We start from the raw sequence: 205,896 nt of genomic DNA on the forward strand, positions 1-205,896 counted from the left end.
GAAACATTATATATATTAAGACTTTTACTTCAGAAGAAAAGAGCAAATGTTTGGATATACAAGTATAGTTATAATGTTGATTACTATGATCTTTTTTTTTTCATTTTAATCTGTTTTGCTTTATGTAAAAGAAAGAGAAAAAAACATCCAACACTTGCAGTTGCAGTATGGCAGTGTTGCCGTGTGTGCAGATAGTGCCCGTGCAGCACTTCTTGGATAAAGTACACCCGGGATTATCCGATTGTTTCTGAGCCGCGTAGACAAGATGACAGCTTCATATAGGGCACCAAAGTCACACACACAAACTTAATCCAACCTCACTCAGATAACCCACAGGGTTTTTTTCTTTCCTATTATTCCTTGTACAAATAGAAGCAGACACTACAAAGCGGTTAAAAATGTCTACCTTTAATAGGCTGTATTTCCACTTTTAAACAGTCTCCAAAGCGTCTCATTGCAGTTCAGTAAAAACTCTAATGTTGTGAGATAAATACAGTGCACACACAATGAACTATGACATCAGGTTAAAAGTACCTAATTAAGGTCAAAATGTCGACTAAACCTGTTAATACAGTAAGAACATGAAGTACTACACAATTGTTGAACAGAACTTTTCATAGATGGTCACACATTCATAAAATCCTTCCATTTGTGTTTCCTCCGTTTGGCTGCGATATTGGTGGAGCATTAAACAAGATTTCGAAATCGAGGCGTTCTACCTGCTACCGGCCAAATCCCACCCAACCAAGAAAACTTAGACATGACCCCCTGCCCATTTTCCCTGCATTATTCCGCTTCTGATTGTATTCAATCATCTTCTAGCTGGAAGATGGCGGGGCCTTTTCATCATCAGGAGAGCCCTCGGCTGCACTGGGGTCGACCTGGCCAAACTTCAGCAGGAGCATGATTTTCACTTTGGCTTCCTCCAAGGTTTCCTTCACTCCCTTCTCCAGAAGAAAACCCTCGCTGTCACCCTCCGGCTGCTCCTGAGCCATGGCCCCTTCCACTGAAGTCTGCAGGTAGCGCAAGCTCAAGAGGACTGACATCTGTACATGGGAAGGCAAATGGAATAGGAAGAGTGGTTAGTGAGGTATGTATCACCAAACATTTACCATGACAGATATTTGACTATGGCATTTTGATAGAGTTGGGAGATTTGGGAAAATGCATTAATCCTGATTCATTTTTTGTTGCTTCCAAAATTTTCCATGTATTCATCTACCAAAAAACGCAACATGAATATAGCTTAAAAGAACAACCAGAAATTAAATTAGTAACAAGTAAAATACTGGAATAATAGCAATAATTTCTGCTGTGCCCGCGTTGGCCTCTTGGGGCAGTGCAATGCACACAAGGAAATACACTTACAAGAAGGTTAGAAGACTAGAAGAAGAATTTAGCAAACATTGTTAATATAACAATTTTTTAATAGATTAGGAAGAATATATACTAATGAGTATATAATTATATTGCATGTCTGAATGTGTTTCTACAGAATTTGTGTGTGAAGTTTCATTATTTGAATTTAAATTATTCCCATGATGTCTAATGCTAGTTTTTGCTAGCCGGTCAATTGGGTTTTCTATTAAGTGCTAGCATTAAGCTGGCAATATACTGAAAACCAACTATTCCTTGTATTTAAATATACATTGTGTGTACCGGTAATATTTTTATGATCATGAGAGGTCAAAATCTAAATCAAAATAAGAATTTTATTAATTGCTTGGACCTATATTTTACCCACAGTGCTGTATCACATATTCAGATATTTTCGTTTGCATTAACGTGTACATCTAATATTAATTTGTACTTTAGTGGTCTACTGCAACAGAACTTGTGCTTTTTACAATATTTTGCCCATTTCAAATAGCTAAATGAGGTCACCAAAATATTAGAAACAGCTCTTAGTGATGCTGAGCTATTCCAAACCACTACAAACTATGATTATGATCATTTACTTGTACAGTATTTATAATAATAAATCTCAGACAATGGACAATTGTTGATAAAATAGCCATCCATTTCTTTGAAACTATGTCAAGCAGTGACTGTGATCCACCTGTATCAAGATGACTGATAGCACACCAGGACCGGTTGAATTCATCAGGTCCATGTAGTAGTCGATCAGAGCCTGCCTGCAGCCACGACTGTACAGGTTGAGCTCCTCGTTCTGGAACTCGTAGTTGTAGTGAGCGCTGTTGTCTGTCAGGTGGTACTGCAGGCAAGGCCGAGGGGACATGGGGTTACAGCAGCTGAACGGGACACCGTCCAACAAGAAGCGGCCATCTATGTTGCTGCGGATGCGGCTGGGGATGGAGGGAGGAGCGGGAACATATGTGGAATGAAACAAGAGGACAGGTAAGGAATGATTTGATTAGATTTTTTATAGGAAACAAAAAGTCAGAAACATGAGCTGATTGCTTCACTCAGTCAACATCACCATAGGGTGCCTTTGAGACTGAGATTTTCTGAAATGCATATTGGTCAAGCTCTCACACTTCATACATTAATTGCAAACAGGAAGTGTAGTGCAAACTAAGTGAACTTGCTGACAGGGTGGACAATAACATGGTGGACGTTTTTGGGACATAATATGATGAAAATTACAAAACACAAGCGTAAATATAGTCTGCCATTATTCACTGCTTTAACCTCCATTGAAGAAAGACAAACTACCCCTTAACGACAGGGTGGACACTGGACAGTAAATAGTTTTGTTTCATTTAACTACTTATTATACACACTGTCGTCAGCAAAGGAATGTGTCAAAAATATTGCACACCAACTGATTGTTTGCTTACAGTCCTTCCCCTTATCAGTAAATCACTTCAAATGTCCCTCTCCTGCACACTCATCATCTTTTTTGACATTTTGAATGCCGCTTCCACTCCACCCATGCAGATAAGGACCTTATCTGTATTTCTTTTATCCGTCTCTATAAATCACGCTTTAGTCTCACCGTGCATATCACATACTCACTCCTTGATATCCTTGGAGGTGTAGTCCAGGTATCTGTGGCTGACCCACTGCACCTCAAACCAATCCCTGAAGTTGGTGTTTCCACAGCAACGAAACTCCATCTGCAGACGATCGATGGTTTCTTTCTGGAAACAGCGGCCTGGAACGTCGGTGTCCTTGTAGAAACGGATTCCATTCCTCAAACCAACCTGAGACGAGGGAGACAAAGCCATAAAGGATGGCTGCTTTTATTTTCCGCCTTTGGAAATACTTTCCGAAAAGGAGCAAGGGAAAAAAAAGTCCAACTGCCAAAAAGTTTGTTGTGCCTTCCTTTTGAAACTACACTGAGAATTGTTTAATTGTGAGATCAAATATATTTTATGTATTTTATGTAATCAAGTGTTTTAATTATTAAGTACAATACATGGACACGTGATATGGATACAATGCATTGCACTGAAAGTGGCAAATGGTAGGGAATGGTAAGCTATTTTATAGGAGTGTTAGAAAAAATCGATTCGGCAATATATCGCGATATTACAGTGCGCAATTCTCGAATCGATTCGATATGTGGCCAAATCGATTTTTAAATATCAATTTTCATTTTTATGGGAATATTCAACAAAACGTCTTACTTAGGGTTAGGATTCACACATTAAGCATGAAAGAACGTTATATTAATGGAACATTAAGCCTTAATATTTGATTTCAGTGCTGTTCAAACATGAAACAGACTGCAACCTGTTTGTTAAATGCAGTGGCTCATTTATAAGTCAGAATTTTCAGATAAATACATTTTCATACAAATCTTGTTGTCGTGTACATGTACAAGTTTACTGATTAGTATTTTCTAAATGTGAGTGAATTTTTTTCTCTCGCAATAATCAATTTATAGATTCGCATCAGGATTAATCGGTATCAAATCGAATCGTGACCTATGAATCGTGATACGAATCGAATCGCCAGGTACTAGGCAATTCATACCCCTATTATTTTATAACAGTGATGAACTATAGTGGGCCGTTCTGAGCCATCAAACTCCAGGGTTGAAAATGAGATCCCTGATTAGCATCTTAAAAAAAAATAAATAAATACCGTGTGTGATCCCACCTTTAAAGACTCTTCCAGGCGTCCCTGCAGAGCGTAGCTGAGCACCACCACAGCGACGAGCAGGCAACAGATGAGTGCAGCCACAGCGTACCAACCAAGCAGGAAAACCCTCCAACGTGGGAAGCGGGTCGGGTCCAAGGAGTCCTGGCACACTCGGCTGGCCACCCAATTGGTGGCGATGGATGCCAAGCCCACCAACATCAGGATGTTGGGCACCACGTGGATTTCTGTGTTGTCCATCACCTCGACAACGAAATAACACAGTGAAAGGTTACAGGGAGTGTAATAGTAAAAGTCACACTTTATCAACCTTACAGTAATCAACCCCAAAATTGTAATGACAATAATATGTTATATACGCCCGCACTAGTCTAAATATGGAATTCTGATTAATACTGTGTTAGTGGAAATATGAGTTGAAAAATTCCACTAAATTTTATCCACCGCAGGGCGGCCATTTTGCCACTTGCTGTAAACTGAAAGTGGCTTCACATTTGCGCAGGGCTCCGGTAACAACCAATCACCTGTTTCCTGAAGCTGAGCCGTGATTAGTTACCAGTTACCAGAGCCCTGCGCAACTGTGATGTCATTTTCAGTCAACAGCAAGTGACAAAATGGCCGCCCCGGGGATTCTGATACTGCTGCTTAATTCATTTTCCACGCACAAAATATTCATCAGAATGCCGTAGTGGGGCTGCATAGAACATGCATACATGTTTTAAAGAAAATTTCGGGTTGACTTCCCCTTAAGAAACTAATTTGGACTGTAATTGCATATTCCTATTGGTTTAAATATAGCAACCAAAAACTCATAAACTGTACATAAAATTATCATTTGTATGTTTTCTCCCTTTGATTAAGCCCTACAAAACAAAATCTAATTGGAACAATTTGGACAAGTATAATTTGCGAATCACAGCGTGAATCAATATTCTTTGTCGCCAAAGCTTCAGACACTTGAAGCAAGTGTTGTTTTCATGCCGTATTCTTTGTGCGTCACTCAGGGCTCCTTCTCGAGCATCCCTGCTGCAAATCAATAACACTTTGCTTCACAACTAAGGGATTACGGCGGCCTCGCTCACACTGGCGATCAATAAGGGAGCAGGGGCCGCACGTTGATGGCCTGCAGCTGTCCTGCGCTGTCAGCTGCTTATTAATGCTTGCAATCAATGTCAGTCCGTAGGACATCAGTGAGGTCACATTGGGTTTTAGAGGTCACCCAACGGCACGTTTTTTTTTTTGGTTGCAGCATTTACAGTAGAAAGATTCTATTCACAATTTGATGTTATAGGACTCTTGATTCCGTCTTTACCTCAGCCCTACGGAGCAGCTCTATCTTAAGGTAGACCCCCAGGGAAAAGACGAAGGACCCGCATAATACGGCCATCCACGACAATAGCCACAGGCCTTGGGCCAGACGCACCCGCCTCTGCTGGGTGAACTTCATCTTCAGCAGCGCCATGGCTCCGAAGAGGAAAAGACGATCAGGAACTGAAGGTAAGGGCGAGGAGATGAGAGGAGAATTGTGCTCTGCAATGGTCTGGGAATCCAGAGGTGGCCAGCTGCATGTAAAAGGAAAACACTCCGAGGTTGTGTTGTAATCCAGCGGTCAAAGCAGGCCTACGCTGGTGAGTTATTAACAGCTTGAGCTCATCTAAGTTGTTCCAGGTGGAAAGGATAAGCAGATAGATCCCTTGGATGCTAGAGGACAGTCAATCTGAGATGACAATCCAAAACCACAAATTCAATTTGATATTGAATTAGAATTTGAAGAAGAAGAAGAAAGTGATTGGCGGATAATCCGAGGGAAATTTGACAATTGTTGAGAAAAGAGTTCTTCTTTCCTGGAGATGACACGTTAACCACTCAGGTCAACAGCCACTCTGTGGTCGACCCCCCCTGCCCTCCAATGTGGAATCAAAGATTTCCTCCTCTTGGTGTGATCTTGTCGTTTGATGGCGCCTTGGTGGGTTTGTGCCCCCCCTAAACCGCCACACCCATGGCTGGAGGACTCAGAGACTGGGCAAAGTGGAGAGTTTGGAACCCTAATCCAGTCCCTGGGATCCTATTAGGGTCCAGGGGCCAATGGGAAAGCAGGCCAGTGTCTGATCAGCAAACTTGTTCTGATGGACACTTTGAAAGGGAGGGCCGATTGAAATATTACGACAGCTTTAGTCACCTGACATTTATATCAGGCGCTGTTGGTGCTCAAGCAACCTGAGGAAACATGACTGTGGTTTATTGAAGGTGTGACATGTGTACGGTGGGCTCCAGGTAAAAGTATCGGAACAGACATTATTAAATTCATGCGAATAAGGCTTACTATTTGATGGCATAAGCTGGCAATAACTGCAGCAAACACCCGTTGACTTACTGCAGCCACTTTCAGTTCTTCTTTGCTTTTGGGTTTACTTCCTTGCTACCAATAACATGCGTGTTAGCCAAGCTGAAATCTCTAAATTGTATGTAGGTGTGCGATTGGTTACCCAACCAGTCCAGGGTGTACCTCAACTCCCACCCAAAGTCAGCCAGTATATGCCCCAGCCAACCCGCAACCCTAATGAGCACACTCTAAAAACAGTTGGGTCAAAAATAACCCAACTATGGGTCAAAAATGGACCGATCCTCTACTTGGGTCAATTTGACCCAACTTTGAGTCAAGAAATGGGTCTTTTAATGTAAAACAACTCGAAAATATTGGTCAGATCTTTTACTCGGATCAAAAAATTGGGTCATTTTGTATAAGACAACTTAGAAAGTTGGGTCAAATTGTTGATCCATAATTGGGTTACTTTTGACCCAACTGTTTTTAGAGTGCACAAGCGGTATAAAATAGGTGGATGGAAAATGTTAGATATGGATTAAAAATGGGTGTTTATAGTCTCAGATATACTACAAGAATGTATTATTTCCATGTATTGCAGAGAGTGCCTTTAAAAATGTTTTTTAAAATTGTGCAATTGTCTTTAAAAGGCTGGCACATATATTCTATATATGTCAAGTTATATGATTAAATAACACTACAAACTGGCAATAAATCACGACGCCATGCATGATAGCCATAGCCTCTTTATTTGGAAACACAACAAAAGCCTACTCTTAATAAAATCTTCAACATATCTTTTGAATTGTGTCACGCAAGGCAGCACATTTGCATATTTATTGGTGAGTGTTCCTCTTAAGTATCTCTGGCTGGGCATATTTTCACGTTAGAGGAGGCTGCGTAGTGTGTATGCATATTAGAGAGCGCCTACATAGTGGAGGACGTGCAATTGGATTAGATTGTTATGATAAGCATTTATGACAGCTTCAGTTAGTGTGAAGCGGCACACGCACACACAAAAAAACAGGCCTTCAAGGATGCTCGAAGTTATGCAAGTTTGGCTAAATTGTGTCTCAATCACACTCACTGTGATCTGTGCACGATAAAGATAGTTGCAAATGCATGGATGGAGTCAGGTTGTTGCCAAGCACTTCTTTTAAATGATCAAACAGGAAACAGATGACTCTAAAAATAACATCACAACACTTTTATTCACATGGAGTATAATTCATGAAATAGGGAAGCTTAAATTCAGCATCCTGCCCTTATAAGACATTAACTGGAATATTCTTGGTAAACCCAAAACTGACATTCTGTGGACTAATGATAAGCAATAGCATGATTAAAACGAGTTTTTTATTATTGAAGCAGAAATATAATATACTGTATGTGCTGAACTGACATACAATTTGCAAGACAAATCAGGATTGGGGGATCCAGTTTGAAATCAAATCTAACTTCTTATTTTTTTTTACCTTATCCACACAATCCAAATAACACAATATAATATTGTATTTACATAGATTATTGCATAAAAATCACTTTTTGTCATATATATTTTTTTAACTGTTAGCATGACCCAACAGTAGTAAATGAGTCGTCAAATGATCTGTGGAAAAAATATGAGCCTGCTTTGGCCCCATCTTGTGCCTCTAATTTAGTTTTCAAGGTCATTTTACTCTTGTACTACTGTCAGGTCATACTGACAGTTTTTTTATCAATATGACAAAAAAGTGATCTTTTTAACAATTGCAATGTTTTTTAACTTTTCCTAACACATTATAATTGACATAAAACAAAACAAAAATGCTATCATTATTACATTTCCAATTCATTAAACTATCAGTGTCATTTTCACAACTCTACACTGTAATAACAAGAAATAACTACACTAAACTATAAGTATTAATAATTGCTATTATAAATCATTACATTACATTATTTACAATATAGATTATTTTCAAATACCATTTATTATTTGAGTCATTTTTACTAATCTGGGTTTATTGAAAAATTGCTTGGGGTGAAAGTGAATCACACGGTGCATTGTAATAATTGGGTTGGGCAAAACTTGTCTGATTCTGTTCAATTATAAGAACTAATAAATCACATTTTGCCAAAGTACTTCAATATAATACATACAATTTTCATCCATCCCCTTTGTTACTTTTGCTCTGTCACTTTGCTCCGCTCCCACTGCCTACTACTCGTGCCCCTTCCTTTCACCCACCCTCTCACGGGTGTTCAGCTGCTGCATGAACTCATCTAGGATCTGCTGGGCAGACATGGACGTCACATTCACAGCGTCCTGTTCCAAAAGTGTCACCAAGACCTCTCCCTTTTCACCCAAATGGTCAGCACGGTGGAGCTGCTCAGGCTTAAGAGGGCTGTCTGTGTATTTTACACCCAAGGAGGACTGATGTTGATAGTTTTGTGGTCTGGCAGCGTAATTGGCTACTATTTTCTGATAGATGGCGGTGCTGATGTCCTCCACTGAGAAAGGCGGGCTGTCGTTGGACTCAATTGGGCTTTGAAGGGAGATTTGACCTCCTGTTTTGGCCACTTCCTGTTTGAAGGGGACAAAGGCTGTCGCAGTGTCCGACTCTGTTAACCAGTCGTGTGCCGCTTCCTCCGATTTAGGTGGGTGAGGTGGCTTGAGTGCAGTTGGCGAGCTGGCAGAGTGGCCGCCAATAGCAGAAGGTGTCCGAATCTTCGGCACGGACTCAGTTGAGTTAAAGTGCTTCCCCAGTAAATCCTTTATCAGGCACGGAAGCTGAGTGTGAAACATGCATTGAAAATGAGGAAATGCATTCTTTGTCATTCTTTAAAATCAAACATGTCATTGTGTGTTTCAAATGAAGAAGTCCCTCTATTTTAATCAAATCGTTGTTTTTTTTGTTTTAAAGAAATGCCATTATACAGTATCCTATAATCCTTTTAGAACTACATGTATTGTGTCAACCGGGACAGAATAATTTTTTAGTAAATGCACCTGCATGATGATCACGTCACAACTTTTTTCTGCCAAGTTAATATAAATAAAATTTACAGCTATGTATCAATTTAATGTGTTTAATATTATGTTCTAGTCAGGTTCTAGATAGAAATACACTGTACCTTGTTGTGAAGTGTTTCCTATACTGTATTTGGTTACCTTAGAGCAGTGACCGATTCTCAACTGGTGAGTCGGGCCCCAAAAGTTGGTTGGTTGTAAACAGATAGTAAATATTACAAGTATTTGTTTTCAGATTTTTGCTGAACCGTACTGAGGCCTACCACGTTCCCACTTAGAACATAACATATTGGGTATGCGTAAGGAAATGTAACTAACTTTCGCTCTAGTCAAAAGCTACATATATAAATATAGTAGCTTTTAGCTAGCAGACGTCATAGTTAGCCATATGCTTTTAACGCTATTTCAAACTCATTCAAACTGTTTAAAAATGTAGCATACTGTACTGCCTATGTATTTTAAGAGACTATTTTAACCCTCCCACCCCCACCAAAAAAAAAAAACTTTACTAATCTTAACTTCTATCAAATGGGTTGCAGAACTTTTGATGCAGCTCTTGTAACGGATGTGTGCTTGTTCGCTTAATGTCCACTAGAGGGAAGCATGCTCACATTGATGTTCTCCAGCGCAGCATTGGTCCTGTGAGCTTCCTCCAGTTCTGAGCTCAGCTGGGAAACACGATTGAGAAGGTACTTCCTTTCACTGCTTAGACCTGTACTCTCCGGCTGTGCACACATTAAAAAGTGGACGAGAGAACACATATTCAGAAGGCAACAAACCGTTCAGTTGACAAAGCAATGTTTCAAAAAGCAAGAAAAGGGTCCCTTGTGTTAGTTACTCTTGCCTTGTAGGTTTTCTCACCGCAATGTGCAAGTGCTCCCCCAGCAGATTATTAGCCTGCCTGCTTCCAGTGTGTGTCTCCAGTAAGCTTGCAAGTCAGAAAGAATCGAAAAACAAGTTTTATTTTTACACTCTTGAACCCCACACTCTGATAACATTTTGCACATAAGCACAGTTGTTGGTTTGCTCAGTGTGAGCTGACAGCCTTATGCTCCAGGCTGTTCGTAACGCGAAGCATGTGCTGGGTGGGCAGTTGCAGTTGTTTGGTGACAAATACAGGGCCAGGCCTGTCTGGCCGGGGGTCACGAGTAAGACACTCGCTCAAGGGTGTGAAGTGACATAACAGATGCATTAGTTTGAGTTAGCCAAGGGCAGAGCAGGTGGCAGAAGTACTAACAGTACTTGTGAAGTTGAAGTACACATTCTTGTGTAAAAAAACAAAAACAGAATAGAAATATTGATTCAACTTGTGTACATAAGTAGATCCAAACATAAACCAAAATGCACTTTGGCAAATGTGCTACCTTGTGCAATTATTCCGTGTGTTCCATGGATCGATGAATCTATAGCAACTGTTATGTCAAGCCACAGGATGGCGGAATGTTGATTGATCACTAGATCAGCTGCAATGGCTCCCCATGGAATCAATGCGGTAGCCCAAAGCACTGCTCTGCTGCTGTGAGGCTCACATTGCATCACATGTGACAGGAATTTAGCATGACATAAGAGATTTGCACTCATCAGGCACTTCACTAGGTACACCTAAATAGTTTAATGACATTGATGATAATCCTCCAGGTTATAAACATTTGTTGGTTTATTATTCCAGACCTTTTATATTTGTCTTTGACGCTGCTAAGTTCATCCCTGGTCCTCTGCAGCTCCAACTCCAGGCTTTCAATGCAGACCACTGTCTGCAGCAAGTTCTGGTGAAGATCAGTATTCTCCTCCTGCAGCACCCTGAACACACAGAATGACGGGAGGTGGAGTTTTTATGCGTGTTTCTTCGTGTTGACCAAGTATGGTATTTTTAAATAATGCGGGGGGGAAATGTCTCTCTAAAGAAGGACTGATTGTATCGTAAACATTCTGACAATTATACTGTATTATAGGCACCACTCCATCACAGCATGAAAAGAGGGAAATACTTACTGAAGCTGCTCAGCATCACACAGTCTGTCCTATAGAAATGTGACGGTGAAGAAAATATTAGGTTACATGATGTAAGACAAATATGCGATTTATACGGAAGCATATTGCATTCACTTGGGAAAAAAAACTTCTGTTTTTCTGACTAATTTTTGGGGGGAGCTTTGTTTTTTTCTGTTTTTGAAAAAAATAATAATTATTATTATTTGTAAAAACAGGAGGAAAAAATCCTAAGAAAAACAGAAAAAAAATCTGAAAAACGTAGATTTTTTTATTTTCAACATAATTGTTTTTGTTTTTCTGAGTTTTTGTTTTTCTGAGTTTTTGTTTTTCTGAGTTTTTGTTTGTTTTTAACCTCTGAACTCCAAGTGACTTGCTGCAGACTCGCTAATGGTGGACACTTTCCCGCATAACTACATTACCCTCCAACTATATACTGGCTCATTATGACAGAAAAAAATATATACATATTCAGGAAAAACAAAAAAATTAAACAAAAATCACAACAACAAAAATAATCAAAGCTCCCCCCCAAAAAATTGGAGTTTGTTTGTTTTTTCCAAGTGAATGCAATACATTACCGTAGATTTGCTTTATTTCATTTTGTTTCATTCGGGATGATTAGATATAAGACATTGATTCAATTGTTAACGTTAGCAGCCAAGGCTGATTCAAAGACACTCAACAGTGAACAAAATGGTAAAAATAGAAACACGAAAACACATTTTGTTTTGGTATAACCCCATTGAGGCAACAAAGGAAGCCTTGCACGTTATGTTTTCAAGTCAATGTGCATCCGGGATGGGTCACTGCTTCATTATGAGGGACATGATGGATTTATTATTGATTGGATGTGTCAGAGCTGCCTCTGGTAATTTTGTCTTTTTAAATCGATTTGTTCTTATTTGCTGGCCGGAATGTTTCAGCAAACTGGGCAAGACAATCTCTTATGCAATCAACACACTGGGGGAAAAAAAATACAATTAACAACTCAGTTAAGATGCTACCTTGGTAGTTCTTTATCCACCTCAGATACCAATGTCTAAATTTTGCTAGTGACGTTTTGAATGAATACATCAGTTGAAATTGTTCCCCTTCAAAGCACTGCGCTTTGCTGCATTGCTGTGGTATGACTCAGTGCTTGCGGTATTTGACGCCTCCCTCAGAGTGACTCAGCTGTACTAGCTCTGCAGGAGAGCAGCTGCTCCATTTGCAACGTGTATAACCCGCCCCGGTTTTCTATGAGGCCTTAGCGAACTTATTATTTTCCCATTTTATAATTAGTCATATTAATCATCGAGGTTGTAAAGTGTGTTTTTTTCCCCCACGGACGTGTGACTCATAAGACACCCAGAATGAAAGATAATGATGTCATTGCATAAACTAGTAACTATAAAAACATGCAAACTAGTGATAGACCAATGTTTTTTTTCAAGGGCGGTACTGACCAATAAACAATATTTCAAGCCGATATTAATTTGCAGTAAAAGAGAAAATATTAGCGTAACAATTATTATTATTTTTTTTAACACTTTTTCTTTTAATTTTAAACATATAAAGAATTTACTTTTTTTTTTAATTATAACAAAAATTGCAGGGAGCTTACAGGGTCATCAGCATGTGTTAAACTAAATTAAAAATAAAGTAAATCGTTCCCTAAAGTTTTCTACTGTAAATAGTTTCCCAAAATGTCAACATTACTTCTTAATTTATTTATGTTTTATTTTTAAAAATATAAAGTATAGGGAGTTCCCAGTGTCAGCATCATTTTTTTTATAACGTGGAAATTTAAATAAACAAATGAAAAGTTCCCTGTATCTCACTAAGCGACAATGCATGCGAATGTAGCTAATTTGGGGTTTTTGTAAAAGGTTTCAAAAGATCTTCGCAGACAGTAAAAAAAATTGTCTGAATATGTTTGAAATGTGTTTGCAACAAGTTAAAACAGTCTATGAACATCTTACAAATCCTGATGAAAACCCTAAATTCGCTACGTTTGCAAGCATTCACCGTTCAGTGAGATACCAGCTTTAGCGGCTTTCAGATTTGTAAAATGGCTGATGCCGACATTTGTCAAAATGCCAAATATCGGCCCTGCCGATAATCGGTCTATCCCTAATGCAAACTAACTTGCACTGATCTCCATGCACATATTCTGTGTTATACCATGAATAAATTAATTTATCTTTTAGATTATGGCCTTGAAAGTCCTTATAAAATATTTTAACGACAAATGATCTGACTTAAATCCCACTCTGAACTCTAACTGCAAATATCATCCTATTTATCCCATCAGACCGCAACCTCGTGTTACTTTAGAAAAGAATAGAAATGAACTCACTCTGCATTGTTTGGAGCTCCCCACATGCTCTGAATGGTGTCGCCCGCTCTGCTCTGAGCTGTGACCGGTAGTGGCGGAGGCTGTATCTCGGGTCCTGGATGAGTCCGATTTACTAGATGAAGACTCTGATCCGAGGCCCATTCTTGCAGCCTCAGCTGAGGAGGGTCGTGAGGTGTTCGGCCCTCGTTGGCTTGCACTGGTGTGCACATGCTGAGGCTGGAGCTGAGGGAAGTGCTGGGAATGCGGACTATAGAAGGCATGGGTTTGCTGCTTGTGGTGGCGCCGCAGTTTGGGTTGGCTCAGCTCAGGGCTGGTGCTGGTTCCGTCGGTTAGGCGAGAACCACGTCTGCCGTACCTGTCCTCTGACAGGGAGCCGCCAATGGGCGACAACCTCCTGTCTTTATGGTTTCTTCCAGGGTGAGCGTTTCGACTGGAGGAGTAGGCATACTGATGAGGTGGCGGGCTACCCTGGTGGTTCCTAGCCGGATATGAAATCAATTTGTCCGGATCGGAGCCATCTGAGTCTTTTCGCGAGACGCTACGAGCACTTTTGTCCTGCTTGCTGGGTTGTTTATGATACTGCTCCCTCTCCTCGCCAGAACTTTTCTTATGCTTCTTAGGTGGGAGTTCAGGTTTGACCGGGTCAAGTGTTTGAGCTGGTGCACAGGTCTTGCTGGTAACTTTGCTGTTGTTCACCCCGAGCACAGTGAGGTACGACGGACTTATCACCTGTTTTGTAATCTCATCCAGGAAAGCGGAGAATTGCAACTTTCCCTGCACAAAATGTTCCCTCGCTCGCTCCACCTCAGCTTGTGCATCCCCTTTCTCCTTCTGGCCACTGGCAATGGGCTCCTGTTGTTTGGGAACTCGTGGGGATATCACCTCCATCGATTTAGCTTTACGTATGTCAACATGAGGCTTCTTGTGCTTCAGGATTCCTTTGCTGGGAAGCTGGCTGGACGACACTGCTCTCTTTGGGCCCCTAGAATCTCCTAAGAGAAGGTCTTCGTCACTGAAAGTCAGACTTCGATTCAAACTAGAGGTCTTGTACAGACTCCCACTATTTGGTGCCTTGGATTGTTTTCTACCATCACGGTCCTCATTACCCTTCAGGAGGCCCTCCTCACTTCTGCTATGACTTCGGTCAAGGGATGAAAAAACAGCCATCCCTCGCTGTTGCGTGCCGCCATGTGTAGGACCACCATTGCCGTTGCCGCCTCGCGTAGCGGAGGCAAAGACAATAGGCTCACTGCTGTCGTCTTCCCGAAAGGCCCTGCGTATATCCGCAATATTGGAGCAGGACAAAGAATGCTGTGGACGCTCAGTGTGGCGGAGAGAGAAAGGATCGTTCACACTTGCCTCTGTGAACCAGGACAACGAGGAGACGGAAGAAGAGGAGGAGGAAAGGGTGGAGGAGGAAGCTCTGGACAGAGTTACAGGAGTGTTGTGGTCGTAAAGTATTTCGTCCTCTTCGATGTGGGGAGTTTGGTGCATTTGCTGGCGGTGTTGATGGTTGTCATGGAGGTAGTGTCCATGCCGATGGTGATGGTGCCCTTGGTTTTCTTCTGAATTTCTATCAGCATCATCATACGGTGTAAACCTATGGCACAAACACATTATGAACTGAACTGAGTTCATCATATTTTTTGAAAGGCCAATTCTTACCTATTTTTTTTTAAACCATTTTGATGTTGCTGGACCCTTCCCAGCCGACTATATCCTTGACATTATTCCCCAAATAATAAACATAGATATTAAGTCTTCAGAAGTCTCCTACCTGCGTGATTCTGAGTCTTCGCGATAGAAATGATGGTGCTTCCGCAGCGTCATCTCTGCGGGTTCAGAGGGGCTGTGAACAGGTCGGAAAAACTTCTCCATTACCTGTCTTTTTCCTGGTGGTAGGCTATTGATGTCGCCTTGGTTGAGTTGACTGTACAGAGGCCACTGACGGTGATTTGTCTTCCCACTGCTCTGAAACTCCAGTTTCTCACAAGTCACTGTTATCTCTGTAAGAGAACTTGTTTGTCAGCTGCAAATCTTTGCTTCAGACGAGATGCGAGCGTTCCAAGCCTAACTCTCAAATTCTATTGGTGTTTTAGCAAAGGTCCAATTTGTTGGATTGTGTGTCTACCCACTGTGGATAGGTTTGTCTCCATCATCTGGCAGCTGAGGAATGGAGTAAGAGCTTTTGAGCACACATGGTGGAATCCCTTCATGCATGCACGGTGGCTTGATTTTTACATCATGACTGATGTAACTGGGGGCTCATGGATTGGCTGAAAGGGGGCGCTCAATCGAAGAGATAATCGAAGTTGGACTTTTGGAAAAATGATCCATACCAAGGTTCAATAAGCAGACTGATGTAACTTGCTTTTACCAACATGTCTATGATTAGGTACGGTTACATTTTACTATTATTGTTTAAAACTACGCAATTAATATCAAGGTTTTATGCTGAACTATATAACCTCATTTGCAAGGGGTGGGGAATGGAATGGCATTGGGTTGTAATTCATGGTAGGACATATTTGACAGCTATCAGATAAAAGGGTCATTGCAGAATTGGACAATTAATGCAGCAACATTTTTTTTTTATATACCTTTTTTCTTCTTCAAGAAAAACAGGTAATAAACCATTACATCATTCATCCAGCTCAAACATCATCCGTATTACACACTCTTTTTTTTTATCAAATGTTTATGTTCATCCTATAATATATTTTGTTGTGTTTAGCGCAACTTTGTCGCTCAGGCACCTGTAAAATGTACTTCAAAAATATCTAAAATAATGCAGTTAAATAAAGTTTTTTCCTCAATACTTATTTTAGTATATTACTCTAAATACAGTAACAATGCTACAAGTAACAGGGTTGCAAATCAATGCTAATGTTAGCGTTATTCTTTAACAATACATGCTAGCTTTTTAAGCTGCTATGTCAACAGGTGAAGAAAAAACTTAGCTGTATAATTATTATATTTTAAATATGTTTTTCTGATGAGTAACAGGTTTGTGTTGGTGTATGAAACACACTCCATTACTGATGTAAACATTGAGAGAAAAAAATAGAACAGCGGACTTACCTTACGTCTATCCATGGTCATAGCAATTAGCTTAATGATTTATGGGGAGTTATTTAGTTCACATATTTCTCTTCCTCTCGATGGCTTTGAAGGTTTTAGTAACACAATTTGTAAGATGTGTGCCATTTTTCAAAGAAAACATGATGGCTCAGGTAAAACACATTTTATTTTTTTAATGGTAGTCCAAAAAAAAACTGGAAGACATTTCAGAATAGCACAAGCATTGAATAAACATACACGCCAATATCGCTTATCCGGGGCAGCAGCTTTTGCAAGGAAGCACACACAGACTTCCCTCTCCCCACCTCCTTCGTCAAGTCCTGGAGAGACAGTCTCTCCAGTGTGTCCTAGATCATCCTGGGACCTTCTCACGGTGGGACATAACCCGGAACACCTCAGCAGTGGTCCAGAAAGCATCTCTTCTAAACAGATGCCCGAGGAGTTGTTTTGCAGTTAGCAGTGATAACAGCAGTTAGCAGTCTTTTAAGATTATTACTCAGCCAAATAGCAAGTAAATCAGAATAAGACTTTTGTTTTGCTCAGTTGTCACGTTGAATGTGTTGTTCATTGTGGTAGCATTGAAACCCAGGATGTGGTTGAACTCTTCCCCTGGGCAGTGAATCATGATTAGGGCAGTTATGTAAATGAAGGAGTTTTGCCCAGACGAATCTCGGATAATGTAGAGGAGTCAGCCTAAATACACGTGTGGGTGTGGGAGTTGGGGGGATGGGCTAGTACTGATAAAAACGTGACTGGATCCATGGAGTCACTGTCACGATGCTCCCCCTGTTGGTCAAGAAAGGGAACTCCCTTAGCAATGTTGCTACAGTGGATGCCCCCCCTCCTTCTATTTGTTTAATGGTTAGCACTACACATCCACATTCCTGATGTATTATTATTTTAATACCGTGTGTTTGGTTAATTACTTTAACACATTAGATAATAATAAAAAATTCAGATTGACTGACGTACGAATGCATCTCATAAGCTGTATGACAAGGCTTTATCAAAGGTAAGCTCATAAAGAGAATGACACGCACAGACCACGTAGGTCGGCGTCGTATGTAAATAAATTGGTTGGTTTAACATTTGTCACTGAGCTGTCGATGGGTTTTTTCTGGACACGACCAGCTGTATCTGGCACCATTACTCCCTCCCCCTCTCCCACAACGCTGGTAATTTTCCACTCTGAAGTTCCTGTTCACTCTAATGTTTCTGGAAATATGTCGTATATTCCGGTACATAGTCTAAGAATAGGACACGAATTCACAGATTCAGCATTACAGTAAAAACGAGTACTGTTGAGCTTATGTCCGACCAGCGTGGGACTATTGAATATATAATAAAATGTGGCAAATGTGTTTATGAGGCTGCCACGATATACGACAAAAAGCATGCGATTCATGGGGTGACTATGGCACATGTTAATTTGATGAGTTGAAAGATATAGTCATCCTTTCGACGACAAAGGCGTATCACTGCAGTAAACAAAAAGTAGATCCAGCCACATTCTAGTTTCATCCAGTTTTGGAAGCCAGGACCTTGAGTAATATTAATCCGCACGACCGTTGACCGTGACGTCAGTCGTTTTGTTTCAAATTTGGAAACCCAACGGCTGGCTACTTTAGTCCTAACGTAACCTGTTTTTACATTTCTCGGTTTATTTACTCAAGCAGATACATACAATTGATAAATAATGTTCTGTTTTCGCCTAAACAAATAGCCGTTAATCAAATATGGATGTTGCGATGAAGGACTACTTTACGTGTCGAATGAATACGTAGCCCTACCCGTGACCGAACCACTCGCAGCGTATAAAAGAACGCCATTTCTTTTGCTGCGTCACATTGCTTCGAATTTTCGTCTGTATTTTGCGGTTGCTTCTCAGGTGAAACCGTTCTTTTTTTTTGTGTGTGTTTTTTTGTTTGAGTTTACGACGTTCATTTGTTAAAGGATGAGGGAAGTGGCTTTGAATTACGCAGGTTGTCATGTAGAACTTGTCTTTTGTTCATTCAGGCAGAAAGTGAACGGTATGTTTTTGTGTGGCCGTTTTCTCTGTCGAGATGTTTATTAGCCGTTTCATCAGTCGAGATGTTTATTAGCCGTTTCATCAAACTAAACTTCAAGTCAAAGAATGTTTGTAGATTGTCATTTTAATACCCTAGATCGCCATTACTGGCTCTTTGGACGTGAATATATATTTTTGCTTGTTTTACGGTTGTAGTGTTGGCGAACCTAAACTCCTGATAAGATGAGTTGCTGCAATGAAGGCATTTTTATTTTATTTTTACTGTTAAACCGCAAACCGGTTAATTTTAAGTGGTCTGAAGACGTACAATCTGTTTTTTGTAACCTTTGTTTGCTCAAAATGGCCGCTGTGACGTAGGGACGCTGACGCCTTACCATTGGTTGGTTTGAACTAAAGCGTGTTGTCCCCCTTCCGTTCACTGTCGTCGCAACCTATTGTTAAACGTCTAAAGATTACAATGTGGGCTTTTTTTTTGTTAAAAGCTTTTTTTCCCTTCCTTTTCTACAATGTTACATTATTGAAGACTAGTAGTACAACGGTCGATTAGCCAGTAATCAAATGTTACTAGTTTGTGTTAGCTACTAAGTTAGCAGTTATTTTAAAGGCAAATACAAGCAGCCGATGAGTCATACTACAAAAAAAAAAAAGGCAGCTAGCAACATTTGCTTCTACAGTAGCTTAGTTTGTAGTTACTGTATGTCATGCAGCTTTTTTCCTTCTAAAAGGCATTTTTTTTCCCCAAAATGGCGGTTTGTTTTTCACCGCAATTGCTGCAGAAATTATTAAAGTTGATTGGATCAAGCTCAGTTTTATATTGGAAGTTTTTTTTATTTTTATTTTTTTTTTTACGACTGAAACCAAGTTGTTTGTAGCAAGCTCGGTTCAATTACTGAAGATTTTTTTTATTTTTTTTGCCCCATGGGCTATGGACTGAGTTAATGGCAGGAATGGACTTAGTTGTTGAGAGGAAGAATGGACTTAGTCTTTAGAAGATCGTGGGATCAGCGACAAGTGAGGCCGACGCGGGGATGACGAAGCGGGAGCGTGGTGTGGGACCAGAGGGCGAACCAGGCAGGACAGGACCAGAGCGCGTGTTGGGACCAGAGGGCAAACGAGGCAGGACGGAACCGGAGCGTGCGTTGGGACCAGAGGGTGCGGAGAGCGATCAGAGGGGTCCAAAGAGCAGGCAGCAGCCGGTCACCAGATGGAGCCAGAGGCAGGTTAGCGTCTGCAAAGGTCCATCGTTGAAGTGGTTCAGCCGATCCAGAGCAAACCAGCTGAGAGGGGTTGGACAGGGCGCAAGCGTCTTCATGCTTCGAGTTACTCACAAAGGCGGCGTGGTTTGTATGACGGTAGAGGTATCTGTAACAGGCCTTGTGTATTTAAATTTTACATTCAAAACCTTTTGTAGGACAAATTTCTCGCACAGATTTCTCTTCCCTTTTCCAGGCTATCTTAAAGTGTTTCGTACCTTGATCACCAATCCTGTTGCGTGCTGACTCGCGTGGTGGTGTCCACTGGGACGAACGAATGCCTTGGTAGTGTGGCGAGAACAACACCTTAACGGAATTCTCTACCCCCCTGCGATCACAAGTAGTTCCCCAGGCGGCGGGAGAGGTAGTCCGTTGTTCGCTAGGCCTACTTGACAAGTTTGTCAACATTTGGGTTTCTTATACACATCTTGGGTGAACTGGGTTGGTGGGGGGGGGGGGGGGGGGTGTTAACCAGTCTCTTCCTAGACTTCACAGCTTTCAAGTTTCCCTTCACAATGGCTTGAATAAGAATCATCCCGAACGCCATTCAAGTGGACAATTTTCCTCGCAGGATAGCAGCCCCTAAAGTAGTCACCTGGTGTAGCCAGAGCACATTTGGAATGTGGTAAAAGTCTCTCTACTAAGTCATTGCAATTCTGTACAGGCATACTGCTGTGGGGTTGGGATGGGGTGTGTCTTTGTTACTTTTGCAGATTTAAGTTTTACCAGCCCAGTAAGCTACTACATCCAAGCCCAAGTCTCCGCATCTATGCATAAGGTGGAAATCCTTCCATGTTCACAGCTGCGGTATTTAATTACTGTTGGAAAAATCTTGTGTAACATAGCATGTTGTAAGACTATTTTAGTTTGCACTGCTTTGTATTTGGGGTGGGGTCTTGTGGGGGAGAGGCTTTTTCCTTTGCATTTTTTCAGTGTGCCGTGTCCTGTGCGCTTTTCCAATACCTGAGACCGCCTGGAAGTCTCCTAACTCATTGTATGTACACGTTCCTTGCGCTTCGACCATCACGTAAGGTCATTAAATGTATTCATTACTTTTAACTTTCATTGTCTGGTAAAATTCCTCCATTGCAATTCCTTTGCAATTAGTTACAAAACTTTGTATTGATAATACAATGAACTATTTGTAAAGGATTTTTTTACCTGCATAATAAATGCATAGCTTGTTGTGTTTGAATACAGTATTGGTATGCATTTGTTCTTTGGGGGGGCTTTTGTGGGCCAGCTCTTTTTGTGCTTTTCAGGTATTTATGCTTGGAGCTTTGTAGAGCACGGATGTGACCAGGGCTTGAATGCTCCCTTTCAAAGTGGAAATTGAAGGCAGATAAGTGGAATCCATCAAATATTGATGTTGGAAAGCAGCTAATTTCCTAAAACCCGCTGACGGGTACTGTATGTCGAATGGGCTCAAGCTGCCCTCATCTCAAAAGCAACTTGCTATACGTAACTTGATATATAGCACTGCTTTGTCTTACTGTGCTGAGATACACATTTGATGGGCCTTGATTGTCATATCTGCAGTAAAGCATTTGGGTAAGGATAACAATAGTCAGTTCTATGATTATTTTTTTGTGAGGGTTGTAGGGGTTGTTTTGTCCGTCTCTAATTCTACAGAGAAGTCTACAAAGGAAGAATGCGTGTACCCTACATGACAACACGAGAATCTCGCTGCCCTAAGAAATCAGCCGTCACATTGTCAGGTTTTAATTGAACAAGCAATATTTAGTCCTCAGCTACATGCCTTTGCGCAACTGTGCAAGTGGCAGATCTGTATACCTTGAAATGGAAATATCACCAATCACGCAACTGTGTGAAGTAAAAAAAAAAAAAATTGTAGCTGAGGAACGCTGTGCATTGTGCAGCTTGAATTAGATCTGAACTGCAGTGCAAATGTGTTGCAGTTAATAAGCGCTGGTTATGGTTGTTCGTGTCCCTGCACTTCTCTTTACAGAGCTCAGGTTTCAGACCGATGCAGGAATGTCATCTAACCAGGAGACTAGTAAGATGTTGGCTTCATTTGTCAAAACAACAGTTGTAGACGAGATACATCTTGGAACTGGCTTTATGTTAACCTCAAATCAATAACAATGCTTTACTTGAGAATTCCTCTTTGGCCAATGGGCGCCCTTGCTTCGCATCTTAAAACTTAAGATGAGTAGAAAATTTTGAGTTTTCTGTGCTGGGTGTTGTGTAGATCACTCTTTGTTTCAGATTGTTTTCGTCTGTCCACTCCGACCTCGCCCGCCTCTGAATGCAAAGCCATCTGTGGAAGCTGTCAACGAATATGTGTAGCCCTCCCGAATGACGTATCAACCCTTTGTGCGCTTGAGCTTTAAGCCGACGTCCTTCGCAGAAGCCCTGCTCTTTTCTCTCTTCGTGTGTGTGCCTCTTTTCATTTGGTTTCTCAGGTCAAATTTCCAAACAAATTTTCTATATGGCGTCTGGGATGGGCTAACCTGTGATGGAACGGAGAATCCAGTCACTTAAATCAACAGCTGCAAGTTTGTTTCTCCACCCAACAATCCCCCCCCCCCCCTTTTACGCATCACTTATTGTGGGTCCGAAGTTAAGTAATTTCAGTTCCCTTAATCTTTATGCCATGGCTTTAAAGTGTTAACTACTTTTGCTGCATGTTACATCAGCTCTGCATAACCTGTTTGTACTTTGTCCGTAACAATGATTAGTTGCATTGCCAAGCTTTTGGGGAGTTTGTGGGATGGGGCACAACAATCTTTGTCTTTGCAGAATTTTTTTCCAGCTAAAATCGCTCGAGACTCGCAACTAAAATCTCAGCGCCAGGTCGTGGATGCCTTGATTCTGCCTGCCTAGTTAAATTTCGTGGAAGAATTTTGCTTCACTCAGGAAGAAAGAGTAGCTGGTGATTAATGCAGTTTCGACTGTTGGCGGTAAACAACAACCATATTTATTCCATTGGTATGTTTTGGGGTTTATGGGGGGAGGGGGTGGGGAGCCTTAAATTGTCCTGTTTTTTTCCTCCCCCTTACTACAGTCTTTGACGTGTGTCCTGTCCGGTATCGTGAGGAAAAATGGATTTGAGTACCACCCGATATGCTGGTATCATGTTAGATGAAAGGATACTGTGGAAGCAATCACCCAACCATACATTGGTCGTTGCAGGAAATGCTGGGGTCCTGGGGGGGCAACCAGTATGTGTCTTCTAGTTTCAGCCTCGTGTCCAGACTTAACCCGTGCAGTGACGAGATCACATAGCAGCCAGGTCGTCGATGGGTTTTCTTTTCCTGGGGGAACAAGTTTCGGCTTTGTTCCTCCAGGTTTTGCTTTTGCCCGCAATAACAGTACTAAGAAAAAGCAAAAGACTCCGGTGGTGGCACTCCTGACATTGTCGGGACGGGGTTCAATTCCCTGCGGTGTCTTGCTTTTATCAGTGCTGCGGGTCAACTTCTACATGCTGTGATGCACTGAAGTAGAATTTAAAGCTAAATTTTCTCAACCCCGTTTGCCGGGTTTGTTTTTGGGCATCCTTGCGTAAAAGTCAATGATGTATTTCGATAATGTCAACCTCACATGATTTGCTCTGTCTAGGTTGCACTCAGCAGGTACCGGACGATTGTATAGTATGAATGTTTTCTAGCCCAACCACCCGATGACTTCTCTGATTTACATGTGTACTGATGAATGCCTTGTAATGTTACTTTTTCTGTTGAAATTGTAATGCATTAAATCTTTGAAATATTTTGTGATGTGTAATATCAGATAAATAAATTTCTGAGTGGAAATTAGTGTACTGGATTCTTATTTGTGTACATGATAAGGTTACATATTTTTTAACTTTGATTTGGACCATTTTGTTACCTTGGGTTTTCTAGGTCTCGATCACATTTATGAGTAAATTAACATGCACAACTGCTAAAAATGTCATTTGACTAACTGCGAGTCACAGGCAAAAGCAATGCAATATCCATTGTTTACATTGTGTAAAGGAAGCATTTGCATGTACAGGATTCCCTTGCTATAACGCGGTTCACATTTTTGCGGCCTCGCTGTATCGCAGGTTGTTTTTGTTTTTTTGCTGCAATTTTGCAGATATTTTTTGTAAGTTATGTACCTATTATGAAGGTTTGAGCAAGTAATTTGAGGAAATGTAAATGCCTCAATGAGGAAAGTGTATAAACTGTGGGGAGGGTTTTTAGAGCCTTAAAATATAATGTAATATATAAAGCTAACTACTTGGCGGATTTCATTTATTGTGGGTATTTTTTTGGAACCTAACCCCAGCGGAAAATTAGGGAACACTAGATTGCAGAAATGCCCAGATGTTTGGAATTGTCAATGGGTGGCTTTAGTGTACCTAACCTTTTTTTTTTTTTACTCAAATTTGCCATTACTCTATGAATCAGCACATTCTATCTAGCTAGCTAGATGTTCACAAAAACAAACATACCTTATCAGTGTTTTTAGGCCTATTTTGGGGGGCTTTAAAGCCCACCCAGTCCATAAAACCTAATGATGCCAGTGGTGTATTTTTGATCAAACAAGTGTGATTATTTTATGCAGTTTCATCATAATTTTGCCTTAACAGGGTGGACATATTAAAGTAGGACAATCATTAAGATACAAAAACAAAGGTTGACACACCTCACACAAAAAAAAGTTCCCTTTCAAAAATGACTCATGAGAACTACTTGTCTTCTCTCCTTTTAGAGCAAAACTACTACAGGCCAACAGGGCATGCACTATATGCTACGATATTAGGGACGACAATAAATTCTATAGTTAAAAAAAAAGAAGTTATCTGCTGCTTCCATTGATTACATCAATAATCAATACATGGGCATGAGTGCAAAGAAAAAACGATATTTATTACGACGGAAAAACATATTTAACCTCTTATCTATTTTGTGTCAAGGTTAGAAGTAAGACTGTTTTCATAGTAACTTTTGTTTTATTTTTGAATAACGGAACCAATAAACCGTGCCGTGTTTCCCCGGAGTTTTTTTCCACCCGTTCCGTAGCAAGCTAGCTCTTCCTCTCCAACTGGCAGCGAGTATGTTTGTTTGATGAGGTGTGAGGTGGAAAGAGGAGATGTGGTCCTTTTTTGCCAGGGATCCCGTCAAAGACTTCGCTTATGAAATTATACCAGACGGCCAAGAGAAGTCTGGAATATGGTCGTTACATCGGGGCAAGCGAAAGGTAAAATGATACAAACCTCTAACACTTAGCTAGTTTCGGCCTGTCGAAGTACACTAAAATCATAGCGCTTGTGCGATGTGTGAATTTACTTTTAAACATTGAATAATGTCTTGCTACTTTGGTTGATCGATTATAAATCTGATTTTTAAAAACGTCATCGTTTAAAATCAACAGCGCTTTAAGAAATGACAGCTGAGCTTGCTCCGGTTACGTATTTGTCGCCACGTCACCCAGTGAGCCGCATCAAAAGTCTCGACAGATACACACATTTTTGATTACATTTTTTGCGTATGTACGTATAGTTCAGAAGAAGCCCAATTGTCGCATAATCGTTAAGATGAGCTGTCAGTGTCGTGCTCAACGTTCAGTTGTCATCGTCGCTGATCGCCTGACGTCGTCATGATAACGGGCGTTAAACATAAACTACACAAGTTGGAGATTTTCCGCTTTTGGGTGAAATGTCACCTAAACCTTGTAACCTAAATTTAACTGTTCAATGTTTGAGTACTTTATTTTTTATTTTTTTTGCTCTTCGCATACAAGAAGCTGAATGGCAAAATTCACAATGAATCGATGCATTACATTATTTATTCCTATCCAGTGTCCTCTTTATCATGCTGTTGACAGTCTGACATCATTAGAGCAATATACCTCCCTCTTGATCAACATTACTTTACAATCGACAAAAATGTGTATCCTGATGATGATAACAGTTCTGAGGTTTTGCATTTGAATTCTAGTTTATCTGGCTTCTGCCTTTTTTGTTTTGTTTTTATTTGTTAATTTTTCCTTTCGGACAATCATAGAGACAATCTACAACATTCACTTTTCACATACAATTATACTCTGAAAGAAAAAGGGCTGACGGGATGAAGCTGAAGCTAATTAATTCCCGTTCCCAGAATGCAATAGGACGCAAACGAGTCAGGAAGCGAAATCAAAACAAAACATTAGTTGTTGTCTTTTTGTCTTGTGAATGTTTAATAATACAAAAATGCACACTCAAAAATAAAATGTTGTCTTTTTGTCTTGTGAATGTTTAATAATACAAAAATGCACACTCAAAAATAAAAGATAAACGTCCAAGTGATATTTAGTTAATTATTTATTTATTTATATTATTTTATTTTTTTAGCATTTTTGGCATTGGAGTAACCCACAAGTAATTAAAAGTAATTGAATTATATTACTTTAATATTATGTTACTGATTACATTACTAGCTAAATTGTTGAACAGGTAACTAGTAACTTTACCTTAGTATATTTTTATAGTAACGCTCCCAACCCTGTATAAGTCATCAATTTCACTCTGTCCTCAGTCCAATGGAGAGCCGGTGTCAGTGTTCGTGCACGAGGTGGCTCAGGGGTCGGAGCAGCAGACTCAGCTGGCAAAGGCGGCCTTCAAGCGGATGAAGACCCTTCGCCACCCCAACATCCTGGCCTACGTTGACGGCTTGGAGGTGTGTGTTCACCCGCTATTGTGAGGGTCAATTGCGCACCCACAGTCGTAAGCACATGCGTTGACAACCTGCTGAGCCATATTGTCAAATGGTGCTAAAATACTATGTAACTCACCTTGGGGCGTTGTCCGTTTACTATTTTTTTAATACAGTGTTCCCTTGGCTTAATTTGTGTTGCGACCAAGCACAAATTTTGCATAAATAACTTGACAAGTGCCATTCCAGTGCTGTGACAACACAAGTGCGCTAAGCAAGCTATTTCAATAAATTTTCTATTTTAGGGAATGTTCAATGCTGTATGGTTTTTGATGAACTTTTTTATTTGCTTAAGTGTTTTTATTGAGATTGTGACACTTGTCACAATTTACTTGTGCTGATCTCATTCCAGACAGAGAAGAGCCTGTATGTGGTAACTGAACCAGTGACTCCACTGGCCACTCACCTGAAGGGCGCTCCTAGTGAACTGGAGGTCTCCTGGGGTCTGCATCAGATAGTAGTGAGTCACCTATTTATGAATTTTTTTTATGTTGTGAAGTACTGTACCCCCCCCCCCCCCCTCCCCCCCATGTGCCCCTCCTCAAGCACCTTCTCACTTGGTCGCTACTTGTTTGTTTTTCCGTCAGAAAGCTCTGAGTTTCCTGGTGAATGATTGCCACCTGCTCCATAACAACTTGGGCTTGTGGGCCATCTTTGTCGATCGAGCGGGAGAGTGGAAGCTGGGGGCCTTAGACCATGTTGCCCCAGAACAGGGTGATCCAAGCGGGGCCTCGCTCCCTGATCCGAAGTCCATTTACCCGGACATGGAGAAGTATGACCCGCCAGAGATGCCCAATTGCAGTGGAGAAAAATGGTGAGGAAGTTTTAGGAGAGATGTGTTTAATACTGGCAAATCTTTCCACTTTTCTTAAAAGATAATTTTTTTTGCAGGGCGGTGGAAGTGTGGCGGTTAGGCTGTCTAATCTGGGAAGTGTTTAATGGGGCTCTTGCCCGCACGTCCTCACTTCGTTCACTGGGGAAGGTTAGTCAATTGAACACTGTTCTTATTTCATTTTTTAATATTAAAATATTACCGGAATGTCACTTTTTTTTTTTTGTTGCCAAAAAGCAAACAAACAAACAAATTCATGCAATGCATGTATGACTTAAGTTCATTTCTGCGTACCCACAGATCCCCAAGGCCCTGGTTCCACACTACTGCGAGTTGGTGGGCGCCAACCCGCGGGCTCGGCCCAATCCAGCCCGCTTCCTCCAGAACTGCCGAAGCCCCGGAGGGTTCCTCAGTAACAGTTTTGTGGAGAGCAACCTCTTCCTGGAGGAGATCCAGGTCCACATTCTCGCATAAAAACACAAACACAGCCAGTCACGTACAAGAGTGATTTGTTTTGATACCAAATTCTATATATTTGCATCATGAGTTTGGGATGTAGTGACATACGTGTCACATCCAGAAATTCACAGCAATCTTAAATTTATGCTCATTCCTTCAGATTAAGTCTTTCTGTAATCCCTAACTTTTGGGTTAACATCAGATGTTATCCTTACTCAGATCAAGGAGCCAGCGGAGAAGCAGCAGTTCTTCCAGGACCTGAGTGAGAACTTGGACTCTTTCCCAGAGGACTTCTGTAAACACAAGGTCCTGCCTCAACTGCTCACCGCCTTCGAGTTTGGGAACGCCGGCGCCGTCGTCCTCACTCCGCTTTTCAAGGTCATTCCTTTATCTCTCTTGAATCTCCTGTCAATACCAGAGGAGTTTAGACAACTCAGTTAAATGCCATATTTCCTCAAATAGGATGCATGCAAAATTGCACTAAAAACAAAAATCCGCGAAACAGTGAGACCGTGAAAAGTGAACCGCGTTATAGCGAGGGAACACTGTATCTCCAAACTGTTAGTGTGGAATGATTTAATGTTTAGAAGTCATTTGGAAGTGACATTTCAGCTTATGTGTCTTGAAAAAATATCCACCAGGTGGGGAAGTTCCTGTCAGCTGAAGAATACCAACAGAAGATCATCCCGGTCATCGTGAAAATGTTTTCTTCCACGGACCGGGCCATGAGAATACGACTGCTCCAGCAGGTACTTAAAATCGCAAAATCTCTTCCTCAGGTAGAACTAACAATTGAGTTCCACGAGTTAATATACTCTTCATTAGAATTAGGGTCCAATTGTTTAACTGGTCAGCTGGTTCTTCTTTCTTTTTTTAAATCAAGTAGTAAATACAAAAAAACAATATTAACAATATAACAATGGTGCTCTTTATTGTGAAGAGAGTTGACTTCACTGCCACCATAAAGCGCTCAGATCGCAAGTCTGCACTTGCAAGGCACCCAAAAATTGCGCAAAGGACAGCTTGCATTTCAAAAAATGCTTCGCTCAAGCCACTCGTATCTCAAAGCACCGTCGTATTGCTGTTCTCTTCCGTGGCTCTAGATGGAGCAGTTCATTCAGTATCTGAATGAGGCGGCGGTGAATTCCCAGATTTTCCCCCATGTCGTTCACGGCTTCACTGACACCAACCCTGCCATCAGAGAGCAAACCGTTAAGGTATGTGCTTGCTCCAAATGCAACTAAATGTTTATTGTATGCTACACACGTTTGTCTGATGCAGCGGCTCCTTCTCTCCCCTCTGCGCAGTCTATGTTGCTGCTGGCTCCCAAACTGAATGAGAGCAACTTGAACCAGGAGCTCATGCGGCATTTTGCCAGGCTGCAGGCCAGGGATGAGCAGGGCCCGATCCGATGCAACACCACTGTCTGCCTGGGAAAGATCGCCTCCTACCTCAATGCTGGCGTAAGCCTCAATAAGATCAAATAAAGACACGCAGAACTCAAAAGTTTTTTTCCCCCAACTCTTTAAACACACAAGATTAAAAAGAAAATGCCAATTATCATCAATTATCTATTTTTTGGGGGGGACAGATTCAAGGCACTCAAAAATATGGTGCAATACTCTTAACACTCGATCCTTATCTTTACAGACCCGACAGCGAGTTCTGATTTCGGCCTTCTCACGAGCCACAAAAGACCCCTTCGCAGCGTCGCGTTCTGCTGGCGTGCTCGGCTTCGCCGCCACACACAACTACTACAGCCTAACGGAGGTTGCCGCCCGGATTTTGCCCACACTCTGTGCTATTACTGTTGACCCTGACAAGAGCGTCAGGGAGCAGGTACTACTACACTTTTAAGTACACATTCGGGGCTTCATGCAGGATTCAGTCTCTTCTGTTGTTTTCTCTTCTTTTAATTTGATTTTCTGCAATCATTCAGGCTTTCAAAGCTATTAAGAGTTTTCTCTCCAAACTGGAAACGGTGTCAGAAGATCCTACCAAGCTGGCTGAGATTGGTACGAAACGACTTCCATTTGTTTTTTTAATCTTACTCGTGACCACATATCAGATGCATATTTACATTTAACATTTAATCTAGTGATAGACAGATATATTTTTTTTAAAGGCCGATACCGAATATTAGTAGTCAAAGAGACAGATAACCGACATTTCGAGCCGATATTCACTTGCAGTAAAAGAGAAAATATTAGCGTCAAAATTTAAAAAATAAAATACTTTTTCTTTAAATTTTAAACACATAAAAAATGGACAACTTTGTTTAGAAAGTATAACAAAATTGCAGGGAGCTTCCATGCTCATCAGCATGTGTTAAAGGTCCCATAATATGAAAATGCACTTTAGTGGGGTTTTCTCTTCTCTTCTAATTTGCCATGACCGGCAACTCGCCACCTCGTTGATATGACTTTGTGATGCTAACCGGCCGCTAAGTGGTCTCGACGAGATTGCTTGCACGTTGCGACCGCGCAGTGGCCTAAATGTGCACATTTGTGTTATTCATAACCGCTTGTAAATGTCTACAATCATTCACGGCAAATCGGAGACATTCACGGCAAAATAATGTTTGCGGGAGATTTGCCGGTTACGGCAAAATAACCATTGTCTAAACAATCACAAACTAACGCTACAACATAGTCTCTGTAGTAACGTTATGCTACTTTTTCTTATGGTAAAACGTTATGCCATTTTTTTACATAGTTCTTAAATGTGTAAAAGGACATGTCTGTATTTTTCTTTTCTTCTGCTCCCATAGCCACTCGTTTCCATTCACAACATTAACACATGGCTACCATGACCGAAATCACTGAGAGAGAAGGGTATGGCCTAGGCGTGGCCTGGTGCAGCTATTTACATAAAAGTGACACACCCCTAAAACAGGCTGTTTTGACTATCGCGTGTTTTGGCTGATTTAGGGACAGCAAAAATATTAGATCCAAAGTCAATTTTGACGAATGTCTTTTACACATTTGAGAACTATTTTAGTCTGGCAACAAGTTGCCATTTTTACATTTGGGTTGCTCCCGCCTTCCCAGAAGTGATTCAGTCACAGTGTCAATAATGAAATTGTCTAGATGTGAATGTTTCAACAATTTGTTGATGAATAATGTTTTAGTTACATTTTTAAAAAGCCACAAAAAAAAAAGAAAACACAATTCCTTGTGTTCAAACAGAAAAAGATGTTGGGTCGTGTGCTCAACCACCCGGCACCACTTCCGGCTGGACCGGCTGGGCTGTGACTGGCATGTCCTCGCTGACCTCCAAGTTGATCCGCAACGCACCAGGGACAGCGGCAGGTGTGGCGGGTGAGAGCGGCGGTGCTTCAAACGCCACCAGCGTGACTCCAGGCGACTCAGATGGAACCTCTGGTAAGGCGCATGTGATAACGAATCATTTCTGTACAGCGGTCCCGGATAGAGGCCGAGTCCTGCCGCATGCTATTTTTGTCTTGTTTTTGGATCCTAGGTTCTGTAGAGAAAGGTCCACAGACCACCCAGACTCACAGATCTTGTGCATTAAGCCCTGTGGACAGATCACAAAGTCTTGGAGGGACGGAAAATAATGAGGAGCCAGGAGAGCGATGGGATGACGAGGAGGATTGGGGGAGTTTAGAGGTATGGCTTATTTTAAATATGTATACTTTGTTAGGAAAGTTATAATGTTGACCACTCTTCCCAAAAGGATTCAGACAAAGGTCGAGCTGAGAAGGATGAGTGGAATACGGACTGGCCAGGATCCAAAAAGAACACCAGGGAACAAGAAGTAGGTTTCTTCTTTTATCACAAAGAGTTCTAGATCGAAACTCACTCGCTGATGATGCAACGCTTGTAGGCGGGCAGGTCATCGTCCTCCATGGCGGTGAAAAAGCAGAGCTCAGACTGGAGCAGCTCAGGCTGGGACGCTGACGACAGCTGGTCCAACGAGAAAGAGGGCCAGGGTCAGAGTTCGGCTGGCGAGGAGGGCTGGGGCAACGAATGGGCCGAGGAGGACACGGACGTCGTCAATGCCGCCCTACCCGAGGGGGTCCGCTTGGCCAGCGAGTACAACTGGGACGGGAGCAGCGCATGCAAAGGAGCCAGTCAGAGCGACCTGTTCGCTTGCGTGGCCCAGAGAAACACGACGGGCCCCACGGTGAGCGTGGAGAAGTGCATAAATACAATTTTCTTTTATTCTGAATTAAATCATTTACATACAATGGTGTCTTGAGATAAACATTTAATTTGTCCCTTGTCCACCACGCTTGTCATTAAAGGGGAAGTCAACCCGCGCAGAAAAATCCAATTTCAGGGGGCGGCCATTTTGCCGCTTGCTGTTGCCTGATGATGACATCACAGTTGCTCAGGTCTTAGGTAACAACCAATCACAGCTCAGCTTCAGAAAAGAGGCAGGCTGCGATTGGTCGTTGCCTGAGCCCTGAGCAACTGTGATGTCATCTTCAGTCGACAGCAAGTGGCAAAATGGCCGCCCCCTGAGATGGATAAAAATGGCTGGATTTTGCTTCATAACTCATATTCCACAAACGTAACATTAATCAGAATGTCATGTTTAGAGTAGACTGAGGTAATATATAGCATATTATTGTCAAGAAATGTTTAGGTTGACTTCCACTTTAAATATCAATTGTAATTTTAATCAAATGTCATGTTTATACTAGTGTGGTCACAAAAATAAAACTTGTCTCAAATCATCAAATAAATGTAAATGACAGTCTTTTTCAACTACCCCCCCCCCCAAATCCAAACAAACATTTTGCAACTATTTTTTATTTCGAATAGCACTCATATAACATTACTCTTGATTTAAAATGTACTGTAATGGTATAATCAAATAGATTTTAAAAACAATAAATACTTTTTGTTCTCTCTGATGTGCTATTTGTAAAGACATAAAGTTATATTTTTACTGCAGTTTAATCAATGAAGTATTGTATTTGGTTAATGTGTGGTTGTTGTTTTTTTGCTTTCAGTCTGAAGGTGGCTGGGGTACAGACGCAACAGGGGACTGGGGCACTGAAGAAAGTTGGGAAGCCTTAGATGGAAGTCAAGGTGAGAGACTTAAGTTTGTGTGTTTATATATATATATATATATATATATATATATATATATAGTCTCAATTAGGGGTTGAACGATTTAGGATTTTTCATAGTCAACATCTCTGCCTCAAGGTGTTATCACTCCGCAGCGGTAAAGTCGATACGTCAATTAAGGGGTTGAAGCTACCCCTGGTCTTGATATATGCAGTCATCACTTAAAATGAGTTTGCACCACTTTATCGTTATCGCCCAGCAGGTCTAAGCAAGGCTGAGCTGTCCAAGAAGAAACGAGAGGAGAGGAGGAAAGAGCTGGAGGCCAAACGGGCGGAACGCAAAGCTGCCAAAGGTCCCCTCAAATTGGGTGCGCGCAAACTAGACTGATGGGCCGTTTAACGAGAGGTGGGATATTGACTGAGCAAGGGCCACGAGATGGAGGCGCCGCATTCCTAGTAAAGCGCCAACAACGAGAGTGGGAACTTCTTTTTGAACTCTCGCCCATTTGGACAACATAGCTTTGGATCCTCAGCTGACATTAACTGAAACTTGAGGGGGTTGTCAATGCAGCAATCAGTATGTGGATGGCTGAATGGGGAAAAGTGAGAAGTTGATTACACAATATTTCTGTTGGCTCCTAACAGAAGAGACACAGTTGTAAAGTAAATGTATATAAAATGGAGCATCTTGTCTTAAAATGAATTTTTTTCATATAGTGAAAATATATATATAAAGGTGTTTCAGAATGTCCTGCAAGCTCACAAACACACAACGTAGTTCCAGGCTTTATTCAATCCCTGCATGCACTTTGTGAGGCTGATCAATAACTTTAATGAACAGGGACATTTGAACCTAATGTACAAGTTCAGTACAAGAACCCTAGACCAGTTAGAGGTGCAGCATACAAAGTGGTTGGAAATGTTTTCATTAGTTTGGCTTCTATTTTCCATCAAGGTTTTATGACGCCATGGACATATTCTAGGTAGGATCTCACAGTTTCCTTTTACAAAGCCGTGTTCTTGCATTTCCAGTGCAACCCAATCTGATCCTTCACAAAATGTGTTTTTATTTTACATAAATTACTTTCAGCTGTTTTTGTTTTTTTACGCTGCTGACCGTGGTTCTGAGTGAAGGAGATTCCACTTTTGTCTTTCACTTTTTATTTGTGTGCCTTCATCTACTTTGCTGGACACAACTGTTTACTTGTCTCCCAGTTTTGACATGGAACACAAACTGTCACATTCCATGTTCCCAGTGAAGTATGTTTAAAAAAAAAAAGTCTTCTGGAGGAATTAGCATCAGGGTGTCATTGCAGCTCGATGCAAGGATTTGTGACGCATAATGAAACAGAATCAAATAAAGCCTTTATAAAAGAGAATCCAAGTCATGTAGCATGTGATCTGTTCTGAAATAAACATATATATATATATAAATGCCTTTGAATGCCTCAGTGTTCTTCTCAAGACAAAATTCAACTGAGCCGGTGAGTTTAGAAATTTTATTTTGCATTATTTAGACAATTTAAAGAAGAGAGAATGCAAAAAAGACCACCATCCCTTAATTTCTATTTAGACTTACAAACAGAACGTTTCAGATTCTTGTGAAACTGTCAGCATACAAAAACAGTACAAATCTGTTATATTGCAAACCCTCCCAATCATGAGGTGATACCACATAAAAATAAGTGTGCTTCTATTTCCCATTAGTGGAACATTAGTGAGTGACTCTCTTTTACGAATTACAGTATGTCGATGAAATCAAAATGCCGTTGTGTTTCTGATTTATTTTACTGTTTGTGCTTATCTTTGTTGCCTCCAAGCAGAGTTGCCAGCAGAGCTGCTACGCCCACAACACCGAGGGTAACCGCTCCTGCAAGAGCAGCGGCCTCGCCCACTTGACACACCTGCAAAGAAAGGTAACACAGGAACCTATATATATATAAAAAAATAACAACACACAAAATGACTAGTGTCGGTAACCACCTACCTGCCGAGACTGGGACTTGCCATAACGCAGCTGGGTAACAAAGTGCTCGCAGTTGCTGTTCACAACGCAGTACCGCAGCTTCTTGCCCACCTGGTCGAGTGCGTCCATCACGATTGAGTCGACAGGGCGGGGCTCGTGCTCTTTGTCCAGCAAGTTGTTGATAATCCATTTGCTGTCACCCACCACCTTCCACAGCTCCTCCTCCTTCACAAAGGCCGTGTTTGTTAGGACGGACATCAAGCTGTTCGCGCCCGCACCCGGGATTTCTGCTACGGTTGAAAGAGTGACACAATGGGGATCTCACAAAAAATGCTGGTGAAAGGTCACTTTAATAATGGAAAAAAAAGTTGTTATCACAAAAACCCGGCATATGAACAGGGGTGTGTAGACTTCCTATATCCACTGTATCATTAATGTTCCACTGTGTGTGGGCGTGTTGCACTTTTGGTCAGAATTATTTTTGGTGGGATCACAACTCACATTCTGGGGCCAAATGAACCACATAGCCATCACCGACGTATATGGCCCAATGCTGGTAAGTGCCGCGGAAGATTTCTAACAAGTCGCCAGGCTGTGGTTTCTCATCGTACTATGGGGAGGGAGGAGAGAAACAGGAAAACAAAGGTATATGTTAGCTATTTCATGTCTTGGGTTTACACCAGTTTCAATCTAACCCAAATGCGTGTATAAGTGATCTTTTAGTAAGTTACACTTATCTAACTTACACCCATTCAAATCATAAAAAGCACAGTGACATAAAAAAAGATCTCCTAAAAAAAACATAATTCTAAATACATTATTGCTGGCTTGGCTGTAAAATAGGATAAAATATTTAAGAGGATTCTTTTACCTGTTCCATGTCTGTGTTGAATTTTTCCTCAAACTTTGACACTTAAAAAAAAAAGGGGAAAATAAACGGAGACAAATGTTGAATTATTAGGCGAATCACGTCGCACGAATTGTATCTGAATGTGAACTATGCTGACTGACTGTAAGCTTAATACTGTTCTTGTGACTGCCCTACGCCCTCATCCCATGATAACCCAGCGTGTGTGTAACTGTTTCAAAAGAAAACAAAACTTAATTTAGGGATCTGTATGTGCTCGTGTATGTGTATTTTAAAGAATGTATTTTTAAATACCGTTTTAGGTTGTAGAGTGCCACTGGCAATTATAGTAATTATTGATATGTTTTTTTTTTTTAGAAAGGCAACATAAAATCACTTTGTGGTTAAGTTTCTTTTTCAGTGTATCTGTCCTTGCCTCGGAAGCTAGCGCGGATGGGTCCACTGATGTTATATGGCATACTTACTGTAAAATCGTAAATGGAAAATCATTGCCTGAAAATCCCCAGCAAGACAAGAGTCGTTGCCGTTGGAGGGCTAGTCTGTCACGGATCAACTGACCGGTTATTTTCCTTCGAAATAAAAGTAAATTAAATTAATGAAATCATTAATGCACTCTATGTAATGTACTTTTATGTGTGTGTATATATATATATATATATATATATATATATATAGATAGAAATTAAAAGCAGATTTGTATTAGTTAATTTGCTATCTAGCAGCTTTGCATTGGTTAATTTATTTTGAAAATTGAATAGATTTTTTTTTAATAGCGTCACCACTGGTCTACCGTCTACAGTACTATAATCTACATAATAATAATAACAATCTGAACACAAATTACAAGAGTGAAATCAAAACTACATGTTTACTATCTTTAATCAAACGTTACACGTAATAGGTGGGAAAACTATAATTGCAAAAGTAAAAAAACAAAAAAACAAAACGCAATGACCATTTTAAAATACAAATATTTTACCAACAAATCATGAATCAGAAGAACGAAAGAAAATACATTTATTTTTGTAGTTATGTAAAACCTCCAAATGGACACATGATGTCGCTAACAAAATCAGTCGACGTCATCGTTTCACTTTTCTCCATCGAAGAAGAAGAAACTTCCGGCCAAGGAGCGCCCTTTCGGCGTATTCTTCCCTTCGCTATTTGAGAGAGAATAATAAGATAAACGTGCCATAATTACTCCCATTGAAGCCACGGAGCCGCTGGGAGGTTTTTGATGTCACACTTCAATTTTACAAGAGCAAGCGATGTCTGTGGTGTTTGACGGAAGTCCGCTGAATGCGATGCAGAGCTCACACACTCACACACCGCTGACTGTCCTGAGGTGAGTGAGTGGCGCTTGGAAGCGGCTGGCTGCCTCACGGTGGTTTAACTCCACGCCACAACCGTTTTTACATTTACTATCAAACTTAACTCTTGAGGGTGGGCTCTACACAACCAAAAATATATTGACAAGATTTCAAATGTTTACTTTTGTCATCATTCTACTTATTTTGTTTGATAGTAAATACATTACTAAAAGTAAGGACATTTGTGTGTGTGCGTGTGTTTTAGATTAGGTTAAAAAAAATTGTTGCCAAATATAAAAATATTTTAAAAGGCAGAAACATTTACCAATCATACCACTTCCATAGAATGGAGTATTTTACCTTTTTTTTCTCCAGAGATTAAAAAGGAAAAAGGATCATCACTTTTGTGGAGAAGTAGTCGCTTGTTATTCATTTTTATGTTTTGTAGCGCTAACTGAATTGCACGAACTCTCTTGCATCATCTGTTTCCTCATCAAAACTCACCATCATTCCTCCCTAACTTCCTGCTCCCATTTCTCCATTAGTGGCCAGGAACTGTCTCAAGAGATCAAGTCATTCATCAGTGGCGTTGACACAGTCCAGGGTCGCAAGCTCAGTGTCCGGGAACACGCCCGCTGCGCTGTGCGTCTGCTACGCTCCGTCCCGGCCTGTCGGGGGGCTGTTCTGGAGCATCTGAGGGGTGTCTATGACGAGCATGTCTCCGTCTTCCTGCACCACTTGGAGACCGAGGGCGATGGCAGTTCTGGGATCAGCTCAAATCTTGAGGACATCATTCAGGTGGGAGGATTTAAAAGTTATTCTAGAACATTTCCATCAGCATCTTCAAGGGGCTGATACTGTAGGTTTGTTCTCGTTCTCGTAAAAATGTACCAATACCACTAGCCTGTCATATACCTCCCTGGTAAAAAAACACTGTCACCATGCTGAGACCAGACAGGGCAGGCAACACACTGTGACACGGCACATTGAGTCAGGAGAATTAAGCAATGGTGTGATATAAAGTATCATTTAAGTTGTGAGTTTTGGTTTATACTGTAACTTGTGGTGTTCTCAAGGAGTAGTCTTGTAATTTTTATGCACTTTTTTTTTTTAGTAAACTCCAAAAATACTACAAAAAACTGTTAAACCTTAAGTTTCTATGAAAAAAGGGAGTTTGTGCCCCCCAAAAACAAAACAACTCTACAGAAAATGCAGACAAACCTAAATTTTCCGCAAAAACAACACAAAAGCAAAGCAAATTTAATTAAAAAAAAAAAAAACAACACAAAAATGAGCATTCGGGGTTTATAATTCTAATTATTCTTTTATTTTATTTGTATTTTTTTAGGGCGCAGTTCTAAAAAAACTTCAGTGCATCCCTACCTTCTTAATATTTTGTGTTTTAAATCAAATCTCCTCTCTTCTGTCAATAAAGTTTTCTGACCCTGGATTTGGTTTTCTGTTTCTGTTTGTCGATAGGAGGTTCACGGCGTCCTCTCTGAGTTCATACGCCTCAACCCACGTGCTTGGGCCCCTCTGGTGTCCAGCTGGGCAGTGGACTTACTGGGTCAGCTAAGCAGCAAACACGCCGGTCGGAGGGTGGCCCCACACTCGTCCAGCCTAAACGAGCTTCTGCAGCTTTGGATGTCCTGCGCCGCCACCCGGTCCCTGATGGAAGCCTACTCTCAGTGTTTGGCCGCAATGCTGGCCTGGTGCCCTGATGCTTGCGTGGATGCACTCTTAGATACATCGGTCCAGCATTCCCCGCATTTTGACTGGGTGGTGGCTCACATCGGCTCCGCCTTCCCGGGGACGATCATCAGCCGAGTCCTGGCCTGCGGACTCAAGGATTTCTGCTCCCACGGCGCCAAGGACCAAGGGCTGGTGGTGAACGGGGTGGACAAAGGCAGCCGAGTGCCAAAGATCGGCTCGGTGGTGGGAATTCTGGGACATCTGGCGGCGCACCATTCTGATAGCATCCGGAAGGAGTTGCTCAGGATGTTCCAGGAGAGCCTGAGCCCATCCAGTCCCATGTCTCCCACTTCGTCCTCAACCTCCTGGGAGGGTTCCCCTCAGCTACGTCGAGCCGCGGTCCCGTTTCTCCTTCAGCTGGCCGCCATGTCCCCAAATCTTTTCGGTGCGGTCTCTGCTGAGCTGGTGGATTTGCTGCGCCCGCCCGTTCTGCTCCAGTTGCACAGTTTGTTGCAGGGACTCCCCAGAGACGAACTGGACAACATGCTGGGCCTTGCCGTCCATCTCATATGCCAAAGTCCATCAGGGGGCGCTCGGGTCCTCCGCTTCCTGGCAGACACGGCCACGCCAGCCTCAGTCATCATCTCCGGTCCTACGTCGTCCCCTCACGAAGGCGTCAGAGAAGGTTGCGACAGCCTCCTACAAATGCTTCTCTTGCACCTCCACAAGTTGGCATACAACCGCTCGGAGGCGGCGGACGGACATCCGCACCACTCGGCTTCCCCTCAGCCGCAGATTGTCATCCCGTTCCTGGAGGAGCTGCAGACGCACGTGGGCGAGCTGTGCGCCGAGACGCTGAGACTGGAGAGGAAGCGGCACCTCTGGCTGCATCAGTTGCTTTGCCTGCTGTCTGTGTACGGGGGCCCCAGCGTGGCCACCGAGGCCCTCTGCCAGATCCTCACTCAGGCCCGCAACCCGGAGGAATTGGCGCTAGCCTGGCAGCTGCACAACACGCTCTCGTCCTGCATGGCCGGGCTCATCCCCGCGGCGGTGGCCTACTCCGTGGCCCAGATCCACACGCACACCCTGGGGCCCCGGCAGCTCCGGCAGCTGCTGCTAAACCTGGCCACGGTTATCCAAAGTCAAGACGAAGACCAAAGAGGAACACCGGATGCTCAGTCCACCATGGCCGTCCAGGTGGGATGCGCCGTTTCCGTGCACCTGCACGATTTTAGCCCGCTCCTTCTCCACGGCGACCCGGCAGTGTCCCACGCTACGGTTCGGCTCCTGTCGGCCAGTCCGCTCCCTCGCGCCGCCTCGCCGGCACACCTGCTCCTACTCTCTCGTGCTGCCGTGGCTCATTTCTTCCTCGCCCTGCGCAGGCGAGGGGAAGTGGGGAAAGCGGGGAGGGACGGGGGGCAGGCAGCCGAGGCGGTGAGCTGTTCGGTCCAGTTGCTGTCCCGTTTCGCTGCGTACTCTCCGCTTACTCTCAAGGCGGTGCTTCAACAGCTGGTGGAGGGAGCGCTGCATAAAGGCAACACCGAGCTCTTCGGGGGGCAGATTGCAGACATGTCGGGCGCTCCTGTGCCATCTCAGTCGAGATCCCCTGATGTTGGCGATTCCTTGTTGGACATCAACTGCCGGTTCGGTACGACCGTCAACTTTTCAGGAAGCGTGTGGTCCGTGTTTCACGCTGGAGTGATCGGCAAGGGATTGAAGATGCGTACTGCGGCAGCTCAGCCTGACCCATTCGGGGTCACCCTGGTGAGTAGAGTCACTCCTGAGGATAAAAACACAACCTCCTTAAAGTGGAAGTCAACCATAAACATTTCTTGACAAAAATATTATAGTTATATGTGACCTCAGTAGTCTCAACATGACATTCTGACTAATATTACATTTGTGGAATATGAGTTATTAAGCAAAATCCAGCCATTTGTACCCATTTCAGGGGGCGGCCATTTTGCCACTTGCTGACAACTGAAGATGACATCAATGTTACTCAGGGTTCAGGCAACGACCAATCACAGCTCAGCTGGTTTCTGCTGAGCGCACAATGAACTAATTTGCACAACACAAAAAAAAAGCTCAGTAAACATTTATTTTGAAAATTATTTTGAACATTGAGTGTTTAAACAAGAAAGAATTGTGAGAAAATGTATATGAGAAAAGTGTATAAAGAGTGTGGTGAGAGGTTGTATAGCCTTAAAACGTAAACTACATAAATCAGAGTATTTACTGTTTAAGGGGCTAAAATTCTGAGCATTTGGACCATTTTAAATGAAACAAAATCACTAAATGATTAATTGATTGACAAAATAATTATCAATTCATTTGATAAATCAATTAATCGTCTAAAATTAATTTCATTTCATTACATTACAAATGTAAATGATTGCTTTACTGCTGTTTTACTGTAAATTAGTAATGGACTGCGGCACATTGCAAATTAAGTACAAATTTGGGGTTCTGTCTAGTAGCAACCCCACTGTAAACTAAAAAACCCTTGTCCAGTGAAATATTTCAAACGCATCCCAAATTGGACTTATTTTATATTTGCAGAATAACTTGGTGGTGCTCGTTTATCTGCTAGGGAGCTAGCTAGCTAGCACTAGGGGCTAAAGCCAAACTGTGGCTGGGTTTTTACTTTCTGGACCTGGATTGGCCACCTCTGGAAATGAGTTATTGCTTTAGTTTGTACTTTATGTATGGGACTTTACTAAAAAGAAAAAGATCAGTTGTAAGATTTAAGTGAAATTCTGTTACGATCATATTGTGTATCGTAATAATGTGCTCTGAAAAGGCACATTCAACATGTAACCATGTGTAGATATTTTTTTGGGGTGTGCGAACATAAAAGTGGATCATGACTTGTTGACAACAGACTGAGACAAACTAGTCTAGAAAACTATAGCTGTGTCAGTTGAATATAAATGTTCCCTGCACAGCTTAGTTAAGCAAGCCTGATCAAGATTTACTCATCTGAACCAAACTGCTTGGCAGGATGTGTCTTAATTTGTGCCTAAAGAGAAAAAATAATGAGTTGTCTTTTGTCAAAATGTAGCCTCAGACTCCAGAATATGCGCATCACCGTTTTCCCCCCCTCTAATTTCTTTAGAACATCCAAACATTGCTGACTGTCGTGGTCCAATGTTGTAGCTCCTCCGCTCTCAACGGCTCACGGCCACCCGCGGACCCTGACGAACCCCCGGCCATCAACGCCGAGGCAGCCAAGGTGGTCGCCGTCACCCTGGTGGAAAACGTGTGCCCGGACGTGGCCAACGGGGAGCTGTCTTGGCCTCCGGAGGAGCACGCTCGCACCACAGTGGAACGAGACATTCACATTCGCCGCTGCTTCGAAGCCCACCCTGTGCTCTTCACGCTGCTTCAGGTCGTGGCCGCGGGACGCCCGGCTCTTTGTTACTGCTCAGCTGTGCTCCGAGGCCTCCTGGCCACCCTGCTGGCACACTGGGAGGCGTCTCGCGAAGCCTCGTCCATAGACTCCCCGTGGCACTTGCAGGCCTCCTGTCTCCTAGTGTCCTGCATGGGCGAGGGTCAGCTGCTGCCTCCCGTGCTGGCTAACGTCCACGAGGCGTTCTCGCACCTCGCGCCGTTTGAGGTGAGGCTGCTGCTGCTGGCGGTGTGGGAGTACGTGAGGGCCAATGGGCCCATGCCGCAGAAATTCGTTTTCAACCCGGATAAGGGTCTTTTCTGCAGAGATTTCTCCCGGGACGGTGACGTGGCACGATACGTGTCACCGATTCACAGCGTCCTGCATAAGAACATCGACAGACTGGGACACCTCTGCTGGAGGTTTCAGCTCTGAGAGAAACGTTGGAGCATAATGTAGAGGGAGGGAAATAAATGTTTGCGTTACATTGTTCTACGGCTGTCACTGGCATTGACTTTCATACGTGCAGCTGTGTGCATGTATATATTTTGTACTATATTCTTAGACTTTATACTTTTCTAACCAGTTGTTTCTGTGAAGAAGAAAAGTGTTCTGAATATTAACTCACCTGCACTTAATCCAACAAAATGGAACATTTATATTTCATTCTGCTTTGGTCATTAAAATCTTTCATTTCTACCATTGGATCATCAGTACAAATTAAAAATGTATCCTGCTTTTAAAATTGGCTTACATTCCTTAAAAAGCTCAAATTGCAAACTTGGATTTGTACCACTTGGAACAAATAAATCCCATGGTTGTCAGATGTGTCTTGAATTACGATACAAATGTTTTTTGGGGCCGTTTTCTAACTGTAACTTTGATCATCTTGCTATTTTAGCTACTTGAAGTTTTGCTTGAGAACCCGACAAAGGAGCTTTCAAGAAAGAGTTCAATAAGGTACATTTTTTAAATAAAATGTTACAAAAACATGTATTAACTCACTCTATGGTATTAATATTTCATTTCTTTGTGATTATGCGTCCCCTATTTCACTCCTTCATTTCGAATGCATCCTCGGTTAACACAGACAGCAGTGTTACTGCAACTAGCAAGAGTATCTGACTCTTGCTGTTCGTCACAGACTTTCTGTGTCACTGTAAAAAACAACAACTCTGAACCCTTTGTTTTGATAAAACTTTTTTCTCTCACCTTCTCTTCTTCTCCATTAAATGAGGAAAACTGTCCTTTTCCTTGATAAGTGCCCACGAGTTTGTTTTGTTACCCTCTTCCTGAATCAAGTCTGCACACGAACAATAAGAAGATAGTTCAGAATGGATGGAAGAGTACTTACTACTCGGAACGATCATTTTAAAATAAACTACAAGAGTAACAATTGAAAATTTATGATGCTCGGGGGCCCTGGAAATCTTGGCTCCTCGGGCTATTGTTTTTGCTAAAGATGTATTTCAAATAACGTGTCAATTTTTTAAGTTATTTATTGTTGCAACCAGAAATGGTTTTTTTTTTTTAGCGATTTCGAAATCTAGGGCAACTATTGTTCAGTCACAAGAGTTGGCGATGACGTGTCCGTGCTTGAGAGGATACAAGCGCGTCCACGTTAATCCAATTTTACCTCAAGCGGAAATCACCCGGAGCAGACACACGAATGAATGAAATAACCATAACATGGCTATTTATCCGATTTAAACGAGTCGTTTTAGGGCGTTTTTATGTTGAATTCTCGTCGGCTGCACATGAGCGTTTTGGACAGTAATTTAAAAATCTTCCACTTGTTTAATCTGAGGCGGAGTTGACCAGGGGCATAATCAAGATGGCCGCCTTCGATGAAAGGTAGGACTAACAGTCTCGCATTATCATTGTGGCAGTTTCTTTATCTATCCTATTTTGCTGCATTGTGGTTTCACGCGTATAAAGCCGAGTGGGGTAGTTGTAGTAGTAGAGTTATTGTCTGCCCATTTACCGACCACCAGCGAAACCCCTTCGCTTACAGTCGAGAACCACGAAATTGAATGAATACACGTCTCATCCGTCAACCTGTGCCTTTGCTAGGAAGCTTGCTAACTAGTTAGCACGACAAAACAGAGATTGTTAAATAAGGACAACGATGCAGCTAGACAACCGTCTATCCATTTAACACTTCGTGTTTGTCTTTAAGTGAAATGATCATCATTTTCTGTATAATTGTTTTGATGGTTTTCCAGAAGTTCGAAGAATGGTAGCTAGCTTTAGCTAATGCTGTAGCTTCATTGGTAGAATTTCAAGCGTTGGTGCGTTCATTTGACGGTCATTTAAAGTGATCAGTTGATTACTTGACTTTGTTTTATTCACGTTTTTCCTTTTCGGACACATTATTACAGGTTACATCGATCACATAATATTAATATCACTTTGCCGGCTGAGGGGATTCCATTTAAATTAGCTTTAGAATGCTTAATTTATATCGTGGTCAAATCGTATAGCAGGAGTCTGTCGACTACCAGGACAAACTAGCCTCCACATCCAAAGATAATGGAAGTCCGGTGTGATTTATTTGATTTCGATTTAATTCTAGGACTCCCGAAATGTTCGGCATAGTTAGAATACAGTCTTTAATTTATAAAATATAGAATCACAATATTTTACAGGTAATCCAAGAAAAAAAAAGTACATGAATTCATTCATCCATTCATTTTCCGAACCGCTTCCTCAACAAACGAGTAATGTCCATATATTACAGTATAACTAAACACAGTCTAGTCCTGCTTGCCTAAATAAACGTTTTGTAACTGCAACAAAAAAAAGAAGTCGGGGATGGTCTTCCACAATGGGGGCAATGGACTGCACAACTCAGTTGCAACACGGGTCAGCAACCTTTTTGAAGCCAACAGGTACTTCTTCCTGGCTATTCATTAATGCAAAGGCACTTCTTAAATAACAAATTGCTCAAATTACACTGACTTAAATTTGTAATAATTGATGTGAAGATGCCATTGCTGGTTATGATGATTTCTCACAATAATTCTCAACAGTAATTCAACAAGTTACAATAAACGTTTTATTTCCATAAATATTTGCAAGTGTTTACATTTTTTTAAACTAATAACCTCTACAGTATTCCTAAAAAAGCACAATGTTCCATCCCATTAACTGGTCAGCCTATTTTAGAAGAGACCCAGGGGGCTACTCATGTGGTCCTTGAGGTTTTCATGGGTCCCTGTTGGCACAACATAAATACTTTAAAAGACAAATATTAAACATGCAACTCTTTTTGTATTATTTTGTATTGTACTGCAATGACGTAACAGGACAATGAAATGACACCACATACACATAATATGGAGGAGCCTGACCATTGAGTGCTCTCAAAGTGACTGTGAAAATGTTGTATTCTGTCCTAAAATGAGGAGGATGTGGCAGAACCTTGGGATCTAGACAAAATCCTGGCATCAGCATTTGCCACTTAAGTCCATACTAATGGCCCCTTAGGCCAGTACTGTACGCTGAGCTAATTTGCTTTGCCCACATGACCAGTTTCAGTGCTTAATCCATCTGCATCTTCCTTTTATATTTTGATTCCATTTATAGGATGGCACCTGTCTTGCTGCTCTGGCTTGCTGCATGTCTCAGTGGGACACTGGCTGTGGAGAGACCCAACTTCAAAACCTGTGACCAGAGTGCCTTCTGCAAGTGAGTTAACACGTCAAATAGATTTATGGAAGCATAGATTCACTTGCGTTTAATTACATAATCACATTTGTGCCATCTTGCTTTAAACTTTGATAACAGACGTCAGCGAGCATTGACCCCTGGTGAGTCGCCCTATAGAGCCCTACTAGAGACTATGGAGCTAACCAACACTAGACTCACCCTGCAGCTCAAGAATGACAAAAACAAGGTACAGCACCCACAATGGAAGACATTGTAACCAGCCCGGACGTCACAGTAGGCAAACATTAAAGCGCATCATTGAATCCAAATGCAAGAACAGTCTAAATAAAAATGCCTTTGTGAGAAATTTTCAGAAAAAAAAAGAAAGAAGAAGTCTTATCTATTTGTAGGCATATCTGCTAATCCGAATGATATTTCAGCATGCATTTGATACTAAGGATGCATCGCATACACCATTCCAATTCCTTTGTACTCTTTCCTGCTCACGCAGGTGCGTCTGCTCCTGGAGCTCTATCGTCTCCAGGGAAACATAACGAGGGTGAAGATTAATGAGCTGAAGCCGCTGAAGCCTCGCTATGAGGTCCCAGACGTGCTCATCAGAGAGCCGCCTACAGAGCCGTAAGTGTCTCATGGGTGCTTGCCTCCTGCGAGAAGTGGTAGGTGACGTATGTAACAACATTACGGTTCAACTCCTGCAGATTCTGTAGCAATGAGATAAACGAAATGTCGATCTAAATATTGTACATTTTAAATTTAGGCGACTTGATCCCAACCATATCCTCTCACTTGATATCAGCATTCTCTCATCATTCTCTTTTCTTTTTCCCCCCTCAGCCTGTCTCTCTTGTCTCAGGATGAGAACGGAGTGGTTCTGTCCCTGGGGGCGGAGTCTCAAAGGGTCATTGTCAGTGCACGGCCCTTCCGATTGGACATTATGGAGGGGCGAGATGTGCTGCTGTCCCTAAACTCGCGTGGCCTTTTGGCCTTTGAGCACTTAAGGCTCCGCAAGGACACGTGAGAGACCACGCTTACACGCACACTTTGAAAATCGCCTGCCCTCGTTTGTGAACTACACAAATACCTCGCTCAGTGGTTTTTGACATTATTCGTGTTCATTTGAGAATTGTCTGACTCGTTCTGTCCTCTTCTCCTTATCGCCCTAGTTTCTCCTATTTAATAACTAGCACATTGGCTAGTGTGTGGAATAATGTCACAAGTGTATTCTCTAGGTAAAGACTCTAAAAATGCTGTGTATTATATTCCTTGTACTAATCTGTAAATAGTGTAGTATAAATAATACTTGTAGTGTCTCTTTTTTACAAAAAAAGTTCAGTCTTACCCTGAAAAAAATGAGGGAAAAGAGAATGTGTGGACACTATGCTTTTTTGATGGGTGGTGTTGATGTTGTGCTGAGTGTGCAATTCATTTGCTGGTGATGGAATTGAATACAAAGTTAAATAATTTCTCTCTTAACATGGTGATATTTAATTTGAAACAAGAAACTAAACTTGCATGAGCTTGTTGGTTTTCCTGACCAGACAGTTACTTACCGGTAATTGCATATATAAAAACAATTGAGTCACGCGGCTTTGAGACTTTTCCAGTTTAGGAGAGTTAACACCATCACTGCTGAGATTATTCCAGAAATGCTCTACTCTGTTACCAAAAAAAAAAAGAAAAAAGTATTTCCTTTTGCTTGCTGTGTTATGGGTTGCACAAATGGCTTTAATATAAGAATGCATTAGTCAAAATGCACACACCAACAGTTGTCAATAAGTTGCCTTTATCCCAACCCATAGTGTGCTGCTTTGGTCGCTAACCCTGCAGCATCTGCATCTCCTTGATCTGTCATTATTTTAGGAATCACGTGTTGCCTGCATGCTTGCTGCTGCAAATCAAGCACACCCACAACTGTATGTAGAATAGGCTTCACTTCCCACAATGACTAGAAAACAGTAAATGTATGGATATAGGGAAGAAGTCGCACGGTTTTCTGCGGTCCTGTTAGAGCACTCGTTGCTTTTGAGTATGGTGGCAGCTGTCGTCTGTGTTTGACTCGTTTCCCCCCAGTTAAATTACTGTACACTGTATATCTTAAACATTTCCTTTCCAAACATCTCTCTCTTTTAACATATTCCTTTCTATGCTGTTTTATCTTGTGCCATGGAGCAGACAGGCAGACAGAGAGGCTGAAGATGCAGATCTGGAAGATGAGGTCCTACACACAAATTCTACATCCCGCAATTGCATCTGGAAAGAAAAAAAAAATCCTTCTTAATAAGATGTTATTTCTTTCCCCCTCTTAACCTTGCAGGCTATATTGGAAGAGAAAGATGAAGATGGCATGTGGGAGGAAACGTTTAAATCATTTACAGACAGCAAACCTAATGGTAAGTCAGTTTCAAATTGTAATAGTGAGTATTAGTGCCGTCTACCCACACCCACCCAGGTTAGAGTTAATGAAATAACAAAAAATCTTTATAAATTAATTTCATGTTTACATGACCTTTTGGGGTTTGTTTGGAATATACAGTATTTATTTCCGTATGTTCGGCTGTACAGAAGAAGGAATGCTAAACAGTCGTTTGGAAATTGTAGTTTATCACACCACATTCATTGTTTCTTTTTTTGTAAATTAAAATTTCAGCTTGACAAAACTAAAACTAATAACTGTTTTCACCTAAAGAAAAAAATACAACCTCACAAACCCGCTTTAAAAAACAGTTACAGGGGAAGTCACCCCCGCCCCCTCCCAAAAAATAAGATTTTTTTTGGGACAATATGTTCTATGCAGCCCCACTAGTCTAAATGTGGTGTTCTGGTTAATAGTGTGTTAATGGAATATGAGTTAAGCAGCAAAATTCAGCCATTTTTATCCATCTCAGGGGGCAGCCATTTTGCCACTTGCTGTCAACAGAAGACAACATCAATGTTGCTCAGGTATCAGGTAACAACCAATCACAACTCAGTTTCAGAAAACAGGTGATCTGTGATTGGTCGTTGCCTTAGCCCTGAGCAACATTGATGTCATCTTCAGTTGACAGCAAGTGACAAAATGGCCGCCCCCTGAGATGGATAAAAAACGGCTGGATTTTGTTTCATAACTCGTATTCCACAAATGTAATATTAATCAGAATGTAATGTTTAGACTAGTGAGGTCACATATAACATTTTATTGTCAAGAAATTTTTAAGGTTGACTTCCACTTAAAAACGAAAATCCAAAACTATTATAATACTGATGCTCATACAAACAAGTAAGGGTTTTGAGTAGACCCTATTAAATTGTTACATCTTCTGGTTTAAATCCATCCTGGTAGTTGAACAGTGGTGTGAGGGAGATCATACACTCAGTTTGTTGGCGGGCCACACAGGTTTATGATTGGCTGTTGAATGCAACTGTAACAAATGTCGAATACTGCTTTCTTGTTTTTATAGTAATCATTTGGCTGTGCTCACATTACAGGCCCAACTTCTATCGGTCTCGACTTCTCATTACCAGGGGTGGAGCATGTCTATGGCATTCCAGAACACGCGGACAACCTGCGACTTAAAACTACAAAGTGAGCTGCAAAAAAAAAAAAATGAATATGTGTGAAGTTGGTTTGGTCAAAAAGGTGCTTGTTTAGTGTGGGATTTCCTGCAAGGGTTAATTATATTTTGTGTGTCCACCTCTCAGTAATGGAGATCCATATCGGCTGTATAATTTGGACGTGTTCCAATACGAGCTGGATAATCCGATGGCAATTTATGGTTCTGTACCTGTTATGTTGGCCCACAATGCCCAGCGGACCACAGGAATGTTTTGGCTCAATGCTGCTGAGACATGGGTTGACATTAGCTCCAACACTGCAGGGAAGGTTTGTGCCTCTTCCCATGCTGGATATCTTTCATAACTTAACAGATGTTTTAGTCATAATTGTGAGACTTAATGCCAACTAGCTGCCAATTTAGCCAGCTGCTTTTATTTGGTTCTCTTCAGACTGTGTTTGGAAAAATGCTGGATTACGTGCAGGGCTCCAGTGAGACACCACAAACGGATGTGCATTGGTTCTCTGAAAGCGGGATCATTGATGTCTTCATAATGCTCGGCCCGACACCGAAAGATGTCTTTTCACAGTATGCCTCCCTGACAGGTGGGTGGGATTATAATGTCACCCGTCATTAAATGACGATTCACTCAGTAAATTTTAATTACAAATTGACAAACGGACAAACCATTGTTTAATTTTTTATTTTCCCCACCGGATGAATAATCCATGTTTTAATTTTGGTCAGGCACACAGGCCTTCCCTCCTCTGTCCGCACTGGCCTACCACCAGTGCCGCTGGAACTACAACGATCAGGAAGACGTACAGTCGGTGGATGCAGGCTTTGATGAGCATGACATTCCCTACGATTTCATCTGGCTTGATATTGAGCACACTGATGGGAAACGCTATTTTACCTGGGATGCCAACAAGTTCCCCGCACCCAAGGAAATGCTTCAGGCTCTCATGGATAAGAAGCGCAAGGTACCTACCTAGCTTTGGGCCAACGAGACAACCGGAGCTCATGTTGGAGTTTCAGTTAATCGGTTTACAGTGAGCCCTTTTAGGTTAGAGAGACACAAAAAAAAAAGTTTTACCGGTAAATGCAACACAAAAATTTTCAAAAATAATATGTACTTGTAATATATGTGCCTTTTAAGAGGCGGGGCCTCGTGGGGTGGCATGTTTGGGTATGAGCTGTGGCTTCATAAACATGAATCTGCCGCTGTGGTTCTCCTTTCCCACACGTGAGGGCATCCCTGAAAATAAGTATGCTTTAAAGCCCATTCAAAATAATCGCTTATAAAAATCTGGCAAATAGCAGGTGTGCGAACAATTGACAATGTTATGGGGAGGATGGGGGTAGCACTCTGAAAATTAAAAAGACTCCAGGCACCTCAATGTACTGTGAGTCTACACTGATTTTTCAAAATGTTTAACAACTCCTTATCTTGGTGTAATAGATGGTAACCATTGTGGACCCTCATATCAAAGTGGACAGTGGCTACAAGATCCATAACGAAATCAAGTCTCAAGGTTTCTACACAAAGAATAAAGATGGCGGCGACTATGAAGGCTGGTGTTGGCCTGGTAAGACAATAAAATTGTGTGAGAATAGTTGTTTGATGATGATGATGCATCCCCATCATATAACCATGCCCATCTTGTGTTAGACTTTTCTTGAATGATTTTTAAATTATTTTTGTATTATTATTAGGCAGTGCCGGTTATCCAGATTTCACCCGTGAAGACATGAGGGCTTGGTGGGCCAGCAAGTTTGCCTACGACCAGTATGAGGTGAGACCGATGGTCGATAATGTGGAGTTTAACATATGGCAATAACTTTTAAATTAACTAATAGGTACAGTGTTGCCTTGATTTATGAGCTTAGTTTGTTCCTTGACCATGCTCATAACTCAAACCACTTGTCTCACGAATCAGCTTTCCCCTTTGGAAGGAATGCAAATGTCTTTATTTCATCACAGCCCCGCATTGTGCTCCTTCTGGTGTGTGTAACTCAGCCACCAGGGGGCAGTATAATACAGACAAAGGAAAGTTATGCAGTAAACTGCGGTAAAATTAGTTTTTCATAGAACATAAAGCATAGATGACTGCCTATTGTTGTTGTTACAACTTTCAAACTGACACACAATATTAATTAACCTGTCAATGGCATTTTCCATTGTGCGTTAGCGTTAAGCATAGAGCTGAGCAATTAGTCAAATTCAAATCAACATCATATTGTAGTAGAAAGATATTTTCAAATTGCAAAGGCTGCAGTTAAGAGGAGAAAAAAAAGCTCTGTTTCTGTAGTTCTGGTAGTTTTTTGTTTTTTTGTGGGTAATATAGTGTCTAGATAGGTTTAGTGCTTCAGAAGTGCAATACACATATTGTTTTCATGAAACATAAAATGTTTAATAGATAAAGATAGATTTGTTTGCATTGTTGTTGTAATCTGATTTATGATTTATGTTTATTCCACACTTGTTTGGTAGAATTTTGCAAAGTTATTGTAGTGAATGCTTTACACCCTTAAAAGTCAAAAGTATTTAGTACGTTTACAACTCTAATTGGAGTAGGTAAACCTATTCATATCAAGTCATGGTTTATTTGCCTGCATTTTAGCATAAGCCTAGCCTGTAAGACCAAAACATTGTATGATACATATGATAATGTTTTTTGTACAGGGCACGATGGAGAATGTGTATACATGGAACGACATGAACGAGCCTTCAATATTCAACGGGCCTGAGATCACCATGCACAAGGACGCAAAGCATGGTGACTGGGAGCACCGTGACCTGCACAACCTTTATGGCTTCTACGTGGTGAGCAACAAGACATACAGAATATTAGCTTGGCAAGATCATCGCTTGTGATTGAAGATTTGCACGTGCCCTTGCATGTGATGTTGTCCTAATTGTCGTGTTTGTTGCAGCACAAGGCCACAGCGGAGGGCCTGATCCTGAGATCAGGAGGGGTGGAAAGACCTTTTGTCTTGGCCAGGGCCTTCTTTGCTGGGTCACAGCGCTATGGTGAGTTTTTGTCTGCATTCATTGCCCTCCACCAAACCTTCTGTCACTGTTTGCTGAAGCAACAGGAGACAATGCTCGATTGTTTCAAGGGTGTTTGCGCATCTCTAGGTGCTGTGTGGACTGGCGATAATGCTGCTGAGTGGGGCCACCTCAAAATCTCCATCCCTATGTGTTTGAGTTTGGGTCTGGTGGGAATATCTTTTTGTGGCGGTAAGTGCCTCTGTCCCAGATCATCTATTTATTTGTTTTTTTATCCAATATTTTATTTATGATTTTTAAGTTTTCCAAAGCAACAAATACAAAAAAGCAAATGACAAACATTAATAATAATTTTAAAAAAAAAGACAATAATTTAAAAAAAAAAACTTTTTTTTTTTTTAACCACATTATAGTGAATAGTATAACATTATACGGCATTATGCTTCCTACATACACTTTACATAAATATAGACTGTTTTTCGGCCAGTTCATTTAGTCATGAATACATGGTCTGTTGCCATGGTTAAACCACATATTACCATTGTAATTTAGTTTTTGGTTTATTTTATTTTAAATAGGTTTTGACTGCTGCATATTATACTTGTACATACAAATATTTAAAACGAACCCACTTTTTTTGTTCTGTTTTCTGTGTTAGATTTGCGTATGTAGCCCAAAGTGCTGTTGCTTGGTGTTTTTATTTATTTATTTATGAACGGTACAATCAAACACAAATACAAAATGAAAACATGAAAAAGTAGTATGGAGGAGACGTTAGCGCTGAACTAACTACCGTAGTTAACAGACAACCAGATAGGCAGTCAGTCACTAGGCCACGCCTGCTCAAGACGCACATATCAACCCACAGATACTACAGTGTGTGTGGTTTGGGTTAAATACAGTGTATGTACATTTTACAGTATATTGTTATTTTTCTCATTTTTGGGGTGCCTGGAACAGATTAATGGTATTTAAATTACAAAAAAAGGGGGGGGGGTTGATCTCATTAGCAAGTAAATTAAGCTACAAGCTTAGTTAGTAGAGTGATGAATGACAAATTAACCTCGTAATTAACTAATTTGCTCCCAAAAAAACATATAAATATGTTCTATTTTAAATGTTTTAAGTGTCCTTTTATGCGCTAGCATAAAAAAAACAACGTATATACGTATATACGTTGTTTTTTCTATGCTAGCGCATACAGAAGGCTTTGATGCAGCCTCTCAACTGCAAAGAACGGTTGAAGAAATGGTAGTTATTACACAAACGGCCAGCAGGTGACAGCAGAGCAAAAGAGATCAACCAGGGCTATGTTGGGGGAAAAAAAGCTCTTTTACTCACATTTCTAAATAGATTTGTGAATAATGATTAAATGTAGCTATATTCTAATGCTAATTGCTGCAAAACGGAAACAGATAGAAATATACTTTTTTCCTGATGAAAGAAGAGACTCTAATCTTTCTTTTGGTAGGTTCCATGCTTTTATAGCAATAGAACACAAAATTCTGTGAGCCTTGCAAAATCAGTCAAAATCCAGTAAAACAGCCGGGAGCGAAGAGGATTGCTTCAGTGAAAATGGCTGGGAGTGAATGAGTTTATTCAAGTTAATCTTTGCTCATCTTGTCCTCTAGCTGATGTTGGGGGCTTCTTCAAGTCCCCCAGCTCAGAGCTGCTGGTGCGTTGGTACCAGACGGGAGCCTACCAGCCCTTCTTCAGGGCCCACGCCCACCTGGACACGGCCCGTCGCGAGCCGTGGCTCTTCGGCCCGGAGAACACCGCTCTGATCCGAGAGGCTGTGCGCCAACGTTACACGCTGCTGCCGTATTGGTACCAGCAGTTCTACCACGCGTACCGCACGGGACATCCAGTCATGAGGTGAGCATTTCAATTGCTTTCCAACTGATTATGTTTTAATTTATTAAATTAACACCTGTGATCTCCACATGGATATTAAATGTTTGATTTAAAAAAAATAATAATAATAATTGGCTGATTTAAACTGGCATGTTTCCTGCTTGCTACTAGGTTTTTCTTTTCTTTTTTGCAGGCCGCTGTGGGTGGAATATCCTCAGGATCCTGCTACTTATGCTCTGGAGGATGAGTTCTTGATTGGTGAGGCCAAATGACAAAAAATAAATATGACTATTATGCTTCCATATATTTTTGCTGCCTCATCCTCGTTCTAATGTTGGCACCAAATCAGGCAACCTTACGCTAGCTGGTGTTTTTAACATTTTCTCTCCTTTGCCGCAGGTAAAGACTTGTTGGTGCACCCCGTCACTGAAGAGGGAGCTACTGGAGTAACTGCTTACCTGCCAGGAAAAGAAGAGGTACAGACAAAAAAAGTTTTCATGCTCTGTCCACTTGGTGGTGTTCACCGTTCAAAGTCTTCACTCTTGCGTGTACCCGTTAGGTCTGGTTTGATGTCCACACCTTCCAGAAGCACAATGGCGGCCAGAATCTTTACATTCCTGTCACAATGAGCTCTGTAAGACACACACACACACACACACACACACACCTGTAGTGTATCAACATGTCCTCTGTAATTGTTACTTAAAGTGTGCATTTTCATCCTCCAGTCATAACTCTGTGTTTTCTATCTTCACGCCAGATCCCGGTTTTCCAGCGCGGCGGCTCCATTATTCCCAGAAAGCTTCGAGTGCGTAGATCATCCAACTGTATGGAGCATGACCCCTACACTGTGTACGTGGCCCTTGGCCATCAGGTACGCTGAGCCTTTGACCGTCACACTACGCGTTGCAAGTTGTCGTTTGGTATTCAAAGACGTGTCGCGTTTCCCACAGAGAGCTGCGGAGGGAGAACTCTACATCGACGATGGACACACGTTCAACTTTGAGAAGAAGGAGTTCATTCACAGGAGGCTGTCGCTTGTCAACAACAACCTCTCTTCTGTGTGAGTTTCAACGAACAGAATTTCAAAAATGATCATTGATTCTGAAAATGGCGAATATGCTTTGGTGCTGTAGGTAAAAACAAAACATGTTTTAATGAATTTTCATGCCCCACAGAAACCTTGCTCCAGATGCCCATTTCTCTACCCACTCCACCATTGAACGCATCGTCATACTGGGGGCTAGTAAGCCCACCAGGGTTACCCTGAAAACAGCCGGTGAGTTCTTCTTTTCTTCATTTTAACTTACTGTCTGCATCCGTCTTTTGTATGTTGCTTTCATTTCTTTTTTGTGACTTTCACAGATGGTCAGATGAGCCAGCTTGATTTTGACTTTGATGCCTCCACGTCAGTCTTGACGCTGCGCAAGCCCGGCGTGAACGCAGGCACCGACTGGACTGTGATGCTACAGTAACCATGGAGACAGCAGAGGAGGGAGGAGCAGTGACTGAAGAGAAACAGTGACTGAAGAGAAGAGAAATGAACAACAGGATACCCCACTGTGTAAACTTGAACATAAATGCAACACTTCCAAATACACGTACACACGCACACACTTCACTTGCTTACAGTATGTCAAGCGCCACACACACCCCACACTCTTATCTGAAGTGAAAGTCGATACGCTCATGTGCCCCACTTTTGTGTAATGTTGTATAAATTAAAAAAAACTGATATTTAATCATTAACAAATCCACTCATATTCTACTAAGCCTCTGAAGTATGGATAGACCAGTAATTGTCACAGCAAATGCTCTGTCTGCTGGTGTGGTATGACAGATTAATTTTTCACCCAACACATAATTTATATTTTTAGGTTTTGCGATATGAAGAAAACAATTGATCCTGCGTTTGGCCTTTTCAGTTGGCAATTGTCGTTTTTCAGCCTCTTCACAAAATAGTGACATATGAAGTTATGTGTAAGGAAGTAATTATATGCGCTTTGGTAACGGTTCATGTCGATCAGCTGCTGCACAAAAAGTTGTACTTTTGAACAACCCTCTTCTTGGAAATATAAATATTTTTGGCTACTGAACCACTGACCTTTACAAGTCATCCTGTTGACAGATTTTCTTTTTGTTTTTGTTAGTTGTTTGCATTTCCATATGTTTACTGTTATTTTTAATGCACTTGTGACAACCTAAGAGTTGTTTCGATTTCATTCTTGAATCCCAACATTTCCAGATTTTATGGGTCTCAATTATCTTAAATGCAAAGTAAATGTAAATCTGCAAGGTAAAACCACCTTTTGTGATTTCTGAATTAGACCTTAGAAAGGCAGTCCATAAACCTAATTGATCATTGGGAGTTTGATTTTGTCCTGTTCTGTCAAATTGTGTCAATATGCTTTTGCATTGTTTTTATGATTGTAAATGTTGCTGCAACTTTTTGGGTTCAACTTGATACAGTGGAAATGGAAGTGAAGGAGCAGATTAGCTAGAATTGTCAGATAACCATTAAAAGATGTGACCAAGTGAAAATAAAGATGACCAAATGTAATAGAAGTCTGTTTTTGTCTTGTTTTTAATGTAGTTATTTGCAATCAATAGTTCTACTTTTACCAGAGTATTTACTTTAGTTTGAGTGACTTTTGCCACGTGCGTATCTTGAATGAGTTGTCAACCAACGTTTACTTTTTGCATACCCTTTGACCTAAATGTTTCTACATTACTGTTTTTTTTTCTTTCTTGTCACATTACTGGCGCACTTGGTGACGTCAGAACGAAGTTGGTGGCGCGGTTTAGTGACGCAAGAGGTTTGCCATCATGGCGACGGAATGTGAAACGAGTGGCAATGGGGAGCTTGGAGAGCGTTCAGGTACCTTGAACAAAGCTAAATACAAGTTAAAGCGATGTTACTTGTCGCGTCAGACGTATGTTTAGAGTGGTTGTTCATTCTGCATGAGCACAAGATAAACGTATGAGTTAAGTTCGTTTGAGGGCAGCCATGGCTAGCCAAAGCTAGGCTAACAGGCATTCAGTGGCAATTGGATAAGTAACATTTCTCACTTGCGACTTCTCACCAAGAGTGCTTCATTTACTCTTCGTTTGTGGTATACACCTGTCGTGATTTCGTCGTAGCGGCTTCAAATGAGAGGAGTTATCCCGCTTGGCTCTGAATAAATTATGTTACAGGTCGCTGTCGTAAAAGTGTATTATTTGTTTTATTATTTGCTCGTGTATTGATGGCCAGCACCAATAGATTGCATTTAACTGTTTAAACACTTAGAATATTTTCACTTGAACCGTTTTAACGTGATTGCAAGTGAAATTTGGGCAAATGTCACGTGTCCAAACCTGGAAAGCAGGTGAGCTGTGACGTTAGCAGTATGAGCCTTTGACGTCAATTCCAGTCGACAGCAGAGTGTGGTGCTGCATAAAATGTCAGCCTCCTTGCATGGCTGAAAACGGGTGGGTGGACTTATCTGCTTCATTCTGATTTCATCAACCCAATATTAATCAGAATACCGTGACTTAAACTAACGCGGTCACATAGAGGATAATTGTGCAAATGTTTTTTTATGTTACATGTTGTTTATAATCCAATAACATCATAATACATACAGCGAGGAACCATGAATATTTTTTATCCAGAATAAAAAAAATACAGGCATAAAGGTTACAGAAAAATTTGACTTTTTATTAATGTGCTCTTTTATAGCCATGGAGACTGCCAATGTTCCCACACTGCCTCCTCCAGGGATGTCAGACGAGAATGGCTGTGCGCATTCGGCCACTGAAGCTTTTGCGCAAGGAGACACAGCTTCTTTCTCACCGCCTCCAGCCAAAGAGGACGAGGAAGGCGATCTGCCGGCAGACTTTGAACGTCTGTGGAACGCTGCACATGACAACGCTCACGACTTCACCAGTTGGACTGACCTGTTGCAGTACTGTGAGCAAGAGGTGAGATCTTGAGGTTTAGCAAAAAGTAACCATTTTTATTAATACCAGATAAGGTCACACAGACCTATTTGATTAATCAAGTATTGTAATGAATCATGTAACATTAGCACATTGTTCCTGACAGGGCCACGGTGCAGCATCACAGAGAGCCCTGATGGCCTTTCTTGGCCGCTATCCACTCTGCTACGGTTATTGGAAAAAATTTGCTGATATGGAGCGTCGTGCTGGTAACAATGACAAAGCAGCTGAGGTAAAGATAATTAAAAAAGAAAAAGAAAAAAAAGAAACTGATGCCAGCTTGTATGGCTTGTTGTTGGTGCTGATCAGGTGTTTTGTGTTAGGTGTGTATTCAGGGTCTTCAGTCAATCCCTCTGAGTGTCGATCTATGGATCCACTACATCAATCTGCTGTTGGGAACACTGGACATGAACCTGCCCGAGTCGCCCACGCGTATTCGCAGGTACACACACACATTGACAATGACTTTATTTCCTCATATAGTTGCTAGGTTTTATTCATTTACTAAAATGCAGAGAATACCAAGTAGGCATGGGCCGATTACCAGTTTGTCGGTTTGTCATTGTTTTAAAAAGTCAGGGTTTCAATAACTGCTAATACTGGCTGTCACCGGTAACGGTGAGAGGACTTCTATGCAGGGCACAATATGATTGGCTGTTTGCAGAGTTGAGTAAATGAGCTTTTTTTCCCACCTTCTCAGTGAGCAGATAGGGGAGGGGTGAGGATACCTTTGTGTTCTGTTTATAAATGTGTGTTGTTCTTTGAAAATTGTAATAAATAAATAAATTGCCAACGGGTTCTAGTTAGTCCCAAAGACAGCATGAGTAGCCCTTGGTTGTTTTAAAAATAGCTTACCAGTGACTTACAAGAAGAATTAAAACAAAGACGAATGTTAACATTTCTTTATTTAAACATAAAATGGCACACGTCTCTTCTGTTCCAAATTCTATATTTTAAGAATCGAATAGATTGTGTTCAATGGCGATTTTTTTTTTTATTAAAAAAAAAATGCTAATATAAGTAAAATAATAAATATTGCAATATAAACTTATTAAAAGTAACACTTACCGGTACATACAGTGAACCCCTGTTCATCATTGGCAATGTGTTCCAGGCTCACTAGGTAAAAGTGTATGATATAGTGTGACCTTATAAAAAATATATAATTGTTTTTATTCATTTATTAATTATGTATTACAAAAAAGGAAGATGCACAGCTGTAGAAATATACTATATATGCAAGAAAATGTGCGGTATTTTACCATTCATAAAAAAAAAGTTTTTGTTTTTTCTCCTATTGGAGGAAATACGGTACCTTTACTTTGGTTGTCTTTTACTCAAAATGTGTCTCACTAATATCCGCCATCATTTCACTTTCAGTGTGTTTGAGGATGCGGTGGTAGCGTCAGGCCTGGACTTCCACTCAGGCCGGCTGTGGGATCTGTATGTGGAATGGGAGAAGGAGCAAGGCAACTTAAGGAACGTCACAGCTGTGCTCGACAGAGTCCTCAAACTCCCCACGCAGAACTACAGCACGCACTACGACAAGTAAGACACGCCAATGCTTGCGTTTGTGACTGAGAATTTTTTTTATTTTTATTGTTGCATGTGACATTTGGCATAGGTTCAAGGCCCTCCTGAGCAGCAACGAGCCCAGAGAAATGCTTTCTCTGGAGGAGTATGAGGAGGTGAGAGCCCTCTGCCGGGAGACTCAGAAAGCGGAGCGTGCCGAACAGGCCAAGGAGAAAGGGAAAGAGATGCCGCCCGGGGAGGAAGAACCTGCCACACCTGAGGGTACAGACTCGGTGAGGAATTTTTCACCACATCACATTTACACCCACTGAACTGGAATCATCAATGAGCGACAGCTTTATTCACTTTGCTTAGGAGGAGCTGATGCAGAGGATTCGAGATCAAGTTTTGTCCCGTCGGGACAAAATTCACCAAGAGAACGAAAATGAAGTTCGCAAGAGATGGAACTTTGAAGACACCGTGAGTCATGATGTGTTGATTCTTGGACCTTTATTGGACCCGGACGTTCTCGTCAGGGTTTTCACGGGACATGAATTAAAAAGTATTAAAAGTAATTTAATGGGTTTTGCTCAACTTAGACCTTGAATGGCATTTTTAATAATAAAAAAAAAAAAAGCATTAAATATGATGTCTAGAGGCATTAAAACGTTAAACACAATTCATGTAAAAATTGTTTTCTTTACATACATTGAGCAAAGGAGTCACTATAACACAATTTACACACAACAATAAATGTGATTAAAAACTAAATGCATTCGTGACAACTGGTGATGAATTTACAATGAACAAACTGGCCTGGAGTTCACAAGGTGCTTCATGTTCCAAACCACCAATTGCTCTGAATTTAAAAAGAGACTATTAATTACTTGCTATAAAATTACTGTATCACTTAACTAAAAGATACAACCACATTGGTAATTGGTAACCCATATGTGTCCACTTTTATGTTAATTAACGAGTACTTCAAAACATTTATTTTCATTGCACATTTAGAACAATATTTGCCTTATCAACTATGGAAATGCTCCGTGTTCCTTGGGCGAGTAAAGTTTTGAGAGTCAAAAAAGTCAAATCCAATACAGATAATGTACTCTGATTTAGCCGTCAGATAGGACTGACCACTTCACTTGGAGATAGTTCTGACACTGTCTACTGAAAGTTAAAACAGAATACATGCAACTGTCATTACTGTAATAAAAATTAAATTATAAGAAGAAGTCTCAAAGAGCTCAAATGATCTTATCTCTTATTTTGTTTTGTTTTTGTCTACTTAAAACAATGCTTAGCTGTCTGCTAGTTTTGCTGTCCAAAATCTACATCCAATTTGCTGCATTTCATTTGCAGATCAAACGTCCTTACTTCCACGTGAAGCCGCTCGATCAAATCCAGCTGCGTGGTTGGCACGCCTACCTGGACTGGGAGCTCGCCGAATTGAACAAAGACGCCGATAACGAAGGTGACTCCATCGCACTGACACCTTTTAAATGTAAAACCACAAGCCTCCCGTTTGACACTTACGCACCTGTGCAGATTCAGAGACGGACGCAGAGGCCAAAGAGGACACGGAGAGCCCCGAGGCCACAGCCCAGACTCGGCGAGGGATGGAGGAATGCGAGGTTGCCCGTGACGACCACAGAGTTCGTTTTCTCTTTGAGCGCTGTCTGATCGCTTGTGCTCTCTATGAGGAGTTCTGGACCAGGGTAAGAGTCCACTCAGTGGAGCAGGTTCGAAACACCTGCGTGAGCAAACAAGAACCATCATTCTCACTTGGGACCTTTGTTTGTTTTCCAGTATATACAATACCTGGAGACGCGCAGTGTGGATGAGGTTCGAATTGTCTACAAGCGAGCCTGTCTTCACCTGCCTTCCAATCCTAACCTCCACATGCGGAGGGCCACCTTCGAGGAGAGACACGGTACGAGACAACACTCTTCTCATTTTCACTTGTGTTATTTTTGCCCGCCTGTCCTTTTTTCTCACCGCGCCTCATCGTGGCCTGCAGGCGACCTGGCCGCGGCTCGGCGAGTGCTGGAGGCCCTGGATAAAAACAGGCCAGGTTTGGTCGTGGTTCGTGTCCGCAGGGCCGCTTTGGAGAGGAGGGCGGGTCAACTGGAGCGGTCGGAAGCTCTGCTGCAGGAGGCGGTGAGCCAATCTAAAGAGAAGCCCACCTTGCACGCCTTCTACTCCATCAAGCTTGCTCGGCTGCTGCTGAAGCTCGGCGGAAACCCCGGCAGAGCTCGCAGCGTTTTGCAGGAGGCGCTGGAGATCAGTCCGGTAAGTGTGCAGTAGTTTTTCAACTTGTCAGTGTTTTTATGTTTTCTATTTGGTTTTTACTTTGGGAAATTTTGTTCAACATTTTTGCGTATTTTCTGTCATGTTACGGACCAAACCAGTACTCCGAATTTGCATTTCTTCAATTTGAAGTAATGTCCTGTTTTTGAATATCAGGATGGAGATGAAATATTTGCTTTAAATCCAATTAATCAACACAATAATGGACAGACCAGTCAATTATTAAGATTATTGTTATTTACAGTTACAGTGGAATCTGAGACTCAGACACATTTTGTTGTTTAGTAATGCAGAATATTGTTCCATTTTATTATTTGAATAATTTATGGGTTGTGTGATTGTAGAAATGTTTGATAGATGGAGCCCTGTTTGCCACATTACTAGAGGCTTTTTATTCAGACACAATTCAAACAACAAGGTGACAGATGTTTGCTTAATGCTCCCATTTTCTATGCATAACAAACTGAAAATGTACAGCATTAAATTACTTATGCACATGTCGGCTTACATTTTTACATCTTGAGGCTTAGCCAAGGCTTAAATTATCAGTTTTTTTTCTAAATTTGATTTATGGCCATCATGATATATAAGAGAGGCATACTTAAGATTATGATCATCAACTATTATTATTGTAATATACAGCTTTTGTGTTATTTATGTTTGGTGTCAAGTGAGATTTTTCCAATGGAAATGATCTTCCCTGACTTATTAAAGTGATAGTTGACTCATTAAGCCATTTTCAGCAGTAACAAGTTAATATTTTGTCCAGAATTAATTTGGTAACTTTATTAATTTTTGTGTACAATTATTACCTTAAAATACTAATTTTCCCACTTGCTGTCAACTGAAGATGACATAATCTGTGCTGAGTAAGTAGGTAACGACCAATCATGGCTCATCTGTTTTCTGATTTTGGTCAGCAAACTGAGCAATGATTGGTCGTTACCTACTTACTCAGCACAGATGTCATAATCTCATTAGTATTTTAAGGTAATAATTGTATACAAAAAATAATGAAGTTACCAAATTAATTTTGGACAAAATATTAACGTTTTGCAGCTGAAAAATAGCTCAATGAGTCAAGTATCCCTTTAAACGTAAACTGTAGTCAGACCTTAAAACACCACTAGGTGTCAGTAGTGCTCTGAAAACATGACATGTAATGCTCTCTGCTTCTTCTGACTGTCAGAGTAATGACAAGCTGCACCTGAACCTGCTGGAGTTGGAGGTATCAAGTGAGCTGTGTTCCTCGGCCGAGGCGGTGCAGGAGTGTGTGACGCGAGCCCTGGCAGCGCCTCTCGCACCACACACCAAAATCCTCCTCTCGCAGCGCGGCCTCCAGTTTGTGGAGGAGTACAGCAACTCTATCCAGAGGTCAGTATCTTTTCATCAGATCAAAAAATAATAATAATAATTCTGGTGGTGTCATCACTTATGGCCTGTCTCTATATTCTACTTAGTGTGCTGTCTTTCTACGAGGATCACCAGAAGCTGCTCACAGAGCTGGGTGGGATAAAGAGAGAAGCGGAAAACAAGTAAGGAAGGAAAGACAAAATAAAAAAGCATTACAAAGAATTAAAAACAATTTCCATAAGCATTCATGTTATATTTGTAATATGTGGAGACTGGTGACAAGTTACAATTTGAATGAACAAAATGGACACGAGTCCACAAGTTCCTTCATTGTCCAATTAATTTGAAAGAAAAAAGAACTGTTCCTGTCACCAAGGTCCAACATGAAACAGTAATGCCAGCGAGTGGCAGAAAAATTACCTCAAAACAAGTCTAAATGTTTTACACCAATTTAACTGTAGTACATCTTTTTAACTTTAAATCATTTTATAAATTACTGTGTCAATGACAGTAGAATTAAGAAAATAAAAGTTTTAGGTAAAAGCATCTGTCAACTTTTATGTTAAGCAACAAAAGTGTGAAAAACTTGAAAAATATTGTACATTTAAAACAGATATGAGATCAGCCGCTCTTTTTGGAATTCCCCGCAGGGACGAGGGCCGAGAGAAGGTTGTCAAAAGCGAAGACGCCCCAGCAGATGGCGCAGAAGCAGAAGCCCCGCCCACTGATCCCCAGGTCCCAATAACTGTACCGCCCCCGCCGACGATGGACATGAGCGCCCAGTCTGGTGGATATGGCGGATACGGCAACTGGTATCAGGTAGGAAAAAAAATGTCTTGTTCAAATAAATTTCAACTGATTTTTAATGTTGTAATTTGCTTCTCCTTCTGCCAGCAACCGCAGTACGGCAGTTATGGCTACCAAAACACTTGGAACTACAACCAGGGGTACTATCCACCCAGCTAAAAGTTGCTGAGAAGGACTGAGTGAAAACAAAAAACAAAACAGTCGCTCCTCCCAAGTTTGGTTCACACAAACTATCTCCCAGCAACTTTTCCTCTTCATCCTGCCTGCTGACTTTCCTCACAAGGTGCTCGGGGTCAGGCTCAGCGTTGCAAGGCAGCGAGAGGAAACTTGACACCAGTGTGTGTGTTTCTCACGAGAACTTGTCGTGCTGTTTTAAGCAGAACTATTTTTGTATTTGTCCATATGTTTTCATTTTTGTTTGAAAGTAATTTTATTATCTAACTTTGGCAGGCCATCAATTACGGGGGATTTTGTACCATCCTGAAAAGTGCGCATTTGTTCCCTAATGTACATAAAGTGTTTTCTAGTGTTGAATGGGTTTGCATATACGTGTTTGGATCTTGAAACGATCCATTTGATGTTAAAATACTCCCAACATGCAAAAAAAAAAAAAAAAGGCACCAGCGCAATTCTACAGGTCAGCTTTATTGAAAGTCAATTACGCAGACATACTTGTCACTATAGTTTATTGTGACTTATAAAAACTGGCAAAGTAGAATCTCACAAAATCAGTAAATTGCAAACTCAATTGAAGGCCCTTTTATAAAGGCAAGTGTCAAATAGTTTATTGTGGAGGAATCCAGTTAAAATGTGTGTGGTGTTGACCTTATTCAGACCAGTCAGATGCCAGCTCGATTCACTATGTACATCTTTAGTCACTGCATTCAAAACAAGCATTCGGTGAAATCAACCAGCCACACAATCGTTTTTCTTTTCTTTGTTATTATGAGTGAAAACCGAACTTCAACCTTCATCATTAGTCCAGTTGACTGTCTGACAGAATGACACTAAAGCCACGGGGTCCGGTCCATTCCATTTCTTGCGTAAATATAGTGGAGGTGGTGAGGTAGGCTCACGAAGCGGAACGCTCCCCCTCAACTCACTTTTTGGTAACGACCAGCACAGCTGAAGGCACCAAACCTAAAGAAAAACAAATTGAGCGGAAATGGATTAAAAACAGCAAAGATGGAGTGTAATGTGCAGCCGAACACAAAATGTCTCACCCAGCTCTTTGAGGGGCTTCTCCATGTCCAGATCAGTGTAGACGTGCCGGGGGTAAGGGGACAGCAGCGTGAAGTCCTGACCCTCCGGCGTGTTGCCGTTAACCTGCACGTAGACACGTACCGCCGCCAGCGGCTCCTGGGCCTTGAACACCGCCGTGATGGTGGAGCCGTCCAGCAGACGCACCTGTGTGCGAGGTACTGTTCATCAACTGTTTAAATGGGAAATCAACTAAAAAAATTTTTATATGCAACCCCACTAGTCTAAATATGGTATTCTGGTTAATATTGCGTTAATGGGATAGGAGTTGAGCAGCAAAATCCAGCCGTTTTAATCCATCTCTGGGGGCGGCCATTTTGCCACTTGCTGTCGACTGAAGATGACATCAATGTGTCTCAGGTAACAACCAATCACAGCTCACCTGTCTTCTGAAGCTGCGCTTCTTCAGTCGACAGCAAGTGGCAAAATGGCCGCCCCCTGAGATGGATAAAAACGGCTTGATTTTGCTTAACTCAATATTCCACAAATGTAACATTAATCAGAATGTCATGTTTAGAGTAGACTGTGGTAATGTTTAGGTTGACTTCCACTTTAAATATAATTTTTTATTGAACCAGGAGATATATTGGTACATTAATGGATCAAATCCCAAAAGTTCCGTGAAGACTGAACACAATTCCTGACCTGTATCCTGGACTCGTCGTACTCTTTCTTAGTGGGGGGCGGGCCCTGACTGGTGGGTGACACCGGGCTGGGCTGGACTGAAGATGTGCTTGATGTTCCCTCACCTCCAAACTTCCATCAACAAGGTAAGAGAAATTTCAGTGACGATTGTCGTCTTCTCCACAAATAAAATGCTGAGTCATCTACCTTTAGTGCTCTCTCCTCCCGGTCTCTCGCTATCTTTTCTTTAACCCTTTGCCTAGTTGGGGGGGGGGGGGGGAACCCAAGTCAATCAACATGACATCACAGTTTCCTGCTCCGAGATGTTCACGGCGACCTTACCTGGCCATCTTGTCCTCCATCTTCTCTCTCTGCCGCAGCTCGGTCAGCTTCTTCATGTCGTCGTCCTGAATCTTGCTGCGAATCTGCTGCAGCTCTTGGCCCTGCTTCCTTCGCTGCTTTTCCTTCTCCAGCTCCTCGGCACGCTCGCGCTCTCGCCGTTCCGCCTGCTTCAACCGCATCAGCTCCTCCAGTCTGAAGCACACAGGCAGCAGGTATCAATTTGAGAGAGAGAGAGAGAGACTTTTTATAAAGCAGTCTATTTCGCTCGTAGCAGACGTGTGTGACGTCATGCATGCTGTGATCATGACGTCTCTGATCAACTGTTGAAAGAAGACTGAATCTCTCCGGTTTCATCTACAACTGCTTGAAACATTAAAGCGTATGTAGGAATGTTGGTTTGTTATGAGTGTGCTATTAATTTTTAATTATGTGTTTTGTAAGCGCTTTGTTACAGCTGTGGCTGTTTGAAAGCGCTATTATAAATAAATCGGCATAAGCTGACAATTTTTTTCTGGTTGCAATGTTTAAAATCAAATCAAGATAAATCGATTAAATCTGCTTGAGGAAAAGTCAGTTTAGCCCTGGTTAATACAATTTTTCAATTTAAATGTTTGCAATTTTATAACAATACTTATTGTGACCTCTTTTCCACAACTATTACAACCCTGATGTGAACTCTGACCTTTTAACTTGCTGCAGTTTCTCCTCTTCTGTTATGAACTTTTTGTCAGCGTCACCAATCTGGCTGCCTTCTCCACTTGCAACTGCAGGACAACAAAACGTGGTAAATGAAAAGGCCAAACAACAATAGCGGCACCTACAACAAAGCCATATAGTTTTACTTGTTGCTTACATGGCAAAATTGGAGCAGAATGTAAAAGTGGCAGTTTATATTTGAATGTTTTTAGCTTCCATGTACCTCCGGATGCATCCCCGAGCGAAGGCTCTTGCTCATCGTCCGGTGCTTCCAGAACAGGAGGCTTGTATGGCTCATCGATGTCCGGATCGTTCTCATGCTCCACTAACCTGAAGAAAGCACCCATATAGATCACCATCACTTTGCTCATTCTTGACCCTTCTCGTGTGTTTCCGACTCACCAGTCCATAGCTTGTTCGATCCCCTGGTTCCCAGTGCTGGCCACAGCCCTTTCTCTGAGGAAGACAGGACAATTGTAAGCTTTTCTTCCTCCCTAAACTCCACAAACAACATTTGCAATTCAAATATCCTGTCACTTACGCTCTGTTCCGGTCAAAACCCATCTCCAAAAGGCTCTCAAGCGTTGTTAAGTCTGACATCTTCAGCTGAAATACACGTTTTCATCTCTTTACATTCACTTACTCTCATGTTCTCACATTGACGGAAGTCACGTCATACATTCAGCGAGACTCAACTCAATATAGCTAACGTGACTTTTAACCGAAAGCTCTGGAATTCAGTTCAAACCAAGCATTACGACTGATGATAAAAGTCACAGATGAATCTTACGAGTTTGAGAGTTATCTTACCACTGCGTGGTCGAGCGTGGCTGCCTTACCCGACGAAAAACGTTGCTTAAATTAGCATTGATGTGGCTAGGATTCAAAGAGCCCAAGCTAACGTTAGCGTTCCAGGCAAGCGAGGCTTTCGAGACAAAAGGCGACAAAAACGCAGCGCCAACAAATATTAGTGTCACTTCGGCTAGTATTAATTTAATGATTGTTTGATGAAAACAAACACACTTATTGTATTTTAATTTCCCTATTGGAACAAGAAGTAAATATTACGAAGAGATGATAGTTAGCTTACTCACGCCTTCGCCGCCACAGTACGGAAGCCCACGTTGGTCAAAAGGGAAATAAATTCGGCGATGAGCATGTACAAAGAGATTGGGTACAAACTAGAGTTCACATTTGTACGTTAAAATTCATTTTTATTTTATTATCAATGTAAATGACTATTGTTTATAATTCATTTACATTGTTAAAAAAAAATACTATTATTTATTTATTTGGACAAATATCCGCAAGAAATTGGATCCACACTGATAATAAACTCAACCCATTTTAAAGCACAATTCTGTTGTATTTTTTACATACAAACACTTTACAGCCAGTATTGTGCCACGCTCAATTGCCTTAGTCAGTTCACTGCATTTCCTTATCCGGAATAATGATCAGTGATCACCAAAAGTGCTGGTGTCTTTTTTTTTTTTTTTTTTTTTTTAATTCACATGGTGTCTGTCTGTTTGTTGGGTGGTGTATTAACACAATGACATTTGCTTTTTGAGTTTTATGGGCAGGGTGGACCTGTTACATATTTACAGTAATTGTAATGATTAATTTCCTTCTCGCCCACCTTACTGTCTTAAGGAGCAGCCAGTCCGGGCGCGAGCACTTTCTTTACTTTTCACCTTCTTCACAACAGCTCTCCACCAATTGTACCATGTGTTAGTCACGCTTATAATCTTTTTTTCATTGTTTCCCCCTTTTTCGACATTTTCCAGACTCCATGTCCTAGTCTGTAAGTATGGACTTTTTGCGCAGTTAAACTGTTTTAAATATTCAGTGTTCTCATTGATCTAAAATATGTATAGTATATTTTATTTATCTTGTGTTTTTAAAATTCTGTTGAGCATTAACCATATATTCGACACCCTCTACAAAGAAGTTGTGGACCAAATTCAAAAGGGCCAATGAGTGAATGTATTGAATGCTTGATAAGAGAAATTGTTAGTATGCAAATCAATCATCTTTGTTCATATGTAAATCTGTAAATGATCATCACTATGGTATACAATGTCATATGTCATTTGTGTAACAGAACAGATCTTCACAAAATCACTGCTGCCATGAGATGTGTCCATAAACCGATTTTTTTTTATATATATTTTTTTATTTTTAGGCATTATAGTAAATGTTACTCGTTCAATTTAGCCAACACAAAGAAATGCGTTTCATTTTCATATAACAGGTAAGCTTTTGTTATAAAAGAATAGGGTGAATGTGTAAACCTAAATTACTTTATGACCTTGTTTTCTTCACTTGGGGATGGTGTTAAAGGTCAAAGTTCATTCCCGATTGCATAAAGTCTGCAAAATTGTTCTAAAAGTTTAACACAAAAGACTGGGGAAAATAAGGGGAAAAAAACATAACGTAGCTGTAAGTAGAACATTTATTTGAACTTGTAACATGTATTCACATGATCTTTTCTTGTCTTGACTTCCAGCATTTACCGGGTGAATGACCCTTATTTTATTGGTGTCATAAGAGTAAAAATGTAATCTCAAGGGGGGTAAAAGCCAAGGACATGCATTCATACTTGACTTGAGTTTTATCACACGTGTTATCACTTGAGAGCTGTGATATCAATCTAATGATTTGTTCAGTCAGTAAACTGTGGCCAAAAGAGGGCAGCATTATTTCATGTGTGAGCAGTTTTCTGTTTGGAAGTTGATGCTCAAGCCAGAAGCTACAAGAAATGCAGGGATTCCTCATTTCCCAATTTAACGTTGAGACATTTATGTGCTGGCATGTCCCGTCGTGTGTGCAACCTCTTCGTCCACGTAATCATGGGGAATTTCAACAACTTGACACCTGATAAAGTGTTTAAGTTGTGATTCTTAATACCTAATGCATCCTTCCTTCTATTGTTTTACTGAAATGAATGCTGCTGCATTCACTTTTCCCCACAAGTCCTGCCTGGCAGCTGTGCTCTTTTACTGCGGGTCTCACCAGCTGTAACAGCATCTCCATATGGGAAAACTTGGGCTTCCAGTGGAGCTGCTGTTATCTGTGGAGGGACACCTCTTATCATCACTCACAAGCCTCTATATACTGTACATCCTATGTATCACGTTTGTCGTCCTTTTTTTAAAGTGTTCTGTCAATAAAATGAAATGAAAACAATCTCTCGTTTGTCGTTCATGGTGAATGGCGAACTGGGCAGCATGGTAGACTGGACAAGCTAACATGTCTGCCTCACAGTTCTGAAGTTCAAATCACAACTCAGGTTTACGTTACTTCCTCCCACATTCCCAAAACATGCTTGTTTGGGCGATCTACAACCGAAATTACCGGTACTACAAACGATACAGAAAATGTGTGTTTTCTCAACTGCACTTCTTTTTATTTTTTATTGTATTCAAATGATCTGACCTTGGTGGACAAATAAAGAAATGAATGGATAAAGACTTGTGTCTTAAAAATTATCCTGCACATTTAAATGACTCCAGTCCACATTGTCCTTGAGTTATGCCAGATTTGTACATATTCAATTAGAAAGAAAAACTAACAAAAATATTGTGTTTGACTACCATTACTGATGATACCAAGAATATATATTAGAATATGATAACACAGGCGTCCCAAACTCGCAGCCCGCTGGATGATATTTTGCAGCCCCCTACTTGAATATCAAAGGTGAATGTGTGTGTGTTTTAAAAATCACTTATGGCCCACCATACCTCAGACTTCCTTCAGCGAAACATAATTCTGAGGTGACGAGTGTAGCCAGTCACAGAGTCCCAGTTCTGTCTTATTCTAAATCTGCAGTGAAGAGAAACGTTGGCGACGAGAACTATCAGTTCACAGGAGATGAAAATTTGACCAGACATGCTGAGGCGTATGCAAGGAAAAGGGGAGATGACCAGGTGACCAATGTTGTTCAAATTCTGAAGAATTGCTCATGTTCTGAAATACTAAAAATAAAGATTGAGAAGATTGAATTAGTTGTATTTTTTTATACTTGAAATGCACGTGTTATGTCAAGCTCAGACATCCTTATTGATATATGAATGTACAAAGAGGTTACAAATGTGACCAAGTCTATGGTTAATATACAAAAAAACATAATCATATTTTTAAATGAAACTATTTTTAGAACTTGGAAAATGTGACTGAAAATAGCTTATTTTTTTATTGACAGAATACAAATGGACAATTCTGTAATAAATCTTGTCAGTGTAAATGAATTACACTCTCTTGAGCAGTTCTATGATCTAAATTGACAAATATTGACACACATATATTTGTAGGATATATGTTGTGTAACTTTTTGATGTATTTCCCGTACTTTGTTTGTTATATAATATTTAAAAAGTACAAGTCATGTTTTCCCCTATATTTATAGTTGCAAATTGAGAATTCCACGATGAATCAAGTGGCCACTCTGGCTTGCCGTAGATGGTCACGTGACGCCAACGTCACACACAAAGCCTAAGTTATTAACGTTATTCGCAGCAACTAGCAACAAAAAAAACTATTAATACAACATAATAATTATAAACCAAATGTATGTTGTTGTTTTTTAATAAATATGTATGTTAAAATTTTAAATTGACATCTGTTTAAAAAGTGACTCGTCGTCGGAAGGAGCGTGTGGCTCTGTATGGCTTGCTAGCACCGCGGAGGGTGGGGACAAAAACTTGCCAGACCTCGCCCAGCCATTGCTTCATTCCGACGGGCCGCTAACCCTCAAGACGCTGCGAGACAGCCGCACCATTACACCAGGTACACGTCGAAGGGGGATTCTGACACAGCTGTGTCAATAAAGTTCATACACCATGTTTAGGAAGACCTTAAAAAAGGACCCCGAGCTGTTTCAGAACGTGGCGGACGGTCTACGGCAGCTTTACCGGACCAAACTGTTCCCTCTGGAGGACACGTATCGATTCCACGACTTCCACTCGCCTGCCCTCGAAGATGCTGACTTCGACAACAAGCCAATGGTGCTACTGGTGGGACAGTACTCCACCGGCAAAACCACTTTCATCCGCCACCTCATGGAGCAGGACTTCCCCGGTATGCGGATCGGGCCCGAGCCGACCACGGACTCGTTTATCGCTGTGATGCACGGGGATCAGGACGGGGTGATCCCGGGTAACGCGCTGGTCGTCGACCCGAAGAAGCCCTTCCGCAAACTCAACGCCTTTGGAAACGCCTTCCTTAACAGGTACAGACCGAGTAACAAGTTTTAAAAAATGAAACAAATCATAAATTAGTCTGGCAATGTGTCCGAAATATTATATCGTAACGTCTAAATGAAGACTACACGCGGTTTAACCCCCCAACATACACGCCCTTTTTCACGCCATACTTTTTTTTTCAGTTTCTGTCAGCGACAGGCTGTTTGTTACACAATAAGCTGTGTCACGTTTGTGTGAGTTTCCCACTTTCATCACTTCCCAAATATGAGGCAGTTTTGTGGCAATAGTTTAGCACGTCTGCCTCACTATTTACAAGGTTCGGGGTTCGAATCTCGACTCCGGCTTCCTGTTTGGCGTTTGCGTGCTCTCCTTTGACACCAAAGGTTAGTTTTAGGTGAATGTGAGCATAAATTGTCTACAGGTACTCTTCCTCTCACTCAGCTGAGATAAACTCAACTCACCCATGACCTTACTGAGCATATTCAAATAGGTCAAATTTCCACTTTCACCACATACTATGTGAACACCTGGCACAGGCACTGACAGACTCTACAAGTGGCCTCTTGACTGAAGACAACCTTGTAGGTGACGTTGCCGGGTAACGGGTTCTACTTTTTCTACCTCCATACCGTAAAATTCTTATCACAAGTGGCAGGGAAGCCACCTCCCTTTATTGTCCCACTGCGAGGAGGTCTTGTGCAACGGCGTTGTACCGGCAGGTTAAAGGTTCACACTTGTCATTGGCTGACATTGTAATATGTTTTAAGGAAGACTGACTCGGCATTTGTGTCCCAAAAGATCGTACTTAGTAAGTGAGTCAAAGCTCATTCATCCAGACAGTTCTTTTTTCTTTTTCTTTTTTTTAACCTCACAAAAAAAATCTTCAATTTGAAAGGGGGTGTGTAGACTTTTTATATCTGTAAATATCCTGTTGAGGTTTAAATTAGTTTGACAAGATTAAAATTCCGCTCAAAAGTATGCTTATGAAAGATACCGACCTCCTCATTACCTCACTTTAAGGGATTATCTTCAGTTTTTGTAAAACCACGAGACAGCACCGGAAGTGGTCTATTCCATGATTCATAGCTTCAGCAAGCATGTTTATACCTTCCAACATGTTAATCCACCCTGTATTATGTGGATTTGTTGTGTCATCCTATGTGTAAAAAAGCAGTTTGTTTATAGCAGTACTTCCTGTAGACAATGGATGGATGCCTCTCCAGCGCCCCCCCCCCCCCCCCCCCCCCCCACACACGAGTCCCCACTGTGGGGGCACCCTTTGCTGGAACAATCGAAGCCAAACAAAGTCTCACAAATTGTTGTGTAATGAACAGACTTGATTTATTTTGGGAGGATTCAAAATAGTTTTACTACAGATAATGTCATAATATAGACTATTATGGCATTATTTGTAGTATTAGTACCGGAAACTTTAAAACAAATCTCTGTATTAGTAAGTTTTGATCTCACTATTATGCATATTTAGCTTCTTACACCGGGATAGGGCCAATATTAGATTCTGACGGCACGATACTGTGAGCAAAAATATTGCGCAATCAAAATCTAAAATGACTGTTTATTAAAGGAGTAATTAAAAATAGAATATAATATTTTGGTATTTGAAGAAACTTGTACCACCGTTAAGTTTAACGGGGGAAAGAAATCACAGTGTCCTACCCATCACCGGTGAGCTATTTTTAGAACAGACCTATCCGCTGCTCATGTTGTCATTGGAGCTAACTAGTACTTACTGGCATCATACTTATTTTTTTTTTTAGGACAATGCACATTATCGATGTTTTCAATTAGTGTTTTTGTTTACTTGAAAGAGCTGGTAAAAGTTTTGAGAAAAATAAATTACACACGCTTGACCGCGGCATTTATTTCAACACAGAGCCGTAAAGCGTGTGTGTTGTGAATGTGACATGAATGAAGTTCTCATTAGCACACAGTTGTTGTCCGTGCGTTATTAGACATAACATTTTGGCGTGGAAAATGGAGCTTCACTTACACGCTGTTGCCCTCTGATGAATATTTTAAGACGAGCAGTCGAGTTGATCTGAATAGGAAAAGCTAGCGAGGCTAACCGCTATTCTCATCCACAACCATCTTATTTTAGTACTGTCGGAAGGAGTAGTAAAGTCGACAATCTGTCCTCCCATTTTCCCCAGTTCATTCAGCTTATTTATACAGAATAGCCACAAAAAAAAGGTGGAATTTTTACTAATATGACTTTCCTAGCATAATATCAGCCGGCGCTAATACTCCTTCATCATCGTTGACGTATCAGGACAAGCAAAAGCAATCTAATGAGATATTTCCACTTTTCGTTGCAATCCCTTCCTGCAATTTTGCAAATTGCTTGCCCTTTCTTGCCAAACAACATCAGTCAAGCTCCCGAAAACAAAATGCCGCATCTCCGATAAGACCTTTTTCAAAGACTTCACAGCGGACGATTCATCCGTCCGAGTGTATTACAGATGTGAGAGGAAACCAGATAAGATTGTGTATAAACAAAGCCCATTGTCCCATCTCTGCATCATTTGTCACTCTTTTTGGACGCCGTCCTGTAGGTTGGTTACAGACCTGCGGTCCACTTTTGAATGCAATTTGCTGATTTGGTCCGTTTCGCATCTACAGTCGAAGGTGTTGTGGATGTAGACCGGGGCTTGTTTCGGCTAATAAGTGAAGACCAGACGTTTGAAAAATAGTTTTTATTCCTGCATGTTAATATCAGCAATCAAAGAGGGATTGGATGCTAATTAAAGGGTTTAGTAGATTAACAGTAGTGCTTTAGGCTGCAAATTACTCTTTAACTAACAAGCTCACCTTTGGTAGAAGAGGTTCTTGTTATAAAGAATGGAAACACAAGTTAGTCATGTGATCCTCACGTCTTCAAACGCCAAAGGTAGCAACAGGTCCCCCCCCCCCCCCCCTCCTTCTTTTGAACCCTCCCTAGCTTGTTAAGTCATTAAGTCCAAAGTTGCTAAATGTCTCCCCGGCGTTCACCGAAGCACCAATTTCTTGCCTTTTTGAAGTGAAAATGCCTCCAAAGCGAGTTAGGGGGCCCCGAACTGTGTGAGCCCCAGTAAAAGCTGAGTCAGCAAATTGTAAGTTCCGCTTCGTCCTGGCCTTTAATTCCAGGACACTGACTCTGCGCTTTTCCAGAATCTGACGCACGCACAGCCTCAAACTGGAATGGACAGTCGAGAGAGACAAATCCGCTACAAGTCTTCTGTAGATGTAAACATAGGGTTACTTGCTCACATGCAGACGGTTCGACTGATTCAAATCTCTGTCCTGTACCTCAAGACGGCAGCCCTCTAAACTCGTTTCCACTTTGTCAACAGGAAGTGGGTTTACAATGTGAGGTGGAAGGTCAAAGGTCAAGAAGTGAGGCTTGAACCTAACCTCCAGTCACAGGACATGGAAATTAACCCTTTGGTGTTATTTTAGCAAGGGTGTGCGGCCCGCAGGTTCTTGCGCCCACTTGATACATAATTGGAGGGTGACTGATCTCACATAGTCCCTCTCAGTTCGTAAAATTCCAACTTCATCCTTTCATTTTTTTTTTCCCCAGACAAGCTCTTAGTGGAAACTATTGGGATTGACGGCTAAATGGAAAGCCCAGAGCCAAAATTCCAAAGCAATGCCGGCAGCTATGACACATGGGCGGAAAAATCCTGCATGTTTCTTATCTAGAACAAACCGTATAGTATCATAAGGCCGGAGCATATGTTACAAGCTCACTTCTCATTTTCCTATTTCCATTGTGCGGTGTACGAGACCTCTGTTAGGGTTTGTCGTGCATGCGGTGGTGTGCGCGCATGCCTTTGTGTGGTTTCAGCATGAAAGTAAAAGCAAAGGCTCCCTCAGTCTCATGACCCAGCGCCTCTGAGCTCTTGTTTTGAGTGTTGCTTCAGTTTGAGTGAACGCGACAAGGCCGTCTTGACAATTGCTTTCTTTGTCCCGAGTTGAGGCCAAAAACACATTTGGACTTTTAATGTATGTATTTGTGTAATGTGTGTAATGTGTGTCGTGACTTGCTTTCTGGCCAGAGATGGACAATTAATCGAATCCCGATCGGAATGTTCAAATCGTTAAAAACTCCCCAAATAACAATGGCCATTAAATAAGATCAGCCAGTTGTGTTTCCGCTACTAATTCGTCACGTCTTATCCGTGTGTTTTCCCAAACACACGAAAAATGTGATCGCCTCATTCAACCGTCTGCGACACAACGTTGGCTTCATTTGCATTGAGACTGCTGGTCAAACAAAATCATGACGTAGCTCTAAATAATCCAAATTCATGTCTTAAGTGCTATCTCAACCGTGCTGATATGATCCAGTCTGTTTAAAATATATTCGACAGCAACCTAACAGGTGTTCCTCACATGTTTGAGTTTGAAAACGAGTTATTTAAAGCTCCATTATTGTCTGTTTACTTTTCAACTTGTGTACACACTGACCAATTTTTTTTCACACTTCTTCCATCCACTCTCTCCTTTCCTCCTTTTATTTCTCTTTCTCTTCTTTTGTACTCGACCCCTCCCTCCTCCCAAATAGGTTCATGTGTGCCCAGTTGCCCAACCCGGTCCTGGAAAGCATCAGCATCATCGACACTCCCGGAATCCTGTCAGGAGAGAAGCAGAGGATCAGTCGAGGTCTGTCCAGTTCACACCACGCCCCACAAACACAACACACGGAGCCCATTCATGCGTGAATATAACCAAACAGGAAGCGCAAATATGAACTTAGAACAAAAAAATGTGCTGCCTCTCAAGCCAGTTTGTGTTATTTATGTTTGCCAGTTTGTAAAAGCTTTCTCGTGTCACTCCTTATTTGGCCCTTGGGGTCCAAAAAGTAACAAAACGGGTCATGTAAATCTGCAGCGCTCTTGAGTTAATTTCCCGTCGCTTTAACTTGTCATTTTCTCGACCGCCCCCTCCTTACGCGCCGCTTTACTTGCTGTTCATCTTCATGACATTGTCAAATATTTCTTCAGTTGAATAAATAAATACCACACCTCAAATTAACATTATTTTTTTTCTCAAGGAAATAATATCACTAGGTAACTGCAACCAACTACTTACGACTGCCACATGCCTTTGTTGCGTTCTCTATTAATTAGACACCTTACCCCAATTAATTCACTCACTCTCAGCCATTTTCACTGAAGCAACCCCCTCCGCCCCCTTTATTGAATTTTGCAAGGTCCACAAAATATTGTGTTCCATTGCATTTTGTAGCAATTAGCATTAGAATATAGCTAAGTGTCATCCTTATTCACAACCCTGTTGAAAACACAGGGGAAAAGCGCTTGTTGCAACATGGCCCTGGTTGATCTCTTCTTCTCTGCTGCCACCTGCTGGCCGTTTTTTGTAATAACTATCATTGCTTTAAGCCACCTCTTCAGTTCAGGGGCTGCATCAAAGCCTTCTGTATGCTCTAGCATTAAAAAACGTATATATACGTTTTTTTGGGAGCAAATGAGTTAAAAGCCTTGTACTATCTGCGGCTAAGTAAATAAACACTCTCGACCGCTACTTTAGGAAATGCCGTGCATCCGTTTGTAGTCACAGTTCACATGCCGCACTCTCACTTCCAAAGTGCGACGTGCACACTTTTTGTGTGACTCAAGATGACTCGCAAAAACGTCTTCCTTTTTTGCGCACGTCGCAAGAGGAAGTGTACAAATAGCGATAGAGGGCTTTTGCCGTCTGAGAAAAGGAAGCGGAGTCAAATGGAGAATTCAGAGTTTCCACAAGAAGGTCAGCACCACCGCGTGCATTGATATGCAATCTGTTTTTTATTGAGTCCAGTTTTCTCACGAGACGTAGCGCAGAAAGAAAAGGGGGGGGGGGGGGGAAGTAGCAGCTGGAGTGAATCGAGGAGTTCAGCAAAGAGATATTTAAAAAAAAAAAAGGGTCATACAAACAAACTGGATGAAAAAATATTGTTACCAAAATGAGAATTTATGTAGTGAGTGCTTCAAGGTTTGTGATGAATATTGAGGTGACCTTGAGTACCTTTTTTATTTCGACGCCCTGCACCTTTTATGAGTGTACTGTACACTAATACACACACAGCAGTTTGTCCTGTTTGTGTATAAACACTGATACAATACTGTACTCGACTGTATCATATGCAAACAAGCGCGTATAGACTTGAAACACTCGATGCGGATTTCTGGCACCAGACTACAGGAAACCTGCATTCCATCAATGTGTCATTATGCTGTCGATTGTTAGAAGCTAACGTTGTTGACTTCTAACTCATTTACTGCCATAAATTCATTAAAAAAAAATTAAGATTATTAAAAATTAGGGGCGACGGGCGATTAACATTTTAAATTGTAATGAATCGCATGACTTCACTAGTTAACTCACAATGAATCACTTTTTATATCTGTTCTAAATGTACAATAAAAAATTCTAGGTGTTCATATTCTTGTTAACAAAAGTGGGGAAAAAAATGTTAAACTAATAGAAATAGTTGAAATGCTTTTTTTACGTTTATAGCCGTCAATGGCAGTGAATGAATAAAAAAAAAAGGGGAAAACATTAATAAAAATTTGGGGGCGTCAGGCGATTACATTTTTTAATCATAATTAATCGCATGACTTCACTAGTTAACTCACAATTAATCACAAATTTTACATCTGTTCTTAACTCTTTGACTGCCATAAACGTTATAAAACGTTTAGCATAAACCTAGGGAAGGGCGCCGAGGACGTTAAAAGACGTCCCCTATGTTTTTTTTTTTTTTTTTCAAAAACGGGTGCAGGAAAGCCTTGGGCAGCTGTGCTGAAAGTATCAGGCAGATATGATTAGTCAAAGACTCGTTTTGGCCCCTAGAGGGCAGCGATGACTCTCTTTGCACAAGGTTGGATGGGCCGCCCACCGTGGGCGTCAGTAGAAGACGTGAGGCGGAGCTAGAGTGTTGAGGAGACAATGGCTGATCCAAGCCACAATGGCTAGACCAAGCAACCGGTTACAAGCAGCTCACGCTTGAGCATTTTTTTCAAAGACGGAAAGCATCAATCAATACTAAAAAGCGCATTGATGTCAACGATGATGATGACAACGAGCTCTACGCCAAAGTTGGAAGCTTTGGCCTGTTACTATCACGTAGTAAGCCTCACCGGCTACGCGCGGCTAGCGCTGCTAAGGCCGGAAAACGCGCACAATAGCCGGCCGGGTACTTCTGCACAAGCGGACATTCGATCGGGCGATGGAGAGTTGGCATCGACCAATGCAGATTGATGATGATGATGATGATGACTGCGAGTTTGACGCCAAAGTTGGAAGCCTGGACGTGTTTACGATCACGTAGTAAGCCTCACCGGCTAGCGCTGCTAACGCCGGAAAACGCGGAGCTGCACAAGCGGACATTCGATCGGACAATGAAGAGTACCCCGAGTCCAATGCATATTCATCGGAGGAGCGGGTACAGTCTGATCACGGAGAAGACACTGTTTCTGGACTACGATGCCACCATGAATGGAGTGGATAAAATGGATCAGAACATCTCCTACCAACCCGGTATAGCAACTGAAGGACACGGGGAAGCGAGACGTAACACCACCGTAACGTAACCGTAGCATGATCCTGATATTAGACTTGATGACACACTGCAGTATATACTTGCTATTCCCCGGAAAAAAACGGTCTGCAAGAAAGTGGCACACGCGAAGAGGCAATCTGTTGTGCAAATGCTGTTACGTCTCTTTGCACGCAGGAGAGTGTTACAAAAAGAAAAACTGTCGTTGAAACATCCACATATTTGTAAATAGCACCACAGTTGCACACATTTGTAAATAGTTTGCCAAATTGTTGTCAAATTGTTACACTGTTGAATGTAAATAAACGTATTTTGCTATCAAAAAACACTTTTTCATTCTTGGTGGTAGTGTTTTATAGAAGTAAAGCACTATTTAGGTGTTTGTGGCATCATTCATGGACAAAAAGAAGTGTCAAATTCACTAGAATGCATGAAATAATATCGTTTCACTAAAAGCTTGATTTCTCCGTATTTTGGTCCAACACAGGCGAAATTGGGTCAAACTAACCATTTTCTATTGTTGATTACTAAAGAACGGAATAAGGTAGAAACAAACTCTTTTTTTCTGATGAAAGATGAAAGTCCAATCTTTCATTTGGTAGTACGTGTGTTTCCATAGTCCAAACAGAACATTTTCTGTGGACCTTGAAAATCAGTCAAAATGCTTAAATCGGCTGGCACTGGCGGCATCCCTTTTCTGAAAACGTCTGGCAGTCAAAGAGTTAATGTACAAAAAAACAATTCTAGGTTACTCTTTTAACAAAAGTGCATTTTTAGAACTAATAGAAATAGTTTAAATGAATTTTTGACGTTTAAAGCCGTCAATGGCAGTGAATGAATAAAAAAAAATATCTGTTCTAAATGTACAATAAAAAAACTCTAGGTTTTCATACTCCTTTTTAACAAAAGTGGAAAATATGTTAAACTAATAGAAATAGTTCAAATTAATTTTTGACGTCTATAGCCGTCAATGGCAGTGAATGAGTTAATGGCGCATTAGCACATGCGTACAGAATATTTTGTATATATGACAGCCAAACAGTTATACGTCAAACTGACAGTTGCCGGCTGGAAAGTTTCCTGGACTGCAGAGAGCAATTTAGGTTCAACGAGGCATCTCGTCACTGATTCATTGAAAGAACCCGAGTACACGTTAAAGCATAAAAATCATTGTGTAACACTTTGATTGCATAACTTTTTTTGGTGTAGTCAACAAATGAGGCTTGGTGTTATTTGGTGATTCATAACATGATGAAATCCGTCAACTAAATTGATGCTATTATTTGGCTGAGCAGAAAATGTCAAATTGATTTCATAGTTTGTCGGTGTGGTAATAAGTTCAAACCGAGGAGAACCGCTAGTTAAACTCTCAAGTTGTGTTTTACACTTTGAAGTGGAGGTCAAGTCGAGCATTTTCTTTGTGATAATACGTTCTATTTGCCCTCTCTAGTCTAATACCAGTTTATGTAAAAAATTAAGAGGGAAGTCCACCCCCCAATTATTATTATTTTTTTGACAATTATACATTCTAGGCAGCCCCACTAGTCTAAATATGGTATTCTGGTTAATATAGCGAGCTAAGCAGCAAAATCCAGTCATTTTTATCCATCTCAGGGGGCGGCCATTTTGCCACTTGCTGTCGACTGAAGAGGACGTCACTGTTGCTCAGGTCTCAGGTAACAACCAATCACAGTGCAGCTTCAGAAAATGGGTGAGCTCTGATTGGTTGTTGCCTGAGCAACGTTGACGTCCCCTTCAGTCGACAGCAAGTGGCAAAATGGCCGCCCCCTGAGATGGATAAAAAAAACTGGATTTTGCTTCATAACTCGTATTCCACAAATGTAATATTAATCAGAATGTCATGTTTAGACTAGTGAGGTCACATATAACATATTATTGTGAAGGAATGTTTACGGTTGACTTCCAAAAATTCACCTGTTTTTAGCCACCTCAGGGGGCGGCCATTTTGTCTTGTACTGCCACTTGCTGCAACTTGAATTGACGCCACAGTGCAACGGGCTCAACTGTTTTCTGGGTTCAGTCATGTGATGTTCGTAATGCGAGCCCGAAGGCACTATTTATATCACTTTTTTGGTCGACAGTAGGGGGCGGTGCCACATAAAATGCCTACCAAGATGGCTGCCATATAGGCATGTGAGCCTGCTTGGAAATTGACTGTAACCATACTGTTTAAATGGGTGCTTGGAGTGGACTGGACAATATTTTTTATTTTCTATCTGGGAAATCCGGAGTCCCTTAAATAACTGTATTTATTTTTGTCTCTGTCCAAAATTCCTCAACTGAACTAAAAATAATCCCCAAATTAAATTTCCACTAAATGAGCTTGTTGGTTAGTTACGCCCTATGACTCCGCGGCCATGAGATTTGATGAAAGGATTGTCCTGGCGTTCTTGCCCTATAAGGCATGGACGTGCATCCCCGCGCGTTGTCGTCATACGTTGAAGGAGCAGCAGTTGTCCGCCGTGCAGGCTATAAGTGAGCCTCGTGCTTGTGCAGCTGTCTCTCAAGTTGGAAAAAAAAATAATAATAGAAAAATGTCATCTGCTGTCTCCCAGAGGGACCTTTTAAAAATGTCGTCCTCTCTACTCGCACACACAGGAAAACGAGAGCCCCCTCGCTCACTTTCGCTCGCCCTTTTAGTTCTTTCATCTCCCCGGTTATCTTAATTATTTCCCTCCCTCCGCCTGTCCACTGCCACTCTCTCGCACTCTCGCTCTCTCGAGCGAACAAAGAGGGCTAGGAAGGAATGCGTGTGCAGCAGATACGCGGCGCTGATGGCAGATTACGTCGCAAACGAGGCGAACTTGCGGACAGATCCGATGACACGCCTCTAATCCATTCTGTTATCCGCCACGCCCTCTCTGCTCACGGAGAAAAAGTTCACGATTCCGAGGTCGGGCAGAATCAGTCCTGCAATTTGTATTTTGAAATAGTGGAACTACAAATAATCACTTAGACAGTCAAACATGTCGTTTATTTTTTGGGGAGTGACATTTTTAGTGCATATAAGTCTCGAAAGAAGTTTGAGCAGAGTGAGCGGTCTCAAGTGTTATATGAATCTTTGTGGTGGAATTTGACCTTATGGGCCTCCACTGTACTTAATTTAACGTGCGTCTAAGTCCGTTCGCGGCACTTCAATCAGCAACACAGATTTAAGATTTGAAAGTCTTCTTCGCAAACAAAGTCAGGCAGAGGTCATTTAAATCCCAGCATTGATACCCACAATGCATTGGTTTCAGTAAAGCGAGTTAAAAGGTAACCAGGGTAAACCGCTCCGCCCTTTTTATACGATCAACAATAATTAAACCATACTTGACTGACTGTAGTGGAGCTAAATCGTTTAATTTTGAATGAACACACATTGCAGACATTTTTATTTTATTTTATTTTTTACAGTGGGATTGAAATAGAGAGCACACGTAAAATTCAGAGAATTTTTTTGTTATCAATGAGTTGTATAAAATAATGTTAGATGCCTAGAAGTTTCTTTTATAGCATGCATATCTGTGCAAAGTTTGCTGGCTGGGTGCGTTCCAACATGTTTGGATCGTACCATTTGTTTGCCTTCAGCCTTTCTTCACCTCTGCTATTAAGAAATACGACCGTGTTTGTACGCCATCATTTCTTCCTTTTTTTAATGTGAAAGGCAAAAAGTACAGTGAAACTTCCGATGTTGTGACACGGTCCATTGTGTCGCTTTCTGTTTAACTTTTTTTTTTTTTACTGAATTAATTCAAGGTACAATTTATCACTGCCATGAAACGTTTAGAAACGATGCAATTGTTTAATTATTAATCATTGTTAAACCTGATGGACAACAAAAAATTGTTTGAGGAGCCACAAATCTTTTTATTAGGGCTGGCTGGGTTCAATTTTTTTTTTTTCGAAAACCTTTAATTGATTATTTTCAATATCTTTTTTTCTTATAAAATCACAAGAAAAGAGAATATTTTTGTATCTTATATTCTTGGAATTTACTGTTCACATGAATTCAAAAGTATTTTTCTTACATTTATGAAAGACCTGACTTATTGCAGTTTAAGACAATTCAGAATCTTTTTAATTTATATTTACAACATTTGAATTAGAATGATGAAAAAAAAAAAAAATATATATATATATATAAATATATGAATAAATAAAACTACCAAAAGAAAGTTTAGAGTCTCTTCTTTCATCAGGAAATAAGTATGTTTCCATTTTGCAGCAATTAGAATTAGAATATAGCTAAGTTCCATCATTATTCACAAATCTGGGGGAAATAGCCTTTTTGCAACATGGCTTTGGTGGGTCTCCTATACTCTGCTGCCACCTGCTGGCCGTTTTTTGTAAAAACTAGCGTTGCTTTAGTATTCTCTGCAGTTCAGCGGCTGCATCAAAGCCTTTGTATGCTCTAGCATTAAAAAAAGCGTATAAGTACGTTTTTGGGACCATTGCAATATTTAAAATAGACCGTATTTATAAGTTTTTAGGAGAAATCGAGTTAATATTGGATTAAATTGAAGTGAATCGAATCGGGGGGGGGGGATCTAAATCGAATTGAACTCTTGTGAATCGAAATCGATTGAGGAAATTAGAATCGATAGCCAGCCCTCGTTTTTATTACCATTATTAAAACTAAATATTCTTTGAAAGGAAACCCGTTCCCAATTTTGGTTTATATTCTATGTACAGTATATATTTGTATGAATACTCAAAATTCATACCACGCGTGCAGTGCCTGAGAAATGTTTAAAATTTCCCTTGAGAAGAATATATGAGCTCTCAATTTGAGGTAATGAAACTTGTGGATGTCCTTAAAAAAATGCTTGAGCAAAGATCCAAATCTTCCTGTATTAGTTAAGCGGAAGTGTGAAAACACACAGTTGATGTACTCGCCTGGCGTGCATGTCAAGGAATTGATACCACACGCATGCATAATGTGCACGCAAAGTCACAGTGAATTCCTCACCGGCGTCACGCGTGTTTTCCTCCCGCCCGCAGGCTACGACTTTGCCGCCGTGTTGGAGTGGTTTGCGGAGCGCGTGGACCGCATCATCCTGCTGTTTGACGCCCACAAGCTGGACATCTCGGACGAGTTCTCCGAGGTGATCCGCGCGCTCAAGAACCACGAGGACAAAATGCGCGTGGTCCTCAACAAGGCCGACCAGATCAGCACCCAGCAGCTGATGAGGGTCTACGGGGCGCTCATGTGGTCCCTGGGGAAAATCATCAACACGCCAGAGGTACGGCTTCCCCACGGCGTCGAAGCATCGCGGCGCATCGTTTGTGGTTTGATGTTGGGCGAAGACAGGAAATGACCTCGCGAAGACAAGAATTGACGAGCTTTTATTTTGTCGTGCACTGTTGCCGCGGCAACGCACTGTTTGCAAAGAAAAATGGTGCGGTTTACTTTACAAATGCTCGTGAAACTTTGCACACATCTGGCCTGACAAAAACGTTTGTATTTTTAAAGGGTTTTTGTGTGCCAGTGCCTTAATTGCTCTTTTTTTGTTGTTGGGTGAATAAGTCACTTGCTCCCAAAAATGTATGTTTTTTTTTTTTTATGCTAGAGCATACAGAAAGCTTTGATGCAGCCTCTGAACTTCAGAGAATGCTTGAAGCAATGGTAGTTATTACAAAAACGGCCAGCAGATGGCAGCGGAGTATAAGAGATCAACCAGGGCCATGTTGCAAAAAGCTCTTTTCCCCATTGTTTTTAAACAGATTTGTGAATAATGATTCTAATGCTAATTGCTGCAAAATGTAAACAGATAGATATATACTTTTTTTTCCCCCCTGATGAAAAAAGACTCTAATCTTTATTTTTGTAGGTTCCATGTTTTGAAAGCAATAGAACACGATATTCTGTGGGCCTGGCAAAATCAGTCAAAATGCAGTAAAACAGCCGGGAGCGAAGGGGATTGCTTCAGTGAAAATGGCTGGGAGCGATTGAGTTAATGACTGTAATGGGTTTGTGTAGCTGATTGCCCAAATGTCAACTTAATATTGTAGTATTACATTATTTCTTAACTATTGATAGCATAATTACTTTATTGAACCTTTATTTATTTAGCCAAGAAAACAATTAATTATCATAATTATTATTATTAATAATAATTAATTAAAAAAAAATTGAGAATAAAAATCTCTTACTACTTTCTTGATCAAGACGGGCAGCGAACCCACAAAACAGGTTTGACAGCTAAAAACATTCCTAAAATGTCATATGACAACAATCGGCAGTTTTCATCCACTCTCTTTAAAAGCAAATGAAGTGAAGCATATAGAAATAGTTATAAATGAATTTTTGCCGTCGATAGCCATCAACCCGAACACTCTAAATTGTCCATAGATGTGATTGGACAAATGGTATAGAAAATGGACGGAGGAAAAATGGAGGGCAACCAGATCTACTGTGCTTGCTGGCAAGGTCATTGGAATGTCGTTTGGAGAAAAGACTGATCCAAACAGTCATTGAATAATGAATTACAGTTGATTTTTGTTGTTGTTGCTTTTATTATTATTATTTTTTTACAATAAATATACCACTTCGATTGGTGCCACATGACATCATGTGATTTTTTTTTTAATATATTTCTTTAAAAATAATCTCCCTTCTCTTGCTTCTTAGTTAATGTTTGAACTCGGTCGAAAGTCATAAACGTATACCAAAGGGTCATGTGGACAATTATTCACTGACCTTAGCCGTCTGCAAGAATGCACGTTTGAAGGACTTTTAGCGTCCTTCACCCCCCCCACCCCTCCTCACGCTACCTCATGTGGCTTGTTTACATTTCACAAATTCACCGTTGATTATCTGTTGATTCTTTCAACCCACATTGCTGTGTCATCACCGTCACGGATGCGGGCGCCGGCGCCTCACGTCACGTGTCTTAACGTGTCGCCCCCCCCTCCCTGCAGGTGGTGCGCGTGTACATCGGCTCGTTTTGGGCGCAGCCCCTCCTGGTGCCCGACAACAGGAAGTTGTTTGAGGCCGAGGAGCAGGACCTCTTCACGGACATCCAGTCCTTGCCCCGCAACGCTGCTTTACGAAAACTCAACGACCTCATCAAGCGAGCGCGCCTCGCAAAGGTGAAATGCTTATCACATCGGTTCGTGCCGATATACTGTCAGACGAAAAGCCGCTCTCTTCTTTATTGCATTGATTCAAAGTGACACACGCCGACTGTCCGACGTGACGCGCGTGAGACGTTTCAATTGTCTCTCAGGTGCACGCGTACATCATCTGCTCGCTGAAGAAGGAAATGCCGAGTGTGTTTGGAAAGGAGTCGAAGAAGAAAGAGCTGATTGCTAACTTGGGTGAGATCTACGTGAAGGTGGAGAAGGAGCATCAGATCTCGCCCGGGGACTTCCCCAACCTGGCTAAGATGCAGGTATGGTCAACTTTGGCACTTCTTCCAAAAAGAGGCTTCAAGTTTACTTTGAAGCGAAATATACAATAATATTGACACGTTGTGTATTTAAAACAAGCACATCGATGATAGTCATTGAAGGTGTTTAGCATCGTCGTGTGCAGAGGTGGCAAATCCAGGTCCAGAAAGTAAAAACACTGCCACAGTTTGGCTTAGCCCCAAGTGCTAGCGAGCTCATAAACGAGCTAAGGAGCTAGCTAGCACCTGGGGCTACGCCTAGTGAGCTAGCCTAGCTAGCTAGCACCTTGGGCTAAGCCAAACTGTGGCAGGGTTTTTACTTTCTGGACCTGGATTTGCCACCTCTGCACATAGCTTAGCCATATAATAATGTGTGTTTAGCTTAATGCTAACAAACAATGCAAAACACCTTTCAATGAATATCATCGATGTTGTGGCGTTTTGACCCCTTCAAAGTTGGTATTTGAACACGAGCGTTGAGAAACGCATAAGTTGAAACAATACTTACAGGCATATATTCTTTATCTACAAATAATATAGCTTCAGCTTCCTGAGTCAATTATGAAACTCTTCTTCTTGTGTGTCTGTCAGTGTTATACTGCCCCCAGGTGGCCAAGGCACGCACAACGTCCATTAAATTGAAGCTAAAAGTTTACTTTTGTAAATTGTATTACATTTTTTCAATATTTATTTCTTTTTTATTTCTTTGTTTTTATGATTGTTGCATATTCAAGAATTGAATGTTTTAAAGCTGACAAGGCAGTTGAAAATGCATCAATTATTTGCAAATGTTTGCTAATTGAAGGCCAGTGCGGTCCCTGTTCTTATTTTATTTCATTTCAATCGGGAAAGATAATTTGGAATGAATTTTTTTTCCTGTTTATGCAAATAGAACGAATCCATTCCAATCTTTATTCAAACAATGAAGATGAAAAGCGCAAAGAACGTTCAATGCCAAAACTGTTGACGAACCGAAGCCCAATTTGTTGGTGAAGCGAGTTTTGACCGCACGCGTACCCGGCGTCGCCTTCACCTCCCTTTCCCGGCGTAATCCTCCAGGATGTGGACCAGATTTATTTTTCCTGGTTTGCCAGGAAATCCTGCTTGTGCGCTGCCACTGGAAGATCTATTTCTATCACCAATTCCTGTTTTCTGTTCTCAGGAGATGCTCAACGCTCACGACTTCTCCAAATTCGCCGCCATGAAGCCCAAGCTGCTGGAAGCGGTGGAGGACATGCTGGCCAACGACATCGCCCGCCTCATGTCCTTGGTGCGGCAGGAGGAGGCGGCGCTGCCCAGCCACTCGGTCAAGGGCGGCGCCTTCGACGGAACCATGAGCGGCCCCTTCGGCCACGGCTACGGCGAGGGCGCCGGCGAGGGCATCGACGACCTGGAGTGGGTGGTGAACCGCGACAAGCCCTCGTACGACGAGATCTTCTACACGCTCTCGCCCATCAACGGCAAAGTGTCCGGCGCCGCCGCCAAGAAGGAGATGCTCAAGTCCAAACTGCCCAACACGGTGCTGGGAAAGATCTGGAAGCTGGCCGACGTGGACAGAGACGGCCTCCTCGACAACGACGAGTTCGCCCTGGCCAACCACCTGATCAAGGTCAAGTTGGAGGGCCACGAGTTGCCCGCCACGCTGCCCGACCACCTGGTGCCCCCGTGCAAGCGCGTGACCGCGCTGCAGGAGTAGAGCGTCACTTCCTGTTTGGGACTCTCCGCACACCAGAGAGAGACTGAGAAGTTTGTTTTCCTGTGAAATGGGGGATACGTGTTGTTAAAAATGCAGCTCTGGACAAAAATGGAGACCAAAAAAAACACTTGTTACTTTCATTTTCCCTTTTCTGTTAATAAATGCTCAAAATCAGTGGTTCTCAAAGTTCTTATACCACGTAGCACATCAAAACAGACACGACAAACGTTTACTAACTAATGAATACAGTTGCCGAAAAATAGTGCCTACATAATATATGCTTCCAAAATAAACCGCTTTAAATGAATTTATGCAAATGTACTGGATTAAAAGCCACTGGCGCAATATGCAGTTTCAACTTTTAATTCAGTGATTCTTTTTATTACCACAAGAGGGAGCCTACATACCCCTTTGAGAATCATTTCTGTAAATGACTAACAAAAATACCATACATATAGCAGTGGTCACTTTTTTTTTTTTTCCAGAGCTGTACTTAAAAAAATTAACGGGGAAAGCGAGGGTGGAGTGATTTTTCCACCTGAGAGGACTTTGCTGCATCCTGTACCTCTTCACTGGGTAGCAGGATGTTGCATGATGCGTCTGAACCTAAATTTGTAAAAGATGTCTTATAGTATACAGTATATAGTCCACATTATTTGTTGATCCAAAGAAATATAATTTTGTCAATTTGGAGAAAGAGAGAGGAAATAAATCATTTCATCTATATTTTTGTATTTCCTGGCGTTGACTCCAAATGCTTTCCTTTTTGTTATTTTGCCAGATAAATAAAAAGGAACATTTATCATTCGGCTCTTGGCTATGTAGGTTTTGTTCAATAGTTTATTTACGGGATGTAATCTTGGTACGAGAAGGAACAGTCACTCACTGCTGTACATAGTTTTTTGTTTTGTTTTATACAGTACAAGTACTTGTAATGATATATACTGCCCTCTGTCGGGCATATTGAGTCATAGCACGATCACTGCACAGAGGAGACACAAAGCGGCTGTTTCATGAAAACAGGAAAATGAAATTACTAATCGCATTGTTTAAAAAAAAAAAAAAAGTCTTACTACATATACATATTCGTTTTAATAATAATAATAGAAAATTAATAAACATTGTTAACACCTTACTATGCATGGTCATTTGCAACAACAAAAATGAATGGTCATTAATAAAATAAAAGACGCCTTACGGTCGTTAAATAAAACAAAACAAAAATGTCTTACTATACATGGTCTTTAAAAAAAAAAAGCCTTACTATACATTGTCCTTTTAAACAAAAACGTTGGTTAAAAAAAAACGCCTGACTACTATACCTCCCTTTGGTCTTTTTTTTTTTTTTTTTTAAACGACACCTTACGATACATGGCCATCTTTTTAAAAATGCTTTACTATACGTGGTCGTTAAAAAACAAAACAAAACAAAAAACGCTTTAAAAAAAAAAGCCTTACTGTACATGGTCGCTTAAAAAAAAAGATGACTTAAGCCATGGTCATCTTTTTAAAAATGCCTTAATATACATGGTATTTTTATTTAATATAAGCTTTACTACTATTCATGATCATTTACTAAAAATAAAAAAAAGCCTGTGGTGTTGCCGCCCCTGAAACAGTACAAAGTTATGTTGCTTCCTCTCATTTGGACCTGCTTCTGAATTAGCACAAAGATGCCGGAATGTCCACGGCGACGCGAAGTGAGCCGAGGCATGATTTGATGTGTGTGTGCTTGCGCTCCCTCCCTTGTGTGTTTACATAGACTGCCGTTAAACCTACTGTACAGTATATCTCTCTTGTACATCCTTTCCCTTTTCCTGTCTTCTTCCGTCAGGAAGACCACCACCCCCGCCACCATCCCAACCCCCCCCCCCCCCCTATCCTTCCTTTTTGGGTCTTGTTTGTGGATTCGCAGGCTCACCTTGTTTCACCTCCCCCTCCTGTTTCTTTGTTCCCGTCACCTCTCCCGAATCTAAAAAGAAAAAAGAAAAAAAGTTGTGACATGGTGAACCTTGCAGGCTTCAACTTATGTAACTAATAATGTGCATAGTGCAGGTTCACAGAGGAAAAGTGAGGAATTGGCCACCTGTGTGTAAACGAACATTGTGTACAAATAGCCCCTAAATGTGACACTCATCAATGAGTGTGTAATCCTACAGTGAACTTAAATTGACACTCCTGTGAGAATTTTTTTGATTAACTATAAAATAACATCAAATTAAATTTTTGGTCATTTATTATATAAACAGCTCAAAATAGAAGTCAGTACTTGAACAAAAGCTTCAAATTACTTTTTAGGGGGTGCACACTTTTGCAACCACATAATTTCAGTTTATTTTTACTTTCCTTTTTTTTAAATAGATTTGAGCCATTTTAATGGTGAAGTGTTTTTTTTTACCCATTCCCTGCCATTGACGGCTAATTAAAAATTCTAATCGCCTAATGCCCCTAATTAAAAAAGAAAGGAAAGATTATAAAAAAATTAGGGGCGTCAGACGATTAAATTTTTTTCATTGTAATTAATTGATTAATCACAAATTTTATATCTGTTATAAATGCACAATAAAAACATTCTAGGTTTTCATACTCTTGTTAACAAAAGTGGGAAAAATGTGAAACTAATATAGTTCAAATGAATTTTTTACGTCTATAGCCGTCAACGGCAGTGCATTAGTTAATCACAGATACCAAGAATCTGGACAGGGGTGTGTAGACTTTTTATATCCACTGTATGTACCTTGCAATTGGCTGGCCACCAGTCAAAATCCCAAATAGACCCCACAGCATTTTTTAAGGGAATTTTTGAGTGGGTGGTACTGTGCGGGGCGCTGGCAAAAATCTGCCCGGCAACCAGTTACAATTTACATGTTGTTTACTGTTTGTCTTGAACTCCTTTCCACCTTTACATAAACATATCTGGAGGTACCATTGAAAAACATCACACCAAGTCAATGTATTAAAAGGACGTTTATTTCTTTTTGAATACCGAAACACGTCACGGTGCCTCAATAGTCCTTGCGACAAAAAGTCTGGGACACAAATTCACATTGTGGCGGAAGGAAGAAGTGATGCGAGGGAGGAGGAATAAGTGCCACAAGGGAGTGATTAGCAGCCTGTTTGAGCGCCACCAGTAGCGCCTTCCTTCGTCTGCATTGCACTCCTCCCGCAAAATGTCAATGAGACCCAACTGATGGACATTTGGTGACTTTTCTTTCTTGACTTTTTTTTTTCTTCCTGTTTGAAATCAGCATCAAGTTGAATCTCTCCCCATGACAGAAGGTTTGTGTGGGACTAACGCCGCGTGAAGCAGCTCTCATCCAGGGCATGTTTCAAATGTCCACAAAATGGACCTCCCGAGTTGCTCAGGAGGTTCAGGCTCAGCACGGCGGCCTCATCGCCGGTCGGGGCGCTCCGAACATTTCCTGCGAGGCGTAGGTGATGTAGAGGAAACCGTCGGGGTCTCTGTGGTGGGAGTAGACCTCCCCCATGCTGGAGGACATGCAGGACATGCTTTTCTCGGCCACTAGCAGGAAGAGAGCCTGGGTCGATTCTAGGTCGATTTTGTTCCTGAGAGGACGGACAGAATGAGACGCGCAAACGAGGGCGGAAGTGAAACTTGAGGTGAGATCATTTTACCTGAGCAGGCAGAGGAACTGACCCAAAGTGAGCTCAAAGGGAACCAGAAACTTTGTTTTGTCCAGTAGGGGGAGAGTCTTTTCACGGATGTAACGTTCCACAATAACCTAGAGGACAAAACCGTCAACAGCTGGAGGACAAGTTGAGACAAAAGACACACGGGAGAAGAAACTCACCGGCAGTTTGTTGGGGAATTTGGAGCGAATGCTGCACACTTCGTCTTTTCTTGTTTCTAGGCAGAAAAGACATTGGTTGTTGGAGATTAATTTTAATTTTTTTTATCCGAGTCTCTATTAGGGTTCAAATTAACTAATTCACTGCCATTGACGGCTACATACGTCAAAAATGAATTTGAACTATTAGTTTTACATTTTTGTTAACAAGAGTATGAAAACCTAGAAAAATATTTATTGCACATTTAGAAGATATAACATTTGTGATTAATCTTGAGTTAACTAGTGAAGTCATGTGATTTATTACAATTAAAAATGATGCCCCTAATAAAAAAAAAAAGATTATAAAAAGTTAGGGGCGTCAGACGATTTTGTAATTTTTTTAAATTACTCAATTAATCACAAATGTTATATCTGTTATAAATGCACAGTAAATATATATATATATAGGTTTTCATACTCTTGTTAACAAAAGTGGGAAAAAATGTGAAACTAATATAGTTCAAATTAATTTTTTACGTCTATAGCCGTCAATGGCAGAGAATGAGTTAAAGACCTCATTATCAAAGATAGTCCTGTCTGATTATTAGAGGGAACACAAATGAAATCACAAAAATTCTAAAATCGTTTTGTTAACATTAAATAAAGGGCGCTCTAAAAAAAAAGAAGTTATTTATAATGTAAATGCTCTACATTTCGTCTTTTTTAATGCCATATTGCAAAACAAACAAACACACCTAATAACTAAAATTAAGCATGTTCCAAAGAATAAAACAAATAAACGAACAAATAAAAACGAATTAAAGCTAACAATTAAAAAAATATATATACACAAATCATTATACGACTGTCTCCATTTTCCATCACTCACCCAAGCACTTCCTCTGCTTAAAGGGCATCATCATCTCCATGGATTTCTCAAAGGGCGCCATCTTGGTTGCTTGCTTGGGGTGGTTTGCCGGGACCTGCGGTGCGATCGGTGACTCGTGGCTGACGTTGACGTCCCCTGCGGTGGAAGTTTGCAAACCCCGACGCAAGGCAGTCGTCGAGGGGGATTTATAGACGAGCGAGCGGGGAGGAGTCTGCCCCCCCACCCCTCCCAAAATAAAAATAAAGTGTGGTCCTCGGTAGTGGCTTCACACGTACTGGTTACCTGACTTAGCATTCTCACAGTCATGTGGGCCTTCAGGGGGGGGGGGGTTGGGGGGCACAAAGGCCAGGGAAAGGAATGCAAATGAGGTCATGCCACTCATGGCAGAACTCCTGGTGACATCTTTATCATTTGATTGTGCCAGTTTGACAATTTGACCTCAGTTCGATAGCCGCTGCTTACATAACATGGGAAGTGCAAAGTGAGCATTAAATCAGACTGTCAGAGAAGTAGCAGTGGCATGCGCTCCCCCTCGGACACAGAACCTCAGAACTGTGAGGCAGGTTGTGCTAACCACGATGTCACAATGCTGTTTGTGTGGTAGCTAAAATGCAGCCATTTTACAACAATCTATTTGTTATATGGAAATTGGGATTGGTTGTTTGAAAAAAGCTAATAGTTATTGAGCACTGCTGGCATGTGTTCCACTAGGGGGCACCAGAGATAGCATCTTCAGTAAAATTAAGAAAACAATTCTAAATGTATGCTTATTTATAAACGTGACATGCAGTATCTAAATATTTACTATGAAGATGAATTATTTTAGACCCAGCTTGACAAATTCAAAACTTTCACAAAGTCTTTGCAGGTGTAACTGTTGTTAATGTGACTTTACATTTTAACACTTTTTTTTCCCAAATAAATGTGAATATAATACAGATTTAATTAATTGTAGCCATTTGTTGTCAAATCAATGAAGTCACTTTACAACACTGGTCGCCTTTGACTCGAGATGGTCCCTGCACCACCAGGTCAAAGGGCAGATTACTACAATTTGATGGAGAAGTTCGCCATCTGATGGTCAAATGATGGTACTTGCCAATGACTAAATGTATCAAATCTTGTTTATTCACCAGAAAAGGAATTCAGAACGTGACTTTATTGTTATTAATCAAACAACAACCAAAAGTATTGACGATGCTGGTGTCAAAATTAGGCAGTAAAATTGCTTATTATTGTCATGGGGGGGAGGGGGGGGGGGCTTGTTCAGCTATATTGATTTGAATACAAATAAAAAAAATATATTTAATGTTGTAAGTGATCATCTGTATTGTTTTATTTCTTCTAAAACATTAATACATTTTGAAATTGATGTCTGCAACACGTTACCAAAACGCCAGGACGGGGGCCATAAAAGACTGGGAAAGTTGAGAAATGCTTTAAAACAAAAAAGTGTCATGATTGGTTGATAAAATATATCAAAATGTATTTCCCTATGTATTAAAGAAAACAGATTTTGGAGCTTGGGAATTTGTGTGTACATGTTCTCAATTGCAGTCCACGCATGTCACATCAAATAGAGTCCACTAGAAACGTCACCTAAAGATACAAAGCACCCTGACAACATAAAACAGACCCCCGTGATGAGGTCACTTGTTAAGACACACTATCTCTATGGGAATTCTCCAGGAATGCGACTTTTTTTTTTATGGACTAGCCTGTATGCACCAAGTTGAACGCGACGTTATTTCCTTCTTCCCACCCGTCTATTCGAAAAAACTTGCGAGCCAATAGCAGCGCGACAAAAACCCGTTGGCCCCGCCCCCCTCGGTGCCGCTTCCCACGTTGCGCGTGTGTTGCATTGTCTCATTTAGAAGTACTGCAGCCTGCTTGGCACCATGGCGACTCCCGCTCGTTATCCGCACAAATAAGTGGCAACGGGAGGTCACTCGTGGATCCGGTCACGGCGCATCTACTCGCTGAAATGCTCCACTATTGGGCTGAATGTACGTCACTGCGTTAAAATAACCGGCTGTTATGTTGCAATGCGATCCCTCGACCGGATGCGTTACCCGATAGGAGGACCGTCGCCGTAGCATTCGTCGCCCTTTGCTCGCCAACTTGGCCAGCGGCGAGAGCGACGATGGCCGCCGGCCGCCGCGGCTGCGTCAACTCGCTCTGGTCGGGCACCGAGCGCGTCCGCATCGGGGAGCGCCTCAAGGCGACGCTGGCCGGGGTCCTGGAGCTGGAGCTGCTCCGGTGCAAACACCTCGAGATGGTGGACGCGGCTCGGGGGCATCGAACCGACGCGGCCGAGCCGGGGCCGGCGGACGGGAGTGAAGCCCAGGATGCCGGGCGGAACGCTGCGACAACCCGCGGGCAACAGGTCAGTAGCGCGGATCTCCAAGTAGGCATGTCGCATCCCAGTGGAATAGAACGGTGGCACTAGTAATGGTGGTAACCCTCCACCCATCGCCTCTAGCCCACCAAGTTGATTGACAAAGGCATTCGTGTCATGGATGTGAGGCTGTGTCGATCAGCACGAGCCTGGCGCAGCTTTTATTTACAGTGCGACCATTTGGAGCTGTTCCATCAGCTGCAAAGGTCACTTTGGCATATCAGACACTTCATTAGGTACACATGCACTACCTGATTTAAAAACAAGACTCACAGATTTCACAATATCATGGTTGTCGGAAAGGCTATCGGGACTTGTTGGTATCAATTTATATATTATACACTGTTTATGTTGTTCATATTTATAGCCCTGCCCTATACATATTTTCAAGATACAATGTACATTTGAGCGGTTTCTTACATATGTATTATCACAATTCAATATACTGCCCACTCCAGTAATTGTACAAATATCACTGCAGTGATTAACTACTTCTCTTTTTCTATTTATTCCGTTTTGTCAATGGGAATTTTTGCTACTGTGAATTTCATTTTCCTCACAGGATTCATAATCTCTTTTTCATGATGGCGCAAAGATGCAGTTAGTTTTCTAACCACGCCAAGCTGCGACCAAAATAAAACGTGATCATTATTATCCTCATAAAGACAAAATTTGAGTATATGGCAGGTTACCCAATTGTGACCCGTGCCCAGATCATATTATGCTCTCATTGGAAAATGTGGGTTGACATATAATCCAGAAGGACACAATGTTCCTGCCCCGAGCTGTGGCCCACAGTGATATATTGTACATTATTTGTGAACGTGAACTACATTTGCTCTCGTGAACGTATTAATGCACGTTGCTTTCTTGAAATATGAAGTAGAGGGCACAGCAAAAGGGATGTGGTCACTAAAAAGTCTAGGGAAGTGAACATTCATACTAGCAAGAATGTTTTGACTCTTTAGTAAATCCTCATTCGTGGGCTTTCAAAGTGCGTCTTAATTACAACCGTTACAAAAAGGACAGACATGTTTAAAGCACAAATGTTTATAAAACAAGAAGAAAGGCGGACACACATGAATTCTATGAGGCATCTGAGCGAGGGCATCATGGTGGAAATGCTGCCTTTCCACACCGCCCACCCTCTAACATCTCCTCGGTTGTCCCCTCCAAGCATTTGATGCTGCAATGCCCCGCAGAGAGGACAGGGCGGCATTACTCATTCTCACCTCAGAAGGTGGTCGGCGCCCTGCCCTCCGCCGCCGCCGCCCACGTAAACGGTAATGAGGTCCAACATGTAGACGCGAGTAGATGGAACGATGTACAATTTAATGATCTCTTTACACATGGGCTCTTGCTCGAACACATTCGACCGTATGACTCACTGCTTTGGAATTATATAACAAGTTGTTTTTCCTAATAGAGACTCACTGGCAAGTAGCAACTTTGTTAGTCGGCCTCTTATAAACAATTTCACTTTACAGAAGAAAATTAGGCTGAGCTGTGTCATGTTTGAGTGGTTGTACTTTGCCCTGCCATACGGAGACCAGATTCTACAAAATGGTCGTTTGAGTTTGAAATAGCCTTTGTGACACAAGTCCTTTTTCCTTTATGATATTGACTATTATGTAGAGGATTGTCTTCAATATTAGTAACCTCTCACTTTTTGATGGCATTTGGTTCCGACTTCCAGCTAACTCTCCATCCATCAGATGTAAACAGTAATGTAATTTTACTCTTACTTTTAGTGTGTAGAAGAGAATTTACCTATCGTGTGAAAACACCTATTAACTCATTCACTGCCATTGACGGCTATAGACGTCACAAATTCATTTGAACTATTTCTATTAGTTTAACTTTTTTTCACTTTTGTTAACAAGAGTATGGAAACCTAGAATTTTTTAAATTGTACATTTAGAACAGATATAAAATTAGTCATTAACCATGAGTTAACTAGTGAAGTCATGCGATTAATTACGATAAAACATTGTAATCGCCTGACTCACGATTAATCACAAATGTTTATATCTGTTCTAAATGTACAGTAATTTTTTTCCTAGGTTTTAATACTCTTGTTAACAAAAGTGGATATTTTTTTAAACTATTAGAAATAGTTAAAATGAATTTTTGACGTCTGTATCCGTCAATGGCAGTGAATGAGTTAAAAAAATGTACTCAGAAATTCTAAGTAAATTTTGCAAGGAGAGATTTTGACTAAACTTTACTAGTTTATTTAAAAATAATAATAAAGTTAGTCAAGGGTTGAGGAACAAACCCACAACTTCAGGTTGGGAGACAGCCAATCTACTCCCCGAGCCATGCCGCTCCAACTGTGTGTTTGTATATCGCTCGTGTCGGATGGAATCTTTGTACCTCCTTTTGGATGTGAGCAAACAGTAGGAGTGGCAGTCTCCAAAGCTGAAGGTCGCGAGTTTGTTCCTCAACCTTGTGTAACAAAAAAGAAAAAAGAAAAAGTAAAATGTACTCAAATTTTCCATCTAAAATTTACTTAGAATTTCTGAGTAAAAAAAAAAAAACTTTACTAGGTTTTTGTCATGGGATAGGCCAATTCTCTCGTACACCGTAAAATTTACTCTGAATATTTTACCCTCTTCTAAGTGTAAATTTTAGACGAAATAGACTATAGAGTAAAATTTACTCTACAGAATTTAGTGTAGACCAATGATTATAAAAACTTAAGAAGTCGATGATTTTAAGTCATGATACTAGTTTTATAGTTTTCATCATGCTTGAAATGTGATCACCTTTTCTGCTTACTAATGCTAAAACAAGCAAGCACGGATTAAGGCCATACGGGGCGTCAAATGTAGAAGCAAATAAACATTCTATTTGAAATGAATATGTATCTAATTGATGCATAAAACTCTATAATAAACTTCTTGAACCAAATCAAACTTGTTCACAAAATTCACAATGTCACATTGCCGTAAATACAGTTGACGGAAAATAACGCCTTTTGCTAACTAGGAAACGTTATTAGTGTGCAACATGGCATGATTTATCTTTCATTTCATTTCAAGGAGCATGTCAAAGAAAGATGGATGCACTGCCGTGTGTGTTTGTGCACACTCTTGAAAATGAGGTTTAGTGTCGGGAAGCATCACCTTACATGGATCCATTAGTCCGACTTGCGGATTGAGACGGGCCTTTGTCTCTGCTTGTTGCCTCAGGAGCTGAAACACAATAAAAGAAGTCGTCCACCTGATTGAATGTTTTGCAGAGGCACGACGTGGGCGTATGTTTAACATTCAAAAATTAATAATGCACGGAGAATAAATAGTTCTCGACAAAACACGTCCTACACTGTTCGGCTGCATGCCGTCTCCTGATGTGTGTTGTTTCTCATTGTTCCCGTGCTCACATGAAAGAATATCAGATTACATTGCTCACAACAGCACCCTCCACCCACACTTACGCTCCTATGATTCGATCATGCACCGACTGCGCCTGTATGCAACATTATATGCGCAATGAAGATGGTCAAGACAGATCCAGGTTTATGCATGCATGGGACACGTGTACGGAATCTTGAAATAGAAATTAGAGTGAAAAGTGCAGCTTGAGTGAGACGCTCGCTGCTCGTGTGTGGGAGGAGAAGCGAGAGGAGTTAGCGCTGCGCTTGGTCGGGGGCAGCAGGCTGAGAGGATATTATGGGAGCGGGTAGGGAGAGGGGGGATTATTTGTCAAGGGGAGTTAGAGGCGAGTGGTGGTAACGGGTGGTGGTGAGGTCATCTGAGATGCCCTTCTCCCTTGCCCCAGCAACCGCTTGCCCCCCCCCCTTCCTTTTACATCCCTTCCTTTAATCACTCAATGAGTCACTCCAGTCATTTTTTCCCCCCCACTGCTTTCCTGATCTCCAAGGTGACAGGTGGAGACGGACAGCAGTTTGAATCTGAAGCTCTTTCCTCATACCCAGATCTTTTCATCCTCTTCATCCCCCTTCTCTTCTGCTCCTCGGTCTTTGTTACGTCATCTGTCTTCTGCCATTATCTCCTCAATCCCCCCCCGCCACCCACCCCTCCTGTCTCCTGTCATCACAGCAGTGAGTCACTACCTGTATTGTTTACTTGATCAGTAGTGCTCACAGGCTTTCTCTTGGCTCATGCAGAGACTGGTCGTGGGGTGGGTAGGGGGGATTTGGAGAATAATTGAAGGGAGGGGGCGGTGGGGGGTTGATGGTTGTTGGGGGTTACTCCATGCCCTTGCTAATCTAGGAAATGGATGCACTTTGCTGACATGGAGTGATTGTCAGTCCTGTTGCAAGGGGATAAAGCTTCGTTTGCGAAATGTGTGTTCAAGGAGTGATGTCGTCAGAGCAAACACTGAAAATGATGTCATTTGTCTTTTGTTTTGATAGTGGTCTTCATTCACGTGATCACTCAGCCAACACCTGTTTTGTACTGTTTTTATTTCAGGCTCCCTCCCCCTCTGACACAATAGGCCTGTCAAGTCAGAGTAACCCAGACAACTCCTGCAGTAACTCTGGCGATGGGACGGTACATTCTTCACTGGGCGGGGGGAGTAACTCCCGCTGGTCCACTCTGTCGTGGGACGCCCCGTCTGACCTGCTGTCACCACCCACGCCCGACCCCAGTGGTGCCGTCCACCTGGATAGTGATTCGAGACCAAGCTCAGGTAAAAAGACATGCCAACAGAAGTGTGCGAATGTCTTGTGTAAGACGTCGTTCTAAACATTAACAGGCCTTTTTTTCTACTTTTGTTTACTTTGTGTGACTTCGCACTGACTCACTCAACTTTTCAACCTTTCCTGGCAAACATTCCTCTCACAAGTTGGAGTTGTTCACAACTCTTGCACTGCATCAAAAGGTCTACATTTAAAGATACCTTCACACTTGTACTGACCTTGTTTTAATTCTGAGGTATCCAGTTAGGTGGATCCAAACTAGATGTGTTGCTTGTTTGCGTTGAATACCTAACAGTAGTCATTTATGACCGTATTAACTCCCCATCACCAACATTATCTTCATGCTACGTATTGCACATGCCTGATGTTTTTCCTTGAAGGTTTCTATTCAGTGAGTGGGAGCTCTCTGTCAGACTCATGCTACTCAGTGTCCAGTGATGCCGCCCAGGGAGGACTGGTACAGGCGAATAGACCCTTAAAGCTTTGGGAACAGGTCCCTGGGTCAGTGGGCAACACTGACACCTTATGGTCAGACTGTGTGGTGCAACAACCAGGACTGCACGATCAACGCAAGGATTCTGAGCCAACCCAGGAGCAGTTAATGTCAGGTAAGATGCAGATTATAGTGGAAAATGAAATGTAGTTGAGTTATTGCAATAAAATTTTATTTTGTTCTACAGTCTCAAGTGACCCAGAAGTGTCTGGTCTTGGCTTTCTGTCTGACCTCTGCCCAGGCCTCAACCACTCATTGATTTCTTCGCTTCTCAAGCTTGACCGCGTGTCGCCGTTCTCCGTCTTTTCCCATGCACAACAACCCCAGTTGGACCCGTGCTACTGCGAAGACCTCATATCCCGTAGGACAAAAGAGGTTTACCTGTATCCAAGTCCACTGCATGCCGTTGCCCTCCAGAGTCCCCTTTTTACCTCTCAGACGCAGGCACGGTCTCCTTCTCCAGATCCTGAAGGGAACCAAGCGGATGAGCAAACAGAAACCATCAGTGGTGCAAGTCTCCCTCTCCAACGTCAGAATGCCATAAACCCAGCATCTTTGACCAAGCTGGAGCAGTACATCTCCCGGCTAGCTCATCAATACCACCATCGAATAAACCTCTCCATCCCTGATCTTGCGCATTGTCCGGTCACACACAGAGGCCTTAGCACGCCTGGTAAAAGTCATGGTTCCACCCAGTCTCTGTCTGCCTTTGAAAGCCGCAGTACACCTTCCAAGCTGCCGGGGGGCAGTGTTACACCGTGTAAATCACTACTGGGTAACTCCGCTAGAGTGAGTCTCAGTGCTACTGGGAAAAAAGCCATTAGGAATTCGATCAATCTGGGTAGCCTTCCCTCTGCGACCGGAGAGGATTTGAACATCAACTTGCATCTCAACCTAAACTTGAACCTTGCTCCTGGTTTAAACTCCAACAAGGGAATTGTTGAAAAAACCCAAAATGTTAATCTGGGGAATGACTCTGCAGGTTCAGCTGCTTCAGTGCCGACACAACCCTCGTCAACCCCTGGCCCAGCGCTTCGAGCACGGCCTAGAATTTCTACATGTCCTACTTCCCTGAACCACCGCAGTTCCCTGGAGGTCACTACGGGTCCTGCAGCCTCTTCTGGATTTGGATCAGCAGCCTTCTCTCGCTCTTTGGACTGGAGTGCTGGACCGCCACCAGAGGCTGGTACCTCACTGTTTGGCACCAGTTTTGGATCAGCTACGGTATCCCAGCGCAGCAGCTTGATACAGGAGTCCAGCTCCAGTCCCAAGCTGATTGAGGACTCCCCCATGGTGGGGGAAATCTCCCGCGTCTCTGGCTTGTCGAGGGCTGTTGTTGTCGGGCTGATGGAGCAAGGGGTAGAACTGGACATTGACAGCTTCCAGGTGGAAGCAGCCAGCGAGTTGAAGAAACATAAAGGTCTCCTGACAACCCACAAAGAGCTACCACATGACTACATAAGACTGAAAGACCTAAACCCTCAGAAACCAATCCTGCTCTCTCTCAGCGTCACCCATTCTCCGCAGTCCCAGTCCAGTGTCACCCCTCCCCTCTCACACTCAAACAGCCCGATCCACCCTTACCAGTCCATCCATGCGCCTTCTCCAGGCTACTCCCTACACAGCAAATACCAACAGATCCCTTCCTCGTCAGACCTGCCCTCATCCACAGCCTCGTCTCCTACCTCCCACCCCATGCAAAGAGCCCACTCTCCTCCACGTCCTCTCCAACCCTCTCCGATGGGAGCTACCCCGCTTTCAGTTTTCCGAAGAGATGCCCCTTTCCAGTGTTCACTGCCCCGTGTCCCCACCAACACATCCCCTGTGGAGTATAGTGGCATCCATCCAAGGAGTGGGTCCCTCCGACACAGCGGGGGAGGACAAGGGTCTGGCGGGGGATGGAATAGGGCGGAGGGGGACGGGCTCTACAGAGGCAAGCATGAGTCTCACAAGCTGATCAGGGCAGCGACTGTGAGCAGCTATACCAAGAGGGAGGACTATGGCTCTGCTTGGCATAAGGATGAGGAGACACGATCACGGAGCAAGACCTCCAACAAACTTAGCAGAGCCTTTGAGGGGCGCCGCTGGGGAAAGAACACTCCGAACGAGAGGGAGGAGATTGATAGGGCGGAGTATGGCTACGGGTGGACAAGAAACATAGGCGGAAGCTGCAGGGGGGGACAGAGAAGGGTGAAGGCAGCGTCCGGCGCCTATGACAAGTGGCCAAAGGTAGGAAGCTCGCCTATTTTCTCAAAGAACGGAGGGGAGGAGGGCGGAGAGAAGCGGAGCTCAAGTGTCAGGATGTCCAGGAGGGCTTTGTTTAGGAGTGAGTCTCAGGGCTTGCTGGTGCCTTGCAACCAAGATGAGCCCACAAGACAGTCAAATTGGGTTTCCTCATTCGATGTGGGGCAAAGCGCCAGGTGTGCGGGCAGGGACGAGGGTGACATACTGCTGAGCGCAAACGACGACAAGTACCTCTCATCCGCCGCGAGCCTCTTCAACCTCTCCTGCTCTCAGAGCTTCGAGAGCAGCTGTCACTCTCTCTCTCCTCTTTCCTCTCCCTCTTTTTCCCCATCTCCACCACCCAGACTGCCGCTCCAACGTTCTCGATCCCTGAGGGACTTGGGGAGGAGAGTTTTTGGCTCCATGAGATCGTTAAGTCTCAAACAGAAACCATCAAAAAAGTGACTTTTCAGCTGCTTGGTGTGTTAATGTTGTAAAATTTTAACAAAGTATTGTTTTAGGACTGGAGATACTCAATACATGTTCTCCGAACAACCACACATTAGCTGGTGAGTTCCTCTCAGGCACATGATTGATCCATAAAATGTATTACTCCCAAAGGGTCTTCTTGCAGCCTTACTCGAGGGCTGGGGAACACAATGACTGCACTGCATCTCTTATTTAAAGAGTGCCAAAAGTCTACAAGAATGAATGTGAGCTGATGATGCAAAGCCCCATATAAACTTATTGTGTGTGTTTCTGTGAAGTCTAGTATAGCACTAATCTGGGTAAAAGTAGCTACAGTGATTGTAAAAAGACAGTGAACATACTCATATCATCAGCAATTTGAATGCTGTAAAACTTATAAGAATGAATTTATTCATATACATTCTTCTGCATGCTGCTTTGTGACATGTTCAGTGATGAGTTATTGTGAGATGATTATTATTTTTTTTTACTATTGGTAATCTTGCCTCTGAAGTACAATCATACTGGCCAAAATGTTGACCAAAACCAAACTTTTTTTTTCTCTTGAATGTGCTCAGGATTTTTGAAAGAATTGTTGAGTGAGACTAAGTGCAACTTCTCAATGAATAAAATAAACCTGAAACTAAACACCCACTGTGTCATAAATACAGCACAAACTAGGGATGCACGATAACCTTTGTTTTCACCAATACCAATAACTTCCGGCTTCTCCAAATTAATATTGATAACCGATAATTGATATTATTGTATACTCCAAACACAGGGATGCACATAAAAAAAATGCTGTGGTTCTCAAATCAGCACCAGAAGTATGTCCAGTGTCAACCTTTGAAAAGTAATCTGACGACACTTGTCGTTAGCTGGAGACAAGTCGACTACAACAATGATTAAGGGAACATGCAGCCATGTGCTGAAAGGCTTTTATTTTGAAGTTGGACGTTGCAGTGCGTTATTGGCGTATTGCCGTATGAAAATAGTGTTATGGCTGGCTTGACTTGCCCATATGTCGGTGCAAACGAAATAAAGGGTCACACCCAAGGTAGAAAAAAAAAATCCTCAACCATTTTTCTAATCCAAATACCCAAATTTAAAATGCATTAGTTTAACTACCGGCAAGTCAAACCCACAGATGGCCATGACATGTTTATGTACTACATCATGCAGCAGACCAATGTTGGTGTATTTGAAGCATCCTTTGTTTTCGGCGCAGTTTTCTTGATATCGGACCAATGAACGTGACGTGATTTCCCCCCAATATCAGTCCAATAGTTGTCGTGCATCCATAGTACAAACCCATACATCAGATTCTAGAAACTAGAATTTATGAAACAAAACAATCTAGTTGAAAATGCACAGTTGATCAAGTCTCTTTGCTTCCAGAGTTAGCTCTGTGAGCATGTTGATCTTCTGAGTTTAAGAAGCGCTCCCACTGTTGCTAGGGAACACCATTTCTTGTCTCAATCCTCCATCTAAAACTTTTTCTCTTTCAATATCATGACTATATCTGTCCAAAATTGTGATTTCTAGTGTACAATTACTGCTGTCCCTCACTCACCTTAGAAACAAATAAGACATCAGTGGTTCAGGCTTTCATTTCAGAACGTTCTCTAGTTGGTTTCCCATCCGCTCAGCTTGAACAATGTCTCTGGTCTCGGATGAGGCATCATTAGGAAACAGTGGAGTAACTGCGTCAGTCTGGTTAATCTATTCTCCAGAGCTACTCTTTGTGCTGGAGGCAAACATGCCTTGGTACATGGCTTTTTCCTGGACTAACTCATGGCTCAGCTTCTCCTTGACCCTCTGCAGGTACCTCCTGACGTTGACATCTGTGACAAAGAAAAGGTCCAAGAGTTCCGCAAATCACTAACTTCCTGTCACTTAACAGCGGTTCATTTAGCAGTGACTGACCACGTCATTTACACTTCAGTACTGTTGCATATGCCCTAAAGCTAATAATAAACTACAGAAGAACAGCATTAAACCAATTTACCATCAGGCTGTATCACGCAGGCTTGTGTCAGGTACTGCTTGGCTGTCTGTGCATCTCCCAGTTCTAGTGTGGCCACGCCAGCTCTGTATAGCGCTTTGGCATCACCTGGTCGCTGCTCCAACACTCGCAGGCTGTACTCACGGACACGAGAGTAGTCCACGCTCGCTTTCTGCAGCAAACATGCTGTAAAAGACAAACATTGGTTGTCCATACATTTTCGTATATTTGGTAGCACTCACATTTGATTACATACTATGTTAGGGGTGTGTTAAAATAAATATGATTTTAAAAACAGATACACTTGCACTTTATCATGTATTAATATACCAGCTAAATTGTTGAAGCAGTCCACTTGTGTGTTTCTCAAGAATGTCTCTTGTTCAGATGTGAGAGGTGGCCTCTCAGGACCAAATCCTTTTAAAGTCAACTGCACTTTAGAGTCGAGGCTTCGAAGGATCAAAAGAGCACGGTGATAACGGCCAACAGCGGCACGGATGTTCTTTTCCCGGTAGAAAGCGTTCCCTTCCGTCTTCATTTTCCCCGCTTCTTCCAGCAAAGCCCAGACTGGTTTTAAAGCAGGAGGAGATGTTGCTGCTGCTCCTCCTTCGTCGTCAATCTGCATTTCTGAAGCAGAGTTGGTATGCTGAAATAAAATAACATGGTTGTTGTCATCTTAAGAAAAACACAATGATATGATATTAAAGTCTCATCAAAACAAGAACTAGAGGTTCAAGCCTAATGATAACAAGAATAAACACATGAAGATATTAGATTGAAGACATTTTTTGGTTACTTATATTTTGCAGTTTCCTTTTCAAATACTGACTGATCTTCAAATGAATTAAAACATCACATTATACTTAAGAAACATTAGATTTTTAACGTGCACATTGACAAATCTTAATTGCCACATTTGAGAGCATTTCTAAGTATAGCATGCCTACAAAAATATTGTATCTAAGAGGAAACTGGCATTTAAGTCGAGCACTTTTCCAGCACAGTGACATGCCAGAACGTCACAGGTGTATCTAATTTATACGTCAAATAGTTGCTTGAGTCAAACATTGGGAAAAAAACAAGGACCTACAATAACATATTGTTAAACGACACTGCCGATAGACAACAGACATCATTAAATCCCCATAAAAGAGCCCCGGGTAAATCATAATTCAAATACACTCGTATACAACATGACGTTAACAGCTAAGCTAACCATGCTAGCCAGCAGACACACGACCTCACACACAATGTTCGGGAACTACATACCCTCAGGCTGTTTGTACATGTACGTGCTTTAAAGAGTTATGTTTCAAGCCGGCTCGAAAATGCTCACCTAAAAAAAAAAAAAAGCGAGTTGACAGCTAGTTTGAAAAGCTGTCATACAAACGCCGCTGCACGCGTTCTTCTTTGTTTTGTTATCAGGGGAAACCGTGAAAGTCTCGGCTCCACGCCTGCTACTGACACCTAAAGGCAACACGTGGAATTGCAGATTTATTAAAAATAATTATATAAAATTCTAATAATAATAATAATCAAACAAAAATACAGTGCTTTATTCCGTAAAATAAAAAATAAAACATAAGTGGCAAACGTACTAATCACGACTGATTGGCAAATAAAGCTTCGGTTATAGTGACCTCTCCTGGCAAAAAGCAAGAATGCAGTGGATTTAAATAATCTTTGTTTTGAAATCTGAAAATGAATTCAAAGAACAATGTTCAAAAATATGATAACCAACACCCACCCGCCCCACGGCTACTCGATAAAATATCAGTTTTTGATAGACACAAAATATTTACAAGGAGCTAGTTGGCTCGGGCCTTTTTTTGGCCCAAGTCTGGAGTGTAAACTATCTCACTCAGTCCAACAACGAAACCTCCTCCAGTGAACGTAGCTGTAGGACAACACGTACGGCATAGTCATCTGTTGAAAATGAACTGGACTTCAAAAATAAAACAATTTCAAACAAATAGTTTACTTCTGAAATCAAATGGGAACTTCCCAACTCTTGGCATAAAAACAAAAACTTAATTTGACTCGGCGGAACCAACCAGCTTGTATACGTCCCGACCTGTCATGGTGAAGACCCCCACCACCAGATGTATGCCGCTATTTCCCAGCAGTGTGATGTCCATTTGATTTGCCTGCTTATTCTTACGCATCCGCTTGGTCTTCATAGATGCCCAGATGCCAGTGCCCAGCACCAGCAGATAGAAAATCACCAACATCGCAACGCCTGAGACGTCCACACTCATCTTGCTGGGAGGGAATGACTCAATAAAAATCTTTTGCGTACGCTTTTATTTTAGCATTCGGCCGCTGCAGCAGTCGGCAGTTCAGATTGCCAGGCAAAACAGGTTTGAATGCAAAGAGAGGTATTTGCTATACACTTAAATGGATGCTGTAAATTTGGCACAAATGTTGAATATTAATTCAATGTTAATGTTGACTCAATATGAGCAAACAGTGTGTTTTCTCTCATTATTATTATTATTATATTTTTTTTAATGGACTCAGTTCAAGTAGTGGAGCCCAGAGTTCAAAGCATGCATGGTGGAGCATCATTTAGCTGTTATGCTGCACCAAGCTACTAACAATAGTGAAGTCAGCCTAAGGTGAAGCTCTTTTAAAGCATATCACCGCTTAAGTCATATTTGACCCCAAAATTATTTATTATTTTGCATCAATTATACACGATTTTTGGCTATATGCAGGCCGGCCTGGTCCTTATCTTATCCTCCATGCACTCGACTACTAGTATTAAGGCTTTAATACATCTTACAAAAAACTGTTTGCGAGAGCAAAATGCTAATTGTGAGCTTGTCGCATGGGAAGCTGACTCATTTAGCCATTTTTAGCAGTAAGAAGTTAGTCTAGAATGAATGTGATAACTTCATAATTTTTCATGTCCAATGACGACCTTTAAAAACACATTTTTGCCACTTGCTGTTGACTGAAAATGACATCACAGGTGCAATTAGGAAACAGGTGACGATCAATCATGGCTCACCTGTTTTCTGGCTTTGGTCATGTGATTTTGACGTTAGCAAACTGAGCCATGATGGGTCGTTAGCTGTTTCCTGAGCACACGTGATGTCATCTTCAGTGGCAAAATGTGTTTTTAAAGGTATTAATTGTACATGAAAAATAATAACGTTATCACATTAATTATAGACAAAATATTATCTTTCTACTGCTGTAATTTAAAAGTAGCCTATTGCAAAATGTGATTTTTTTTTAGTTGTTGCAGTTCTGCTCAAGCTCCACTAGATGTCGTAGCATACCATCGGGTTTTCCATCATCCGCGGTGGCATCGTTTGTATTTGTTATATGCGTACAATGGGAAAACAAAGCGGTCATACCTTCTATGTTTAAAGAAAAATAAAAGCTACTTTGGGATTTATCGCTTCTCCTTTTGTCCTGTCTTTTTATTTAAGCAAGAGTGTGATTCAAAAGGAACACAGCACCTCTGTGCACATTGAAACGGAGACAAGTATACGCGCTTCATATCGCCACAGAAAAACTAATCGAAGGAGCACTCTCAAAAGAGGTCCTACAATCTGGGGTGTGATGAAAAGAAAATCGCGATGGGGGTCAGGCTGTGACTTCACAAGCCATGAAAACACCAGTGATGTAGCAAGTGTGTGCTTTTATCTGCTCTTCAAAGCTTAGGACAGGCGTCTCTGGCCCATATGATCCATCCTCTGTACTTTGTATGTTCGTAGCACTGTCAACTTCTCAACATTGGTATTTGTTATGTTCCTTTTGAAGGTAAGAATAAATTATTAATAGTCAAACACCACATTGCTGAAGCAGCATACATGTTCCCTAGTTTTTTTTGCACACTGTACACTTTAGAATCTAAATTGCCAAAAGATGTGAATGTGAGCGTGAAGGTTTTTTTTTTTTGTCTTTATGTTCTCTGCGATTTATCACCTGGGGAAAGATACATTGTGACTGTGGAATGTTTTATATCAGTACAAAGTTAGATTGTTCACTGATCCCGTGTTGAACTCGCACGCTCACGCACACACAAACACAAACACGAACACATCTCCCAATCGCACCTCCAGCAGTTTCTGTCTTTTGTTTGGTTCTTTCAAGTGCTTTCTAAGAGGGCTCTCTTGATGTCGTCGGCCAGACCTGACCCATTTAAACATAAAGACACACCTAAACGCTGTGGATTTGAAGCTGTAGTTACAGCCTGTGTTAAGGCAGTAATATTTTATATATTTGTTTGTTTATTCTGTTTGAAAATCCGGAGCAGAGTTGGCACATAAAAAAGGAAAACAAGTCACGAGAGGAGCCAAATACATTGATTTGTTCAATGGCTTGAAACACACAACACTTTTTTTTTTCTTTCATTGGTTCACTGAACGGAGTCTTTTTCATTTCTTGAGACAATTTAGTGAGACACATGGGCTTTTGCTTCACTGAGGATCTTTTTTTCATTTTTGGTAGTCGGGAGGCAACTGCTGTGATCAAGCTGTTTATTATATTTATTTTTGCATTGATGCTACTTGCTAACTATATTTAAAAATCTCAAGTATACCCCCTGAAGTGCCTTTAAGCAGACCCATTGACCAGTGTGTGTACAGTACAATAAAAGTACAATAAAAACAGAAGGGGCCCCAAAATTGAACCCTGTGGAACACCATGCAGCAATGGGGCAGAATGAGATAGTAAGTAAGTACATAGTAAGTACCTCTCCGGGTTAACAGTCCCACTATTTATTTATTTATTTATTTTCCTACTTACATATTTATTTTATTTATTCGTTTATTTATTCTTTCATGTATTTATTTACCAACATATCTATTTCTTTTATTTATTTGTTTATTCTTTCATTTATTTATTTATTTTTGTCCAGTAATTACTCGCTATTGTTGTTGTAAGAAGTGAGCAGCAAGTTCAGTTTTTCCAACATCAGCCACGTGCTGATTAGAAGGCAATTATAGTTAGTATTAGTAGCAATACATTATTTTTGAATGTGTGCAGCCAGTCTTTGTCCTGTCTTACTCCCACACGGCCTCTATAAATTGAAGCAGTAGCCCCCACCGACCCCTCCAAGAAATAATAAGGCTGTTCCACACACATTCACTAGGGACTAAATTCCACAAATGTGCTGACCTTTGTAATTGTAGTTACAGTAAATATGATCAACAAGAATTTTGTTAAAGCCTTATGAAGAGAGTTTCCCCCAAGAAAATGTATATTCATATTTTTTCTTCTTGTAGGCATGTTAAAATTTTCTCAAGATTCAGTGTTGGCCAACAGTTGTTCTTGTGAAACATATTTATCCATACTAAATCTTGATAAAATCTTTTCAGGCTCCATATTGATTTATTGATAAACAGGTGGGCTACGCAGGGGAGCAGACTTCCAGATGGGACAATTAAAAAGGATTAACATTGTAGTCAGAATAAGCAGTCATGTCCACTTCCGCCGGCCTCTTACCCGAGTCCCCTCAATGTTTATGTAAAGAGGTTCTAAGGAGCTGCTCATTTTGTTTCACTTAATATTGTTTAGCCTCAACTGAAATGTCAGCATGTGTTTTTTTTTGTATGGATGGATTTTGGTGTTGTAAAGAAACAGACATAAACGGATGTTAAAGATGTTCACAGATGTTATTTATAATCTCCATGTGCAAACATAATCCATATAAAAAATTATACCCTGATTATCCTGATAAATTGAATTTGCGACTTGAATCTTGGGGTGGATTTTTATCTTGCCAAAGAGCGACAGCGTCTTCTTTTGGAATCATTCGCTCATTCGCTACTCCCTAATCGTTTCTCTATATCGGTGCAATGCATCATGGGATATGTTACTTATCTACTGACATTCAGTTGTTCGCATTGTGGAACACAAACTACACATTCAAACAGCGCGATTGTATTGATCTGGTGGTCGTAAACATCCACCCAGACAGTGATGATGAGCAGATCCCTATACCAGACAGGAGCCGCTCTTCTATCGCCGACCTCTACCTTTGATTTCTGTGCGTTGAATCGGCAGGGAGAGATGAGATGTTTCCTGCAGGAGTCGTATTACACTGTTCCATGGCGAGTGTGACCCAAAATGGCTCACAGCAACTACATGGGTTCGTTTACAGCTCCATTTACTGTCATGTCGTTGTTGGGTGAGTGCAGTGCACAGGTGGCTGTGGGCTAGTTTCCCCGCTATTGATGTATTTCAACTGCAGACCTGGGGAGACCACACAACAGGAATCAGACTTGCTGCTACGCCTTCAATGCTCATTGCATGTAAGATCATCTTGAAACAATCAGTCCAGTGCACATATAACTTTCCCAGGTCATTTTTTAATTAATAATTATATATATATATATATATATATATATATATATATATATATATATATATATATATATATATATATATATATATATATTAATTATTATAATAATAATGATTATTAATCAATTAATTTCAAAACCCAAAATGCGGCATTATCTGGGATTTTTTATAATGAAAAAGATTATTATTATTATTTTTTTATTCAATTTAATTAATTTATTTTTTAAATGTATTATTATAATAATTGTTTTACTTATTGTATTTTAGCATTTTATTGACAGTATATATATATGACAGAGAACTTGCCAAAGGTTTAATGTGAGGACATTCCAAAGACAGGAACAGGCAACGGAAAAGGCTTGATCCTCTCTGAGCCTCTGCTTAGTCCTCGCTACCTCCAGTAGCGTCTGGTCTGCTGACCTGAGGCGCTGACCAGGTGGGGCATAACCATTTAAAGGTTTTATAACAAGTATAAGAATCTTAAAATGAACCCTAAAGTGAAAAGTTACCTGCTCCCTTCTAAGAGATACAGTTAGGAGGCAAGCGTCAGCATTTTGGACCGACTGGAGACGTTTGAAAGAGGACTGGCTGACTGAAAATTAAGTGCATTACAGGAGATGCAACAAAGGCATGGATTTGCGTAGCCTAAGATGAAAAAGAAAAGAGTGATGGATTTAATAACAGCATCAATGTGCCAGTCCAATTTAAAAACACACTGTCCATTTTAAAACGCAAGTTTGAGACTGGCGCCTTTAGATAAGACGCCAGGAGTCAACAGGGTGTGAAATGGACACTGTGACCAAATGTCATAACTTTTGTTTTCTTTTCGTTGAAATTCAAAAACTTCAATGCCATCCAGGCTTTGATTTCCTCCAGACAGGACAAAAGTGTTCTTTTTGCTTATTGGGACATACCATTTCTTGTGAAGATGGAACTAGGGGCAGCAAATACAACACAACCAGTAAGGGCCCCAAAATTGAACCCTGTGGAACACCATAAAACAGTGGGGCAGAGTGAAATATACAGAAAAGCCTCCTTCTTGCTGTTTAGAAGAAGAAAAGTGTCTGTCTGTCTGTCTATCTATCTATCTATCTATCTATCTATCTATCTATCTATCTATCTATCTATCTATCTATCTATCCATCCATCCATCCATCCATCCATCTATCTATCTATCTATCTATCTATCTATCTATCTATCTATCTATCTATCTATCTATCTATCTATCTATCTATCTATCTATCTATCTATGCACGTATTTATTTATTTATGTATTTATTTATTTATAGCCCAGGTCATTATTATTTTTATATTTCAAAGTCCAAAATGCGGCAAGTTAAAGGGATCAGTTAAAATAGCACACAAGATTTAATTTCCTCAATTATCTGGGATTTTTAATAATGAAAAGGATTATTAAAATACAAATTTTTTCAAAGTTATCTTTATTTAAAAAAAAATGTACATGTATTTTTTTTCTTATTGTATTTTAGCATTTTATTGACAGTTTAAATTTTTTTTTTTATTAATTTATTAATTTATTTATTTATTACACTAACAATCCATTCAAGACTGCAAGACTTTTGGCTTGGACTGCCGCAGACGGAGAGTTAATACTCCCATAAACAGAAAACAACATGTGGTAAAATATTGGTTCACTGGAAATGTCCAAATGAAATTGTTGCTAGCAACCTCATTCCATGTGCATCTCCTTGTGGCCCATCCCAAACTTTTCTGAGGGTATAGGATACCTCCTGCTGCCCTCTTGTTTGACATATATCCTCTCCCCAAATAGACCAAATTGTGTTGACTGTCTGCTCTGCTCCTATGGAAGTGAAAAAAAAGCAGCACAAATGCCCGGCCGCAGCACCATCTTCCCACAACAATGAATGTTTGAGGTGTTTCTATTCCTGGCCCATCTGGGGACGCCGCTTTCTCCCTCTCCTCGCGTTATCCGGGCCCTCCCCTCTTATCATGTCTTTCCCTCTGCTCATCCGTATACCTGCTGTGATTCATGGTTTCAAATATTATTTGGCCACAACTGGAGTGAACTGGCCAATAATAAAAGCAAGCTTAAATAGTAATTTGGAAGTACATATCTTCCGAGAAAGTCTCCAAATCCCTCTCTAAGGATGGTTGCTACTTTTACATCATGAAGCAATTATAAGTAATATTTTAAAATTATAAGATACTGATGAGTACTGACACTTACAATACACAATTTCATGCATGGAGGAGCTGGAAAGCAAGCTGGAGATACGGTGACGGGGATTCTTAAACAAAGTACAAACAAACCCATTCCGGTTTTCAAATCTAGTCGAGACTGGAAAGCCGACCAAAACATTAATGGGGAAGTCAACCATAATCATTTCCTGACAAAAATATGTTATATGTGACCTCACATTCTAATTAATATTGCGTTTGTGGAATATGAGTTTTGCAGCAAAATCCAGCCGTTCTTATCCATCTCAGGGGGCGGCCATTTTTTTCCATTTTCGCAGTTGCTCAGGGCTCAACGACCAATCACAAACGTCAGGTCAGGCCCTCCTGTGTTGAGTTTGAATACGTCCGGTCACATTCTAACAATATGTTGGTCCATTGAAGACTCTAAATTACCGCAGGTGTGAATTGTTTATTTAAACGTGCCATGGTAGCCCATCTCTCGCCCAGTGCTCTATAGGAAGTACAACAGGAAATGGATAGATGGCAATTTGTGACACTTTGCCACAATCTGTCTGCAATATCTTTCTCACGCCGTCATGCTTTCTCACTCTCTGTGTCTCGGCTGGGGATGTTTGTTCAGCTTCACATAGCTGTGGGATGCTAAGTGCTCCAGCACTGTTGTTCCGCTTTTTAGATAAACGCAGCAGGATCTCGAAAATGCATCTGGCTGGTATTGTCTAAACTTCGACTCACTTTTGTGATGTATATGTACTTTTTTTTCATGTCATGCCAGCATCACATTCCAAACACGTTAAGTTAATTCAAAACTTATTTCAGAATGATTTCATCTTAATCATTGACATTTATAAATACACATCTAGTACATGCAGCCTAATATCTACTTTAAAAAACGTGCGTCATTGAAGGTTCAGCACATTTTACTTGTATAGTGAATAGGGATTTAATGAAAGTAGACACACTCCAGCAGTTGGCACTTTTATATGAGAATGAATAAAAGGTCAAGGCTGTTATCTTGAGTCATCAAGCATCAAAAAGGAGCATTCATTTCCCATAATGTGTCACTATTAAAGCACGATAAACCTCATTTTTGCTCTTTTTAAATCACTAGATCAGAAGAGAAACTATATATATATATATATGGGAAAGCCAAATCAACATCTACTGGCATTGCAATAACAATGAATATTCCTCAACCTGCAAATATGGAAGTCTGCTGATATATAAGTCACATGTGACAAGCACAGACCCAGAAAGTTGACATGTTTATTCAATTGCATGTGAGTCATGACTCAAAAGCACACGTAGGTGTTCCCCTGAAAAATGAAAGTATGCCAGGGAGGCGAGCTGCCACATCTCTGCGAGTTGCTGACATAATCGAGCGTGGAGTTTCCACAAATAGCTTTAAGCAACAAAGCATCACGTCACTTGCTTTGTTTGTCACCTTTTTTTTTTTACATATGTTACATATGTGAGCATGCTTTACAGTAAACACGCGCTATGGTTGTTGATCTGATTTGACAAGTACTACGACAGTTCTCCCAAGAATTTCAATTGTATGACTTGAGCTTCACTGCGCCGAATGCGGACATAATGGCACAAATGCTCCGCGGACATAACAGTTTGGCACGCATTGCTTTAATTTGCCATGATTTCTAGGCAGTTGGTTCGGGCTTATCGTTGTCATTTGGCTAATGGCTGCTTGAGGTGTAGGAACATACCGTACTCTCTGATCACATTCAGACAAATGCTACAAAAATGTTTTTTCCATGCTTCCCAGTGCAGATGGATAATGACTGTAAAATGAAAAATATTTGTAAAAAAATAAAACAGAATGTTATTTGATGGCCAAGTCCGTGACAAGGGACTAAGCAAGACCCACAAATGAGCAGTAAGCGATGAGTGAAGGCTTGCCAAGATTCATATTAAAACTCTGTTTGCTTTTTCAATTATGTCTAATAGGGTACAACCAGTCCACGGTGTAATCCGGCTTTCGCCTGAAGCACGTCCTGTTGTTCATCTCCATTTCAGAAGAAGAATGTAAAGATGCTGTCAGCTATGACTGATTTTGTGGCACTTTAGAGTCGCTCAAATGAGCAAAAACTCTTGTAACACGGATCGGTCACAGTCGCGATTTCATGCCGACAACATGCAACTTAACCCATAACGCCAAACGTATCATATTAAATACAAGACATTTTGAGCCCTCTATTTCCTGAGTATGATATATTTTTTCCCCCATTAAAACTCTGATGTATATGATCTGACACATGCATTGCACAGATAATCCATTAGAGGGCAGTATAACCCATCTGATGGCTTTTCCAGCAAGATCGCCCCAATTGAGAAAGGAGCGACACCTATATTTATTAATAGTGGGAAATGTACTTTCTGATTTTTGGAAATACTGATATGTTTGACATGTCTGCAGTTTATTGTTATATTTTTGACCATTTGTGACCGGTTGTATCAAATATGATACATCCACATTATATTATGTTAAATTGTGGCGGCCGTAGCTCAGGGTGTCGAGACGGGCGTTCAGTAACTCGAAGGTCAGCTGTTCGATCCCCGCTCCCCTCAAGTCATGTGTCGTTGTGTCCTTGGGCAAGGCACACACATTGCTACTCACACTGGTGTATGGAAGGTGGAAATGTTTGTTCAAAAGGAAAAAGAAATACTCTATTTACAAAGAATCAGTGTTTTCTCTCATATATTTCATGGTTCAGGCTTTATAGGGTTAAATTGAATGCAATCAACTTTAATTAAGAAAAAAATATAATTCACACATTCAACAAACTGGACAACAAGCACACAAACAATGATGAAAGGAAAAGTTCAGCAATGTATGCCGCAATGCATCATGGGAACCAAAGACCGGCTGAATAGTATGACGGTAAACACACAACAAGAACCATTGACAGTTCGTTTTAATGTACATTAAGTTGCCCAGCCCTAGTTTAGATTACTACTACTGCTACTGTTTGTTTGTACAAATAATGTACCTTTGGTGAACAGTTTATGTCAACGATACATTTTAATGCTAGGATAGCATAAAGTACATAATTAATCAATATCCATTTTTGGTGTCATTTTTGTTGAGTGGTGTAAAAAAAAATTATACTGTAAAATATGTACTTTAGCTCATAGGCTGGTTATCAGACAACGATTGTTACATCATCCCACCCAACCAAGCCAGTCACAGAAGTAGTCAGATGACTCAATACAATGCGGTATGGCTTTCAGGAAGTAATCTTTCTGTAACTTCCTCCATTATATTATCTGACATGTAAACATCTGTTTTCCCACACGCGCTAATTGTTACCGTGAAAGCATTAACTGCTGTTGTTTATCAAGCCAAGCCAGCAAAGCAGTATATGCCTTCATGTAAGGCCATCATCATTTCCACTGACTGATTGGTTCTTATACAATGCGACTGCTTCAGCCATCTCCCTTTCTGTTGTCATTTTCCTCCATGATCCCTTCGCCCTCGTTCCCTCGCTCCTTTCCCGGTGGTGGGGTCACAGGCGCCGTCCTCTCCAGTGGAGCCAGAGTGACGAATGGCGACGCGGCACTGCCAGTGGGCTGCAGCGTAAACAGTAAACAGAGTGTGGGTGGAGGAGAAAAGTGGTGTCATAAGCAAAGCGAAGACCAAACTAGCCAGCGCAACGGACTGCCTTGTTGCAAAGGACAAACACTAAAGGTCAAAACGTCTTATTTTGAATGAAATATGTAACGAACAGAAGTGTTTATCCAACACGCAAAGCAAATTCATGTCTGACGCACTTTGGTTCAAGTTGCTAACATGCGCCCTCTTAATTATGCTTATCTTGGGTGTTATGTGAGTTATTAAAAATGTATTAGGCTCCAGCTCAATTATGATCACTTGTGAATAATGCATTTTTATTGGGGGTAACACACATATTGCAAATGGTTTGATTGCGTCTGAATCCCCCGAGGATGCGCCAGCCAAGTGTGAGTGATAAGGAAATCATTAAGTACATTAGCAAGCTGCTCGCATGGCCAGCTGTGTCTGTCTATTAGTGGGGAGCAAGTGACAACAGAAGACATGTCATGATAGACGTGACAGCAGGTCGACCTTGCTGATACTTGTGGGTTATGTTATATTTAAAGAGCATCCTCCACCCCCCACCCCCACCCCCACCCCCACCCCCACCCCACCTCTCGAAGCTGCCATTGTTTGATACTTACATAAGACTTTCTTTCCTCTCTCCTTGCCCTGTCTCAGTAAATCATTTCCTCAGGGCGGGTCGTTAGCATCATGCAAAGTCGCCATGTCTGACATCACTTTTCCGATGTGCCAATCCAGGACGACAGCAGCACTTTAAGAAGCCTCGCAGCTCCCCGGGGAGAGAACGGAGAAGAAATTCTCTGTGTTTACGCCGCGTTGGTGACATTGTGAGGATTCTGGGTCAGGCTACGGAGCGCAGGTGAAAGCGCTGCAGAGTCTCAGTCGCCATCTCTCTCATCACTTAACTCATTCACTGCCATTGACGGCTATAAACGTCCAAAATTCATTTGAACTATTTATATTAGTTTATCTTTTTTTCCCACTTTTGTTAACAAGAGCATGAACATGTACATTTAGAACAGATATAAAATGTGTAATTAATTGTGAGTTAACTAGTGAAGTCATGCGATTAATTACAATTAGAATTTTTAATTGCCAGACGAGATGATTATTAAAAAAATTAGGGACGTCAGGCGATTAAATTTTTTACCCGTAATTAATCGCATGACTTCAATAGTTAACTCACGATTAATCACAAATTGTATATCTGTTCTAAATGTACAATAAAAAAATCTAGGTTTTCATACTTTTGTTAACAAAAGTAGATTTTTTTTGTAAACTAATAGAAAGAGTTAAAATTATTTTTTGACGTCTATAGCCGTCAATAGCAGTGAATGAGTTAATTGTTGATCCCTATGAGTCCAGGGCGATGTGTATGTAGTAACTATTCATCCAAGGGTGCACGTTGTTAATACAGCAAAACTTCTAAAGGTTATTGTTCGCTTTGTGATAAAGTAATTTCAAAATAGTGTTTTAGTTGTAGTTAGATCTCGGGCTTGTACCCAAATTCTCCATTTGCCAATCGTGTTCACGTCAGTGAATGTTGTTTGAATCGATTCACATTTTCAGCTTTTCCAACAAAAACATCATAGTTCAATAAATGAAAAATCCAATTCTATCAAAATTTTAAATCATATGTTTACAAATCCATATTCACTCATCACATTCAAAGGTATCGGAGTGTTGCCTTAACCAGCGCGTTGACTTGAAGGTTTTCCTTTTTAATTTAAAATAACTTACTGTAATTGTAACTACCCTGGCCAAAATCAGAACGCAGCATGTTTTTAAGATGATTTTAAATCCATCCTTGTTGTGTTGTAGCTACTAGCTCTTCCTAGCTAGTCCTAGCTAGTGTTAGAAATCATTCCTTTGATTTCTTGCGTGTTCAAATAAAACTCAAAGTTGAGATCTCGTGAAGAAGTTTCTTGCCAGCTTTTATTATTCAGAAATTTCCGAAGCCACTTTGGATCCTTGCTCAATCAGCAGTGACCACAAAGTGTGCCTCTCGCTCTCTGCTCTTGCACACTTATACAAAAACAGTGTTTAGAAAAAATACTCCCCCCCCTGTCATCCTGTTCTGTCAGCAGAGTAAAATACACAACTTGATAATCCTACTCCGTTCCTATCTCAGTCCACTCCAGATGTGGGTAAACAATTGGTCCCCGGCACCTCCTTGCACCAGGAAATTTATGGACAGACCTCTGCTTGCACTTTCAAACATCCCTCATTTAGATAACTCAGAAACCTTACTAGACATTTCTTCCCCAGAGAGGAGAACAAAGGACTATAGATTGACTAACATATGAATTAACTGTTGTCTTATTATTACACAGCTCTAACTAATATCAAAAACGATTGAAAAAATAAATTGAAACAGAAAAACAATGTTAATAATCTAACATTAGCTAGACATCCAAGTTTGAAAACTCCCTTTTACAGTATTTGTTGCTAGGACAGCGTGAGGCACTTACACACTGCCTAGCTAGGCTTTATTGACTGCTCCTTAATAAGTTGAATTGAATGCCAACAATATGTAAAACATATTGAATTATCTTGTTTGTGAATTGCGCTATATAAGCAAATCTACATTGGTTTGATTGCGTGCAAAATTTAGGTCATGTTTAATTTTTGTTGAACATGCTATTAGAGCAGCAGACACTAAAACATTGAAAACCAACGGTACTGTTTTTTACATACAGTATTACTGGGCACAGTAAGATGCTGGTATAAATGATCCATTTAATTTAACACCATTTTTGTTTGTCAAGTTGATTTGAGTGTTTGGCGTAGCCTACATAGTTGTCTGTTTATGTGAGCATGTTGATCGAAGATGAATAAATCCTTCTGCCGTGATGTGAAGACTATCCAAACGTGTCTGCTGTTTTTTCAGACTGACTGGATTCTCTAGGCTGGAACACAATTACTGTCCACCTCTCCGAGCCTAGTTAGAGTGCTAACATTAAACTGAAATGACTGCTGCTGGGTTTTAACGTCAATTTTGAGCCACGCTGCCAGGTTGAGCCGAAACGAGGCAGAAAATAAATCTACGATGAACTTTGGATCAATTTATCTCTTCAAGGTTGCCAGACAGATTTTGGTAGGATTTTGTTTGTGAACCTCCTCATCACTCTGCTTTGCCCTTCACATTTCAGCTTCCTACCCTCGCCATCTCATTACCCGAATATAACAGAGTGTACTTTTTTTTTGTGACAGTTTCATCCTAAATATACAAAGTTACTGACGCACACTAAAGTTATAACTCATGTTCTGTCAGTCCCTTAAGGATGAAAAATAGCTTTTGTAATGACTTGAAAGAAACAATGGCGGTTGTAGGAATAAAGTGGCTCCCGTAGTGTGTGTTCCAGCTTTATTATTCCGGGCTTTTCACTCCTCCAGCTTGAGCCTGTCACGTTGTTAATGACGGCACTACATCACCGGACGCAAGTGACACACGAGCACCAGAGTTATTTGAGAGGGAAATTTTAGATGTGAGACACAGCTGGTCTTGGTAGATTTTGCCCTTTGGACTGTAATGTGCTTGACGTGTAGAAGTCATTGTGGTTCAACTGTAGGTACAAATGAACAAATAGACTTTAATTAAGATCAATGAGGCATTTCTTGTTTAGCAGAAAAGTGTTCGTATGTCTAAAGAATATATGATAGAACTATATATATATATATATATATATATATATATATATATCAGGGGTGTTAAAAAAAATCGTTTCGGCAATATATCGCGATATTACCGTGCACGATTCTCGTATTGATTCAATATGCGGCCAGATTTTTAAACATCAATTTTTGATGGAAATATTCAACAAAACATCTTACTTGAGGTTAGCTTTTAAACCAAGAGTGCTAGATCTAGAGGAGTAAAAAAAATTAACACAGGTGCTTCATAAAGCTTCATTTGTCTATCACTACTGATTAGTATTTTCGAAATTTTGAATAAAAAAAGAAAATCGCAATAATCGACTTATAGATTCGTATCCTGATTAATTGGTATGTAGTTGAATCGTGACCTATGAATCGTGATGCGGATCGAATCGCCAGGTACGAGGCAATTCACACCCCTAATATATATATATATATATATATATATATATATAGGGCTTGACTTACTGAGACTTACTGCCTTTCAGACGCTGTATTTAATGATGCTAAATCGGCCAGCATAATTCGTCTCAGGTGTGATAAATCACATTGAGTGTTCTAGATTAAATAGATCTATTTGCATATACTGTACTCCTCACATGATGCGCGAAATGAACTGCACCGCTATTGGCACCTGGATGGTTGATCAGCTTTCATCATCACCAACCCGCCAAATGACATTTGTCAGTGAGTCCACTCCTATGTCGACATTTTAACTTTATTAACCTTATTTTCAAAAAGTATTGCTGCTAACACTAAGAGCTAATGCTAATGTGTGCCAACCGCAGCTCCTTTCAGCTTTGACATAATTGTGCTGCGAGTGCCGCTTCAAAGTGGTTCTTTTGCTCTGGAACTTCTAGTCTAGTCAAGCAATTGGCTGAGAATCTCGGCGTGGGGTCGGTTGTTATGTTAATTAGTCCCACTGTTTCCTAACAGTGGGGCGTAAGTGTAAAATGACACATTTTCAGAAACAGGCATATAACTAAAGATTTACATGGTTGTTTAATTTCACACTTGATGGGTGGGCAGGCACTCGAGACACACAAGTAGATGTATACAAGACGTTAAAAAGTCTTCTTTAAAGTTGACATATTGTATATTTAAGTGCTGCCCAGCTATGAAAGTACAGTAAGATCAAGTTGTAATAATCCAAAAGTGGTGTGTAATTGTTTACTGTGAGCAATTTAAGACATAAACGGTTGAAATATAAGTCTGTATGAGACCTCACAGACAAACACAAAAGTAGTGCAATGGTTGTCTTTGCTTTCCCCCTAAAATACACAGCAATGTGGGACACTTTTTGTAAAACCACTTCAAACAGATCAGCATGGAACAGTAAAATCTGATTTTCGGGTGAGAACAATAAGACACAACCTGCAAGTTTTGACGCACTCAGAACTTCGAAAAGCCTTCTAATAAAATAGCAATACAATTGTTAAATCAGTGCTTAAATGTTCAATTGTATTTCATCAACATTTTCCACTGGCAAAGCAGATTGCTAACATGCTTTTTTAATCTGCAGTATCTCTCTGGCATGGTGGACATGCTGCTGTAGTGTGTGCGATGGTATTGAAGGGAGCAGTGTCTGGCAACTTTGCCCAGTCATGGGATTATCAATTCCGCAGGCCTCTCAGTACCGCAGCACTCCCTGGCATAAACGCAAAGAGTCTTAATCTCTATCCCCAAATCCCCTCCTCTCATCTGGGCTCCCATGCCATGCAAAGACATGAAGTAAGCGTGCTCACTCTGACGGGCTACTTGCCCAGAAACACCGCCAGCTTGTCTGGGCCTGAGCTCATCAGAGATGGCGCGACGCAAGGTTGAAGAGTGTGCTGTGGTCTGACGAGCCCACACGCCAAAAACAGTTGGGTCGAAAAACAACCCAAATTGGGTCAAAAAGGGACCAACCCAAATGCTTGGGTTAGGTTAATCATTTAAACCAAAAACTTGGGTCAAATGAATAACACACAACAAACAAAAAATTTGGTTGTTTTGTACATAAAATACATTGTAAAAAAGAAAAAAGAAAATACCTCCCGCCACCTTATTTTTTTATTTTATTTTTCATTTTTGCTTGTCAAAATGAATAACCCACACAACAACCTAAATATTGCGTTTTGGGTTATTCTTTTGACCCAACTTTTTGGTTTACTTTCTTAACCCAAAAAGTTGAGTTGGTCTAAAAAATTAATGGATGAATAAATAAATAAATAAATAAATAAATAAATAAATAAATAAATAAATAAATAAATAAATAAATAAATAAATAAATGTTTGGTGGGTTTTTCATTAGACCAACTTTTTGGTTTCCAAAATAAATAAATAACCCAAAACTTTGGGTCAATCCCCCAATAATGGGTTATTTTGTGGGTTATTCATTTGACCTAATGTTTTGGTTTAAATAAATAAACCAAAATGTTGGTTCGGTCCTTTTTTGACCCAGTTTGGTTTATTTATTTATTTTTTACCTATTTTTTTTTTCATGCACAACCCTAAAACTAAAAAAAAAAACTCAATTGTTTTGTTAAAAAATAAATAATAATTTTAAAAAAATGCTTATTTTGTATGTTTTTAATTTGAACCTACATTCTGGTTTAAATAAATAATCCAAAATGTTTGGTCGGTCCCTTTTTGACCCAATTTGTTGTTTTTCATGCACAACCCCAAAAAGTTGGGTCAGTCCCCCAAAAAACTGAGTTGTTTTGTTAAAAAAAAAAAAAACTTGGATTGTTTGGGGGTTATCATTTGAACCAACATTTTGATTTAGATAAATAAACCAAAAAGTTGGGTCATTCCCTTTTTGACCCAATTTGGGTTATTTTTGACCCAACTGTTTTTATTAAATTATTTTTGAAAAACGGATGGATGGATGTTGTGCCCTCAAAGAGGAAAAGGTCCACATGGATTGTTATCAGTGCAAAATTAAAAAAAGAAAAAAAAAGCCATCTGTGTTAGTGCCCGTGGCATGGTTAACTTGCACATCTGCGAAGGCAACCAGGGTCCACGTTGGGTCAGCGCCTTCTAACACACAGAGCAGCATCTCTGTTTGAAGGCAATCAGACCGGCCTAGGCGTGGGGACGCTCGGACCCCTCTACGGATGAGTCAGTGCTGCGAGCGAGTCGTGAGTCATTTTTTGTTGAGACTAACTGTCTCGATGTTGTGGCCTCCTGGAAATTGTTTGTGGCAGCCCAGCAGGATGGAGAAGGCCTTGCGAAAATCTGCATTGAAGGCATAGATGATGGGGTTGAGGGAGGAATTAGCCCAGCCGAACCACACGAACACGTCGAAGGTGGTGGGGCTGACGCAGGGGAAAGCCTCCCCTCCGCTCGACTGCTCGCAAAAGGGCACCATGCAGTTGAGCACGAAGAACGGGAGCCAGCAGCACACGAACACGCCCATGATGACGGAAAGCGTCTTCAGCACCTTGGTCTCCCTCTTGAAGGTCATCTTGAAGGAGCTCTCCGAATCGGCGATGCTGGAGCCTCCGCCCATGCTGTCGTGACGGTTCTTGGCGCTCTCGGCCGCTCGCTCCAAGGCGGAGATCCTCCTGATTTGCTTTTGCGCGATGCGGTAGATTTGGGTGTAGGTGACTAGCATGATAGCGACGGGGATGTAGAAGCTAATAAGCGAGGTGGAGATAGCGTAGGTCCTGTTCAGGCTGGAGTCACAGTTCTCCGATGTAACGTTTGATCTGAGAAAGGCAGAAGGGGGAGAAGAGAGCGAACTGAAAGACGTCGTTCGAGCCTTGTGCCAGTTGAGCTGCACCGGAATGAAGGAAATGAGGACGGACAGCGTCCACGTCGCGCTAATCATCACAAACGCCACTTTGGGGGTCATCTTACGCTCGTAGCGAAAGGGGCTGGAGATGGCCCAGTAGCGGTCCAGGCTGATCACGCACAGATTGAGAATGGAAGCCGTCGAGCACATGATGTCGAAGGCCACCCAGGTGTCGCAGAAGGAACCGAACGGCCAGAAACCGGCGATCTCGCTCACCGCCTTCCAAGGCATCACCAAAATGGCCACCAAGAGATCTGACACAGCCAGCGAGATGACAAAGAAGTTGGTGACCTTGGTCCGCAAGTGGCGGAACTTGGTGACGGCCGCGCACACCAGCGTGTTGCCCAGCAGCGTGGTGAGGATGAGCAGCGAGAGGAAACAACCGGTCAGGACTCGACTGGAGGAAGCCTCGTCCGAAGAGCCGCCGTCGATGGCCGTCGTAACGTTCCTGACATCCATCCCTGAGCGCGTCCTTCAAGTCATGTTGCGAGGAGACGGCGACATCATAACCGCGCGTTAACATGTCTCCAGGCTTCCCCGCCGCAGAATCAGTTCATCTTCTGATAAACGAGGAAAGAGCTTCGGCAGACTGGATTTGACATAGTTTTAGCTTCAGTGCTCAACAGGTAACAGTAACTCAATTCCTCAGTGTAACCAAACCTCTGCAGTTTCAGAGATCGGCTGTCTGCTCGATGAGGTCATCAGCAAGCCTGTGGATGGACAACATCAGTGACATTACACTTGGGTTTGGCCCCAAACATTCACTATATATATATATATATAAAAAAGTAATATAAAATAAAATATAAATTCTAAGTTAATTTTGTGAGGAGAGTTGTGAGGACATTTTACCAGCTTATTATTATAAAAAATAAAATTAAAATAAAACTACTCAAGGGTTGAGGAACAAACCCACAACCTTGACGTTGGGAAACAGCCACTCTACCAACCGAGCCATGCCATTCCTGCTGTGTGTAATATATGAATGGTGTCAGGCTGAATCCTTGTACCGCCAAGCGACCAGTTTTGGTCTATCTCATTTTGGATTTTGGTAATGCAGTATAGTGGCAAACTGCAAGAGTGGCATGGCTCAGGTGGTAGAGTGGCTGTCTCCCAAGCTGAAGGTCAAGAGTTTGTTCCTCAACACTTGAATAACTGTTTTTAATTTTTTTTTTATAAAATGTTAAAATGTACTCAAAACCCTTTTTGTAAAAGGTACTTAGAATTTCCGAGTTAAAACACTTTATTAGTTTTTTTTCAAGTAAATAGTACTCTTTTTTTTTTTTTTACGGTGTTCTTCATAAAATCACACTGTCCGTTTACTACTTTATTACTTGAACTTTTTAGCACCCATAGAGGACTATGTGATTAATTACTGCTAATAAAGAAATGAAAGAAATGGTAATCATGGATGAGTTCATGATCAATATAGTATATATAGGGCAAGGGGACACAAAAAGCATTATTTTTGTAATAATCGGAACTTTTTAATAATAGTACTTCAACTATTACTGTATGCTGTATTATTATTATTATTATTATTATTATTATTGACAGTATACTGAGTAATGTTTCTAATATTTTTGTTACCTCATTTGATGAAAATTAGCGAAGTACATCTCAGTCTGATATCGTATACATATCCAAAATATACGGACAGCCACAATAATATAGACACTCTTATTAATCTGACAGTTTCAAATAGTGAACATTGTACCTAATGAAGTGTCCTTTTAGAGGTTATATTTACTCTTAAATCATACTACCGAACATAAGAGTCATGCATACCTTCATCCACATCCAGTTGTAATAATTCTAATCATCGTTCAATTCTTGCGCAAAAGAAGGCGAATTTTCCTGCCAAAATCTCCTATTCAGGACAACACGGCGTCAAGTCATCCACGATCCCGAACATCCTTAACAGTCCCCGTTGTTTGCATCACATGGAAATAAAATCCAACATCGCGGATTGAGGTCTGCGTGCTCCCGCGGCTTCAGCGTGTCTCTGAGGACAAGCGCAGTGACATGTGCGCTCTTTCACACACTTTTTCCCCCCCCTTCTCTCTCTCTTTTCTCTCTCCCAGGCGCGCAAGTCCCATTAAGACAGTCGCACTTAAAGCATGCTCGTTTGGAGCGGCCGTGGTTGTTCTTTCACTTCAATGTAAAATGTTCAAATATATTATAATAACGCCAAATATCGATCATATCACACCACGTTTATAATAATAATAAATAATAACATTATATAAATATGTGTAAACATAATAACCCATACTGTTATTTTTAATAATTTGACCTAGTTGCACGTGCACCGCTCCACAAGTTAAATTAAATTAACATCCAGGTTATAAAACAGAATCAGGACATCAGGCAAGGCAAAGAGGACACTGGCTCACTGTGGCCATCTCGTGGACAAGGGAGTTAGCTGCACTTAAACTCCATTGAGACAGATTGACGATTTTTTTTTTTTTAAATAACCCCAATTTAATCTTCGTCACCTCGTGACGAAATGGTCACAATTCAGCCTTGAGGTTCGATTCTGCTCTGACATAAAAATCCCAGCAATATCTGTCAGCATCTCCACAGTGGCCGCTTGTTTTATTCACTTCATTGCATGCAGCGCATAATGGAATTCAGAACAATCGTGACATACCAGCTGTCGCCCTACATCCATGCATGTTGTGATGGGGAGCAGGAGCGACAGCTTTTAGCCTTTTCCCTCTCAAGCATCCACATTATAAGCAGTTTACAAGATTGACCATTGGGCAGAGGAGTGATGCAAATAAGGGGCTAAAATTAGAACAATAGCTTACAGTATATCTTCATCTTCCATTTGCCTTTAATTGTCAGTACAAATCATGCGTGGCACTTAATTTGCATACAGTTCTGCGAAATTAAACGAGAGAGCGCACGGTGATGTACGCTTTACAATATTTACACGAATTGTGCAATAGCACTGCCATTATCATAGTGCTGCACTTATAGCAGAGGAACGCTTAGCCTTTAATAGGGGTAGGTTGGCACGCATGCACACAACGCACACACGTAATGCTTTATTTTGTCCCAGGCGTCCCTGATTTCTGCCCACTCTTCTAGTTTCAGAGGGGGGAGAAGGGTTTTGGGGGTGGGGGGTAATACCACGGCTTTCTCAGGCCAGCTGTGTTACATATTCCTCATCAGAATCAGAATCATTCTAGTAGACCTTTTCACAATGACGTCACACTTGCTCGAGGGGGGCATTTCTCTGATGTCACCCTAATAAATAAATACATAATTAAAATTAAAAATTAAAATTAAAATTAAAATTAAAATTAAAATTAAAATTAAAATTAAAATTAAAATTAAAATTAAAATTAAAATTAAAATTAAAATTAAAAAATAAAGGGTCATGAGTCTCAACAGCAACAGCATCATTTGCACAGCTGTCCGATACTATGCAATTTCACTTTCGACTACTTGGCGGCGGCACACTAAGTTAATTTGAGACAAAAACAGGAAATAGGCCCTGCTGTTAAATTTTTTTTTAAATATTTTTATTTTTATTTCTTTATTAATTCAAACTCCAACATCCAATTCAAACTGAGCACACAAACCAGAACGGTGCTGTCAAACAAGACACAAGAACAAAACAAAACAAAACAAAACAAAACAAAACAAAACAAAACAAAACAAAACAAAACAAAACAAAACAAAACAAAACAAAACAAAACAAAACAAAACAAAACAAAACAAAACAAAACAAAACAAAACAAAACAAAACAAAACAAAACAAAACAAAACAAAAAACCCAAAAGGTCTAATCAGACTACTATGCTACATTTCAGCCACTGATCTGAATATATGACTGGTTAGCCGATAACCCATACACGCCCGTGCTAGCCGTTGAAGCCAGAGGGCGGCCATCTTGCTCATCCCATCTCGCAAGCAGATGACTGTATAAAAACTATACGGTATACATACAGATTAAACATATACAGCTTGTAGGCAGCATAGGGCCGGGGGTGGGGATTTTGTGGCGGGATGCTCACTATTTTTCAACATGTAAATAAAAAAATAAAAAACAAGTGGATGGTATGCGCTGTTTTAAAGACCCCCTTTTTCTTTTATTGCTCAGTTCCTTAGACCCGAATATTAGATTTGGCAGAGACATCTTTTGTTGAATTACTGTTATAATTCTTTAATAAAATATAAAGTTTCCTCCTGTAAACATAATTAAACATATAATTTATACATGTATTTAAGGCAAGTTGTAAAATGTCTCAAGTCCTCTTGTTTATGTATAACAAATTTAAAACATCATAAAGGGCCGGGGGTGGGGATTTTGTGGCGGGATGCTCACTATTTTTCAACATGTAAATAAAAAAATAAAAAACAAGTGGATGGTATGCGCTGTTTTAAAGACCCCCTTTTTCTTTTATTGCTCAGTTCCTTAGACCCGAATATTAGATTTGGCAGAGACATCTTTTGTTGAATTACTGTTATAATTCTTTAATAAAATATAAAGTTTCCTCCTGTAAACATAATTAAACATATAATTTATACATGTATTTAAGGCAAGTTGTAAAATGTCTCAAGTCCTCTTGTTTATGTATAACAAATTTAAAACATCATAAATCATGTTGTTTCTACTAAGTACTGTCTCAAATGTTCTCCAATTTCCATACTGTAAATGTATAGGATCGTATGCCGAGAAATGTTTCTCGGGAGGAGCAATATGGCGGCCTCGCAACTTCAAAAGTCTTGGCCTATCGACTATCCTGTCAGCGATTTCAGCACATCACAGTTTTTATTGACAATTATGAATATGATTGTGAGATGATAATTTTGTTTGAATCTTTTTTTTTTTTTTTACGGGATTTGTTTACTGTAATCCCATGGAGGGATTGCTATGCTGTTACACTGATTGTACAATATTATTGTGTTATCTTTTGCTTTTGCTCTCTGTCAACATATAAGCACCAAGGCAAAAAAAAAAAAAAACTTTCCGTAAATGCAACCAAAAAAAAAAAGAAAGATGCTTCTAGAATATTTATTGTGGAAAGAATACCACATGGTTATTGCAACCACCAAAGGGAACTTAACAGAAAGGTGGGAGAGCAATGCTGTCATCTGCTGGTCTTACCATGTTTTACAGGTATTGCTGTAAATCTGTATTTTTCAGCAGGTAGGCCTACTGTACAGGTTATCTGTACAGTCAGGAGACCACGGGTTCATATCTCAGTGTAGGCCTTCCTGTGCGATGGTCCCATGTTATTTTCATGGTTGTGTGGGTCTGCAAATTTACATTTACAGTCGGCCTATATTATGTTTATACAGTTGAATCTCTCATGGCCTTGTTTGTCAGTGAAGCATATCTTGACTGTGAATGAGTGTTTTACAAGTCAAGCTTGAATTACTTGCATGATCCCAGCGTTGTGCCAGGTTGTTATGACAAGACATATTATTTTGTTTGTGGTTTCATGTATGCTCATTAGTGACACTTCTTCTTGGCCTGAACACATGTCATAACATTATACAATCATTTGTAGAACCACAGAATAACATGTTTGTTTTTCAATTATGCACTCATTCGCATGCATAGAAATACAGACCCCCCCCCCCCCCCCCTCCCACACACACACAATATCCAAGGTGGAATAAAGCCGAGAGAGCACTGCTGAACAAGAATATTAAAAATGTGTAATAATAATAATAATAATAATAATAATAATAATATTAATAATAATAATAATAATACCCTTGTAAGCGGTAAGAAAATGGATGGATGGATGGATGGATGGATAATAATAATAATAATAATAATAATAATAATAATAATAATAATAATAATAATAATAATAATAATAATAATAATAATAATATTTTACTGTGCATTTTGAACAAATAAAATGTATGATTAATTTGTGATCAATCATGAGTTAATTATGAAACCTATGCAATATTTTGTCCAATAAATGGCTTTCATTGACCTCGCAATACAGCAAAGTCGCCCTGTAGCCTCTGCAGAATTTTTTTTTCCATCGTCCAAACATGGTGGGTTGAATTGATGCCAAATACTATAGCTCGATTTTGGTCTCATCTGACCGCAGCACTTACTTCAGCGGGGAAAAAAAAGAAAATATATTTCTGTCGTCAATGATACCATGCAGTGATGCAAATATAAGCTAGACACCCTTCCATGACTTAATCCTGTGCTGTGAGGAACTTTCAGTTTACGTTGAGTATGGCGACACCATATGGACAAAAGTGGTATTGTTATGTCTGAAGGAAGACCACATTACCTATGAGGACAAGCGTATTGCGTCGTTTTTTTAACCTCGCTCCAGCGAATGAAATTCGGGCCATTGTTGATCATTGACTGTCCTTTCATCCGGGATAGCTTTTGACGTATGCCATAAAGCAGTCAGCACATTTGTCATTTTTTGTTCCTACCACCCTCCTCAAAGTTGCTTAGTGCCAGTAAAAACGATACAGACCCCCTAAAGGTGTCATAAACTAGTTTTAAGTCAATGTTTCATCAGAAGAGTTATTAAAATATTTTACTAAGGTTGAAATGTTCCTTAGTGCTACTTTAAGTCTAATAAGATTTTTTTTGCTCTCACATGGTGGATTTTTGAGAAATAGTTTTTCACTTTAGAGATTCCACTGCACTAATAAAAATGACTTGTATTTTTTTATTTAATTTTAATTTTACTGAGACTGTTACCCAGGTACAACAGCCAAAGTTGAATACAGCAGAGACGGACGGCAAAGCCAGGACATGCCACAGCTGGTGCACTGTCAGTCTATCGTATCAATGTTTTGCATGCATATTCTGTAAACAAAGCGCATTCCTCCTCTTTCAACAACAAAAAAAAAAAACCACAAGACATATGATTCTGGATTTTAGTGTGAGGATAAGAGATATGCACAAGACACACAGCTTAGAGCCAAATCGTCTTTTTTTTCCTTCTTTTTTTTAAACTCAACTCTCTGCCTCTCTCTGCTACCGCAGCGTGTGTGCGTGTGTTTTGTGTTGCGTGATCAGTGTGCATGTCAGCACGCAGTATGTCAGCATAACGACTCCCGCTGCATTCTCCATGCTTGAAATAGATACAAGGAGAGATTTGCTCACACATATTTATTGGAATAATTTTTTTTTTGCAGAGTAACTGTATTTTTTCACCTGTATGAAATTCCTTGAACCGTAGCTTAATAGAAATAATAAATAGATTGTCAAATAAATAAATACAAAGCAACATTCATGTTTCTTTTCTTCTTAGCATTAGACCGTTTTACATCTGGGTGTCTTTTGTCAAAAAGGTCATCAATAACTGCATTGCAGCCACATTGCATTCAAAAGAACGCTTTATCTTTGCCTTCCATTAAGTTTCCTCAGGAACGTCATGTAGGGTTTAAAAGGCGCCAGGGTTCGTGCGTTCGGTTCCATTTCGCACTCATGGTCAGCCTGGAAGAGGAAAAGAGGTTTCGTGTTACTCGCCCTCGCCGCAGAGAATGCAATATACTGTCAGTATCGTCTATTAAGCACAACACATTGTGGGCATCGTCAAAGTAGGAAACTTCCATAGAAATAACACACAGGAAATGCTGCAAAATGTATTTGTTTAGAATTCAACATTTTGGTAGGACGGCGGATAAGTGGTTAGCCCTGCGGTTTTGAAAATAGATCCTGATTTTTCATGTTTAATTCGTTAAATCATTGATTAAATGACAATTAACTCCAACTGATGTCAGTTATTGTAATGCAGATTCATTAAATGCTTGTGTTTCAAAGCAAATACACGGGAAGAGGACCTTGAGAAAATAATCTCATATTAAATTGCAATCGCAATATTAAGTTGGAGGGGATGGGGTTTAATAGCAATGACATTTTTTTTTTAAATCGCCCTGTCCTAACAAACACACAAAAAATTATTCAGTTTTTTACGAAATAATAATAATAATAATAATAATAATAATAATAATAATAATAATAATAATAATAATAATAATAATAATAATAATAATAATAAAATCTGGCAGCTGTGGTTACCAGAAAAAAAACCTGTAAAAAATACAGTGCAAATGTAAAAAACCTTACAGAACAACTTTTTTACATTTTATTGGTATTAAATGTACAATAAATTTTACCGGGATTCAATGTATAATAAGCAACATCTGCGTGTACATTTTACAGAACAAAGTAGTATAAAAGACGCATGTTCTTGGTAAATAGTACTTCATTTAAAAAGCACTTTTACGCCTTACAAAGCACTTTACATTTTGACAAGCATCAGGAGGTTCAGTAGCTGCTTAGGGATACTTCGATGCAGTCACAACTGCCTGGGATCAAACTGACAACCTCAGGGTTGCAAGGCAAACACTCTACCACTGAGCCACGCCAACCTTTCTTTGTTAAATTACCAGCAAAGGACTGCAGCATCTACAAGATTAAAATTATGTATAATATAGAGGTTGTTCTGTAAATTTGTTTACATTTGCACTGTAATTTTTACAGAATTATTCTGGTAATGGAAACCATAGCTGACATTTTTTTTGTAAAATTTTCCGTTAAATATATTTTTTTTTTTACAGTGCACGGTCACCTTATATGAGTAATTTAATGACAACTATCATAATTTTTCGTGATTTTGTAGCGTAAATAGGCAAAGATGTGGATGAGGGGAAAAAACATGATTGCAACAAGTGCCTGGCATGCACCAGAAGTGACCTCAACGCACTCTATTGGTTTCTGCTGACTAACCTGTTCAAATGAAGGCCTCAGAATCCGCAGATTTTCCTTGACCTCTGTGAGGATGTGCTCATCCGCATGATGTACCGTCACATTTCTTAGAAGATTCCCAAGATCCCGGCTGAAAACCTCCACACAGAAATTCTGAGATTGAGAGCCGCAAAAAGGGGCTTAGTCGTCAGGCTTTATTTCGTTTCTTTCGCCAGGTAGTGAAATAAAAAAAAAGAACTCACCACATTTTTGTACATCTCTTCGGAAGGCATCTGCACTGCGTCAGGCTACAAAGACAGAAACATTTTAGGTACAGTTGCCGTGCACTTCGGGGCAAACAATCATTCACAACAAAAGGACAAGTCAGTGAACCTAGCATGTTTTCGGAAGTAAGCACACGCTAAGTCCACGCAGGAGGGCCTGAGCCGAGATTCGAACCCATGAGGACTTCTTGACTGTGACGCGGGTGTGCTAATCTCGGTTCACCTGTGCTACTGTTACTGTATCTAATGCTAGATAAAACACAGACTATGAAAGAATCCATAAAGCGACTCCGTAGTTTGCATCTTGTGGACTCTCTCGGACGATATGCCGCCATACGTTTTTGAACTGATTGTTTAATGGAGATATGATTTCCAGGTCATAGTACACACAGTCCATGTCATAAAACGCAATGAAGCTAAAAAATCCTTGCACCTTTGCTTGCTTTACCATTTACAAGATAAGCACGCAATAAAATGATGAATGCATTTTTTTACTTACAGACGTGACAATAAGTTGTTTGGCTTTGTAGAGTTTGTTGAGTCTGTCCAGACTTCTAATCATCTCCATGCGCAAGTTAAAGTTGACACAGTCGACAGCACTGTAGCAAAAATGCAGCAGCAAGACAAGAGCAAACACGCACTTCATCATACTGTTACTCTGGTCTATCTCGCTCGCTCTCCTCACAAGTCCGCCTTTGCTATCTTAAGTGTGACCGGTTAATGACATGACCAGCACGGGCCCATTTTTATTTGATTCACAAAGTCGCCGCAAAAAAGGAAGCGACTGATGTCATCCTGGGCACGTACTCAAACGCGCTACTCAAAATTTGAAATTGCTCAACAGTTCACACCGCCAGTCGTGTCCAACCACATTCTCACTCACCTGATGAGATTAAATCGTCTTGTTATGACACTAAGAGGTGAGAATTGAGCGAAATAAATGACTGGTCTCGACTGGTCTCATACAAAAGGCAGAAGAAAAAGAAATGTTTTGTTTGCCTTTTTTGAAACGATCACATCCGAAACAGTGCGCACGCCATGAGAACTATCATTGTCACATAAGCACAATTTACACGTTCATTTACTTAATAAAACATGTAATTGCTAATCAATAATTTCCTATTTGTAAGATGAACATGATTCAGCCAAATATAATTAGGACTTCACATTGATGTGGACGAGTGTCAGGGGTGGAAAACTTGACAAATGTTGCTTTTGGCATGATGACCGATTAGTTAGCATATCCGTCTCACAGTCCGAGGTCATGAGTTCAAATCTAGGCTCTGGCTTTCCTCTGTGGAGTTTGCATAATTCCTTCTGTGTCTGTGTGGGTCTTCAATTGAAGACTGCAAATGTATTTATTATTTAATTATTGTAAAATTTGTTAACTTAATGAAAATGTCTCAGTTTCCCGATTTTCAGCTTTGCGTCTCAAGTCCTGGTGGATTTTGCCAACCCAATTGTTTGTCCCATTATTACGCAGGTCCCGTCCCGACATTCCGTTTTTCAAGTCCAATCGGCAAACTAATTATTTGGGCCGTGTCCATGTCAAACACACAGTTGTTATAGTTATTCATACAATAACCCAATTAAAAAGGAATTTAGCTCTCAAATCGCTAGCAGGTGTGTTTTCATCATACCTGAATTATAGAACTACTTTGCGCTTCCATGTCTAAGAATCATGGGAAATGTAGTCCCACTTAGCCTAAAGCTACGGTCGCTGGTCAGACACAATGCAAGTTGAGCTTTTCTGACGGCATATTTCAGCTATTGAAATGTCAACCAAGATCAATTTAGCCTTAGCTAAAGTAAGAACACAATCCGATCGAAGAACAAAAACAAATCTATTTGTTTTTATCCCATCTAAGGGGCGGCCATTTTGCCACTTGCTGTCGTCTGATAATAACATCAGACTTGCTCCGGACTCAGATCACGGCCAATCACAGCTCAGCTTGCGAACGTCACATGTCCAAAGTCAGAAAACAGGTGAGCCGTGATTGTTTTTCACCTTGTGATGTCATTTTCCATCGACAGCAAGTGGATATAAGGCAAAATGGCCGCCCAATCTATATAGATAGATAAAAAATGAGTGGATTTTGCTGTTTAATTCATATTCCACAATCACATTATTAACCAGAATGCTGTTTAGACTAGTGGTGGTGCATAGAACATATTATTGTCAAGAATTTTTTTTTTTTTGTTTTTTGTTACTTAACTTCCCTTTTTTTCAGTGAAAGATGGGCAACCCCTCAGTTTTTTTTTTTACTCTACTCTCCACATGTCATCATACATCCTTTTTTTTTAAAAATAATTTTACAAACACGTTCATTGCGTAACCTTTGTTGGCGGTGACTGGGACTTTATAATAGTTTCTGTGGTTGCCTATGAGCTGATGAATAATAGGCCTTAAGGGACTTTCTAAATAATATTCAGAACACAGTCACTAAAGGCCACGCGTCACACAAGCCTCAGCTATCTTATTGGTTCCATGAATGAGTTTGTAATATATTTAATACACGATAAACACCAAGTAACTACAGTACAGTATGTGACAATCACATTAAATTTAAACTTCGATTTGGAAGCTGACTAAGTATATTCCCAAGGGCCGTTTGCATACAGAGAGCACAGAGTGTTTACATGTTTTCCCAAGTCATAACATTTCCTGGTTATGAAGCTGGGCGGCGTAAGAAGCCACACTTGGTTACCACGGTAATGATTATTTTCCATTTCAGTAACCCTAACCCCCATATACAAGAATAATATTCTCTGTAATTATGACTTTATTACTGCTTAAGCTTAGGTTAACTTTTTGATGCTTTTTTTTTTTGGCTGCACACATTCTCACATCCGCTCAAATCTGTCATTTACGCACCTTCATGACAGGTATGCACTCTGAGTGGGATAACTGTCGTGATTGACTGTCGAGTTTATTTGAGCTTTTATTTCAGTCATGATCTGTGTTTTGCTATGTTGTCCTTGTGTGCCTCTCTCGTCTCGTCAAGAACTGTCATGTACACCTGTGTTTGCCTGCCCTTCCTCATGTGTCAACCAATCAGCACCCTCTGCAACATGTGTCCTGCCCAGGTGTGTCTCGTTGTGTCAATTAGTGTGCGTGTATTTAGTCTTGTGTCTTCCCTTTGCCTGTGTCGATTTATTGTGTTTTCCTCCTATCATGCTGCCGTTTTTTTTTTTTGCCCTGTAGGTCACCCACGGTTTACCTTGCTTGATTTTTGGATGTTTTTGTTTGTCTGCTAAGCTCCTTGTTTACCTCCTTGTTTTTGTTTAACTGAATCCCTTTTTTATTTTATTTTACTGCACCTCTGCCACCTTGCCCTGCTTCCCTGCACCTGGGTCCTCATCCCACCATAACGTAACATTGAAAAAATTCTCTCACTTACTCAGTTTTATTTATTTTCTGTTACGGGCCTATAACCTGCAGTCAAACTTAGCCAGTGAACATGGACTATAGATAATTTTACTTTCAGTTTTACTTGCTTGACAAAAGAAGAATTGGATTTAACGATCAAATAAAGCAGTTTTTGATTCTAAATATAATTTAATGATTTTACTCAAGTACTCAATATCTTTTACAAGTTTTATTGAAAAAAGTAGAAGCAGAAGTAGAAAATGTGATCAGTTGTGATTAATCGCGATTCATTACTGAAAATTGTGCTATTAATAAGTTTTAAACATTTGACACTTGACAGCACAAAAAAAAATCTGTTCTATCACATCAATGTAATTTTTTAAAAATGTATAATCGTCATAACATTGCGATGGTGAGCTAGATAATGAATCATTTGTTTTAAAAAGCCTCTGTCTGTCGTCAAATACTTTAAAACGTCTCGCATGGTTTGAGGCGCATGATCTATACAATGACACCCACATCGTTTTTTTATTGATGTACCTCCAAACATGCGTTCAGACATAAGCACAGTATTATTATTAAATTATTTGTATTCGATTTATTCCATACAGAATACAGCAAACAAATGCACATGACTCATCCGCTATGGAGGCTATATATATTTTTAAATACGATAGATTTAAATGAGATTCAAAAGTGTCAGGAAAAATCCACGCGCCATGATTTACAGCCAGCCTCACACTTCAATGACTCCTCTTACACGTTTGTCACCTATAACGTGTGTAAGTCTGGATGGCGTGCAAGCCAGGCACGAATGGGGTAATATGGCCCTTAGTCTTGCTATTCTATGGAAAAATTCACCTCGCTTGAAGTCAAACAAAGGGTTAATTCTAAAACATGAAACAAAGTACTCAATTCTGCTTTTCTCAGTATGACACACAACATAACCAAAACTATTACTGAAAAGAAAAACAAAAATGTGCTTCTTCTCACAATTATATATTTCCAATAAAATATGACCTCTTATGCTCTACATTTAGTTCCGTACTGTATTTTTCTTTAGCGTCGCATGCGGGGCTGTTTTGTGACTCATGCAATGCAGCTTCTGCAGTTGAGTGTCATCCTGGAAACAACTGTGGTGCTTGTCTTGACACCATCAGTGGAAGGACAGTCTGATGAGTGAGCAAATGTTGCTTTGAGAGTAGCGTGTAAGGAGGGGGATATTTGCGCATTTGACACCTTCCACACATCTCCAAATCCCCCATTCCATTATTTTTGTATATGCATGTGCTCGTGTTTAATATTGTGTGTGTGTGTGGAGAAATGAATGGCCATCAGTGTATATTAAAGGGGAAGGTCAACCCAATTTTTCTTTTCCAATGTGTTCTATGCCCTATGGAGGACCAAAACTGCCAAATTTCTAAATAAATGACTAAATAAATAAGTAAATGAAAAAAGCAAAAGAAAAATACAATTCGAAAATTAAAAAATATTTATAAATTGAAATAATACAACTATATATATATATATATATATATATATATACATACACACACACATGAATAAATATATTAATTTATATATATATATATATATATATATATATTCTATAAAAAAAATATTATTTTTTTATATCAATTTTTATTTTCACTTTGTCATTTATTTATTTATTTAGTCATTTATTTATTTTTATTTGGCCAGTTTTGGTCCATACTGCCAGAACAAAATGTTATTCAAATGAGGGGCCGGTCCTAAGCGTGTCTTGGGTTGAACTCCGTCATTGCAAACTGGCTTTAATTTATCGAGTGAACGGGTCGGCGAACAAGGAAGCAATGGAGGACTATCTGGTCCACTGTCATCACGACTTGTTGTCGAGCAACGCAAGTCGCAAGTTGTGGTGACAGTGGACAAGATAGACTGTCCGTTGCTGCAGCTCTCCATGTAAGCTGACAAGACTTACTTGTTATATATATATATATATATATATATATATAATTTTCAAATTATACGTTTTTTATATCCGTTTTTATTTTCACTTTTAGTCATTTATTTAGTTATTTAGTCATTTATTTATTTTGAATTTTGGCTGTTTTGGTCCTCCATATTTATGCAGCCCCATTAGTATAAATATGTTAGTGGAATATAAGTGTAGCACCTGAAATTGTATATTTTATTTTATATGATACTGTATTTGAGTCATGACACTTATGCACATTTAGTTTATTCTAAAATGTAATTTAGCACACTACCCTAGAGGGCAGTGTTGAGCTTTTGTTTTGAAAGGATGGTTGGCCAAGTGTACCAGAGAAGAATTCTGAGACAGGACTTTGTAAATAAGAGAGAGCGCGAAAACGGGCGGTGCTGTACCGCTTGATGGTTGAATGTTTTCCCGTGTCCAGTGATTGGTGTAACATAAGCGGCATAATCCAGCCATTTTTATCCATCTCAGAGGGCGGCCATTTTGCCACTTGATGTTGACTGATGATGACATCACAGTTGCTCAAGTTTCAGTAACAATCAATCACAGCTCAGCTTCAGAAAACAGGTGAGCTGTGATTGGTCGTTAACTGAGCAACTGTGATGTCATCTTTAGTCGACAGCAAGTGGCAAAATGGCCGCCCTCTGAGATGGATAAAAACGTCTGGATTTTGCATCATAACTCATATTCCACAAATGTAATACTAACCACAATGTCATGTTTCGACTAGTAAGGTCACATATAACATATTATTGTCAAGAAATGTTTAAGGTTGACTTCCACTTTTAAGAACATTTTGTACAAAATATAAGGAAACTACTGGAAACATATCACTTAATTGTCACCACAGGAATAGATAGAAAGGAAATGACTTGCTGTTCAATCATGTCTAAAAAAAGAAGTTGTGATTGATGGATGACAACATGATGACTGAGCATCTGTTTTCAACTTTTGTACAAAAAATAAAACAATTAATAATGGATTACGCCGTGAAACCCTTGTGATGACACATCTGACATCGTCACGGACACGGACTACGTGGAAGGGAAAAAGAGAAAATGTATCTACCATGAGTGATTCATGGTGTTCGCGAGGAAAAGGAAATGCATGTGCTTTCCAAGCAAAGGGTGAAACCTTCTTAATCACTTGAGAGATTGTGTGGTGATAAACCACCAATCTGACGTTTCCGTTAAAATGTTCAGGTTTGAGGCTGGTACATGAAAAAAGCCAATTAGACCTTCTTTCTTATATTTCACTCACGGCACTTATATTTTTATGATTGACGACCAAAAAGAGCAACTGATGCTTACATTGATTGCAGAGATACTCCCAATTGATTGTGTTGAATCTTCTTAAAAAATATATTCGTTTGTATTTTTTTGTGGCTTGAGTTGACTGGTTTCTATTTGAACCCACATTTTTGTGGGCTTTGGTACCAGTAACTGCAACCACTTCATACTTCACACGGTGGAATCTTTTACTTTTATTACATGCGTATGAGGTCGAAGACAAAAATATGAGAGGTGCAACTATTAATTAATTAATTGACTACTCACCTGTTATCAGATTAAATAAGAATGTTCAATACTACTTAAAAAAAACTGCCAGTATTGTATAAAAAAACACACATAATTTTAAAGCAAGATCTATATATCTCAATACAGCAGTTTTCCGAAAAAATGTATGAAATGAATGACAATTTTGTATTCTTCTAATTTCTAGTTCCTGGTTATAAACAGACCCAAATTGGCTGATAGCGATACCCTTGTAATAAGGCTGGGTATCGGCCCAATTTTGATACCTGGTATCAGAACTTGCCCATCCCTAAAATTAAGTGATAATCATTTTTGATAATTCATGAATCATTTAGGTACCTTTTATCATTTCAAATTGTTCATTTGAGCTTCTCAATAGTGAATGTTATCCGATTTCTTTAGTCTGCCATTAGAGTGAACGGATTATCGTTGTGCTGAATCAAAAATAAATCTTAAGAAAGCACTTATCAACATTTTTGCGTATTTTCTGACATGTTACAGACCAAACCAGTAACTGAATCATAATTATGCTTGTGCATTTTCTGCATTGTCAATATGAAATGTCATGTTTTTGCAGTCCAATAAAATACACTTCCAGGTGACACGTTCATGAGAATTAAAGGACATTTATGGAATTAACAAAAAAATATGGAATAAAAGGGAATAAACCAAGAATTGAACATAATAAGAACATTATTGTTAATATCGTTTGCACACAAAAAGCATAATTTGGCATAATCCTGACTAAACAATATTTCATGAAAGTATGTGTTTTGCTGTCTGTATATAACAGAACAAAATATTTACATTTCTGCAAGAATGTTTCATTACCATAAACCGCCAAAGCTCCCAATTTAATAAAATTCCCCATCTTAATTTCCCATTGAAATCGACCTCAAACATTACTGAAATTGTTGCCATTTTTCAGCCTACGCTGTCCTCAAACTTATGTCTTCCTTCATTATGTGGTCCTATAACAATAATAATAAATATTTGCATTGGTGAAAAGTTTAAGTCACGGAGTGAGATGTATTCCTCGTCTCCATAAATCCAGTCAATGCCACAAAGTAGTTCTTTACGAATAAGCGGTTCAGGAAATGGATGGATGCCTCTGACGTCATCTGCACCAGTTTATAGCGTGTTTGGCTTCACCAAGTGTTCAAACATCAGCATTGCAGTCACATATGTTCTGAAAAGAACCTCTGACCCGAAATGCCCTATTTGTGATGGAGAACATTTTTGTTGTTGTTAACATCAGAGTCGGTTCAAATGTGCATTTTTTTTATCCCTTCTCCTTCGGGGCCTTCAGTGTGATGAGCATTCCTCCATCATCACAGAGTTGGAACTCATCCAGGGAATCATCGTGATCAAGAGCCAAAGTGTGATTTCCGGATGGCACATCTGCACACTCGTCCTTTTCCTCATCGTCCTCAAAATCATCCGGATATTCCACTTGGTCGGAAACATCCTGGCAACATTGTGGTAACACTGGAAGAGACAATGAGGATTAGTTGAATGTTTTTTTTTTTAAATAATTAATTATTAGAAATGAATATGGGTTTAAGATAACAAGAACCATTTGAAAAAAATCAACACTCTCGAAACTGTGAGGCGGCTTGTATGTAAATTCTGCAGTATGACCGAGCATTAAATCATGAGATTACTTAACAGCATGAGAACATTCTTGTTACAGTGACATCGTTTTGAGAAACTGGTGGTTTCGTATACATTTCCATTTGATTCACCACATTTATGGTAGTTTTAGAAAGTGTGCTTGTAGGTTAAGGTCAAATGCAAAGCGGAGCGTTTTGTTCCTGTTGAGAAAGTTTTGAGTTCCCCCTCGAAACTTCTTGTCTTGACTTCAACCCCATCCTTCCATTTTCTTTTCGCTATAATTTAATAAAACAGAGTGCTTTTAAAAACTTACAATGATTATGACAGAAATGAATAACATGCATTAGCTTTTAGCTTGCAGGGTTACATTTAAATGTATTTATTTTGGTAATTGGCCATACAGAAGAATGAAGGCCGAACTTTAGTTTATTAACTCATTCACTGCCATTAACGGTTATAAACGTCAAAAATCATTTTAACAATTTACTTTAGTTTAACTTTTTTTTCTACTTTTGTTAACAAGATTATGAAAACCTATAATTTTTTATTGTACATTTAGAACAGATATAAAATTTGACGCCCCTCATTTTTAATAATCAACTCGTCAGGCGATTCTTTTTTTTTAATTATAATTAATCGCATGACTTCACTAGTTAACTCACGATTAATCACAAATTTTATATCTGTTTTAACTGTACAATATATTTTTTATTGTACACTCATACTCTTGTTAGCAAATGTGAAAAAAAAATTAAACTAATAGAGACAGAATTTTTGACATTTATAGCCGTCAATGGCAGTGAATGAGTTAAGTGACCTTTAAAAAAAAAATCATTCAACAAAAATATATGCAAAAAAAAAAAATCAACTAGTAAAATAAAAAATAAAAATGTCGGTTTACTTTGGTTATAAGTTCACAGTTCACTATTGTACGATAACAAAATTGCCAGTGCATAATATATATATATTTTTTTTTTTAGAAAACTGCAACAGACATAGTATGTTTCCCTTTTAGGAAATGAACAATGCAGAAAAATATAACAGTAACGATGTAAACAGCTTTTGAATTTTATGCTTTAAAAACACTAACAATGGCATTTTTGCAAAAAGCATATGTTAGCCAAGATGTCCACTAGCCAGTAGTCGAGCTGCATTGTGATTGTTTAGCGGTCGGCGTGTGGCTAGAGTGGGAGTCTCATGTTAACTCATTCACTGCCATTGACGGCTATTGACGTCAAAAATTCATTTTAACTATTTCTATTAGTTTAACATTTTTTCTCCACTTTTGTTAACAAGAGTATGAAAACTTAGATTTTTTATTTTATTGTATTAGAACAGATAACAAATTTGTGATAAATCGTAAGTTAACTAGTGAAGTCATGCGATTAATTACGATTAAAAATTGGCAATTGCCTGAGCCCCTAATTTTTAATAATCTTTTCCACAAAAAAATAAATAATTTTTAAGTGGGAAAAAAAAAAAGATTATCAACATTTTTCCCCCCAATTTTTTTTTGTTTAAAAGAAAAGATTATTCAAAAATTAGGGGCATCAGACGATTAAAATTTGTAATCGTAATTAATCGCATGACTTCACTCACGATTAATCACAAATTTTCTATCTGTTGTAAATGTAAAAAAAATCTAGGTTTTCATACTCTTGTTACCAAAAATAGAAGAAAAAAAGTTAAACTAATAGAATTAGTTAAAATTATTATTTTTTAAAGTCTATAGCTGTCAATGGCAGTGAATGAGTACAATGCAAATGAAAGTATTTTTGACGTGGCACTCGGTGTAAAAACGTCCATAACTGCTGCTCTAAGGTGTTTAAATGTTCCATTGTGAATTACCGAGGAGCTCATCAGAATCGCTCCTTGTTGATGAGAATGAATGTTGGCTCTGTTCCCCCAAAGACGAAGAACTTCCCTCCTCGTCCTCGTCAAAGTCGTCAGAGTAGAAGCAGCCGCAGGGACTCTGTCCACCAGCGCAGGCACCATCTTCCTCCGCATTCTCCTCGCTAGTCAGCGTATCATTGCATCCAATGTGTCGTAAGTGATCTCGCACAAAGGTGCTGTCAATTATACAGGCCGCACTCGGTCTGATTTGAGGTTCAATGTTTAACATTCTCCGGATTAAAGTGGAGATGTTTTGAGAGTAAAGTTCAGGCAGCGGTTCGTACTCTCCTTTGGTGATCTTGTACAAGAGACTGAGGAGGTTGGAGGCTGCAAATGGAGGCGTGAGAGCACAGAGCTCATAGAGCAGGCAGCCCAGAGCCCAGATGTCACACTCGGAGCTGTAAGGTACATCCTGGCAGAGTTCCGGGCTTAGGTAGCAGGGAGTTCCCACACACGTGGAAGCCATGTCGGCGGTGCTTGTCATCACTCGGGATACCCCAAAGTCGCCCAACTTCACCATGCCTTGCTTTGTTAGCAAAACATTTGACGTTTTGATGTCCCTGTGAAGTATTTTAGCTTCATGTATGTAACTCACAGCCAGCGCCACCTGCACAAACCAGCCCATTGCCGTACTCTCCGCGAAGAAGTCGCCTGGTTTCCTCTCCCGGACTCTGTCATCTAACGTCCCGCCGTCGCAGTAGTCCATCACAATGTAAATAAAGCCGTCAACGGCACTCACGAAAGCCTCGCTGCAGTTCACTATGTGAGGCTGCTTCAACTTCCTGATGATCTCCGCCTCTTGAAGAACAGCCTTCCGTGTCCGTGCGCTCCCCAGTTTGATCCTCTTTACTGCATGCAGGCGCTCTGACTCGACGTGTCTCATCAGGAAAACTTCTCCTGATGCTCCTCGGCCCAAACACATCACCTTCTCGTACTTGTCCATTGTCTCTGGCCCAAGTCAGAGCCGTTAGGCAATGTGATCCATGCAAGACTGCTGGGAAAGTCTTTTGTGTTGTCGTTGCTATGGAAACCAGACGCTTTGAAACTGAGAGGAGGGTCCTTTGTGTCCTGTTAATAAATGTTTATGGAGTCCTATAAATCGTATTCTTTTCGAAAGGTGAATCTGTCAATGTGTTTTTGGCTCCTGCAACCAAGTGGGGGTATTGATTAATTCATTATAGCCTTTGTTATTTTATTAGAGAAAAAAAAGAATAAATGTTATGTCCCAAAAACTAAATACTACACTCAAATTTTCTCCAACACTTATTGTAAATACATTTTTGTGTCACGCCTCAGGCTATAAAGTGAGTTGTTGTAATTATTACCAGTTGATAGTTGAGCAAATACAAACACAATGTGGTTAAAGAAAAGCAACTAGGAAATGCTGGAATGTTTGAATGAATAAATATGTAATCATGTGGGATAATATGGAATGATATTTATTGGTGTGGTATGATATTGGTGAAAATTTTGCAATTTGTAGATGAAAAGTGTGTAATGACATTGGCAAAAATGTGTAATAAAAAGAAATTAGGTGTGGAATAATATTAGTGGAAAAATGTGCAATATGTTTTTGAAAAACTTTTGTTATGTGAGTATTGTGTGAATGTAGAAAAGCATTCCCAAGGCGAATTGAATGAGCTGAAAATTTCGAATTTCAAATGGGAATGATCTGAATCTGCTATGTTGTCTGTCTGTATGTCATTAGGAATTAATTGGGAAATTTTGGGAGGAAATATGAAATTGTGGGAAAAATATAATAAAGTTAAACTGTGTATAATAAAATATGTGTGAATGCTACTTACCTTTGTGGATTATAGATCAGATTAGGAGGGTTAGAAACTGTCATACAAATGTCGAGAAACCGTTTTGCTTATGTCAACAACGTATAGTACACTAGATGGCGGAATAAACATAAACTGGCTTCAATGAAACAACCGTTTCGCCGTAGAAGAAGACGACACGTCTACTGCGCATCTACAACCAAACAGAAGCATGAGTATATGCTAGAAAGTACTGTTTACATCTTCCTCCCTAATTGTAATTTCAGTAAACATTCACTTGAAATGCCTCCAAAGGGCAAAGGTGGCAAGGGTGCTAAAGGTTGGTGTTCTCTTACTCGTGCATTTTTGCGTCAAATATGTTATATTGTCTCAAATCAGAACTCGTATCGTGACGTTAGCTTACTACGTTTATCTAATGACTGTTATGTACAGTGCATGGACTGCTTGGTACTTGTTATTATTGCAGCGATATTAACATTATTATTTATATTTTGTATTATCCTTGTTTCTCAATATTGTGCTCAGGAGGAGGTGCATCAGGAAGTACAGACACTGATAAGAAGGAAAAGGCACCAAAAGGGGGCACTGCTGTTAAGGTTTGATATTTTATTTTCAATTTATTTTCTCTGTCTACTTGGGTAGCTCAAAGCCAAACTACTCGTTTGTAACTTTTCCACAGGTTCGCCACATCCTCTGCGAAAAACATGGGAAATGCATGGAGGCAATGGAGAAATTGAAAGCGGGAGTTCGTTTCAGCGAAGTCGCATCACAATACAGTGAAGACAAAGCGAGACAAGGAGTAAGAACTTCATTTGGTCTAGCATTAATTGCTATAACGAATTTCACTTTCGTTCATAGTTTACGATACGATACGATATACTTTTATTTTCCCCGTGGGGAACTTTTTCCTGGACTCCGTCCAGCTGCAGTTACAGTAAGGAAGAAACAACAGAATAGAAAGAGATAAAATTAAAGTTAAATAAGAAGTGCAGCAATCAGAAATCTTCACAGAAGTATACATGTGTAGAGAAGTACATACATGAGGACTGCACACACCCATATACACACACACACTCCTAGTATTGTACCAATTCATTTCTTTTGACTGTAATCATAGTACAAACTACAAATGTTTTGGAAAGGAAAGAAATTATATTAAATTCATCATTCAAATATTTTGGCTAATGTTTAATGTTTTGGACAGGGCGATCTGGGTTGGATGACGCGAGGATCCATGGTTGGACCTTTCCAAGAGGCTGCTTTCAACTTGGCCATCTCTTCCATGGATAAACCTGTTTACACAGACCCCCCTGTCAAGACCAAATTTGGTTATCACATCATTATGGTGGAGGGGAAAAAGTAATGAGGCACAAGAATAAATTGGGACATTCAATTTTACACTGTGCTTTATTGTGAATGTTATTCCAGTTATTCCCTTGATGCAATGTCTGGAATGGGAAAAAAAGAAATTAAATGATTTATTTATTTCTGTTACTTGTACACTTCCATGTTATTTGTTTATTAATTTTTACATTTTTATTCACACAACTCAAAGTAGTGACTGGGTAGTTAGTAGAGCCCATTTAACGTATGAGGCTGCCTTTGACAATATTAAAGTTGAAAGGTGGTAAAAGAAACGATTGAGGATATATATATTGTCAGAGCCGAACAAATATCCACATAGTATCACACCGGAAGTAAAACTGTTTATGAGGAGTTAGCGTCTTTCTCCATGTATGTGAATGATTGTTTGTGTATATGTACTCTGTGATTGATCGTCAGCCAGTCCAGGGTGTACCCCACTTGAAATCCTAAAGTCATCTGAGATAGACTTGGGTTAGTTGAGCATTTTTTCCTAAAAAAAAAAAAAAAGGTAAACAAATTAAATACTGTAAATTGTTAATTTATTGTGAATGAAGTAAAAATATTCATAAAGTAAATAAATGTTGTTGTTTTTTAACTTAATTTACTTTAATAATTGGCTAGTCAATCCGAAAATGTAAAATAGAAATTCACATAGACATGTAATTTTCTCTCTTTATGAAATGTCCAATTAATTGCAAACCCGAGCATTATAATATAATATAATAATGGAAATAGGCACATTTCTCAGTTTTGTGTTGGATTCAAGAACAAATGAATAAAACTTGAATTCCCGACGCTTGAGTTTCCGTTAGTTTGATTGGTTGATGGGAGCGTCTCATCATCCAGGCCGCTAGATGTCAGCCGAGCTCGGCGAATTCCTGCTTTGACGTTGCTGAGCCTTGCTAGGCGATTGGCGAGCTAAGATGGCGGCGCCAGAGGAGCCAGAATTATCGCAGGCGCAGACCGAAAAACTCCTCCAATTTCAGGTAAACGAGGTCTAATACACGACCCGAAGCAGGTTAGTTTGCGGCATCATACAATGGGGCATCCTCGTCGAGTGCGAACTGTCACCGTTTGGCCGAACTGTCAGTGTTTGAAGCTTTTCCCCCACAGTCAACTTCGATACTGGTCAACTTCAGAGCTAACGTTAGAGCCCAAGCTAGCATTAGCTTGCATATCTTACAAGTTAGCGGACTTTAAACGAGATTGTATCGATTTGAACCGCAGACGATCGCTTGCGTCTTCATCAGCACCGCCGACGTAATATTCCGGTGCTAACTAAACATTATTTTGGATTTGGATTGCTTAAATCCTGGCTTTGGTGTCACTACATCGCCGACTTCTTGTTTCGATGAGTTTAGTTTCTAACTACAGTCAGGACTGAGCTGTCACTAAAATTTTGACACGTGTCTTTGAAGACATTTTTGTGTCCTTATAATGAAAATGGCCCAACACGATCATTTTACCCACCCTTCGAACTGTACCACCCTGCAGTTTCCTTGATGGGCAGTTAGAGCTAGCAACGCCTCAGCTAACCTATATGTTCCTGCTTCATGCTATACATGTTGTTGTGTTTATTGTTAGTTGTGCATGTTTGTCATGTAACATTTGTGCTTGTCTACTTGACACATTTATTCTGTTTCTGACAGGATCTTACTGGCTTGGAATCGATCGATCAATGTCGAAGGACATTAGAACAGCATAACTGGAACATTGAGGTAACCTGTCAAAGCGTTCATATAATAGTTAGGTGTCAGCCACAAACATTTGGTCTTTATAAAGATAATGCTCAAGTTTGTTTGTGTAAATTGTTGTGGCCATACTGAAAACCGTTTGATTGGTTGCCGAACATTCTTGACCCACTTTTATAGACGTTAAGAACAGTAAAGCATTTGTTGTTGATTGACAGTCTGGTTTATTTATTTCGTTTCCCCTCCCCCCAGTAGTTGTCTGTTTTAGTAATTACAACTTTAAATACTGCATATCCAAAACTATGACCTCAAAGCATTACCCTTAATTCATTTTTGTCTGTCAGGCTGCAGTACAAGACAGGCTCAATGAGGAGGAAGGCGTGCCCAGTGTGTTTAACCCTCCGCCATCTAGACCATTACAGGTCAACACGACAGACCACAGAGTATATAGTTATATTGTGTCCAGGCCACAACCCAGGGTAGGTCATCATCAACCGGATAAGAGTTGCCATTTTTAAAATCACGTTTTGTATTTGTGTTTGTCCACTCATTGATTCCATTGTCTTTGCTTTTCAGGGCTTACTAGGATGGAGTTATTACTTGATAATGCTTCCTTTCAGATTTACGTATTACACACTTCTGGACATATTCAGGTAAGAAGAACGCCGACTTGATTGCATATGCCTGTGGCGTTGGTGGAAAGGTCACAGGCGGGGCACCGTCTTTGTCTTCCAGGTTTGCCCTGCGGTTCGTGAGGCCGGACCCCCGCGGTCGCGTTACAGACCCCGTCGGGGATGTTGTTTCGTTTATTCGTAGTTTTGAGGAAAAGTACGGTCGCTCACATCCTGTTTTTTACCAGGGAGCGTACAGCCAGGTGAGTTGAGAGATTTCCTTGATTTTCACCCGTGCATGGAAAAGCCAGGCCTTTGGTTCAGAATTCTGCCGATTTGTAGAATGCAGTTTGTTTAGTGTCACTTCCACGTGTTGACAGGCGTTAAATGATGCCAAAAGGGAGCTGCGCTACCTTTTAGTGTACCTTCACGGAGACGATCATCAAGACACTGATGAGTTTTGCCGGTATGTGTCTTGACGTTGATGCTCGTTTTAGTCACGTGCTTGTTAGCGTTCTGCTGCTTGACGATGCTCTGGAATCATTCAACGTTTTTAAAGGTTACATTGGTGCTTCTGTGTTCACTCTCTGTAGCGCCACATTATGTACAGAAGAGGTGGTAACCTTCGTCAATACCCAAATGCTGTTTTGGGCGTGCTCGACAAGCAAGCCTGAGGGCTACAGAGGTAAAAAAAGAAAAGAAAAAAAGATTGGTTCCTATTTGACTCCTCATTCAGTAGCAATAATAATAGTGTATATATTTTTTGTGCATTAAGGAAAGTATACGTGTGAGTGTTTGTTTTGGTTTTATTACTCAAACTATTACACTGTTTCGAAGTATGAAGAAGTGCAGTTCACCACCACTACAAACTACAAGTACACGCTGGGGTACTAGCACATTGAAAATGAATGGCCAGGCCTGATTTTCACAAGTCAGCAGCAATGTGGACTCATAAATGCTTTTGTCTCCCCCCCCCCCCCCATTTAGTTTCTCAAGCGTTACGTGAGAACACTTATCCATTCCTGGCCATGATCATGCTGAAGGACCGAAAGATGACAGTGGTCGGCCGACTTGAAGGTCTCATCCAGCCCGAGGACTTCATCAGTCAACTCACCTTCATTATGGAGGCCAACCAAACATATCTGATGTCCGAGCGCCTTGAACGGTACTGATATCGCAATACAAAGAAATTAACCCCCCCCCCTCTTTTTTTTATTTTTTCAAAAAACGCTGAGAAACATTCATTATGCGTTTTCCATGAAAAATGGGCATAAAATGTTTTTTAAAAAAAACTCCCAAAAATATTTAACCATAAAAAAAAAAAACTGAACTGCAAGTTATTGGACGTCCATTGTACATTATAAAATGGATCAGTTGTTACTTTATGTAGGCATAAAAAGCAGGATTACAAAGGATGACGTTCATTAATTTTCAACAAAAACTAGGCTGTGTAGGCTGTTTGTGTAGTTTGTTGCTGTCAAACTAGTGTGCCTTCATCTAGTGGTTGACAGTGGAATTACATCCATGTTAGTTGAGAGATGGGACTGTGAACCCGCAAACCGCAATGGAAGGAGTCATTGTATTTATAAAAAAACAAAAACGATTGCTTGAAAATCTGCGATATAACTTGGGTTCACTGTGGGTGAATGTTTTGATGTTTTCAGGGAGGAGAGGAGTCAAACCCAGGTGCTAAGACAACAGCAAGACGAGGCGTACCAGGCGTCCCTCCGCGCCGACCAGGAGAAGGACCGAAAGAAGCGAGAGGAGGAGGAGCAAGTGAGGCAAGAGGAGGAGAAGGTCCGGCAGTGCGCGCTGGCTGAGGAGAGGAAACGACAAGTGAGTCTCGCCGTGCGTCACTACTCATTAGCCCGTCTGATAAATGACCAATCGGCGTCATGCTGTGATCGTTTTTTTCGCCAGACACTGGAAGAGGAGAAGGAGAGGAAATCGGAATGTCTCCCGCCAGAGCCGCTTTCAGACGATCCAGAAAGTGTGAAAATAATGTTCAAGCTGCCCAATGACACGCGCGTAGAAAGACGATTCCTCTTCGGGCAGTCGCTTACAGTGAGTCCACACAAGTTTTTTTTTTTTTAATATATATATATATATATATATATATATATATATATATATATATATATATATATATATATATATATATTATATATATTTAAAAAAAAAAACTTTTTTCTTTTGAATTCACCACTTGACATTCATGGGGAAAAAGTTGAAGCTACAAAATTGCTCAATTTCTTTGGTAGCACTTACAATACGGCTCTCCTTTTAATTTCTCAGGTAATCTATGACTTCCTGTTCTCATTGAAACAAAGCCCGGAGAAGTTTCAGATCGTCACCAACTTCCCTCGCCGAGTGCTGCCCTGCCTTCCAACCGAGGAGCAGCCCAACCCCCCCACGCTGAAAGAGGCGGGACTCAGCCGTTCCGAGGTCCTTTTTGTTCAGGACCTTACGGACGATTGAAAAACAAAACAAAAAGACCTCATGCCGCTTCTGTCTCGGGAACACCTTCTCTCCAATGCCCATCCGTACCCAACCTCCCTCGCCCATTGTCCTTTTTTTTTTTTTGTTGAATGGCCACTATGGGATCATCGAGTAAAAATCTGGAAACATGTAAAACTCCCCTTGGGCAGCCGTTGTTGACCTGTGTTTACAGGGTTCCCAATAGCCTGGAAAGTCTTGAATTTTATTAAATAAATATTTCTTGAAGTTCTTCCTTGAGCCCTTTCCATCCATAGAGGTCTCATCTCATATGTATCAGCCGCCCGTTCATCTCGTCTTCATCCACACGACTCATTGCAGAGGCGGGTGATTCCTCCACTTAGTAGCCGAGCCTCTTGCTAAACCAGACGCATGACCAAAATGACCTTAGTGTATCTATTGATCCACTTGAAGGACTTTCAGGTTTTTTAGTATTGTAAAAAATGTTTGGCTGATTGGACACTCGTTTGAATTTTTATTTTTTTTTAACCTCTGACTCTTAAGACGGAGCCACATTTAGACTTAAAGGAAATATGGGAACCCTGTTTTAAATGAGTGACATGTACATAAGTGTTCATACACATGGAATCCCCCCCGATTCACGTGTCAAGACCAGATCCATGTTGACTGTGCAAAGCAGACTGAAGTTCATCACAAAAGGGGCCACAGCTGACCCGCCCCCACCCCATGTGGCATGCTCTGCCATCACTCACCAACATTTTGCTTGTACCATCCAAATACGCTCTTGTAAAGATGTCATTTCCCCAACTATAAATTAAATAAAAAATAAATAAATGTGGGTTTATTGAACATTTGTGGTTGCATCACAGCTTGAAATGAGACAAGCGTCATATTGGTATACGTAATACATTTATTAGTGAACAACCCTCTCCAATCAGCCACAACAATTGAAAAAAAAAATATGATTGCACTACTTGGTAAAGCATAACTAGCAACTTTCATTTAAAAAAAGTACAAATCTTAAAAAGTTCAAACAGTATACAGATGCATATAATACACTAACTAGTTCGTGTTAAATGCTACAAACAATGATTCCAATGGAATGAAAAATTTAACAAACCATTTCCTCTATGTAATATATATATGTGTGTAAATATATATATATTAGTTTCCATCCTCCCACCCCCCGTAATACAAACATGGAAAAATGAGGTAACTGTAAATGTGCAAGTACCAAAGCAAAATATATCTGCCTAACACACAACACGTGCCCCTGGCTCTGTTGGTGGGTGGGCTGAGGACCCCTTTAACGACCGGGGAGGGTAAGAACAGTAAACCGCGACCCCACCACAGCAAAAAAAAACAAAAAAACATTGGTAAACCATAAATGGCATCTACAAAGCAATCAATCACAAATCCAAACAATTTTTAGCTGCTTATTGGAACACTTTTTTTTTTTTTTTGCACCAGACAAGCTGTGAGATTATTGAAGAAACTTAACAGCAAGACTACAAGACTCTATTCTGTGTTGTCTTAATCATAAACGGCTTCAGTGGGAGATTTTTCTTTTTTTAAATCAATTTTTAATTAGCGGGGTAGCTGGATAATGCAAATTGAATACTCCCAAAAAATAAGCGCTAATATCAACATGAAGTACATGTGAACAATACATTTTAAGATATTGATACACTGAGAGCAAGTGCCTGAGAGGCAGTTACAGTACTACACTGGAATATGTATGACAACACTTAAGATAATTTTTTTTTTTAAACCCTTAAACTATAATTATGATTTCCACTGGGGTATTAGTATAACATGCTTTTAAGAATACATGAGAAGATCCATGACAAAACTATTGCATTCACGCGAGTGAGTCCTTGTAGCTAAAAGCGGAACATCTAGCACCTTGTCACTATGGCTTTTTGATCAAACTACAGTAGTCTCAGAGCAGGTTGTTTTCAGTCATCAGGGCAAGAACAGCAACACAACGCATGTTAAGTATTGATGGCGCAGCGCCCCCCGCCCCCCAACAAAATGAAGTTAGCGCGATAAAATCTTGTAGTCATTCAGTTGTATTAGAAATATGTGCAGTACAATGCATGGCAGTTATCAGCTGAGCGATACGATCCGAACCTCCAGAAGTTGGAACTGGATGACAAGCATGCATGTTGTGCACCGTTAAATAGGTCCCCGGCAGATCGGAAGCTATCCTTCACGCGCTTGCTCATTTTTTTATTTTTTTTTCTTAAGCATGCAAACACCTTCTGGAGTGATTAGGTAGGAGTGTGCGCACATTGAAAAGTTGGACCACAGCAAATAGTCAAACTGGTTTGTAAAATGACTTCTGTATGTTGCCTTTTTTTTCTTCTCTTTTCTTTTGAAAACATGCCTGGTCTTTAAACGGTGTACTATTTCAGACAGAAGAGGATATAATAACCGCTTACATTAAATTATTCGTGGTCAGAGGAAAATGACCGAAAAGATAAATTCCGATAGCTCCGTTTCATGGCATCCTTCCCATTTGACACAGACTCTTCTTGTCCCGTATCCTCATATACCGAGTGGCCCTGAGTTTTTATTTTTTTAATTATTATTTTTTTTTACATACAATACAGTATAGCCTGCGAATAGATATGTATGTACACGTAGATTAATTCTCAAAGCTGTGGGTAGAACTCATTAAATGGCTTCGTTTTTTTTTCTTTTAAAGATGGCACACACGTCAAAGACTCACATTCACTTAAGACACTGAAGTAAAGAAAAAGGCAAGATCCCTTTACACGTAAAAGCAACGCTTACAACCACCTGTTAGTGCTTACTATTTTTTTTTCATAAGTCTCAACACAAGCAGTAAAGTAGAAGTCCAACAGTGTTTCCAGTGACTTCTACGACATTCTTCTGTCTTCAAATCTAAAAGCATTCACACGCAAGTTATACATACACTTATTTATTTTTTTTATACCACCAATCAGACTCGTTCACTGCCAATGACGACTATAGACGTCAGAGATCCATTTTTAGTGGGCTGGCAGTGAACAAGTGAAAGAGAAAATCAGCCTAAAAATGTTCTTTATAATAAAATGTTGTACGAGCCCCTACCAGTCTCAACAAGCCATTTTGATTAGTATTTTGTTTGTGGAGTATGAATGAAGCAGCAGGCGGCGGCCATTTTGCCGTCGACTGAAAATGACATCACAGTTGCTCTGGACTCAAGTAACAACCAATCACGGCTCAGCTGTTTTCCGAGTTTAACCATGTGACTATTTGCAAGCTGATTGGTTCTTACTTCAGCCCTGAGCAACTGTGATGTCATTTTCAGTTGACAGCAAGACGCAAAATGGCTGCCCCTGATTAAAAACAGGTGGCGTTTGCTCCTTAATTCATATTCCACAAACGCAATATTATTCACAATATCATATTTTGACTACAGGGGTTGCATAGAACATATTGTCAAGAAATTTGTCAAGTTGATTTCCCATTTAAGCCGATGACCACAACACCAGAAGATAAACACAAACGTCGCTAATACTCCCGGCGCATTCCTTCAACGCATTTTCTCCAAAAGATTACAAAGCAATAAATAAAACCTCTTAGAAACGGTGAAAATGACACAGTATTTGTCAGGATTAGTAATCGGTTTGTGCTTGTCAAGGTCATATAAGAAGGCAGGTCTAACATCTGGAAAAAGTAGGCGATATCTATATATTGGATTTGGCTCAAACAAACAAACAAACATTGACGGCCACATCTTCCTCAAACTGGAAGATGAAAAAGTCCATTCAAAAGTCGCCCCTTTGCAACATATTGCTGTCCGCACGGACATCAGCGCGCCGTAATGCTCGTCTTCCCACATAAGCAAGCCTGTTTTTTTAGTATGCTTTTTTTTTTCTCAAGTTGACTTATTTTGGTGGTAATGCTTGGTTTAAATATTGCTAGTCGGAATCAACAGTACATGCAAATCCGAGCATGCCGCCCTGTATTCAGTGGTTACGCAATACATTGGCTCTGTGAACAGGATAAACGCGCACGCGCACGCTGAGGCTAGCCATATAGCACTTGTGCAGTTATGCTAGATGACCTTGAAATGATCCGGTCCGTGAATCCAAGACATCTTTTTGGAAACACGTGTTCCAGAGAAGGTCGTGTGGCAGACGTGCATCACTTGCAGTCGAAAAGCTCAGGCGGAACACAAGGTGGGCTAAATGATCAATTGAGTATTGCAGAACATATATATATGAAGAACTCCTTTTTGCCAACATTAACATGCAACTATGGTGCCTCTTTCTCCACGCGTTTCTATTAAAAGTCTTTCATCGCGTCCAGCCTTCCATCCTCAACGAATCCCGCTTAACTCAATTAATGCAACCCTGTAAACAAAAGCAGCAAATAATGCGCACGGGTGGGGAAACTCTTTGGAATCTGCAACAAGGAAGTGGGGAGGCCAGAAAAAGGACCAGCTGGTGATCCTAGCGCTCCGCCCTTTTTTCTTTCTTTTTTTTTTCACAAGAAGACTCGGGACAAATGAAGCACAGCAGAGGTACTGGGGGCTCCGAGAACCATCCCGGATTGCTTATTATTTAGGAAGTGGGTTGTTAGCTGTGGTTAGTTAGTGGCGAGTGTCCACAGCTTTACGACTAACTCTGGCGTGGGTGAAACTTTTTCCTCTCGGGCGCTCACTCCGCCTCCCGGTGCACGTCCGACGCGTCGGCTCGGCAGATGGGACAAGTGCGATTGGTCTGGAAGTCAAGCGGAGGGAGGTCACATACGAACGCGCCAATCGCAAGACAGAATTGACGGCGCGCCGACGATGTCATCTTACCTTTAACCATTTGTCCACACATTTGGCGTGGAATTCGTGGTTGCAGGGTAATACCCGAAGTAGCTGCCTACACTCAAAGTCACTAAAGCACACAACACACCTGAGGACAAAAACAAAAACAGCATGTAAATACATAGTTTATGTAAAAAATAAAATAGATGTATATACGTTGGCTACCCAAGCAAGACATTCTGGTGTCTCGTTACTCTCCATTTCACGTTAGCTTAGTACAATATATATATTTATTTTTACATACTTTTTTAGATAAAATATTCTTCAAATGAATAATGATTTAGATAAAAATTAATAATTAAATGTTAAAAAAATTTCATCCAAATCTTTAGGTTGTCAGAAAAACCTATGAAATCACCTAAAAATTTCCAAAAAGGAAGAGAAAATGTAGAAAATTGCCATAATATGTCCACGAAATTGCCAAAAATGTCCAGAGAAATACATTAAAAAGGCAGCAAAGAAAATGTTCAAGAAGTAACCATAAAATGCACAAAAACAAAACAATCCCAAAGATTTGCATAAAATATCCACAAAATTGCCCCCCCAAAAAATGTCAGAAAATTTATAGCAAAAATGTCGGGAATTTAAAAAAAAGCCCATAAAATTGCCAAAAATGTCAGAAATTTGATAGAAAGGCATAAAAGTCTAAAAATATATGAAAAACAAAGTAAGAAAAAAAATCCAAAAAAGGAAGAGGAAAGGTATAAGAAAATGAATATCTTCGTATTGGATGCTGCTGTCGCAATTCTGTGTAATAGTGCAGCTCTAATAAGCTCTTTGGCTCTCAGTACATTAGACTAACACTAACACGCTGTTACCTTCATCACAATCTACAAATGCTTTGCGGCTCCAGGCATATTTTTTTCCCATGTGTTATTTATTTGGCCTAAAATGTCTCTCGTCAGTAAAGGTTGCAAACCCCTGGCTTAGGGGTTAGCATTTCTTTGCCTGTTCCCTTTTTCTTCTTCTTAATGTGTCACATGCTTCCTTATTTACTCCTCATTCTCATTTATTGATCTGGTCCACATGTTTACAACTGTTTCATAACAAATCCACAAGAGGGTAAAAATGGTTTGACCTTCACTCTTTCTATCTTCTTTTTTAAACAAACATCTATTGTTTTGAGCTTGACTGTACATGGCAAAAGCGGTAAACAGGTGTTTCCTCCAAAAGTTTCTACACCGGCGAGAAGAGTTTAAAAATACACATTCTACATGAGCTCAACCTCTCAGACTCATGTTGCCAAAATCCACAGTAATTTAGTACACTGAATATAGTCGGCCAAAATTGGCTCAGATATTCTATGCAACCAACAATTCCAATGACAACCTAATATTGCTAAATGTAGTATCAAAACACATCGCATGACACAATGAGATAATCGCTCGAGTACAGCACACCGAAAAACATGATAAAGGCAAAGAGAAGTCTTACAGCGTTTGCTCAGACAGATGATTCTCTGAGCTGAACCTGTAGGATGGAAGTTGCTCAATGTCGGCCTTGGTGAGTCCACGAGGTTTCGCTTCACCCAGCCTCTCGGCCAGATTCAGTAAAGCCTGCAGGGAAAATCCACCGTTTAATGGCTTGTGTATTAGTGCGGGGTTCTGAAAGTGTACTTAATGAAGTGCTGCTTCTGTGAGTAAATTGCTTTGATTGTCTTTATGGCTGCCTATTCGAGAAAAACAAATAGGAGAGGCATATTCTTCTCTATGCAGTCAGTCCAGATGTACATGAATAACATACTGTATGCTCCTCATTATCATGTTATTGTTGTGTATTATCATTGCATGGGGTGTTGGAACTACTGTTATGTAATCATGTGTTCTAATATCTTCATATAAAACGTAAGCCAAGGCATCAACTAGCCTCATAGTTCTCCATTTCCACATCATCCACATCAAGGTCGAGACTGATGGCTGGGCCCACTGCGGTTGGAGGCACAGGAAGCATTGACCTGCATAAACCAAGGCAAAAAAACATTCAAATGCAATCCTTGTAAAAGCATTCGCCACTGACACACGCAGCTGTAAAATGTCATCTGTGTGCACTGGTAACTAAGAGTTGATGCTCTTAAGAAATAAACATGGCCCACAGTACACTTACAGGAAGTAAGGCAGGAAGCCTGGGTAGTAGGATGGAGGCGGCGGGGGGAGAGGGAGGGGCTGCTGCAGCCGGTATCTCTGCCCACTTGGTCGCCGGGGCAGCATGTGGGGATATGGCTGGTGGGACAAACATATACTATAATGTAGATTGTGAACACACAAACAGAAGCTGTGTAAAAATGAGGGGTGTCAGGCGATTCAAATTTTGAATCGTAATTAATTATATGACTTCAATAGTTAACTCACGATTAATCGCAAATTTTACGTCTGTTCTAAATGTATACCCCCCCCAAGTTTTATACTCTTGTTAACATGAAAGTGGAAAAAAATGTTAAACTAATAATGGCTGCATCTTTTAGTCATTGATACAGTCATTTCATAATAATTCATAAAATTTAGTAACAATTAAAAAGATGTACTGTACTGTTAAAAACGAGTATATTGATTTGTGTTGGTCATTTTTCTGCCACTAGATGGCATAATTGCATTTGTAAAACGGTGACAGCTCTGTGCATTTTTCTTTTCATATTAAGAGCTATCTAATCTTTAACAGTTAAAAGTTGTGAAATTCTGCACATTTTAAAAATTGTAAAATACAACTTGACCCCACAAATATATGCATTATTATTCAATTTATTATTACTTAATTTTGATGTGGCTGTGTCGAGACTGAAATTCCCCCAGTACAGGCTATCCAAGTAAGGGCCGGTCATTAATGTGGCGTTAAAAAAATGTGTGGCATTAAAGAAACTTTAAATTAACACACTAAAATGTGGACACCCCTAGTAAAAATACTAGTGTCTTACCACTCCGAAGGGAAGCTCCTGATGCAGAGGCTCTTGAGGAAGATACTGTATGGGCAGAGAAGGAGGCAGCGCTGGTGGGTGATGTGACGGAGGGTAGGAGAAGGATCCTAATGGGTGCTGGTCCCCTCTTAGGTCAACTTCATTCTCTACCCTCTGTAGAGGCTGACATAGGGGTGATAAATACAAATGGTGTAAGTAGCAAACAGCGACCGCACAGTTGGCGCTGGTGGCTGCGGACTACTCACCATGCGTGGGTGCTGAGGCTGTAAAGGGACAAACTGGCTCAGAGGAGTAAGGTGCGGCGGCTGGTGGGGGGGTACGGATGGGCTTGGGTGCAATACAAAATGTTCGCTGGAGATCAGGGGTGGGAAGGCTTGGTAAGACACCGGCATATGCTGCATGGTGCATGCCTGTATGAGCTGAGAGGGGACAAAAGCACACAAAGAGAACCATTTTTATGCAACATTCCTCTCGCACATGATTTGTGACCACTTGGCCTAACAATTCTGCTGAAAACATGTTTTAGGTAGGGCTGGGCGATGGGACACATGTTAAGCCATGACATTCGTAGGCTATAATTTGCTGACTTCATCTTACTGAAACTAGGGATTGGCACAACAGGTGATTCATCAATTAACTGATCAGAATTTGAGCTTGATGTGGGAAGAAGAACAACATGTAGTCATTTATGGGGATGATGAGCTGCATCCACTCTATGCCACAACTCCTCCTCGAGAAAAAATATTAATGAATAGGCGATTTTAAGGAAAATGCCATTTGGTCATATGAAGGTTTTTCTTTAGAATTATCTGTCATTGTCTTGGGGAAAATAATATTTATCAAAAGGTAAAAGGTCGGTGACCACTAAAAAGTGGAGCACTCATAATGGTAATGGTCTAAAAGTGGTATCGAACATCCCCATTAATAGATAATACACCACTTTATTTTAATAAGAGAATTTGCATTTGGTTTACCCATTTTGCACCAGGAAATGACTTTTGTCAGGTTTCTGATTGGCTAAAATTGAATGGATCGGCTTTAACAAGATATCAAGCCCAGAAAATGTCAAATATTAAATATTCTGTTAAGAGTTTTTTTTAACAGCAAAAAGTAACTACACAGAAGTAATATTCTCTTATAGGCTTAAATAATAAAGTATAATGACAGCAGATTTGAAATCATTAAAACTTCTTTCATGGAAATACAGGCCATTAGATAGTGCCACCTGTTGCTGTGACATGCACGTTCGAGCCAGTAAATCCTCAGATAGAACGATTTTATTGCCAGTAATATGTGTAAATATTAACTTTTTCTTTTTTAATCAAAGAGTGGTGAAAATATATTTTTGAAAGAGTTGTGTGTGTGTGTGAACATAACCTAAGCAACTGTACGCCTTAAAATTACACACAAAAAATGTTGAGGGTGGATTCACAATTTGGGGCATCCGATTCTCACACGCCAATTCTTTCAATTTGCACAGGTTTGACACATCGCACAACCCTGTTGAAAAGCATGTGATAAACACCCATGAAGTGACATATTACATAAAATCACACGGCACTGACACTGTTGCCACAACGCCAGGCATGTTCAGGCAACACCAAACACAGCTTAAGTTGACATATTTTCACCGACAACAAACTCATGCCGCTAATTTTGCTATTTCACAAGACACATTTGTAGCTTATCAGGAAATTCTGCACAGGACAGACTGCACGGTTGCTATCGTGTGCTACATGAAAGCCACTGACATTTGGGCTTTCCCCTTTCAAACTCACAGGAGGAGGAAGGCAGCAGAGCAGAGAGAGCTGTCCGCTGAACATTACCGAGCATGCTGGGAGCTGCTGAGTGTTGCACCCTGGTAAAGGCTGCCCAGTGTGGATGGGAAATCCATGGGTCGTCACCGTTGTAACAGTGTAAGATATTGGAACAGATCCCTGGGGCATCTGAAATAGAAGTGGATAGAGATTAATGGTAGAATAAATCGTGGCCTCTGTCTAACCCCCACTTTTGCAGTCCACTTCAAAAAATGGAAGGCACCTCAAATATACTGGAGAACAATATGAACATGACTTATGTTGGCAAGAATTATTATTATTTTTATTTAACTCGCTATCTTGAGCATCAAGTACTTCCTGATGTGCTACCTGCTCGTGTAGATCCACCATGATGGGGTTCTGCTGGGGCAGGTGGGCCGCAGGATGAAGCATGCGTGGCGCTGTGCTGGTGTGGCTGTATTGTCTGGATTCATCTAAAGGAACCTGTTGGTGATGCTGGGTGAAAAGCAGATGATGGAGATTCTCATCCTGGACCAGGGAAGTGTGCAGCACAGGCCTGTCTCGTAGCCCCCACTGGCGCCTCACCGGTGGGCTAGAAGACCAGGAAAAAAAAGATACAAGATATCACACCAATGATTCTATTCTATGTACAGTAGGGTTGGCTTTATGACCACATGCAAACTCAATATAAATCTGTCCATAAGTTAAAGGGGTAAACACAACCATAATGGAAATTATAAACATTTACGTGTTCAAACAGTCAAAACTTGCATGGATCCATCTATGCACCGAAACACGGTACAGTTTGATTTCACATGAAATGATGAAAAAAAAATAAAAAAACGCCCAAATATTGTATTTAACTGTACCTTCTCCTGAGATGCACAGGGGCGTTACAGGGCTCTCCAAGGAACCTCCTCGGGTTCAAGGGGGCTGTTGGGGGCAGCCTATTTACTGCTACTTCCCATGGTCGCATTGGTGACGTCGTGCAGACGAGTCACTCTCTGGGAAAGGAAACTACACAGTGGAGGAGGCACTTGGATGTTGCCTCCGATTGTCTTAACCCTGAAAAAAAAAAAATTTTTTTTTTTTTTATTAACTCATACAAAAAAGCACATGACTAACCCGTAGCCCGTAAGATTGGGGGGGGGGGGGGAATAAAAAGCAATTGTTGAACTAGAGGTCTTGCAAGTATGACTGGGCTGCGAATTACAACATGCTATAGTATCATTCCCAATAATTGCCTCAGGTTAAACTTTGGCATAGATTCTACTAGTTCATAATTTTAGACATCTGTTCACCGGGACAAAGAGGGCTAGTGAGGGCTCTGGTATTTTGTTAATGTCACGTCCAGGTTTTGTGTGTGGTTTTTTTTGTAATTGGTTTTCCACAACAAATCTGCGGCTTATCATCAATAGCAAACGCCACAAGTTCACCTTTACGCAGCGTAATTTAACTTAAAAGTGTTGTACACGATATATAGAACCAAATCACATTAGCCAGGAAGCAATGACTTTTACGTTACGCTACGCTACCAGACTTAAACCATGCCCCTCTAGCACTATAGGCCACATCCTCATAGATGAGCTAGCATCTCCCCAATATAAACAATTTCAATCCAGCAAGAGCAGGCTTTTTGATGCAGTGGTGGATTCTGCCCCATTGTGCACGTGAAACACCATGTTGTGGCTGTTTACCCATCCATTTTCAATAGCGCTTGTCATCATTTGGGTCAAGATAGGCTAGCAGCCTATCCAGATGACTTTAGGCGAGAGGCAGAGTCACCAGCCAATCACAGGGCACATATACATAATCAAGACAATTTAGTGTCTTCTATTAGCTTAATGTGTACGTTCTCAGGAGAAAACCAATGCCTGAAATAAACAATGGTGTGCTTGGTTTCACAATCATTCATAATAAAATAAAACCTCCACTCTGACCATTACAGCCTGATTGGCATCATGTAAGGTCTCATCCTTGTGCTGGTTGTAATCACGTCACTGATGTGCACTTACAGAATCAAAGCACTTTGAAGATTAGGGGCTATTCGTTCATTTATTGGTCTCCTTTTACTACTGGTGCTCATTAACTTGCTTCACAGTCCAGCTACGGGAGGACTCTCAATGGAGCAAAATTCATGAACATTTCAACCACAGTGGTTTACTGACATCCCTAAAATGTGGTGCGGCTGTGCTTAACAACAACTTGGAGGGGTCAGAAGCTGTCTCCAACCACAAGCTATAACTGAGCCATCATAAGTGAACTGTAGGAAATCTGGGGAGAATACAAACGCCACACAAGGAAAATCTAAATTGAGATTCAAATTCTGAATTTTATAACTGTGAAAGAGACGACAGCCTTGTCTGCATCTATTACTCACGGTTCACACTTTTCATCTTCAAATGGCAATATTGCTGGTTCTACAGGTGGCGAATTAAACATAACATATTACAAATGAAAGAGCACAAACTGAGGCAAATTAAATTTCTTAATTGTAAAAATCAGCAGTACTATATTCATCAATTGGTGTGCATTATATTGTAGTAATTTAAAAACAACGTCCGTCCTGTGTGCTTAAATAGGGGTCGCTGTTACATGGCTGAACAAAAACATGGAAGCCATGTGCTCACCAGACAAAGCAACAACAAAAGCTGTAGCGGCGCTCGTTTCTCTTCCGTTTCACTCCACTTTACTTTTGCGCCGCCTTTTCCGAGTATCGTACAAAGCTGTGCACACACGAACCCGCTGTCCTGGAGGCAGGACCTCGGTGGCAGCTGAGAGCTCCTATCTGCCGGGACAAGTCAACGTCCCCTGTTGAAGGAGAGATGAGCTAGCTACGTTAGCAAAGCTATGCTAACGCTTTGTCCAACGGGCTAGTTGCAAGGACAGTCGGCAAGCAGACGCGTAACCTCGGGACATCTGTGCTAAAAACAAAAACAAGGCTCTCAAAATAAGAGTTGCACACCCACATGGCATGGACGGAGCAAAATCATAAAACGAGTTGGTGTAGCTTGAGCGCTTACTGTCGTGGCTAGTTTGTTTGCTCAGTGAGAAGGGGAGATGGCAGGTGTTCCAGCTTGCAAAATGCAGTCTCCCATCCACGTATCGTTGAGTCTGACAGCCTCCGAACGACTTAAGTCCCTCGATAGCACACTGTCCCTCGAAGTCAGTCCACAACGGTTTGCTTCGACATATATATCCCCAAAAGTGGCCGACGGTCCTGCTTGCTAACACTAGACGGCTATCAGACGCTTTCCGTTTGCTGCCGAGGGGCTAAGACTCCCCAGAATCCCTAAAAAAAAAAAAATTCACCCGTTACTGGTAACGTACCCCAAACAGCATGAATGACGTTAAAATAAACGCAAGACGTTCTTTCATAAACGAACTAACGAAGAAAGAAAATCCCGCTTGCCGCGTGCACGTTCCCTACACTGCATTGTTATGGCGAAGCCACGCCCCCGCTTTGTATTGGCCAATCAGAGAGCTGCAAACACAGACAGCAGACGTCCAGACAACGATATGCTGCAACGTACCAACAAACGTTTGTTTTCCTACATTGAAACAAAAGATGCCCGCGATAAACAAGTGGCTCACCTAGAAACGTGTTGTTTGTGTGCGCATGTTTGTTCAATCGACGTGTGGATGAAGTGAGCCTACGTTACGTTGTTCAAGTACTGTACACACTTTCAGAACAGTTACATTAGCTAGAGTGAAACTAACTGTAATCTAGCTAGCAAACGCAACATGATTTGCACAGTTTGAAGACACTTCGAAGCTACATGGTTGCTACTACAATGTGCGTAAAAATATTAATCATACAGGTTTTCAGCCCTTTCTTTCTAATTCTACAGTATTTTAAATTGTTACTGCATGGGTCCAATCGGTTTACGTGAGTGGCCACGGTGTCCTATGAGGACTATCCAGTCGGTTATGTAATTTTGCACTTGCACGACCAAGACAACAACCAGCTTCTATTTCCGCTCTTATACACAGCTATACATGTTGCACACCGGCAAAAGTGGATTGCCCAAAACAATCTTAACAATCATCGCTATAGGCCTCGTTGTCAGGCCCATTTTGTGTGTTTACAGTTAATATACACCCTCACTGCAAATCTTTAGAGCATATTCCATCATCGGATCCAAGTAAACTTCAAACCACGTAGAGCTCACCGAAGACAGCCTCTTTTGCTCGATGTAAACATTACAACATCGCACCCAGCAGCAGCAAAACAAAGAGGGGCTGTGGGAGGTTGAGCCTAATGAGCGCCATAATAACAACACGTCTTCATTTCCAGTCTCAACAACATTTCTAGCAATCTATCCGCGGTATCTCGCCTGGACATTACCTGATTGTTAATGTGCAAACATCCAATCGCTGGTTATTTCCCTTGCAATGTTCACATCTCGTCAGTCAAGCGTTTTCCTGTTGGTTAGATGTCCCCGCGTGGAACTTTCCGCGATTTTCACCAGTGCGGTGAAATAAAACGGGCTATAAAATAAAAATCCTGTCAGACATCTCGTAAGAGCTCGGCGTGTGTGCACACAATGTGACTTTATGTCTTTGCAGCGAGCCGTGTTCATTCTGCACACGCCATTTTCTGGTTTTGAAAGTCGTAGTCCAGCCCACCGTTGTGATCCTCCTGCACTTCCTTAACTGAACGTCTGCAGAACTCGGCATGCTTTAAACTAATTAAAGATAGAATTATATTAGTCGATAAATAGAGACTTATTCGAAAATAAATGTAAGCACTGGTAAAATAAATAATCAAATGTTTATAAATTGCTTATTTCGTTTTACTCTCCTGTTTATTTTGTGTAGATTTCCCAAATTAGCTTCTTTTTTTTTTTAGATCACCACCTTAATTTATGAATTGATCTTACTCCAATTGCTTGATCACCTTTAATTACTAGGGTATTTATGCAACTTAGGGCTGGTGTCCCTACAGGGTGAAAATTTCCCTATACGTCAATTAACCCTTTGTTGCACTATGTCTGCATGGGAGAAAATAACTTATAAATGAAGTATTTGTTTTTTACGTTCACCTTTGGTGTTGATTTGATAGGCCTATAACTAACAAGATAATAATTTAACAAAAATGGCATTTTGCCTTATATCACAGGGCACTACAGTATTTGGGGAAACAAGCATTTTTCTATATGTCCACTTCAAATAAAATTAAATATTGCCATATTTAAGACAATGGTGGGTTAGCAGTAGAAATTGCCTGCGGTGAGAGATTTTACTGATTCCACATGAACTAATATTGCCATGTGTTTGTGCTTCCTTGACATCTTGGATCACACTTCCTGAAAAATATGTAGCAATATTGCTGTTGCAATAACGCTTGCAGATTCAAAGATCTGTTGAGAAACACAACCTCAGACAAGGTGGATCCGGGCCAAATGTTAGCTAGTCATGTTGCTTTGCTGCATATTAATTAAAAATCAGATATTTTGCACTCTATTCAGTCATAGGCCTATGTAAATTGGAGCAGGAGCTGTGAAATCTGAAATAATGAAAGGAGTTTCTATTGTGTGGCTGGATTTGCATTAAAGATCATGTGAGAGGTTCAGGGACATCCAGAGGGAGCTACTGCGCCTTCCAGGGAAGAGGCTTGGACGCATTATTGTTGCCTCACGGAGGAGCTGTTCACCTCGAGTCATATCTAAGTGGATAGAGGTGTAGAATAATAATAATAATAATAATAAAAGAAGCGGTGACAGCTTCTAGCCTGAAAATGTCATGGTATACTCTAATTAGGTACTCGAGTTTTGCAGCGAAGAGGGTGATGCTTTTGGGTTCATTTGTTGAATGTGAACTAGTACAGGCATTGGAATAGTCCTGAAATTATGTCATAAAAATAAGAATAAAAAAATGTATGTAAAAAAAAAAAAAAAAAATTGTACTCATGTCTGGGAAGTGAAAAAAGAGGCATAATGAAAACAGCATAGAGGGAGAGAATCCAACTTTAAAATCTGAGGTAAAAAAAAAAGCAAATGAGAAGCACAGGAGGGTTAAATTGGACACATAAGTTAGTTTCATAAACTTGGATTTATTGGCACATTACTATTCTCATATCATTGTAAGTGTCTTTCTAGTTTGTGTTTATGCGTTATTGTTGTTTTCCAAAGCAGTGGTATGGTCAGTAGCATGACAGGGAAAGACTGAGTTTTTCTTTATCGGAAGGGCTTCTGCAGTCTTTTATAACCACCACACCCTTTTGATTTGTATTTCTATTGCTTGAAAAGGTGTGCCAGTGATGTGTTCAGTACTGAAAGTCATAAACCAAAGTCTATTGGATAAGATTAAGGGAATAATATAAAAATGTCCATCATCCACAATTCTTGTCTAGTTTCATATCTTCAATGTAATAGACAATATTCTAATTTGCAAATAGCCTTGACGTTTCTAATCCCCCACAAAAAAAAAAAAAGAATATATAAGGCACATTCAATTTAAAAGCCTTACATTTTGTTGTTTTATCCCAAAGACGACATGACCTGGTCATAGTGGCGAAACAATGCATTGTCATGGAAAGGTGAAGTGCTGTGCTTTTGTTTTGAAACAAAATGGTGGCTTGTGACTGAAGCCAGTGTGTACCAGAGTGTGTACTTGTTTGTGTGAAGCTCTTTCTTTGGGAGGGCTTTATCGGGAAGAGCTCATTAGGGAGGTTCTCTGACAAGTGATTCATCAGAATGCTTGAATGATGATACATATTGTTAGGGCCCAAGCTCCCATTGAGTTTGACCAGTGCAGCCCTTTTGTTGGGGGGCTTCTACATTGGATACTGTAGAGCCAGTTTGGAACCTTGCCATGTTGTCCTGCTGACAGGGCCCGTCTCTCACGATTCCCTTCCCACATATTATGTGTGAGGGAAAGCAACAGTGGAAAACTTGATCGGCTGTGTAGTTTTACATTTAGTGAGATGCTTTTTGGTGTTTTTATTGCCTCCGCGCCCACGGAGGATGACTGCTGACACGTCATTGGCTCTTTACTGTGTTAATCATTTATATTTATAGAGACGGTTATCACTAGAAGGAACAAGAGCCAAAGGTCTTCTTATAACATTGGAGGGAGAAAAGTCTTCGGTGTGTGTCGCCAGGTAAGTCTGATTATAGAATTGGTAAAACTGGTCAAATTAAATGTGATCAAGTGCTAGTGATGTGTAGAATTTACTGTTAATACATTTGGTATGATTATAAGCCGCAAAAATAAAGATAATGAAATCATTGCTCATTATCAATAATTTTCTTTTACTTATAAACTAGTGTAGGTTGTATTTGGTTATATATTACATCAAAGTCTTTATTAATTTGCCAAAGATTAACTTAAATGACGTTACTCCTGAAATTCAATTAATGCTTTTGTAGCAAGCAATCTGAGATTTTTAAGAACAGTTTCTGTTTACCGTCCGATTTCAGTGACAGATTCATATTACCATCAATTAATGGACAACGCTAATCTGCACTAATGTTGATGACACAATAATTAATAAATTGATTGCAATGGCAAAACATGCTTTCATTTAAAAATCCTCTAAGTCAAAAATACATCTTCAATGTCATTATGTATGTACATATAAAACAGGCAATCACATTCACTCTCACATTTACATGCTGCCTTGCTAAAGTCAGGTGACTGTACCATTACACCACCAGTGACATTTTTAAATTTATTTATTTATACAATATTATATAATTATAGTATATCACAAAAAAATATACAATATGTCATTCGGTGATTAGTTGGTCACAATGCTTGTATTTGTATTAAAATTGTGCTCTTCTTTTAAAATGTCTATTTGAATACTAAGCATTTTGAATGTGGGAGCTATTACACTGAGTTAGAAATCAAATCAAATATGACTCTGTAATAAATATAACCCTCTACATATACATCACAAGAACTATGACACAATACATTAGCAATACAAATTTTCATATTCCATGCAAATAGTTTGAATAGGGCATGATAACCGACCGATCTGACCGGTAGTTTAAAAGTCATGTCATGATTTAAAAACACATCTCTGAAATGACTTTACAGCGTCTTTAAAAATCAAGTATTTTTTTCCCGCCCTCTAGCTAACATATCTGCTATCAAAAAGGAGGATTATTATTTTCATTGTATTTTTGTAGCCATGGAGTGGATCCCTGGAGGTGTCCTACTTCTGTGTTTCATCAGCCTAGCTAATGGTGGGTATTGGTTTATTAAAAACTCTACAGTATGTATCACTATTGAGAATTTTGTGTGTTTTATTTTTAATAGCACAAAATGGTCCTACAATTACCACTGCATTCGCAAGCGTGTGCGAAGATGCTCCTGAAGGTAGGTTTTCCTACATTTGGTTCACATTGTTGCTCTACTAGCTCCTACCAATTAACTACAACGTCTCCACAGGTGCCCATGCATTCAAAATAGATGCAACAGATAAAGATAATGACCCGTTGAAATATTCACTCTATGGAGAAAATGCCTTGTACTTCAGTGTGGACCGTGATACCGGAGATGTGATTGTTTCAAGGACGCTTGATAGAGAGGTATAAATTATTTTTTTCTTTTCTTTTTTTAATCATCAATCTTTCAATTATGTTAAATTGGGTTAAGGCAAAACGTGCATTTTCTCTTTTTTTCTAGAATACTGATGTATTGCAGCTTGGAATTTCTGTTTCAGATGGTGGTGCTAGTGTGAGTTAATCTGAACACCTTACTTTATTTATTTTATTTAAAAAAAAAACATTTTAAATCAGTCCAGCAGTATCACTTATTGCAATCTGTTTCAGGTACAAAGAATAATACCCGTACGTTTGCTGGAAGCCAATGACAATAGACCCATTTTTCAAGGGTCTAATTTTGAAATCCGAGTGAAAGAGGTTTGTCAGACATCTTTTATTTAGTTATCTTAATTCATCATATTTTTACTACAATAACAATAAATAAATAAGCATTTATATGTATTAGTGTTTGTGTCTATCTGCCTGACATCACCAATACAATGTAATGATTACATGAGGAATTATCGTCACCAATCTGCTATTACGTAAGCAGGGATGCTGTTATTGTGTTACATTATTATAACCAACCTCAATCATCATTAAAAATGTATATAATTGCAAACTGATCATTTCTTCCCCTCCATCTTCTCTCTTAGAATACTGTACCAGGTACAAATCTTTTTAGAGTGCTGGCCACTGACGACGACATTTTAACAGGTGGTCAGGTTAAATATAGCATTGCTGATGTGAGTATCATCCCAAATTTACAGTATGTCTATAATATTATTCCACAGTTTTCCATAAACGTCAGTGAATTAAAATTGACTCATTATTTTTCAGGTTAGCCCGAGTAATGTCTTGAATCCGTTTAGTATTAGTGCCACATCTGGTGATGTCATATTGACTGGGACACTAAATTTCACAGGACTGAGTAGCTATTATCGTTTGAAGATTAATGCAACTGTGAGTATTCATTTTATCGGTTGGATTGCCTTTTCAAAATTAGGTGAGGGATTTACACAGAGGCTTTAAACCATGTTTACAATGAACCCTGAAAGGGACAATGTGTAGAATTTTTCAATGTTCATTCATTTTAATTTCAATAATATGGTTCTGTCATATCAACATACATTAAAAAAAGTATTATCATAATAAATTGGGAATTCATCATCATCTTCCATGCATGTATATTAATTTGAGATGTAAACGTTTGTCTTACCTTTAAATTGTAAAGCCTATCAACATTTTTTCATGTTTCATTGGGAACAATTCTTTAATCTGTTTTTGGGCAATCCTGACCATTATGTTTTGTTTTTCAACAGAAGAACAAATTTACCAGCCTAGAAATATTTGCATTGTTTATAAAAGCGGGGAAATGTCAACAACAGAATTTTGACTTTCTACATTTCCCATTACAGGATGGTGGGGGCAGATGTCATTACAGCGAGATTAATTATTTCTCGAGTGTTGCTTATTACATTATTACCGTTTTGGACGTCCCGGATCTCAACCCCAAATTCTTGGGCATACCCTACATCGCGAGTGTTGACGAAAATTCTGCGGTGGTGAGTTCCTGCTTATCTGCATATGCATTGAAGAAAGGAGTCATGCTTTCTGCAGTATTGCATTTTTTGGTCAAAGACATTTTGAACTCTAATCTGAAAAGGTATTTTATCTTTGATAGGACCATTCTGTTTATACCGTGACAGCCATAGACCAAGACACATACATCAATGACAAGATTATCTACAGCATTGAAGGTGGGGTTTAGAAAAGTATTACTGTTTGCTTTCAGTGAAGAAGAGTGAAATTATGTCTTCCCAACCACCCCTCTACCGCCCATGATTCACAGATTCCACTGCAGATGGCCTCTTTAAAATCTCGAGCAATGATGGCATTATTTATGTGGCGTCGGAAATTGACAGAGAACAAATTGGTGATGTTGTTACCATGACTATCAAGGTATATGATGTTTGAAGTTATTAGCAACATAACAACGGGGTCTGCAAGACCACTAGACATCATTAATAAATAGATAATGTATTACATCTCCACATACTTTGTGACTTTAGGCCACTGAGTCCCAGCTAGACATCCACGGGGTTGCTGCCAGCACCACGGCTCCAATACAAATCAACATCAATGACATCAATGACAACAAACCAGAGTTTTACAAATGTGAAGGCGAAGGAGAGCTGCCAATCTGTGATCAAGCAAGTCAATTTGAAGTAGAAATAGCTGAGCACTCACTGGGAAGTGTGCCTATTAGCATGATGGTCAAGGACTCAGATAAGGTAACAACTTCTTACAGGATCTGTCACTCGGAATGCTGCTGATGGTCAAATGAAATCCTATTCTGTCATTTCATAGACTAAAAACATTCAACTAACCCTGAAGGGAGCTAATAAGGACGTGTTTTCTGTCGAGCCTAAATCTTCAATGGTCGACAGTGTTGTTCAACTCGTGGTCAAAGAGCCACAAAAACTAGATTATGAAGAAATACATCAAATGGTTGTGGAGGTAAGACAAAAGACACAATGACGGACATTTGACTGGATACTTGGTAAGTGCTATGATCTTCAAGCAATGCCACATCACTCAGAGCCACATCATCACTTTTTAGTCTGTGGTCTTGCCTTAGAGTATTTCAGAAAAAAACACATGTTGGGACATGCAAAATTTGACGGTGAACCATTTTACTATTTTCTCTGTCCTTGTTATTATGGAAGAGGATTGATAAAATGATCCTTTGAGTTTGAAAAATCCTCCCCACAGGAATAATTTCTAATAAAAAATATGTATTCGATTATATATTAATTTCTTAGTCGAACAATCACTACTTAAAAAAATCCTTAACCATACAGCTAATGATTTAATTAAACATTTAAAGTAAGTGTTAAAAAAAAAACGCTTAATAGGGTTGCTTGATTATGGAAAAATAAAAATCGCGATTATTTTGGCAATAATTGAAATCGCGATTATTTTGGCAATAATTGAAATCACGATTATTCAAACGATTATTGATTTTTCGTACAAGAAAATTATTACACATTTAAAAATATTAAGACCAATTTAAAAACAAAAATAGAAAAACTAATGTAAGCAAAACTTGAAATTGGAGTGCAGCATGTGCACTGTGCAGTAGGAGGATTATTTATTTTTTGGCACAAAACAAGAAAATGTTTACTAAAAAACAAAAAAAATGTGAAGACAAAATTCTTTGAAACACTATAATTATGCAAGTTCCTTTTGGATGAAACAAAATAGACTAAATTTGTAATTTTAAAACGTAAAAATGGTGCAAATTTATAAATTTAAACAACTCAAAAATTATTATTAATTCTTTATTTTTTTTTACGATGATGCTGATTTTGTAATTGTGGAGTGTAACAATTGAAATTGGAATTCAATTTCGATTAATTGCACAGTTCTACCGCTGAATAAAAATGATATAAAATTATATTACTCACTTTTCTTCTGTGGGGCATCACAAAAAACATCCATCCATTTTCTGTACTGCTTATCCTCACTAAACAAAAACAAAACAAAGAAACATTTATGCACTGAAACCTCTTTGGTGTCTTCTTTGACTTATTTGGTGTGAAATAAGGTGTTAACTGTGTCATGCCACAGGTGATTGCTAGCGATGCAGAAGAAATCAGCTTTGTTTCAACTGCCACAGTTTCTATTATGATAACAGACATCAATGACAACAGTCCCACATTCCCAAAGGATAGTTTCTTAAACTTGAATGTGACTGAGCACTCTGACGTTGGCACCGTAGTGGATACTATCACTGTAAGTCCTTTGAGCTGCAACATCAGTTGAAATCTTCATGCAAGATGGGTATCGTGTCACGTTTGTTAAAAATAAAATAAAAAAACAACATATCTATTTACAGGCAGATGATCCTGACACAATGGACAAAGGCAACATCACCTACATGCTCCTCCCAGAAAGCATGTACGTCTAGGTCACACTTCAGTTACTTCAATGAAGACAATGTCTAATTTTTACTGAGGCCACCAACCAGTCTATATTTGTGTTTCAGACGGACTTATTTTGACGTGGAACGAAAGACGGGTGTGATTTATGTGAAAAACAAGACGCTGTTGGATCGCGAAGTCAGATCTTTGTACTCTGCCACTCTTCAGGCCAAAGACTCGGATGGCAAGCCTGCCACTGCATTATTAGAGTTTATAGTAACGGATATCAACGACCAGCCACCAGTCTTCAACAAAGAATATTATCAGGAGTTTGTTAAAGAGGGTTCACAGCTTGAATTTCAAGTAGAGGTAAGTGACAATTATTTGTTGACTATTTCTTCAAATCTTGGACTTTATACAAACTCCAGTGTTCAGTTTGTTATTGCTGTTCAATGCAATAGAGCACAAAAGGACAGTTGCTATTACCCCAAGACATCAAGCAAAGTCACAAATTCACAATACTGCAGCAGATGGTGCTGTTCTGAAGAAATCTTACTGGCTGGGTGATTTTAGAAATAAAAATGGTCAACCATTATACCAGCAAAGGTCCATTGATTGGGGGTGGGGGTGGGGGGCTGCTAAAGAGGTTATCTGGCTGATAACATACTGTACATTTGGGGCATCCACAATATGCTCCACTAACAACAAAAACAACCGCAATTAAAAAAACAAACATCCGGGTACCAAATGGCCCATGGACCAGTACTGGGCTGTGGACTGGTGGCTGGGGGCCATTGTTCTAGGGTGTCAACGATAAAATAAAATAAAAGAATTCCTGAAAAGTATTTCTATCTTGTATCTTTACAAGACGTGCAAAAACTGTTTACATAATGGCGATAAAAGATGATTTCATTTGTTTGGACAATAAAACATAGGGTGCCGTCATGGGGGACAATTGTAATGGGGTATACCACACCCCAACTGTAGTTACCCTTCTCTCCTGTGTCCATGTGCTCTATGTGCCCAGGGACACTTCTTCCAATTGTGTTGGGTCAGGGAAGTCTACGGTTTTTGAGTGGTGAAAGCACTCACCCGAGTTCAATAATCTCCTTCTGTTAGAGTGATAAGCTCCAATTAAATGTATCGTTCCAATGTTAAGATATTTTTGTCCATTTCCCTTCACTTTCAATAGGCGACTGATGCAGATGAGCCAGGCACGTTAAACAGTCAAATCATGTTTGAAATACTGCCAAGCAAGTACAGCAATTACTTCATCATGGACACCAATACCGGAGTGTTGAAGAACAAGGTTGAATTGGACCGTGAGGCTTTGGATGCTGAGCTGAAGGGCAAGATCGAGCTGAATGTTACTGCCACAGACAAGGGTATGCCTCCCCTGTCCACCATTGTCAGTATGATCATCAATGTGGAGGTATGGTTGCCGTGGTTGAGTTGCTTTGCTGTGTTGTACTGCAAAACCGCTTTAACATCAATATTTTCCTTGTCATGTATCCAAGGATGTCAATGACAACACACCAGAATTTAAGAACACCTCATACAAATTCAGTGTCCCAGAGGGGGTAAAGGGTCAGTATACCCTGGTAAATTGTAAGTGTTTATACTGCAGGTTCTAATTACAATTTCCTGCAACCAGGTGCATTTGTGGGGACAGTCCTGGCTGAAGATTTGGACCAAACAACAGACTTCAACCGGATAGCTCTTCGAATCATCTCGGGGAGTTTTGACAGTTTTAGCATTCTCACCACTTTAGAAGAGCAAGTTTACATGGGAAACATCACAGTGGATCTCGGCATTGATCTGGACTATGAAAGTGCTCGGCAGAAATACATGCTGCAAGTAGAAGCCACAGATCGGGGACAGAAAAAAGCAGTGGTGACGGTGGAGGTTGATGTGTTGGACGTGAATGATGAAAGGCCTGAGTTCTACCTTTCAAAGCCTGCGAAAGTGAAAGAAAACACAACAGAGACTTCAGTCATTGGGACATTTGAGGCGTGGGATAAAGATGGTAACCACTCGCTGACTTATGAGTGGGAGTCCCTCGAATGCAGATGCAATGGCTCTTTGTCACCTTGTGACTGGTTTGTCCTGGAGCCGACAGGAGACGTGCTGGTCAATCCGAAACGCACGGTAGATTATGAACTGTGTAACTTCGCTGTGATGGAGGCTCGGGTGATAGACAAGTACACTGAGAAAGGGGAGAATTACAGTCTCATTGCAGGTCTGCTTACTTAAGGCCTATACATACTCACAGAGAAATGTGTTTTTGTTTCCAGGGCTGTGAGATTTTTTTTTTTCTTCTCATAGCCCTGGTTTGGGGATTTTTTCAGCTAATTTACAACGCATCTCGGTAGAAATGCTTCCTCAGTTGTTGTCCAGCCGCTTTTGCGTGGTTGGTTAGGAATTTGAAATTGTAATGGGGTAATTAGGGACTGTCCGTCAGACTGTTACTGGCGGACGCCCGTTTTTCTGACGAATGATGAGAAGCTTAAAAAAAAACGGACGTCCGTCACTAATCGGGTCAAGTACCGATAGACCTCTCAGTCCATCACTGATGGAAATCTGTTTTGTTGACGAGTGACTTACAGTCTGTCAGTACTGACGGAATGCCCACCTTTGTCTGTTGGTCCTAAAATAGTGGTGATAAAGTCGATTACAGTTTGGATTGGCTCCAGAAAACGACAGACGATGACGGAAGGGCGCCCAGAGCGCTGACGAATGATGGACCAGCAAAATGTGTAAATTGTTCACCTCTGGGTAATAGTTAATGTGGTAAAGCGGAAATGTTGTCCCGCTACTTTTTTACCCCGCGAAGAACAAGCACAAATTCCTCTATTCTTGTGGAGTATGTATAGGCTTATACACTAACAGCACGTGTTATTGAGTTTAAATACCATAAATTAACATCACTCTGCACTGTGGCTTTCTTTGCAACATTTCAGGACAAATGGAGATCATCATTGAAGACATCAATGACAATGCCCCACAATTCATCTTCACAGATTCTGTCTTTGGTGGGCAATTGTTCTTTTTTTTTATGTGATCCACCTTTTTAAAATGTACTTTTACATATATTTCTACGTCTCAGATTTCGTGTTCTCAGTCGTTATGTATTTTTAAATTGAAAACTGCTTTGTGTTTCTTTTTAGCCTTCTGAATTTAGAAACAGTCATTGACTGGCATCTGCCCCACTTTCCTGGTGGTCACTGTCATGTCAATCATTACAAGCAGCACACTGATTAATGGGTTCTGTCACATAGTCTGCATGTAATGTAGATATTGGTTAGACTACATGTAGTGATTATCCTCAGTTCCAGTTTACATGTTCACTATAGTAGATGGTACCCTGTGGTTAATATCAGTAATACCTTACTGTACTTACCTAAGTATCATATAAAAATCACCCTCTCGCTTTAACAAGATTGTTCAAATTAATTTCTTCCTTCTTTAGTTATGGTAACAGAGACTGCAAGCAAGGGGATATCAGTCGGGGGAGTCTCTGTGAGTATAAAGTATAGGATATATTATCCTCTTGAATGCAATATAATGTTGTTCAATATCTTGATGCTGCCAGGCAACAGACCGAGATACGGAAATTAACGCACAGATTGAGTTTAAAGTAAGTGAAGTGCGATTTGAGGACATGGACAAAAACACAAGTGACACAAGGTCTGTGTTTGAGGCTGTCACCACAGAGCAAAATGACATTTACGTTGGGATTATTCAGTGAGTGCAAAGTCAGCAGTTTTTGTGCATGACTCTGAGCACGTTTGGGTCTTCACACATGCATCTTATTACCAGAACCACTGAGGGTCTTGAGGACACTTTGAGAGGGAAATATTTCGTGACAGTGTCTGCAACCGATTCTGGTGGCCTCTCCACCACTACTACACTGGAGGTGAGTCGAATGGGTCATTCCTCCTCTGCAATGAGAAAATATGCTCCAATACGTACTAAATAGGAAGACTTCAGAATGACTAAACTTCCATTTCAACGTTGCAGATTTTCACAGTTGACACATCTTACAGAGTTAAACTTCAATTTAGACAAACGCGAGACGAGGTTGCACAAAATCAGCCTGCTATCATCAGGTAAGTGGACAATATTTATAGTTCATCATATTTCACTCCCCAAACCAAAAGGGGGCGGCATCATCCCTCTCAGTAAACTAATTTATTTTATATGACCTGAGGTAAAGGGGTAAATTTGCAACAAAACACTCAGTACTATTTTATTATTACCAACCACTCTCATCTCTCCATCTCCAGAACACTTACATCTGCCACCAAAGCTGTGGTTAAGGTCATTTCCATCAAGGAGGACACTTCTCAAGTATCCAGGTGATTTTTTTGTTTTTTGTTACTTTATCTGATAACTGACTGTGCTCTAAAATTACAGGCTGGTGGGGAAAATGAATGATGAAAACTGTTAGAGCTAATTGTACCCAGTAGGGGGCGCAAATGTTCTTTTAATCAATCATATTGTTGACTTTAACATCTAAAATGTTTATTTGGTATAAAGCACAGGTTTTGTATTACTTTCTCACAGGGCTTCAGTTGGTGCAATAATGGTGGCATATTTTCTCTATACCAATGGGACTGCTCTCACGCCAAATAAAGTGGAGTTGATGATTGCGGAACCCCAGCATGCTCAAGCATTGGAACAGTTAGGCCTCGTGTACATTGTAAGTATTAGGTTTGTTTTGGAAACGTCTCTTTTGATGTATCTGTATTTTTTTTTCTCTATCGCGGGTTCCAGGTTAGATGCTTCTTTGTACAGTTTAATAATAACTCTATTTTGGTCTAACTCTTCTGTATATCGGGTACAATGTAACTCCGTTTTGGGCAACTCGATGGCTGCATATAATAGTTAACATTTAACTAATGGGAGAAACTGTGCTTTGTCTCAGATTGATTCATCAGTAATAGCTCCGGAGTCTGACCCTCTAAAATACCTCCCGTATGGCATCATGGCAGGTCTCATGATTGTGCTTGTTGTCCTCATCACTTCACTGGTTTGCACTCGTAGAAAGTAAGTACTTTGCAAGACTAAGGGCTATTCATCCATTCGCTGGTCTACGACTTGCGCTCATCAACTCTCTTCACTCTCCAGCTACAGGCGGAAGCTCAAGGCAGCAAAAGCCATGAACTCTGCAACCATGGTGGCATCTGATAACCTCAAAAGTGGCCCTGTGGTGCCAGGGACCAACAAGTACACCATGGAGGGGTTAGAAGACAATACCATTATCCATAACTCAGCCATTGTCAATGAACTGTAGAAAGTGGGCTTTGTTTCTAACTCCATGCCATCCTTTTACACCATTAGGGCAAACCCAGTTCTCAATCTCAACATTGACACAGCCATGGTGCTGGACCTGGATGGGGAGAGCTCAGATATAGACAAAGTCAGGTAAACACAACTGTTTCCACAAAGTTGTTATCATTAAATTGTTGCAAATACTGTATCTTGACATGATAAAGAATTAAGATTCAAGTGGAATTAACCGAACGGATTGAATAATTTAATGGCATGATTGGTTTTGATGATTGTCCCTATATTTCGTAAAAACAATATAAACTGACCTTATTCTTATGTTACATTTTCTTCCCTTTTTCCTCCCAATCCAAGCCTTGACTCTCTGGACTATAGTGATGACATGAACACATCTGAGAAGGACACAAAATATGTTATGGTAAATACCACATTGGAACCCTTTTCATGTTGTATATTTTAGTATTATAGTGGCCTAATGCTAGAGATGTTCCTCAACAGCAGAAAATCCCGGAAGAAGACGAACTGGGGCCCCCTGAGTACATCGAACCGCTGGGTGCAGCTTTGGCTCAGCGCGACCAGAAAAAAGGTTCGGACGATAACAGAGTGGGTATCAGCAATCCTTCATTCAGCACAACAGACCTGTGATGTGATCGTGGAAATCAACCACAGATGAGACTGCTCGACAATCACACAACCAAATTGACAATCAAACTGCAACATTGATGGTGTCGAAGACCTACGTTGCTGAGATTCTTGCATAAGATGTAAACATTTAAATGATGGACTGACTATTGTGAGGATTTCTTTTCAGCAAAACTAAGCGAAAAGCCGAAAATGAAACCATATTAACAATGTCATAATGCCACACGTGCATTTACCTATAAGTCTAACCAATTAAGTTAATCAAATATTTAAACAAGCGAGTTGACTTTTTTCCTCATGTTTTGAGAAACCTCTTACTGTAAATTAGCTGAAATAAGAATAATCATCATCATATTTATTGTCTTGATAAAACACACTTTATACATAGGCCTATACACACATGAAATGAGCTGCATTTACCTGTCACAGTAGTGATTGACACACAGGAAGAGGTGACGCATCCCTGTGAGCATTTCAGGCTTGTGAACTGAGGGTCCCAAAATGGCTGCATCTGTTTTTGCTCTCCACTTGAGTTTGAAGTTTGGACTTCAATCTATCTTGCTGTTGTTGTTGTTGTTTTTTTTTTTTAATCCACTGTGTTGTACAAAAAGGAAAATTCCTAAACCCCTGTCACGTTCCAAATACATCTAGACCGACCTGTAACTTCTAATTCTAATTTAGGAAAATGTTTGGAGAGAGTTACGAGAGAATCAGAGAAGCAAATTCTTGAGTTCGGCTTCGATTGGCTCCCACGTAACTCCTGATTAATTTTATATGGCATTTAAATCATTTATTTTTCAACCCACTCTCACTCTTTCTTGTAAACTTAGAAAAGTACCATGCATGTCCTGGCTAGAACTGTGGCATTGAGTTTGTTTTGTCACAATATTTTAAACTGCCATCACACTCATGTAATTAACAAAACATTGGGAAAAGATAAAACATGTTTTGAGCAGACTGTAATCTTTATTTTGGTATTTTCAGATGTTATAAAGGAGCAATTTGAAAAATGTTTTGCTTTCAAATAAATTGTAACACCCAATGCAACTGATGCTACTCTTGGACCATGGTTGAGGGATCCAGGTTGAGAAAGTAAAAACTCTTCTACAGATTGGCTTTATCCACATGTCCTTCTACTCAACTGGCAGGTAAACACGCTCGTCTCCAATTGTTGAGTACAAGCACCTGTGGCTAAAGCCAAATTGTTTCAGGAATTTTACTTTCTGGACCTAGACTATCCAACCCTGCCTTTGACATTTAAAAAAAAAAGTGTATTGCATTGCCTCAGTGGACGACACAAGATTGTATGTATGACAAAATGTGTAAATAGATCTTGTTTGCTGGTGTTTACATTGACTTTTTGTGACTTCATGCAGCGTGAGCTCATTACGAGAAGCATAGAAAAAAAATTCACATCTAAATGAATGTATGACAAGTGCAATAAATGAATAAACAAATACCTTAAATGGAGATGTGACTATGTCTGCACAGCAATATCACAGACCAACAATTCTGAAACCAAACTACATCAAGATGAGAGTTTGTAAGATAGAGAGATAAGATTGCTTAATTTTAAAATACAGCTAAATAAGAAAAAAATGCCAAAAATGGCAGTGAGTACGACCCGCATAACTGAAGTCATAACTTCTGATCATGATTGTGCTCCGATTGATGCATTTATCCACATTTCCACAAAACCAACAAGTCAAAAATCAGTGCCAAATTGAAAAGCAGAGTACGAGACACAAGGCAAAAGCCTGCATTGACATTAGGAACTTCTTCCACACAACATTTAGATTTGAAGTTCACATCACTCATAAAACTTGCCCTCATTTAACAACACAAAATTCAGTGACCTCTAGGCCACGACTCTGTTCCAGCACTGTCAATGTAGCTGGTTAGACAGGGCAATTTGCTGTCATGGTTGCATGTTTATGTATGAAGTGCTTTATCAACAATATTTGCTATATAAAGGGACAGTAAAAAGAGCAAAATAGGGTGTGGGCATTTAGGGAGAATAGCAACATTGACATTTAAAATACAGTGGAACCTCCTCAATTGAACACGGCAAACGTGATGGTAGTTGTGAACATTGCTATCTATATCTATCTCTTTTTTTTTTCCTTCTTTTTTTTTTAACCGAGGAGATGCTAATATAACCAACACGTTTGCTTTGCTAGCATGCCGATAACATTAATGACTACTGGCATATTTTCACTGCGCTGAAAACATTAGTTCAACGCATTTCACAAACAACAGTTGAGCATACATCACCTACCAAACAAAGCAACCGTGAAGAACAAGATGTGTTCCACTTCCTACACTAGCTGACGTCGGTTGAAAGTCGGACTACTGGATTGTTGCCGACAGACAAAACCTAAATTAAACAATTCCAGCAATAATATTAAAATCCACTAGGAGACGCTGTTCTGCTAACGTCTTCCTGTTCTCTGTCCAGTGGGTGTTTGTCAAGCGTCTTCAAATGGTAAGTTAGCAGTTTCTGTTTACAATCATATGATCGTAAATAATTCTAAAATGGCACTTCAAAATAAAGATAACAATAATAGTAACATAATCACCTGAAGAATTAATGAAGGTTTTATGATGGCTACAGTTTCAGCCTGACTGTGGCAAAAGCTGGAGCATATTGCAGCTAATGACGTTCTCTCAAAATTCACAACAGGTGTTTGATCCTGTCTGTGACTTCCAGTCTCGCTGATTACACGCTGAGCTCCATTTCTCCAGAGAACATTCTATTTGAAGCCTTCTAACTGTGAGTATTGTCCAATTGTTATACTGTATGTCATTTTGGTCTCGTGAAGTCAAACAGTTAACAACATGATGAAGAAGAGTGCTTAAATAATTGTAAATTGAAGCGCTAAGTATCAAACACCTGTTGTGAATTTTTCTATTCAGCTCCTTATTAGAGAACAGCATGTTGTAAAAAATTAAGTAAAATAAAATATTGAACAGTCAAGTGAATACTTGACTCATTGAGTCATTTTTAACGGCAAAAAGTTAATATTTTGACCAGAATTAATTTGATAATTTTATTATTTAAAACAAATATTTTTTTTCACTTGCTGTTGACTGAAAATGACATCACCTGTGCTGAGGAAGTAGGTAACGGCCAATCATGGCTCATTTTGCTGTCCAAACCCAGAAAACAGGTGAGCCATGATTGGTCGTTACCTACTTCCTCAGCACAGGCGATGCCATCTTAAGTTGACACCAAGTAGAAAAATTGGCTTTTAAAGGCATTAATTGTACATGAAAAATAAGGAAGTTATCAAATTAATTCTGGGCAAAATCCTAACATTTTACTGCTGAAAATGGCTCAATGAGTCAAGTATCCATTTAAAGGTCACATTAAGTTGATCTGCAAAGGTTGTATTAGATGTTCGATTAATCCAGAAATTTCATTTAAAAGTTTAACATCCCAATATTTTTGGTGAGAAGTGTTTGTTCTGGAAACAATAGCATAATGAAATGGATTGTGTTCAACTTTGGAGGTTCCACTTTATCACATGAAAGAAAGTCAATAGAATGCCTGGCCAAGGAATGAGGCATCATGCAGTCCCCTGCCACCCTTCACCCCAACGTCACCTGTAATAGGCGCCATCTCACTAAAACCCTAAACACGCTAGGTGGTGATGATGGATCATCATTAACCTTCTCTTAAGTCACTCTGTGCTGTGCGCTCGAGAGCAGCAATGTGGCTGCTGCATGTTCTCCATCAGGAGCCGAAATGGGTTTCTCCTGTTACGGCCCACTTTGTCGTCCCGCTCTCTCCTCTTCCCTGCCCGGCACCTGCCCGACCCTCCCTGGGCTGCCTCGTAGACCAGCGGTGTGGCCGATGGGTTGAGGGGCGGAGGGGGAGGTAACGAGGGCTGCTTCTTCTGCTTCTTCACCTGTTTCTCCAGGTGCTTCTGAATGGCAGAACCCAACACGGCCACTTCCACCACCGCCCCGTACACCTCCCACGTCATACCCTTATCGTCCCAGCTCACCTCCTGCACCACCTCCTCACTCTTCTCCTTGCAGTTGTTTTCCTCTTCATCTTCTGCCACATTTTCCTCAGTCACTTCTTCCTTTTCCTCAATGCTCACTTGTCTTTCCTCTTCTGCCTTCTCCTCCTCTTCCTCCTCCTCATCGTTGTTTTTCACTGTGCCGGCTTCTTCTTGTCTGATCTCAGGAAAAGTCGTAACGGTGGGCGTTCTCGGCGTCATGGGTGCCGTAGCAACAGAGCGGTACTCCACTTGCGGACCCACTTGTATCTCTGCGTCTGTCGTCCGGGCCACGCTTCTTTCGCAATGACTTGGAAAGTTGAAGGCCCGGTCGCCCTCAGGAGGGGTCATAGGACTGGTGGCTGCAGAGTGACACTGCGCCACCTCCAGACTCACCTGGGTGCGGATGTTATGGCAGCCGTCAGGAGCTGGAGATTCCGGGACAGGCGGCTTTGACACTTTTTTCCCCTCGTGTATAACTTGTTTGATATCTGGTTTTAGGGGCGTTTGGTTTGCGCAAACTGATGCATCGCTTGTTTGCGTTTTGCTTTGAGTAGGATTTGCGTTTGATCCCTGATCAGAATCAGCAGCTGTTAAGGCATTTTCCTCCCTCTTAAAATCCTTGTCATTTCCTGTATTTTCTATCTTGATCATCTCTAGGGGATTACAAGATGACTCCTCACGTTCTCTCTCTTCTATCTCATCGAGATCATAGTGGGTCACTAAGATGGTAATGTCTTGGTCCATACTCCCCATCCGTTGTTGCTTAGACTGGTGATTGCTATCCTCCACTTGTGGCTCTGAAGAATAGGCGGCGCTTTCCGTAGAAGAGTTAATGATTGTGTCAGACTCGGCCTCTGCTGGACTTTTTGTCGTGGGAGGAATCGTTTGCGTCCCACTCCCAGCGAGTGCCGGGAAAGCTGTGGTCGATGGTGTCTTTGGAGTCATGGGAGACGTGGCCACGGAGCAAAACTCCACTTGCTGACCCGCCTGCATTCCAGCATCTGCTCCAGAACTCCGTAAGGAGCTTGGGAAAATGAAAGAATGGCTACCTTCAGGGGGGGTCATGGGGCTTGTGGCAGCTGAGTGACACTGGACCACCTCCAGGCTGACCTGCGTGCGCATATGGTGCTGCCCAAAAGGTGCAGGGGAATTTGGGTCAGAGGGGTCTGCGGTTGATGGCAAAGAAAACAAGATGTTTTCGGCCGCGTCGCCAAAGATTTGAATGGAATCATCTCCACAGTTGGTTGTTGCCCTGTCACTCGTAGATTGTTGTTTCGAATTGACGGCTTCAGTCTGCTCACTGTCTTTCACGCTTGTAAAATCCGACTGCAGACTATTATCGCAAACATTCACTGATTGTGCTTCCTCTATTTTCTCCACAAAACTCTCGTCATCATCGCCAGTGCTGACACTATGGAGCAGTTCTGTCTGACCACCCCCTCGACCTGTTGATTCTTGATTGGTGCTCATGAGAGGTCCTTCAAGCGTGGGGTCGCCATCCGAACACTCGCTATTCTCTTTCCCAAATCCTCTCGTCTCATCTTTAAGACTTCCCATTTTTCACGATGTTCCTGCAGGGGAAAAAACACAGTGCTGATCGATATTGTGTGTATATATATATTTTTTTACTAACCAGCACATTATGTAATCGGACCATTCATCAATTTTGATACTATAAACTGAGATGCACATTTATATTTTGCACAACATACCTCTATCTAGTCTCTCTCACTTGATATGCTTAAATTTAAACATTAAACAAATTGTTAAATGTATATCATCAATATAATCAATCAAGAGCAACGTGGCTGAAATTAGAATACCAAAAAAACAAACGCAATATGATAAAACAAAGAGCAGGAGACGTACCTGAGCAGTCGATTCAGACTAAAGAAGCCCCTGCAAGACAATCTGTCACATTCAGGTCAAACATGGTCCAAACTTCATGTTGATGGACACTTTCTATTTATGGTGTTCGATCTTGTTGCTCTTGACTGGTCGCGACCGCTGCGGCTACAGGTTTGTCTGTAGAAGAATCTGTCTGAGGCAATCGTCGCTCTTGAAGCTGTGGCTGCCGTGCCTGTTAAAAAGCTTCACATTTCCAGTTTCCCTGGAAACCACACTCGGGTTTGTGGTGAGTGGTAATGTAAGGGGGGGGGAAAAATCTATGTTAGGCTCTCATCGACTCATCAATTCATAATAATTAACGTCTCATTCAGGGTTTGGTGGGGTTCAACAATGGGATATGCAACAGTTATCTGGGGATTTGATCGGCTTCTGAAGGGAAGGTGAATAATGCACAAGATGGATGTGGCACATTAACATTGGACTATGTGTGTTTCTGCAAACAGCACATGTAAAACAAGATGACAAATAATTTTTTTTGCAAATTTAATATTGCTTTTGACACACTTGTTACAAGATGAATTCAAAGCAGGTTCTAGTTATATATATTGTTGAAATTGCTGTGTTGAACAGAAAAGGAGGTTAGAGCCTGAAGGAGGCTGAAGGAAGCCACCCACACATAAACGCTTGCACACCACTATGTCTTTTATACACCATCCATGTGCTCTTGTTGAAGACTTTAAAAGCCTCGCTAAATCTGCTCTTGAGTGTACAGGTTACATATTTACGTTTCCCAATTTTGCAGGTCTTCAATTTCCTGATGAATAAGAATAGTAAGTTGCAGCTCGGCTTGAACACGGTGTGCTGGCTAACGTATTCTTACCACTAATTCAAAGGTTTCCACCAATCCCTGGCCCCTGCGGAGTCCTGTTGCCTAGCAACCACCTAGTGTGATGGAATGAGGTGTGCTGCCGAGGGCCAAGGTAAGCCAACACACTCTCATGAGCCTGCCAAAGGCCATCTTATCAGCATTTGTTGCTTATAATGATTTATCAATGACAACTAGCCACCGTGTTATCTGTATATACACACAGAAAAGAAAAATACTTTTGTTTTTATTTCTCAAAATAGTCACACATACAAAATATGGTTAGAAAACAGGTAGAATCAAGTGAGGAAGGAAAAAAAAGTAGGTTTTTTTTGGAATGTTAGTTGAGTGTTGTTGATCCCATTTTATTGTCGTTGTCTAAAACCTGTCCAGGATGATGATGATGAGCTGGCTTCAGGTATAGCAAGATGAAAGAAGGAATCATTTGGTCTCTCATTTCTGTCCTAACTCCTTGATGGCCTCTGTGGCTTTGTCGGCAGCTTTGCCTATGGCTGCTTGGCTCTGTTTGCTGGCCTCTTGAGCAACTGCATCCATTTAGAGAATAATAGGACACATTTCAGATAAGATCAATATGTTACCAGCACTTGCTAGTTAAATTATTGTCCACACTTAAGTTTAATTAAGTTAGTAATAAACATTTCCCGTGGTTGCCTCTGTCCTTTCCAGGTCTTAAATGTTTTAATTCATTTTAGGAGGCAGCCATTTTGCCACTTGCTGTCAACTGAAAATTACATCACAATGCCTAGCTTACAAACAGGTGAGCTGGGATTGGTCGATTTGTTACCTAAGCCCTTATAAGGCACTGTGATGTCTTTTTCAGTTGACAGTAAGTGGCAAAATAGCCAATCCTTTGAGATGGATTAAAAAGGGGTGGATTTTTATTCCTCATCCATATTCAATAAATGCAATTTAAATCAGAATGACATGTTTAGACTGGGAGTGGGAGGTATTTTAAAAGAAAGTTTTTCGGCCCAACTTCCCCTTTAATGCATTCTTTCTCTACCTCACATATACAATAAAGGCCAAAAAATATTCCTATATACGCTGGCCTAAATTGCAACATACTGAGTTACATAATGTTGTTTACATTTTGTTATTAACAAAACTGCAATTTTTTAAATGTTTACTTTATTCACATAAAGCTACACATAGTATATTGCAACCTTGTGTTTTGCTAGAACTTCACTTTGTCATTCTAAGGGCTGCCTGTTTCTGATATGTTGTTCCTCTCATGTAGCAAAATAATGTCACCAAAGTAACCAATCTAACAAACCTTTTATTACATTACCAACTGTAAAAAGTTAAATGCATAAATTCAATATATTATAGAGACAGATACAAAATACTTTTGAGAAGGCCAATTCCTACCTCATTTCTACATTAAAAATCTGTTAATTAAAAAAAAAAGTAATTTATTATTCAAATTTCTTGAGATTTTGGGTTTTTGGTTGCTGTAAACTGTAATAGTCAAATAAAAACAAACAACTTTAACATATTTCACTCTGTGCATCGCGAATCTACATACTGTACTATGAGATCTACTTTTTAAATGGAACCACTGAAATAAATTAGATTTCCACTATATTCCCCAAATGTGGTCATTTTTCAAAATGCTATCCACAATACACTATACACATATTCTGAGCTGGATGTGTATACAGTACAGTCAGACTGTTGCAGTGTGCCTGGTACCTGCATTGGCTGTTTCTTTGGATGAGTCTGCCACCTGCTGCACAGCTTCCTGAGCTGCCTGCACTGAGAACACAACGTTGCTCTGTGAAATGTATTTATTTAAAAAAATACAAGTGTCGTCATTGTATGAGCGTATTTACCTGCGGTTTCCGTGACCTCTTTGACTGCGGAGTGGCTGCTGCCTTTTAGGCCCTCAAAGGACTTCTTCAACGAGGCCATGGCACCACTCTTTTGATCCCTGCGGGGACCACGGCATGGGTCTGAGCAGACTGCAGCCCGAGCAGCCGTTTAATACCCTCGGTTCGAGCCAGACACTGGTGAGGCTGCACGTTCCAGTCGGATTAACCCGCACAAAACCACCTCAAAGAGGCCCGGTCAGACTGGCATCCTGGTAGTTGTGCCAAGAGCCATCGCAGCAAATTCTAAACATCCTGACTCGTTTGACAGGCCCTAGTTCACTAAGCGAATTGGTTACATGAGAAATCAAAATGAGTCAAAGCAAATAATTTTTTCACATTTTTTTTTATTTACAGAGGATTTGCATGTTTGGCTTAACACATAAACCTTTTTATTGACAAGTCCTGCAATTTAAAGCACATTTTTGATATGACAACCATTATGATTTCAAGACATAATATATTGACTTTAAGTTGTTAAAATCGTCAGTACACACAAACACGCCCACACACAAACATGTATACTGTCCATGTCCAACAGATAGTTTTTACTGGAATGATTTCACGAGCAACTAGAAAGATACAAAGTAAAAAATAAACCCAAAAACTCTTACTTTAAAAACATTCAAAAAAGTTCCAAAAGGAATTGCAAGAAAAACAAAAACAAAAGAACCCCACAAACAGGCATTGTCGACACTTAAGAGGATATCATTGTATTAATATCTGCTTGCAACTTGGACGACTTTTTTCTGCTCCCAATGTCACATTGGAAGTTGATGAACATCTATTACACAATTTCTAAATACATATACACACAAAGTACACATTCACAAGCCCTGCTTCTGGTCTCATTTCATTGGGAGGGAATCAAGGAAATGAGACAGTGAAGGACGATTCTACAGCTCAATAAATACCGACACCCAACACATTACATTAATAACATTTACAATATATAATCATAAAAGATTTGTCTTGAAGGAAGAACATTTTTCAGTGGGAATTCTTGTCTTTTTGGAGGTTTTTTTTTTTTAAAACAGGAGAATAATTGGAATAGTATTTGTCCTTTTATTATTATAAATATTATTGTGCTGCTGGTTGAATGGTGGCTCGCACTGATGCTTTTATGCTTCTGGCTCGTAGTCTTGGCTCTCCTGTGGGGTGAATAAACATGACGTGATGAGCTGTTGTATATGGGGAACAATTGCCAAACTGTACATCCAAGACAATAACTTTACCAGTAATTCCGCCATTACAAAGTTTTCGTTGTCAGACACAATAATTACAAATTATAGAACAAATCAGACTTATGTTTAGAGCATTGAGAATAGCAAGGACGTCATAACGTCATACTGAAGTTCTATGTCCAATCGGGTTGGTGTGATGTCATACTACCACAAACGTAGAGTAGAACTTATATTGTTCTAAACTCAAAGGTAAATAAAAAGAGGAATTGTGGGATATATCGGTGCTAACCAGGGACGTAAACGGCACGGTTAACTTTGACGGTGTCGTTAACAAACAGCGTGACTAACCGTGTTTTGAACAACGCATATTTAACGGCGGCTTAAGAATTTAGAATTTAAATGTGTATTAATTTTAATTAGAAATTTGAATATTTTTTTATTCCAGTATGGATGGATGGGTGGGTTATTTTAATCAAATAAAAAATTGTAAATATATACTAAATAAAAATGAATACATTATTGTAATAAAAATTACAGGACTCTTGCATCAGATTACTGTATTATGTAATCCATGTCAGCCTTTTGGCATTTAGCGTGCTCACATGCAAATTGTGGGAATTTCAATACTGTGTTTTCAGTTGTTCATAATAGAAAACTGGTTTTGGCCTTTTATGTAGCTAAATAAGCCACCCATATGACCGCATAAGCTCTAAAAACAAATAATTCAATATCACTCAAGGGTTTCAGATTTGTGGCCCAGCATGCACAAATCTAAAAGATGACGTCAGTACACGAATATTTAATTCAATGTCTCTGTACAGCCTATAGAGGGCAGCACCAGGCTGTACAAGAGCTTCAAGGATGAGTCGTGAGCTCATCCCCAGCATCCTTCTATCTGCTCACGCCTCCTCACATTATGACGACCTTAAATTCACAGGCTGTGTAATACTCCTGGGTCATTTGATGTCTACATTAAAATGAACAGAAGGTTTTTTTTTTCCATCAATCCAGCCAGAGAGAGGATTAATGCAAATTGTTCCCATTCCAGACTCTTTACAGCAATGCAGGGAGACCCTGACGTTACCCACAATGCACTAAGGCTGTGGACGTCATCACCACACCCATTCAGACCGTGAGCGTGTGCACTGCTGAGTGTAGAGGGATGGGGGAGGGGAAGGACATGCAGGAGGAGGAAGAAGAGAACATGGATGGGATGAGCCAACTGCCTGGCAGAAATGTGAATTATGGAAAAAATGCAGTTTTGCTCATTTGGCTGACTGATGCAGTTACGTGGACGAAATGACAGGGAAATGGAAACATGACAAATTTAGATTTAATGAGATAAAGATGAATATTTTAATCTAAAATACAAAGGAAAGGGAAACGACAAAATCAAGGGATAAAATGAAAGTCATTTTTAACATTTTAATCCTCTGCAATGTTAAATAGAAAACATTTCTTTCCTTTTTCAACTCAATACAATTCAAGTAAAACACTGCAAAAATGTGTGAAATGAATGTAAACGGATTTTATATCAATATATTCAGGATAGTGACTCGCTCCCTGGGCTGGTAATTTCCAAAAATAAACCATTTGTGTCACACTTGCTCTGTGCTGTCCCACCCAACCCCGTAGGTTTATTTATTGTGCAAGCCACAGCAAAACATTTGGACTTTTAAGGGATAATAATTTGTAGTGACAGAGATAATTTCACAAGGCTGTGAGTGTAGCTTGCAGCGATTTAGTGAGTCATACTCGGGGGTGTTTAAAATATTTGATCCCTCTAAGCAAACATAAACACCTCTCAGTATGATTGTAATCAACAATACAAGACGGCGTGACTCAAAATGATGCACAATTATATTGTTACAGGCGCGAATCTACGTGGTGGCACTTTCATAACAGCGAAATATTGGATGCTTGTAGTAGGCATTATTAAACATATATACCAATCTTCTCCAACTTACTTATAATACAAGCAAGAACACATGTAAGGAAAAAGCAACATTTAGAATAGTAAAGAATTTAGATGTGTCATTGTGCTTCTTGGATTTGATATTGGCAATATGCTAAACGGCGTCTGCCGTTTGTAACAATTGATTACTTTGTTTGGCTGTTAGCTAGCTAATCAGTGCATGAGATAGAAGTACTCTATGGAGTAGTAAAGAAATTGGCATTAACTACTAATTTAAGGTCAGCAAAATGTTGCTTTTTACTTGGAGCAAGTTTTTGTTTATGTGTGCATTTTGTTTCATAAAACCTTCATTGCAGATTGTATGATAATCAATGACTTCTCTGCCTTGGGCGCGCTGTACAGCCAAGCATGTATGAACATGTACGTGTGCATATGCACATATAATCTTAAGGCCAACCCACTGAAAATGTTCTGGCTCCGCCCCTAAATGGGTGGTATTATCAACAGGCTAGCCTGTGGGATGATAAGAGCGAAAGTATGAACACTGCAAAGATACACTAATGCGCATATGGAGTCGATGAATACTGACAGGCCTCTCATCTACGGGAAGTGACTCACTGATTGTTAAAGCAAAATGTTTTAGTGTTTCAAAAAGCCTGCAAACATTAAAAAAAATACATAAGACTCCACAGTGTGATGCATGAGACGTGTGAATTTTTTGGTGCAAGCTGATCACCTGCTGGGAGTCATCATATGTCTCTCCTTCTGGCTCCAGCATTCCCTCTGACTGGCCCTCCGTGGCCTCCTGCCCGTACTCCTCAGGCTGCATGGCAGAGAGAGAAAACAAATATGAAGGCTGAAAATATGGAGGACTGAACAGACATACCCAAACTACCATATAGACCTGTTCACTCCCACAACTGCATAAATGCCACTTTCGACTTACACACGTCAACAAAAATACCAAAAGAAAGAAAACTCCACCTATGCGCAGTTAGACTGCACTTTGCGCTAAAGTTGCACAAAAAAGGGCCCTTTGACTTGCCCTACTTTTGGAAATCAAAAAATCTGCTTGTGTTTTAATTTAACTAGTATGAATGTGTCTATATTGTACTTTGTGGTGTACACAACATACCAAGAGCTTTTCATGACATTTTGGCAACCTCATTGCCTACATGAGGCAAATTATGCTATTCGAAAGATGCAGATTAGCTCTGCATCGCTATAAACAAGGGGCTGACAAATATCGATTTTCATAGGTCGATGCATTGCAGATATTTGGCTGAATAAAATTACGATAATGATGCATCAGCTGATTAATTTAAAAATGTACATAGTGACTAAAATAATTTTTTTTTTGTATGTGTCCCATAACTCTTTCAACAATAAAGATATTAAATACAGGCAAAGCCTGTAGCTGGTTTACAATACGTGATCCTTTAGTATTTTTAAATTTAATTTTGTTTATTATTTGCTACTTTACAACAAAGAGAAAAATGGGCGAAAATTAGCCGACTTAAAATACATTTGTTTGAATGCCATTTTCTTTTTTGTTGTTATTGTCGGGAAAAAATTGGCAAAAAAGTGGCCTATTTTTCCCAACATGAAAAAGGCTAATATGGGCCAAATAACTGATCGGTCGGTCCCTACTATAAACTATCACCACAACAAAGCTACAATATATTTTTTGTAATGGCAAAATGGGTCTCCTGTAAAGTGACTATTTTGCACAACTAGCTGTCTTCCTAGGATTCAGTGCCAGAAAATCAAAGATAATCTGATGTGTTAAACTAAAACCGGTAATAGAGGTGGAATACTCACTATGAGATTTCCATGAAATGTGAAATGCATTACAAATAAAATCTATTATTATTATTAGTAGTAGTAGTAGTTGGAGAACCTTACGTTGACACAATAGTTTATTAACAAAGCATGAACTATTTCCTTTCTCAGGAGTTTGCTCATCACTGGCTGTGTGACAATGAGACCTGAATACAAAGCTAGTGGGTCACAACTCTTATTTTTAAACCACCGCTAATCAAATCAATTGGGTCGGAGAACAGGCCATAATCCTATGTGCTCAATCTTGCTGCAAGGGAAGCCACTGCACAGACTCCCTGAGTGGAAGCTAGCATAAACCACTCTTTTTGAACATCACTTTAGTTGGCACACAGGCTGATTTTGATGAGCTCTAAATGACAAATCGAAACATTGTTTGTAAGCACCCTTTTGCCAGGATGTAAAAACGAGCAGAGGTGTTGCTCCCCCAGAACTGTAAACAAGCCAGTAAGGTTTACTATCTTAGCGAGGCAGTGCAGAGGCTCCAACTGTGAGGATGAAGGCTTAGAAAAGGTCGAAGAGCTCGGTTTCACTCGCAGCCAACCAGAGCTCGACAATATGTCAACATGTGACAGCGCTCATGACATGGGGAGGTCATTTAGGGTGAACAGCATGATTGTGAACATGAATTGATTCCAGACGTGGGTCACAATGAGGGTTACAACAATCTAGAATAAAAAGACAAACATTCAATTGAACTAGGTTGTATAGTGAGAATAGAGAAATAGATCATATAGTAACTGAGGGTGCTTACTTACTCAGACATCTATATATATTTAAAAAAAAAAAAGTAAGATTTTTATTATTTTATTATAGTATGTGATGTTTAGTGTTTGATTTAAGGAACAAAATCAAAAGCCTTGATCAAGTCAATTGTGATTCATATTTTAATGTCAAAAATGCTTTTGGATTTGACAGATTTGCCTGACATCAGCGTTAAACTGAAAGATCCTGATTTAAAAATTCTAAGTTCAAAGTTACGATTATTCACATAGAAAAAATAAATAAAATACATCATCATATAATGTCTTGGGGCGATAACTGTTGCATCATGTACATACGTTCATGTCAGATGGGAATTCGTCTTTCTTCAGAAGGCCAGTAGCGGCAGCAATGTTCTCCATCGCTCCAGTGGTCTTCTCAGCCACTATGCACACAGATAATAAGTATTCAAAAATAAATATAAAATAGAAAAAGTTCAAATGTATGCGCAGGATGATGATTCCCATTGCACACGTCACAACAATCATGGTTTAGAGCAGAGTGTCGCAAGATTGAATCGAATTATGGCAACTGGAATAATAATCCAAATATAAACTCACCTGTGCCGACACTGTCTTTGGCCTTGTTGCCTAGTTAACAAAAAAGTGAAATAGAAATAATTTAGACACAATAAACAGTTAACATAATCTAATACTAGCATTTAATCTGACAGTAAAATTGCCTTTGTTTTGTGGACCTTGCTAGGTATCTCCGGGTTATTTAAGAAATGGTCCAGATGATGAAAAGAGGATGAGAGAATGATTAATGGTCATTCTCTTTGAAAAAGTTGCTGAGCCTCAGATGATGGTAAAGACACTCAGAGAGAGCTCAGCATTTTGTTGACTTATTGATTCCAATAAAAAAAATTAATATTCCTATCTCAATCTCAGCTGTGATGAGCTGTGCGGAAAAGTATAGATCTTCAATCCCATTTCAAAACTGGCAGAGAGTCACATTTGATAAACATTTAAATTATGTTAACCTCCTGACCACTCTATAAAAATCTCTTCAAAGATGAGTGAAAGGTCTGCGTCACTTATATCAGACCACCTCAAAATGACAAGCTTGTTGTCTCCACCATGACCAGAATAACACATTTATTCAAAGCCCTAAAGGATCTTGAGCTGCAGTGTAAATGTGATATATTGTCTGGTCCTTAGTCCAAAATTGCATCAGCCCGCCTGAAACCAAACAGTCAGTCCCGGCAGACTTTCATTTCCTAACGTATAATGATAATCTGTGATGATAGTCTAGTATAAAAATGTTATCACTAGATTTTATTAGAAGTTGATTGTTTGTTTTCCAGAAACATAAGGATCACTGCATGTGTTATACCAAAAATGTAAAAAGATACTCCAGACGAGCAGAAAATATGCCAAAGATATGGTGCACTAAAATATTATTTAGCATCCAAAATGTGATTTCAATCAAGACCAAGAGTCAAGAAATGATTCAGAATTTTGTTTTACTGTACATTTTTTTGGGCTATGGCTAAAACGGCACCTGATGTACTTTGGCGTCTGACATCCTGACATCGCCCCATCCTCACTATATAAGAACTTTAGTGCCTTTGTTGGTATTAGTGGTTATCCAGTGCAATTACGACATGCAGTTAGCTAGCTTGCTATGCTTAGAACCCCAAAATGAGTCTTCCTATCTAAGAGCTGGTCGTTTTAGAGAGCCTTGTTGACCGCCATGAGTGTGCGCATGTCACGCAGAGAAAGAGGGGGAAAATAGATAGTTAATGTTTTACAACTCTAATTTTATAAAGTGCTTATCACAATGCAGTTTCATCACATCCTGTCTGCTTATGTTATGATTGGAGTCGATTTTTAAACATGAGATAAGCGTGGTGCATGGAACTGCCACCTGGTATTAAAAACAATGGGCAGATCCTAACCTGACATGGTAGGCCATTAAAACCTTGTAACAACTAGTAGGAGCAGTTTCGGGTTGTTCTACTCTTGTAATTATGAGCTGTCTGTGAAAGTACTGGGCCATGTAATGATTAGTTTCACAGATATTTAAAGACTCCCACGTAGCTCACATCTCCAAACTGGCCACAGATATGAAGGCACCAGGGAGCCATTTATTTAAGAGACTTAATCAACTTTACTGCTGGTTTGAAATACAACCACATCATTGTTCAATTGTTTGACCTTTTGGCAGCTCTCATCCATCTGCACTTTACTTCACTGAGCTATTTGACCAATCTACTCCAGTATATGCCCAGTGGTCCTGAATCTGATCTCACGGGGCTCTGGAAGTAACTGGGTAGCATCCGCATGCATTATTGGTCCCTGAGGACCATTGAAAGCCAGCGGAGGAGAAGTCAAATGATGAAGCTTTCTACAAACGGCACCCTCGGAGCAAAACTAAATCGAGGAAATGCATCCATGTGAAAACACACGAGTGGAGTGTGCAGGAAGAATTACTACTACACGCCCATAAATGATGGCTATTGCTAAAGAAGGCAAACTCTGATGTGTTTTGTGGTTTGCCCGAAATACATGCCCCAAATAAATAACAGCTCCACAGTTATCAGGTATGTATACATAATCTTTAGCTTCTTTTGATAAGCAAGAATTATCGTATCATTATCTATCTATCTATCTGTCTGTCTGTCTATCCAGTATTTCACTAAAGTACACTCCTCACATTTTCACTTAGGGGTGGACTCACTTTTGTTGCCAGGATTTTTGCTATTAATGGCAGTATTTTGAGGGTGCAATAAGTTTATTATATAAGCTGTACATAGACTACTTTTCATTGTGCCAAAGTGTAATTTATCTGCAGAAATGTGAGGGGCGTGCTTACTTTTGTAAGACACTGTATATATCCCGTCCGTCCATCCAGCCATCCATTATCTGCAGCGCTTGTCCTCACTAGTGTCGCATAAGGTAACCGAAACATTGTAAGCACTCTTACTTTATGTAAGCCAATGCAGTTTCACACAACTGCAAGGTGATGGGGCAAATTGATACTTCACTAACAGTATCTATGGATACTGATCAATTGCGATAATAAAAATTGCTTACAAAGTCATTTTATCTGATTGTGCAGATGTATAATTAATGTTTAATATGTAACATGCAGGAAGACTTATTCTGTTCTACAAATTGCAACAGGTGGATACGTAGGTTTACTATAATATACCTTGGCTTCCGCCATCTAATAGTCCAGCGTTTAATTATTCTGGCTGTAACTACACGTCATTGTCTTAGACAAATGAAGATCGGTTGAGAATTACTGAAGTACAGCGTCAACGACAACAGGATGCAGAAGCACAGACACACTACGGTGCTGTGTTCCATTTTGTGTACAGCAACAAGCACAGAAGACTCTGGAGGATGTGAAAAGGAGCCAGCAAGCAGTTTGACTGCCGCATGACATGTTTGCGGCTCATGATGAGTGACAGGCACACCAGTAATAGGATTTCAGATAAGATCTCATTGCGGATACATCTGACAACTTCTACTTTTGTCTCCACAATCATGCCTGGATGCACCTGTATGGAGTGTGATCGTATCCGTGATGGCAACCACCAGGGGTTTCCATTTTGGGCCTTTTCGCAAAGGAAGATGCATGGATATGCTGTACCTGAAGCTGTGCAATTCAAGACTAGACCAATATTTAAGGGGGGAAATTGGTTTCTAAAGTCACAGAAAATGTAGAGAAAGGATGAACTACAAATCTATTTGGCTTTGTCTAGGACTTTGAAATGAAAATGGCAGTCTGCGCCGCATATACAGATCTCTCTTTACTGGCTGCCCAGTACAATAAAGCCAAGTCGACAAATACACAGAAAAATGTACATGGAAATGTATGTTTTGTGTAGTCTTTATCTGATGCAGATCTCCCAAATTAGCATCATTTCAGTTTGCTTGTTTTCCACTGCATCTGCTTAATTGCATTTACGTTACTTTTTTGACAGTATGCAATAATTCTGTAAACGGTATACTGTACCTTCAATTCGCCCGCCCATTGGCTTTGCCTGCCATCAAGTGCACAGACATGTGGCACGTGCTTCTCCACCCCCACCCCATCTCCTGCTTGTAGCTCCGTCAAGTGAGGCGAAAGGCCATACGGATATTCAGAGCATCGCATCAGCTGCGATTACTCCTCACCACAGTGCTATCTTACAACTACTGGTATTGATGCTATTTAGTAGCTGCTTGTTGAAACGGCCTCTATAATTAATGGCACAGTGCATCGATCTGCATACGTTAAACACTCGCATTGATCATTTGTCTTGCGGAATGAGTAATAGATTTAATGCTGCGGCAAAAACTTTTGCTCGGTGGATCCATCTTTTACGTACACGTTAACATGTGTTTTAAAATTAATTAAAATATTCAGATATAGTGTGACCAATAGTTCTTAGTCACACAGCACATAGGAATATCAATTTCCTTACAGTGGATGTCAATTCCAGATTTCGTCTTACCTACGAACATAACTCCTTCTTTAGTCTTCTCAGCCGCCACGGCAACTCCTTCCTTGGTCTTCTCTGCAGCCACAGCCACACCCTCCTTGGCTTTGGACAAACCCTTCATGAACACGTCCATCTTGGCGAAGCAACTGTGGGCAAAGAAACATGTGTAGTCATTCACCGTGCATAGCCATGTTAAGGGTCTCATACTAACCAGCCACTGAAAGAGTTAACTATCATCAGGATAACAGGTTAATTGATAATATGCAGTGGGGTCCATAGGAGGTTGGGGGAAAATGGGAGCTGCAACGCCCCCTGTGGTGGATCCTGATAGCTGCAGTCCGGCCAACAGGCTTGTAGGAATATAACCACTGTGTTCACTCATGCATTCACGGCTCTTTTCAACATCCTCCCCCATGCATTAAATATTGAGAAGCGAAAAGATTTCAATGAAATGGTTAATTGTGGAGGGGGTCATTAATTATTGCTCACTTGTAATGCTACGCTCAGTAGTGGGGAGATGCCTGCCTGGGAACAAACCCAGGCCTTTTTTTTTTTTTTTGTATGGGGACTGCACACCATATTCATGGAGGTGGCATTTATTACTGGGGGATGGGAACACTTCCATTTCTACACGCATCACGGTGTTAAACATACATGAAGGGTTACACCATAGGTTGCACCAATTTACGCACAAATGGAATATGCTATTTAAATTTAAATCGGACGCCATCGCGTATGCTGTAGATGAATTATTTGATGACGTGCAGTCCTATAGTGAGCGGTTGAGGGCATTTATAATAGCAGCATACAGCATTAACATTTGAAACGAAAAGTATTCACTATGTTAACGCCGATTCCACGGCGTCTTCAAATGGCGGTGGCCGCTAAACACGCCGAGAAATTACTATTATAAGCCAATTAACGAATATAAAAGGTGTCCTTACCTATTTACAAATATCCTCGACTTGTCCGCTTCGTGGTCGAGCGAGTGAAACTATCGCGTTTTTAAGAGCAGAGATATCTTGCAATGATCACTACGGTGGGCCTTCCTCACGATGATCTCGACCAACAGTGAGGCTGAGACCGTCACGTACCCTTTCCTTCCCGTCCCCTCCCACCCCACCCCCTGCACGCCTCCACCCCCATCGCCAGCCTCCTCCACTATATTGATCACCCCCCCGGCTCGATGTCACCTGCTACGGCGAGCAAAATGGCTTGAAACAGGGCAACATCACGATATATACTCTGCGCGCTAATGACGAATTAATTTGTTTTTCATTATAACAAAGGCATGACAAAAACGTGAACGGGTCGTGATCATTGGATATGAATATGAAAAGAGGCACATAACGGAATAATCACTGTTTGTGGTCTAGTTGTGTGAGTTGGTTTGTGTAAATAAATCATTTTGATTACTGAATATACGCGATGATTGCATACACTCACAGTGCTTGAATGCATTGCCACACGCTACACAGGGGAGTTATTCAAATTCTCCAATATACAAAATCCCAAAGCATATATATATTTTTTTTTTACCCACGATCCAACCTTCCAGCAATGCCATCTGCATTGGGCAAGCTGTGCTCCTGCATGAGATTGGTCCATTTCGAGCGTTTCATTAACATGAGGGCTGCATTTCATATTGACTTTGTTTCTTGCAGGCAGCCTACATTACATTTTATACGTTTTGAACACCGACAATTATAAAACTTATTCTGTAATTTTCTGTATTAATAAATAAATAAATAAATATATATATATATATATATATATATATATATATATATATATATATATATATATATATATATATATATATATATATATATATATATATATATATATATATATATATATATATATATATATATATATATATATATATATATATATATATATATATATATATATATATATATATATATATATTAGTGGAGACATACTACCAAGTTTGCTGACTATATGACCTTCATATCGATGCGTTTAATGTCTACAAGGACAAAGTAATAGACACGGGGGTCTCGCTAATCTTGTAGGGATTCACGTTACAAGCGTTTTTTTTATTTAAATTAGTCTATTCCACCCCTACCCCTACCCCTCTGACGTGCATATAGTGACGCAGTCCTGGGTGTCATAGGCGAGTGATGGCGAATTCCTCCCCCAAACTTCCCTCGGGTGTTAGGAAATCCCAGCTAGCTAAGCTCTCCTTGAACTATCCCCCCTCTTTTGTCGTTCGTGGGCCACGATAGGCAAACAAGAACTGTGCGGCCGCCATGTTGGCCTACATTCGAGTAATGCAGCCAAACGACGGTATGAGGAGAAACGCTGTTTCACTAAATTGAGTGTCAAACAATGACATCTCTTGGTGTTAAGAATTCTATTCTGTAGTCTTGTCGACAGCAGAACGTCGTAGCTCTGTCCTTGGTGTTGATTTGACTCTGTCCATGGTGCTGAAAATGTATAACTCGCCCACAAGGATTTGTGGCGAAAGACCTAAAGGGGATACCCGTCGGGATCTTTTAAGAATACACTAGAAATACCATTTAACCATTTGAATTTACAGACTCGTGTCAGCGGAAGAACTGTACAGTAATATATGTCTTTAACATTTGTGAGCTGAAGTTGCCCTCTTGTGGGCATTTGTAATAATGCTAGTCATGTATTTAAGCACATGGGGAAAACACATGGTCTCATCTAAGATAAGTGTTAAATATCGTCACTTGCAAAAAAATTTTGGGCGAATACGTTGTGTTTTGTACCAGCCTACAAACCACCAAAATCTGGAAATAAAAATGTACCATGTTCTGAAAAAGACACAGATTCATTACTAATTATGTGGTAGTTAGTTCACAGTCTTAACAAAGCTATGGTAACACTTTTGTTTTGGTAGCATTACACATTTTGGCTAAGAAGCAAATATCTATCTGTGCAGGCAGGCAGTGTGGGTTTAGTTACTAATCAGTGACTGTGTAAATTTGAGTATGAATGTTATGGTTGTCTGCCTTTTATTTTGGCCTTGCGATTAAATGGAGTCCAGTCCAGGGTGTAGTCAGCATTTCACCCAAAGTCAGCTCAGATAGGCTCCAGCCACCCATGACCATGAAGAAGATAAGCATAGAAAATGAAAGGTTTCTTTCTGGCTATGAGAAGCTAATGAACAACAAGTTAGTGTTTGAGATAAGCAAACAGTGGCATAATTGTGTTACTAAAATAGCACCAAAAGTTAATCACATCTGCTCTCACAAAAAGCTGTTCATTTGAACATGAGTAATAATTAACGTTTCACATCACTCATCTGCTTTGTTGAAGGAAGTGTTTGCAGTTTGCAGTCTTTCATCCTGGAGAGAATCTACAAAGAACATGCAAACACCACACTGGAAGGTCAGACCTGGGAATTGAACCCTCATCCTCAGAATGATGCAGAGGTGCTAATCACTGGCCATATTTTATAAAAAAAAAGAAATCTCTCTCTCTTTTCCTCTTCCCCTCTTTCTTTCTCTCCTCTCTCTCTCTCTCTCTCTCTCTCTCTCTCTCTCTCTCTCTCTCTCTCTCTCTCTCTCTCTCTCTCTCTCTCTCATTTATTTGTTTTAATTTACAATGCAACTTCTAAACTGGTCCACTTTTTGAATTTTATCAGACACTCTGACTCAAACTTTTATTTGCTTTGTAAATTCTTCAGAGGAAAATGTAATTTTATTAAGTGTCCGCTGCAAAGTCATCACCCGCTTTCAGACCAATAGAAATATGTTAATAACATCTACATAAAAGGGGACTCAGAGTCATTAAACAACACCGAACATGCTCTTATTAATTAAGGCAGCTTTATTTATAAAGCGCCTTTCATGCACAAGGTAACTCAATTTGCTTCACATAGTTACACAACAAAATTCAAAGATAAAATACAACATTTAAAGACAAACAAATTTAAGACACTCAAACAGCAGAATCATTTAAGACATTTCAAAGTAAAGTAAAGCGATTTAAAAAAAATACTAAAAGAACATACAGCACAAGAGCATGGTTTAGGAAAAAAATATTATAGAAATGCTCTAAAATACCTTAATCACAGGTATGGGGAAGAAAGCAAAGTTTTGAACCAGGATCTAAAAGCATTTACATTTGGAACAAACTTAATCTGTGTTGGCAACTCATCCCATTTTGTAGCAGCATAACAACTAAATGCTGATGCACCATGTTTACTTTGAACTCTCCTGGAATTGGTCAGAAGTTGCTGACCTCCTAACCCAACTGGGTTCATATTCCATGAGCATTTCTTAAATGTATTCAAAACTTAATTTGAGCATTTTCCCTCCCTTCTGATCAAAGTCGGCAAAGGCCCGGTTGTCTGATGTTTCTTAAAGATTATCCTTTGTGATTATCCTGCTGTGATGGGTGGGTTAGGAGTGACTATTGCAAACTTTTAAGTATGCGTGATGACAAATCCTTGAGTGTACAAGTGCCCTGTGATCGGCTGGCGACCAGTTCAGGTTGTATCCCATCTCTCAAGTCAGCTTTCTAGAAAATGGATGTATAGATTTGAATGAAGTCCGCTTCATAAGAGCTTTTCTCAGCGGGTTCTTTATTCGGTTCAGGTGCTTGTCGTATGCTCCTAATAAGTGTCCAGCCATTGAGGACACCTTCAGGTTTTTCGGTCCATTTAACAAAGACCTCCTTTACCACACCACATTAACTTGCACAACACTTCTGATGAAAACGGCACACATCCGGAAATGTGTTGCGTGTGAAATCAAAAAGCAGGAAAATGGAATCATATTAGCTCTTTAGAATTGAACTTGGACAGATAATGTGCTCCACAGCTCACTGAAGAATGGCATCCAGTTGTTTAAGTGCTAATGGGCACATTTCCGTGTAAAGAGTTCAAGAGAAACACGATAATGGTGCTTTCAGGTCACCAGGAAAAGTAGGAAATTTTGAGGATCCCGTCACAACATGTGACTTACAGCATCTGAACATGCAGAGGCCCACATATATGTCCTTTGTGTTCAAGGGCTACAGTATCCATCTTCTATACCATTTATCCTCACTAGGGTAAGGTTATTTATTTATTTTAATAAATATTTCATTGTATCATTAATATTTTATTTCATATCTAGTTTCAAAATTGTATTATTTCTAATTAATTCATTTATATTATTGAATATAGTATTTTAAAACTATTGAACAAATAATAAATACATAAATAATACAATTATTTTAGTAATATTGTTTTATTTCATTTACAATAAACTGTGATCGGCTCGCAACCAGTTGAGGCTGTAACCCGCCTCTTGCCCAAAGTCAGCTCACCCATGACCTTATTGATGGTCAGAGGTATAGAAAATAAATGGATGGATATTTACAATAAACCAATTTGCCAATTGAATTTGACATATTAATAAAAAATAAATGAAAATTACAACACAATAGAAGTATTTTATTCTATCATTGTACATTAAAAAAAATACTGTAAAACATTGTTAAATTAATTAGTATAATAATGTTAGTTGACTAGACGCTACTCGTGCTTTATTAAAAACTACAAGATTACACAATTGACATTTTGCAAAACATCTTTAAAAAAGGAATCTACATTGGCACAACATTGTCTTGTTTTGTTTCTTTTTTCCTTCTATTGTTATTAGTATTTATTTTGCTTATATAAAGTCAATCAATCAATCAATCCATTACAATCCATTGTGTGCCTAAAAACCTGATACAGGGTTGCAGTTTTTCTGCTGCAGTACATCATTGCTTGGTGTACAGTGAACAGTCTTGCCACAGTGACCTGGAACAGTTACTTAGCTACTTAGTTACTTTATTGATTACTTGATTTTATTGACAGATTACTTTATTTTAAAAGTACTAAGTTTGATTACAAATACTTGATTGTAAAAGTATCTATTGATTACTTTATTTTAAAAGTAACTGAATTAGATTACAAGTTACTTTATTAATAACTTATCCTGAAAACATGAAAATAACTGGTTTTGGTAATACTTTATTGGAAGTGCAATTTTTAACAGTAATGTTTAAGGATACAAATGTTTCTTTTTGACTTAACATAAATACGTAATACTTAAATATATGTAGTTATGTAGTTAAGTCGTTTTGGGTCATAGCGCTCAGTATGTGGTGGGCTGCAGGTCAACTAGTTCAGTATTGAGCCTTGTTAAAACTTCAGGGCCACTCATTTTTGCTGGTGTTTGTTTGTTTGGGAAGTGAGTGTGTAATAAGCCACATTACATTTGCTTTTTGACATTACGCATTCATTTACAGAATGAAAGTGTTTGTCTGAGAAGGAAAATGTCATAAATCATATAAATTCATGCTTGTCTTTGGCCATGATGCAAACAATCTAGTAA

The 205,896-nt window shown here is 40.2% G+C and overlaps 22 protein-coding genes and 1 long non-coding RNA gene across 41 annotated transcripts in view; 10 read left to right on the forward strand and 13 right to left on the reverse strand.

Moving 5' to 3' along the window:
• Positions 1-388: 388 nt before the first annotated feature.
• On the reverse strand, positions 389-6,107 carry rom1b (retinal outer segment membrane protein 1b). Its single transcript, XM_086085157.1, has 5 exons — positions 5,381-6,107; positions 4,069-4,311; positions 2,980-3,167; positions 2,060-2,306; positions 389-1,046 (listed from the first exon to the last, which is right to left on the reverse strand). Exons 1-5 carry the CDS (start codon positions 5,528-5,530, stop codon positions 819-821), a joined length of 1,056 nt encoding a protein of 351 aa, XP_085941283.1. The 5' UTR covers positions 5,531-6,107; the 3' UTR covers positions 389-818.
• Positions 6,108-7,583: 1,476 nt separating this feature from the next.
• LOC147168626 (uncharacterized) lies at positions 7,584-15,932 on the reverse strand. Of its 2 annotated transcripts, XM_086085804.1 has the most exons (8): positions 15,512-15,932; positions 14,841-15,334; positions 13,735-14,726; positions 11,397-11,425; positions 11,076-11,204; positions 10,266-10,332; positions 10,016-10,129; positions 7,584-9,164 (listed from the first exon to the last, which is right to left on the reverse strand). In XM_086085804.1, the coding sequence occupies exons 1-8, from the start codon at positions 15,610-15,612 to the stop codon at positions 8,595-8,597; spliced, it is 2,496 nt and encodes an 831-aa protein (XP_085941930.1). In that variant the 5' UTR covers positions 15,613-15,932; the 3' UTR covers positions 7,584-8,594. The 2 variants fall into 2 exon arrangements, with proteins under 2 accessions (XP_085941930.1, XP_085941929.1); XM_086085803.1 differs by having other exon boundaries at positions 13,735-15,334.
• A 9,170-nt stretch (positions 15,933-25,102) lies between these two features.
• scyl1 (SCY1-like, kinase-like 1) lies at positions 25,103-34,553 on the forward strand. Of its 2 annotated transcripts, none has more exons than XM_086085772.1 (18): positions 25,103-25,287; positions 26,607-26,747; positions 27,136-27,243; positions 27,371-27,597; positions 27,675-27,765; positions 27,916-28,071; positions 28,294-28,452; positions 28,716-28,823; positions 29,178-29,291; positions 29,382-29,537; positions 29,725-29,913; positions 30,014-30,089; positions 31,263-31,457; positions 31,555-31,703; positions 31,771-31,851; positions 31,921-32,220; positions 33,056-33,134; positions 33,376-34,553. In XM_086085772.1, the coding sequence occupies exons 1-18, from the start codon at positions 25,180-25,182 to the stop codon at positions 33,501-33,503; spliced, it is 2,565 nt and encodes an 854-aa protein (XP_085941898.1). In that variant the 5' UTR covers positions 25,103-25,179; the 3' UTR covers positions 33,504-34,553. The 2 variants fall into 2 exon arrangements, with proteins under 2 accessions (XP_085941898.1, XP_085941899.1); XM_086085773.1 differs by having other exon boundaries at positions 33,379-34,553.
• A 47-nt stretch (positions 34,554-34,600) lies between these two features.
• rarres3 (retinoic acid receptor responder 3) lies at positions 34,601-36,510 on the reverse strand. 2 transcript variants are annotated; one of them, XM_086084984.1, is made up of 5 exons: positions 36,414-36,510; positions 35,953-35,993; positions 35,583-35,691; positions 35,103-35,371; positions 34,601-35,019 (listed from the first exon to the last, which is right to left on the reverse strand). In XM_086084984.1, exons 1-5 carry the CDS (start codon positions 36,436-36,438, stop codon positions 34,903-34,905), a joined length of 561 nt encoding a protein of 186 aa, XP_085941110.1. In that variant the 5' UTR covers positions 36,439-36,510; the 3' UTR covers positions 34,601-34,902. The 2 variants fall into 2 exon arrangements, with proteins under 2 accessions (XP_085941110.1, XP_085941111.1); XM_086084985.1 differs by lacking the exon at positions 36,414-36,510 and adding an exon at positions 36,244-36,376.
• A 563-nt stretch (positions 36,511-37,073) lies between these two features.
• ints5 (integrator complex subunit 5) lies at positions 37,074-43,509 on the forward strand. Its single transcript, XM_086085842.1, has 4 exons — positions 37,074-37,294; positions 37,805-38,057; positions 38,739-40,715; positions 42,070-43,509. Exons 1-4 carry the CDS (start codon positions 37,218-37,220, stop codon positions 42,775-42,777), a joined length of 3,015 nt encoding a protein of 1,004 aa, XP_085941968.1. The 5' UTR covers positions 37,074-37,217; the 3' UTR covers positions 42,778-43,509.
• A 434-nt stretch (positions 43,510-43,943) lies between these two features.
• On the forward strand, positions 43,944-56,976 carry ganabb (glucosidase II alpha subunit b). 4 transcript variants are annotated; one of them, XM_086084891.1, is made up of 25 exons: positions 43,944-44,196; positions 45,931-46,032; positions 46,132-46,240; positions 46,505-46,632; positions 46,849-47,028; positions 47,178-47,243; positions 48,187-48,229; positions 48,329-48,404; positions 49,480-49,576; positions 49,693-49,873; positions 49,996-50,149; positions 50,292-50,527; positions 51,007-51,133; positions 51,261-51,340; positions 52,231-52,371; positions 52,482-52,578; positions 52,687-52,788; positions 54,189-54,432; positions 54,605-54,669; positions 54,811-54,887; positions 54,971-55,045; positions 55,172-55,285; positions 55,365-55,474; positions 55,590-55,690; positions 55,777-56,976. In XM_086084891.1, the coding sequence occupies exons 1-25, from the start codon at positions 44,177-44,179 to the stop codon at positions 55,884-55,886; spliced, it is 2,835 nt and encodes a 944-aa protein (XP_085941017.1). In that variant the 5' UTR covers positions 43,944-44,176; the 3' UTR covers positions 55,887-56,976. The 4 variants fall into 4 exon arrangements, with proteins under 4 accessions (XP_085941017.1, XP_085941016.1, XP_085941015.1 ...); XM_086084890.1 differs by lacking the exon at positions 43,944-44,196 and adding an exon at positions 45,209-45,233 and having other exon boundaries at positions 50,029-50,149; XM_086084889.1 differs by lacking the exon at positions 43,944-44,196 and adding an exon at positions 45,210-45,233.
• A 228-nt stretch (positions 56,977-57,204) lies between these two features.
• On the forward strand, positions 57,205-64,911 carry LOC147168631 (pre-mRNA-processing factor 39). 2 transcript variants are annotated; one of them, XM_086085485.1, is made up of 15 exons: positions 57,205-57,289; positions 58,133-58,374; positions 58,499-58,624; positions 58,716-58,834; positions 59,773-59,940; positions 60,017-60,197; positions 60,280-60,384; positions 61,270-61,381; positions 61,456-61,625; positions 61,717-61,840; positions 61,928-62,199; positions 63,407-63,591; positions 63,678-63,752; positions 64,221-64,389; positions 64,465-64,911. In XM_086085485.1, exons 1-15 carry the CDS (start codon positions 57,238-57,240, stop codon positions 64,534-64,536), a joined length of 2,172 nt encoding a protein of 723 aa, XP_085941611.1. In that variant the 5' UTR covers positions 57,205-57,237; the 3' UTR covers positions 64,537-64,911. The 2 variants fall into 2 exon arrangements, with proteins under 2 accessions (XP_085941611.1, XP_085941612.1); XM_086085486.1 differs by having other exon boundaries at positions 57,231-57,289; positions 58,172-58,374.
• A 91-nt stretch (positions 64,912-65,002) lies between these two features.
• ubxn1 (UBX domain protein 1) lies at positions 65,003-68,447 on the reverse strand. Of its 3 annotated transcripts, none has more exons than XM_086085488.1 (10): positions 68,394-68,447; positions 67,841-67,905; positions 67,702-67,755; positions 67,523-67,629; positions 67,286-67,367; positions 66,604-66,795; positions 66,469-66,520; positions 66,283-66,393; positions 65,601-65,784; positions 65,003-65,517 (listed from the first exon to the last, which is right to left on the reverse strand). In XM_086085488.1, the coding sequence occupies exons 2-10, from the start codon at positions 67,897-67,899 to the stop codon at positions 65,477-65,479; spliced, it is 882 nt and encodes a 293-aa protein (XP_085941614.1). In that variant the 5' UTR covers positions 67,900-67,905; positions 68,394-68,447; the 3' UTR covers positions 65,003-65,476. The 3 variants fall into 3 exon arrangements, with proteins under 3 accessions (XP_085941614.1, XP_085941615.1, XP_085941613.1); XM_086085489.1 differs by having other exon boundaries at positions 68,390-68,436; XM_086085487.1 differs by having other exon boundaries at positions 68,110-68,409.
• Positions 68,448-71,804: 3,357 nt separating this feature from the next.
• ehd1a (EH-domain containing 1a) lies at positions 71,805-89,970 on the forward strand. The gene is made up of 6 exons (XM_086084820.1): positions 71,805-72,532; positions 77,074-77,171; positions 85,075-85,316; positions 86,995-87,165; positions 87,303-87,467; positions 88,627-89,970. The coding sequence occupies exons 1-6, from the start codon at positions 72,144-72,146 to the stop codon at positions 89,158-89,160; spliced, it is 1,599 nt and encodes a 532-aa protein (XP_085940946.1). The 5' UTR covers positions 71,805-72,143; the 3' UTR covers positions 89,161-89,970.
• A 2,144-nt stretch (positions 89,971-92,114) lies between these two features.
• map1lc3cl (microtubule-associated protein 1 light chain 3 gamma, like) lies at positions 92,115-105,809 on the reverse strand. 3 transcript variants are annotated; one of them, XM_086084529.1, is made up of 6 exons: positions 105,668-105,809; positions 99,367-99,435; positions 93,841-93,975; positions 92,973-93,028; positions 92,797-92,903; positions 92,115-92,727 (listed from the first exon to the last, which is right to left on the reverse strand). In XM_086084529.1, the coding sequence occupies exons 3-6, from the start codon at positions 93,899-93,901 to the stop codon at positions 92,538-92,540; spliced, it is 414 nt and encodes a 137-aa protein (XP_085940655.1). In that variant the 5' UTR covers positions 93,902-93,975; positions 99,367-99,435; positions 105,668-105,809; the 3' UTR covers positions 92,115-92,537. The 3 variants fall into 3 exon arrangements, with proteins under 3 accessions (XP_085940655.1, XP_085940656.1, XP_085940654.1); XM_086084530.1 differs by lacking the exons at positions 99,367-99,435; positions 105,668-105,809 and adding an exon at positions 97,471-98,074; XM_086084528.1 differs by lacking the exons at positions 99,367-99,435; positions 105,668-105,809 and having other exon boundaries at positions 93,841-98,074.
• Positions 95,562-104,741, forward strand: LOC147168635 (uncharacterized). Of its 2 annotated transcripts, none has more exons than XM_086084525.1 (4): positions 95,562-96,226; positions 100,678-100,897; positions 101,288-101,515; positions 101,642-104,741. In XM_086084525.1, exons 1-4 carry the CDS (start codon positions 95,984-95,986, stop codon positions 104,086-104,088), a joined length of 3,138 nt encoding a protein of 1,045 aa, XP_085940651.1. In that variant the 5' UTR covers positions 95,562-95,983; the 3' UTR covers positions 104,089-104,741. The 2 variants fall into 2 exon arrangements, with proteins under 2 accessions (XP_085940651.1, XP_085940650.1); XM_086084524.1 differs by having other exon boundaries at positions 95,564-96,226; positions 101,588-104,741.
• Positions 104,459-107,534, reverse strand: ttc9c (tetratricopeptide repeat domain 9C). 2 transcript variants are annotated; one of them, XM_086084526.1, is made up of 4 exons: positions 107,369-107,534; positions 106,430-106,745; positions 106,103-106,285; positions 104,459-105,938 (listed from the first exon to the last, which is right to left on the reverse strand). In XM_086084526.1, exons 2-4 carry the CDS (start codon positions 106,722-106,724, stop codon positions 105,817-105,819), a joined length of 600 nt encoding a protein of 199 aa, XP_085940652.1. In that variant the 5' UTR covers positions 106,725-106,745; positions 107,369-107,534; the 3' UTR covers positions 104,459-105,816. The 2 variants fall into 2 exon arrangements, with proteins under 2 accessions (XP_085940652.1, XP_085940653.1); XM_086084527.1 differs by having other exon boundaries at positions 107,436-107,509.
• A 16,870-nt stretch (positions 107,535-124,404) lies between these two features.
• LOC147168637 (D(1) dopamine receptor-like) lies at positions 124,405-127,641 on the reverse strand. The gene is made up of 2 exons (XM_086085680.1): positions 127,415-127,641; positions 124,405-126,336 (listed from the first exon to the last, which is right to left on the reverse strand). The coding sequence occupies exon 2, from the start codon at positions 126,083-126,085 to the stop codon at positions 124,976-124,978; it is 1,110 nt and encodes a 369-aa protein (XP_085941806.1). The 5' UTR covers positions 126,086-126,336; positions 127,415-127,641; the 3' UTR covers positions 124,405-124,975.
• A 5,333-nt stretch (positions 127,642-132,974) lies between these two features.
• On the reverse strand, positions 132,975-135,305 carry LOC147168638 (uncharacterized). The gene is made up of 4 exons (XM_086085566.1): positions 135,111-135,305; positions 134,591-134,635; positions 134,370-134,501; positions 132,975-133,073 (listed from the first exon to the last, which is right to left on the reverse strand). The coding sequence occupies exons 1-4, from the start codon at positions 135,258-135,260 to the stop codon at positions 132,975-132,977; spliced, it is 426 nt and encodes a 141-aa protein (XP_085941692.1). The 5' UTR covers positions 135,261-135,305.
• Positions 135,306-142,247: 6,942 nt separating this feature from the next.
• On the reverse strand, positions 142,248-145,982 carry nek12 (NIMA-related kinase 12). The gene is made up of 2 exons (XM_086085311.1): positions 144,957-145,982; positions 142,248-142,982 (listed from the first exon to the last, which is right to left on the reverse strand). Exons 1-2 carry the CDS (start codon positions 145,942-145,944, stop codon positions 142,777-142,779), a joined length of 1,194 nt encoding a protein of 397 aa, XP_085941437.1. The 5' UTR covers positions 145,945-145,982; the 3' UTR covers positions 142,248-142,776.
• A 1,033-nt stretch (positions 145,983-147,015) lies between these two features.
• On the forward strand, positions 147,016-148,285 carry pin4 (protein (peptidylprolyl cis/trans isomerase) NIMA-interacting, 4 (parvulin)). The gene is made up of 4 exons (XM_086085153.1): positions 147,016-147,104; positions 147,311-147,381; positions 147,465-147,584; positions 147,990-148,285. The coding sequence occupies exons 1-4, from the start codon at positions 147,068-147,070 to the stop codon at positions 148,146-148,148; spliced, it is 387 nt and encodes a 128-aa protein (XP_085941279.1). The 5' UTR covers positions 147,016-147,067; the 3' UTR covers positions 148,149-148,285.
• Positions 148,286-149,037: 752 nt separating this feature from the next.
• faf2 (Fas associated factor family member 2) lies at positions 149,038-153,758 on the forward strand. The gene is made up of 11 exons (XM_086084101.1): positions 149,038-149,136; positions 149,800-149,868; positions 150,186-150,320; positions 150,418-150,494; positions 150,577-150,715; positions 150,833-150,918; positions 151,046-151,137; positions 151,440-151,617; positions 152,117-152,288; positions 152,373-152,516; positions 152,748-153,758. Exons 1-11 carry the CDS (start codon positions 149,074-149,076, stop codon positions 152,928-152,930), a joined length of 1,338 nt encoding a protein of 445 aa, XP_085940227.1. The 5' UTR covers positions 149,038-149,073; the 3' UTR covers positions 152,931-153,758.
• A 41-nt stretch (positions 153,759-153,799) lies between these two features.
• Positions 153,800-163,444, reverse strand: rnf44 (ring finger protein 44). Of its 2 annotated transcripts, none has more exons than XM_086084103.1 (10): positions 163,296-163,444; positions 162,796-163,018; positions 162,475-162,594; positions 160,894-161,067; positions 160,649-160,810; positions 159,844-159,959; positions 159,607-159,694; positions 159,175-159,296; positions 157,729-157,828; positions 153,800-157,645 (listed from the first exon to the last, which is right to left on the reverse strand). In XM_086084103.1, the coding sequence occupies exons 1-10, from the start codon at positions 163,400-163,402 to the stop codon at positions 157,583-157,585; spliced, it is 1,275 nt and encodes a 424-aa protein (XP_085940229.1). In that variant the 5' UTR covers positions 163,403-163,444; the 3' UTR covers positions 153,800-157,582. The 2 variants fall into 2 exon arrangements, with proteins under 2 accessions (XP_085940229.1, XP_085940228.1); XM_086084102.1 differs by having other exon boundaries at positions 162,427-162,594.
• A 5,841-nt stretch (positions 163,445-169,285) lies between these two features.
• Positions 169,286-182,218, forward strand: cdhr2 (cadherin related family member 2). 4 transcript variants are annotated; one of them, XM_086084096.1, is made up of 31 exons: positions 169,286-169,531; positions 170,568-170,624; positions 170,698-170,757; positions 170,830-170,969; positions 171,067-171,117; positions 171,213-171,302; positions 171,581-171,670; positions 171,765-171,887; positions 172,343-172,489; positions 172,609-172,684; positions 172,777-172,886; positions 172,997-173,218; positions 173,295-173,444; positions 174,558-174,722; positions 174,826-174,887; positions 174,976-175,219; positions 176,043-176,282; positions 176,368-176,437; positions 176,505-177,089; positions 177,811-177,882; positions 178,320-178,369; positions 178,443-178,594; positions 178,670-178,766; positions 178,871-178,959; positions 179,137-179,208; positions 179,417-179,552; positions 179,778-179,899; positions 179,981-180,094; positions 180,194-180,277; positions 180,497-180,560; positions 180,641-182,218. In XM_086084096.1, exons 2-31 carry the CDS (start codon positions 170,570-170,572, stop codon positions 180,785-180,787), a joined length of 3,879 nt encoding a protein of 1,292 aa, XP_085940222.1. In that variant the 5' UTR covers positions 169,286-169,531; positions 170,568-170,569; the 3' UTR covers positions 180,788-182,218. The 4 variants fall into 4 exon arrangements, with proteins under 4 accessions (XP_085940222.1, XP_085940224.1, XP_085940225.1 ...); XM_086084098.1 differs by having other exon boundaries at positions 180,644-182,218; XM_086084097.1 differs by lacking the exon at positions 169,286-169,531 and having other exon boundaries at positions 170,518-170,624.
• gprin1 (G protein regulated inducer of neurite outgrowth 1) lies at positions 181,731-186,904 on the reverse strand. The gene is made up of 2 exons (XM_086084100.1): positions 186,664-186,904; positions 181,731-186,365 (listed from the first exon to the last, which is right to left on the reverse strand). Exon 2 carries the CDS (start codon positions 186,349-186,351, stop codon positions 184,468-184,470), a length of 1,884 nt encoding a protein of 627 aa, XP_085940226.1. The 5' UTR covers positions 186,352-186,365; positions 186,664-186,904; the 3' UTR covers positions 181,731-184,467.
• Positions 186,905-187,737: 833 nt separating this feature from the next.
• adirf (adipogenesis regulatory factor) lies at positions 187,738-189,516 on the reverse strand. The gene is made up of 3 exons (XM_086084864.1): positions 189,361-189,516; positions 189,221-189,283; positions 187,738-188,052 (listed from the first exon to the last, which is right to left on the reverse strand). The coding sequence occupies exons 1-3, from the start codon at positions 189,437-189,439 to the stop codon at positions 187,961-187,963; spliced, it is 234 nt and encodes a 77-aa protein (XP_085940990.1). The 5' UTR covers positions 189,440-189,516; the 3' UTR covers positions 187,738-187,960.
• Positions 189,517-189,723: 207 nt separating this feature from the next.
• On the reverse strand, positions 189,724-200,646 carry sncb (synuclein, beta). Its single transcript, XM_086084863.1, has 6 exons — positions 200,476-200,646; positions 199,544-199,677; positions 195,657-195,686; positions 195,396-195,481; positions 193,232-193,318; positions 189,724-190,547 (listed from the first exon to the last, which is right to left on the reverse strand). Exons 2-6 carry the CDS (start codon positions 199,662-199,664, stop codon positions 190,518-190,520), a joined length of 354 nt encoding a protein of 117 aa, XP_085940989.1. The 5' UTR covers positions 199,665-199,677; positions 200,476-200,646; the 3' UTR covers positions 189,724-190,517.
• A 1,069-nt stretch (positions 200,647-201,715) lies between these two features.
• Positions 201,716-205,896, forward strand: part of LOC147168647 (uncharacterized) — a 24,148-nt gene continuing 19,967 nt past the window's right edge. For both annotated transcript variants that reach the window (XR_015095992.1, XR_015095993.1), the window contains exons 1-2: positions 201,716-201,844; positions 202,844-202,959. This is a non-coding gene — a long non-coding RNA (uncharacterized LOC147168647). The remainder of the gene's footprint in view (positions 201,845-202,843; positions 202,960-205,896) is intronic.

Source organism: Leptonotus elevatus, chromosome 9, assembly GCF_054856555.1.
Source record: "Leptonotus elevatus isolate MCC_2025b chromosome 9, RoL_Lele_1.0, whole genome shotgun sequence".
In the NCBI taxonomy this organism is placed as follows: Eukaryota; Metazoa; Chordata; class Actinopteri; order Syngnathiformes; family Syngnathidae; genus Leptonotus; species Leptonotus elevatus.

Bases quoted from the DNA above. Each gene is read 5' to 3' on its own strand.
- rom1b (XM_086085157.1), bottom strand. From the start codon at position 5,530: ATGGCGCTGCTGAAGATGAAGTTCACCCAGCAGAGGCGGGTGCGTCTG. The intron at 4,312-5,380 runs GTAAAGACGGAA...TTCGTTGTCGAG, and splicing joins AGCTGCTCCGTAGGGCTGAG to GTGATGGACAACACAGAAAT. The intron at 1,047-2,059 runs GTGGATCACAGT...TCCCATGTACAG, and splicing joins TATCAGTCATCTTGATACAG to ATGTCAGTCCTCTTGAGCTT.
- LOC147168626 (XM_086085803.1), bottom strand. From the start codon at position 15,612: ATGGAGAAGTTTTTCCGACCTGTTCACAGCCCCTCTGAACCCGCAGAG. The intron at 11,426-13,734 runs GTGAGTTCATTT...ACATTTCTATAG, and splicing joins GGAGCTCCAAACAATGCAGA to GACAGACTGTGTGATGCTGA. The intron at 10,333-11,075 runs GTCTGGAATAAT...CTGACTTGCAAG, and splicing joins GTCAAAGACAAATATAAAAG to CTTACTGGAGACACACACTG.
- scyl1 (XM_086085772.1), top strand. From the start codon at position 25,180: ATGTGGTCCTTTTTTGCCAGGGATCCCGTCAAAGACTTCGCTTATGAA. The intron at 27,598-27,674 runs GTGAGGAAGTTT...TTTTTTTTGCAG, and splicing joins AATTGCAGTGGAGAAAAATG to GGCGGTGGAAGTGTGGCGGT. The intron at 28,824-29,177 runs GTACTTAAAATC...CCGTGGCTCTAG, and splicing joins GAATACGACTGCTCCAGCAG to ATGGAGCAGTTCATTCAGTA.
- rarres3 (XM_086084984.1), bottom strand. From the start codon at position 36,438: ATGATTTTCCATTTACGATTTTACA. The intron at 35,994-36,413 runs GTAAGTATGCCA...TTTTTTTTTAAG, and splicing joins TTTCCATTTACGATTTTACA to TGTCAAAGTTTGAGGAAAAA. The intron at 35,372-35,582 runs GTGAGTTGTGAT...TTTCAACCGTAG, and splicing joins GGTTCATTTGGCCCCAGAAT to CAGAAATCCCGGGTGCGGGC.
- ints5 (XM_086085842.1), top strand. From the start codon at position 37,218: ATGTCTGTGGTGTTTGACGGAAGTCCGCTGAATGCGATGCAGAGCTCA. The intron at 38,058-38,738 runs GTGGGAGGATTT...GTTTGTCGATAG, and splicing joins ATCTTGAGGACATCATTCAG to GAGGTTCACGGCGTCCTCTC. The intron at 40,716-42,069 runs GTGAGTAGAGTC...TAATTTCTTTAG, and splicing joins ACCCATTCGGGGTCACCCTG to AACATCCAAACATTGCTGAC.
- ganabb (XM_086084891.1), top strand. From the start codon at position 44,177: ATGGCCGCCTTCGATGAAAG. The intron at 50,150-50,291 runs GTGGGTGGGATT...AATTTTGGTCAG, and splicing joins ACAGTATGCCTCCCTGACAG to GCACACAGGCCTTCCCTCCT. The intron at 52,372-52,481 runs GTGAGCAACAAG...TGTTTGTTGCAG, and splicing joins ACCTTTATGGCTTCTACGTG to CACAAGGCCACAGCGGAGGG.
- LOC147168631 (XM_086085485.1), top strand. From the start codon at position 57,238: ATGGCGACGGAATGTGAAACGAGTGGCAATGGGGAGCTTGGAGAGCGT. The intron at 60,385-61,269 runs GTGAGTCATGAT...TTTCATTTGCAG, and splicing joins GATGGAACTTTGAAGACACC to ATCAAACGTCCTTACTTCCA. The intron at 61,626-61,716 runs GTAAGAGTCCAC...TTTGTTTTCCAG, and splicing joins ATGAGGAGTTCTGGACCAGG to TATATACAATACCTGGAGAC.
- ubxn1 (XM_086085488.1), bottom strand. From the start codon at position 67,899: ATGTCAGACTTAACAACGCTTGAGAGCCTTTTGGAGATGGGTTTTGAC. The intron at 67,756-67,840 runs GTAAGTGACAGG...TGTCTTCCTCAG, and splicing joins GGTTTTGACCGGAACAGAGC to AGAAAGGGCTGTGGCCAGCA. The intron at 65,518-65,600 runs GTGAGACATTTT...GTTTTTCTTTAG, and splicing joins GAAGCCCCTCAAAGAGCTGG to GTTTGGTGCCTTCAGCTGTG.
- ehd1a (XM_086084820.1), top strand. From the start codon at position 72,144: ATGTTTAGGAAGACCTTAAAAAAGGACCCCGAGCTGTTTCAGAACGTG. The intron at 85,317-86,994 runs GTACGGCTTCCC...CCCTCCCTGCAG, and splicing joins AAATCATCAACACGCCAGAG to GTGGTGCGCGTGTACATCGG. The intron at 87,468-88,626 runs GTATGGTCAACT...TTCTGTTCTCAG, and splicing joins CCAACCTGGCTAAGATGCAG to GAGATGCTCAACGCTCACGA.
- map1lc3cl (XM_086084529.1), bottom strand. From the start codon at position 93,901: ATGGCGCCCTTTGAGAAATCCATGGAGATGATGATGCCCTTTAAGCAG. The intron at 93,029-93,840 runs GTGAGTGATGGA...TTTTCTGCCTAG, and splicing joins TAAGCAGAGGAAGTGCTTGG to AAACAAGAAAAGACGAAGTG. The intron at 92,728-92,796 runs GTAAAATGATCT...CCGTCCTCTCAG, and splicing joins CAGTTCCTCTGCCTGCTCAG to GAACAAAATCGACCTAGAAT.
- LOC147168635 (XM_086084524.1), top strand. From the start codon at position 95,984: ATGGCCGCCGGCCGCCGCGGCTGCGTCAACTCGCTCTGGTCGGGCACC. The intron at 96,227-100,677 runs GTCAGTAGCGCG...TTTTTATTTCAG, and splicing joins CGACAACCCGCGGGCAACAG to GCTCCCTCCCCCTCTGACAC. The intron at 101,516-101,587 runs GTAAGATGCAGA...TTTGTTCTACAG, and splicing joins CCAGGAGCAGTTAATGTCAG to TCTCAAGTGACCCAGAAGTG.
- ttc9c (XM_086084526.1), bottom strand. From the start codon at position 106,724: ATGCAGATTGACGACGAAGGAGGAGCAGCAGCAACATCTCCTCCTGCT. The intron at 106,286-106,429 runs GTATATTAATAC...TGTCTTTTACAG, and splicing joins CTGCTTCAACAATTTAGCTG to CATGTTTGCTGCAGAAAGCG. The intron at 105,939-106,102 runs GTAAATTGGTTT...TCTTTGTCACAG, and splicing joins CTGCGTGATACAGCCTGATG to ATGTCAACGTCAGGAGGTAC.
- LOC147168637 (XM_086085680.1), bottom strand. From the start codon at position 126,085: ATGGATGTCAGGAACGTTACGACGGCCATCGACGGCGGCTCTTCGGAC.
- LOC147168638 (XM_086085566.1), bottom strand. From the start codon at position 135,260: ATGATGAAGTGCGTGTTTGCTCTTGTCTTGCTGCTGCATTTTTGCTAC. The intron at 134,636-135,110 runs GTAAGTAAAAAA...CTGTCTTTGTAG, and splicing joins AACAACTTATTGTCACGTCT to CCTGACGCAGTGCAGATGCC. The intron at 134,502-134,590 runs GTGAGTTCTTTT...TCTCAATCTCAG, and splicing joins AAGAGATGTACAAAAATGTG to AATTTCTGTGTGGAGGTTTT.
- nek12 (XM_086085311.1), bottom strand. From the start codon at position 145,944: ATGGACAAGTACGAGAAGGTGATGTGTTTGGGCCGAGGAGCATCAGGA. The intron at 142,983-144,956 runs GTAATTCACAAT...TGTCTCTTCCAG, and splicing joins CGATTCTGATGAGCTCCTCG to TGTTACCACAATGTTGCCAG.
- pin4 (XM_086085153.1), top strand. From the start codon at position 147,068: ATGCCTCCAAAGGGCAAAGGTGGCAAGGGTGCTAAAG. The intron at 147,382-147,464 runs GTTTGATATTTT...ACTTTTCCACAG, and splicing joins AAGGGGGCACTGCTGTTAAG to GTTCGCCACATCCTCTGCGA. The intron at 147,585-147,989 runs GTAAGAACTTCA...TGTTTTGGACAG, and splicing joins AAGACAAAGCGAGACAAGGA to GGCGATCTGGGTTGGATGAC.
- faf2 (XM_086084101.1), top strand. From the start codon at position 149,074: ATGGCGGCGCCAGAGGAGCCAGAATTATCGCAGGCGCAGACCGAAAAA. The intron at 149,869-150,185 runs GTAACCTGTCAA...TTTGTCTGTCAG, and splicing joins AGCATAACTGGAACATTGAG to GCTGCAGTACAAGACAGGCT. The intron at 150,495-150,576 runs GTAAGAAGAACG...TTTGTCTTCCAG, and splicing joins ACACTTCTGGACATATTCAG to GTTTGCCCTGCGGTTCGTGA.
- rnf44 (XM_086084102.1), bottom strand. From the start codon at position 163,402: ATGCGACCATGGGAAGTAGCAGTAAATAGGCTGCCCCCAACAGCCCCC. The intron at 163,019-163,295 runs GTACAGTTAAAT...CTGGTCTTCTAG, and splicing joins CCTGTGCATCTCAGGAGAAG to CCCACCGGTGAGGCGCCAGT. The intron at 157,646-157,728 runs GTAAGATGACAT...CTTGACTTCCAG, and splicing joins GTGTGGACAAATGGTTAAAG to ACCAATCGCACTTGTCCCAT.
- cdhr2 (XM_086084096.1), top strand. From the start codon at position 170,570: ATGGAGTGGATCCCTGGAGGTGTCCTACTTCTGTGTTTCATCAGCCTA. The intron at 170,625-170,697 runs GTGGGTATTGGT...TATTTTTAATAG, and splicing joins TTTCATCAGCCTAGCTAATG to CACAAAATGGTCCTACAATT. The intron at 180,561-180,640 runs GTAAATACCACA...GTTCCTCAACAG, and splicing joins AGGACACAAAATATGTTATG to CAGAAAATCCCGGAAGAAGA.
- gprin1 (XM_086084100.1), bottom strand. From the start codon at position 186,351: ATGGGAAGTCTTAAAGATGAGACGAGAGGATTTGGGAAAGAGAATAGC.
- adirf (XM_086084864.1), bottom strand. From the start codon at position 189,439: ATGGCCTCGTTGAAGAAGTCCTTTGAGGGCCTAAAAGGCAGCAGCCAC. The intron at 189,284-189,360 runs GTAAATACGCTC...TTGTGTTCTCAG, and splicing joins AGAGGTCACGGAAACCGCAG to TGCAGGCAGCTCAGGAAGCT. The intron at 188,053-189,220 runs GTACCAGGCACA...AAATGGATGCAG, and splicing joins CAAAGAAACAGCCAATGCAG to TTGCTCAAGAGGCCAGCAAA.
- sncb (XM_086084863.1), bottom strand. From the start codon at position 199,664: ATGGACGTGTTCATGAAGGGTTTGTCCAAAGCCAAGGAGGGTGTGGCT. The intron at 195,482-195,656 runs GTGAGTTTATAT...CTGTGTGCATAG, and splicing joins CAAAGACAGTGTCGGCACAG to TGGCTGAGAAGACCACTGGA. The intron at 190,548-193,231 runs GTGATCAGCTTG...TTCACCCCACAG, and splicing joins CATATGATGACTCCCAGCAG to GAGAGCCAAGACTACGAGCC.